General features: G+C 36.2%; 8 protein-coding genes and 2 long non-coding RNA genes across 10 annotated transcripts in view; 3 read left to right on the top strand and 7 right to left on the bottom strand.

The window, feature by feature from the left end:
• Positions 1-37,947, top strand: part of LOC140166342 (lipoxygenase homology domain-containing protein 1-like) — a 43,724-nt gene extending 5,777 nt beyond the window's left edge. Inside the window, exons 2-34 of the mRNA XM_072189782.1 lie at positions 147-311; positions 2,055-2,163; positions 3,613-3,673; positions 3,869-3,943; positions 8,143-8,289; positions 9,067-9,333; positions 10,969-11,493; positions 12,516-13,040; positions 13,685-14,203; positions 14,535-14,639; positions 16,079-16,187; positions 17,353-17,513; positions 17,856-17,960; positions 18,252-18,360; positions 19,105-19,271; positions 22,626-22,730; positions 23,192-23,300; positions 24,033-24,199; positions 24,418-24,522; positions 25,408-25,516; positions 26,377-26,540; positions 26,959-27,063; positions 27,642-27,750; positions 28,932-29,116; positions 29,676-29,780; positions 30,585-30,693; positions 31,282-31,520; positions 32,416-32,520; positions 33,130-33,238; positions 33,698-33,861; positions 34,371-34,466; positions 34,733-34,841; positions 35,365-37,947. Coding sequence (XP_072045883.1) covers positions 2,077-2,163; positions 3,613-3,673; positions 3,869-3,943; positions 8,143-8,289; positions 9,067-9,333; positions 10,969-11,493; positions 12,516-13,040; positions 13,685-14,203; positions 14,535-14,639; positions 16,079-16,187; positions 17,353-17,513; positions 17,856-17,960; positions 18,252-18,360; positions 19,105-19,271; positions 22,626-22,730; positions 23,192-23,300; positions 24,033-24,199; positions 24,418-24,522; positions 25,408-25,516; positions 26,377-26,540; positions 26,959-27,063; positions 27,642-27,750; positions 28,932-29,116; positions 29,676-29,780; positions 30,585-30,693; positions 31,282-31,520; positions 32,416-32,520; positions 33,130-33,238; positions 33,698-33,861; positions 34,371-34,466; positions 34,733-34,841; positions 35,365-35,524 — 5,316 coding nt within the window. The 5' untranslated portion in view covers positions 147-311; positions 2,055-2,076 and the 3' untranslated portion in view covers positions 35,525-37,947. The remainder of the gene's footprint in view (positions 1-146; positions 312-2,054; positions 2,164-3,612; positions 3,674-3,868; positions 3,944-8,142; positions 8,290-9,066; positions 9,334-10,968; positions 11,494-12,515; positions 13,041-13,684; positions 14,204-14,534; positions 14,640-16,078; positions 16,188-17,352; positions 17,514-17,855; positions 17,961-18,251; positions 18,361-19,104; positions 19,272-22,625; positions 22,731-23,191; positions 23,301-24,032; positions 24,200-24,417; positions 24,523-25,407; positions 25,517-26,376; positions 26,541-26,958; positions 27,064-27,641; positions 27,751-28,931; positions 29,117-29,675; positions 29,781-30,584; positions 30,694-31,281; positions 31,521-32,415; positions 32,521-33,129; positions 33,239-33,697; positions 33,862-34,370; positions 34,467-34,732; positions 34,842-35,364) is intronic.
• A 7,166-nt stretch (positions 37,948-45,113) lies between these two features.
• On the bottom strand, positions 45,114-54,001 carry LOC140166884 (A disintegrin and metalloproteinase with thrombospondin motifs gon-1-like). The gene is made up of 25 exons (XM_072190371.1): positions 53,896-54,001; positions 53,010-53,168; positions 52,759-52,917; positions 52,505-52,663; positions 51,992-52,150; positions 51,481-51,639; positions 51,230-51,388; positions 50,976-51,134; positions 50,467-50,625; positions 50,213-50,371; positions 49,957-50,115; positions 49,458-49,616; positions 48,948-49,106; positions 48,690-48,848; positions 48,432-48,590; positions 47,928-48,086; positions 47,421-47,579; positions 47,170-47,328; positions 46,912-47,070; positions 46,403-46,561; positions 46,145-46,303; positions 45,887-46,045; positions 45,636-45,794; positions 45,377-45,544; positions 45,114-45,280 (listed from the first exon to the last, which is right to left on the bottom strand). Exons 1-25 carry the CDS (start codon positions 53,999-54,001, stop codon positions 45,114-45,116), a joined length of 3,939 nt encoding a protein of 1,312 aa, XP_072046472.1.
• Positions 54,002-54,236: 235 nt separating this feature from the next.
• Positions 54,237-57,827, bottom strand: LOC140166341 (uncharacterized). Its single transcript, XR_011860850.1, has 3 exons — positions 56,410-57,827; positions 55,731-55,824; positions 54,237-54,443 (listed from the first exon to the last, which is right to left on the bottom strand). It is a non-coding gene; the product is annotated as an uncharacterized lncRNA (long non-coding RNA).
• A 363-nt stretch (positions 57,828-58,190) lies between these two features.
• On the bottom strand, positions 58,191-61,935 carry LOC140166883 (A disintegrin and metalloproteinase with thrombospondin motifs gon-1-like). The gene is made up of 7 exons (XM_072190370.1): positions 61,929-61,935; positions 61,563-61,721; positions 61,217-61,375; positions 60,871-61,029; positions 60,599-60,757; positions 60,170-60,328; positions 58,191-59,669 (listed from the first exon to the last, which is right to left on the bottom strand). Exons 1-7 carry the CDS (start codon positions 61,933-61,935, stop codon positions 59,647-59,649), a joined length of 825 nt encoding a protein of 274 aa, XP_072046471.1. The 3' UTR covers positions 58,191-59,646.
• A 154-nt stretch (positions 61,936-62,089) lies between these two features.
• LOC140165405 (uncharacterized) lies at positions 62,090-63,479 on the bottom strand. The gene is made up of 3 exons (XR_011860706.1): positions 63,327-63,479; positions 62,996-63,148; positions 62,090-62,208 (listed from the first exon to the last, which is right to left on the bottom strand). It is a non-coding gene; the product is annotated as an uncharacterized lncRNA (long non-coding RNA).
• Positions 63,480-71,410: 7,931 nt separating this feature from the next.
• LOC140166882 (uncharacterized) lies at positions 71,411-178,653 on the bottom strand. The gene is given in 91 exon segments (XM_072190368.1): positions 71,411-72,459; positions 74,040-74,153; positions 74,807-74,917; positions 75,647-75,763; positions 76,538-76,645; positions 77,387-77,535; positions 78,734-78,947; positions 80,346-80,465; positions 81,077-81,193; positions 81,774-82,010; positions 83,093-83,209; positions 84,570-84,698; positions 85,877-85,993; positions 87,106-87,219; positions 88,218-88,334; positions 89,184-89,297; positions 89,970-90,083; positions 91,541-91,648; positions 92,490-92,603; positions 93,297-93,410; positions 94,242-94,355; positions 95,417-95,530; positions 96,131-96,238; positions 99,918-100,081; positions 101,192-101,256; positions 101,673-101,788; positions 103,391-103,513; positions 104,301-104,423; positions 106,120-106,239; positions 108,088-108,201; positions 108,884-108,997; positions 109,799-109,912; positions 110,861-110,974; positions 113,551-113,664; positions 114,177-114,290; positions 114,811-114,921; positions 115,594-115,707; positions 116,670-116,780; positions 118,773-118,886; positions 120,437-120,547; positions 121,519-121,632; positions 122,320-122,433; positions 123,057-123,170; positions 123,735-123,851; positions 124,355-124,468; positions 125,272-125,391; positions 125,924-126,046; positions 126,849-127,012; positions 128,040-128,104; positions 129,486-129,598; positions 130,128-130,247; positions 131,330-131,452; positions 132,358-132,477; positions 134,320-134,442; positions 135,357-135,470; positions 136,887-137,000; positions 137,831-137,944; positions 139,284-139,406; positions 139,886-140,002; positions 141,039-141,164; positions 143,167-143,277; positions 144,565-144,675; positions 145,289-145,399; positions 146,223-146,333; positions 147,028-147,138; positions 148,259-148,369; positions 149,204-149,314; positions 150,024-150,134; positions 151,103-151,216; positions 153,185-153,301; positions 154,050-154,160; positions 155,206-155,319; positions 156,835-156,942; positions 158,624-158,737; positions 160,404-160,517; positions 161,241-161,360; positions 162,846-162,956; positions 163,764-163,883; positions 164,791-164,910; positions 165,504-165,860; positions 166,650-166,769; positions 168,104-168,214; positions 169,190-169,297; positions 170,116-170,226; positions 171,411-171,524; positions 172,175-172,285; positions 173,174-173,293; positions 173,571-173,684; positions 175,303-175,422; positions 176,076-176,180; positions 178,355-178,653. Coding segments are annotated over 91 exon segments (11,364 nt in total). The 5' UTR covers positions 178,452-178,653; the 3' UTR covers positions 71,411-71,923.
• A 10,568-nt stretch (positions 178,654-189,221) lies between these two features.
• Positions 189,222-207,445, bottom strand: LOC140166340 (glutamate carboxypeptidase 2-like). Its single transcript, XM_072189780.1, has 14 exons — positions 207,274-207,445; positions 206,419-206,512; positions 206,011-206,109; positions 203,070-203,155; positions 202,069-202,191; positions 200,209-200,291; positions 199,666-199,729; positions 194,625-194,692; positions 194,341-194,435; positions 194,137-194,227; positions 193,650-193,908; positions 193,036-193,117; positions 190,436-190,528; positions 189,222-189,531 (listed from the first exon to the last, which is right to left on the bottom strand). Exons 1-14 carry the CDS (start codon positions 207,413-207,415, stop codon positions 189,345-189,347), a joined length of 1,566 nt encoding a protein of 521 aa, XP_072045881.1. The 5' UTR covers positions 207,416-207,445; the 3' UTR covers positions 189,222-189,344.
• Positions 207,446-210,771: 3,326 nt separating this feature from the next.
• LOC140166881 (glutamate carboxypeptidase 2-like) lies at positions 210,772-222,379 on the bottom strand. The gene is made up of 3 exons (XM_072190367.1): positions 222,177-222,379; positions 211,369-211,531; positions 210,772-210,900 (listed from the first exon to the last, which is right to left on the bottom strand). Exons 1-3 carry the CDS (start codon positions 222,377-222,379, stop codon positions 210,772-210,774), a joined length of 495 nt encoding a protein of 164 aa, XP_072046468.1.
• A 2,893-nt stretch (positions 222,380-225,272) lies between these two features.
• Positions 225,273-242,648, top strand: LOC140166336 (uncharacterized). The gene is made up of 5 exons (XM_072189773.1): positions 225,273-225,616; positions 227,486-227,651; positions 229,710-230,071; positions 236,793-236,964; positions 239,766-242,648. Exons 1-5 carry the CDS (start codon positions 225,293-225,295, stop codon positions 242,075-242,077), a joined length of 3,336 nt encoding a protein of 1,111 aa, XP_072045874.1. The 5' UTR covers positions 225,273-225,292; the 3' UTR covers positions 242,078-242,648.
• A 4,134-nt stretch (positions 242,649-246,782) lies between these two features.
• On the top strand, positions 246,783-272,342 carry LOC140166335 (uncharacterized). Its single transcript, XM_072189772.1, has 7 exons — positions 246,783-246,993; positions 255,255-255,503; positions 256,094-256,449; positions 259,935-260,112; positions 261,870-262,156; positions 266,820-266,967; positions 271,566-272,342. Exons 1-7 carry the CDS (start codon positions 246,903-246,905, stop codon positions 272,192-272,194), a joined length of 1,938 nt encoding a protein of 645 aa, XP_072045873.1. The 5' UTR covers positions 246,783-246,902; the 3' UTR covers positions 272,195-272,342.
• The last annotated feature ends 14,127 nt before the right edge of the window (positions 272,343-286,469 follow it).

Genomic DNA, 286,469 nt, shown 5'->3' with positions numbered 1-286,469 from the left:
TTCTTGTGTGCACTAATAATACTTGAGCGTATAATGAAATACATGTAGTCGTACATTTACATCCTTTTACATAGTGACAGTTTTATAAAACCTCATCTTATTCGTCATAATATTAATCAGTCTATGACACTTTATTTCTGACACAGGTGTGAACTACTGACACTGACAGCAAGGAATCCAGAAGCACAGAGGTGGAATATAATCTCTCTCGGATCTATCTCTCATGGATCTATGATCATTGATGATTGCAACGTTTTTGTTTCTTTGTTAATTGGAAAAAGTCATGTAGTTCTGATTTTTGTCATATCTTGGTAAGTAATTCATATGTATTTTAGCGCTTTATTGAACTTTTGCAATGTTAAATACAAACGATCAAGCATCAATTTCATTAAACTTTTAGCCCTTCGTAATTGAAAGATAAAAAACTTTTAACCCTTCGTAACTCAAGTGCTCTGCTCAAGTATAACCGTTTGTAAAGTTACGAATACCAAATACTATTACAAATAAATACGAATGGTCCATGCAGTAAATCCCTGTTACTTTAATACGAAGGTTACCGTTCAAAAGTAAGTTTTTATAGTGAAATGGAACTTATGACTCGTCGTAGATTAGTAAATCTGTAAAATACGCTGATAGCAGAATTTATTTCTGCACATTTTGACAGCTCATTTGTAGCAATTGACTAAATATTGACGTCACATCGTATGTTTAAAATCAATGTAACCAAGATTTGAAAGTTGCAGTAAATTCTATTGATTTGTATTCAGTATATTATGGAAGGAAATCTGTGTAATGATATTTGTTTTTTGTAAGTGCAACTTTCAAATCTGGACCTCACTACATTAAATTGACCGGTGTTTTCGTTTTCTGGGCTGTCGTATCAAATGAGGTGCCAAAATGCGCAGATGTAAATTCTGCTTCCCACGCATTTTACAGATTTGTAATGGCCATTATTTAAGGGGGTTAGTTACTTTTATGTGATGTTTATAATGGCTATAACCATGCATAGGGTCTGGTTATTCTGTCTTCTAGAGTACTGCATCCCATTCTTTACTATTCTCGCGTGATCCTAAACTGTGATGCTGTACAAAATCACATCATTTAATTGTATTCTGGCTGTATAATAAACTAAATTGCTAGTCCTGATCAATGGACATGATGATACAAATGTATCAGGAAATTCGCGTGCTAGCCTGTTTCCTGATGCTGTCCACATGTTGTACATTTACGCTATGACAACACGATATGTAACGCATCGGTAGTAAAAAATGACAATTACCATACCATGCTTACTGAACTAAGAAAAGGTAAAAGTACCAGTGGAAATTTTCAATAGGAAATAAAATTGTGACATAGATGAGTGACATGTTGCATGGAAATATTTCATATATATTAAATAGCATGTATGATTGTGCACTTTGAATTATTTGCATGTATTATGCCTATATTAAACATAACATTTTTGCATAGTCGATATTACCCATACAATTCTCATGCAAATGAATCAAAAACCCATAATATTTAATATGCGTGAATGGGCTATATAGATGTACAAAGATGATAATAACGTTAACAAGCAAGTTGGTTTTGTTAAACTTGTATTCTGGGATTTGTATTGTCTAAATGAACAATAAATCACGATGGGACTTTTGGTAGAATTTACAGACAATTAGTTGGCATAGGCCTATATCCAGTTTTCAACTTCATTCAATCTAAATTATATATTTTATTAACCTTACTTGATTTGTGATATGCGAAAACAATAATATTGTGTTATTTGCAATACGTGTGAATTTCATCATGTTTAAGGTATTCACAATATCATTTGCTTAAAAAATGAATAATAATGGGCGCAATGTCAATCCTTGTGGTATCTACATAGGCCTATTTTATTTTTAATATAATTAATAAATGTAATTAATTAATTGAAATTCATTCATTCTTTCATTCATATATTATTTATTTATTTATTTATTTATTTATTTATTTATTTATTTATTTATTTATTTATTTATTTATTTATTTATTTATTTATTTATTTATTTATTTCTCAGATGTTAAGTGTGCATAATCATCATGGGCTTTCTACTTGATTCAACGAAGATTGTGTTCCTCTCCTGTCTGTTTGTCTTGTGTTTAGTGGAGTTGAATTCGGCATATCCCGTAAGTATATAGTATACCAAATTTTGCCAACTTTGAACATTAAAATGTACGCCTTGTACCTTTTACGAATAAGCTATATCTCAGACACTGAAAATTACATTCTTATGTGATTCTATACCGTGATATTACTCTCTAAATGTAAAATAATGATCCAAAAGAGTGAGTGAGTACACTCATAGAAATTGTTCGTTGGCATTACTTAGTAAGTTGATGTAAGCCGTTGCGTCAACTTTCCGAGTAATGCCAACGCGTACAATTTTGAGTAACACTGACTCGATATCATTATGTTGGTCGCACTCATTTGCACTTACTTTATTGAGTTGTTACAACTCAGAAAATGAAACTAGCCTAGGTTAGCATAATTTTCTAGAGGTGTGCTATAGTACACAAAATTTTGCACTGATTACAAAAATAAATATTTGAATACTGCTAATTGTGCAGAAAATGATCCAATTACGTGAATTAAGTAACAAAGTACCAAATTGGAATAACTCAAAACAAGAAGTACCAGTAACTTAATATGAACGAGTTACATCAACTTACATGTTGAGTTACAATAACTCAACTAATTGGTTCTTTGAACCTTGTTTATTTTTCTAAGTTCCCTGAACTTGAATTCAGTAGTTGGCATTACTTAAAAAGTTTCCTATTTTAGAGTTGTCCAAATTTACTCCTTTTGAATTGCGCCAACAAGGCGAACAAGTCATTTCTATGAGTGTATTATTATGCACTCTAAAATCAAAGATGAAATTTCTCTCCAAAAGAGTGAAATGTCCACTCTTTAAGGAGTCATGAGAGGGACAACTCTTTTTGGTGTGATCCTTTATATGGCCGAAGAGTGAACATTTCACTCTTATGGAGTTAAATTCATTCTTTCAGAGTGAAAAATCATTCTTCTTGGGGTGATATTCACTCCTTTGGATTGCATAAATACTCACTCTTTGGTTCTTTTACATTTTGTGAGAGTACATGTATACTAAGCATGAAACCGAAAGACCATTATTTGCTGTGAAACTCAATTGTAGGATTGCATATCATATATAGCTACATAATAGAGACCAAAAAGTGCAGCCTTTTCTGATATAGTGCTTTTATCCTTGACTAAGTCAAACGTTGTGTTTTAGCATGTGTATAGGCCTTACATTTACACGTGTTACAATCAATATAGGCCTAATTAATTGAGGATTTTAAATATCATTGAAAATGATAAATTTTAGTTGAAAAAGGCACTCAAATTACTTCATTTAATCATTGAATTACTATCAATATTTGTGTCCAGAACAAAATGGTGATAGGCAAAGGCGTGTTGCAGTTTTCAAACATTGTCAAAGGAGCAGACTCATTTTTAATGAAATTCAGTTTAATATTAATATTATAAATTGCAGCTGAAAAGGACAGTCAAATTACTTCATTTAATCATGAAATTGTATACATCTCTGTCCAAAACAGAATGGTGGTAGAGACAAGCGTGATGCTATTTTCAAAGAAGCAGACCTAGAAGAAGAAACAGGCAAGTTTATCATGGTTAATTAAAATTTAAAAAAATAATACCAGAAACCCTTTGCATAATAATATTCACGTCATATTAAAGACCCACAAATAAAAATAAAAAATAGGGGGGGGGCAAGCGATTTTCCCGGATGCCCAGGCCTTAAATAGTACATAATTTATGTAAAGATAATGTTAATTTGTTTTCTTTTTCTAGAAATCAACCTTCAAACTGCAAATGATGGAGGAGGAGGAGTGCCGGGATGGCTTATCGCTGTCATCATTGTCTTAGGTATGCTAATTATAACTCAAAAATGGTTCCATTAAAAACCGTTTCTGTCCTAAACCTTATTAACTGGTTCTATGTCTTTAAGCACAAAATAACCCGTTGTTTTTTTAAAAGAACCGTTTCAGGTTTTACATTATCTTTTAGGCTCTCAGATTCACGTAGAAACCTCTCATAGTCCAAGAACTACACTCATAGAAATTGTTCGTTGGCATTACTCAGTAAGTTGATGTAAGTCGTTGCGTCAACTTTCCGAGTAATGCCAACGCGTACAATTTTGAGTAACGCTGACTCGATATCATTATGTTGGTCGCACTCATTTGCACTTACTTTATTGAGTTGTTACAACTCAGAAAATGAAACTAGGTTAGCATAATTTTCTAGAGGTGTACTATAGTATACAAAATTTTGCACTGATTACAAAAATAAATATTTGAATACTGCTAATTGTGCAGAAAATGATCAAATTACGTGAATTAAGTAACAAAGTACCAAATTGGAATAACTCAAAACAATTTAAGTACCAGTAACTTAATATGAACGAGTTACATCAACTTACATGTTGAGTTACAATAACTCAACTAATTGGTTCTTTGAACCTTGTTTATTTTTCTAAGTTCCCTGAACTTGAATTCAGAAGTTGGCATTACTTAAAAAGTTGACGCAACGACTTACATCAACTTTTTAAGTAATGCCAACAAAGTTGATTAGTTGACGGAACTTTTTGAGCTTTTTCAGCATTTATTAAGTGCGGAGAACTAAAATGAATGGTGTTGTGGCAACTTTTACACTATTTTTGAGTTGTCCAAACTCACTCCTTTTGAATTGCGCCAACAAGGCGAACAAGTCATTTCTATGAGTGTATGAGGCTCAAGATCTGCAGCTAAACAATTCATAACTTAAATAGAAATATCAAAATCTCATTTATAAAACAAGTTCCACAACATCCGCTCGGGTATCAGTTGTTGTGATTTTAAATAACTAGCTAAACATCAGAGTGTTGTAAAACCAATTTATGGTGAAATTGAAAAGAAATGATAATAAGGAGCTTGATTTTTTGCTGGCAAATGTGCACACGTATACGCGTATTTATAATACAGTACGATGTAAAAACACTTTATGACATTTTTGAAGATCATCAGATAATTCAATTTATTCGAGTCGAGAGTCATTAATTAGTGCAAATGTGAGTCAGGATTACAAAGACGAAATAAAGCACTGTCGGGCCAAAATATTATATTAATCATGTCTAATACAAGTAAGGTTAAAACCATCCAATGGTAGAGTGTCCAAACAGTGAAAGTAGTCTTGGTGTTACATATCATGCATATGGCTTTATCGCAGTACTGTTCCGTATTAATGGTCTATTATCTAGACATGTAGACTGACCCTCGCTAAATAACTGTTGTAAAACATATTATACCAAAAAGTACCTACTCCTCTTTAAATATTAGCCATTATTCCTAAACGGTTAATTGTATATGCCACATTTGGAATGCAGTCGAGGCAGAATTTATTTCTGCGCATTATATGACCATGACACCTCATTTGTTGCAATGGGTCCAATATTGATGTCACAACGTACATTTTAATGGAAGTAACCCAAGATTTGAAAAAGTTGCAGCAAAATCCTATTGCCATGTATTCAGTATCCATTGAAGGAAATCTGTTCAGCTCTCATTGGATTATTCTTTTTGTTTCATGCATTTGGAGAGGATCAAAACATGTGATAATCAATAACAATAATGTCATTATTCACATCAGTGATCATTATTTACGTAATATCAAATTGAAACATAATGAAGATTTCAATATTATTTCCTGACTACCAAGGTCCTAAATGGCCAATTGCAAGTAGTTCTTTCAGTGGTTAAGTTTATAGATACAAAATTTACCGACTGGGAGGTGTTCACAATAGATGTAACCCTTGGTCTTCATTTTCTTGGTCACAGAAAACATTGAACTTGTGAATAATGACATTTTCTTATTGATTATTACATGTTTTGACCTCCAAAATATCCACGAAACAAGAAGAATAATCCAATGAGCGCCGAAAACATTATTTTCCATGTGTACTGAATACATGGCAATAGGACTTTGCTGCAACTTTCAAATCTTGAGTTACTTTCCTTTAAATATTCGTTGCAACATCAATATTGGGACCATTGCAACAAATGAGGTGTCAAAATGCGCAGAAATAAATTCTGCTTCGACTGCATATTCCAAATTTGACATAGCCTACAATCAACTGAAACAATGACCATTAAGTAAAGAGGGGTAATTACTTTTTGGTAGATGTTTAGAATGGTGGCATACGATGATTATATAGAAAGCCTTCATCAGGCCTATAAATTGTTATATTGTCCCCACAAAATGTTAGTTTTCACCGTATATCAGCATGTGCTCCTTTAATTTTTATATAGCCAAACATTGGGGTAAAACAAAAGAAATATTTCATTCCAGCACCTATTTGTAGTCGTCGATCGTTACTGATGCCGATCTGTTCAATGTGTTAGCCATACGTAAATTTAACCATATATTTCGATTGTATGAATTTAAACCTCGTGTTCACCAGCAAACGTATTGATCAAGTCTGTTAGGGGCCGTCCATAATTTTCGCCATTTTCACTTACGTACAAAGCGTACGTAAGAGGGAGGGAGGGGGTAAAAATCCTGGGCAAGTGTACGTAAGAAAAATGGCGATTTGTTTGAGCAATAAAAAAATATGAAAGTGAAAAATTATATCTTTTCCAATATTTTATTCATAAGTTATAACCAATTGACCTAAAATTGTTCAATTCGTTTTAGCAATTTCTATAACATGCCATGCAATGCAAACAATGATCTTCTCTTTAATTATGAGTCTAATATGCACAGTGGTCATACTTTACATGATGCTCATTTCATACCAAAATGCTTAAAAAAGTATTTTCTATCTGCGCTAGGATCAATGGCAGCTAGGCTCTAATGTTGATTGTCACTGTTGCGACAAAAGGCATAAAACCCATAGTTTAATTGCAAAAACATACACCAAACAAGGGATGTCCCCTGGTTCCCCTTATATGATGTGATCGCGGGGTTGTGGAAAAGAAAGTATAGGATGTTCAGCAGATTTTGGAGTGCATTAGCCATGCATTTAGTTTAGATTCAGGCGGTATTTAAAGCTAGTATATTTCAATTTATTGATGGCTTTCGTTTTCATGAAAATATGGTTTTAAAAGGAAGTTTTTTCAGCATTTCTAAACTTATCTGGAAAATAATAATCCAGAACCAACTATCCTCCTGGAACACTAATATAACCATAACCCTAATCGAACCTTTAACCTAAACTCTAACCTCAACTCCAACCCCAACCCAACATTTTGCTATTAGTAATAGTAGTTGGCCTACTCGTGGAAATTCTTCGCCATTTTATTTGTACGTAACTCGAGGGAGGGAGGGGGGTAAAAAGTTACGTACGCTTTGTACGTAAGTGAAAATGGCGAAAATTATGGACGGCCCTTACTATATCAACTATATCGTCAAGTATGTCACTGTTGCAAAGACGTCTAACGTGTTTCATATTCGTCTAAACACCTGTTTAAAGTTTTACGTCGAACTTTACCATCTGGTGTGATTGCTTATTCATATAGGTAATTACGTGAACTTTTTCAGTCTGTTCCACATTGCTTTACGTAATGTCATGATCATATTCATGCAAGAAATTGTTAGTCACTGTTTGCGTGATGTAATATTAATAGAAAAACCTTCAAGGCAACGTACCTTTCCCGCAAACAAAATGTTTTGGAAAATATTCGTCATGAAGGTTGGAGATTTTAAAAAAAGGTTGCTTTTCAAGAAGTATTTAAAAAAATGTCTGGTTATGAAAAGGGTACAAAACGGGTTTTAAAAGATACTTCAAAACGTTCTAATATAACCTTATTTTAGTGTTGATACAATATTTATAACTTGATGTTTAAAGAACCAATAACGTCTTGACAACATTTAAAAAATACTGTTGTAGTGCTTTGTTTTACAAAACGTTTTCATGATCCGTGTTAGGCAAAAGCCTAAAAAACATTTTTCATTTTTTTCTGTCTGTGTTTCCAAAATATGTCGTTATACGTAGGGGGGCTAGAGCTTCTTTTTGCTGTGTATGGCCAAATTTTGATGACATTATTCGTTCTAAATGATACATTTTGTTTTTTCTCTCTTGTTTTCTGCAGTGTTCGTTGTCTTGATACTGGTATTAGTGGCGATATGGGTGTGCATTCGGTGTGTGTGCTCACAGCGTGTTGAAGATTCACTGAAAAACAAACACAGCTACAAAACTTTACGAAATTTACAAAAAATACGAGCTCTAAAATACGAAAGTAAGTTATACAAAATGCGTGTAATGATTGGCAGTTGTTTAATTTTCTTTATTTCACTGTTTAATTTTCTGACATTATTCACAATACGTGGATGTCGATACGCGAGTTGTCTTAAAATGCACATAATTTGCTTTACTACTTCCTTTTTTAACTTCAAAGGGTCACAAACTACTTTGTTCAATTGTTAGAGTATTTATCATCCATAATATATCAAATTTAAATTACTTTTTAGTATAATTATTTAGGGTAGGTCGGGTTGCGCCAATCAAACAATTTTTTATGCCTAACAATGCAATGCTATATCATGTAGATCTATATATGAAAGAACAATTGGAACGGAATATCCTACTTTTTTTTTTAATGACATGTAGGGCCTGCATGTTTATGGCTCCCTATGGGCTCTCTGTACATGGGACTCACGTCTTTGCGTCCCCTTTGAAGAACGGTATACTCTCATGGTTCAAGGTTCGAGTCTAGAAAGTATAGAGACCCGTACAGACAGCCATTAACCAATTGAATGTATTACTGAACGGGTTTCGTTGCGTGGATGTGTTAATAAATAATTTTAATCACAATTACATTGCCACTGGGACGCGGTATATTAGCATGATTAGTCCGGCTGCAAACTATTGAACTATTGTTTGATTAGGTTAGATGGTTTTGTAAGTTAAATTTGATTATTATTCTATAAGTGGTACAAAATGAGATTATGGGGGGGGGGTAGAATTGTCACCCAAAAATCTAATAATTGTCTATTATATTTCATTAATTTTGCAGAGGAGACTATAGTCATACCTGAACTGAACATAGTTCATAGTTCAGTTAACGGTGTCAGCGTCACCCCAGAACTTGAAAATTTCCCCGACGTATTCAATGTAAAGGTTTATTACACCATAGAGAAACAGCAGAAACTAGGTCCTTTTGAAGGCGGAGACAATAAACACGAGCTACCTCTTGCAAACAAACAGGAGCCCAAGAGAGTAACGGCTGATGCAGCTGATCCGTATGGGTACAAAGCGCAGTGTTCGTTTGCTATCCTAGAAGGTAATAGTATATCATAATTATGTAAAACATCCAGTTTAATTTATAACAGATTCTTACTAAATAACGTCCAGTAAATAGATAGGTAATATCCATGCGTTAAATATATATTTTTATACATACTTTGAAAAGCAACTAAAAAGAAAGCTCTTGCAAAATGGCATAAGATATTTTTATATTAATCGTATTATTTTCATTACTTTCTTAAAAGAAGCTTTTGTTTGTTTGTTTTTGATACTTTTCATTACATTACTTTCTTAAAGAAAGTAATGAAAATAATACGATTCTCTAAAGTCAATGCATTTTGATATAGGCTATATTTGCCACCCAGATGATCATTATGAGCTTGGCAGAATTAGTATTTTTGCAAATTAGCTCATTGATTAGGCAAATAATTCAATTATGCAAATTAGGTGGTGGCAAGACAATATAATATATTAGAATATATTAGAAAAACATGCAAAATAAAAGTGCTCTGAACATAGATAATTTCATATTAATGAACCTTTTCAGTCATGCTAGCTCATTAACTACATTGAGTATAGCCTATTGATAAAAACTGTATGTTACAAAGACAATCTAAATTGATGTATTATGAAAATTCGCTTCAAACAAAAGGCATAATATGCCTTTGTCCTACTCAATTAATCTGTTTAAAATATACTCAGAGCATTAACTTTTTTTGAAATGTGTCATCATTTGACCGATATGAAAAAAGTCATTTCTAGGAGAAAACAAGCACGACAAATTTGTTTTTATATAATTATACTGTACATATAAAAGGTATCAAAAAATAAAAAAGAAACAAGTTCTTAAAGACACTGTACTAAATCTAAATAACAAAATAAAGGGATAGATAGATGGTAAACATTTTATGCGTACTTTGATACCTGATGCGGCACAATGTGACCTCATTTCAATTCCGCTAAGCTATACGTATTTAAATGATAAAGGTAGAGTTATTAAAAGTAAAAAGTGACAAATCTGGATATTTCTTCCTTCAAGGTGATTTGTTGCCTATTGTTACGGGCTCATTAGAGCGTGACAGATGAATGCTCACTCCACTGTGTTCAATTGCGTTCTTTGAGGGAAAAGTCGATGTAAATTGTCTCACTTTTAAAAAGCTCTCTTTTTTATTCAAATTTTGTGAGTTGGTGAAATGAAGTCTAATCGTGCCGAATGAGGTATAAGAATACGTAGAAAAATTTCTCCATCTATCAACCACGTTATTTCGTAATTTAATTTGAATGTCTTTTAAAAATTTGCTTCTGTTTAAAGTGTTCGGATACTTTTGCGCGCAAAAAGAGCTCTTAAAAACGTTAAATGGGTTCTATCATTGCGGTTTTATAGTCCATTAACATTGTGGACAACAAATTATAGAAAAGAAATGCTCCCGTTAACTTACTAAATGGATGTATCAACAATATTTGTCCCTGAAAGCAAGAACTATTCACCTTATTTATATTTCACCAATCACGAAATCAGCTGAAACAATCCTACAGATACAACTCTTCAGTGTTTCATTTCATTTTATTTGTGTTACACTATATTTGTTGCCATATGTTTATGTGTATGAAGTTTACATATTCGTTACATTTTCCATCATGTAAATTTCGATCTTAATTTTTGTATCCTAAGGTCCGATCATTGAACCAATAAACAACCATTCTCGCACCTCAGCAAGTACAGCAACAGTTCGAATGGTAGAATGCTCGAATTTCCGTTCCAACACCCCTGTACAGATTTCCTACTTCGACGGCGACGCAGCGCTCGGAGAATTCCCCGCTGATGGCGAACATAAGTTACAGAAATTAAAAAGAACGACGAAAGATGTCAAAGCTAAGGCAAGTGACGAGGTCGGCAATGTTGCCGAAACAACCTTCGAGATTGATCAGAAGATACCAACCGTGTCATACCAACGCATCTCGAGAACACCGACTTCGATTATCGTCAAGGGCGTAGCGCTTGAGCATTTCCCTAATATGGAGAATGCTATCATTACGTATACGTCTGAAGGACACGAAGAACATCAAGCATCGAGTGACAGCGCTGAACATGAGGTGGCTGATTACGGGCAAAGTTTCCAGGGGAAAATATTGGCCAAAGCCACGGATACTAATCAGGAATACATCGGAGAGTGTGAGATTAAGATAGACGGACCAGGTATGGCATATAAAAGTAGAACATAACTGCTATTCTATTACCTTCGCGCACTGTGATTTATTGAAACGCGTCACGTGAAAGACCATTAATTAGCAATAAAGTGGCCAGGGCAACGAACTTTATCACTTACGCTTTGGCTACGCGTAGGCGCTCCACATTGAGGTAAACAACTTGAAATATTTGGGCAAAAAATGTGCTATTTTCTCTTTAAATCGCACTATTTTGTGGTAATAGAATAGAAATAAAGGGTACAGCATTATCCTTTACAGACAAATAACGTGTCCTCGGCAGTAAAAACGTTTAAATAATGGGTTCGGCTGCGCCTCACCCATTATTTACGTTTTTACTGCCTCGGACACATTATTTGCGTGTAAAGGATAATGCATTACCCTTTATTTCTTAAGTAATTAATGACATGAAATAATAACCAAATTGCTTCGACCAATTGGTACAGTTAAGCGTTCCTACTGATGTCCAATCTATTTTGTGTGAAGTACCATGCGGGTAATGCTCAACAGAGGTTTACATTATACTGTAACATCCTAATACATGCAAACATTATAACACTACTTCCCTACTTTTATTAGTAATATGTCCGTGTACTGCAATTGCGCCTGTATGGGCACATCATTCTCCATTCATTATTAGCTTGAAGAAATGTGATAATGAGAATGACTGATTCTTAAAAACATCATTTTGTAGTACTTTAGCCTCCTCGAACGTCAATGACTTCCTAGCCTGACGGTTTAAAAGTAACAAAACATCAGTTCTCCTGATGCAACAAGATGATTCTGTTCCACCTTCTGTACAAAATGATCGTTTATAATGAATGTATTAAAACCACAAAGAATAAAACAGTTAAATGAATTGATCTGCAAGGTATATTGTGATATTGCCTTTATGCTACCTATACGTTTCACATTATGAATATATTGTCATAATATTGGTCATATAAAATGTCTCGAGGCAATTTTTTCCAACAAGTTTTTCAATTATTTTATTTGGATTTGATTTCTTTTTAGGTCCAATGATCAACCCAATCGCCGAACATTCCCGTACATCCATCAGCACAGCTACCATCCGTCAAGTAACATGCAGTTACTTCCCGGCTGCAGCCCCAGTACAAATCACTTATTACGACGGGGAGGAATCTCTAGGCGAATTCCCGGCAGAAGAAGACCACAGACTATCGGGCCTGAAGATGACATCACAGGATATCAAAGTTAAGGCCGCCGACGATTTAGGCAACATTGCAGAAACATCGTTCACAGTTGATCAAAACATACCTATGATAGCATACGAACGCGTATCGCGAACACCAAAATCGCTAGTAGTAAAGGGTGTGAAGCTGGAGAACTTCCCTAACAAAGACTTTGCTGTCATTACGTATTCATGCGAGGGACATGGAGATCAAAAAGCCAAAGGATCGATCGGTGAACATGAGTTGGCTGGGTATAGTCAGAGTTGGGAAGGTGGAGTGGTTAGAGGTACAGCGTCCTACGGGAATGAGTACACGGCAGAGTGCCAGATTAGCATTGAAGGCCCAGGTAGGATACATTCCACTTAACGCATCAGTGCTGGTAAAATGTTAAGGTTAATCGTGTAATATTTTTTAATTTTCAAGTTTAAAACAAAGACTGATCTTGTAAGTTAAGAAAAGGACATCGTTATTGTAATCATGTTGGTTTTCAAGGATTGGTTCTTATCATTTTGGGACACCCTGTCCCTGAACCACTGCTTACTCACACTCCCCGACTGAACCACTACTTACTCACACTCCCCGACAAGGTCTCGCACAAACTGTCCAACTTAATGATGCAAGTAGTGAATGAAATGTAAAATGTACTTGGCCTTTGAAAATGTTTCAAACAAAACTGCCAAGAGGTTACATGGGAGAATTCCCTTCAATTGAACATAGGAGGTTTTCCCTGCCCAACGATGGTTGAGCTGGAAAAACCTACTATGTACTTCTGGCCCTTGAACATGTTTAAAACAAAACGACCAAGAGGTTACATTTGCGGTTTTGCTTTAAATATGTTTAGGGCCCAATGACACCTAGGAGGTTTTCCTTAATGACCAACGACGATATGTAAATACCATAGATGATACTGTCTAAATGTGATTTATTATGACCAAAAATCAGGTCTCTAAATTTGACTAACGTGCGATCGTAATCTTCATGTTTCCAAAGGTCCAATGATAGAACCCGTTACCAACCAATCCCGTACATCAGTCAGCACAGCAACAGTACGACAGGTTCAATGTAAGAACTTTCCTGCTGATAGTCTGGTACAATTCACTTACTACGATGGGGATAAATCACTCGGTAATTTCCCTGCTGGACAAGACCACAAGCTAACCAATCTGAAGAAAACAACGGAGGAAATAAAGATCAAAGCAACAGACGATTTTGGAAATATTGCTGAGACTTCATTCACCGTCGACCAAAACATGCCATCGGTCTCATACGAGAATATCTTCAGAACCACTAAGGCAATTTTCATCAAGGGCGTCAAACTTGAGAACTTCCCCGATGGAGCTAATGCAACAGTTACTTATTCATCCGAAGGACATGACGATCATCAATGTCCTAGTTCGAGTGAAGAACATGAAGTACCAGGATACCGTCCTAGCTGGGAAGGTGTGCTTATTGCCACGGCAACGGATGAGACTAAAGAGTACACGGGAGAATGTAAAATCAATATAGAAGGTAAGTATCAGTTTGAATCCTCAATAATTCTGGGACATTTTCCAGGGTCTAGACCCTGGAAAATGTTCCAGCATCCATCATAAAATTGATGTACTAATACATACTAAAAAGTATCACCGTACTTAATGGTACACCATGCACTACCTATTTGTCTTGATCCTGTTAATCTCCATGCCAGTTTCGGGTAAAATCATCTCATGAAACATTCAATTTCAGGTAAGACCTTTATTTAGTAGACAGTAGTTGCTGACCTCAGACTACTGAGTACCAACTTTTATATGACAGAGGTACCAGTTTATAACCTAAATGTCATCTTTATCTTTCTTTATAGTTCTTATGGAAACTTATCACATCTACGTAACAACATCGGACAAGCGAGGAGCTGGTACTGATGCCAATGTACACATTGTTCTATATGGTGACAACGATGATACAGGTATGTACCCATAATGATGAACGAGTAACATCTACGTGACAACTTTAGACAAGCGAGGAGCGAGTACTGATGCCAATGTAAACATTGTTCTATACTGCTCCAGAAAAGTATCCTTACACTTGAAAAAATAATCACAATTTCAAAACTGGACCATATTGGGGTAAATTGTTTTTTTTTAAATAGATGCACTATCTAATTCGGCACATGACACCCCATTGATCCATTGTGACTTCAAGAAGCAAAGTTACAAGCATTTGATTATACGAAGGTCCAGTTTTAAAAGTGACAAACTGGCCTATTCAAAACTCCACGGACTAGACATCTGGTTTGAGAGTGTTAAATGGCTAATTTATGTGTGCCTTTAATTTAAACAAAAGGAACAAATGAAAACTGAAACAAAAGAGCTGACAAATAAAATGGAAGTTATGAAAAGTACAGAGAAGTAGTAAAAACTGAAATAAATACTGCTTTAAATAAAGCCTCATTGAAGAAACTGCGCTTGTTGGAATCTTTTTGCGCCTTGTATTGGCCAGTTTGTCACTTTTAAAACTGGACCTTCGTGTATTCAATTGCTTGTAACTTTACTTCTTGATGTCACATTGGATTCAATGTGGTGTCATAATGTGCAGGATTAGATAATGCATCTATTACAAAAACAAATTTACCCCAGTATGGTCCAGTTTTGAAATTGTGATTATTTTTCCAAGTGTAAGGATACTTTTTTGGCGCAGTATATATGGTGACAACGATGATACAGGTACAACTTTAGACAAGCGAGGAGCGAGTACTGATATGCCAATGTAGACATTACATAATATTGTGACACCGGTGATGCAATACTGTAACATCAATTTCTGTGTCAAGATCTGACAAAGGGCTAGAGACTTATACTAAAAATATGGTACTACTACCATTGGGACCAGTCAACTTATTTAGGTTATATATAAGGGGCTGTGCAATAATTATGAGCCCTAGGGGAGGGTAAAATTGGGGGGGAAGAAATTTTGACGAGCCGAGAGGGTAGAGGCAAGCACTTTTTGGAAAGCCGAGAAGGGGGGAAAGTAATTTTGGCACACATTTTTGAGGCATGGGGTGCCTTTTAAATAAAACGCTCTAAAAAGGCTTAGGAAAACTGTACGGAAACGCTTAAATATGCAAATGCTCGCAACATGTATATAGACCATTTAAGGTTTGCAAATTGGGATCCCAAAAATTTGGCATGTGCAAGGCGGAGGGCAAATATTTTGGTGGGCCGAGGGGGGGGAGCGATTTTGGCGGGCCGTTTGAAATGTTACCGCCCCCGGGGGCCTCATAATTATTGCACAGCCCCTAATAATTACAGAATTCTAACGTATACATAAAGTTAAATTCTCGTTTATTGATCAGATCACTAAAAGTTATGATCTTATTTTCTTAACCATTTCTCATCTATTTAACAGGTCAAATAGCTCTGGAGAAATCCTCAAGTAACATGAACAAATTCGAACGTGGCAACACCGATGAATTCCATGTGAAAGCTGTTCAAGTTGGAGAAATTCCCAAAATTAGGTAAATTGTTTTATACTACAAAATCCCAATTGACCATTTGTGTAATGCCCGTAATCCTTTGCAATAGAAACCCAAATTACGTCATTACATTTTCATTGACAATGTCCCCTTTGCCGATGATGTTTGTTTTTTGTTGTTTGTTTTTTTGTTTTTGTTTGTGTTTTTTTACAAAGCATTTGGCAATTATTAAAATAGCCAATTGGGCTTACCTTCCGGCATGCATTGCCACATGTTATATGGGATTCTGTCGTGAAAACTGCTTATTTTGACTGCCCAGTCCGAGAAGTGGGTAAGTGCAATAGCTTCCCAATGAACATTTGGCAATTTACAAACAATACATTGTACATCTACACATGCAAGGCAGCTATTGCACTTACCCATGCACTTCTGGCACTGAGCAGTCGATTTTTGCCATTTAGGCTTTTGCCATTTAGGCTGATGACTTGACCTCACAAGTTGACTGGTTCACTGCGTTCCCAGCTTAGGTTGGATACACTAATATTCTTGGGAATCAAAGTTGTTTTTAGCATTAGGTCATATACGTATTGAAAATGAGAGTGCATCAACCTCCGTGGGAAACGCAGTGGACCAGATCAGATCGGCCTGGATGGAGAAAGTTCAAGTCTTGAGTACTATTGTCTGGATTTGCCAAACAGAATTAAACAAGAATGATCTACAATCATACTGATGCATCTGTTTACAGGACTCTGTAATCGTATTCAAGATTAATATGCATATAATTGGGTGGTACAAGGAATTATTTTTTATTGAAATAAAGGCAGTATTATGGTCCCGATTATGGCATGTAACCCCGCATGTAAGAAATTGAAGCATGATAATTGATATAATATTTTGCGACGTTGGTTTTTGCTGTATCAATTTAAAGGACAAATCAATAACTACCGTAAATATTCGTATATAAGCATATAGGTGCCTATGAACGGGTTGCTCGGACAAGAACGAAATTTAACTAGAGTTTGTTAAACTTTTTTATTTCTTTTCCTTTTAAACACAAAATAATGTTAACACAGATATTTGTAAATTAAAAGAAACAAATGAACCATGAAACAAACTACCATAAAATTTGATCATGTCCGAGCAACCCGTTTATAGGCACCTATGCTTATATACGAATTTTTACCGTATCTGTAAAACTTTCATTCAGGATCGGACACGACAACAAGGGAGGTTTCGCAGGCTGGATGCTGGACAGAGTGGAGATAGAAGCACCTTCTCTCAGCACACGATTATACTTCCCGTGTGGACGATGGTTTGATAAGAAGGAGGACGATGGAGAGATTGAGAGGGAACTACCCGCAGTCGAACGTAAGTTTTATCCCTGTGGAAACGGAAAGGCAAATACGAATGTAGTTTGAAGGCGACTTTTAGATTGCGATACCCAAAATAACTTTGTATAATGGTAGCGAATTTGAATTAGGGCTTATAACCATGTTAACGTGTAAGTACTTTTAAGTAGTATTAAAATAAATATTGACGTTATGCTATAAAAGAATATTCACAGCGATGATCTTTTGTGATGTATCTATGGTATTTTGTGATGTATCTTCTGAGACACTTAATTTAAGATTTAAGTATAAGGATCGTCCTTACCAAATTACTGAAGTTCACTTAGTTACCGTTAATCGTTGCATTCAATCTTTTGCATAGGTAAGATGGACACCTACCACATTTACGTGACCACTTCTGACAAGAAGGGTGCAGGTACTGACGCTAACGTCTACATCGATATCCACGGTGAAGAGGGAGAAACAGGTATATTAGTAAAATTGGAACCTCAAAAAAAATTAAAATTGCTTTTAATAGTAAACCAAATCGTTGGTATGCATTTAGTATTTTAAAACAAAACAAAACAGAGCAAAAAAAATACCCAAAGTCTTGTGTATTGTAAAACGATATTCCTTTGTGATTTCAATATTTGAAATGTTCAACTTAATATTTTCGGCTTAATTGGAGTGTTGCAATGCTCATGTTATTAACGCTTTTTACAGTTATTCCAAGTTGGTCTTTTATATATACCTTAACACTTGCGATATTTGATTTCAGGTCAACAGTTCTTGAAATCTTCAAAAACAAACACAAATAAATTTGAGCGAGGCGAAATGGATGAATTTGAAATAGAAGCTATCAAAATTGGAGGTATCAAGAAGATCATGTAAGTAAACCGAGAATTGATTTATTTAATATGATATTGTACACTTTAGATTACAAGGATTTAAAAATTAGAATTAAATTTAAACCTTAGGATTGTAATTAGGGACCAATCAATTTTAGATTTAAAATTAATCGTATAGATTAAATTTTAAATCTTAAAGATTTGATTTTAAACCTGTAAGATTTAATTTAAATCTAATACTTGATTGGTCCCTAATCACAGTCACCATGGTCACAGAGGATTTGTTTTAAATCCTTGAAATTGAAAGTGTAGATAATAGTAATATTGCATACGTGCATAGTTAGCATTTTATTTTCCTTTAGTGTTAGCGTGATATATTACGAAATCGTCGCAAGACCAAGATACTGTTTCCCAATGACGTGGATGCTGTACATTATACATTGTAACACATGATGTAAATCACTACGATCCAGAATCCTTAAACAAGGGGGCCAAAATTCTTCCAGCATGACACTTAAACAACTCAAATTTTGACAACCAATTGCAACCAACTCAAGTCACTTTCTGGAAAGCTGGACTGAACCCTGTCACTCTGATGTAAATGGTTCCTCCATTTGGGTCATACACTGCCTGTGGCTGTATGACAAACTGATAAACTGATTATCTGGGATAGGGAAATAATTCCTTGCGAACTATAAGCTGTCGAGAAGTCAAGAAAAATTGCTTAAATCTTAAAGGGAACTGCAAAAGTAATGTTTATCATGAATCATAATTTCTCATTAGAATCGGTCACGACAACAAAGGAGCATTCGGTGCTGGATGGATGTTAGACAAGGTTGAAATAGAATCGCCTCAAGCGCCTGGAAAAAGACTATACTTCCCTTGCGGACGATGGCTTGATAAGAAAGAAGACGATGGGCTCATTGAGAGGGAACTTATCCCCATGGAACGTGAGTATGGTCATGAATAGAATAACTCACACACACCGCCACCACACACACAAACATTAAAAGGTTATTTTTTAATGTTATGTGAAATAGTTTTGTCTTTTGATTCGTTTTATGCAAGTTATTCTGGCTTTTAATGTGATTTTCATAAAACGTGTTTTTACCCAGCAAACACAAAACGTTTTCGACATCATTCGCAAAAGGTTATAAAAGGTTGTCAGTAAACGTTTAAATGTCGGGTTATATAAAGGGTATATTAAGAGTATAAAACGTTTTCATAACCTTAAAAAACATTTTTTGATTTTTGATAATCTACTGCTCAGCAAACAAAAACGTTTTACAGAAAACGTTCAAAATGTCGGGTTATATAAAGGGTATAAAAACGTTTTAATAACATTCCAAAAACATTCTTGAAAACTTGATACAAAACATTCTAAACAGAATGTTATTTTGAGGTTGAAAAAAATATTTTGCGAAAAATGTTTGCCCAAAATATTTTCAATAACGTTTTAAGAACGTTTTCATGACCTTTATATAACCCGACATTTAAATGTTATTAAAAGGTTTTGCAAAAACATTTTAAGAACATTTTGTGTTTGCTGGGTTCAAATATTTTAACATAATGTTATTTAAGTATTGACACAATATTTGCCAAAAATGTTTGCAAAAATAGTTTACAATAACATTTTTTGAAAACATTTAAAAATATTGTTGTAGTGTGTTTTCATACAAAACGTTTTAAAACGTTATCATGACCTTTATATAACCCGACATTTTAATGTTATTAAACGTTTTTACCTAAACCAAAAGCCAAAATGCAACTTACTTAAAATGTTTTTAAAACGTTTTTGTGTTTGCTGGGTAGCCATTAGTTAAGCCAAGTTATTGTATGGCTTTTTGGATATTTCTCCAGGTTTTAACAAAACATTACAAACTGTTTTATGTTTAAGAAATGTTTACAGATGTTACTGATTTTAGAATAGTTTGTCATTGTCATTTAGAGTATATTAGAGTTTCTTCAAAAAAAAAAAACAGAAAGAAAAAGAATTACATTAAAAACTCGATTTTATGTTTTAAGTTGGTGTGGTTTTTACTATTTTTGTATGTGTGTTTTTAAATATTTTCCTCGACATGTCCAATGGTTTGTATGTTTTCCCGGTTTTGGCTATGTTTTCCAATGTTATCAAGACAGTAACGTGAGACCGTCACAGTTTAAATGTAGCTCTCAACGGCTAGGTTTTACAATCAGGTATACGTCACCCACGAGCTGTGCTTTATACGAATGATGCATATGAGCATTATGATAAGCGACTTCAGAGGGAGGCAGACGTGGTGACATAACCAGATTCTAAAATTGCATCATAACAGAATGAATTTGCATTTTCAAATTAAATAAATTATATTGTTTAGTATAAATGAATTTAAATGATCCACAAGTGCTAAAACCAGGTGTTGGAATGGTTGATTTTCTGTAGCGAGAAGTCCTTGATCCAAGGGGATCAAGTTGTTGTGCACTCCTGATAACTTCTTCTACTCTTATGTAATGTAGAGAATGACTTACAACTTGTGTAAAAGTTTTCCCAGATTTACCCAAATAATAGGCAGTATACACTCGATTTCACTCGATGCGGACGTGCTTTATCGGTCTGGATAATCATGCATTTATCAGATAGGAGATAGAACCACGAGGCTAAAACCGCTGCAGCCGTAACCAGTACTACACCATATGAAATACAATACGCCACATATTGATGATGATACTGTTATTGGGGATCTTATTATTACTGATTTTGTGGACAATTAAATAAAAGCTGAAAAGATGTCCGAAATTAACAGACAAACGAAGGTAACAAATAGCTGAAGAAGGCATGGATCAGCTAACTGCAGATGAGAAATTTCTAAACTGCTTCAAATCTGTCATATCAGAGACAATGGACAAGGAATTGACCATTATGAGTAACACAATAGACGAATTAAAGACAGAATTAAGTCTCAAAATAGGAGCCATGAAATCAGGTTACGACGAGCACATTGAAAAAATAGAAGGAGAACTACGTGAACTTTGGGTACAAAATGAAGAGTTGGTTAAGAAAAATGACAAACTTAGAAAGGGTATGGACATGGCTATAAGGGCGTGGAAACAAGTCGTCTATGGTATGTCATTACTTCACCAAATTCGTACCGTAACTCTTGAGACTCCCCGTAGGAGTTGTCTGTAAATAAGGACAATGGGACTCTGGCATAGCGTATAGGTCATCATATTGAGGAGGGGGAGCACCGACCATGATGGGGGGGGGGATGCACAAGCTGTTTTTGGTCATTTTCCTATGGGATTTTTCTATATTTTGCTATCGATTGGGGGCACGTGCCCCCGTGCCCTTATGACGTTACGCCACTGCGGGACTGTAACATACAAAATAACCATTTATAGTATAAATTATACAAAGAATATCCCAAGGCCTGATAAGGGATATGCACGATTTCTCTCGGAGAGGGAAGATACAGTTTCGTTTTGATATACTGTAAGATCTATGAAAATAGTAATGTAGTTAGTGGCTTCCTTGACTCGTTTCCTATAAGATGAATGCATTAATATTAAGACATACACTACGGTTTTTTAAGTTTTAGTTAAATTGCTAAAACTGGAAAATATGGCCTGGCATCACACTAGCCTTAATATTAACTCGCAAAATGCAATTATATTACATTGAGCATATGTTGACAATAATTATTATTGATTTTAAGAATTTAGTGATAATTTTTAATCACAATGCAATTTTTGTTTTTGATTCCATGCATATGTTGTTCAAAACATGCTTATGATAGCCTACCAGTCACTGACTGGAAGAGTTTGAAATTACAAAAGTGCTTCAGTGCATGGAGAAAAAACGTTTTTATTATTTTGTACTCGCGTATATTATTTTTCGTGAATTATTTATGGATGAAAGAGACTTTTACGACTAAACAAATTGACACAATATTTAAAAGCCACATTTACAGTCAATTTTGATTCCAGCTTTGGGTATTTGACTCTATATATATGCATCTTGACAATTGCTTTTTAAGAAGAAAAATAAAATCTCGTTTACTTCTATGATTAGGAATTTTTAATTAAATTCGTCAAAATGCCACTTTCGTTACCATAAAGATTACTATTATTGTTGTGTATGCTTACACTAGCCTTTTTTACCATTTTTGATTTTAATTTTCTTGCTATATATAAATTGGAGCTAAAAATATTTATATTACATTATTACATAATTTATGTCAACATAACTTCCCGCATAACTTTGAGAAATAGATGTAAAGCAATACTTATATTAAAATCAACATAATTTTATATATTTTTCTGCCCAGGTGAAATGGAAACCTACAACATCTTTGTGACCACGTCTGACAAGAAAGGTGCCGGTACTGACGCTAACGTCTATATTAACCTATTTGGGGAAGACGGAGACACGGGTATGTTTTTGTTGTTGTTTTTTGAGTGACGCAAACTTGATTCGAAATCAATAACCAGCGGCATAGCCCATGGAGGGCAAGGGGAAGCTGCTTTTTGGAAGGGTTTGGAGGGAAGTAAAACCGGAGGGCAATATCGGAAATGTGCCTACAATTTAGCTTTTTTTTCTGTCCAAAGAGTGGGATTTTATGTGATATTTTGTTAGGAGGACATCGACACACGGCGGGCAAAGCCCAAGTTTTGGGGAGGACGAAAATAAAACCAAAAATTGTAAATTTGTTTCATGACATTACAAATCTGCAACTACTTCAAGCAGCCATAATAATAATAATAATAAAAGACATAAGCGACAGTTACGATCTACACAAAATAGTCCTAAGAAATGTACTGTCTTAGTAGTTTAGAGAATTATTAATGATCAAAATAATGTTAAACGTTGATCTTCACCCAATCATATTCACAGGTGAGACATTCCTAGAAAAATCCAAAAACAACAAAAACAAGTTTGAACGCGGAGATACAGATGAATTCGAAGTGAAAATACCTAAAGTGGGGGCGATCCAGAAAATAAAGTAAGTCAACATTTATTAATGTTTTGGTTATGAATTGATACTGTTTTAATATAAAAGAGTGAAAATCTTACTCTTCACAAGAGTGAAAAGAGTGGAAATCAATAATCCAAAAGAGTGAAAACCACTCCTAAGAGAATGGAAACTACTCTGTCATGGTATAAGGGACATTACTCGAAAAAGAGTAATCCTTATAGCATACCTTGAAAGAGTGGAAACTCTTTTAGGAGTGCATGTTTTCACTCTTTTAGGAGTGATTTTCATATTACTTGGAAAAGAGGAATGTTTTTCACTCTTTTACATTAAGAGAGTACTTTTAATAAAATATAACTATTTTGGATATTATACCATATCGTAAATTAAGTTTTGTCATTGTCATAAATATGTAAACATAGCCTGTTAGTGGTTCAGTCGGAAGCCGTGTATTTAAGACAAAAATAAGGAATTTACATGAATCTGTAATTTAGATAGGGCCTACTGACAGTATCTAAATTACATGTAATTGAATGGGGCTTCAACTTCGTTAATACTGCTGTTTTCTTTGCGTTTTGCCAAATTTTTCATTTCAAAAATACCAAATGACAATTTGAATGACTTATCCTTCACTTTTAAGCAATTTATAAACAATTTAATTTTTTTTACCCAATGCTGTATTTTTCTGGAATCGGGATTACATATTCATTCACCTGTACATACTCGAGTCTCTCGTCACAATATCAATCTTTCTTTCCTTAGAATTGGCCATGACAACAAGGGAGGTTTCGCAGGCTGGATGTTAGACAGAGTTGAGATAGAAGCACCTTCACTGGGTCTTGGCACGAGATTACTGTTCCCATGTGGCCGATGGTTGGACAAGAAGGAGGACGATGGTCTCATCGAAAGAGAACTTACACCGGTGGAACGTATGTTTTCAAGTACTTCGTTGATATATACCCAAATGCATTTTATGCACCATATTGTATAGACCACAATTTCCAATTATCCATTGATTCTTTCTTTAAAAGTATTAAGAAAGCAATTTTAAAAAAAAAAAATCCACAAACGAAACGTTATATTTACGAATTTTTGTCTATTAGTTGATTAAGTTCTTACGAAGTTTTTATTTTGTTTTTACTTTTAGGTCAAATGGAGACGTACAAGGTGTTCGTGACCACATCAGATGTGAAAGGAGCAGGCACTGACGCAAACGTCTACGTTATTATCCACGGAGATGAAGTAGATACAGGTATGCCATTCAAACATGAGAGAACGTTTTAACGTAAAATGTTGCACCCTGTTAAGTCCGTTCCCAATATATTATACTTCGCAGCTGTTGCACAGGGGCATGTGGGTTGCTACTGTAAAAATGTGACGTGTCATGTCAAAAGCAGACACTTTTGGGCAGGATCGTAAATGGAGAAATAGCCAAAAATCTGCCCGGGGTGATTTTTTCACAATTTGGGTTTGTTGCAAATTTGTGATGTTATTAATGTTAAAAATATGGCATCTTGTATTTTTAAGACATTTTTCAAGGTAATTCCTGCTCTCAACATTGTCAATACTATTTTTAAAGGCTGATATCTCAATTTCCATTTTTTAAATACCATAACTTACAAACTCAATATCTTCGCTTAGGAATGTCCGATTTCATTGGGGAAAACGGTGTTGTGGAGCAAAATATCTCTATATGTAAGATATGTAAAAACCTCAAAATTGATAACCTGCCCAAAAGTGTCTACTTTTGACATGACACGTCACAAATGATAGTCGGCGTTGAATAATTATACATAAATTAGCATATTCTGACGAGTGTATAGGTCGGCTTCGGCTGGCCTGCATGAAACAATATTGTAAATAATACTTTAATAAATCACTAAGTCTATTTTAAATGTAAATTAATAATTATACATAATAGTTGCCTTATTTACGACCCTCAGTGGCAATCGTTTATGGATGAAGATTTATTCTCTATTTTGTACTCCTGATTTTGATCGTTTTTGCTTTCTTTTCTTGACAAACAGACATACCTTAGCTTAGACAAATAACCTACAATTATTTGTAAACAAACAAAAAAATTATATAGGCCTACATGTGAATTTACTTGATGCCATACTATTTTATTCCAATACAGGTAAACAGTTCCTGAAGTCATCCAAAACCAACAAAAATAAGTTTGAAACAGGACAAACGGACGAGTTTGAAGTGGAGGCAATTGAAGTTGGTGACATTACGAAGATCAAGTAAGAATGTCGTACATTGTATAGTATAATAGTATAGTATAGTATAGTATATAAGTACAGTTGAGTAGAGTAGAATATAGAGTAGAGTAGCCTATATTGATTCAAATTCACATTGCAGCCAGCAAAGTGGCTGAATTACAGAATATTTACAATTTGATTTAAATATTATAAAAACACAAAATAACATAAACAGTGCACCAGAAACATTAAAATATTTTGAAATAAATATAATAAAACACCAAATTACATATAAATAATTGCACACTGGGAACTTAAATTAATATAAACATATATAAAATAATGGTGAATATTCTGTATATATACAGACCAGCTGTTAATAGAATCTAATTTGATTTGAAATGACATATTAAGACAATGCTAACATGAGGTGTAGAAATGATTTTGAACAGACCAGCTGTTAAATAATGATTTGGAATATTTAAAATGACAAATGGGTGGGGGGGGGGGGGGTAGAAATTATTCTGAACAGAGGGACGGATATAAATACTTTGAATGACAGATAAAAAGAAAATTGCTGATCAGTTTTATTAAAGGCCAAGCATATACAAATTGCAACTTCGTGAATCTTCTTATTGCTATTTGTAACATTTAAGTCTTTGTTAAATTTCAATGAATCCCATTGTATATACGTTCTACGGAGATAGATATTTAGAACATTTTGAAATTATATTGTAAATGCTATAATTTGAAGCGGTGAATAAATTTTAAGCCCAAATTAATCAATTTGGTGTGTGCAATATACAGAAGTTGTAGGCCTATTGTAAACTAAATACTGCAAAAACAGTGAACATCTATTTACTATATTACCATAATCAACAATGTTCTGATTTTTTTCCCAGGATCGGTCATGACAATGCGGGTGGTTTTGCGGGCTGGATGTTAGACAGGGTAGAGATAGAGTCCCCCTCAACCCATGGCAAGCGATTGTACTTCTCATGTGGGCGATGGTTTGATACAGATAAGGAGGATGGAGCGATTGAGAGGGAACTCATTCCACTAGAACGTAAGGAATAATTTCAAAACTTTTTTTTTTCAAATAATTTCAAAACTGGGTATATGTGACCTTATAACTATTTGGACTCAGTTTTGCACTGTAAATCTAATGTTTTATGTTCTAAATGTCCAGCTGTAACACTTTTTAAATATATATGTACACACTTTTTAAACAAATAAAAGTATTTAGGAATAACTAAAAATATTTGTTTTCCATATTTTATGTTCACGGTATTTTTGAAACCAAAATAAAAAATAAAAAACATGACAATATCATTTTACTTTGAAATAGTGACACGTTCTAAACACTCTCTAAACACCTGTTTCTTTAAACACATGGTGTTTAGCTTGTGTTAGATTATATAATTATACAGGTAGTTAATTCCACCAACTAATTTAACCATTTTACTTTTTTTTTTATAAAACAGATGGAATGGAGACCTACAACATTTTTGTAACCACAGCTGACGAGAAAGGAGCTGGTACTGATGCCAATGTCTACATCATTATCTATGGTGAACATGGCGACACAGGTTAGTCTGGCGTTATTAAAAGTATATATTTATATCAAATTCTATAAAGTACGGATGAAATTATATCTAAGTATATAGGCTTAAGAGCGAAATAGGTGGAATGAAATTCTGTATATGATCGCACAAGATGTCGACAGATGTTACAAATTGGTAGGCCTATTCGCCGTAGAAGTGAAGATGTAACAGGGTTAACTACCATAGCAATAGATGAATTCAATTTTTGAATAGGCTATATCGCCCTGCACTACAAGCAGGTGGCACTCATCACCTACATATCTCTGCAATCATAGATTCAATACAATACCGCTCATTTCAAAGATACTACATTTACAGGTGCGAGTGATTAGTATGATATGAATATTCTGCAGACATCTATGGTTCAATGCATAAGTACTTCAACGGCGAATACTCGATCGGTAAGGAATTGATGTAGTGTATTTTTCAATTGAAGATCACGCACTCGTTGTTCTTTAATTTCTGGAAATATGTTATGATGATAAATGTAGCTCATTGTGTGTAACTCTCCCAACCCAATCGCTGTGAACTAACCTCGATTTTGATGATCTTACTATTTGTAGGTCGACAATTCTTGAAGAAATCAAAAACACACAAGGATAAATTTGAAAAGGGCAACACGGATGAATTTGACTTGGAGACGGGCAATGTGGGAGAAATCAAGAACATCAGGTTGGTTCTGAGCAAAAACAAAACGTTTTACAGAAAACGTTTAAATGTCGGGTTATAAAGGGTATAAAACGTTTTATGAACATTCAGATAACATTTTTGAAAACTTGATGCAAAATAATAAGCGTTGGAAAAAATATTTTGCAAAAATGTTTGCCAAAACACATTTTGGAATAACATTTTGACAGCATTTTAAAAATGTTGTTGTATTTATTTATATAAAACGTTTCCGAAATGTTTTCATGATCTTTATATAACTCGACATTAAATGTCATTAAAACGTTTTGACCGAAACCAAAACGCGTTGACTACACGTTTATAACGTTTTAAAAACATGTTTGTATTTGCTGGGTTATTCTAAATTGTAAGCAAAACAGACAGGTTTTTGATTTGTAATTTGGAATAATATCATCAAAACATTGTTACTTATTTTTATTTTGTTTTGGTTTTGGTTAAAATGATTTTATAACATTAAATGTCCGGTTAAAGGTCATGAAAACATTTGAAACCGTGCTGAAGGATGAATCAGTACAACAACATGTTTAAAGTGTTGTCAAAATGGTAGTTTAAATATTTGTTGGTAAACATTTTTGAAAAATATTTTATCAACGCTTGAATAAATTATGTTAAAATGTTTTGCAGCAAATTTTCAAAAAGGTTTTTGAATACATGTTATTAATACGTGTTATAATACCCTTCATACCATTCATATAACGCGACATTTAAACATGTTCTGTCAATCTTTTGCGAACTTTTTGTGTTTGCTGGGATATACTAATGTACTAAGTAAGCTACTAAAAATTCTCTTAAATAATGCTCATCTTTAAAGGATCCGTTTTTCTCATGTTATGCTGCTTACTGTTTCGAGGGAAATTGGCACATTGGAACAGCTTGGCACTAGTATACCATTTGAGACTTAGTATGAAAATGCACTGAGTGACTGCTATATAGAATTTTCAGTTTTGCTATTAAATCAAAGCTCTCGTATGTAACCACATTGTTAATATGGCATGCAGATCTCACATACCTGAAGGTTCTTAACTTGGTTTGAATTTCGAGTAGTATCAGTGTCCCTGTTCCTATCGTTTACAGTATGTCCCAGAACATGTCACGACAGCAAATCTTATCAATTTATAAATCCTTCATAAAATTTCTCATATTTTGTTTCTTCTAATCTTGTTCAGAATCGGTCATGACAACAAAGATACATTCGGCGCTGCTTGGATGGTGGACAACGTGGAAATAGAAGCACCGTCGATAGGCAAACGACTGCATTTCCCATGTGGGCAATGGTTTGACAAGAAGAAGGGTGACGGCCAGATTGAACGACTCCTGGCACCGGGCGAGAAGGGAGCCAAACTAGCCAAACGTAACTATATAATATTTATTTATCAACAGATCAAAGAGGGAATATTTGCGTATAATTTAATTTTGGTTGTCATATAATATTTATACCATCAATAGAGGTAATCCACTTTGCTCATGTGTGACTTCTAATAAAAGGTGCTGGTTTCCGCAGTATTCCTCATTCAAACCAATTCAATGCACGACTTTGGCGGGCTATCTTGAAACAGTCACGGTTGCCCATGCAGGTACTTCTTTTGAAAGTCCTAAACAAGGTATAGAAGTCGCTGATAGGATAGGCAGCTTATAGAACACGGATAACCTCCCTCTATTCCTGACCAAATCGTAAAACAGGTGAAAGATAATCAATTATAAATCAATTAAGTTAACGACTGTATCAAAAGACACCAGCAGAAGTAATTGGGAAATGTCGTAGTAGTACTCAGTAGTAGTAAAATAACAACCGAGGTAAACTCGCCCGTTCTTGAATCATTTTCGTGCATCATCTTCATATTCATATAAAGTTAGTTTCCCTATTTACTGTATGGCACTTTCAAGACATACTTCTAACAATTTTTTTCTAGCTGAAACCGAAACCTACAACATCTTTGTGACCACGTCAGACGTGAAAAACGCAGGCACTGATGCAAATGTTCACATCATTATCTATGGAGATGATATCGATACGGGTATGTTCAAGACAATAATAAACCCAAATATATTTTGTTTTTATTCTTATCTGAAAGGCCTAAACTGGTCTATCTTAAAATATTATAAAACAAACAGTACATTATAGCAGCTAGAAAATTACATGCAGCATTTTCTTAGCAAACACAAAACGTTTGCATAAAATGTTTCAATTTTGGGTTATATAAAGGGTATAAAACGTTTTAATAACATACAAAAACATTTTTGAATATTAATATTCCAATATAATGTCATTTAAGTGTTGACAATACATTTGCAAAACTGTTTGCTCAAAATATTTTACAATCCTATTTTGACAACAACTGTTTTTAAAAATGTTGTTGTAGTGGTCTTACGCTGTAAAACCGGGTTTTTTTTACAGTTATATAATCCGACATTTAGGCCTAAATGTTATTTAGACGTTTTGAACAAAACCAAAAATATGTGTTTATTAACTTGTTGAAACATATTGTGTTTGCTTGTTTAGATTGTAAAGTAACTTGAAATGGATCGAAAATTTCGGAATATGCACAGGGCCATTTTGAGGGCCCCAAAATTTGGGGGCCCTGGGCCCGGGCATATCTGGTCCAATGGTAAATCCGGCCCTGATCGAAATTGAGTTGGATTCTGGATCGAATTAATCTGGAATGGGATTAGTTCAAAGGTGGTCTTAAACCAGATCATATTTGATCCGGACATTCTAAACCTAATACACATAACAATCCCAACGTTTTGTAATGGCAATTTTATTCTGAAGCTTTCTTTCATTAACTTGATCTTTCCTTGCGGACTTTGTCTCATTTTAGGTAAACTAACTCTGAAGAAATCTAAAACACATAAGGATAAGTTTGAACGAGGCAACATGGATGAGTTTGAAATGGAAGCTCCAAAAGTGGGAGATGTCAAGAAAATAAGGTAGGTATTGTGTCATTACGTGTATAGTCGACTGCAGACGACATGATTCCATTTTTTTTAATTAAAAAATTCAGAAATGTAAATTTTCATGACCATATTTGGAATCGGCATGAAAAATGCATTAAAAACAAACACGCCTAGTATTGGTTCAGTAGTTCTTAAGATAGCTCTTGATGTTTTGAGAAAATATTTCAAATATTTCAAAACTTTTTCCGTTGAAGGCATGGCTAGCACGCAGACCATTAAGCAATCTAAATATTGTTGGGCAAGCAACTATGTTCGGCCAGTGTTGTGTGAAAATTTAACCAATGTTTGTGAAAGCAATTCCCAACAAGTAGGTTCATAATGTGACTCAAATATTCATATAGGTTTTTATCCTGTTATTATATGGTTTGGAGTGCATTACAAACCATGGGCGTTTGGTAAACAAGGCAAACATCCAAGTTGACAAGCAAATGAAAATACCAATAATTAAAGAAAAGATGTGTTATTGGAAAAGATATGTGTAAAAATACCCCTTCCTGTATATCTTATTTCCTAAAGTTTTGTACTGCCTAAAATAAAGTAACCCACCTTTCATGTATTTAGGATTGGTCATGACAACAAAGGGGCATTCGGTGGCGGCTGGATGCTTGACAATGTCGAATTAGAATCGCCATCAACGCTGGGCAAGAGATTACACTTCGCATGTGGACGATGGCTTGATAAGAAAGAAGACGATGGATTGATTGAGAGAGAACTTGTGCCTAAAGATGCGAGTACTAATGGTGGAACTGTGGATACCGCAGGTCCGACTGGTGATGCACAGAATGGAGGGGCACAGACACGTAGGTCTTCATTTATTATCAGTTTTTTATTTGTTCGTTCGTTCATTTGTTAGTTTGTTCTGATTCTTAAAGCAAACTATATTTAACTATACTGTCCTATTGTGGAAAGAATGGTTCATCAGGTCTTCATAGTGGTACACCACACGTTGTAATCTTCCACACTATCCTAACAATCTGATATCAACGAACATCAAATGGCCCATTCTTTCGGGATAATTAATCCATGTAATGTTTATGTCAAGAATGTTTAAGGTGGTACTACACCCCCTGATAAATTTTGTGACTAATTTTGCATTTTTTCATATGTTATAGGGGCAAGGAATCCAATTACTTCACTGAAATTTCAGTGATTCAAGACAAGTGGTTCATTATATATGTTAAGAAATGAGGTACCGTACATTCTATAGCGGTACCTCTTTTCTTATCATAAATAACGTACCGCTTGTCTTGAGTCACTGAAATTCCAGTGTAGTAATTGGATTCTTTGCCCCTATGATATACGTGACTATTGTTACTGGTTAGTTTGTTATTATTTTTTGAGAAAAATGCAAAAATAGTCACATATTTATCAAGGGGTGTAGTACCACCTGAAGGGTATAATTAAATAAGTTATGACAAGTTAGCTCATACCAATGTAAATACATTAATATCTTATAGTTAAAAGCAGGATTCAACTTAACGTAAAGTTTGTGATAGAATGGCCTATATATCAAAAAAAAATATAACCCTTTCATTTTGCCCTATACCACCTCAGTATACCACTGTCGGTAAAAGATACTGTAACCTAGAGTTATTGCCAATCCCACTATGTAGCAATCTTTTATTAGTTGCATGAATGCAAAGTGGAAGTTGAAGGCTTAAAATAAATTGGTCTATGCAACTATATATTTGATAGGAGAACCAGAAACGTATGAAGTGTTTGTGACCACATCTGACAAGAAAGGAGCCGGTACCGATGCTAATGTGTATGTTATTATCTGTGGCGAACACGGTGATACAGGTAAGAGTATGGACATCAATATAATAATGAAAATGGAAGGCATTTTGTAATAAAAATGGATAATAATGGAAAGTTCCAGCATTTTTACTAATTTTTAGTGTATATTTCCCCGCAAAATGATAAAATAACATTTAGTTTTCACTTGTATAAACATTCCCTTTGTATTTTGAGGGAAAATGCAGATGTAAATGACCAAAATATGTATTGTATGTTCCAACGCCCATCCCACCCACCATGGTTCATAGTTGGAACAGTTGGTCGATCATTTTCACCTCTCTATCCTGGGTTTTTATTTTAAAATGGATTTCAAGTATATTTAACATTTGGGCTACCATTTTACAGAGTATTTTAGTTTATAAATGCACATAGCAATGGATGTGGGATGAAATATCAAGTAAGTCAAATATTTGCTGAGAGAACTGTTTAAAATCTCTGTTTATCATGATAATATGAAAAGCATCCCGCCAAAAACTGCTTTTGTTGAAAACCCTCTTATATCACTGATTTTTCGGATGATTTTTAGATGTGTTCTCAAAATTTCTCAAGTGGATGTAAGGGGTTTTGAAAGAAAGCTCTTCATATTATAATCTTTTCTTCTTTTGCTTCCAGGACAACAATGGTTAACAAAATCAAAAACACACAAAGACAAATTCGAGCAAGGCAACACAGATCACTTTGTAGTCGACTCATTTCAACTCGGAAAAATCAAGAGCGTTAAGTAAGTCAGCAGGGACACAAATGTTAATTTAAACGATTTGATTAATTTAAACACTTATGAGTGTATAAAAAAGTAACAATGGAACACCTGCCGTGTTTATTTTCCGATTTGTAGTGGGTTGTTGTATAAGGAACGAGCCCATTAGACTTGCTTTTTGTTTTGTTATTTGTAAAACTGTAAAAATGTATATCAGATTTCCAGAAAATTTACTCACGTTTTAGACTTTTTATCTTCGATGCGGAAGATTTCATCAGTAATGTGCCGATACAGCCGCTGCACCACTTCTGGTCCTCCTGCTCTCATCCCCAGGGTGTGTAGTTGCTTGCAGTATAGCTGATATACATGACTCAAAGAATAAGTTCCTTCAATGCGTAAAAATGTAGCCAAAATATTCTTAATCTAATGTAGAAGAAGACCAAAATATTGTTTAAATAAAATGTACGTACCTTCTTATACCAGGATCGGTCATGATAACAAAGGCGGTTTTGCTGGCTGGATGTTAGACAATGTTGAAGTCGAGTCACCGTCAATTGGCAAGAGACTATACTTCCCATGTGATCGATGGCTTGATAAGAAGGAAGACGACGGAGCCATTGAGCGGGAACTACTTCCTGTAGAAATTGGTAATTTAAACATTCCTTAACTTGATATTCATATACAAAAGGTTTATATTATATATCAAAATAATGCATTGCCTTATACTCACCATGCGCGTATTTAATTGGGTGGGGGGTGCTTGGGGGCGCGAGCCCCCAGGGTAAAAACAGAGGGCCGGGCAGAGGGCGGCCAAAATGAAGGGGCGATGGAAGATGAAGGGGCGGCAAGAATAATTAGTAAAGAAAAAATGGCGGGACAGAAGGGGCGCCAAGAAGAATTATTAATGAAAAATGGCGGAAAATTATTGAAAATAATCATACCTTTTTGGTCGCCAACAGGGCCACAGCTCGAAGCTATGTTGGTAATTTTGGGTATAACGCCTCTAATTCGTTAATAAAAGATAAAATTGTTTAAAAAATTGGTCCTACCTTTCTTGCAAGTTTTGTATATTTATGTAGGCCTAATTTGGAAAAATGCCACATACTATGTTGACCGAATTTGTTTTCAAAACCACTATTCATTTTCTCTTTTGCAGAAACATACAAAATATTTGTAACCACTTCAAACGATAAGAACTCAGGTACCGACGCCAATGTGCACATCTATATTTATGGAGAGAACGGAGAAACAGGTAGGCCTATGGTTAAGTTAAAAAGTACATTTTCTCATAAAATATGAGTGCCTGTATAAATTCATGCTCTCCTAGATCACACAGCAATGGAAATGAATCCTCTGAACCTTCAGGCAAACTAGATCGTATGCCACTTTGGTGGTGACGTATACGGTCAAATTATACAAATTATAATTTAATAGGTTTTAACTGTAGAGTTCTGTGTAAAGCATTGTAAAATGAAAACATTCAGGCTTATTCGTAGTATGTTATTTTACGTATTGCAGAGAAAATCCCCCTAAAGAAATCAAAAACGCACAGAGACAAATTTGAACGTGGCAACACAGACGAATTTGAGATTGACGCTAAAGACGTTGGTGACATCACAAAGATAAAGTAAGTAAAGTAAAAATTGAACAGAATAGCAAAGAACCTACTTACGTATCCTAATGTAAGATACAACAAGTGAAAAGTTAGGCTTTGTCCAGTTCACCAATATACGGTAGTGTCCTATCTCCTTAAACATGTTAAACTCGTTTGGTAACTTTTAGCTGCATGATACCCGACCATTGCTCTAACTATATTCCATCATTGTTTGTAATACCTTCCTCCTCCCGTAGCCCACCTTTAGCTCTCAATTCACTGGATCAGCTCTTGGATAGACGGGCTGTGAGAGCTATGATGCTCCAGAAGCTTCCATAGCTTATTTGGTCAATGGACATGCTTTGCGAAGATCGCTAAGAGGCAAACGTGCCATAGTGTGCAAGATTTTAATAGCATATATTTTATACGATAATGGAAAGAAGGCCTCAGGACCAGTTAAGTACCAGTAAATTAAGATCTATCGGACATCCCACAAAACTGACGTATTCTAACAATTTAGTTTACAATGTTTGATCTTCTCCTCTTTCTTGTTCAGAATCGGCCATGACAACAAAGGCGCATTCGGTGGTGGTTGGAAACTAGACAACGTGGAGGTAGAGACGTCCCTTGGCACGCGTAAACATTTCGCGTGTGGAAGATGGCTGGACAAGAAGGAAGATGACAAAAAGATAGAAAGGGAACTTACTCCTTCATAACGTATATCAAGTGTGTGTAGGGGTGGGGTGGGGTGTGCGAGTTGGGTATGTGAGAGGGGTGTGTGTTTGTAAGGGTGTGTGTCAGGGTTTGGGTAGTTATTTTATTAATTCTGTACTTAGCAAGAATGCTCCAGTATGGTGAGTTACGAAGGCAAACTAAAAATTTATAATATCCAAAACGATATCTCAAATCAAAAAAGTTTAGCCTAGGATTGGTTTTGTTAGGAATCACAAAGCGGTGGTAGTTATATGAGGAACAATAAATACACAGTGTGGTTATATGCCAAAGGGAAATAAGGGTGATAAAATATTTAATGTAAACATTTCTTAGTGGATCGCGCCTTAATCCTTATTCTACCTTCAGTCTGTGTCTCGTAGCTTCTTGGCGAAAAAACTGGTCCGATTTCTCTACCGGAATCTGAACACATGCAGAAGGACAATTCAAGGTGTTGATTAAAGTAACGTAATGTTATCAACACATGAACTCTTAAAATGACTGTAAGAATACAAATGTTTTCAATAATTATTAAACAAAGTGTATAACAAGAACAATATTGAGTTCAAAAGGTGTTACCTGACGTGTCCGAAGTTAGACATTAGTCGCCGTATCTTTAAATTGAAAAATATTGTCACATGCTTACTTTTTCTCTCAGTTTTAAGTAAACTATTTTAATCAATCGGTGCATGAACATGCAGAAATATGACCAAACTTAGTAATAACAATAATAACAAGTAATATATTGAACTGACCCATATGTGTAAATTATAGGGTGTAACATTCATATAAGGACAAATTGTTTACTCTGTATAAGAAATCTGATTTCAGCCATGAAACAGTATAATTATTTGTACTGTGGATGACAGAACATGACGACATAACACAATACTTTTTCTAAAAGAAAACTTTAAATTTTTTTTCATGTATAGCACTAGAACCGGTAATATTAAATGATATAGCGTTGTAGAGCCGTCCAAGGTAATGTAATATAATAAAGATATATTAACGTGACGAAGCAAATTGAAATATGATCATGGTTTATGGTGCAGAAAACAATGGATATAAAATGAAAAATTAATTTAGACACATCCCAACAAACATCTCACTCTGCTTGACCATGGCCCCTTTTATTAATTGCATAACAGAAAGATATTTAATGTAACAATTAATAATTCAATATTTAGGCCATTTAAAGTGAAAAGGCCATGTAAAAATGTATTAGTTTCTTGTCCTCAACGCGCATCCGTTTTGGCTGCCGCATAAAAAAAGTTTGTTTTTTTATTTTGAAATATTTTTGTTTAAAAAAACCAAAAAACCGAAAAATATTCCAGACCTCTGAGCGATAATTGTCTTTTTAAAGACTATTCTTGTGAATGTGTACCCTATTCAGTTAAAATATCTAGATTTAAAACAAGTGATGGCCACTTTGTAGCAAAACATCCCCCATGTTGAAAAAAAAAGTTCACCTGCCATTTTGGATCCTCCATTTTGAAGAAAAAAAGGTCATCCGCCATTTTGGATCGGCCATTTTGAAGAAAAAAAGTGCCCTCATCCTCCTTTTTTCAAAAAGTTACGACGAGAAACTAATTTTTTTATTTGGCCTAATATATTAAAGGCCCAAATACTGTTATTTCAAATTATATAAATGATTGTATTTTTTCATTAGAACATATTTATTTATTATTTAGTTTCTTACTCTATACTTTTAGAATTTATATTCATCGCTTTGCAATTATGTTTGCAATACATAAGTTCAAGTCAGTACGGAAATAATTGAAATAATTACATAATTTCGCTTCGTAAGGCCACGTTGAACCGGGCGTTGAACCACTTTGAGAGATATATCGCAGTGGTGTGAGTGACCGGTATTATTCAATGGGCTATTCCAGTTGAAATCCATACACCCCCTATATGCAAGGTATGACCTTTGTCTCCCACACAGGGGGTGTAGATTTCAAACGGAGTTGCCGATTCAGGTAACCACATTTGAAATTCACACACGTGTGGAAGATTGAAGTCATGTGTTCTGTATAGGCCGAGGTGTATGGATTTCAACTGCAATAACCCCATATCAGTCTTACCGTATCATGTGCTTTCGCGCCAATGATTTCAACACAAGTCTTGTTACCGCATCGATTTCCTTTGTAAGCCGTGTCTTATACTCAATACGGTACTCGCGTTTGTTTTCCTTGGCGTGGTAAATATTATCTCCTAAGTATATTTTGTGAGATTTCTTTCAAAATATTAAAGTTTATCTGTTTATTAGGCATCTAGCTACTTCACTCTTACAAGTCAGGTATAAGAGGCACGGTAATCAGGAAATGTTTGACTAGTAATAATTATGGATGGATACAAAAGTGATTTTACTATTTGTATAAAAGTAGTGTTCATTAATATGAAATAAAATACTGGGAAGTACAAAAACCTGTGCTCCAATTGCTGAGTGAGTAGTTCATGTTGTGAAAGACTAAAAACGGTATTGCATAAGTTAATCATTATGTTTTTAAATGATCCATACCCCAACCGTAAAATTGAAAACTTACTGTGCTGGTTATCATTTCATTTCTGTTGCATTAAAGGTATATTAATTCAAATACTGGTTCAACAACAGTCAACAGATAGAATCGCAAAGAACTAATCTTAATACTAACTAGCGGGACACCCGCGCTACGCGCGGGTCCCCGCTAGGTGAGTAAATGGGAGAGCGTTCACTAAAACAGGAGGAATTACTGAACAGGTAGAATCATTGAAACGGTAAATTTTATTTATCTGAACCTGACCCTCCTTAAGCCTACGTTTCCAATTGAACTTCTTTCTTTCTTTTTAGTTTCTTCTACATGGGCCAATTTTGTTCCATTTAAAAATAATTCTGCTGCTAAGCTTACGATTTTCCGTTGACCATGTGTTTTTATTTATTCAATCCCGTTCCCGTTATTTTCTAAATCTGTCCTTTCTTACATTTCCTTTTAGCTTCTTTTTTTTATTTGCTGCATAGCTTGTGATTTCCCGTTTTCATGTTATTTATTTAATTCTGTCCTCAGTTTAATAGCCTTTTTATTTAAATTTCCTGATCTTATTATAGCTTTTTTTCATACATTTCCTGAAGAGTTTCTTTCTTTCCTTCTTTAGCCTATTTTATTCCCGTTTTCATTTTGTGACTAACTATAACCCACATACTCGTACAGCCTGTTTGTCCTCATTTTGTTTTCTTTTTTATTTATAGTAGGCCTACCTCTTCATGTTGTTTGTACTTTTTAACACACATCTTTTTCCCGTATTTATTACGCTACGGTCGTTAATATCATTCATCTGTATCTGCGTCGTTTACGCGTGCCATGGCGTAGTGCTGCGTTACCCGCGCGGTATCGCTGCGCTACGCGCGCGGCTTGGCATTAGATACGCCCGTGCGACGCGCAGGGCTAGCTTAGTAACTGACTCCTTTTTTTGTTTACCTAGTATAGCAACGGACCACATTTTCACTGATTTTGAGGCCAATTCTTGACCGTTGCCAACCAAATTTTCGCATTACCGTCTCGGTATAGTCCTTGATCTCCCGTATGAATTTGGCGTCTTTTGGATCGAAACTGACGGAGTCTTTATACACATAGATAGATAGATAGATACAACATTCCCCTATTTATAGTAAGATTATAGAGAGTTTGTCCGTCTGTCCGCGCGCTATCGCGTGCGCGCGGAGCTATCGCGTGCTCGCAGAGCGAGTACGCGGAGTATCAACGGGCGTGTGCGCGGAGTACCGACGGGCGCAGTGCGGGTATCGGAAAGCATTACAGTGTGCATGTGACTAATTTAGAGGTGCATCTCATCGGACCAGAACCAGGTAAGGCCTATTATAGCCCATTATATTGCTCACTAAGAGACGGAGGCCTATATCATAGTAGTTTAAAAGGTCATTAGAGATAGGCCTATTATGAGAACCACCCAACCCGAGAACCGCGAAATCTAGTATCATATAAATCTGAACGATGCTGAAATAGAATGAACTCTAATATCCTCTTAATTAATTTTGCAGATTAAAATGAGCAAAATGCTTAACACAATGTCTAATACTTCTATTGTGCTTGTACTACATATGTACCCAGTCTCAGCTAGATAGTTCTTATAGTTACTTGGCTAATTAACTTTGCATAAGTGGGCGTTTGCAATTTACATCTTTAGCCTCGCTTTCAGTTTACTGCTTCGCTAACTCCGGCCTAATTGGAGTTAGCAGAGCCAAACGCTGCCAATTACGAAAAAAGGTGGATTGCTGATCGGCCGAAGTTGGCTCGCGCTATGCATGCTGGTATAGAAAAGGGAGAAAATCTGTCGAAATCGTCTGACACGTCACACGAATTCGTATAGAGAACTATACTATTCCAGCATGCATATAGCATGTATAGCCCGAGCCAATTTTTGCCGATCAGCAACCCAAAAAAACACTGTCGGGTTATATAAAGAGTATAAAACTCTGAAGGTGTATTAAGAGGCATTATCTGTTATTTTGGAGGATTTTTTAACATGTTTGCCACGGTCAAAAAATGGATTTCCTTTAAACTTTCATATTTGATGGACCTTGACCTGAAACAAACACACATGAAATAAATTTCGGAAAAATATCCCCGTTGCCATGGTAACAGCCAAATTTCCATTTTAGGGCTATTTTCACAATTTTTCCATTTTTCAGCAGTCATATTTTCAAGTTTTGAAGCCAGTGTTACTAATACACACAATATATATATAATTTTTTCTGTATAAGGTATGAATAGGTCAAACCTTAGATGCCGCATTGAAGGTATAAAAATAATCACCAGATGTCAGGGTGGGTTATACCATTTATTTGAAATAGGGGTGTTTTTCAATTTTTTCAAAGTATGAAAATATACCAACTTTGTATAGCTCATAAACCATATGGTAGTGCTCCGATTTCAACATCGACAACAGCATGTTGAGATGATACATAGAAAAAAAAAAAAAAATACATTTGAGCTTGGGAAAACACATCTGTATATACAGTGTTGCCAGACATTTTCCTGTTTTTCGAAATTTAACACAACTCTCACCTTAAGTTAAATGATGTGAAAATGAAACTTCACCCTTTCAAGGAACATTTATTAGAAAGAGAGTTTTGTTCATATCAAATTTGATCAGTTATAATGGTCAGTGTTGTTCTAAACCACATGGGTGTTGCCATAATTGGGGTTTAATTGTGAGATGTGGATATTTTCAACTTTTTACAAGTTTTAAAAATACCAAAATACCATGGCATGCATTCCTTAAAAAATATGTGAAAATAAAACATCATCTTCACCATGTTGAAATGATGCATATTTGGTCTTATGAAAAATTTACACTTAAGCTTGGGGAAATACAGTGTTGCCAGTAATTTTCCTATTTTTTTGAAATTTAACACAGGTCTCACCTTAAGTTAAATGATGCGAAAATGAAACTTCACCTTCACAAGGAAAGTTTATTAGAATGAAATTTACTTTCATATTAAATTTGATCAGTTGTATAAATGGTCGGTGTTGTTCCAAACCACATGGGTGTTGCCATAATTAGGGTTTAATAGTGAGATGTGGATATTTTCAAATTTTTATAAGTCTTAAGGGCTCAAATAGCGACGTTTTCACATATTTTTTGTGGACCTGAGAGCACATCAGACATATTTTGAAATTTGCGATATAGTAAAAATTTAATGGCAAATGATTAAAAATTGATATTTTTGAAATTTAGCAGATCTCAAAAGTAAATTCTATAAATCTAGTGATATGTACTTAAAGGGCAGATCTATTGCAAAAACAAGTTTATTTCCATTCGAAGAGAATAACTATTACATTACGTATTTCTCCTGAAAAAAGAGAAATTGTGTTAGTAAATTCTGCCTCGTACACCAATTTTACTGTCCTTTGCTCGCTAGAAGCAAAATTGATTTCCATGGCAGGAGACTGGTGACGTCACAGTAAATGAAGAGTCATGCTATATACAAATGAGCCCTGGATATGAGCTCTTTTGACATTCAGTCATGTGTATAATATGCGATCTTGTTCAACGAGAAATCAGGAAGGTTCGAAAATTTATGACTTTATCCGTATGTTTAAAAATCATTACATTTGTAACACTTTATTAGACTTTTTTCTGAGGACAACAACAGTATACGTTCTGTGCATTGAGTGCGTTTATAGTCCCTTTTCTCAAAGCAGGCACATCTCATTTCATGACGTCAACTTTTTTCTAGGTCAAATCTGTCTCGTCGAAGGAACTCACCGCTTAAGTTGGTTTTTGTGGAATATGCATTTTAAACGTCTTATTTTCTCAAAAAAAGGAGTCATTTTCATAGCCTTCATAATATTAGCTTGCCAATAATATGATGTTGTTCGAGCAATATATATGACCTATAAAGTGTACTAGTAGCTGGAATGAAAAGCCGTCCATTATATGAAAATTTGACCTTTCGTATTGAAGATATAGATTTTTTCACCAAAACACCTAAAAATCTATATCTTCACTATGAAAGGTCAACATTTTCAATTAACATTAATTAATTGATTAATCGTCGGCTTTTCATCCCAGCTACATACACTTTAAGTACACATCATTAGATTTATTAAGTTTACTTTGAGGACTGTAATACATCAAAAAATAAAAAAATAAAAATATATATATAATTTACCCTAAAATTTTTATTGTATCGCGAATTAAAAAAAAAAAAAACCAAAATTATTTTATATCAGAAGGACATTCCTCGTATTCAAAATGCAATTCGATATGTCTGATGTGCTCTTAGGTCCGACAAAAAATACTGTGCAAAGGTGTGTGACCATCCCCTAAAAATACAACACAGAAAACTACAAACATGTGTCATGCTGAAGAAGAAATGACCATTGAAATGTTGCATGATATTGTTGATAATTCTCTGCCATTCAAGCATCCCCTGCTCATTGATGACATGAATTTGTGTGAGCTTGTGAAAGGAAGCAGCTAACTAAAATTAAGCTTTCAAGACTGAAGGAGATTTATATGAACACTTTTGCAGATACTTCAGGGTTAAAGCAAAATAAAAAATCACCAAATGTTGATCAAAGTTATTTGAGGAAATATTAGTTTCAAGTAGAAAAAGAGGACTACTGGGCAAAGTATACCTCTGACATGACCCCAGAGGGGGTTCTCCCTGGTTAAAGGTATACATGGATGTGCCACGGTTTCGGGGGTACCTTAGCAATTTTGGTATTTCGATTGGTGGGTTTTCAGTGGAGACAATACGCCAAATTGGGCGCATTTGGGCAAAAGTTGCCATAAAAGCGCCCAATTAGGACAAATTTGGGTGCTTTTTGGGTGTTTTTGGTGAAAAATTGAAATACTATAGCTATAACTTTAATAAGGTGTCATTTTAAAATTGAAAATGTATCCACATTTCACTATTAACTCCATTTATAGTGGCATCATCCATGTGGTTTATTCATGGCATTGATTTAAACAATATAAAACCTAAAGTGAGACATGCGTTGAATTTTGAAAATATGTGATAATATCTGGCAATACTGCACAGAAGGAAATATTTTCCGAACTCAAATTTAGAACTTAAAGCTGGAAATATCTAAATTGTCATATTAAATACCAGCTATGGCAACACCCATATAGCTTCGAATAACACTGACCATCCCAGATGAGCAAATTGAATATGAAATTAACTTTCTTTCTAATAAAGTATGAAGGTGACTTTTCATTTTCATATCATTCAAAAACTTAGGGTGACACTTGTGTTGAATTTCGAAAAAATAGGAAAATATCTGGCAACACTGTATAAACTGATGTTTTTTCCGGCCCCCAAAGATCAAAATACCTTTTTCGTGAGGCCAGAGTATCATCTCAACATGACGAGGTCGATGTTTCATTTTTACATCTTTATTATAGGAATGCATGGTATGGTATTTTGGTATTTTTAAGACTTGTAAAAAGTTGAAAATATCCACATCTCACAATTAAACCCCAATTATGGCAACACCCATATGGTTTAGAATAACACTGACCATTATAACTGATCAAATTTGATATGAAAAAAACTCTCTTTCTAATAAATGTTCCTTGAAAGGGTGAAGTTTCATTTTCACATCATTTAACTTAAGGTGAGACGTGTGTTGAATTTCAAAAATAGGAAAAATGTCTGGCAACACTGTATATACAGATGTATTTTCCCCAAGCTGAAATGTAACTTTTTCATAAGACCAATATATCATCTCAACATGCTGTGGTCGATGTTGAAATGTAAGCACTACCATATGGTTTATGAGCTATACAAAGTTGGTATATGTGACCGTACAGCACGAATGAGCCGTAAATGTCCTCAATTGTATTCTGAGTTACAGTGTAAAATGGGCATGAAGGTCGTATTCATAGGTATTTCAATTTGGTGCTACGTGCCTCATTTTTACACTGTAACTCAGAATACAATTGAGGACATTTACGGCTCATTCGTGCTGTACGGTCACATATTTTCATACTTTGAAAAAATTGAAAAAAAACCCTATTTCAAATAAATGGTATAACCCACCCTGGCATCTGGTGATTATTTTTATACCTTCAATGCGGCATCTAAGGTTTGACCTATTCATACCTTATACAGAAAACATTATATATATATTGTGTATATTAGTAACACTGGCTTCAAAACTTGACAATTTGACTGCTGAAAAATGGAAAAATTGTGAAAATAGCCCTAAAATAGAAATTTGGCTGTTACCATGTCAAAGGGGATATTTTTTCCGAAATTTATCCCATGTGTGTTAGTTTGAGGTCAAGATCCATCAAATATGAAAGTATAAAGAAAATTTATTTTTTGACCGTGGCAACTCTATTCTCGAAAATAACAGATAGTTCCTCTTAACGTTCCAAAAACATTTTTGAAAACTTGATACAATGCATTCTAACATAATGTTATTTAGGAGTTAACAAAATATTTTGCAAACAAGTTTGTCAAATATTTTCACAATAATATTTTGACAACATAATTCCTTATTATTTTCATATCCTTTCACCAATTTGAGTGATGGGTGATGAAATACACTTGTGTCAACAAACAAGATGATGTTGGTTTTTAGATCAAACCTTTTACATAATCACACACTTTCACAGACGTTAATAATTGGTTAAGCTGATCCAATAGCTTGCTTTGGAAGTATGTCCCATTGCTGAGGAGAACTTCACAATGGAGGTAGATTAACCGGCGACGGCGTGCTGAGCTATAAATGAAATGTGAAATGAACGAAAGACCGTCACGAATTATTTATGGACAGTTTTAGATGGAACAATTACCGGGACAAATGCTTAGGACAATAGTGCCCTCTAAAACCGGGCCAATGGAATATGAATTATACAGCTTTTGCTTAATTTTGTCATGGTACTTCGACCTAGAGAACTTCCACCCCGGCCCTTGTACGCTTCTTAATCCACTAAAACAACATTGCGTGTTTGTCAGAACGATTTATATGCTCAATCTAATCATGTGGTGTTTTAGTTTTATTACCGGGTTGTTACCGGATCCAGGTACCCTCTGTGCCCTTGGCTTTTTTTTTCAAAAGAAGTTTAAGTTCGCTAAAGTTACTTACGACACTCCTGTTGATTACAAATTTGTTCCACCAAAGGGTCTCCCGAGCATAGCCCAACGGCGTCTGTACCATCTGAATCAACACATTCTTGTGTTCGGGTTTGTGTGCCAGTCCCACAGGTCACACTGCAATCACTCCAATCCCCATACGTCCACGTTGCTATTATGCAAAAAAATTAAATGTTACAAAATAGTTTAGTCGCTGCCATACAATATCCCAAATAATAGGAATTGCCTAAATGATAAAAGTACTTACGACACTCCTGTTGATTACAAATTTGTTCTACCAATGGACTCAATGGGTCTCCCGAGCATAGCCCAACGGTGTCTGTACCATCTGAATCAACACATTCTTGTGTTCGGGTTTGTGTGCCAGTCCCACATGTCACGCTGCAATCACTCCAATCCCCATACGTCCACGTTGCTATTATGCAAAAATATGTTACAAAATAGTTTAGTCGCTGCCATACAATATCCCAAATAATAGGAATTGCCTAAATGATAAAAGTACTTACGACACTCCTGTTGATTACAAATTTGTTCTACCAATGGGTCTTCCGAGCATAGCCCAACGGTGTCTGTACCATCTGAATCAACACATTCTTGTGTTCGGGTTTGTGTGCCAGTCCCACAGGTCACGCTGCAATCACTCCAATCCCCATACGTCCACGTTGCTATTATGCAAAAAATATGTTACAAAATAGTTTAGTCGCTGCCATACAATATCCCAAATAATAGGAATTGCCTAAATGATAAAAGTACTTACGACACTCCTGTTGATTACAAATTTGTTCTACCAATGGGTCTCCTGAGCACTGCCCAGTGACGTCTGTACCATCTGAATCAATACATTCGTGTGTTCGGGTTTGTGTGCCAGTCCCACAGGTCACGCTGCAATCACTCCAATCCCCATACGTCAACGTTGCTATATGCAAAAAATTTAATGTTACAAAATAGTTCAGTCGCTGCCATAAGTCACAATATCACAAATAATAGGAATTGCCTGAATGACAAAAGTACTTACGACACTCCTGTTGATTACATATTTGTTCTACCAATGGGTCTCCCGAGCACTGCCCAACGGCGTCTGTACCATCTGTATCAATACATTCGTGTGTTCGGGTTTGTGTGCCAGTCCCACAGGTCACGCTGCAATCACTCCAATCCCCATACGTCAACGTTGCTATATGCAAAAAATTTAATGTTACAAAATAGTTCAGTCGCTGCCATAAGTCACAATATCACAAATAATAGGAATTGCCTGAATGACAAAAGTACTTACGACACTCCTGTTGATTACATATTTGTTCTACCAATGGGTCTCCCGAGCACTGCCCAACGGCGTCTGTACCATCTGAATCAACACATTCTTGTGTTCGGGTTTGTGTGCCAGTCCCACAGGTCACGCTGCAATCACTCCAATCCCCATACGTCCACGTTGCTATTATGCAAAAAATATGTTACAAAATAGTTTAGTCGCTGCCATACAATATCCCAAATAATAGGAATTGCCTGAATGATAAAAGTACTTACGACACTCCTGTTGATTACAAATTTGTTCTACCAAGGGGTCTCCCGAGCACTGCCCAGTGACGTCTGTACCATCTGAATCAATACATTCTTGTGTTCGGGTTTGTGTGCCAGTCCCACAGGTCACGCTGCAATCACTCCAATCCCCATACGTCCACGTTACTATATGCAAAAAATTTAATGTTACAAAATAGTTCAGTCGCTGCCATAAGTCACAATATCACAAATAATAGGAATTGCCTGAATGACAAAAGTACTTACGACACTCCTGTTGATTACAAATTTGTTCTACCAATGGGTCTCCTGAGCACTGCCCAACGGCGTCTGTACCATCTGAATCAATACATTCTTGTGTTCGGGTTTGTGTGCCAGTCCCACAGGTCACGCTGCAATCACTCCAATCCCCATACGTCAACGTTGCTATATGCAAAAAATTTAATGTTACAAAATAGTTCAGTCGCTGCCATAAGTCACAATATCACAAATAATAGGAATTGCCTGAATGACAAAAGTACTTACGACACTCCTGTTGATTACAAATTTGTTCTACCAATGGGTCTCCCGAGCATAGCCCAACGGCGTCTATACCATCTAAATCAACACATTCTTCTGTTCGGGTTTGTGTGCCAGTCCCACAGGTCACGCTGCAATCACTCCAATCCCCATACGTCCACGTTGCTATTATGCAAAAAATATGTTACAAAATAGTATAGTCGCTGCCATACAATATCCCAAATAATAGGAATTGCCTAAATGATAAAAGTACTTACGACACTCCTGTTGATTACATATTTGTTCTACCAATGGGTCTCCCGAGCACTGCCCAACGGCGTCTGTACCATCTAAATCAACACATTCTTCTGTTCGGGTTTGTGTGCCAGTCCCACAGGTCACGCTGCAATCACTCCAATCCCCATACGTCCACGTTGCTATTATGCAAAAAATATGTTACAAAATAGTATAGTCGCTGCCATACAATATCCCAAATAATAGGAATTGCCTAAATGATAAAAGTACTTACGACACTCCTGTTGATTACAAATTTGTTCCACCAAAGGGTCTCCCGAGCATAGCCCAACGGCGTCTATACCATCTAAATCAACACATTCTTCTGTTCGGGTTTGTGTGCCAGTCCCACAGGTCACGCTGCAATCACTCCAATCCCCATACGTCCACGTTACTATTATGCAAAAAATATGTTACAAAATAGTTTAGTCGCTGCCATAAGTCACAATATCACAAATAATAGGAATCGCCTTAATGATAAAAGTACTTACGACACTCCTGTTGATTACAAATTTGTTCCACCAAAGGGTCTCCCGAGCACTGCCCAACGGCGTCTGTACCATCTGAATCAACACATTCTTGTGTTCGGGTTTGTGTGCCAGTCCCACAGGTCACGCTGCAATCACTCCAATCCCCATACGTCCACGTTGCTATTATGCAAAAAATTAAATGTTACAAAATAGTTTAGTCGCTGCCATACAATATCCCAAATAATAGGAATTGCCTGAATGATAAAAGTACTTACGACACTCCTGTTGATTACAAATTTGTTCCACCAAAGGGTCTCCGAGCATAGCCCAACGGCGTCTGTACCATCTGAATCAACACATTCTTGTGTTCGGGTTTGTGTGCCAGTCCCACAGGTCACGCTGCAATCACTCCAATCCCCATACGTCCACGTTGCTATTATGCAAAAAATATGTTACAAAATAGTTTAGTCGCTGCCATACAATATCCCAAATAATAGGAATTGCCTAAATGATAAAAGTACTTACGACACTCCTGTTGATTACAAATTTGTTCTACCAATGGGTCTCCTGAGCACTGCCCAGTGACGTCTGTACCATCTGAATCAATACATTCGTGTGTTCGGGTTTGTGTGCCAGTCCCACAGGTCACGCTGCAATCACTCCAATCCCCATACGTCAACGTTGCTATATGCAAAAAATTTAATGTTACAAAATAGTTCAGTCGCTGCCATAAGTCACAATATCACAAATAATAGGAATTGCCTGAATGACAAAAGTACTTACGACACTCCTGTTGATTACATATTTGTTCTACCAATGGGTCTCCCGAGCACTGCCCAACGGCGTCTGTACCATCTGTATCAATACATTCGTGTGTTCGGGTTTGTGTGCCAGTCCCACAGGTCACGCTGCAATCACTCCAATCCCCATACGTCAACGTTGCTATATGCAAAAAATTTAATGTTACAAAATAGTTCAGTCGCTGCCATAAGTCACAATATCACAAATAATAGGAATTGCCTGAATGACAAAAGTACTTACGACACTCCTGTTGATTACATATTTGTTCTACCAATGGGTCTCCTGAGCACTGCCCAACGGCGTCTGTACCATCTGAATCAACACATTCTTGTGTTCGGGTTTGTGTGCCAGTCCCACAGGTCACGCTGCAATCACTCCAATCCCCATACGTCCACGTTGCTATTATGCAAAAAAATATGTTACAAAATAGTTTAGTCGCTGCCATACAATACCCCAAATAATAGGAATTGCCTGAATGATAAAAGTACTTACGACACTCCTGTTGATGACAAATGTGTTCTACCAGTGGGTCTCCTGAGCACTACCCAGTGACGTCTGTACCATCTGAATCAATACATTCTTGTGTTCGGGTTTGTGTGCCAGTCCCACAGGTCACGCTGCAATCACTCCAATCCCCATACGTCCACGTTACTATATGCAAAAAATTTAATGTTACAAAATAGTTCAGTCGCTGCCATAAGTCACAATATCACAAATAATAGGAATTGCCTGAATGACAAAAGTACTTACGACACTCCTGTTGATTACAAATTTGTTCTACCAATGGGTCTCCCGAGCATAGCCCAACGGCGTCTGTACCATCTGAATCAATACATTCTTGTGTTCGGGTTTGTGTGCCAGTCCCACAGGTCACGCTGCAATCACTCCAATCCCCATACGTCAACGTTGCTATACAAAATAGTTCAAAATAGTTCAGTCGCTGCCATAAGTCACAATATCACAAATAATAGGAATTGCCTGAATGACAAAAGTACTTACGACACTCCTGTTGATTACAAATTTGTTCTACCAATGGGTCTCCGAGCATAGCCCAACGGCGTCTATACCATCTAAATCAACACATTCTTCTGTTCGGGTTTGTGTGCCAGTCCCACAGGTCACGCTGCAATCACTCCAATCCCCATACGTCCACGTTGCTATTATGCAAAAAATATGTTACAAAATAGTTTAGTCGCTGCCATACAATATCCCAAATAATAGGAATTGCCTAAATGATAAAAGTACTTACGACACTCCTGTTGATTACAAATTTGTTCCACCAAAGGGTCTCCCGAGCATAGCCCAACGGCGTCTATACCATCTAAATCAACACATTCTTCTGTTCGGGTTTGTGTGCCAGTCCCACAGGTCACGCTGCAATCACTCCAATCCCCATACGTCCACGTTACTATTATGCAAAAAATATGTTACAAAATAGTTTAGTCGCTGCCATAAGTCACAATATCACAAATAATAGGAATCGCCTTAATGATAAAAGTACTTACGACACTCCTGTTGATTACAAATTTGTTCCACCAAAGGGTCTCCCGAGCACTGCCCAACGGCGTCTGTACCATCTGAATCAACACATTCTTGTGTTCGGGTTTGTGTGCCAGTCCCACAGGTCACGCTGCAATCACTCCAATCCCCATACGTCCACGTTGCTATTATGCAAAAAATTAAATGTTACAAAATAGTTTAGTCGCTGCCATACAATATCCCAAATAATAGGAATTGCCTGAATGATAAAAGTACTTACGACACTCCTGTTGATTACAAATTTGTTCTACCAATGGGTCTCCCGAGCATAGCCCAACGGCGTCTATACCATCTAAATCAACACATTCTTCTGTTCGGGTTTGTGTGCCAGTCCCACAGGTCACGCTGCAATCACTCCAATCCCCATACGTCCACGTTGCTATTATGCAAAAATTAAATGTTACAAAATAGTTTAGTCGCTGCCATACAATATCCCAAATAATAGGAATTGCCTAAATGATAAAAGTACTTACGACACTCCTGTTGATTACAAATTTGTTCCACCAAAGGGTCTCCCGAGCATAGCCCAACGGCGTCTATACCATCTAAATCAACACATTCTTCTGTTCGGGTTTGTGTGCCAGTCCCACAGGTCACGCTGCAATCACTCCAATCCCCATACGTCCACGTTACTATTATGCAAAAAATATGTTACAAAATAGTTTAGTCGCTGCCATAAGTCACAATATCACAAATAATAGGAATCGCCTTAATGATAAAAGTACTTACGACACTCCTGTTGATTACAAATTTGTTCCACCAAAGGGTCTCCTGAGCACTGCCCAACGGCGTCTGTACCATCTGAATCAACACATTCTTGTGTTCGGGTTTGTGTGCCAGTCCCACAGGTCACGCTGCAATCACTCCAATCCCCATACGTCCACGTTGCTATTATGCAAAAAATTAAATGTTACAAAATAGTTTAGTCGCTGCCATACAATATCCCAAATAATAGGAATTGCCTGAATGATAAAAGTACTTACGACACTCCTGTTGATTACAAATTTGTTCCACCAAAGGGTCTCCCGAGCATAGCCCAACGGCGTCTGTACCATCTGAATCAACACATTCTTGTGTTCGGGTTTGTGTGCCAGTCCCACAGGTCACGCTGCAATCACTCCAATCCCCATACGTCCACGTTGCTATTATGCAAAAAATATGTTACAAAATAGTTTAGTCGCTGCCATACAATATCCCAAATAATAGGAATTGCCTAAATGATAAAAGTACTTACGACACTCCTGTTGATTACAAATTTGTTCTACCAATGGGTCTCCTGAGCACTGCCCAACGGCGTCTGTACCATCTGAATCAATACATTCTTGTGTTCGGGTTTGTGTGCCAGTCCCACAAGTCACGCTGCAATCACTCCAATCCCCATACGTCAACGTTGCTATATGCAAAAAATTTAATGTTACAAAATAGTTCAGTCGCTGCCATAAGTCACAATATCACAAATAATAGGAATTGCCTGAATGACAAAAGTACTTACGACACTCCTGTTGATTACAAATTTGTTCCACCAAAGGGTCTCCTGAGTAGCCCCCGCTGTACCATCTGAATCAACACATTCTTGTGTTCGGATTTGTGTGCCAGTCCCACAGGTCACGCTGCAATCACTCCAATCCCCATACGTCCACGTTGCTATTATGCAGAAAAATATCAAAGGTACAAAATAGTTTAGTCGCTGCCATAAGACACAATATCACGTAAATAGGAATTGCCTGAATGATAAAAGTACTTACGACACTCCTGTTGATTACAAATTTGTTCTACCAAGGGGTCTCCCGCGCACTGCCCAGTGACGTCTGTACCATCTGTATCAATACATTCGTGTGCTCGGATTTGTCTGCCAGTCCCACAAGTCACACTGCAATCACTCCAATCCCCATACGTCCACGTTGCTATTATGCAAAAAATTAAATGTTACAAAATAGTTTAGTCGCTGCCATACAATATCCCAAATAATAGGAATTGCCTGAATGATAAAAGTACTTACGACACTCCTGTTGATTACAAATTTGTTCCACCAAAGGGTCTCCCGAGCATAGCCCAACGGCGTCTGTACCATCTGAATCAACACATTCTTGTGTTCGGGTGTGTGTGCCAGTCCCACAGGTCACGCTGCAATCACTCCAATCCCCATACGTCCACGTTACTATTATGCAAAATATTAAATGTTACAAAATAGTTTAGTCGCTGCCATAAGTCACAATATCACAAATAATAGGAATTGCCTGAATGACAAAAGTACTTACGACACTCCTGTTGATTACAAATTTGTTCCACCAAAGGGTCTCCCGAGCATAGCCCAACGGCGTCTGTACCATCTGAATCAACACATTCTTGTGTTCGGGTTTGTGTGCCAGTCCCACAGGTCACGTTGCAATCACTCCAATCCCCATACGTCCACGTTACTATTATGCAAAAAATTAAATGTTACAAAATAGTTTAGTCGCTGCCATACAATATCCCAAATAATAGGAATTGCCTAAATGATAAAAGTACTTACGACACTCCTGTTGATTACATATGTGTTCAACCAATGGGTCTCCCGAGCACTGCCCAACGGCGTCTGTACCATCTGAATCAACACATTCTTCTGTTCGGGTTTGTGTGCCAGTCCCACAGGTCACGCTGCAATCACTCCAATCCCCATACGTCCACGTTGCTATTATGCAAAAAATATGTTACAAAATAGTTTAGTCGCTGCCATACAATATCCCAAATAATAGGAATTGCCTAAATGATAAAAGTACTTACGACACTCCTGTTGATTACAAATTTGTTCTACCAATGGGTCTCCCGAGCATAGCCCAACGGCGTCTGTACCATCTGAATCAATACATTCGTGTGTTCGGATTTGTTTGCCAGTCCCACAAGTCACACTGCAATCACTCCAATCCCCATACGTCCACGTTGCTATTATGTAGAAAAATCAAATGTTACCCATAGTTACGTCGCTGTCATAAAGTCACAATATCAAAAATAATAGGAATTGCCTGAATGATAAAAGTACTTACGACACTCCTGTTGCGTGCTGTTTTCCTCATTTTTGCCAAACTTTTCATTTCAGATATACCCAATGCCAATTTAATGACTTACCCCCGCTTTTAAGTACTTTTGTTTTTCACACTTTCACTGTGATCTGAATGGGCTTTTAAAGGAAAAAACTCAATTAACGCATTGATCTTATAAGAAATGAGTCAAGGAAGCCAGTAATCGACTTTCGATACAGGTCTTGCGGTTCTGGCCGTTTTCATCCTCCTGCGTGTGAGCTTTATTTGTTTCAGTATGTGAATGCAAACACCGCTAGATCATCGAGTGAATGACTGTGTCAGGTCGTGATTTTCTTGACCTTTGACCTGATAACAGACTCGTAGACTCCTAAAAGTTTGAACCGGCCCCCGTCTTTGTTGAAAGATGGTTGGTTTGCTTTTATGTGAACTGCTTCTTTGACTCCACGTTGGAACCACCTGCTGTCTCTGTCGAGTATGCAGACTTTATCCAAGTCCATAAAATGAGACCTCTGATGCTATATACTGCTGGGTCTCCTGTGTTCATTAAAACGTGTTTTCAGAGAGCGTTCAGCTTCTTTGCACTGTCCGGTACCGGTAACAGTTTTGTCCTGGCACGGGATGTAATATACCGGACCTGTAATGTCCTTCTTGTCTGTCTTGTCCTTGGGATGACATGAGGATTTGTCTTAGTGTGCGGGTTGGTTTGAAGAACACACTAACACCATAATTGATCATGCTTCTCTACGCCAACATTTGGCCATGTACAATAGAATCTGGGTCAAAGATTTTTTTTTTTTTGTGAAATGCATGAATTTAATCAATAGTTTTTGACCGTTTGGTGATTTATCAGCTATATTTTGTTATTAATTAAATGTCATTAATTTCGTTGCTTATGAGATTTTGTACACATCCGAAACATCCAAGTTTACTTGTGTCAACTCACCTTGACAATGTAGCTTGTAATGTTTCCAAATTTTGTTAATATCATCAGTCAAGAGAGGCTCATCAACGTACACCGGCACAAACGATCTCCTTGGTGGCCAGGAATTGACTCCACCCATGATGACGCTGGTGCATTCGCATGGGTTTGGGTTAGCTAACACCCATCTCCAGTTATCATTCACATCACGCTCTCTACCTACTTCGCATTTAAATGCTATTACCTGTATCTGTTGGGCTAAGAAATGAATGAATATTATAAATAGATACCGGTTAACATGGGTAATCAATCCATCATCAAACAAAATTTGTATTTTTTTTATTTGATTAAAAATTCCAAGTAATGATACATCAGAACTATATTACATGTATATATAATTACAGATCCTACTCGGTGATTTTTTTTTAATATCCTTGTCTTATCCCATATTGGGAGAGCTCTTTCTAATATCATATCCCAGGTTTGTATTGGACTCTTTGGTCACTTTCAACTTGTGATTTAAGGAGTCCAAAATTGGCCAAATCAGAAAATAAGGAGTCCCTGGACGCGCAGACTCCTTATTATGCGACCCCTGTTACATACCAGTGTACGAGATCAATTAATGATGCTTACCCGCCAGCCTAATATAATCAAATAATTTACCTCATTTTTTATTTTCCTTGCACGGTGTTTTGCTCTAGTTTTACGATATCTGATTTCGTGATTTTAGTATCCTTATTTTAAGGTAGGTCTATGTTTCAATATATCCGGAAAAAAAAAAGAAATCTTGTTTCCAAAATTTTAGATGATTGGGATATTGTGGTGCTGCGTTATATCTGTCGATAGACAGAAAATGCAAATTGGACGATGTCTTTGTCAAATGGTCGAATCTGCAAGGAAGTCGTACGCATTAAAATAATAATTTTGTTGTCCTAGGTTTTTGATGGTATAAAAATCTTTTTGGAGTTGTGACTGGAGATGATGCTGTGGATCACGAAGTGCGCCTTTGAGATATCTGTATTGGTTTGCTTGCATTGGGTGAGTTGCATTGAGGCATGGGGATCAAACTGGCGAACGAACTGGGGATGAGCAGAGCACTTCCTCAACTCCATCTGCTTGGCCAGCGTTAGCTGCCTTATAGACGAATCCAATTTCACACCTTCCTACACTACAATGTCATGTCAGACATTGACTGGAGCCAACCCATCTGAAATGTAAAATAATGCAGGCTAGGCGGGGATTTTAAACTGCATTCTATCACCCGTGTTACACGTGCACAAAAGAATGATGAAAGTTTACAACACGATAAAATATAAGATCAACTTTAACATGTTTATAAAGCGGCTTTTTTTTCACCCAATTGGGAAGTCACAACACCAGTTTGATATGGATGGACCAAGTAATGGCCGAATGAATTCTGATCATTACTTGGCTCGTTGGATACGTCTAGTTTTTGCTTTTGGATTATTTTCCTGTAGGTTGACTGTTAGAATACATTGGTATTGGGGCATTAGTTTAGTAACCAAAAAACATAAATAGGCCTACCTGATATGCTCCACAGCAAGAGTATTACCCATTGCAGACCCGTGACTCTATCCATCAACTGCCGCTGACGATGAAGCCACATCATCATAATTTACTGAAAATAAAACGAAGAATAAGTAGTCTTTTTGGTTTGTTTATCCGAGGTGGAGGGGTGTGTGCTGAGAGGATTTTGTTAGTTTGTGTGGTGGGGAGGGGGTGTGTGTGGGGGGGGGCGTGTGTGTGGTGAGTGGTTCCGTTAAAAAAAAAAGCGCAGTGATTCATAGTGCGCTACGCACAGGCACAACGCCTAGACGTTGATCCACAAGTCTCAGCACACTTTACAGGTTGACGCTGACCACTATGGCCCCATATCATTCCATAAACCATTAAACAACAATTCAGGGACTTTGCTGCTTCAAGAGCGCACACCCTAGACATTCCACAAATAACCTACACAACCAGAATCAGCTCCCCAAGTTTCGGACGGCTGCAACGAGACAAATTATCAGTGAGTTCCTTGTCCAGGGGGATTTCAAGCTAGCTCAATTTTTCCACGAGAGCATACTAGGCACCGCCAGGGTTCGAACCCGCAACCTCTCGCACCACAGTCGATCGCCTTATCGATTGAGCTAACTTGACTGCAATGGAAGCATATGGTATTACAGAATGCTATTTGGGGTTTTTCTGTGGGTTTACTCACCTTAACAGCCCAGGTACAACTTGATAAAAACATTACATACTGTTCTCTGCTCTAGTCTGTTAACATTAACACGATAAGCAAAATTTTAAGCAGGATCTGAACTCCGCGAACAGTGTCCATACATAAAATTCAGTTTTATTTTTTATTCGGCAAATTATGCTGTGCTTCTTTGTCTCGATACCATGGTAACATTCATGTGATATTCCCCACAATATATTAAATTCTCTTAATGGAATTTTTAATTACTCCACTGCCCGCAGCAGTTTATTAACTATTAAACATGCATGTCTCCCAGCCAAAGTATCATATATTAAAGCCATAATGTACGATCTTATAATAAGAAATTGCAAATTATTTTCAAACCTTATTTCTTTTTGGCCCATTTTTTTAATGTTTACACATGTCCCAACTTACACCTAAATGAAATCAGCCAAATTTGCTGTGTTTGTCAGGTCAACGGGGCAATTTTCACATAATTGCGTATTAAACATTTAAAATAACCAGCGGAGTGTCTTTCACTTTACCTTAAAAGAAAAAACTATTCCTGACAGAAAAACTATTCCTGACAGTTGTTAGCATACTCATACATGTAACCATTTCAGCATTATTTTGAATAAATAATAACAAAATTAAAATTTGATTTTTGGGGAAAATGTATATCTTCAATATGAAAGGTTAAAATTTTCAATTGATCGTCGGCTTTTCATCCCAGCTACATACACTTTAAGTACATATCATTAGATTTGTAAAGTTTACTTCGAGGACTGTTAAATATCAAAATAAAAAATATCAAATTTTAATAATTTGTCATAAATTTGTATTATATCGCGAATTTCAAAAAATCAAAATTATTTGAATCAGAAGGACATTACTCGTATTCAGAATGCAATTCGATATGCCTGGTGTACTCTCAGCTGCCACAAAAATACTGTAACACTTTTTAAACACTATTGTTTACCACAGTTAATGTATAGACGGTAAACACACAATTTACCAATTTAAACACTATAAACACACAAACACTCCTAAACACTTAATGATAAAAACATTAAAATATTTAAATACGTATAATCACGAGGGGTTCCTTTCTATACTCACCTCGATCAACTATCGATCCATGCAGAAATTTAGAATATCTTGGGGATAGGCTTAATAATTTGCATGCTACTATATACCTGCTCCTATCTTTTATTAACGAAACAACAGTTGAACACTAATCCGCATTCCACACAATGTCTTTCAGCAATTTACAGAAATTTACTTTTCTTACATTCGCAATTAAAGATGCCATCAATCGTTTTAATACCTGACTCTTCTCTGCTGGCACCAAACACTTGTTTATACGAGTAGCTGCATCCTAGCATGATTAGTTAGCTACTCCATTATCATTAGCACAATTAATTCCCTTGGTAACTTAAAGGAGTATTTCGTGATCCTAGCATCCTCTTTTTATGACATTTTTCAGTACATATCCACGAAAAAAGCCTATTTCCAAAATGTCAGTTGATTCTGATTTTGCGTTTGCGAGTTATGCATGATTATGTGTATTACACTGTTCCATAGACAATACGTTGTAATTTCGTTCTGGTGCACCAGAACGAAATTCAAATTTCACGATATCTTTGCAAAACGAATTAATCTGCAAGAAATATTTTGTACATAAACATTATGTAGCCAGAGGTTTCCAGTGATATAAAAATCTCAACTTTTTTTGAGAAAAGTGGGGGATGAGGCTGTGGATCACGAAATGCCCCTTTAAATTAGTTTAATTTAATATTTAATATTATTTTCCTGACAAAAAGTAATTATGATAATAGCTTTTTACTAAAGATGCCAACTGTAGTGGTGGTGGGATCACGTTTTTGTTCACACCGCCTAAATTTCATGTCACATATCTACACGATTTTTTAAACCAGTATCTGTAATCAATAGACGTATTATACATAAATCGTAATGGTGCTGTATACAGATGCCAAAAAATTATCTACAATTCGCCGTCGAAGTGACGTAGTTAATCTGATTAACTACCATAGCAATAGATGAATAACATCGCCCTGCACTACAACGTTCACGCAGTACCGATGTATTGAAACATAGCTGTCAAAGAAAGGCTGATCACTCGCACCTGTAAGATTAGTATCTTTGAAAAGAGCGGTATTGTATTCAATCTATGTTTGCTGACATAAACAGGTGATTAGTGCAATCTGCTTGTAGTGTAGGGCGATCTATTCAAAAATTGTTTTCATCTATTGCTATGGTAGTTAATCCGACGTCACTTTAACGGCGAATAATGATGACTAATCAGACTAAAAGTCATTGGGTGCCGAATTTCACTTCTCGTCATATCTATGTATATCACTGGTCTAGGAGAAAACTGCTGGTGCGTTTCACAATCACAACTCATATCACCGACTTGACCAGCTTCTGCCATAATTATGTATTACTGCTGATTGGCAAAAGATGGCTCGCGCTATGCATGCTGGGATAGAAAAGTCTGGCGCGTTACACGAATTCGACAGCTTTTTCTCACTTCTCTATTCCAGCATGCATAGCGCGAGGCAACTTTGACCGGAACAAACAGAAAACGTTTCCAAACTTTGTAATAACATTCCGAAAACTTGATGCAAAACCTTCTAACATATTATTTAAGAGTTAACAAAATATTTTGCAAAATGTTTGCCAAAATGTTTTACAATTACATTTTGACAACATTTTTAAAATGTTCTTGATGTGCTTTTATATAAAACGTTTTAATAACGTTTTTATGACCTTTATATAACCCGACATTTAAATGTTATTAAAACGTTTTGAATAAAACCAAAACGTGTTTATAAAACGTATAGAACGTTTTAAGAATATTTTTTGTGTTTGCTAGGAATATGCGTATTTGAGGCGCAACGTCAATGGCGCCGATGTAGAACAGTATTCCCATGCACGTGTGTAACATGTCGTTGTTGCACACGTGGTATTGGCACGCATGAATGAGATGTTTCAGGTGCTGAGAGATAATTTCTTATTGTTTTCAAATCCAATCACCACTAATTTAATGAAAGGAAATGCCTCTCGCGCCTTCTCCTCGTGGATGATAAAATACACTCGAGTACAAGATGGCGTTGGTCTTTGGATCAAAACTTTCGACGTATTCGCGGACGTTAGCTGACCCAATCGCTTGATTTGGACGTGGCTGTAGGTTTCATTGGCTGAGGAGAACTTCACTGAGCAGCCGATCGAGGCCACCTAGACGACTGAGGAATAATTAGCTATAAAATGAAATATAAAATGAACGAAAGACCGTCACGAATTCAATTATTAATAGACCGTTTTAGAGGATGAACGAAAAAGGAAAGAAAGAAAGAGAAAAGGTTAGAGAAAGAGAGAGAGAAAGAAGGCTACGTCCGCACCAAGGTACAAAGGCTACCACACCAGAGTGGGGGCAAACATTTGCGGGACAAATGTTTAGTTTTAACGCTAAAATGGGTCAAATTTGGGACAATGATGTCATATAAAGCCGGGTGCACATTACAACGTTTGCTCAATTTTGTCCCGGTAATTCGACCAAAGGACTTGCACCTCCTGCCCCCTGTACACCTCTGACTCCACTAACAATATTGAGTTTCTCAGACCGAAAAATAATCAATCTATCCATGTGGGATTTAATTTTTTATTATAATACCAGGTTGTTACTGGATGCAGGTACCTTCTGTGCCCGTCGTTATTTTTTCTCAAGAAATGAAAGTTAAAGTTCGCTAAAATTACTTACTACACTCCTGTTGGGTACAAATTTGTTCCACCAATGGGTCTCCCGAGCATAGCCCATTAGCGAAAGTACCATCCGTATGAACACATTGGTGCGTTCGGGATTGTCTGCCAGTCCCACAGGTCACACTGCAATCACTCCAATTCCCATATGTCCACGTTGCTATGAAGAAACAAAGCGAAGGTACAAAATAGTTTAGTCGCTGCCATAAGCCATAACAGGCTATCACAAATATCAATGGCAACTCTTTAACACAAGCTCTGTTAACATGATATTTCTGATAACTTGAAGTGTTTTTAAAGTCCCAGGCTTATTCTATGTTATAATGTAACCTAATAACACGAATTAATGTTAACACAAATTGTGAGGCCCAGAGATGTTCGTGTTAATGAGTTGCCACTGAGGAATTGCTTGTATGTTTAAGTTACTTACGACACTCCTGTTGAATACAATTTTGTTCCACCAATGGGTCTCCAGAGCACTGCCCAACGGGATCTGTACCATCTGTATGAACACATTGGTAGGTTCGGGTTTGTGTGCCAGTCCCACAGGTCACACTGCAACCACTCCAATTCCCATACGTCCACGTTGCTATTATGCCAAAATTAAAGGTACAACATAATATAGTCATTCAATTGCTGCCGTAAGCTGTTGTTAGTCACAATCAGAAATAGTAGTAATTGCTTTACGTTAAAGTTACTTACGACACTCCTGTTGAATACAATTTTGTTCCACTAATGGGTCTCCCGAGCATAGCCCATCAGCGAAAGTACCAACTGTATAAGCACATTGGTGTGTTCGGGATTGTGTGCCAGTTCCACAGGTCACACTGCAATCACTCCAATTTCCATACGTCCACGTTGCTATGCAGAAACAAATCAAAGGTACAAAAATAGTAACTTTAGTCGCTGCCATAAGTCACAATATCACAAAGGAATTGCTTTTATTAGTCCAAAAAATGTTTATTATAGTCCAATGTTACACTAGATATGTCAAAGTACACTTTTTCTGAACTGAAATATCTTGAATTATAATGTCAAAGTTACTTACGACACTCCTGTTGAATACAATTTTGTTCCACCGATGGGTCTCCCGAGCAGAGCCCATTGGCCTCTGTACCATCTGTATTAACACATTGGCGTGTTCGGGTTTGTGTGCCAGTCCCACAGGTCACACTGCAATCACTCCAATTTCCATACGTCCACGTTGCTATGCAGAAACAAATCAAAGGTACAACAATAGTAACTTTAGTCGCTGCCATAAGTCACAATATCACAAAGGAATTGCTTTTATTAATCCAGAAAATGTTTATTATAGTCCAATGTTACACTAGATAGGTCAAAGTACACTTTTTCTGAACTGAAATATCTTGAATTATAATGTCAAAGTTACTTACGACACTCCTGTTGAATACAATTTTGTTCCACCAATGGGTCTCCAGAGCACTGCCCAGTGACAGATGTACCATCTGTATAAACACATTGGTGCGTTCGGGTTTGTGTGCCAGTCCCACAGGTCACACTGCAATCACTCCAATTTCCATACGTCCACGTTGCTATGCATTCAGAAAATATCAAAAGTTACAAAAGATCAATAATAGTCGCTGCTAGTCAAGTCTCCCTCATCAAAATGCAACATAAGATCCACCAAATGTTGTTAGATTACTGTAATACAAGGTTATAAATTCTAGCCATTCAAAGAGGATTCTATGTTGCATTTGGAAGACGTGAGCTTTTCAATAAACACCAAAACCGATGGGTACGAACCATTTTGATACAACCTGTACATAATAAACTTAATTTCTCCGGTTTACGCGAAAAGAATGTGTATATTCCCGCCGATGATCATTCCACTGTTTTCCTAATTGCTTTTATGTTAAAGTTACTTACGACACTCCTGTTGATTACAAATTTGTTCCACCAATGGGTCTCCTGAGCATAGCCCATTGGCCTCTGTACCATGAACACATTGGTGCGTTCGGGATTGTGTACCGGTCCCACAACTCACACTGCAATCACTCCACGCCCCATACGTCCACGTTGCTATTATGCATTCAGAAAAGATCAAAGTTACGAAAGGGTAATTAGTCGCTACCATAAGTCACAATTTTACTAATACTAGTAGGAATTGGCTGTATATAATAAATTTAATTTCTCCGGTCTACGCGAAAAAAGGTGTATATTATATTTTATTTAATTTCCGCCGATCATTCCACATTTTTGCTTGTATGTTTAAGTTCCTTACGACATTCCTGTTGATTACAATTTTGTTCCACCGATGGTTCTCCAGAGCAACGCCCAACGGCATATGTACCATCTGTATAAGCACATTGGTGTGTTCGGGTTTGTATGCCGGACCCACATGTCACACTGCAATCACTCCATGCCCCATACGTCCACGTTGCTAAAATGCATTCAGAAAAGATCAAAAGTTACAAAAGATCAATAATAGTCGCTACCATAAGTCACAATTTCACTAATACTAGTAGGAATTGGTTGTACAGGCTGTATCAAAATGATTGGTACCATCAGTTTTCAATAATTATGGACAAATCTTCCTCATCAAAATGCAACATAAGATCCACCAAATGTTGTTAGATTGCTGTAATAAAAGGTTATAAACTATGAATTCTAGCCATTCAAAGAGGTTTCTATGTTGCATTTGGAAGACGTGAGCTTTTCAATATACACTAAACCCGATGGGTACGAACCATTTTGATACAACCTGTACATACTTAATTTCTCCAGTTTACGCGAAAAGAATGTGTTTATTCCCCGCCGATGATCATTCCACTGTTTTCCTAATTGCTTTTATATTAAAGTTACTTACGACACTCCTGTTGATTACAAATTTGTTCCACCAATGGGTCTCCCGAGCAAAGCCCATCAGCGTCTGTACCATGAACACATTGGTGTGTTCGGGATTGTGTACCGGTCCCACAACTCACACTGCAATCACTCCACGCCCCATACGTCCACGTTGCTATTATGCATTCAGAAAAGATCAAAGTTACGAAAGGGTAATTAGTCGCTACCATAAGTCACAATTTTACTAATACTAGTAGGAATTGGCTGTATATAATAGATTTAATTTCTCCGGTCTACGCGAAATATATTATATTTAATTTAATTTCCGCCGATCATTCCACATTTTTGCTTACGACATTCCTGTTGGGTACAAATTTGTTCCACCAATGGGTCTCCCGAGCATAGCCCATTGGCATCTGTACCATCCGTATGAACACATTGGTGCGTTCGGGTTTGTGTGCCAGTCCCACAGGTCACACTGCAATCACTCCAATCCCCATACGTCCACGTTGCTATTATGCAGAAAAATATCAAAATATGTTTTAAAATCAAGACGCTTTCATTATTAAAACATAACCATTACCGCCCGAGTCTCTGAAAATCGTCCATACCAGTCCTGTATCCAAACCATGCTAATCTCCCAGAGCCCCTATAGTCTCTGAATAGCAATCATGTTGATGGGCAATGTTAACTGGAGATGCGGTAAGCCATGTTGGTATCATTTGTATGACAACATCAATGTGAACCTATTTTTGAATAGAGAGTCGCCTATGCTCACCTTGACCAAGTTGACAATGCAGCTTGTTATGTTCCCAAATTTCGCTAATGTCACCAGTCAAGAGAGGCTCATTGACGTACACCGGCACAAACGATCTCCTTGGTGGCCAGGAATTGACACCACCCATGATGACGCTGGTGCATTCGCATGGGTTTGGGTTGGCTAACACCCATCTCCAGTTACCATTCACGTCACGCTCACTCCCTACATCACATTGCAACGCTCTTACTTGTACCTGGTTGGCTAAGAAATTAATTAATAATCAAGTCAATTTAAATAATTTTAAAGGAAGTCTCCGGCAATCACGGCATTATGCCTTACATAATTATGATAGAAAAATAATCATATGGTTTTATTTAAAACAAACTCATATTTCACCATAAAAAAAACCCGAATAAAACAGTCGTCTCTCAACACACGATATTCAAAATTCCCGCGCCGAAATTTTCTGGGGCAATGACGTCATGGTTATTTGTGCTCAATTGTCGACAACCTTCATTGTATTACTGGGACGTCATTGCACCAGACAATTTCGGCGCCCGGGAATTTTGAATATCGCGTGTTGAGACACGGCTGTTTTTATTCGTTTCACTTTAAGTTTGTTTAAAATAAAACCATGTGATTCGTGCTTGATAATAACTTTCCTAACATAAAAAGGCATAATGTTGTGATTGTCTGAGACTTCCTTTAATCAATCCATCAATAAACAAGTTTTGGTTAACTTAAAATGGCATTTCATGATCCACAGCCTCATCCCCCACTTTTCTCAAAATAAAGTTGAGATATTTATACCACTGAAAGCTCTAGCTACTATGTACAAAAAAATTCTTGCAGATTAATTTGTTTAGCAAAAATATCGTCAAATTTGCGTTCTGGTACACAACACTGGCCTATGGAGCAGTGTAATAAACACAAATATCATGCATAACTTGCAAACGCAAAATCGGAATCAACTGAAATAGATACAAAACTACATTACTCGATGAACAACGACCCCTCCCCCCATACATTTTTCCATAGGGACTGTTCCCACCTAGTAATCATAATAGAAGAAAAATGAGGCAATAATTTCCCTGTGCATCGTCTTTTTAGTCTTTTGATTGATTGAGGTGAGTAGATCCATTCGTATTTTATTGGTCGTATTAGGGCATTAAAGAAACATAAAAAGGCCTACCTGATATGCTCAACAGAAACAGTAGTACCCATCGCAGTCTACTGACTCTATCCATTAACTGTCGCTGACGATGAAGCAATATCATCATTCACTGAAAATAATACGAGAAATTGACATGAAATAAGAATTCCCTTTCTTATTTCTCGGCCCAGGGCTAAGATTAAAATTGTTCACTTGATTTGTTGCCGTGCGTGGCCTTTCTAATCTCTCTCTTTCTTCAATAATGTTTCCTTCTTTTCTCGCCATACAGAACATGCTTATGATTTAGTAAACATGGTAAAGGATTGCTCTAAACAGGATTGCATTACCATATTATCTCAAAGTATGTATAACCTGAAAAACTCTGAAAGTATCTACCTATCGGTGACACAATTAATACGTACTCACACAAATAATTCCATGGTAACCACTATTGCCACAGATGGTTGCCCGGGATGGTTGATTAAAATGAGAGTTACGCATCATGAACCAGAGCTAATCAATTAAAACCAGGGGTCGCGGACTGCGCTAAATTTTGAAGAATCAAACGAAATAAGAAATTAAAATAATAATTAAAAAAACACATTAAAGGCTTAATGTACGATTTCCTTCAAATTTTAAATTTGTCATTATATACTCAAAATGCTGATAATAATACTAGTAATAATGATCGGGAATGGTTTCTGCCAATTTTGAGCTGAAATAACGAGGTAACGTGAAAGAAACACTGCTTGTTAGTTTGGCCGTCTAACACGCAGTTCTATGGGCGGACATAAAGTCATAATTTCTTGAATTATGACTTTATGTCGAACTTTGCTCTGTTTACCTACAAACACAACAAATTTGGCTGATTCCATTTAGGTGCAAGTTGTGACATGTGTAAACATTACAAATATGCAAAAAAATCAGGTTTGAAAAAAATTAACCAAATTCATCTTATAAGATCGTACATTATGACTTTGAGGTGGGTCGGAGGTGAGTATGACCTATCGGTGCTTGCACTTACTATTATTAAGACAACTAAAGCTGACACACAAGAAGAATGGTATGAGTTTTATCCCAAGGCTTGAGGTATTTCAGCCCCGTGTGCGTGATTTTTCTCGGGAGGGTAAAAACGTCGAAAAACGTTGTTTTGATATCGGCCTATTGGCCTTAAATCAAGAACCAAAAGACCTATGAAATTTATCAATGCGATTATTAATTGGTTTCCACGTACTTATTTTCTATAAGAACAATGTACTATTATAAAGAAGTACATTGCAGTTTTTTGTTTGTTTGTTTGTTTGTTTTGGTTTTTGTAGTTAAACGGCTAAAACTGGAAAAAGTATCAACAGGCTCTTGGCATCCACTCGCCACAACCCAACAGGGGCTGTTTTGTTAAAAAGTCTTAAAAAAAACCACATGATACTATATTCAATTTAAGGGGGAGGGCAGGGGTCCACAATTGAATATATGAATACAAACCCCACCCAAGTCCATACTTTGGCCAAATTGAGTTAAGCATGGGAAATTGTTGCTATACATAGGCCTGTCATATGTATGAAAGAACAACTCAAATTCATCCTCTGTGTCTATTGAGCATGTGAAAAATAGCATGTATGAAAGAACCAACCAATTCCATGATTTGAGTCTTGTAACACATTGATTGAAATCAAGTATGTATAAAAGTCCACTTGTAACACATTCATTGCTAGAGAGTGAAAAAAAAAAAAAAAATGGGTTTAATAAAGGAAAATGTGTGGTTTATATTACATGGCAGAATGCTTATCAACATTATACATACCTGTGTGCTTTATTTTGTATTATCTTACTAGTGGTAATCTCATTCCAACATCGTTGTCTTTGTATATGATTCAAAAAACCACCCAAGTCCAGCATTTACAATGAACCCCACGAAGTCCCTGAAATGCTAATCGTCATACCTAATACAGGTTAATCCACTCATTGCACGTAAAACTTACCATATTGACCAGGTAAATCTAACTGAAGGAATTAAAATGATACAGGTTTTTCTCTCAAAATCACTTCCCATGGACTTGGGTGGGTTTTGTATTCATGTATTCAGACCCCCTTTCAAAATCATGTGTTTACAAACGTTTTAGCTGAAAAGAACATTGCACGCCTAATAGTTCTCTTATTCAAATCAAATCAATAGGAAATCCAATGAGCAATCTGCAACTTTTGAATTATTTTGCATCTGCCTTGAGATTTTGGTCACCGTGTCAATTCTTGACCAATTTCAACAAATGAGGTCTTGAATCCGAGCTACAAGATGCAGCTCAGCTATTGGCTGCTGCTAATTATGACATACTTGTCTTTGTTTAGGATTATACAGGGGTGAAAATAACTGATACCTTCAGTCTTTTGCTACCTGAATTGCACTTGGCTGTATAACAAACTAATTAACTTGACAATTTCTTTGTTCCCAAAGGAACATTATTCTTTCCCTGTTCCTGAAACGACATGAATAATTGAGTAGACCTACTCACTAAAATGGGTGATGGGGATATATGCGGCCACATTGACTCCCATTTTTCAACTCCCTCTCACCCAATGACCCCCTTTTTTGTTTTCCTGTCAACAAAAGACCCCCTTTTTCAAACATTTTGGGTAAATTTCTGCTAATCTCTCACTGAATGACCCCGTTTTTTCCATTATATTTCTTGTATTATATCAACTATTATAATTTTTTGACTGATAATTTTTAATTTGCATCTTCCTTGAGTTTTTGGATCATTGTGTCGTTATTTCTTGAATAATTTCAACAAATGAGGTCTTACATGCGAGCTAAAAGATGCAGCTATTGACTGCTGGTTCAAATTATGACATATCTATCTTTGTTTAGGATATACAGGGGTGGACATAACTGCTACTTTAACTCATTACGCACTGTATAGCTCATTATCCCTTATACACAACATTAGTCAATTGAAATAATAAAATAACTGCAATGTATCTTTAGTTTCATCATAAGATTTATTCAAAATCATATTAACAAGAATTATACAACTAAATTGCACCTAATATAACATGACAGGTGATAAAAACGTAAGTTGGAGGGGAACATTTTTATTTATTTCATTGTCAGACCAGCTGACACAAAATAATATAAAATAAATTAATAATATAAATACATTGTGCATGGCATTCAAATGAGCTATTTCAGTTTAAATCCATACACCCCCTATCGAAGACACATTCTAAATCATCCACACAAGGAGTGTGAATTTCAAATGGGTATCCATTTGATATTTACACCCTTGCATTAGAGATTAAGGTCATGTCTTCCATCAGGGATGTATGGATTTCAACTAGAATAACTCAATCTTTTCAATCAGTTCAAAATTAACATGTAAAAAAGACAAATTTAAAATTACTGTTGAAATTGCTCAATATTATTGCTTTGGTGTCCTTCAAACTTGGTGCAACTTACTTCAACATAACTTTGGTATATCTGTCACATCTTACTAGTATCAGGTCAGTGATAAGTTATTATTTATTTTAATTTTACTTATTTACATTTTAATGTTTCAAATAGTAAAAGCAACAAAAAAAATTAAAATCAAAATCATACACACTTTGTTATAAACTGTGTATATACTTGTGTATGACATAGACTTGGGAGGACAGTGTAAGATTCATTAATCGAATCGGCTCTTGCATCTAAAATACATAATACCTCTGTAAAAGATGTTAGAAATATCTTCCACATGGGGAGTATGAATTTCAAATTGAATTGAACACAGGCAGCTCCATTTGAATTTCATACACCCACTGAAAATGGTTCAACCTGAATCTCCCAAAGAGGGAAGGGAAGTTTTTAAAAATTCCATTTGAAATTTATACTCCCTTTTGGAAGATTTTTCCAAAACTTTACATGGATTGATGTTGATGTGTATTTAGCTGGTCGCATATACATGGACTGATTGTCAAAACTCTCTGGCGACACCACCAACCTTAGAGGTCAAATGAGGTCTAAATGAATTTGATTCATATAAAACTTCTGACAAAATCGATTAAGAAGAAGATACTGTCTTGCATGTTGACAATAAATTATTTTGTTTTCACTATATACATATTTATCTAAAACCACTTAGTATTTACACATTGGCATTTAAACAAAAATTTACATTCCTAAAAATACATGTATATGCACCATAAAAAATCTTATCTACAACTAAAAATGAAGGTAATTATTTTGAGGACGGAATTCAGTTTCAAAAGTCACAACATCAATTTTATCTGACGTTGATGTGTGCATTTTACACAAAATCTACGCAATTCAATGTGTCATAATTATGTATATTTCAAAAAATACAAATAAAAATCTCAATTTTGTGTCCTTGTCCATTGGATTCACCATTACCCACTTTTGTCAATTACATACTATATTGGGATGTTCTAGTTGAAATCCATACACCCCTATGGAAGACATGGCCTTAATCTCCCCAACAGGGGGTATAGATTTCAAATGAAGTTACCTACTCAGGTAACATAGCATTACTGTTACTAAGCCTATAGAAATTGGGGGTGCAGCAGTCTTAAAGTGGACCTTTTGAGAATTTTTCCTTCCTTTACTGGAAAAAGTGGACCTATTGTGATTTTTTCCTTCAAAAAATTGTTGATTTTTAACGCCTTGGACCTTTTTATATTCGGATGGGTATTCTGCGAGTTCGTTGCATCCTCCACAATCCCCTAACTACAGCTTTGACTGTTGCTATGTTAAAACATAAATCATACAAATTTTAAAAAAATTACATGTTGCTTGAAGATTTAGCCCATTTTGAAAGGTCACACAGCTCTTGGATATATGAAAAGATGTGGCAAAATATATCTTGAAAAAGTATTTTTTTCAACATGTCATTACTGGAATTGCGATGTATCATACAACTGCATACAGTATGCACATAACCACAAAGCACAAAGAATCACAAAGATAATTATGACTACAAGAACAACACTGTCTAAGGCTATGAACTCAGGCCTTGCCGTCTAGATTTTAAAAGCGAGTGGTCAATCACTTGCTAGCACGGTGCTAGGCGAGCGGTCGAATCACTCTCACAGCAGAATCACTAGTATGTAGTGGTCGTATCACTCCAGTCTAAAAGATAATTCATACCAATATCACTCACTTACTTACGTTTTCAGGGATTAAGTAGGGATAACCATCAAAATTTCATGTTGCCCCTATTGCTACAAAAGATCATTTTCTGGATAGAACTCATCAATAGAAGTATTTTGGTGGTTAAATGGTCAAAATCGGTCAAAAACTTTTCGAATTATGAATTTTCAAAGTTTCCCATTCTGACCGCTCATTGGAACGAAATGAAATGACAAGGTCCAAAATAGCAATTGGGAGCAAAATTGGCATAAGCATATATTTACCTTTATATATTTCTTTATTTTAACATATATGCAAACATGAAACAAGCATATTGTGAAAGTATCAAAGGGTTTCTTATGAAATGGCACTTTACTAGTCAATGGCATAAATTATTTTTTCAAACCGAGGCATTGAAATCATGCATTTAGAGAACATTTGCCAAAAATCATCCAAGATGGTCGATATGGCACAAAATCAAAATTGCAGGTGAACTTTTTTTCACAACCAAAAATGTCAATGTTATTGGGTTTAATATGACCAATTAGCAGGTGTATGCAAACAAAATCTTAAGTGTCATTGAAGGTCATTGACTCATTCACAACAATAGAGGTTATCTACTTCACTCATTATGCTCATGTGTGACTTCTAACAAAAGGTGCTGGTTCCGGTAGTATTCTTCATTCAAACCAATTCAATGCATGACCTCGGAGACACCTGCATAACTTTCGCCGGCTATTTTGAAACAGTTATGGTTGCACATTCAGGTACTTCTTTTGAAAGTTCTAAACAAGGTATAGCCAGCAGCAAGTTGTAGATGGTATAGGCCTAAATATAAGAAAACGTTTAGGGTTGAAATCAGGTGAAAAATACATCGAATGAGCACAAAACTTCACATTTATGTTCAGAAAGGTGTCTTCTTAGCATGATTCAAAAGGAGTATGAAAATTCCAAAGGGAAGTTGGTGATTTAATTTGTAACTCGAGATCTACTTGTTCATTTTTTTTTCCTTTTTACAGAGGGTATGATAGAGGTATTACTGACAACTCTGCCAAATTACAGCTCAGTAGGCCACGTTTTTCACCTGAAATTATTGACATGAATATTTTGTGCCATTCTTGAGCAGTGCTGAACTCAGCCACTGGCAATTAAACGCACTGTGGCGATGGACCAATTTTGACTCGCACTTACAGGAAAATGAAATCAGTTGTGTTGCTGTAATTTGCAAGATAGTTACAAAATATAATTGGCAGTCACTTCTCCAATTTTTACAGAAAAATATTGAAAAATAAAAGAATGAGATCAATTTAGAAATGTCTGTGCAAGCAGTGCACAGTTGAGCTCCCTGCATGTCTATGGGAGCGTTCTAATCAAGTTGATGGTTCATTGGTCATCCCTAGATTAAGTTATTACGATAAATCGAATACATTGAAAGTGCTCAAACATGAATGTAGTTCAATTTTGTGCGACTCGCTGTAAGCGATATTTAGTGTCTATGGCGAGTGTAAAATCGCTCACTAGAAATTGAGTTCAGGTGGCAAGCGACAGTGATTGCTCGCCTCAAACAGCAAGGCCTGGATCTCCAAAATTTCCTCATTGTTCAGAGTTATGTCCAGCATATACGAGGCGTGAACATAGAAGTGATAAATAATCACGCTGATCAACAACCATGACAACAAGATGGTTCACCCGTTGGTCATCAAGCGCTTTATGATCACCATCATGTAACCGGAAGTCTGAATGATTAGGAAATTGAGATCAAATTAAAGTGTGAACAATTGTTTTTAATAACCGGCGAATTTTCTGTAACATGACATAACTGTGTAATAAAAACCACATTAAGAAAACAATAATAAAATACATTTCAAAAATATGCTTCATGTGGGTTCAATTGTTCACTATATAATACAGCATTATGTCAACTTGCTTCAATAGTCATATCTGATTCTATGCTTAATCGGCTTAATCTCTCAACGTCCATTCTAGACCTCTGATCAAATCGAGATAACTCCAAGTCACCGTTATTATTAATGTTCCTTATTTGATTATGTAGAGCTGCACTGTTTAATCCTGAATTTGGAGTACTAAATCTGTTCATCGACTGTGCGCCGTTTCTAAGCGGAGATTCGTTCTGAGAGATAGAACGGTTGTTGTGTGAAGGCGAACTGCTTATATTCATAGCAGGTCGGCCAGTTATTGTAAACATCGGTTCCGGTGAATCCGGATACATGTATCCATTTCGCATATCCCAATTGTCACGACCGACTTCTTTCAACAGGTCGTCGCTGGAATTGCGACGCATGCACATAATCCCAAAGCAGAGGATGATAACGACTATGATAATTACACCGACTAAGATTATGATGATGAACAACCAATCTGCGACTCCAGGGATAACTGTTGATCGATTAGCTGTATTAGTTCCTGTATCGTTTTCATTAGGTGAGTCATTACCTGTAAGATTGGGAATAAAAAGAATTTGAAATTCAATGCAAATAACAAAAGGTAGGGTTTCAAGCACAAATCATATTAGTTGGTAATTATTAATATTAGTTTTATTGTAAAGTCTTTAAACACAAAATTGAGAGAAAACAAATCTCAATACTTATATTCATCGAAGCTTTTGGTCATGATTCCTCAAGAAAAACAAATTCAAAGTTAATGCAATATCATAACTGACTGTGCAGAATTTCTATTTTGGTTAATTAGACAGAACATATATCAATTCAATCCATTAAAGGAGGATTTCGTGATCCTAGCATCCTCTTTTTATGACACGTTTCAGTACATATCAACGAAAAAAGCCTATTCCCAAAATTTCAGTTGATTCCGATTTTGCGTTTGCGAGTTATGCATGATTATGTCTATTACACTGCTCCATAGACAATGCGTTGTAATTTCGTTCTGGTGCACCAGAACGAAATTCAAATTTCACGATATCTTAGCTAAACGAATTAATCTGCAAGAGATATTTTGTACATAAACATTATGTAGCCAGAGGTTTCCAGTGATATAAAAATCTCAACTTTTTTTTGAGAAAAGTGGGGGATGAGGCTGTGGATCACGAAATGCCCTTTAAGTAATCTCCTGGAAAGCTGAGAGCAAATGTGCCTATATACAGCCTTATAAACCATTGTCAAAACATGCAACATATTTTATCTTTGTGCATATGTTTTTCTACTGTTACTTTGCAGACTGAGGTAGTATTTTGGTGGTTAGAACACCCATCCTACCCTATTTTTAACTTGAAAACAAAGTTACTGTTTGTGTAAACAGATTCACCACTACCAACTAAAAGCCACAATGTACAATCTTATAATATGAAATTGGTTACTTTTTTTCAAACCTGATTTTTTGGCATATTTATGTTTACCCATGTCCCAACTTGCACCTAAATGGAATCAGCCAAATTTGTTGTATTTGTAGGTCAACTGAGCCAATTTCGACATGAAATTATGACCTCCCATAGAACTGCGTGTTAAATGGCCAAAATAACCAGCAGGGTTCTTTCACTTTACCTTGTTATTTCAGCTCAAAATGGACAGAAACCCTTCCCGATAATTATTAATTACCAGCATTATTTCAGCATTTTGAGTATATAATAACAAATTTAAAATTTGAAGGAAATCATACATTAAGGCTTTAAACGGATTACATTACAGATTAACCAAAAAGTCCTGACTCAGCAATGCCCATATATAACACTATGCCAAATCTACCATTCTGCGTCATAACACATGTGGACCATATTATGCACCTCTGTCATTTTGTTGGCAAGAGCTTGATATTTGACCCCACAATTATTGGCGTCTGCGGTTTACTCATTTATTACTAGTGCTTAGCGCTTGTTATTGGCAGGATGCATGGCACTCATGACACACAAAAACATACTCTTAAGTCAAATTTTGCCAGGTGCAAAGTAAACTAATCCAGAGGTACAGCATTTTGCCTTCCATGGGCGACACACAAACATGGCAGAGTTCAGTTTCTTTCCATTAAAACTCTTTTAATAGTTTGAGTTAATATCTACTTACTTGCTTCACAGTGGACACCATAGTATTCCTTAGTACACAGACATCTATATCCAGCTGGCTGGTCTACACATATGCCATCATGCTGACATGGGTTGCTTTGGCATTCATTCACATCTGAAAACATAAAATATGACATAACAATTAATATTTATTGTATAAGGGCAAGGTTGCCAACTTTTCAGATCATTTTTCATGCACCGCACTTGAAACGTCACAGCCCAAAATTTGCCTCTTCAGAAATCAATTCATGATGGGATTTCAATCTTCATCTTAAAAAAACTATGTTTGCTTGCCCTCAACCGACCCTAATTTTGGATATCAGAAAAAAGTGGTTTTTTTTTCTATTTACTGTACAAAAGAATACCTATATTTGAAAATTCCTGAAAAGTTTTTTTTTTTTTTCCTTCAAATTTTTGCATTCTGAAGATGTAAAAAAATAAATTTTAGAGCTTGTGTTCAACATTTTAGTTGTTTTGTAATGTTAGTTGATTCATTTTGACACCAATATTTTCATTAATTTGAGCCGTCTTAATTAATACAAACAGTAGAGTTTGCTAGTAATTAAAAAAAAGGAAAAAAAAAAAAAGAAATCCCGACCGACCGACCCAATTGTTAAAATTCATTTGAGGGCAAGCAAACAATTTTTTTTCTTAGCCTAAGAAACAGCACATCTTTAAAAGGGATCATGTATCTATTTTTTTGTGTCAAAATGTCTCAACTGTACATCAGAGTCAGCACATCTGTAAGAGGGGGCATGTGTAACTTACCTGTTTCACACCTGCTGCCGCTAAACCCTTCAGCACATAGACACTCCCTTGATCCATCAGATTGTAGATCACATGTGCCATCATTTTCACATCCTAAGCGAGAGCAATCCTCTGAAAAACATTGATAGAGAAATAAATAAAACAATTACTATAAAGATATGAATTTTTCTTAGCAAATAAAGATAAAAATATTTCACTTTGACTGTCCATTATCATGTTATGGATGATAGGGCGATCCAATATTTTGATCAGTGCACATGGGTAACCGCCTAATCCAACCCAATATATTTGTCATTCCTGTGTCGACGCATTCTCCAATTTTTTATCTGCATTTTGCGCCCACAATTTTTGTTTGTCTTAAGTCTTAATTGTAACACATTGGCTGTCCTTTTTTCTTGTTATGTCTATAACTTTTGTATCATTTAATTGATCCCCAATGTGTTTTTTGTTCGGTAAGGGTCTTGATGCATAACTTTACAATAAATCATAATTTCCTGCTTAAAATATTTGCCAAAAGTTATGAACAGAAATTTGAATAGAATAAGATTTTTTGAATAAGATAATTTAGGCACTTGGTTCATTTACTGGTTATCAGTAAAAGCGCTTATTAAATGCTGCTTGTTATGTGATGTTATACATAAAATTTGCATAATTTATCAAAATGGAGAAAAAGTAGCCAGCTGTATTGGCCTCAGCAGTCCACATTTTCACTGGCTTTCTGACATTCCCATCACACCAAATATTTGCAATGGTCAAACAGTCAGTGATCTTCTAAATCAATTGCTTGAAATGCAGAGTAGGTACAAATTTTCATGGGTTTAAGCTTTATTTTCTTCTTACCTTCACCACAGAGTGAGCCAGTCCAGCCTTGTGCACAAGCACAAACAAACCCAATTCCTGTAGTCACTTCAAAACATGCTCCATTATTCTTACAAGGAGAACTGTTACAAGGACCCTCTGAAAATAACAACAGACAAAATAATTAATTCTGAGAAATAAAAAGAATACTTATACGAACCACTGAAAATGCACATGTTTATGTTTAAAAGTTAGGTGTAGTTAAATTTCTCCATTTAATACATGAAATGCATAATCGGAAGAGTGTAACACCATAAATAGTCGTCGGGTGCATTATATAGCGACGGATGTCAAAGCCAGGGTGTTTTACATAGTGACGGATGTTGATCGCAAATTTATCAAAAAATGGGCATCTGGAAAACGTTGAGTAGGTAAATTGTATTGGGCATAGATTACAAACTTGCCATTAATATTCAGCAATTCATGTGTCTAATAAAAGTAGACCCTTGAAAGATATTTTCAAAATGTTAAAATGTAGTAATATCAAACATCCCTCACTATGTCTTGCGCGATTATTTTGAGATCTCAACATCTCACTATGGATTTTACCGTAAAGTGCAGATCCGTCACTATGTAATGCACCGGACGAAGTGTTTCTTAGTCAAAACTAGAAAGTGAACAAACAAGACTTGATACCATATTCTGTTAACCTCGAGTTTGTTAGTGATGTACATTGTATGTGCAGATTTTGCTGTTCGCAGTATGTGTATTCACTAATCCCTTTGAGTGTACATACAAGGGCAATTTGTTGGTACACTTGCAGTGCAACCACGTAACATTACTGACATCACTACCAAGCTAGAGGTGAAACAATGTGTACTTTATGGTCTTGCAAGTAACATTCTTTAAAAGTAACAGAGAAGCAAACCTTACCTATTTCACATCTGTTGCCATGGAAACCAAGAGGACATGAACATGTGTATCCTGTTGCTGCTAGGCGACATCTGCCACCGTTGAAACATGGTGATGGTGTGCAGGGATCTGTGATGGATGTGAAGGATATACAATAGATGTTTTAAAGTAGGTGTGTGAATTAAAAGCTAGAATGATGGGCAAAATTTGGGGTAAACCTGTCTTTACAGGCCAGAGTACCAAAGCGATTAGGCCAGACTCCACCATGTAATCACAGTAATGTTACCGCGGGGGAGGGGGTGGCTACATCTCCTCCACTGTGAGTCTGTTACCTTCCTAGCATTGAATAAGCCCAGTACCTGTTGGTACACTTGAGTGGGGAGAGGCAATAGGGGTGAAGAGCCTTCCCCATTTGCACAACACCATGACGCTGCAGGATTTGAACCCATTACCTAGAGCTACCTTGCGAATATCAGCGGAAGTCTTTGATGGCTTATAATTTTGGGACCTTAACGTAAGTTTGAAAGTGCATTTATCAACCTTTGTATCTTTTTATATGATTTCAGTATCTAGTTATTCCAAACAATTTTTAAACGTCTTCACGATTTGAAAATTGGTTGAACAGAATAACACTATGCATGTGGGCATTTACTATAGCATGCCTCCAACTCCCTCAATAAATTTTAGAAGAGAGAGGGTAGAGGGCTGAAATTAATTATCTCTGCTGCCACCTCAGCAAAATAGGGTTAGGGTTTAGGGTTAGGATTAGGATTAAGAGATTAGGGTTAGGGCAATTATAAGGATTGGTTTATGGTTTGGGTGGTAGAAGTTGTAATAAAGTTGCTCTGAATATTATATTATAGGTCTTACCTGGTCCACCACCAATCTCCATCATCGTCAAGGAGAAGCCACGCCCAACCAGGACTGCATCTGTTGAGAGCACCATGACTAGCTCAGATCCTGTGGTTTCAAATTCTGTATCACTTGTGTCTCCTGTTCCACTGATAACCCATGCAATACTGAGGTTTAGGGAAAAACAAGATTGATTAATATCAAATTTATGAATTTTTTTTCTCCAAAAATTTGGGAAAAGTGCTAACTTTTCATTGTTTGTAGTAAAAGTTTTGATTGTTTTCCTTTTTTTCCATATTAGCTTTGTTTTGAATAGGAGCAATTTCAAGTCCAAGCCATTACATTTTTTTTGGGGTGTTTTGTGTGTGTGTCAAATTCAGTGTATTCAGTCAGCTTTCACAACACAAATATATCTGTTTATTTAGTAATTGGTTGAGAGCCAGTCATAAACAACATTCATGCCCTGCTGCAGGTTGAAACATTTTTTAAGACTGTTACATCATGAAATATGATCATCAAATATCCAGGTATGGAGGAATGGGGTTCATAAATTGAACTGAGGGCATGAATCTTACTTTATGCTGTTAACAAATAGACAATAGATCATGTCCCAATTCTATTAATGAACCCCTAAATTACCCTATTGCTTGCTGATTCTTAATGATGTAATCAGAAAAATTAATCCTCTTAGTAACCATTTTAACCCCCTGGGCACTACTGTCTTTCTTAAAATGCCTCTGATTGGTTAATGACATGATATAATCATCTGAGCAACCAATCAAAATAGAGCTTTTAGATCTCTTGACAATTTTAACCTTAATCCCCTTCAGGCCTACTGACTATTCTTATCCATATCTCTGATTGGCTCAATACATAAACAGCCCTCTCTGTAAACCAATCAAAATAGTTCTTAGAGGCTGATAATTAGGCTGGTATGGTGCCCATGGGTTAAAGGCTTAATGTTCGATTTCCTTCAAATTTTAAATTTGTCATATTATTATACTCAAAATGCTGAAATAATACTAGTAATAATGATCGGGAATGGTTTCTGTCCATTTTGAGCTGAAATAACGAGGTAACGTGAAAGAAACACTGCTTGTTATTTTGGCCGTTTAACACGCAGTTCTATGGGCGGACATAAAGTCATAATTTCTTGAATTATGACTTTATGTCGACTTTGCTCTGTTTACCTACAAACAACACATTTGGCTGATTCCATTTAGGTGCAAGTTGTGACATGTGTAAACATTACAAATATGCCAAAAAATCTGGTTTGAAAAAAATTAACCAAATTCATATTAGGCCTATAAGATCGTACATTATGACTTTAACAAAAGACAAGATGACTTCTATAGCATTACCAACCTATTTGATAGATCCCTGCTGTCATACACCTCAATGACATCTGAATCAGTTTGTGTGTGTACATCATCAACAATGACACGGATTGTTGCATTAGTTGCTACGGTGACATGCCACAGACAATATAAATTGTTGGCATAATTATTGGGATGATCAGGTGACTTGATTTCAATGCTGCCACTAGCTGGGATCACTAGATTACCACCACAGTCAGTTTCTAGGAACAACAAAAATGATAAAAACAATAAGTCATCATTATGGAAGTATGACCTGGAAAAATTGACACCCAATTGTTATGGAATATACTGGTGAAGTAATGTAATAATAGATCAACTGCCATACCAATAGGTGAAAACAATTTTGAATATAGCGCGCTGCACTACATGCAGGTTGCACTCATCACCTGTGTATGTCTGCAATCATAGATTGAAAACAATACTGGTCTTTTCAAAGATACTAATCTTACAGGTGTGAGTGATCAGCATGATATGGTTCAATGCAGAGGAACTGTGTGAATGTACCAGTGCAGCGTGGTATACTCAAAAATTGTTTTCACCTATTGCTATGGTATATAATCTGATTATTACATCACTCCGCCAGCAATAAATAACATACTCATGCACTAGATTAATAAGATACTGCCAAAAATTATTTAATTTAATTGGTAAAGCTACATGTTTATACCTTAGCAACCAGGATAATCAGCTGCAAATACCTTATCAATGAGAATTTCAGGTTAGCATAAGTTTTTTCACAAAATCAACTTGTCAAAACTGCAGGTAATAGAGGTTGTGCGTGAAATTATTGATTGGCTCCAAACGATTTGAACCAATGTCCTTCACCGTAATCATGGCACAGTGCAGTCCATTCAATCAAATGTTGTCATCAACCTATTTGATCGTAGTGCAGGGTTATGTGTGTGAGACGAACTGTCGCAGTAGATTACAATCATGCTTTTGTTGAATGCATTTGAGTAGTCCACCATATTTACGGTACGATACGTCATATGCACAACCTCTATTGAACATGCATCACAACACATATTAGTGACAGTAACATCGATATCATGGGGGTATCATTTTCCTAATTATATTAACATGATGCACTAAGTCAATTGAAAATGCTATCATCTTGGTGTAAAGGCTGCATTGTAAGAGGAGTCACAAATTAGACTTTAAAATAAATTAAAAAGTTATTGATGAAATTAAAAAATTGTAAACAATATACAATCGAGGTTGGATCAAATACAGCTGATGAAAAATGTGTTCATTCAATTGAATTTTCTAGTATTCACTGTCGTAGTGCACATTAGAATATGACCATTGCTAGGTCAACTGGCTCAAGCTTTCTTTGTTACGAACCACTGATCGAAATGATCACAACACAAAGTCTATGGCATATCAAAATTTGGAACAGGTGTATGAGCCCAGGCTTGAACCAGTACCGTGCACTACGACAACGAATAGAGGGACCCTTCATAAAGTTACATCTAGTAAAAGGGTATTCATAACTTGCAAATGGATACTCAAGTTAAAAAGAGTTAAAAGTTTAGTGAAATGGACCCCTGGAATCCAGAAGATAGTGATTTTTGATAACACAATGAATGACTTCTTACCGATTTCACAATCAGATCCACTGTATTCAGCAAGGCACCTGCACTCATAGTAATCATTTGTGTTCTTACATGTACCAAGATGTTGACAAGGTTGGCTGGCACAGTGATCAACCAAGATAACTGCCAGGAGAAAAAAATTAACATGAAGTATTATGGTTAATATACAAATTACTTGGATCATGAAAAGGAACAAAATGCTCATGGCATGGCTTTCAAATGGGATGATCACATTGTATCAGTATTCTATTATTAACCTTTATATAACAATGGCATTGACTTAAGCCATTGAATATTTTGTACAATACAACAGTTGGAAAAGAATTTATTTTGTATCGTTAAATAAAACAAATATTGCCTGCCTATGTTTGTACAATGGTAAAAATATATCACTCTGTCAAATTTGGAATGTTTATTTTTCATAATTTGACATTGAGCTATATTTTCCCAATTGCCAGGCATTCAATATTTGTATACTATAATAAACTTGCAGTTTTCCTTAGAATGTGACTTGTTCCCACAAAACAAACCTGGTAAAAAGCAACACTTTTGTATACATTTTCCTGAGTCTAAATGCAGGATTTCTCATGTAACATTAATTTTTCCTTTCTACCAAAAATTCAAGTTTTCCTTTAAAATTCTTTTGCCGTCCAAAAGTTTTATCTTCATTTCCTTACAAGTTTCTAGAGGACATTTTGCAAGTTTCTCCTTGCCCTATCTTTTCGTTATCTTACCTTCCTCACAGTTCATTCCAGTATACATATCAGTACAAAAACACATGTAATCTTCATTTATATTCACGCATGTGGCTCCATTCTCACAGGGTGCACTAGTACATGGACCAGCTTCAACTATATGAAAAATTAAAAAGAGGAGAAATAATAATTTCACAAGCTCAACACACCAACACCAACACCAACAAAATGTTTTGAGACAACTATGGTAATTGCGTGAATGTGCAAATATGGTAATTGTGCAAATGTGAATTGTTACATCGCATAGGATGTTCACACGTGAAAGTCATTTATACTGTATAATCCCTCACTACGTCACACCCAGAGGGCATTGATGGATATCACTATAGTGCGTCTCATCTCAATTTAGTAATGTCATGTTGGATTTCGCAGTGGGAGATTGGTACGTTTATGTGGTTGTGTCACCAGCGTATGGAAAAATCACACTTCTACGTGTGTGTATATGCCCCACAGGATTAGGTTAGCGCACACGATTCGAATCTGCCACTGCAATATCCAATATGGCATTACTCTCAACTTGAGACAAGACAGACTATAACCTCTTGTGTTTGTGCGGATATCATCTACCAACGAATTTGATGGGGATGCACAAATATTGTGTTTATAAATATTTGTTTAATAACAACACTATCATATAATTTATTCTGTCTTCATGTCTGCACATACAGCTACTTACAATTTTCACAATTCACTCCACTCCACTGATCAGGACATCGGCATTCATACTCAGTGTCGGATGTATCCCTACACTCTCCACCATTAAGACATGGATTATTGGTACACGGTGGCACATCAGCTGTTTCACAAGTAGCACCTCTCCAACCTTCAGCACATTGACACTGATAACTAGACAGATCTGGTTCTTGCTCGCATTGACCGTTATTTAAACACGGATTTGGGTAGCAAGGATCAGCTGTGAATATAAGATACACAAAAATGTACAGTCAAACAAACCTTTCCACTAGTCCAACAAAAATTGCAGCACCATTGTTTCTAGAGAAAAACATCTGCTACAAACTGATTACTATACTTGAGGCTTGTTTAGGCTATTTCATTTAAAATCCACACTACCCCTGTGGAAGATTTTGGAAATATCTTCCACAGAGGGAGTATGAGTTTCAAATATAATAGACAGTTGAGTAACTTCCATTTGAAATACTCACTCCAGCTACAGAAAATATAGGTAAAACCATAATACAGAGGAGTATGGGTTTCAAAATGATAATCCTAACCAATTACATTTGAAAAACATACTTCCCTTGTGTTAGATATTTCCATAATCTTCCACAGGGGTCATGTGGGTTCCAACTGGAATAGCCCATTTTTGCAGCTCACAAAATTTGAAGAATTCTGTTTCAGTTGTAGTCACATTTTTGTCATGCTGTTAGGATTGCAATCTAAGGTGCATAATTTGGCAACCCCCTGATCAATCACACATCTTGTTAATTCAGCCTTGACGTAGGCGCATAATTATAAAAGTAAAAAATAAAGACACTAGTCCGCATGTGACGACCCTGTCAATCAACCTCCCCATGGCCTGTGATTGGTTGGTAGCATGTAAAATGGGAGTTATTCACCTGGTGCTTTCTTAAGAGAATGTCAGAAAATGGCACATGACGTTGGTACTTTAACCTTTACAAGGCAAAAACAACTTTTCTAGGCATTGTTGACATGGTGCCTTCAGGGAAAAAGTTTCCTATTACTAAGACCTAACTTTTGAGACGGTTTGTTTATTTGATGGTGAAAAACTAACCATATGGATGCTTTTATCTACTGCTTTCAGAAATGTCAGCCATCACGATAAATTGTAAACAAACCATATCTGAGTTTGATTGACAGGTGCTGCAAAATGCCAACTAGATTCTTTAACTCTTTTTATTATAATAATATTATCTTCAGCATCATTAGGCAGAGGATTATGCTTTGTCTTTGCCCTCTTTGACAATTAACCCCTGACTCGCCCCTGGTTATCATGAATCTATTTAATATTCTCACCTGTTTCACATGTCTCTCCCTGCCATCCTTCATCACATATACACACATAGTCAGATAGATCATCTCTTATTAGACATGTGCCATCGTTGAGACAAGGACTAGGGTAGCAAGGATCAGCTGTTATAACAAGAAAGACATGATATTAGTAATTGGGTGAACCCTATGAATGGGTAGTCTGTCTCATAGTCTCAATTCCATTTCTGAGTAATGGACACAGTGGGACATCATGAGCAGTAAACCGGCTCTGTGAAATATCCAGTGTATTTTTCCTATGCTCAGCGACCTTATCACTAAGTAAATAATTGTAATAACCTTGCTCACCAATCAGTAAAGCATATTATAATCATGTGATGGCTGGTAGCCAACTGCAAACATGCTTAGAAAAAAGGCTAAAAAAAGTCTTGGCAGCCAATGTCTCATTCAAAGATTAGATGGGCTAAATAGTCCTTGTCATGTGGGGCAGGATTAAGGCATACAAACGAAGGTATGAGATATTAGGAATTCTTAGTCAGTGGGAGTGGTCTAGTTCGTAAACACATTTTTGATTGGACAATCGCAAGATTTGGTGCCGTTTATCAGGCCGTAGCGACCCCACGTCATCATGCGTCTTGATAATGCCTTACACGCTTGTAGAGGTGCTTGGCGTATGTATTGCGCTGTAATCGTGAGACTAGTGCGGAATACGACGCGCTAGCAGTACAGCGCAGCAGAATACGTGAAGTTGTAAACAAGTTTCGTTCATTTTATCATGAGGAGAGTTTTTATGACGGTAACTTAGTTTTTGCTTTAAAAAAATTGTTTACAGTTATTGAAATAATATTTAACTGACTAAGAATGAGAATAAGCGATAGAATTTTTTATTTTGCCTATCCTCTCCCTATGATAGGCGACAGGCAGGTCCAATATTTTTATCGTAGTGGATACGGCTGCGCCGGCATCCACTACTCAAAATATTGGACCTGCCTGTCGCCTATCACACGGTAGAGGATAGGCAAAATAAAAATTCCTATCGCTTATTCTCTAATTATTTCCTAGCCTCTTAACCACAGGTTGGTGGGCTGCAATAGCTATTCAAGACACATGGTATGTAAGGGATAAACTGCATATGAGATGTGGGTGTAAGTGGCATTAATGTTCACTTGCATGAACAACAAGAATTCAACCAAAAGTTCAATATCAACACAGCAATTACACAAATGCAAACAAGTATAAAGCTGTCATTAAGAATAGCTCTATAATGCAAGTGGGTGTGTGGTGTGTGTGTGGGAAGGGGAAGCTAGCCTTCACTTAAAGTGCTGGCATACTCACACACGCACTTAAAGATGCCATATAGGTGCACACACAAAACCGCTGCCACAACACGTTTATGTCATTGCCACATCAGGGTGAAATATGGTATAGATAGGAAGAATGTGGTGATGGTTCTATAAAGAGTAATGTAAAGTAGGTGCAACTTTCCTTTAGAAATGCTACCTACCAATTGCCCTACCTATAGCACAATTTGTACCCAGCCACTCTTCAGTACACTGACACTGATATCCGGATAAATCTGCTTGTTGCTGGCACACACCATCATTAAAACATGGGTTAGGATAGCATGGATCAACTGTGAACAAACAGGTAATAAACAAGTTAATAAAGAAAAGGATATATTAATGTCCTAGGTATATTCAATTTTTGTTCATATCAGTATTGATGGTGGAAAGTACTCTATTTTCTACTTTTACTGCAACTTTGATGGGAAAGAGAAAAGGTGTGCTTATTTTGAGATACAAACTATTTGGATAAAATCATTGAAGTTACAAATTGATTCACTGCAGACTGCTGCCTTAATCTTCCCCTGAACATTATTGGCCTACCACACACTGTCATCGCCTCGATATCTTCATGGCAGAAATCGCCATGGTAGGCTGAATCCACAGCCACGCATGGCAATTTTGTTCCGACCTTTGAGACGCATAATGAGCCGAGGGACATCCGACTAAGGCTACTGACAATAGCCTGGTAATTGACCTCGCTGTGTGTGAGTGAGCATGTATACGCCATGCTAAGGGCAATGGTCATCTACTTTTAGACTGCCACCCCGAGAGTGAGTGCAGCTAGCCTACGCTGCGCTATAGTTCGGCACATATAAAATCAGAATATTTTGTCAGTTTTTGAGTTCAAGGCGAACGCTTCTTTCTCAAGGCGCTAACTAACGACTATCATATCCGTTGAACACATATATTCAAGTGCAAGGAACAAAATCTGGCTTCTTTAGACTAAATCAATTACGGGAGATATTCATCATTTTCTACCCCGGTATCCAAAGATTTATCGTCTGAATATCAAATCGTGCATAGCACATTCACGTGATCGATCCCGGGTATTCATTTCAGTGTCTCATCTGCTGTATGATGTAATTATTAACCGGGCGATGTCGGTGTGTATAAGTGACATAATTATAATGGAAAAAAAACCAGTCTATAGTATCAAGACTGTGTCCATGATCCTGTACCCATTTGATTTCTTTTAAAGGAAGAAAAGGAAAAGAAGTTTGAAACATTTGAAAGTTCAGAAATTTTTTGGTTGTGGGCATCCAACACAAGAAATGGGGCATACAACACAAGAAATGGGGCACACACAGCCTTCTCAAACCATAGAATGATATAATACAGACTGATCCAGTTCCCCATTTGATATTTTATTTCACTAAGGCTTGTATCAAAAACAAAACTACTGAAGTATGCATGAGTATTCATTCATATTTATGATGCACTTTAAGTTAGTCAAATCCATTCTTACCTGTATCACAAATAGTACCAGCCCAACCTTCTATACAATCACAGAAGAAACTTTCCATATCTGTCCTAGCAAAGCATACTCCACTATTTGCACAGGGGTTAGAATCACATGGAGACACTGAAATGGAACAATAATCATCAGTTCAGAGGTGAGTTGTGTTTATTTGTTTGTCATGATTCTTCTCAATGGGAAACTCAGTAGATTTAGTCAAAGCTATAATTTGCCAAGCTGGTAAACCAGTCAAACTTAACGTCTAAGATTATCAAAGATATAATAGGTTGCATAATAGGTATACAAAACAATTAATTGCTTTTGCTCTAAGCTTTTTTACTTTTTACCAGAGACAAGAAATTATTTCTTGGCTCCTATTAGACATTAAACTTGAGGCACAAAAGTGCACAATTACTCCTTTGTTTCTACTCATCTCCCTTCAGCTTTTTAAAGCTATTTTGTAACATTTGATGATACAAATGCATTCAATATTGTTGAAATTCTGATTTTTACATGATTGTAATATATTTTAGTAAGATAATATACTCTGCTTTAGGTGCTGTAGTTGTGATGATTTGGAATAATACGACAGAGTAATTATTAAGATATCAACTGTTATGCTAAGCAAGCAGGAATTTATTGCTGTTTAGGACTGCAATGTCAGAGTTATGATTAAGGTTAGGGTTAATTATGGATAGGTCTACGCTCTTCTGAAAATAAGCAGACTGACCATGGTTTAGGGTTAGGTTTCAGATTAAGAGATAAGGGTTAGGGTTATAATTATGGTTGGGATATGTGGTGACTAGTGTTGGGCGACTCTGTCGACTAAAGTCGGAGTCGCGACTGTTTACACCATTTGGCAACTCTACTTTTGCTATCAAAGTCGACTTTTTACAAGCTTATAAACTGCCTATTTTATGCCTTTAATTTCTCCATTGTCTTAAAAAATAACAAAGAAAAATGTCCAGAATCTTCAAAGTAAAGAACATTTTGTTGCATTCAATTTTTAACGTTATTTATTATACATGTTTGGTGACAGCTAAGTTCCGTATGCATTGCTTTCATCTGTTTTAACAACAATCCAACCTTCAAATTTTATGATCTGCCAAAGTCGCTGACTCAGTCGAAGTTGCGACTTTCAAGCTTCCGACTAGTCGACTTCAGAAAAGTGCATGTCGCCCAACACTAGTGGTGACCACTAATCTAAAGCTGCTTTGAAAATAAACTGACAGACTCACCTCTTTCCTGACAGCGCTGACCTTTCCAATCTAGCTTACAAATACAGGTGAATCCATCGATTCCATTGAGACACACCCCATCATTATTACATGGATCACTACCACATGGGTTGTCTGAAATAGCAATTTAAAAATGGGCTATTCCAGTTAAAATCCATCCACTCCCTATAGACCTTAATCTCTCACAGAGGGGGTGTAGATTTCAAATGGAGTCAGCAATTCAAGTAACCCCATTTGAAATTCACAGTCCTTGTGTGAGAGATTCAGGTCATGTCTTCCATAGAGGGTGTATGGATTTCAAATGGAATCGTCTAATTACACATTTTCAGCATCTTTTATGACCAGGGGTGGTAGGGTGATAGGTTGCACCTATCAAAGTACTTTCAGGTGAAATTGGAATGAAAAGAAAGACAATTCCTGTAACATTAGCCCTGCCTGAAAAATGCATTCTCCTCTAAACAGGATAAAATTATCAATAAGAATGGCCCACTGGTCTAACAGTTAGGGCATTCAAATAAGTGCCAACATGTTGCATTTTTGGGTAAGACACTTTATCTTACTTGTTTCACTCCAACCAGGTGTAAAATGGGGATCTGCTAGTAGGTAGTCATATAGGCACTGCAATAATAGAACTGCTACAACACGGGTAGTTTCGAGATATCCTGGCTGATGCGTTGGTGTTTTTTGTTTCACACGCACCTGTCCAAGCTAGTGGTATGTCTGTATGTCATTTGTGAATGGGGGCACAATGGTCATTCACAAAGGACATATTACTGGTGTGTATATGTGCGTGACAATCAAAGAATATCAACTCAGTAGACAGGATGTCTTGAAACTTGCTCATTTTGTGGTAGCGGGTCACAATTATTGGAGGCAGTGAAATAAATCTAAAAAGAGATTTGATGTTCATTCAGTTACAGATCTGAGGCAATAACTAATTGCCTTCATTTATTTATTTAATGATTGGGCTTGTTTTCCCATTAATTGGAACATCCAGGCTGATCGAGTATGTGCACGAATATTCATTGCTAGTCCAGAATACAAAACCTTGCAAACAATTTCCCGCTTGGTAAACTGCATTTTATCATACCCTCATTCACAAATCCACTTACCATACTGACATTGCGGTCCTTGGAATACAGGAGGACAAACACAATTATACTCAGTGTTACTTTCTATGATACAGATGCCATCATTCATGCATGGGTTAGTGAAGCATGGTCCAACAACTGGAAAAAAGAATGTTATATGAGAAACTAGTCACTTATCTGCAACCATTCAGCTATGATGCCTTTTTTTGCAATGCTGTGAATTGGATTTGATACTTGATTCTAGTCATATTAAACAAGTTGCACAGAGATTCCCTGATCGTGTAGAAGCAGGCCGTTGCAACTCATATGCTAGCGCAATACAAAAAGGTGGCGACAGCGTCGGCTTTCCCTGTGTATTACCCTGCACTAACATGGCGTCCAATGGCGTCTCCCGGGCGGGGCCATTTTGGAAAAGTGAAGAAAAATGCTGCTGCCACCACGATAGTACTAAAATCTACGTAAAAAAAATATGCGTAGTGCTGTGGAGACTTAGTTTTACATGACGTCACGAATATGCTAATTAAAGAAAAATGCTGCTGCCATCTACGGCCACATGTTGCAAGCGTGACGATCGCCTGGCCTCACGTCGACGAACGGAGTTTCAATTCCATCGCACTACGTGCTCTATATACTTATTCCATGGTAGAAGTAGAAAAATGACCAATTTAATAAATATTTTCCTAAAATACCACATGGGTTGTGCTAAGATAAATGCTGTTAATTAACTACTCAAACAATCTGCTCAAAGTCTGCAAAAATATTAAGCTCCACTCAGTTGGCAAATATTAATAACAAGTATGTACTACTTCTAAAAAAATTATTTGTTTGACACCTCAGTGTAAATAATCTTGAAGCCTGTACCATCTTGCTTTTGTTTTAATCCTCATTTATGATGAAATAGTTCAAGCTTAGCAACTTAATTAGTTCCTGAATAATTGCCAAATTGGGACACGATCTACTTGGTGTATGACAGTGTAACAAACTTACCAACTTGACAATAAGTTCCAGAAAATCCCACTGGGCAGTCACATGTGTACTCTGTGTCGGTTCCTCTGCATACTCCATTGTTTTGGCATGGGTTACTGTTACATGGATGCAAACCTGCAAAATATTGTAAACATAATCAGTAATTCAAATAATTATATTATCATTATCTATCCGAGGCTGAGCGGTGTCTACGTACACATTTCAGGTGTTAAAACAATGTGAAAAAATTGTACTGTAAGTAATATAGTAAAGTCTTAGTGGTGTTATGTTTTCTACATATTCATTTTTTTTTTGGCCTAACCATCATTTTTCAAATTTTTAATTCCATTTATATATGTCGCCTTTTCTTCTTTTAAATTTGAAAACAAAATGCAAATTTAACTGTATCTTTCATTTTCCCTGTGCAATAGCACACTATCCAATCTTGCCATGTCCAAATATGGCGGCCATTGTTCACATAATGCATAACATGTTACGTAACACGTTCATTGTAATGCCGACTTTTAGATACGTAACAAGACGCGGCTATTATACTTTTTCAATAACCTGCATTTTTGTTTGCGTATTTAAACGTTATTATCTGTGATTGTTTCAAACACATCCCATATATTTATTAAATTTATGGATCATATTTGACCACTTTACCTTTTGCACATACAACAGTATATCTCATAAGTCATGTATGACCATCTTGCACGTAATATACATTAGAGTCAGGGTTCATGATCAAAGCATGTACCAAAACACATACAATTTTGATACAAATTGTGTGTCCATAAATTTTACCTTGTTGGCAGTTCTCGCCAATAAATCCTTCAGCACATACACATGAGTAGCCATCAGCGGTAACTATACAGGTTGCACCAAATTGACATGGATCGCTGTGACAAGCTGTGATTTCTGTAAGAATTCAAAAACATAAAAAAATTATTTACAATTTTATATGTTGTTTTTTGTCACTGAAAATCTGAAACTGAAAAGTAAATGATCTAATATTCATACACCCTTAGAACCACACAGCCAATCAAAAAAAAACTTTTAAAGAAATACAGAGTGTATAAACCACTTGACATGTGACGCGGTTGCCCGGCAGTATGCACATTAATTATGGCAATTTCAATTGTTCTTTGCCCTGCAATGTGTGTGCAAATCGTAGTTTGCTCAGGGCACATGCATTTTAAATCACCCACCACATTTCATATATTGTAGTACAAGAAAGCCATTGAAGAGTGTAGCAGTTCGTTCAAGCATATTGATAGACCAGTCCCTCGCCTTTGTTGATAAACAATGATATTAAGTGGTCTATTATATTGTATAATTTCACTGAAACTCAAAGTATATTCATACCTTTAAACCACATAGGCAATAAAAAAAAGCTGTTAGAACAATACAGCAGTCAAGTTAGCTCAATCGATAAGGCGTTCGACTATGGTGCGAGATGTTACGGGTTCGAACCCTGGCGGTGCCTATTACGCTCTCGTGAAAAATTGAGTTAGCTTGAAATTCCCTTGGACAAGGAATTTACTGCTAATTGTCTCGTTGTAACCCGTACGAAACTCGGGGAGCTGATCCTGGTTGCGATGGCTATTTGTGGAATGTCTAGGGTGTGCGCTCTTGAAGCAGCAAAGTCCCTGAATAGTTAAAATGGTTTATGGAATGATGTTGGGCCGTAGTGGTCAGCGACAACCTGTAAAGTGTGCTGAGGCTTGTGGATCAACGTTTAGGCGTTGTGCCTGTGCGTAGCGCACTATAAATCACTACGCTTTTTTTTTTAATACAAGTGCATAATATTGTATAATTTCACTTGCAGGTAGTTTGGTGTACTACATTCTTTGCATTCTTGTCTTACAGGATTGATTTATTTTTCTTGAAGATGGGTGTATTGATATTGGTTTAATTTTCCAACATTTTTTGTATTTTGTTTGTTACAAACATAGCAGAAATTCCAGAAATTATTTGTTCTGTATAAAATAGGTTAATAAATGCAGATCCCGTGTTGCTTGAGAGATTGGACACAATGTACTTGTGCTGAATGTTGATACATCCAATGCACTCCCTCTCCCCCTGTGCATTGGATGCATTAACATCTCAGTGTGTGTGCATTATTGAGTCCAAAATTGGTGAGTGTGTACATTTGTATGTTTGCTTGTACTTTCAAATACTTTAGTGACAATATTGTTATAAAAATAGCAAAAAATCACAGAACTTGTACTGAGATGTTGATGCACCTAATGCACTCCAACCTTTGGGGTTCGATGCGTTAGGTGCATCAACATCTTAGTATGTGTGCATTATTTTGTACAATTTCACTCCCAGCAAGTGATATGCATTTATTAACCTATGAAACTGACACTAACCTTCTTGACAGTTGGTACCCATCCATTCGTCAGAACAAAAGCACTCATAGGTATTCCCCCTGACAGAACAAAACCCTCCATTGTGGCAAGGGTTGGTTGTACAAGGAGCTGGCAACAAAGAAAATAAATGTCTTGGTTAGTTTATTAAGGATTCAATCATGTTTCACCATTGTTCATCTCCATTTAAACAAGATGTGTCCGCATCGTCTTCGCGGTATACTTCATGAGGGCTGCTTCCTCCAAAATAATAAATTCAACATGTAAATTTATATATGCACAGAATTTCCAGGCATGAAAAATTTTGAACACTCACACGTAACGTGTATGCACACTTCCCTTAACTGGGTTCGCGTTCAAGTGTGGATTCATCACCGATTAACAATGGTTGGTTCTTGTACAAAGATATAGGAAGAGTAGTTGAACAGATATTATGCAACTCTACCTATATCTTTGTACAGGTGCCAAGCATTGTTAACCGGTGATGAATTCACACTTTTAAAAGGAACTTCTGTGCGTAGTACACGCTTACATGTTTAATTCATTATTTCGGAGGAAGCAGCTAAACATTTCCGTTTTAATTAGTTTTATTATAATATCGACAGAGAAATGAGCGATCTATTTCTACTAGTGTTGAACATTCCTCATGAAATAATCATGTGAATTAGATGACTTTTAGCTTTTTTTCGTTATTGAAAGGGATTTAATCATGTTTCACCATTGTTCATCACTGTTTAACAGCGCGAAGCTGCCCTTGCAAAGTAAACCACAAATGAACAACGGTGAAACATGATTGAATCCCTAAGTGAAACATATTCAATTATTCATACACAGTATTATTATTCATGAGACAATGAATCAAACACATGCATTTGAATCTGTATTAATTTTTGTAAAAAATATATAATATCTACTGTTAGGTGCTAACTTCTACCAATTTCAGACTACTTACAGTTTTCACAGTTTGCACCAATCCAACCCACAGTACATTCACATCTATATCTGGTGTATAAATTCACACAATTTCCTCCGTGTTGACATGGTGAGCTTTCACATGGATTCAATTCTACAGGCAATATATAGGAAACACAAATAAGTTTTGCAATTATATAGATTATTCATATTTAACAATATTATGATTAAGTCTGTACAGCCAATCATGAAAGTTAAAGCCATATTGCAACATTTGCTAAGAAGGAAGCCCTCAATGTTTTTCAAATTACCGATTTTTACATGATTGTAATGTACTTAATTTAGTAAATCAACATACCCAGCAAACATCAAGGCTTTAGGTACAGTAGTTGTGACAAAATATGAAATTTTGAATAAAACGAAGGAGTACTTTGTTAATTAAACAACGGAGTAGTTTGTTTAACGAGTACTTCGTCTATTTATTATGATTGTTTATAACACTGTACATACATTTTGTGCGGGAAGATCATAACACATCAAAAGGATCAACCTCAGTCACGCTCCACAGAGTGACACACATTGGTGACATATGCGCAGGTAATTTCCTTTGTTTTGCCTCATCTGTTCGGGTCAAAATTAAAGGGGATGTATCTGACAGTGAAAGCAAAAATTTTGCGAAAAAGAAAATAATACAATTCTATTTCTTATGAAAATGTTACAATTTGGCTTTTAAAAAATCCAAAAGGGTGAGAATAGCCCCCTGCATAATACAATGATTAACCTGCCATCTTGAATGATCACACATAGGACCAATATAGTGTACCTTTGGTATTTATCTATGACCTACCTATTTCACATCTAGGTCCTTCATATTGGTAAGGACATTGACATTCATATCCATTAGTCCCTACATTGACACACAAAGCATCATGAAGACAAGGTGAAGAGTCACAGGGTGGTCCTGAAATATTAAAAGAATTATATAGTTGTAACATCATTACTTGCAACACTTGGTATAAGCTTTACATAGCAAATCCCTCAAAAAAACTTAAATACTTTACTGCAATTTGCGGTATTTTAATCTTTAAAATTTACTGGAGATCAAAACAGATCAGTAAATGCAGTCATTTTCCACATCTTGACAGGTCCTACGATCATTTCCCAGTGATGCACAGGTTATTTTCAACTACAATAAAAATTTCATTTGAATGAACACAGCTGCCAACAGCTGTACGTGATCCGACCGCGATTGTATGTTACGTATTTCAACGCAAACGCACAACCGTAGATACGATAATGAAAATACTAACAAATTATGAGTGAATTGGCATGGTTTGATTCCCTTCCGTGTTATGCACACACAGGCATTCATCACACAGTGTATGCGGAGAATCATCACACTGTTGACAGCGTGTTCATTCAAATGAAATTTTGACTGTAATCTTGTTTCTTTAATATGTATAGAAAACTGTCAAGATATTGTTATGGAGCTTAAAACAATGTTTACTGTACTACTCTATCTCCTGTGCAGTTGGTGATGCCAGGGCAGATTTCATTGGGTGTCGCTTTAAAATGTGATGGTTCCCTGAAAGTGCTGGTATAAACATGTGCATGTTTAAAGACATCCATTACATGTGCCTCGACATATTGATATACTAACGTCACTGAAGAAAAACAATATCATCATATATATGTTCGTCTTTTATGATACCAATACCACAATTCCCTCACCATACCTCCACTTATTTCACTAGTGTAATCAAGAATTAATACCATGTGTGTCCTTGCTTACCCATTTCACATCTTGGTCCTGTGTATCCTGGGTTACATATACAGGTGTATGCATTACTCTCCCCATTCACACAGATTCCTCCATTCAGGCATGGGGATGATGTGCAGGGTAAAACTACATATAGGAACAGAGCAATGATGTCTTTAGTTCAGTACCAATATAACACTTACATTATTGATAACACACTACATCTAAGAAATCAGATGTGAATAATTGTTTGCAATGATATGCATTTTGGGGAATATGACTGGAAAATGTCTAGGGCTCACATCGTTACGACATTTGGCAGACAGCCGAATCCAGATTTCATCTTTTTGTTAAGTTCATGTTACAAATGAATTATTTTGAATTAGGGAACAAGGGATCAGTGCTCTAGCTTTACGAAGATAACATATCAATTTTTAACGGTGTTCAGCATGATAAGTAAGCGAAAGAGGGCAGCATACAGGGTTAGCTAATGGTGCAACATTAAATAATTGATATGCTGCCCTCTGGAGCTGAAGCGCTTGTCCCCTGTTCTCCAATTTAAAATAATGTATGTGTAACATGAATTTATCAAAAAGACGAATCTGGATTTGTCCATCTCCCAAACTCATGATATTGTTAGTCAAATGTTGACCATGGTATAACATGCACACTTGTTCTCTGTGCAAAATAAATGTTACTTACATACTATAGCATCAAAAACACAAGAAAAAGCAGAAGATACCCAACAGGCCAGTTGACCTGTACTGGGTATCACCTTTGTAAGGATAATGGGAACTTGCAAGTTCGAGCCCCACTGGTGTCATCATGTTGTGCACATGGGCAAAGGGCTTTACCTCACTTGCCTCTCTCTACTCAGGAGTAAAATGGGGAGCTACTTAGGAATATTGTCTGTTGAGTGCTGCCTAAAGGTATGAGCATGTCTTGGGCATTGTATGGCAGCTGACATATTCTAATGACAGCGGAATAAATGTAAAGTGCTTTGATACATGTGAAAGGCGTTGTATAAATGTTAACATTCATATTATTTATTTACATAAACTGGAACAAGGAAACACACCCATACCCCTGCACCCCAAAACACATAAGATAACATACAAAATCACAAAATACATGATTTCATTAACCAAGATTTCATTCCACATAACAACAGATTAAAAGAGTAGTGTAAAGATGACTGTCATACATACCAAATTGACATAAATCACCAGTAAAGCCATCATCACATTGACAGGCAAAGTGAGTGACATAATTACTACATATGGCACTATTCAAACATGGAGAACTCAGGCATGGATTGGAAGCTGAAAATGAAGCAATGAACAAAAAGTTAATTACTGTTAGTGTTTTCAACACTGGGCATGAAAATATGGTAGTGTATAGAATTGAAAATATAATGAATTGAGTATAATCCAGTTCAAGATGCTCTATTCTCATCAAATAATGTTTTTCTTTAATATCAACATAAAAGATCTTATCAGATATAATCATATCAAGAATGTGAATATGTAAGAATATGATCACTACTCTATACATGATTATCCTATCATTTGCTTGACTGTGTTACTTTCATCAAATAAAAGGAATTTCAAACATATACATACACAATGAAATAAGACTATAGTAGGTCTCATCGTAAGTTGAGAGAAAGGCCATGTTGGATTTCACAGTGGCAGATTTGATCATGCACTTACCAAATCCAGTGGGTCATAATACACATGCTAAAGATCGGGCTATTTGTCTATACACTGGCAACTCAACCACGTAAATACACTGATTCAAATCTGCCACTGTGAAATCCAACATGGCGTTACTCTCAATGTGAGACAAGACACACCATACATTACCCTGCTGGTTTCTGCTTGATTGAAACTGTGTATAACCCTTGATACCTGCACACTTACCTATTTCACACAATGTTCCTAGGTAGCCACCATCACATATACATATGAAGGAATCACCTCCTACTGTGCATGTGGCACCATTCTGACAAGGTGAACTGGAACATGGATCTATAGTGTAGAAAGGCCAGTAAGAAATATTCAATTTGTAATAAGGCAAAAAAAAAAAAAAAGGTTTGTCTCAAAGCTCGCGCGTGCATTTGTAAAATCGTGAGATTTGGAAAAAAAGAAATGCAGAATTTTTTTTTTATTTCAAATTTTTTTTTTTTTTTTTTAGTTTTTCTGAAAAAATTCGGCGAAAATCAGATTTTTTTCTCCAAATACCATGAAAAAGTCAGGAATAAAAAAATTAAAAAAATCGCATTTTTCATTTGTTTTCAAACCACTCGTGAGCTTTGAGACAAACCATTATTTTTTTTTCCTAAGTAGCAGAACAACAGTGATTCACAGATGTAAGGGAGAGTTGCGTTTAAGACCCGGTAGAGCTGCCCAGGACGACCCGGGACGAAACAAGCTTAGCTACCCGATGAAATTCAAAGACTTGGACGGAAAAACATGATCTCGAGATCGATCATGCATTCAAGCAGCAATTTGCGGTGACCAATTTCAAGTGCTTTGTTCAAGTGGTCAATTAATTTGGTCATCGATTACATTGATCGTAACTGGACTAGAAGTTATTACCAATTGTAACAATAGCATCGAGTACCGGCAATTTACAAGATCGATTCTCACGGTGGGCGGTCGTGACGCTCATCTTAATTATCTAGTTTATGAATGTGATCTTTTCATTCTTCAGTGATCCCTGGGGACTATGATGTAAAGAACACGGCCTGATGATGTATTCGTCTAGCTTGATCGTCCGACCCGCAAAAACCTGCGGGTCTAATTCGCAATAGTCCCTAAAAGGAATGAATATCTATTTGGCAGCTACTAGAATATGAGCCAAGTATTTATTATAAAAATGTAGTTTACATATATATGACCATCCACCATAAATGGAGTGTAAAGTCGGCCCTGGTCATTTATACTTTATTTCATATTTATAAAGTATATGTCATAAGCTTTTAAATGATGCATCATTTGACTTCCAACGATATCAGGAAGCGGAGTTATGGTTAGTCAAACTTTAGCATTTGAATATGACTTTCATGAACATGTAATTCACATTTGCTGACTTTACATATAAACCCAACAAAGTGGACTTTATAGTGGGGATCAGCACCCCTAGGTACTTAAAAAAAAAAATTTCCACAAATAATTCAGTGATTTCTGGCTTTAATACTTTCTTCTATATACCCTTTTAGAATGGTGCGAAGTACATAAAAGTATATATTTTCAGAAAGCAAATGATGCAAAGAATCCAACTAGCGTAACAGATTCCTACAAAAATAAACCGTTTCTGAGAAAATCACACAATTTGATTTTACTTTACTGAATCGAGGATGGCATACCGACTATAACTGATCTTTAAATAGTTGAGGTTTAACATATAGTGATATAAAAGAAAAGAATGTCAGTCAAAAAACTGATCAAAGCATGCTATATTGTGCCTACATTATGCAGAAGGAAAACTTACCACATTGAAAATACAGAAAAACATTTAAACTTGTGTCCAAAAGAATCAAACAACAATTATTACTATTTTTATGTTAATAAAGGTGAAGGAACTCAGTTATGGAGCTGAAAGTAAATGGTGTGGAAGCAAATGCAGGAAGAAACAGAAAACTATCAACACATTCACTTCATTAAGTGTGGCAATTAGACTAGAATCAAACAAGAATACTAGAAATATTAAAACCTTCTATCAAATCTTAAGCTTGAATAATTTGTGGGATTTGAAACAGACAAAATTCTACAGATGCATTCCAGAAAAGGAAACTCTGAATACTTTCAGACACACTTTACCATTTGTCACCCTAATGTGGCAGTGATGTCAACATGTTGAAGCAGCTGTTTCACATGCGAATCTATGCAGCATCTTTAAGCATGTGTGTGTGTATGCCAGCACTCTGAGTGAAGCTAGCGATTTGAAGCTGTTCCCAATGAAAGGAACACACAACTAAATAATCACCATATTGAAATATGTGTAAAAATGCAGATTTGCTTTGCTCGTTTTGAGGCATTTTGGGCGCTTTTTGAGATATTTTATAACCAATCGATTGCAAATCGCTGAAAGTTTAACATGTTTCAATGTATGGGTAGCCTTCCACCTCATTTTCCTGGTATGCGCTCTCACTGTTTTTGACAAGCTCTCAAGACTGCAAATCTGTTTCTGTCCCCCTTTTAATTTGCGGACCTATTTTCTTGACAATTATAAATATGCGACTTTTTTAGCATCTCAAATTCATGCATAGGCTTTACACTTTCATTTAAGATATAATTCGCTATTCTCTCTGATTTGAGACCAGCTCAAAATACCTCAAAAAGGTTTTGTTTTTACTGGAACACATTAGGTTTACACAAATGCCACATTGATTTAGCGGTGTGCTCCCTGAAATGTGCAACAATATGTCACTAACACATCATGGTGAAAAATGGTATAGTGCAACAGTTTAGAATCTATCAAAGGAAAAGAAAAACATCACACACTACATGCTAGTTGAACTTGTAGAGCTCTTTCCCTTTCCATCATTTATACAACCACATAGGAACAAAACAGATGGAGGAAGCCTACTGACAGCAGTTCAGCCTCCTCTCTGTAGTTCCCCAATGGTTTATGATAGGTATATGAGCAAATGATGGAAAGGTAGGAGCTCTTCTTTGCCAAACTAGACTATGTTACTTTGGTTACCTAAAGCGCATGTAAGCCCAGAGAATCCACCTTGGCATACACATACATAATTATGCTCATCACTCGGTAGGCATATGCCATTATTCTCACATGGCGAGCTGCTACATGGATCTACATGTTGGAATGGTAATAGTATGAGTTTTGTTTAATTTATGTTGATTCAAATTTATACTACTTTTCTCTAATTATAGCGCAATGCTATATTGTAGTGTTTATCATCTTTAACACCTCAGCTATATGATACTTCATAATATGACAGTTTGTCATTTTTTTGGACTAATTGACACTTGCCAATGTTAACATCAATCTCTTATGCACAAGATATACCCCACGCTTGTCTTTTCATGTAACACAATATGGAATTCCGCTCTGCATGTGATGCCGCACTTGAAGTACCAATTTATTCGCAAGCATTCAAGAAATTATTTGATGCTTTGGGTTTAATCAAAATTAATCAATTTAAAAAAGGTCTACTGTACCATTTGAGTCATTTTAGAAGCGGGTCAGATACTCAATATAAAAGTGTTGCCCATTATATAGGTAAACAATACTGAACATACCGGGCCAAAATGAGACACACCAGGATCTTCCCCCTGACAATTAATCCCTGATATGACTAAGTGTGTTGGAGATGTGACTATGCATCCTACACTCTACACTGTATGTTCTAGTAGAATGACTAGAAGACCGTGGCATAGCTATGGGGCAAGGGAGGGCACATGCTGTAGGCACCGTCTTGGGGAGGGGTGCCAAATCGCCCAATTCAGCATCAATTCCATGCCCTTCCAAGCAGTGAAAGTCAATGTTTTTGCATGCATTTCAACATAATTGGTACTTTGAAAAACCGTTTTAACACTGAAATTCAACTTGATTGGGAACCCTGGGAGGAAAGGAGAAGGGCACCATTCTGTATCCTTATCCTTATCCATGGATGCAACAACACCTAGCTATACCACTGCCGCAAGAAGCTTATAGACTATAATTCTGTACAATACATACCTGCAAACACTAGTGAGTTTGGTATAACTGCAAGAGAACCCAAGGTTCCATCAGTCATTGCAGCATTGAGTGCTAAAGCAATATTCCTTATCATATCATCTATTAGGCTCATGTCTGCTGGCTCATTCAAGTAGATGGTAAAATCAACTACAATACTTCCAGAACTGTAACAAAAGAAGATAAACACAATATGATTGATGCCAAATTTAATTGGAATCTGGCAACATTGAATGCAATAGTTTTTATCATTTCATCTATGCCGTTTGTCACCTAATTGTGGCGGTGATGTCAGTGCGCATTTCATTGGGTGCAGCTTCAAATCCCAAGAGTTCGCTTAAAGCGCTGGCATGTACATGCATTTAGTGATGCTGCATAGATGTGTGCGCAAAAAAGCTGCATCAACGCACCAAACGTCACTGCCACACAAAGGTGAAATATGATATAATAGACTCATGTCTGATTGCTCTATCAAGTAGATGGTAACAGTTCTGCTGCCAGAGCTGTGAAAGAATTGGATAACCTGTGGAAAATTAAAGGATAGGGGTCCGATTTCATCACATGAAGTTGTCACCTTGGTTGCACAGCCTTGACTCCTACTCAATGAAGTTTTATAATATTTCAATCCATTTTAATAAAAAATCCAAAAATGTGCATTTTAACGCCCGATAGATGGGTTCATCCTCCTGATCATACACATTTTGATAGAGAAATAGGTCCCATCCTCCTTAAACAAAAAAATGGTTGAGACCTCCTTTAAACTAGACAGCTGTGATCCTGAGGGATATGGCAATAGTTTGTATTGTATCAACTGCACACTCATGTCCAATGGCTCTTAAGTTTACCTACATGACTCTAGTCAGTACATAATAAAATAAATACATTTATATAGCGCATTGTTTCAGAGGATTCAAAGCGATGTGATTTCGCTGCCCAGAATCAGATTGCATCAACTAGGCTGGTTGCAGCTGAACCTGACGCAAACCTGTCAGTGCTTAGATCGCAACATCCATAAATTATCTGTGCAGCTCCCCAGATTCCATTGGGTGAAGGAAGTTTTCATGGCCAAGCAACTGATTTTGAAAGGAGGAAGCCGGAGATCACAGAGAAAACCTGTGAGAGCGAGCACGGATCGTGATAAACCAAGTGCACAAACAGTTATTTGATACAGCTGGGGCTTGAACCTGGGACTCACGTGGTGCAAGGCGAGAGAACAATGGCTGCGCCAACTCGCTCTCCCAGTACAGGTCTTAGTATTTTAAGTGCAGTAAGCTTACCTGAAACCATTAACTTCCACTCTGTTGTACGCATCCCCTAACTCTGCCTGTAACACCTTGTTAATCTATATATAACACAATAGAAAAATGTTGCAAATTTTTATTTCACAATATTTGTCATGTATGTCTTCAATACTATAAAATCAATAACTTCTTAGAGTAATTCATTCAAAACCCTGCTTGTTTATATTTTGTAGTTTCAAATGTTGGCCTTTTGCTGTTTCAGGGTGGTAATTTACACGTTTTTGCAGCCACTTTACAGGATATGATGGGTTACTAATTGTTTTGACACCATGTGCCTCCCTAAAATATCTATATATCTGTATAAGTCTCGCTACTAAACCCTTGCATTATAATATCTGCGAAAATAATATTGTTCTAACTTTATTCTAAATTTATATGTAATTTGCATTTTGTACTGATTTAAATTAGTACAATAAGGTTACAAATATGTAAAAAAAGAACCAACAAATACCCATACCTCAGCAATGACAATGGCTTCTAAGTTTTGATACTCATCGGTTCCTGGATCAGAATAAGCTGGTATGAACTCCATATCCAATGAGATGGAATTCTGTACTGGGATGGTAGGTGGTTCTGTGGGTAAAGGAAATAACAATACGCTTATTGAAGAGATGTCTGGTTTATCAAAATAATGAAGTCTTATAACAAAAAGTTGTAGAGTTGTAATCAAATCAGTGTTCATATAAACACATCAAAAGAAATAAGTCCCCCTCTGAAAATTTCGTCATAACATCGGAAAGTAAAACTTACTTAGATATAATTATATGATTGTTTACTAAGTGTTTTGTGAAAATGAAAGATGTCCATGACTTCACAGCTGAATGAACCCAATTTGAAGACAAAAACTACCCTTTCCAAAAGTCACAAAGTAGGCCTATGCTTGTTAACTGCAAGGCGTATTGGGACAAGGAATGGAACTGGCCATCACTCACTGTGCTGAACTCTGCACCAAGGGGATTTGCATGGCTGAATGATCAAGAACCGATACACATTACAGTAAATGTTCACTCGGTGAGGATTTTAAACTGCACTCAAACACATGGGGTTTTCCATTAGTAACAAGCCATGAATCAACTTTTGTGACAAGCATAGGCCTACTTTGTGACTTTTGAAAAGGGCAGTTTTTGCCTTCAATTTAGGCTCATTCAGCCCTGAAGTCATGGAAATCTCTCATTTTCACACAACACTTAGTAAACAGTCATATAATTATTTCAAAGTCAGTTTTATTTGTACAAAACGAAACCTTACAATGTTATGACAACATGTTCAGAGGGGGACTTATTTCTTTTGATGTGTTTACTTCATTTTTACTTTTTACAGTAACTTAAACATTAGTTTGACAAAGCCTGAAATTTTACACTGCTATATTCTAATCTTTGTTAATGAGATTCAGCATCTTTTTGTTTAGCTTGTATTATCATGTACCATTCCACTGGATAAAATACACCAATTGTAATGAAATGTGTAAGTTACATAACTAAGTTATCAATATCAGGTTCAACACATGTCTAGCATACTTGGTGGCAACAACTTTTCAAGTTTAAAATGATTTTCAATCCTATCTCTTTCTTTGATGCATATACAAGGTTTTACCTTTACTTGAAATATCACAGTGCATGGTAATCGTGCTACAAAGTGAGTTTTAAAAACAAAAGGTACCCACCAATCTGGCATGTAACAATTTTAAATAGATCGATACGAGTCATCAAATCTCAGGCATAGTATTGTTTGTAGTATTGTATATGGTTATTGCTGTGACTATCTAGACCTTCTCAACTCATTTATTTGAAGTGCCAACTGGAAAATTTAAGGGAGTACTTTGTGAGGGAGCACATGCGCCACCGAGTGCATACTGTATATTGGGTGTGATCCAGGGGCCGCCTCAAGGCTCCTGGTTGGATTTCATTTTTAGGTGTTTTTTTTTAAAGTTCAGATTCGGTATTTTTGACCACTTTTTTCCAATATTTATGTGAAAAAATTATCAAAATTACTGTGCGCCACGTCAATTGAATTCAAGTGCCACAAGAGGTGTGCATGCAGCCAATTGGGCACAGGCCTGATCTAGATTTAAACTTCTGGTGTACTTAAAATTTGAATTCCATCATTACCTGGTGGGTGAATCATGTTTTAATTCTGACGTATAGCACACCTATATTTATAAGTTTAATATCTTACCAATTTCACAAGTGTTTCCACTATACCCGGTTAGGCAGGTACAGGCAAAATCTGTGAGATCCTCTGATGACTGGAAACATGTACCTCCATTCAAACAAGGCTGGGTTGAACATGGATCTAATACTATAGGAATAAGACAAAGATGTATTTTAACAGTTGAGGTTCAGATGAGGATGAGGACACAAATGATTACAATGATGACATTCAATCAAGAAAATAATGACCGATAGAACAACGAAGATGAAGATAATGATGATAATGAGGATAACACTATAGTCCATTTGGCTTTCTCGAGACAGTAGCATCCATGTGTGATACACATGCAATCAAAGTGTATCTGTAGGATGAAAGCACCACATTGCACACTACATATGTACTGCTTATGATCGCGCATGTATCGCAGCAGAATGCTACTGTCTTTGAGGAAGCCAAATGGACTAAAACGATGAAGGTGATGATGAGGACCATGATGATGATATGATGATAACAATGACAATGAAGATAATGACGAAGACAATGCCGAAGATGAAGATTATGATGATGATGATGATGATGATGATGACGATGACGATGATGATGATGATTACAATGACAATGAAAATGATGACGACGATGAAGATTACGATCATGAAGATAACAATGAAAATGACAATGATTATGATGATGATGACAATGACAATGATGTTGATGATGATGACAACAATGACCATGACAATGAGGAGGAGGAGGAAGAAGATGAGGAGAAGAATGACAAACAGTGATGATAATGATGATGGTACTGATGACACCATGACTATGATGATACTACATGTATAAAATAATGACAATCAATATTACAATAATGGAAGGATGGAAACTGCCCACCACCATGACACTGAGTAGAATACTCCATAAGATTGCTGCCTCTTACCAAATTCACACAGTGTTCCTATATATCCAGGCATACAGTTACAAACAAACTCTACAGCCTCTATCGATGATTGGAAACATGTGCCGCCATTTAGACAAGTAATGGGTGCACAAGGATTTATAGCTATGGAGATAGGATTGTGAAAAAACTGAATTCATGGTCTAGAGATGAAAATAAGAATTATATTATTCCCCATGAACCAGGCGAGAGTTTCCTCCTTCAGTAGCAAGTCAATTCAATCATGCGCATATCTTTGGGGGGGCTTTGGGGACGCGAGACCCTGGGGCAGAGGACTGCAAAAAAGAAGGGGCGGAGGAAGAAAAAGGGTCGGAAAAAAGAATTATTAAAAAAAAAGGGCGGAAAATTATGAAAAATGTATGAAAATTTTGAAGAAAAAAATGGGACTATACATCCAAATTTTGTGCTTTTAGGACGCTAGCACCTTCTTTTTTATCTTCACTTTTTCAAATCATCAAAAAAAAAATATGGGTCAACTTTTTTCGACTGTTGATGAAGGGGTGGCAAAATTTACCTTTTCTGCAGCCCCCCGGGGGAGAAGTGGCCATGGTACGCCACTGTCAATGACACACCATCAGTAATCCCCATAAAAACATAAAATATATCTGAGATTGGTACATGTAGGAGTAGCTTAACAATTGAAGGATAAAATTATCATAGGGTACCTATTCAAATAAAAACAAGTTAACAAAATAAAAAATGTAAGTGCTGAAAAAATATGAATCTCAAATTAATTGAATGTTACAGTCATGTGTCCATGCTGCACTATTGACTAAATGCAAAATCTAGCCCTAATTAGCTTGCCTTTCAGCCTCACCACTAGCTAAGCATCTTGCAAAAATCAGATTTTGTTTTAAAATAATTTTATTACAAATTTTCTAATGTAGCAAGCACTGATAGTGCCTGACACCAGTGGATTTTAAACTGGTCTAACATACAAAGAATTACAGTTTTACACTCTGTACATGGAAAGAAGAGAAAAAGAAAAGTGGACATTTTCATGCATGACCTAATATGTTCTGGTTGTATATGTAATGAACCCTTAGAATGGCGATGTTATGACATTACCTGTTAAAATAATAATTATTGTGATGATAAGAAAGAAAGCAATGGTACTCAATATTAATTAACAATGGATCCATTTGGAAATTATCATCTCACAATAATTATGATAATGGAATCACACTGCAGTCTGATATTTGAGATATGTGTGATGTGATCAAGCAAAAGGAGTCAGTCAAGCAAAATCAAAATTCTGTTTTTAATTTCAATTAATGTGTCATTTTTAGAGCTTTATTTCAATGAAAATGCCATCACATTTGGAAATCAATATTACAGACAAACAAAACATTTAGCTTGATCACATCACATATATTAAAAAGTAAAATTATTAACAGTTGGAAAGATTGATTCCATTGGACTATTCCAATTAAAATCCACACTACCCCAGAAGATTTTGGAAATACCTTCCACAGTTGGAGTATGAATTTCAAATGGAATGAACACATTAACAGCTCCATTTGAAACTCACCCTCCCTTAGTGGAAGATTCAGGTTGAATCTTTCTCAGAGGGTGTATGAAATTCAAATGGAACTGCCTAATGTGGTCATTCCATTTTAAATTCATGTTCCCTATGTGGAAGATATCTCCAAAATCTTCCACAGGGGTAGTGTGAATTTTAAATGGATAGCCCATTACTTTCAATTTGAAATACATGTATTGATGAAACAAATACTAATGAATCTGAAAATCTTCAATGCTCAAAATCAGTTTGTGTAAGAAAACATAAAGACTGACTTACCAACTTCACAATTCCTTCCCAAAAAGCCGTCTGCACATGCGCAGAAGTAATCGTCTGCATTCTCTGATGAAAGGAAGCAGTCACCATTGTTTTGACATGGCTGGGCTGCACATGGGTCAACTATATGGGACAAAAACAAAATAATAAAGCAAGAAAAACAGAAAAATTAATGTGCTGTATGAGTATTAACCAAAGAGTGTAGCAAACTAGCTCTCTTTCTGTAGAGACACTACTTTTTTGGTTTGTGGTTTTGATATTCTGCTTGCTACCTAAATTCAATTATTTGCTGTATTTTAATTAATTTTTGGTGCTTGCTACCTATATGTAGCTACAATCATAGAATTTAGTCTTGGGACAGTTTAGGACATGTACTAAAATTGATCCCCCTTCCCCCGTAACAATGTTGATCGGGGTCTTATCATCAGGTTCCATGCTGGACTCTGCAACATTGATTGGTGGGGGAAGGGGAGGGATATAGCTTACAGGAGGGTTGAAGCTACATGTAGAACAGTATTTGAAAAACATCCATCAAAATTTATGTGACTGGGGATAGAAACAAGGAATAAAATTGACCATGTGTCCCAACACAATATTTCTAAGATTGTAGCTTCAATCACTTGTTGTAGTATATTTTCATTCTATGTCTCTGAGGAAGAATGTTTTTTTTCTGCTTGAAACATCTTTGTAAACTTTTGTTTACTTATCCCTGTTGTTTTGGATTTGTATTCAACTAAGTGCAGTGTTTAGTGTTTCACTTCCATGGTTTGCATACTGCATTAGTTTTTTTTTCTTTGTTTTGTTCTCCACATCAAGTTTGTAAGTTGGTGTACCTGGTTCAAATCTTTGTGACTTCTCTCTAGTCCGAAGGATCGCTAGTCCGAAAACCAAATTAAGTTTGCTAATCTGAAAGTTCTCTAGTCCGAATATAAAATAAGGGTTAGTGTTAGGGTTAGGCTTTTGGATTAGGGTTAGCGAGCCTTATTCTAAACACATAAGAAATAAGTCCTCCCTCAACATTACTTCATAACATCGTAAGGGTACATTTTGTACCAATAAAACTAACTTAGAAATAGTATATCATTGGTTAATAAGTGTTGTGTGAAAATGAAAGATGTCCATGACTTCATGGCTGAATGAACCCAAATGGAAGAAAAAAACTGCCCTTTTTAAAAGTCGCAAAGTAGGCCTATGCTTGTCACAAATGTTCATGGCTTGTTTCTAATGGAAAGACATAATTATGTGGTTGAGTGCAGTTTAAAAATGCCACAAAGTGTGATCAATTCATGATGATTCAGCCATGCAAATCCACTTCTTGGTTCAGAGCTCACAGTGAGTTGTAAGATGGCCAGTCCCATTCCTTGTCCCAATACAACTTGCAGTTAACAAGCATAAGCCTACTTTATTACTTTTGGAAAGTGCAGTTTTTGTCTTCCACTTGGGCTCATTCAGCCATGAAGTCCTGGACGTCTTCCATTTTCATACAACAATTAGTAAACAATCATATGATTATTTTTAAGGTAGTTTTATTGGTACAAAATTTTCCCTAACAATGTTAGGACGAACTGTTGAGAGGGGGAATTATTTCTTGTGATTTATTATTTATTCGGACTAGCGAACCCTCGGACTAGAGAACCCGATATTCAGACTAGCAAACCTTTATCAGAATTCGGACTAGCGAATGGTAAATTACGTGTTCGGACTAGCGAACCTTTGGACTAAGGAGCCTTCGGACTAGGAACCTTTGAACTAGAGAGTTGTCACCCAAATCTTTCTATTAACCATAGCATATCTAATTCAATTGCGATGCTGATTTTGCATTTTCCGCAAGCATGATATTGTATATATTTAAGATGAAATCTAAGATGTCTAAGCTATCACATTTAAAAATAGGTACAGTTTCTAAAAGAAATCAAATCTCAACAAGGAAATTCATCAGATGGATAAATAGAGAAAAAAAACCCATCTTACTTGTTTCACAGTTGTCACCCAAGAAACCATTAGCACAAATGCATTGGTATAGTACTCCTTGCCTAACACACTGGCCACCATTCATACATGGGAAACTATTACATGGATTCACATCTACAAAATACAAGGTATGCAAGGGTTGAAACTCAAAACTTTGAGAACATTAAAAGAAATATAATTTTTGTTACTTTATGCGTCATGACATGGTGCTACTATACTTTTCAAAGTATATATGCATTTCTCTTTACAGTTAATGAAAATATTTCATGAATTGCTTTATACAAGCTCCATGGATGCCAAATGTTGTGTTCAGTTTGGTCAGCTAACGTCTGTGATATTCAACAAATGAAGGTAGAAAGAACTCTTAATTTGTTTTTTTTTTTTTTACTTAATCATAACAGAAGAATGTGCTTTTATTCCATACTGTATTTAATTTCATAATCACATATCTCATTTTGGGTTTGTCTGTGTTTTAATTCACTTTTTAAAAATTCTTACATTTCTGACCACTGCCAACCAAATTCAAAATTGCTGGACCTACTTGCACCCCACCATTAGTATAGCCATGATTTTCAAGACAGGGGCAAAAAAGATGATTTTCAAGGAGAGAGGGGATTAATATTTGACATATAAGCAAAAATGGCTTTAAAATCTAAGAATATCATAGTAGCCAGCTTCTGGGTGGGGGAGGGACAAGATGTCACATAGGGGGCAGCTGGCCACATTGCTTTGTAAGTGACCCCCACGCCACATTAAATTGTAGCAATAGTTATTTCATTAAAAGAAGCAAACTTACATGTCTGGCAATTGGTCCCAGTAAATCCATTTATACACTGGCAGGTATAATCACTTCCCCGACTATTACAAAGCCCACCATTTTGACATGGAGAACTTATACAGGCATCCGTAACTAGAAAAAGAGAAAAGAGAAAAAAAAGTCATAATACAATCATTTTTAAATTCAATACCTATAATAGTACATAGTATTTCCAAACGTGGTGTAGCTCTGAATTGATGTGATGGGATTCCATTTTATTCAATATCTATGCTGACCAACATTCTATGGTTTCACGATCTAAATTATGATAATATAAATATGGTCCAAGAAGGCATTGAGACAAACAGCATTCATGTGAAATGTTCCAAAGGTGAACAACGATCAAGACGATTGAAGTGAAAAGAACAGATTAACTTTATCATGTTTGTCTCCCTTTGTGCATGTGTGTATATTTATAGCCTTTACAATATTTTCCTATGTTCTTGATTTGGTATGAGGTAATAATATAATAGTTATATTAAATGAAATCATAGTACAAATAATCGTCTTCATTTAATCATCTATACTATGTCAACACTTGTAGAAGTAGATTGTCAACTTTCAATATGGGAAAACGTTATGAAGTATCTATAATTCAAAAATACAAAGGCCTATGTCAATGAAAAAAAAACTTTAACATCCAGCAAGTAATTGTGTATAGTAGGCACTAAACAAAAAGCAAGTTTTTTTCCTTCTGAATTGGCCGTATTTTAACGTGTAAGAAAATCAATTGTATTATTGTGTTCACTCCAGCGTAAAGCTGAATTTATACTCCATCGCTGATCGATGAGCGATTGGTATTTGACTAATGAGATTGCTCAATTTTTAAATTAATCATGAATACAAAACCTTGTAAAATGTTCCCGCTATATATGCAGAACTACATGTACTTACAAATTTCACAGTTAGTTCCAACATATCCTGTACTGCATACGCATGTATAAGCGCCATCTTGGTTGACACAGAGACCATTATTAAGGCAAGGACTGCTCACACATGAGTCAGTTACTGGAGAAAACAAGCAAACACAAATAAATGAAACAATTATTAAAGACATATTTTGGTCAGTGGTACACAGAGGAATACTTTTCACACTATACTATACATTTCTTGATTCATTGGGCTCTTCTACTTGAAACCCACTCTCCCTGTGGAAGATTTAGCAGAGGGAGTATGAGTTTCAAATAGAATAGATAATTGGGTTACTTCCATTTGAAATGCTCCAGTTCTGGAAGATATAGGTAAAGTCACGGAGGGGGTGGGGGTAAGGGTTTCAAATAAAATAGACAATTGAACAACTTCTATTGGTATATTGGTAATATTCACTCCAGTTGAGGAAGATATAGGTTACGCCATATACTGGGGAGTATGAATTTCAAAATAATTAACCCTAGCAAATGCTGTTTGAAAATCATACTCCCTCTGTGGAAGACTTTTCTTAAATCTTCCACAGGGGTATGATAGATTTAAATTGGAATAGCCCATTATTAGGTTAGCCACACAAGTGCATTTATGACATAATTGAAATGATCAAAATAATGTCAAAATAATGCAGCAGATGGCTGTATTGAATACGTAATGGTGCCATATAATTCTTGCCATTGATCTGTTTGAAAAGACTTTCTTTCTTTTTACAAATGAATGACAATCTATCATCTGTGAGCCAGCAAAATCCATTGCATTTTATTACTCATAGCATGTAATACAATATTATCTGCATATTATGATTTATCATAATCTGGTAATTTATAACTCTCAAAAGTGTTAAAATATTTGTTTTTTTAATAAAATGTCATTTTTTAAACTTGGGGTAATGACTCAAACCTGGGGGTAATGACTAGACTCCAATGAATAACGAATATTATATATATTTTGTATTTCATCTTTGTTCATATCACACAGTTACAAACATACAGCTAATTACTAAAACATGATTAATGACTAATGAATACTCACAAATCTCACAGTTGCCTCCTCCAAAGCCAGTGCTACATGTACAAGTATATGTAGTGCCCTGACTATTACACAATCCATTATTCAAACATGGCCTATTAAGGCATGGATCTGTGACTGAAGGAAGAAATAAATAAAACAATTATTGTGAGTTAGTTAGTTAAAGGTGGATGGTCGAGATTTTTTTCATATTTGTTTTTCTTACATTGAGACCTACCATTAAAACAGTTATGGGTTGTATAGCAGATTCGATATGAAAGGCAAAAACATGTATAACAATGCCTCATATGATAGTACAAGGTGTGGTTACATTTTTTAGATTTTTCTCTACAGCATCTAAGTGAAGCATTTCTTGGGCAATAAAACTTACTGCAGTGATGAGAAAAATAAACTTTTTCAAAATCCTTTTCAACTTATCACTTGTATTAGGGATGACCAATGAACCATCAACTTGATTAGAACACTCCCATAGACATGCAGGGAGCTCAACTGTGCACTACTTGCACAGCCATTTCTAAATTGAGCTCATTCTTTTATTTTTCATTATTTTTCTGTAAAAATTGGGGACGTTAATGCCAATTATGTTTTGTAACTATCCTGCAAATTACAGCAACATAATTTATTTGGTTTTTCTGTAAGTGTGAGTCAAAATTGGTCCATCGCCACAGTGCGCTTAATTGCCAGTGGCCAAGCACAGCACTGCTCAGAATGGCACCAAATATTCAGATCGATAAGATCAGTTGAAAACCTTGACCTGAGCTGTAATTTGGCAGAGTTGCTGTTATTACCTTTATCATACCCTCTGTAAAAAGGTTATAAAAGTAGATCTCAAGTTAAAAATTAAATCACCAGCTTCCCTTTGGAATTTCCATACACCTTTCGAATCATGTTACATAGACACCTTTCTGAACATAAATGTAAAGTTTCGTGCTCATTTGATGTATTTTTCACCTGATCTCAACCCTAAACTTCTTCTTATATTTATACCATCTACACTGACTTGCTGCTATACACGCACAGGAGCTGTACTTTTAAAATAAGCGCTTAATCAATAATGAGTCTTTCACTCCATTGTTAAAGTACTGTACTCCCTGTAGCATTATGGAGTGACCAGGTCCTAGAGTGTGATGGTTTTGTAGCAGATGACAGTGTTCATTCAAGCCTATCAAGGTCGGTTATTAGCCACTTGCTAAATGGCTGTGCATTATCAGCTATCAAAGAGATACCTTATGCAGCTGCCAATCACAGTAGAGGTTAAATATTTTGTTAAAACCCCACAAGTGATATCAGGACAAAGCTGAGCATGTTGGTACTTGATTGTTTGGATTTCTATGTTGAAAATCCCTTGTAGTAGTATTTTTTTATGTGTAGTGTATATTGTTGTGGAAAAAAAGTTCACCTGGACTTTTGATTTTGTGCCATTTCGCCATTTTGGATGATTTTTGGCAAATGTTTTCTAAAAGCATGATTTCAGTGCCTCGGTTTGAAGAAATAATTTATTCTATTGACTAGTAAAGTGCCATTTCATAAGAAACCCCTTTGATACTTTCACAATATGCTTGTTTCATGTTTGATATATATTAAAATAAAGAAATATAAAAAGGTAAATAATGCTTATATCAATTTTGCTCCCATTGCTATTTTTGGACTTTGTCATTTTATTTCGTCCCAATGACCGGTCAGAATGGGAAACTTTGAAATTCATAATTCGAAAGGTTTTTGACCGATTTTGACCATTTAACCACCAAAATACTTCTGCTGATGAATTCTTTCCAGAAAACAACCTTTTGTAGCAAGAGGGGCAACATGAAATTTTGATGGTCATCCCTACTTGTATGATCAGTAGATCTCTAATTCTCTAATAAGCAGCTATGATTATATAGGTCAAAAGCATCATTAATCTGAAAACCTAAGAACTAAGTTATAACCCATTACCCTAACCCTAATCTATAACCTAATCCCTAATCCTAAACCTAACTCTCAAGCCTAAATATAATCCTGACTCTAATCCCAACTCTGACCCTAACCCTAACATTATCCCTGACCCTAATCCTAACCTAAAATGCCCTAAACCCTAACTTCAACCCTTTTCAGACTAATGACCCTTTGCATTAAGGGAGCGATCACTATTTACGCCAGGGAGGGGGGGGCGGAGGATATTTATTCTTTTTGCACAATTTTTTCCTCACCCCCCCCCCTCTTGAACACAGAAAAAATTAATGTCCTCCCCCTCCAGCACTACTGGTATTACATGTAAATACATGTTTTTAAATAAATAAATTTTGTGTCCCTCCTTCATGTTTAAAAAAATTTCATGTCCCCCCTGATTTTTTCCGCCCCTGCCATAAATAGTGATTGCTCCCTAATGGGCTGTTCCTAGCAATATCAACTGTCATTTCAGATACAAAGGAATCCTAGTAGGGTGTAAAATATCACTACATTGCAAAGTTTTCTCAATTTTGAAAATGATACTTTTATTACATCCATGTTGTTAAAGAAATTTGATGGGAATAACTCATCCTATGAAGCTTTCCAAAATTATGCAAATTTTACTAAAAACTAATTTTCTAAATGTACAGTACAACCAACACACAATTATCATATTTTAGTTAATACAGTGTAAAATAAGAGGCTTAAAACTTTTACAACATTTTGACATTTTGTAAATTCAATTTCTGGCATGAGTGACTTACATGTCTGACATAAATTTCCAGTAAATCCCGGTAGACATGTACAGCTGTATCCTATTCCCTGACTGGTACATGTGGCTTCATTTAAACATGGTGATTGCAAGCATGGATCAATAACTGAAAAGAAATCATCAATTAACATCAATTACAATGTTAGTATTTAGGCTGGAAGGGGGTATTTTTTGGGGAAAAAAATTAAGCCAATTTCTTCGAGACCAATGCGCACTGCAAAACAAATGCGCATGGTCACTATGAGACATACTATTTTTTTATGGGTGCAGTGTTTCCCAAATTCAGATTCGGATTGGCGCAATGGTTTTCAGTTTCGGACTAGCGCATAGTTTTTTAGATTCGGACTAGCGCAGTGACGAACTAAAGGAGTGTTTTCCAGATTCGGACTGGCGCAGTGGTTTTCAGTTTCGGACTAGAGCAGTGTTTTTCATTTTCAGACTTGCGGCGTGTCGGACTGGCAGAGTGTATTTTAGATTCGGACTAGCCGTGTGTCGGACTGGTGAAGTGCATTTCAGATTCGGACTAGCGGCGTGTTAGACAAGCGGAGTCTCGGACTTGTACCTAGTCATATATGCTTGAACCTGAACTTTTACACAGTCTCTTTAACAGTTACTTACTTATCTCACAATTATCTCCAATAAAACCTTGTGAGCAGGTGCACGTGTAAGAGGCTCCTTCCCCAATACATACACCTCCATTTAAACAGGGTGAACTAAGACAAGCATCGACAACTGTGATAGAAAAGAAAAAAGAAATTTCTTTACAAAAATACAAACATTTAAGTAGGTAATACAATTTGTCACTAAAATCAATTTTGAGTTGTACAGTTACAAGAATAGCTTCACTTCTTTTAAATTAAAATTGTCTTGTTTCACGCAACATGGAAACAATTTGTTTAAACCTTACAAACCTGGTGCTTATCTTTTCTTGTGAACAAATTTTCCATTTGACAAATAAATAACATCTTGCAATTAACTTTTATATTAATGATTTTTCTAGGAACTGTAAACTGAAAAATTCTACTTTGAATTTATTTCTTTATGTTTTTCACAAGAAATTTGGAGTAAAAAATTTTGTCTCAAGCATTTTGGGACAAATCTGACCTCCAACTGTGATTTCTTGGTCCATTTGATTTCTAGATACATATTTTTAATATTCTTTGGAACATTAATTTGAGCAAAAATGGAATTAGAAAAGACATCAATTCTCTCCCCTTACTTCCCCCTTAAGAAAGAATTATTTAGCACTTACTTTCACAGTTATTTCCAGAGAAACCTTGCGGACATACACATGTGTACAATGTATCCTGATTAACACACAGACCACCATTCAAACATGGTGTGCTGAAACATGGGCTTGTATCTGCAATCAAACATAAGAATCATTATTTTTTTCATAAATCATTTGCAATTAGGCCAAATTAAAAATTAGTTTATTCACCCGCATTAGTAAAAAAAATACATTTCCTTTTATATTTTTTTCAGAAAAAGTGTAAAAAACTATGATTGAAATGCCGTTTGGACACAGTTTTTTTAAACCTTACAAATTCTTTTTTTTAACTACGCAACTGAATATGTCCTCCAATGTACTTGTCTGGTGGGTGAGAATGAACCACCAGACCCCTGCTCTTAGATTACTTCACTTCAGTACAATAGCAGCATCACTTTATTGTTCAATACAACACTTCATACACTAGAATAGGACTTCAAGGATTTTTCACATTAAAAAAATCTTTGGAAAAACCCCCGCATTTCGCATTAGTTTTTCATGGTTTGAGAGTTTTGAGACAAATCGTTTTTTTAATTAGGCCTAGCTTTTATCTCCCCCTTGTCTGCTTACCTATCATTCCATCCAGTTTTTTCATGGTTCATGTACCCCATCCATGTCAAAAGATTCAGATTTTACCTTAAATATTATCACTTAAATTCACAATTTGATTTTTTAGTTTATACTTTGCCCATACTATCACAAGGAATATAATAGAGAACTGAGAACTAGGCATATTCTTTTCACAATACAAGTTTTCCTACTTACATGTTTCACAATTCACTCCAGAAAATCCTTGTTGGCAACTGCATAGGTAGGAGGTTCCTTGCATGCTGCATACACCACCACTGAGACAAGGTGAGCTTGTGCAAGAATCTATGACTGTAACAATAGAAGCAAAAAACATTGAACCATAAACTATTCATTCCAAATTCCAAATTATACAGACCATTCAACAACTAGCAAAATCCCAGCGACATGTGAAACTACTATACACATACCACATATTTTTACAGGTTTTGTACCATGTAAAGGCATAAACATGTAAAGCTCTATCGTGTAACGTGAATGCATGCAGCGCTGGCGTCATTTGTTAGACCCGCATGGTCAAATGATCAGCCCTCATGAATATGCAAGACCTCTCAGCATACAAAGCACAAGGGTTTTTTACCTGTTGGTGGATGATCTGTATCCTGTTTTGTGTGTCCTGTCTCAAGTTGAGAGTAACGTCACGTTGGATTTTGCAGTGGCAGATTCCAATCAGTGCGTTTACGTGCTTGCATCACCAGCGTATGGACAAATCGCCCTTCTTCGCATGTGTATACGCCACGCGGGATTAGGTTAGCGCACACAATTTGAATCTTCCACTACGAAATCCAATATGGTGTTACTCTCAACTTGAGACAAGATACACTATAGTCTATGAAACGAACATTGATGACAGTGAATGTGTACATAATGCATAAATCTACCAAAATGTATTGATAGTTCTCAAAGAATAAGTATCCAGGTTTAAATATTTACAAAACAATAATTGAATGTGAGACAAGCATTGCAAGGAACAGAAAGGACCAGATATACTTTATTCATCTCATAATTGCTGAAAATAATTCATTGTTGGTTACTGTACACTGCATGCCAAGAAAGTCCCAACTTAGGCTTGTGTAAAATCACAAAAATGTGCATTAGTGACATCAGTTGCAAAGGATCTTCCTTGTTGATGCTGAACCCAACTGTGTGTATGCCATTCTATTTGTATTTCATACACTTTTTATCTCACTGGCCGACTAGCAATAAATATGGACTGCATCACACTGGTCATGACTGTACATATTCATACTTACTTTCACAGTCAGTTCCTAAGAAACCCTCTCCACATACACATGTATAAGAGTTATCCTGGCTGATGCACAGAGCTCCATTCTGACAGGGTGCATTATCACATGGAGTTACAGCTAGAAAACAAAATGAAAAATATTACTATATAGATCCAACTCAGACACTATGGTATGCTTTCTTAGAGGAAAGTTCATTAAAGAATGTTTTATTTCACAAATACACTCATTTCTATAGGATAACATTAGGAAAGGAAATTAACGTATAATCCCATGTTTGCCAGTAACATTTCTTAAAATGCCAGTAGCTTTGATAAATTACACACAAAAAAAAAGAAGAAAAAAAAAGAAAAAAGATTTATGTTACACTTTTCTTCCTTGATAGGCTACACATTTGTATAATCTTGATATGACACATAATTTTGTTTCATAATATTTATAGGCTTCAGTCCATATGTCAAATTATATCTAGATTGGTTCTCCAGCTTGGGTTGTATTTGCAGTCCCCATTGAAGATGGGGTTAAATAGGGAGAACTGAAGTAAAGACAAGATCATTGTTTGCTTGTTTAGGCATGTCGTTTAGTGTTATAAATAAGAGAAAGCTTTACAGAGGTGACAGTAATTTACCTTAATCTTGCTTCAACTACTGACTTGGAACCTCAGCATGCTACAAATGGTGCAACTTTTGAATCTGGCACACCATTTCTGTCATACATCATCTGATTAATTTGATAAAATTAAATTCCCCCTCATGTGTGGTGCACCTATAGCCCCCTAAACCCTTTAAATTGGAACGTAGCCTCTGGTAATATAAAGCACATGTCCCAACTTACACCCCTGAATGGAAACAGCCAAATTTGTTGTGTTTGTCAGGTAAACAGAGCGATTTTGACATAATGTTATTTTCAGACACTAAAGCAGTATTCAGACTTTTTATTGTACGTACAATATTGTATGCAACATATCTACGTTATTTAATCTATTGCCATTATATTTCCAGTAATGTTTAAGTTCTAACGAATGTTTGATGACGTAAAATCGATAATACATTTCTACTAGATATTACATGTAACATATTATCGATTTTTCGTCATCAAACATTCGTTAGAACTTAAACATTACTGGAAATAGAATGGCAATAGATTAAATAACGAGATATGTTGCATACAATATTGTACGTATAATACTGGAGTCTGTGGAGCGCTTAAGTCCCCAGTATTAGAACTCCATGTTAAATGACCAAAATAGCCAGTGGGGTTTCTTTCACTTAACCGCATTATATCGGCTTAAAACGGACAGAAGACTTCCCTAACAGATATTACTAATATTATTTCAGCATTTTGAGTAAAGAATAACAAAATTAAAATTAAATGGAAATCATAATTTATGGTAATATACATATACGAGGGGGTATCCAAAAGTTTTTGACATCAACCAGAAGTGAAAGAGCTATACCGATGAAATTTTGTCAGTGTAATCACTGGTCCTTATGTACATTATGGTCCAAAAATGGTCACATAAGTATATTTACTTTCTTTACAGGTGGCGCTAGATGGGCAGTAGGCACATAACCTGAAAGATGGTGAAAATTGAGGCACGCAGCATGATTAAATTCCTGCATTTGAAGGGTTAGGCCTACAATGCTCAGAAAATCTATGATGAAATGAAAGTAATCTACGGTGATGATTGCCCATCATATGGCACTATTGCTTTTTGAAAAAGGAATTTCCAAACTGGCCACATGTCCCTCACAGATGAGCCAAGAAGCGGACGTCCATCACTTAACGGATGATGCGGCCACAGTGAAAAAACTCAAGAAAGTGGAGGATCTTATCATGAAAAGGTTATGCGCCTACTTCCCATCTAGCGAAAGTAAACATACTTATGAGACCATTTTTGGACCATAATGTACATAAGGACCAGTGATTACACTGACAAAATTTCATCGGTATAGCTCTTTCACTTCTGGGTGATGTCAAAAACTTTTGGATACCCCCTCGTATTATAAGTAATAGTGACAAGTTAGTGTTAAGTGAAGCTTAGGGTTTTACGGACAGCAAAACCTCACTACTGATACACATAGAAGACAGATCAAGTTGTGAGTTACTTACCCTTCTGACACCTATTTCCTGCAAACCCCACATTACATATGCAGAAGTAAGATGATACTAAACTAGTGCATTGACCTCCATTCAAACATGGAGAACTAAGACAAGGATTTCTGACTGTGAATGACATACAAAATTAGGAAAATTAGTTGATAGAGGGTTATTGTTATGGAAGTGACAGAATGGTTAGAAAGAATTGCTATACATGTGGAAAGATAAAAAAAAATTGCTATACAATACATGGCAAATAGAAGACCCCTATGAAGTCACCCAGTAGGGCAGCATAACTATCTGACAGTAATATCTCTGAAAGTACAACCTGCTGATTGGCTACAATATAGGATTTATTGAGCCAATCAGCAACATGGTAAGAATCAACTGAAAAAGTTCAGCTTCAATATTTATCAGCTGTACTTTAATTGGTCACTTGGTTGAATATATCACAGAATCAGAAATGCTGTAAGACAGACAGTAGTTCTCAGGGGGTAAAGACAATAAGCGAGATCGGCATTGCAAAGCATTGTGGGACGACCTTGGCAGTTTTGGGACACTTTGAACTCTGACCTATTGGGGCAATTGCTTTAATTATTATTCATTCATGCTATCATTAAAATGTTTTACATAATTAATTTATGAAATAACCATGTTTTTTTCTCAGTTCTTTTATTCTAGTAAAATATTTTAAATATTATGAACGCACAAAAAACAATTTTGCCGATAGGTCAGAGTGCAACATGTTCCAAAAGTGCAAAAACTGTCCAACAATGCAATGCAAATTTTACTGCCGATTTAGCTTATTGGGTGATCTAGCAAAGAGTGTGAGTGAACATGTAACTGAGAAACAGAAAACAAACTTATTAGTTTGCTAAATTATAAAAGGTGAGATAAGTAAAACATTACATTGGGTTTTTGTTGTAGGCCTACCTTTAACTTCAAAATGATATTGATAGAATTGTTAATGAATGACTTAATAGACCATATTTACTCGATTAGTTGCCCCTAATAAACTCTAATAAATGCCCCACCATTTCTTAACCAACATGTTTAAAAAATACTGAAATTTCCCTGCTATCTTGTGTAAGTAAGCTTACTATGGTCCACACACGATTGGTAATTGCTGAAATTGACATCGCAACCCGAAAGTGAAATGGAAGTCATTGATCCTAAGTTCATATGACGTCGCAAACCCAGAAGTGAACCAGAAGGCATTAATCCTTAGCATGATTTAGCATGATTTTTAAACTTATCTAACAAAATTTTAAGGAATTATCCATGTACAAAAGACCTCTAATAAATGCTCTCTCTTTTTAAAAATTTCATGCCCTGGGGGCATTTAATAGAGTAAATACAGTAGCTGAGGAATATGTTCAGAGTTGATGAAGTACATTGTCCTTTAGATATTAGTTTATGTATTAGACTCGACAAAACAGTTTACATTCTATAGTGTCAGTGTGCTTGAATAGAGATTTTTTTTTTCAAATTCATCTTGTTGCAAAATTTGAGCACCATATGACTTTAGAGGGAACAATGGACACTGATTACCAAAATATCCAATCAAATTTCTGTACAGTATGATGAAGACCCAGTGAATCAGTTGCAATGTAACTGAAATATCTTTGGTGAATCTAGAAATTAGAAGTTTGTTACTTTGCAGTGGTTATACTTACATATCTCACACTTATCTCCTGTGAAGCCTCCAGGACAATTACATGTGAACCCATCTGTGGTGTCATCACATGTAGCGCCATTCACACATGGAAAACTTGAGCATCCACTGACTGGTAAGGACAAACAAATGAAATTTTGAAGGCATTAATGGAAACAAATGGCACGATCACACCTGCAGAACAGATCTACATTTGGGGTACATCCATACAGCTGTATGGGTAAATCCTAACTCTAATTTACTGTAACTCTTACATTTACTCCAGCCCTTTCTCTGAACATAACCCTAAACATAGCCCTAAACATTAACTCTCACTGCAATCCTAAGTGCAATATCAACTTTAGGGTGTGTCCTGTATTCACTAATTAAACTCACTTCATATTGGACAAAACAAAGTGATAATTATTTGTTGTACAAACTGACATTTTCATTGATGTACCATCAATTTTCACAAAGTTAATAATGTACATGTAGTTGTGACAATCTAAGTCCTGAGCGGTGGAAAGTATTGGATAACTAAACTAGCTTCCAGAGAAGTAAGGCACTCTATTGCTCCAACTGATGTGCATGACCTGTTAATGAGCGACATACACCAGTCTTTGATGAGTGCCGCTCTACATTGATCACTTCATTGATGTGTAATCGGGCATTCAGATTACCAGTATGTTGTTAAGATTGTCAGACAATTTAATTAAACAATCAAAACTCCCACTTCAGTATTTGCACTGTGTATGCTCTCAAAATGTAAACAAATACCGTTCAAGTGCAATGAACTCAACTCTCAGCAAAGCAAATCAAAAGGTTATAATGCAAGAAGGCCCCATCTGCAATAACTACACTATACACATTTCACACTTTCTTCATTTTATAGTGTGCACATCTAAAAATATGACACCTGGCAGCTATTGCAGATGGGCCTTTTGGCACTTACCCCTAAAAAATTAAAGTTTTGCTTAATTTTGTTTAATAAAATGGAATCAAATCTACAATTACCAATCCTGATAAACCTCTTTTCCAAGATTTACAGTTAGAATTTAAGTTACTAGCTGTTTAGTTGATTTATACATTGGTAAAAGAACTTACCAATTTCACAATTTGGTCCAAGATAATCATCAGGGCAATCACATATATATTGAGTAGCAGTCGTCCTGCATACACCACCGTTCATACATGGAGAACTCTGGCATGCACTGTTGACTGTTTGTTAAATGATGTTAAAAGAAACATTCTAGTGTGATTACTAAAATACTAAGATGGGATAAAATGCAGCGGGACAAAAAGGAGAAACAAAGAACCAAACAAACAAACAGATACCAACAGACAGAGGGAAGAGAATCAGACTAACTTTGCTATATGATATCACATGTTCATAAACCCTGATCAGCTCTTAATTGGCGGGACTCATAACATTGTGGATTGATATACAATTGCGTTAAAACAGCTTGGCGCACCATCTACATTGTACGCGGACCAATGTTTGCGTATCGCTTGACTGACTCCCACTTTTGTGAATTTATGCATGCGTAAGTTGGGACTTAATTGATGCGTGCAGTAACAAAAAAGCGAATAATACTTGCCTATTACGAGCTAATCATAGTATATATATCAAAGCAGCCAATCAGAAAAGAGGATAGAAAAGTATGTGGAGTGCATTGATTTTGTATATGGCACTATGCGCAGTGCTTTTGCATGCATTTGTATCGCAAATTTGAGATTTTCCTCTAGACTATTTGGGGAATGTATTATTACACTTACAATACAGTCTTGCCCATCATTTTAAAAAACAGTGAATAAATTCTGAAGGTTCTATAATTTGTCTCATAATCAAAATATATCAAAGCACAAAGGTTTTGTATTGTTTGAGGAATGTATTATTGTACTTACATGTTTCACAGATGTCTCCTGAGTAGCCTTGTACACATGAACAGGTAAATCCATTGTCTATATTGTTGCAGGTTCCACCATAAAGACATGGGGAACTTGAACACGCATCACCAACTAGAAAGGAATATAAAAACAATTAGTTGTATAAAGTTTTATATAACTGATTAGATGACTTAAATTGCTGGTAAGACTATAAGTAAGTTTTTGGTATATACATTGTTTGTTCTCTTTTCATTGTTGCTGCTTTCTGGAGAACTTGTGCGTAATTTCATTATTATTATCATTACAATTTTGTCCTTTTCATGTCTGATACCGCTATGGTGGTTACCCATGAAGGCCCAAAACTAAGCGCACAAGCCTGACAAGGCAACATTGTCACAGTGACCAGTCCACCTATGCATACTGCAATGATCAAGGCCAGCATAAGATTCTTATAAAGGGTTCATAAGGTCAAAGTTCCACACTAAGGCTTAATTAAAAGTAACTGTAAAACTTTTTTTTTAAACAAAATTAGAAAATTTAAAAAAAAGTTAACCCTTTATTGAGACATGAGCATTACACAGTCACAACAAAACAATAAGAGTATTTGAAAAACATGTGTAAAATAGCCCAAAATTGGGCTGAAATTAAAAGAAAGTGCGTAAATTTGCACCAAAAACCCCACCTGATGAACTTGAATTTTAACCAGAAATTTTTTCTGCCTGTATATTGACAACTCCCATTATTATGTTACTTACATATTTCACAGTTATCTCCTCTGTGTGTTGCTGGACAGCTACAGATGTACTGAGTTTCTGTTGTACTACAAACGCCTCCATTCATGCATGGTGAGCTCTGACAGGCACTGTTAACTATGGGAAAACAAAAACAAAACAATGTTTTGAATATTTCACATGATGATTGTGGGAGGACAGGTTATAGTGTAGTGGTCTTCTCACCACTGCGGCTTGGATTCAATTTACAGTGTTGCCACACGTGAGTTTGGTTGCCGATCCATGCTTGTCCTCACATGTTTTTCTCTGGGTGCTCCGGTTTTTCTCCTGCATCAAATTGGTCCTCTCCCCATATCACAATCCCATCATATTCAGTTTGACATCCCTTTAATTTAGTAGCCTCTTAGCATTATTTGGCTTTGCCTGGCTTTGGCCGAATGTTATAAATTAAATAAATGAAAACATATATTATCTTGAGTCTTGTGCCAAATACTGACATTCTTAACATTGCTACTTCTTCTCCTTCTCCTCCCCTTCTTTGTTCTTCCTCTTTCAAGCTCAGTGAAACTTCATTTGATAAGCAAATATGATGTATGGAAATTATGACATACACACACAGTCAATCAGACTTCCTTTTCAGTATGCTACACCTAAAAAAGAATGCAAAAATTGTGATATGACTATAACTATTTAGTGACTTACATGTTTGGCAGTTATTTCCTGAGTAACCTGTTGGACATTGACATGTGTATCCAGAGTCTTCTGTATGAGAACATTGTCCTCCACTCACACATGGTGAACTCTGACATGGGCCAGTCACTGTGGATAAACAAGACACAAAATCATTTCAAACAAGCAACCTACATAAACAAGTAAATGGTTTGGCAAATTATATACAAACACTCACTGTTCAATTTTAAATCCTTGAAAATATTGAAAAAATCATGGTACTGCTTAATTCTATGGTGGAATTTATCTTACATCTTGCAACTTGATGACCAGGATTGACAAAAATAAGTTTTTCCAAATTGCGATAAATGGACTAAGAAAAAGTCGCATAATAAACTCTAGTGAAATGTCATGACTGGGAGTGCTGCTTACTGACTTGATGTACATTGATGTTTTTAGGAAGTGTACAGTTATTGAAGCTAGTTGTTAAAGCTAGTCAAGCCCAGGTACACATCAATTCTGGGCTGCAACTTCCTAACTAGGGACAAGCGGTGGTGGGGAACACGAACGCTCCCTCTCCAGATGCAGCTACTGTCATGACATTGTAACACTATTGTCAACGTTTTCACAGTACTTTATAGTGAACAACTAACCTATTTCACAGTGATCTCCTGAATACCCTGTTGTACATGCACATGTGTATTGGTCCACCATGTTAATACATACAGCTCCATTTAAGCATGGGTCACTGGCACAGAGGCTAGTTACTGAAGAAATGCAAAAACAAATAATAACTTTACAAGTAATGACAAGCTATCCATTGTGTGTTAAGTGTTACTACACTGATACAGCTTTATCATGGCTGTTCGATTCGACATAGCCTTATGTCTATCAATGTCAGAGATGTAACCAGCTGGTGGCATGCAAAAGGCAGATTGCCTCGTTATAAAATATTTTCAGTTAAAATTGGAATACATGAATGGTTTGGATGGTCTTTCTCGTCTAAATGAGACAAACATTTCAGAGACCTGGCTTTTGCCCTCTCAGAATGATATTTCAATACCATCAATTTAATTTCAATGAGCCTGTGCCACATGCTCACAATCATTGTACCAAACCCATGATTTGCCAGCCACAGTTGGTGACTTTTGATGATATTCATTGTGAGTTTTAATCGCTATCTGTTCCATATAGAAACCAATGGTTACAAGAAAGATTGGCCGACTCTTTAGCATTGAGTGCCACAATTATTAGTATCATAGAAACCGAAGTTGAGAGAAAAAGGTTGATTTTTGTTTTGTGTTCAATAACCCTGAAGCAGTGGTGTGCGCAAAGGAGGGCCACAGCCCCCGCTTTTGTTAGTCAGTTGGGGGAAATGCACCCATTTGGGGGAAACTCTGGGGATTACCCATTAGTGTGTGCCAAGCGAGCCAACAATTTTTGGACAGTTGGGGGATTCAAGACATGTGCCCCCCCCCCCACACTATTGAAAACCTGTGAACGCCACAGCCCTGCAGGACATTCTCAGAAAGTCTTGAACAAAAACAATCAATCTTAATAATGGACTCACCTGTTTCACAGTTGTCCCCAGTATAACCATCCACACATTGACACACATAGGAGAACCCATCAGTGATACATGTAGCACCATTGTCACATGGAATACTTGCACATGGGGAGTTGGCGTTTACTGAAAAGAACAGAATATGAAACATAAGATACATGTTCCACTTGTATTAGTTGCTCTATTTTAGTTTTAGTAGATATTTTAGTTATGTCACTGTTTAGTCCATTTCATATCTTGAAATTATTGACGACTGGACTCTTTGATAAATGCACTGGGTGAGTTGCATTTTTACAAAAGAGGGCATTTATTAAAAAAAGAATTTCAGTGAAAAAAGCTTTGGAAGAATCACTTACTTCGGCTTCAAATTCAAGATGGCGGCACCCACAAAACCATGTGGAACATGATATTTTTGTGGTTAATACAATAATTTTACATCCGTAAGTGCATCATCAAACAAAAATTTTATGAAATTAGTGAAATTCTACCATAATTTGGCAATGAACTGGATGGAAGTTTGAGTCATTAATAGATTTTTATGGCATGGAAATTTATGCCATTTTGTCAATTTTTCATTGACAATTGGAAGGGGCATTTATTATAGGGGGCATTTAATACAAACAATATGGTACATGTATACCAATTGATATGTACTTACATGTTTCACAATGAACTCCCAAGTAGCCAGTACCACAAGTACATGTATAGGAGTTACCATCAGTGCTGGTACAGGTAGCGTCATTGAAACATGGGGAACTGGAACAAGGTGTGGTTGATATGTCTGAAAGGAAACAAGACGGCAACAATCATAGTTACTCCCCATTCCAAAAAAGACAGCACTAATTTATTGGGATTAAAAAGTATAAGTTCTGCCAAATGAAACATACCTCAATCCTAATCATTCATTTAGTACTAACTGGAGATAACAGATTTTTTGCATGTTTTCTGACAATCGAGTCACAAAAATCAAAGACTTGATACAAGTCTAAGCATTCAAAATCTTGAGTATATACCGAAATTTTTCTCAAATTTTCACCTCTCCTTGTAACTTTAATTAACTGATTGGTTAGAATGAAATATGTAATATCCAAAAATTAGAATGCATCAATTGAAATTGGACTTTGCACAAGTCTTAGACTTGATTGCCACAGCACATGAAAAACACCCTTAAACTGCAAGTTGGCCAAAAAATTGCCAGTTAGAACTAAGTGAATAATTAGGATTGAGCTTTGTTTCATAGGCAGATGTTGATTGTTATTATTGGCTGGTTTGTTATCTTCAAATTCACCTTGTTTATAGTGGGAGCAGCTGTTTATAGCATGCGGCACAATATTTACATATTCCACATGGTTTGCAAGTGTGATTTCAGGGTCATTGTAGATGTACGGTTATGTTAGTTGGTACATGATTTGTGTGGTGACTGTACCTCACTATAAACAGCAAGAGTTTTGGTGTACATATATAAGTATTAAATTAAAAATTTTAATTGCCCAAAGATTTCAAAACCCAGGGATCCAAATGGCCCTTGAAACTTTTGGTATATTTCAAACACTTTCTTTTCAAAATGAACAAAATATACAAACCTTCAAATGCAAATGAGTTTGGAATGGCTGCTAAAGAACCCAGACTTGCATCACTTATATCATCATTAACAGTTGATGACATAAGCTGAAGTAAATCCTCCAGAGTATTGGTACCAAATGGCTCATTCAGGTAAATGGTTAAATCCACTATGGTGCTTCCAAACCTACAATGGAAATGGAATAAAAACACCAATAACAACAGATGATAGGTTAACATAATCATAGACATCATTGAGCCAATGCCTAAAAAAATTGTTTGATTGGCGCAACATAAAAAATAAATTAGGGTAGGTAGGTAGGGATTTTTTTACTTTTAAAGCTGTAAATTGCCTTTGATAAAGGCCTTGGAAATTTTTTTTCTTCTTTCTTTTTTTAATCCAATGAATTTTTTAAAATTATTATTTATTTATTTTTTATTTTTATTGTAAAATAAAAGTCAGGGTCGGGCCTACTTTTAGGGTTGGTTGGGTTATGCCAATCGAACAATTTTTTAAAGGCCTAATCAAGTCAGTATCAGAATCTCGTTTCACAGTGGGAAATTCAATTCTTTGCAGAAACCATTTCTTCCCAATCAACTTCATGTCTTCCATACAGGGTGTATGGCTTTCAAATGGAACAGCCTGCCCCCCCCCCCCCCCCATTCCTCAAAAGATATACTACAGAAGTATGATGGTATGGTGATGTATCTTTGTATAGCAAGGTATTTTAAACTGTTGCGATTTGGTAGTTCACAGCATCTTGTGAATGGTAATGAGCTTTGGCAAAAATTGCATTGATCATTTCATAGCGAGCATGTAGAAGAATTCAAATATCACAGATATACTTTTGTAGGCCCCGTGGTTCTTGAGTTATGTTGTAAAGAGGGCTGAAACAACAACACTTTTGAAAAACGTACATAACTCATTAACAACAATTAATCAAGCATGTTTTCAAAGCATATGATTTGTAGAATTAACTTTTGCAAAACATCAAAGTGTTAATATATTGATTCAAATAATGAAAATCTATTTTTTCTACTTCTACCAACAATACGTTGTGTACCATTAACAGTACCTTCAATCTTGATGTTATTTATTGGACACAATGAAACACAAGGTAACAAAAACTACAGCAGTAGAGTGTACATGAATTGTGCATTTTAGAAAACGCTCATTTGTAAAATTGATCCAATGCAATATATAAACTTCTTACCTAAAACCATCTACCTCAACATTATTGTAAACTTCTCCAAGAGCTGGAAACAATAGTCTAATCATCTAAATAATTAAAAAAATGTGACATGATTAAAAGTAGCACATATTGGAAAAATCAAGACAGTTAGCAAAACAAACAACTGATGATGTGTTTTTCAAATTTCCTCTTGTCAAAGTAGTTAATATCCGCATCACAGAGAAAATGAAAATGAAAGAATGAAGTATTGAATAATCAGTGGTATAGAGGTAATCTTGAGGCCTATAATGGGCTATTGCATTTCAAATCCACACTACCCCTGTGGAAGGTTTAGCTAAAGTCTGCCACAGAGGGAGTACCAATTTTGAATAGAATACACAATTGGGTAATTTCCATTTGAAATACTTATTCCAGTTGTGGAAGATATAGGAAAAGCCATAATACAGGGGGAGTATGGGTTTCAAAATGATTAACTCTGACCAATTACATTTGGGAAACATACTCCCCCTGTGGAAAATATTTCCAAAATCTTCCACAGGGGTAATGTGGATTTCATCTGGAATAGCCCAATAGACTGATGACTTCATTCATCAACATTCTGGTTTTTTGACTGATAAACTTTCAGGTAATATATATTGTGTTGGGATTTTCACCAGAATTTAGGGGTTGGGGTTGGTTCTGGGCAGTTGTATCCACTTATATCTTTTGACTGTTTTTGTGCGGCATATTATTAGATGATTCAAGTGTGCAATCCAAGAGAAGAGATTGGGACTATCCCTGCATACAGCACATCATTCTGCCATAATGGCGCTGAATGACACAGGTTCATAGGAAGTTGCACATTGGATCGAGACCAAGATCATGCCAATATTTTCATGAGTCCTGCACTTTTTGGAATGCTTGTTTTTCAGTTGTCAGTAACAAGTATCACACAACAAGAAAATACACATCACAAAACCTCAGAACTTTAGAACAAAGTATGCTAGACCTTTGATGTTTTCAGTATATAATAGATTAATGTTTGTATAAGGTAATAATTATAGTAATTCATTTGTCAAAAATGCCTCCTTTGGTCCACATGGAGCAGACCATGTCACGTATATTTACATGATCAAACTATAAAGCGCCACAACCATCTTCCAAAAACATAGCATCAACATTTCGATTCTACATAATCTCACAATTCATTATTAACATATCTAGAATTTAACCCCATGAGAACTACCTGTCGATTGGCTAAAATGAATATTGTATCCAAGTTTGAACCAATCAAGGAGGGTATTAATAAAATCATCTGCAAATGCAAGTTTGACCATAAATAGTTTAAAGCCTAGTCCTAATTGGCAATTGAAATGAGCATTTCAAGTTATCAACCAATCAGAAATGCTGTTAGATGACCAGTAGCATCCAGGGGGTTAATCAAATTGAAACCCAGATATATTTATGAAATGAATGCAAGATAAATACCGCAGTCTTAATAATGGCTGCTAAGTTTCGATATCCAGTAGTTTGTGGATCAGCATATGCAGATAAATATGGAATATCCAGTGTCATGTGTGCTCCTATTGCCATAATGGATGCTGTGACAGATAAAACAAGGGTAGAGAAGTAAACATTAGAAATACTAAGTTATGTTACATAATTATGCAGTCTACTTGTCACAACCACCATGATGTTTTTTTTTTCAAATTGTTTGCATTATTACATCTTAATCAATTATGTTTGTGGATCCGGACCTCAACCAGAACTGGGGACTCTGCTACCTTCCCCCAGTCTACCAAATCACATGACCCATCCCGGAATATAAGAGACCTTATTGATGCACACAGTAATAATAACCAATTCACCTTTTCGGTAAATCCCATAAGCCTTTGCGAGTACACCTGAGAATTTGTCATTTGATGTCATGCCGACTTGCAATGCGCAGTCTGAGGTGTACTCGCAAAGGGTTATGGGATTTACCGAAAAGGTGAATTAACTGATTAATTTTTGCCATTATAATCCGAACAAACTATATACACATTCCATGAATCTATAACTTTATCCACTCCTAGACAGTGGGGAAAGCCTGGAGATACAGCACACTAAATAAAGTGAACTTGAACTTACCTGTCTGGCAGTTATCCCCTGTATATCCAGCGACACATTCACACAAATAAGAGAACCCATCAGTGGTACATGTAGCACCATTTTGACATGGGGTACTTAAACATGGAGAGTTGGTATTGACTACAAGTAAAATGAAGAAACAAAAGGAATTATTTACTTTTATTCTGTCTTACTTGGTCTGGGATTAAAATTGTTTTTAGCATTGTTTAATAAGCAAGTATAAAGTGGCTACTTTTGGATAGATGTCAAACAGGTTTGACTAGCTATATAGAGAGCCCAGTCACTATGTTTGTATGTTGCTTAATCAAGGTAAAATAATGTACCTCACGCCAGGAAAGTTGAGATAGACTTTCCTGCTCACACAAGGTAAAATAATGTACCTCAATGATCACAAACATGAATCAATTTTACAAATGCATTTTGTATTGACAAATGGCAACAATCCGTAGGTGCAAAATTAAGGTCATGAAATAACCTCCTCCCTAGCAGTTACAGATTCCAATTTGTGCTGATCAATCATAATCAGCCATATGTCATTAAGACTGAAATTAGCAATTTCTATTTTTACAAGAATTCCTTTTAAAAATAATGTGCTTGTTCCAATTCAAATTTTGAAAATTATTTCAATTTTCAATTGGGAAATCATTAATAAAAGTGCATAAAATTTATATGGGAAATGGGAACAAAAAATCAGAATTCCAACTGAAATAGAAAAATTGGCATAACTGCAGCAAATATAACTTTGAAGTGCATGCTTGTTTGTATCCTGCGTGGAATATTTGTAACCATTGTGGCCATAATGTGCAAAAAGTTTTAAATGCGCACAACTTTGTAACCTTCAAACTTTAAGATGCCAACTATCAATTGATTTTTGGTCTTTGTTAATATATATAATATTTTGTTTCCAATGCGAACAAATTCAATAGGCCAAATTACCTTATAAAACAAGATCAAACTATAGTAAAAATTTCACTTTGAATGAACACAGCTGCCAACAGCATGATGAATGTCTTTGTACACTGTGTGATGAATGCCTGCATGTGCGTAATCGGAAATGAACCAACTCACTTGTGATTGGTTAGTATTTGCATTAAGTATGCAAAGTGTATTTGCGTTGTATTTTAAAATACGATCGTTGTTGCATCGCGTACAGCTGTTGGCAGCTGTGTTCATTTAAATGAAATTGTTTACTATAAACTCACATGTTTCACAATTAACTCCATAGAAGTCAGGGGCACAAGTACATATAAAGGTGTTACCATCTGTGCTGCTACAGGTTGCACCATTGACACATGGAGCACTAGAGCATGGAGTGTCTGACACAGCTGAAACAAAACATACACATAATGCTCACATTAGACACAGTTTTAACCACCATTTATCAGTGGGAGCTTTATAAATGGATAGATCATCCGTCTGGTAATCGGAAGGTTGTGGGTTCCATGCCAGCACATTCCCTTGCTTTTTATCAAGTTGGGTTGTGTGCCGGTTGGGATTTGTGTTTATTTGTTGCTTGTTTACACATACCGGTGATCATTCATTTGAATCATGTGCACCCCGGATATGGAACACTCTACCTCGTGACATCAGGGAAGCTGGTACACTCCAGCTTTTCAAAGCAAACCTGAAAACATACCTATTCAAGTAGTTTTTTATCATGCTCTTATGCAATTGTCATGACATATATTATGCTTTGTATTGTTTGTATTAGTTTCATGTAGCTGTATATATTCTTTTGTAAAGCGCTCCGTTCTTTGTGGGGCGCTCAATAAATGCCTATTATGTTATGTTATGTTATGTAATACTGGGTTGGTAAACTGTAATTTCTTTCTTATTTATTATATTCTGTTTCCTCTAGTAGTGAGCAATCATTCCCCATTGTGTTTATTTGTTCTATGTGCAAGATGCGTAGCCCCATTACCTACTTTACATACATACACACAATGTGTTCACTAGAATGTGCAATAAGTTGGACAACATTCAGACATTTCAGACATGTAAATTCAATGTACCTTTCATAATAAAACAATGCAGGATTTATTTGATCATGCACAAAAAACATGTCGTTCATGTGAGAAAAAAAAAACACTTTCTTTCTATCAAATTATGACAAATTTCAATACAATTCTATTCTAAAATTAGTAAAAAAACAGACTCCTGGTGCTATAATTTCAAATCCATAGAGTTGCCACTGGAAGATGAACATGATTTGTGAACAAATTCTACTTACCAAACTGGCATGTGCTTCCTGTATAACCTGGTGCACATTCACAAGTAAATGAGCTACCATCACGTTGACACACACCGGAATTAAGACACGGTGTACTCAAGCAGGGAGATGGTGTATGATCTGAAAAATATAGCAATTTTGAAAAATAATTTGGTATGCTTTCTAGTTTTTTACATTTATGATGTGTTCATGCAAAATATTCACAACAAGAATTCTGGAGTACTAATATACTTCAGGCTCTCACCAATTCCCGGGTACCCAAGTTCCGGCCCGTTCTTGGCCTACCCGGATCAAAATGCACAGGTAAAAGTACCCGAAAAAAAATTTGAAAAAAAAAAGTTATAGGCCTTAAATTACTTGTTATTCAAGGTTGGAAACCAGCGAAATGCTGCTACTTTAAAAAAATGCTATTATTTTTTTTCAAAGTAAAAATCAAAATAAACTTGTACATTTTAATTACTTTTGCTTCTATTGAACAGCTAGCAGCTAGCAATGTATACTAATTCAATGTGTCCTGCCTGTTCAGTAGAAGCAAAAAATAATTAAAATGTACAACTTTAGCCAACTTTGAATAAAAAAAATAGCAATTTTTTTTGTAACAGTATTTCTCCGGTTCCCAATCTTGAATAACAAGTAATTTTTTGGTTTTTTTTTTGGTTTTTTTTTGATTTTCATGTACCCGGACTCCGGACCAATAATTCAATCGAGTACTCGAGTGCATAATAACCTGTTAGTTGAGAGCCCTAAATATACTATAGGATAAGCTACTTGCTTATGCAAGTGAAGTCAGTTGCCTATCTCACAAATGTAAGACGGACAGACAATGCTCGACTTGGATAAAGACTGAGTATCGCATAGCATAATTGTGTTACAATTGTAATATGTAATCAAAGATCTGGAACTAAGTACTAGTATATGGTTGAGCCAAGCAACAGTCAATCAAACAAAGTTACAAGTCTGTTTTACTAGTGGAAGCATTGCCATTTGACATCTGCACATGTACATACATTTTAGGCAAAATACTCCCCATACCAGTGAAGTAACTTCACTTTTTTATACAGGGATTGAATGCAAGTGTCACTGCTCTGCTTATACAGATTTAATCATATTGGTCTTGTCCTACTTATTCCGTTATCAGTATGGCAATAACTGAAGTGGCTTCATATTTCTCATGAACGCAGAAGTAATTGCAGGTCCCCTCTATCGGTACTGAAATGCTAACAGTCTCAAGAGGGCCATGAAGTTATCCTTCACAGCCAATTGTAATTCTTAAGATCTTGTAATGATTGCCCAGCTCAACAGGCAAACTAAACCCAAATTATAATGGAAGACAGAGATAAAAAGACTAGTTTGCGTCTGACGTCATCTGTCAATAAACTCGAGCACAGCTTGTTTATAAGTGTTGTGATGATATGATTTGCTGAACGCGGCGATAAAACCGGCGCCTTATTGTTAATTTTGCACCTTCAAACATACAAACCATCTCAAAAGTTAGGTCTTTATAGTAGGAAACTTTCTTTTCTTAAAGGCACCATGTCAACAATGCCTAGAAAAGTTGCTTTTTGCTGTGTACAAGTATGAAATTTTTTGCCATTTTCTGGTATTCCTTTTCTCCGATCGGCACCAGATAAATCGACCTTCCTTTTACGCGCTATAAATATCTAATCAAGGATTGTAGGGAATTTGATTGGCAGTGACATCAGACGCAAACTAGTCTTTTTATCTCTGTCTTCAATTATAGAATGCTCAGGCTCAGAAATTCTGCTAGAATCTGAAAATCTATTCTCCTAGAGATTCTCCTAAACTGATTGGCATGAATCTAAACAGATTCTCACAGAATTTCTGAACCTACATGTATACACTTAAGTTAATGGGGGAAAATTTAAAGAATCTTGTAAAATGCTGTTGTCAAAGTCAAAGAGGATTCTTGCAAGGGGAACTGAATTTCTACCCCTGACTTACCAACTTCACATCTCTCCCCAGTGTAGCCAGTCTGACATGAGCAGATGAAGGAATCCAGGTCTAGTGAGGACTGGAAACACAGCCCATTATTGAGACATGGCTCATCTATACAGGGATCAATAACTGTACAAGAGATATTGAGGTGTTAAAATGAAATGTTAAGATGTAAAAATCACTGCAATAACTATGCCCTTAGTAAATACACCAGTATATTGTACATTCTGGTCTATGTTGATCATTTCAACAAGTTAAACAATTTTATTTCATATTAGTCTGAACAGATTTGTAGTTACACAGAGGGAAATTCTGAGGCCAAACACTTCATAATCCACAGGTATTCACTATTCAAGATTTATTAGACAGGGATTTGTGATCAAGGATTGGACTATTTTAGTTGAAATTCATACAACCCCTATGGAAGACAAGACCTTAATATCCCACACAGGGAGTGCAAATTTCAAATGGGGTTACCTGAATGGGTGTTTGAATTCTACACCCATGTGTAGAAGGATTATGGTCACATCTTCCATAGGGGTTGTAACCAGAATAGTCCATTTAATGAACCAATTATCCCTCAATTTCAGGCCTTTGACAATGAACATCAGCACTACTTTGGTCTCCATGCATGACAATCTAATTATGGTAGATTTACCATAGCATTACACACACAGATTTTTTGTAATCCAAGCACTCTAGCCAATCCCTTTGGTTTGGCCATAGTTTTAAAGGGGTCTCCCCGTCAGTCCAAAACACTGTCAGTCTGAACCACCGCTAGTCCGAATTTGTAGGGTTAGGGTTAGGGCTATGTTTAGAGTTAGGGTAAGGGTTAGGGTTAAGTTTAGGGTTAGGGTTATGTTTAGGGTTAGCATTAGGTTTATGGTTAGTATTAGGGTAAGGGTTGGGTTAGCATTAGGTAAGCTGAAAATTCGGACTAGCGATGGTTCAGACTGATGGGATTTCAGACTGACGGGGTGTACCCAGTTTTAAAATGTGTACAGTTTGATCAAGACTTATCAGAAGATTTAATTTATACTTACGTGTTCCACAGTCATAGCCTGTATATCGCCCAACACAGTAACACGCATAGCCAGATGAGGTTTGGTAACAAGCGCCCCCATTCTGACATGGGTTGCTTATACATGCATTGGTGACTGAAGAAATAATTAAGTGTTACAAAATATGAAACATATATAGTGTGATTGGTATCAACTAGTGTAATTGTTTCATGGGACCCAAGCACATTTGGGAGTGTTTTTAAAAGAGCACACATGTGATACAATCTGGCCTGAAACACTTTGATTGCTAGTGGAGGATGCCATTTTGTGATGACGTCAAACAGCCTGAACTAAAAATATCAGATTAGTACCATGAAAATACCTTTTCAATTTAAGTTAATAAAGCATGTGTCTAATGTAGGCCTACTTGATAACATTGTATTTTTATGTGGATTTTAAACATGATTCTCACAAGATTAAGGGATCTGGAATGAGCGTTTTGAGCGTTTCGACAGTTTTTTTTAGGGAACATGAGAGCACCTCAGACGTATCGAATTGCATTCTGAATACGAAGCATGTATATCTGATATCAAATAATTTTCATTTTTTGAAAATCACGATATAATACAAATTTTATGCCAAATCATAACAAATTGATAATTTTCAAATTTTTGATATATAACAGTCCTCGAAGTAAATTTTATAAATCTAATGATATATTCTTAAAGTGTATTTAGCTGGGAGGAAAAGCCGACGATCAATTGAAAATTTTGACCTTTCATATTGAAGATATGGATTTTTTTCCCCAAAAGCCCTAATTTTTTTTTTGTGTTTTGGGAAAAAAATCCATATCTTCAATATGAAAGGTCAAAATTTTTCAATTGATCGTCGGCTTTTCATCCCACTTACATACACTTTAAGTATAAATCATCAGATTTATAAAGTTTACTTCGAGTAGTTAAATATCAAAAATATCAATTTTGAATGATTTGCCATAAAAGGTGTATTACAGTGCGAATTTTAAAAAATCCAAAGTATTGGATATCAGAAGGACATTCTGCGTATTCAGAATGCAATCGATATGTCTGATGTGCTCTAATGTCCCACAATAAATACTGTCCAAACGTTCATACCCCTTCCCTTAATTCATCCACTCTTTAGATAGTGAGAACCAATCAGAGCAAATGTCAGAATAATGCTAGGAGTATATTAATTGTGTATAATTGCGTAGGTGTTTACTCCGCATACTATGCGTAGTGCTTTTAAATGCGTTTGAGTCTCGTAGGATTGATTAATTTGCGGATATATTATATTTGCTTGCATATTTTTCAAACATTTTTAGTGACAAATTTGTTATAAACATACAAAAATCACACAATTGTTTTTTGTGTAAAATTACTTGTTGCACAAGAAATTGCACAAACTATAATGCACTTATCCTAAGATGTTGATGCATCTAATGCACTCCCCCCAGCATCAAGTACACAGGCATCATTTTGAATAATTTCACTCCCAACAAGTAATACGCAGTTACTAACCTATAAATGATGCATTAATATGACAATTTCTTACCAATTTCACAGTTATCCCCTGCATAGTTGAGATCACACACGCATGCATACCCAAACACTGTTGCTATGCAAGTACCAAAATTCTGACAAGGGTTGCTGCCACAGGAACTATCCACTGAAGAAGGAAAACATGAAGAATGACATTACATATTTTAAATTTGATTTGCCAAGAGAATGGGTGATTATGTGGATGTTTGTGTGCTACTGCAACAGATATAGTAATAAGTCAGCCTAAACAAAAGATTTTACTGGAAGATAAACCCAATTTCCCACAAAAGTAACAATATTTAACACAATTTCTTATGTATTTCAGTAATTCAGATGCGACGGAACGATTCTGAAAGTGGGGGGGGCAGTCAGGGTGATGTAAAAAATCGATATAATGGCCGCTAGAGGATCTGCCCTCTCAGAAGTGAGAAACTTTTGTAAACTGAAGGCCCAATTGAAGCCATTTGGTGGACTATTCTGGCACTATTATTGTGAACAATTTTAGTTTGAAAAAAACAAAAATGGGTCAAATGAAGGCCCAAATTGAAGCCATTCGTGGATAAGTTTTCACTATTATTGTATAAATTATTGCTTTTAGTGTTGGGTGTCCAAAGCAGAAGCGAAAAGGGGATTTTTTTATCCATAGGCCTACACACTGTGTATTAACACAGGGGAATTGGAAAATTTTTGCAAACTGAAGGTCCAATTGAAGCCATTTCGTGCATCATTTTTACACTTTCTTAAGCATGTTAAGGGTCTAGAATAGAGATTTGATTATTTATGTTCACCCAGACATGTTACACACAGCGCATTATGGGTTAAAAGTGGGGGGGGCAGGCCCCCGGTCAAAAAAGTGGAGGGATTTCCCATTCCCCATATCCCCATTTTACAAATGCACACCTACATAAGATCTATAAGATCTATACATGTTACATATGTCCTGGCATATATACTTACTGTATGTTTCACAGTTGGTGCCTATATAGTTTGGCATACACACACATACATATGATGTATCAAGGTTTACACACGTCCCTTGGTTCAAGCATGGGTCATATTCGCAAGCATCACCTGTACAAATACAATAATCAACATTATTTAATGAGAAAACTGGTCATAAAGACTTGATTTATATGATTGGCATCAATGTAGTAGTCATCTTTTCAGAAGTAAACTTATAGACATATTACAATTGAATACCTGAGTGGAAGAAGCACTGCAAACCCAGAACGTCTATAATTCAGCAAAAGTCTAGTATTGGAGATTAGATATGAATAGGGTATTTGTTAAACTGATACTGGACAAAATTATGGACACAATTATAGACACATTCATGGACTACTAGCTCCCAATTTACCAGCCCAAATGTTTTGTTGTAGACTCTTTCTGAAGATCACTAACTATTATTCAATGTTGATTGTTGTACAACTATATGTAAAATCAAATAATAGTATTTAAACATACACCATTGGAATCCATGCTTATTGTTTGTTAGCAAGTCACTGAACTGGAAAATTGCTCCTTTTCACTGATTTATAAGAGCCCATAATGATACCCATGTTTACTTCTTATTTCAGAACCACCCATGTGTAAAATGCACCCAATGCTGTTTTGGGCTTAGTGTCTAATATTCAGTCTATTTATCAGACTACATTTGAGGTATACTGCCCAAATAGTGGTCTAAATTTGTGTCTATATTTAGTAGTTAATCCCTCATTGTTACTGCCAAACCAATTCTAGACGTTTTGCTGAAATATAGACACTTTGGGTTTGCAGTGAAGGGCCCAACTTCATCATAACTGTGTTTGAGATATTAAGAAAAAACTTGATATTTGGAAAAAATTTATAAACAGTATGTTTTCATCTGTAGGGGACCTGCAATACATGAACATACAGTATTACATACATTCAAAATCATATATGATGTTTCCATGTCAACGGTACAGGTCTTAATACAAGCTGGAGTTGGGCCCTTCTTCCACTAATATACTGCAAGTGCCAGTTCCATAAGCAGATGTGTTATAAATAGCTACAGAAATTTGGAAATTATCCATTGCACAAGTAGAAGCATGTAGAAAAATGTGGGGTCTAACTCATTTTTGTAAAAAAATGGAGTTGGGCGCTTCTTACACTTTTAGGTATTCAATTGTGTAGTGCTTCCATCAATATGGTAATCATGGTAATACTTTTGCAACATTCTGATTGCTTTTGATCACCTGTTATTGGCAGATTTGCTTCAAAAATGTGAGTTTGTGTTGTGTAATACATGTTATAACATATTTAGCATATTCGACATCACATAACTCATGGACTTTTTTAGCGACACACAAAATCTTACTCCTGTACATTGTATATCGACCCATAGTTCCAAGTAGTTTTAATCATATACAAAAATAGTTTGTGTTCTTACCATTTTGGCATACATCTCCGCTAGTACCAGGCCTACAAGCACACAAGAATTCAGCCACGCCGTTACTAATATACATCTTACATGTACCACCATTGTTGCATGGGTCACTATAACAGGGATTCACTGCAGATGTAAATGAAGAGAAAATTATTTTAAAAAGTAAATGTATTATAATAGTTGATACGTTGTACATTTTGGAAGATGGTTTATGCATGACAATGGGAGTCACATGCGCATTTATGCTCAAGTATTGAGTACATTGTTTCAAAGTTTATGTAATTTATGGTTTAAAATTCTTTTGAAAATTTTACAGATTACGTGAAAAAGTAACTGGGTTTGCAGCGACGGCTTTTGCACTCTTGAGGTGAAGCATGGTATAGATTATGTTAACTTTTGATGCTATACATCATGATGCAATAAAAATGACATGTGTTTAGGACTTTCATAGCTACTCAATATGCAATTAAATGCTAGGGGTGTATTATTCAGAGGAGAGGTCACAGTAATGTAATGTGTACATTATTATGCATAATGGTTATCCAAAATAAAACAACAGGTATCATTAATTATTTCATAATATAAATGACAGATTTCCTACTCACCATTCTCACAGTAAGTTCCATAGAAGTCTAATGAGCAGCTGCATGTATAGTATGATGGGTATCCATTGCATGTTGCTCCATTCTTACATGGGTTACTATTACATGGGTTGAAGATCACTGGAATAACAGAAATTGAAGAACAACAACACATTTGCAAAAACTGTAACTTGTCTTGCATGCATGACACAAACCTGCTAGGATCAAAAACATTAGACCCAAGGATATTAGACACTCCATGGATGACACGTATGGTGGACAAAATAGCGTACCTCAGTTGAGATGACCATATCATTATCATATTACTACAGTTTGATCAGCTCGTAATCAGCAGGAATTGTTTGGCTCTTACTATTATGCCAAAATGAAGACCCATGTTAAAAGTGATATAGTTGACCTGGCTGGTCTACATATTGTGTGTTAAAGAAAGTAGACAAAGTATAAGACTTGAATTAATAATTTGTGATGCCAAGACATTTCTTGAAATAAGATATATTGATATTAATCCGCGATATTTTAAGGCCTGCCGATTATGAGCTGATCAAACTTTACAGGCTTTAGTCAACTAAAATTAGTGTCCATTTTGACAACTTAGCCAGGGTTGCCAAACCCGCGATTTGGTAGCCCAATTTGGGCGACTTTTCAACATTGGCTCCCGCGACTTCCGATAGTTTCATGCCCCATAGAAACCAATGGTAAAGAGAAAAATTGGGCGACTTTTCAATTATTTGACCCGCGATTCGTGCTGAAATCTTTTGGCAACCCTGAACTTAGCATGTATGTAGCTTCATGGGGAGTACCACACATGAGAATATCGTAACTGGCACATTTTCAGAACTGACCAACCACATTCCTGGGTAACATTATCGAGTGAACTGCATGTTACACTGTGTACACTTCATGTGCATGATGGGTATGTTTCATGTTGGTCACAAATTATTTAAAAGACCTGTAGGTGTGATCACAATTGTGAACAAACAAAACAATAACAAAAGTCTTTAAAATTTTTGCAGGTAACAAAAAAAAAAACATGATAAATTAAAATTTTAAAAGCTTTGCCTGCAGGCTTCCAAAACAGATCCATTTTCTTGACCTTAAATGTACTTTACCAAAACTTGACTTATGATATATTTACACTGACTCTGATTAAACTTACAAGGCTCATCACATAGTGTGCCATCCCATCCTGGTCCACACTCACAAGTGTAAGCTGTGTTGGTGTCTCTCAGATGACATGTAGCTTGATTCTGACAAGGGTAGCTAAGACATGGGTTGTCAAAACCTGGAAAGAAAAGGAAACATAATAACCAAAAAATAAATAAATAACACAATAACCAAACATGGCCGGATGTAATTGTAGTATGTATTTTCCACAGAGGAGAGAGAAACAGAGAAAGTACCACCAGTCAAAGTCTCCGCATCATCCGATAATGAGGGCCGATTGTTCCATGAAATGCGACAGGCGAGACTGTTATGCAATTACTGCATATTTTCATGGTCTATTGCGTAGGCACGCAGCACTGGCGTGATTGTTTGACACGGCACGATCGAACGATCGTATACAATACACGGGGACTTTGACTGGTGGTACATACTCTGTAGTACTCTGTGTTTTTTTCACACTTGAATCCAAGATGGCTGCCATAGGCTTATGTCATCTCAGCAAGCAGAATCTTGGTCAGTGATCCAGTTACCTCCACATGGAATAAAGCAATATTTATTCCTATCGTGGTAATTGGATCGCTGACCAAGATTCAGCTTTCTGCTATCCCATCAGCGCATTTATGCGCCTCAAGCAAGGAGTGGGATTTTTCTTGTGGCGCATTGAGTAAAGTACCTTGAGTAAAGATAGTGTTTGGGTGCAATGCAATGAAGCAATGCAAGGAAGCAATGGGCGGCGGTGGGTTGAGTGCGGTATTCCCGGGAACTCATATTTGGTCTTCCATACTTAAGTCCCTGGACACAGTTCCAGAATGAAATAATCTTTCCTGTTTCCTTTTTTTTTAATCTTATTATTTCAAGGATTTATTGAGTGCATTTCCACAAAGATCAATGAGCTTAAGGGCTGGGGTATGAACGTTTGGACAGTATTTATTTTGGGACATTAGAGCACATCAGACATATCGAATTGCATTCTGAATACTGAAGAATGTCATTCTGATATCAAATAATTTTGATTTTTGAAATTCGCAATTTAATACACATTTTATGGCAAATCATTAAAATTGATATTTTTGATATTTAACAGTACTTGAAGTAAACTTTATAAATCTGATGATTTATACTTAAAGTGTATGTAGGTGGAATGAAAAGCCGACGATCAATTGAAAATTTTGACCTTTCGTATTGAAGATATTGATTTTTTTCCCAAAACACCAAAAAAAATTAGGTCTTTTTGGGAAAAAATCCATATCTTCAATATGAAAGGTCAAAATTTTCAATTGACCGTCGGCTTTTCCTCCCTGCTACATACACTTTAAGAATATATCATTAGATTTATATAATTTACTTCGAGGACTGTTATATATCAAAATTTGAAAAATATCAAATTTTTATAATTTGTCATAAAATTTGTATTATATTGTGATTTTTAAAAATGAAAATTATTTGATATCAGAAAGACATGCTTCAGATTCAGAATGCAATTCGATAGGTCTGAGGTGGTCTCATGTCCCACAAAAAATACTGTCGAAACGCAATAAATGCTCATTTTGGATCCCTTAACATAATAAGAATATATAAAAAGTAGAGGAGACATCAAAAGCCTTATTTATAAAAAGGAAATTTGGCAATTTCAACACTAAAAATTAAAACAAATCAGAAAACACTTTAAAAAATCTTACAGTGGCCAAACTGTTGAAACCATACAGAAGATAGCTGCATGTTTAATTATCATTCAAATGTAGCCTAAACTGGCTCTCAATTTTTAATCTTTCAAAGATCTTTGTATATCGTCATTGTGTTCAACATGAGATTGAGATGTACATCATACTTTTTAAGAGTCATAATATGTGGTGTGGTCAAACAAAATCAGTCTCAAGTTGGGAATATTCAATATTCAAAAATATTTTTTTTACATGATTGTATAAAGCATTTGTAAAGCTACATTTTGCAGAAAACCCCATTGAAATTGAACATTTAGTTCCAAAGATATGAACAGTTGAAGTGTTTCCAATACAATATGAAAAAAGAAATTATTGTTTTTGTTCGGCTATATATGAAAATCAACATATCTGACTTCCAACTGCTTTTGCTTGATCACATCACATATGCCCAAAACTTACCTGAGCTACAGTTGAGTCCAGTCCAACCAGGCCTACAGTCACATATATAATCTGCCCCATTCTCACTACATGTGCCTCCATTCATACATGGGTTGGATGCACAAGGAACAGCTGGAATACAAAGGACAGATCAAACCCAGATTATGTATATGTTCTAGAGTTTTTGAACACCCCGTGTTACTCTCCTACCCTGATTGCTTATTTAATCATAATGCATTCTGATCACAAACTGTACTTTGTTCTCATGATAACCATAATAATATAACTAGAAATCATACTTCTAATACATTGATTGTACCAAAATTTAAATCAAATTCAGGTCAACGTACTTTTCATGTCAGGGCAGCCTATGCATGGAATTCTTTGCCACCGACAGTAAGAGCTCAGATGGAAAATATGACTTTAGGCCAATTTCAATCAAAAATTAAAGAAATTTAGGCCTGTCTTTATCTATATTTTATTCATTTACTTGCTTGATTTTTGTATATAAATATAATTATTGTATTTCTGTATTTTGAATCATGGTATTTATAATTATCTAAGTAGTTGATGATACCATTATACTTATTTGTAATATATTGTAAATACATTGTAAATACTGTATGATACTTTGTAAATATTGTGTATCGTAATATATTTTGTTGCTATATAACATGTATCAATGAGGGCCTGCTTGAAAAGCAGTGCTTGTCACTGAAGCAGTATAACCCTCAATAAAGAAAGAATAAATAATAAATAATAATAATAAAGTATGTTCTCAGTATCGTGGTACTGTAAAATTCTTTTTAAAGGAACCATGATCCTTAAATTTAAAAGTTTAGGATTTTGAGTAGTTTAAAATTAACATTGCAAAATAAAGTCCACATTAAAATGCTGGCTAATCACAAAATATAGTCCCAAAATATTTATTATGTCATTTTACAGTATCATCAACACAGCAATGAAATATGTTTTACACAGAGAACAGTCAAATTGCTCAAAATGCAAACACTGAGAAAAAGTTACGGTATAGTATAAACAAGAAAGTGTAAAATGAAGGCATTTGAGATAAAGCTTTGCAAAGTGTGCGTACTTGGACATAAACTTCTGCAATTAAAGTGAATCTTATTTTTAAACAAAAATCACAGAAATTAGCTTATGAACAATCTTTTTCCCAGGAATTCAGAAATTTACTTTTACTTTTAAAATTTTTAAAGTATTAGACTTTACTATTTTAAAATTTACAATATTCCATAATAGAACTTTCATGCTGAAATAATTTTGGGATTACCGTACTTGTCTTAGGTTGTGAAAAATTGAAAATGCACAAATTTGTATTTTTTAGCAGTAATCAATCAATCAATCAATCAATCAAAATCAGCCTTTAATTATTCATTCACATTTACAATGTATACTTACGTATCTCACAGTTACTGCCAATCCAAGGCACTACACATGTACAGTTATAGGCATTATCCAGTAGTGTACATAGCCCACCATTAAGACAAGGCTCATGGTAGCAGAAGTCAACTGAAATGGTAACAAAAACATGTTATTACTTTTTTCTGAAATAATTACAATAAGTTTAAAGGAAAATAGCTCCAGCTAAAACATAGGAGATCGTCCCCAATCCAAGAGAACACAAACGGAACACACATTCTACACTCGCAGCTCTCACTGCTTGTCTGTTTCAAGATCACATAAATTTCATCTCAATACTAAAGTTTGTTTGGCTTGGGAAACAAATAAGACTCATAATATTGCTACTGATATAGAATGTCATGCACACAGTTAGGTGCACCACTTACACTAGAATTGCCTTGTGTATTGCATGACTGGCATACACTTATGAGAATTTACAGTCAATTTGTGAGTTGGGACTTGATTGACACACACAGTAACAAAAAACTTTCGCCAAATATAAGACAAGCAAACTTTACCATACTCCTTCATTCAAAAGGCAGTGAGCTGAACATGTGAAGTGGCTATATTATTTGCACTGCAATTGTTGCACTGATGGGTACTGATCTACCAAAAGGACATTGATACAAGGGCAAGGTCTGTGCTGTCATGCCCTTTAGCTATGTTACTGGTTGCACTCAACATAACCCTAGTGATACCACCACATTTTCTATGTACTTACCGATTTCACAGTTTGATCCTAGATAGCCTGCAGCACACTGACATGAATAGCCACTTGATGATAGCAAGCATTTACCTCCATACTGACATGGGTCACTGTGACAATGGTTTTCTATGGAAAAATAACAGGCATTTTAAAATTAGAATATGGAACAGCTTTTAACATGTGTATACTACACACACGATTTACCAGATAATTTGTTCAGTAGATGCAAAATAAATATATTTTGGATCTATTCTATAGCACTCCTGTTCACTTGATACAACTTATAAATAATGACACTTAAGTATATTCCTAGAATCGAGTAGCTAATCAGAAAAGGGCATAAAATGCAGAGTATACTTAACTCTACAAACTATGCGCAGTATTTTTGAATGTGTGTGCTGCGAAGAATAGGCCCACTCTCCTTGGAAATGGGTGGATTTATATTCCTTGTTGTAATTTTTTTATGTTAAGCATTATCTAGGTATTAACAGCTGAAACCTATGAGATAACATTGACGAAACTTCGGCCAGGCACATGACCTGGTGGAGGGATGGCCATAGATAGCTGCTCGGGCATTTTTACAGGGCAGGCAAGTGTAGCCAACAATCAGGTTTCTTACCTTGTAACCAGAGAGGATATTTGGTTTTTGTCCTACAGGGAATTGAACCTGGGACCTCTCGCACCAAATGCCAAGGCAATTTTTCCCAAAAGATATCCCAAATCTTTGTTGTGTATTAATTAGAATGCATTAAATGCATCGACATTGCTGTGTGTGTGCATTAATTTTAATTTCTCTCTAAACCAGTAATACAGTTTTATCCTATAAATTGTTAATTATGTGATCAAGTGATAAGAGTCAAGAGAATCAGTGACCAGTAAGATATAGATCTTAAAATAGCACTGTTTGGAAAGTGACAAAAGATTTTGGAAAAAACAGGAACATACTTACCTATTTCACAGAGGCTGCCAATGTACTCATCAGTGCATTGACATGTATACCCCGATGGATAGAGAACACATGTGGCATTGTTCATACACGGCTCACTAATGCAGAAATTCTCTGAAATAAGACAAAAGCAACAACCAAAGTTGGTCATTTCTAAAATAACCTAAATGACCTCTGATTAAACATGATGACACTCAATCTTTAAAAATAAATTAACTAGTTTTCTGTTTTATAGAAAGGTTCATTTTAAAATTGCTGGCTTCTTTATAATCTCATTGCTGGTACAAGAATGTTTCTACTTTGACTTTGTATATGCAAATAGACCTCTGGTGGAATCCTGTAACTTTATGTCATCACCACCACATTATCATCATGTAAAATAGATTGAACGATATGGTAATGTTCAACAATGTTTTATTGACATCATGTGACCATCAAAACCAGTTTTAGCTGAGTACAACTGTTCACATAAACCAAGTAACTTAAATATATTCCTCCCATAATATTATTGACAAAATATATAACAGGTTAATAAGTTCAAAAAATAAGCAGATAAATTGACACACTATTATACAGTACCAGAGCTCATCATGCTCTATTACCCTGCAAACTATTAACCTCTAGCTGCTGGATATAGTTGAGTTGCTTCTCCTACCTATACAATAATCAACTATCTATTCAACATGAAAACATATGCTCTACAGAAAATATTATTAAAGGGGAATATATTCATCCAATATTGATGGAGAATATATTTATTTATCCAATCAAGTTTGTTAAACTAAAAATAATGGTCATTATACTTTACCTGCTCCACAGTCATCTCCCACAAATCCAGATCCACAATCACATGTGTAGCCATCAGTCAGTAGAGTACATGGTGCACTATTCTCACATGGGTCACTAATGCAATAATCAACTAAAATAAAAGACAACAAATGAGTGGCTTGTTAACAGCTTTCACAGGTGCTACACACTGATTGGTAAGTAATAGGTTTGTCACTATACTAGTCAGTGCTGGCTGTAGTAACTGACCACTCAGGCTGACCAACCAGCACCCAGTCTATAATGACAACCCTGATAGACAACATTACAAAAAAACTAGTACATACATGCATTGTGTATTGTGCAACTTCAGAATGTCTAAGAGATTCAAATAATTTAGTTACAGCTCAATAGGTTTTACAATTCTTGAGATATGTGTCAAAATATGAGAAAACTCTATTAGGCAATTTTTTGCTTTAATGCAGGAGCTGTAAGATCTATAGACCTGTGAATGTGGTAATTCTTTGACAGATAACTTCTTTGAAGTATGAGGCCATTTTTATTAAAATTCTTTTCTTTTCTTATGGTCATGTATTGCTGTCACAATTAGCATAGTTTGGTGACCTATTTCACTTCTACATCAATCTGATCGCAAAAATCAAAATCCCCAGCATCCCCAGTGTAAAATTGCTACCAGGTGAACTGAAGTTGACTTAGTAGTGACATAAAATCGCAGTTGCTAGCAACCACTAAATTAAACACTGGTAATTTGCCTCTTGATCGATGTGACTGCTAGTATGAAACAGGCATTAAAATAAGTAAAGAAGCTGATAAAGTTTAAGCATCATCTTAAGGTAGACTATAATCTGAGGCAGAATTAAAAAGACTAGTTTGCATCTGACATTACTGTCAACCAAACTCCCCATGACCCTTGATTGGTTAGCAGTGCGTAAAAGGAAGGCTGATTCATCTGGTGTCTTCATCAGAGAAAAGGAATCACAGAAAATGGCAACAAATTACGATCCTGTTACAAGGCAAAAAACAACTATTCTAGGCATTGTTGACATGGTGCATTCAGGAAAAAGAGTTTCCATATACTAAGACCTAAAACTTTTAAGAGGGTTGTATGTTTGAAGATGCAAAATTAACCATAAGGCACGCTATTATACCACTGTGTTCAGAAAGTCAACAAATTATTTCTGAGTTTGCTTCACAAGTGACGTTAGATGCAAACTAGTCTTTTTAATTCTGTCTGCCATTATAAATATCCTTACCTATCTCACAATGTGTACCCAAGAATCCTGAAGCACAGGTGCAGATATATTCATCATTAAGAAGTTGACATAGACCTCCATTTTGGCAAGGATCACTAGCACACACATCATCTGAAATCAATCAATCAATCAATCAATCAATCAACCAAACAATCAACCAAACAATCAACCAAACAATCAATCAATTTTATAAAAAGTCTGTAAAGAAAATTCATAACCTCATGAATAGACTTGATGCATGTGACCCAATCATATTTTATGATTTGTAAAATGCAAATGCAAATCGAGGTCATTAATATCTCACAATTGACCGCAAAATGCGTAATTGTTCCAGCGTAAATATTAGTAACCTCCACACACTCCATGTTGTGCGTCGAACTGTGTGCCTACTGGCCGCCGTATTTGGATTGCACACTACCATATTTGCACAGATTGTGGTGTCGCACTTTTGTTATTGGTCGTCCTGTTTTAGCCTGTTCGATTTATGGAATAATGTAAAAATTGGTTTTTTTTGAGGAAAATTTTGTACTATTTTGTAAAGTGAAGAGAGCAAAGTGATGGTTATGATTGAGGTTAATAACTTTGCATCAGTAATATGTCAGGCGTTGTGAAAAATCTTAACATTTTACTTTGGACCTCGGAATATCCCATGGGATATTCCTCGGTTGCAAAGGCAAAATGTTTAGATTTTTCACAACGCCTCCAAATAACCGATGTGCAGTTATTAACCTCTAATTAGTGTTGCCACTCAATTTTTGATAAAGAACAATAACTAAACAACTAAAATTTAGTAAAAATAATCTTTCTGAAGTTCAAATTTGACCAAAGTCCCTAATACCAGTTCTAATACATGCCTGTTGACTGACTATGAAATTGTAAAATTTTGGAATACAATTGCAAGTTTGAGATGTGTGACAAATCAGTATGAGCTGACTCACAACTTACCTGTATCACAGTTAGTTCCAATAAATGATCCTGGGCACATGCATGCATAGCCTAAGTCTGTTAACATACATGTCCCTCCATTCTGACATGGCTGATCAAAACAAAGGTCATCTGCAACAAGAGATATTACATATTAAAGCCATGTTGTAACATTTCCATAAGAAGTGGATTTCTTTTCCACAAATGCCAGTTTTCTGAGCCAAACAAGGTAAGGCAAAACAAAAAAATGCTATTTAATTCCAGTGTCGCCAATGGGATATTCCATTTAAAATCCACACTACCCCTGTGGAAGATTTAGCTAAAGTCTGCCACAGAGGGAGTATCAATTTTAAATAGAATAGAAAATGGGTAATTTCCATTTGTAATACTCACTCCAGTTGTGGAAGATAGAGGTAAAGCCATAAGTATGGGTTTCAAATTGATTTAACTCTGACCAATTACATTTGAAAAACATACTCCCCTGTGGAAGATATTTCCAAAATCTTCCACAGGGGTAGTGTGGATTTCAACTAGAATAGCCGAATGAGTGTCACATTAGTTAGTGTATGGTAAACATAAATGTCACAACCAATCACACACTGGTGACAGCGCATTTGATGAGCGTGTGGTGTGGTATGATTGTTCACACCAATCATGTGCTGTATTGCTTTTACTTGATGCCGTGTATATAATGTGGTGACCACTGCGTGGTTGAAATCATGTTCAAATTGCCAGAATTTGATTGGTTTTGATAGTTGCACATATTAGATGTTTATGTCCTCCTATATAACTAAGCAAAGTAAAATAATATAAGTCATGTTTGAGAAGAACATAAGCTTACCTATTTCACAGAATGTGCCTATAAATCCTGGTACGCAGCTACATGTATAGCCATCAGATAGCAGATTGCATGTGCCACCATTTTGACATGGGTCACTCCAACAAAAATTGGCTGCAATAAATAAAGTGAAACAAAAGTTGTCAAACAGTGAACTCTATTACTGTAAAAACTCGATAATAAGCATATGTGCTTACTATCGAGCGCTTTTAAAACATGCAAACATGCAGTGCTCCATCCACAAAGGTGTAAAGGGTTTTGAGCATATCATCGATACACATAGTTATATACGAACAAGTAATCCTACAAATTTGTGTCTCAACCCCATTAGCTCAGTTGGTAAAGCGCCAGACTTTGGTACAATTTCATGTTTTTAAAAGCGCTCGATAGTAAGCACATATGCCAACTATTGGGTTTTTACGGTATACAATTACAAAATTCAAAAAACTAACATCATTGTTTTAACAAATTTTTAATGCATTCTTATAAATAAAAATACTTGTTATCATACATGAAAGACATGCAAAACATTGAACTAAGTACCCAAACCCATGAGTCATATTGTAATTTGCAATATATCCACAGGAAAATGTCCAGATCATTCACCAACAGGTAAAGACCATGTCATCTGTTAATGAGAGCCAATCTTTCCAAGAAGTAGCTACACCCATTCTTTGCCAATTACCATATATTTTTTCAAAGCACAATCTTTTGTATAAATGTACATAGGCACCATAGAGCTGATAATAAACCATAATATAATCACAATGGCATATGAGTGTGTGTGGTTTATAAGACATGTACGATCAAATGATCGGCCTTCATAAATATGCGAGAATTCTCATCAAATAATAAAGCATGGGGAATTTGCCTGTTGGTGAATGTTCTGTAACTATATTTTCTCGAATTTAGTGGCATCCTCATCCATGTACTTTGATAAGACATTTTATATTTCATACCTCTTCTATGTAACAGCTAGATTATATATAGTTTCGCTGATTCAGTGGATGACCATTAACCTTGAACCATTTGGTCCAGTGAAAATACTATAAAATAACCATTTAATTGCAATTAGTACTTACAAGTTTCACAGTGAATACCCAGGAATTGTTCGGGACATAAGCACACATAACCATCAGCAGTAGTCAGCTCACAGGGGGCGCCATTTTGACATGGATCACTGATGCAGCGGTCAACTAAATATAGAAAAATGGTTGTAAATGGAGAAATAACAAAAAATCTGCCCAGGGTGATTTGTTCACAATTTGGGTTTGTTGCAAATTTGTGATGTTAATAATGTTTAAAATATTGTCTGATAGTTTCAGATCGGAATATAACTGGCATTTTGTATTTTTGAGACATTTTTCAATAATAATAATATTTTTAAAGGCCGATATCTAAATTTCCAATTTTATAATACCATAACTTACAAACTCAATATCTTCACTTAGGAATGTCCGATTTCATTGGAGAAAACACTGTTGTGGAGCAAAATATCTCTTTATTTAAGATATGTAAAACATTCAAAATTGATAACCTGCCCAAAAGTGTCACTTTTTAATATGACACGTCACATATAGTCTGCAACTAGTCTTCAAACCTTGTCCACCATGATGGTGATCATCAGAAGAGATGCAATACTTTGGCCACCTTTGAGAACACTTTGTTAAAAATCATGAAAATCAGCCGGTTTTTGGCGATTTTAGCCATCAAGCCCCCCGCATAACTCTGAAAGCCCCTCAGAGCCCCCCACAGGAAAAGATCCTTGACACGCCCTAGAATGTTCTTCTCTATTGGAAATCAGAACATTGAACAACAACTACCGTAATAGCAATCCTATTTCCTACAATATCTTGTTTCTTGTGATCAACTTATATACAGAAGCTGTTGGGTGATACCAACGATGAATTTACTACCAGATGCTGCCATTGCCTCTCTAGTCTTTCTAGTTGCTTACTCTGCAGTCAAATGGCTGACAACTCTCTAGTCCTAAGGTTCGCTAGTCCAAAGGCTCTTTAGTCCGAAGGTTTGATAACACGTAATCTACCATTTGCTAGTCCCGAATTCTGAAAAAGGTCCGAATATCAGGTTCTCTAGTCCGAAGGTTCCTTAGTCCGAATAATAAATAAGGTTCTCTATTCAATGTAACAGGGTAGGATTTTAGATGCTGTCGACGATTAATCGTGGGGGCAAATAATATAAACTGAAGACATAAACACAAAGACACATAAACTTGAAGTTGCATACGATGGAATTTATTTTATTCAGAAGATCGACTTGGATGGATGTACAGTAGTAGTGGTATATAAGAACAATGCAATGTGGTGATGGAGGAATCAAAGTTGGTTGATGTTGGCAGATGGATGCCTGGTAGAGAAGTGAGCTAGGGGACAAGGAGAGCACATGGGCTAAACAAAATGACCTCTGCCACAAATTTAAACATTACCAAAACATGTTTTAGCATAGGCCCTGGGTGATGTGGACCTTGTTTAAGAGATGGGCCAAATGATGGGAGGAGAAACATATGCAAATTAGTGCAAACAGGAAATTGGTAAGGTCAACTCATATTACATCATAAGTCACTGGGCAGAAATTATGGGATGCCCCATGTTTATAAAGCATGATTGTGGCAAAAACAAGTTCAAGATTACATCTGATTACATAATCAGTTATTATGCAGATTCCCTGTTACTGGGGTAAAATCACATGGCCTGTCACATGCTACTATCATGATGATGTAAACAAAGCAATTTTGACTGAATGAAATCAAAACATTTGAATCAAAACATTGGAGGGAAAATAAAAACAAAACAAATGCATATAAAACCATAATTTTACATAGCTAAGATGGAAATAATAAATTGCCACAAATGATGGATAAAACATAATTTGAAATGAAACCAAAAGTAAAGGGGGGTTCTTGACGCCGGTTACACGAATATAGAATAAGGCTCGCTAACCCTAACCCTTATTCTATATTCAGACTAGAGAACCTTCGGATTAGCAAACTTAATTTGGTTTTCGGACAAGCAACCCTTCGGACCAGAGAACCTTCAGACTAGCGACCCTTCGGACTAGAGAGAAGTCACAGTCAAATGAAATGTCTGAGATGATCCACAACCCTGGCAACCATCATTACTCAAAAATATTTGTCCAAGACTTACCAACTTCACAGTTATTGCCTAGATAGCCTACTTGGCAGTCACAACTGTATGCATCATTGGCAATAAGAAGATTGCATGTGCCATTATATTGGCATGGATTGCTGAAACAACGATCAACTGAAAAAAAATTTAAAAACAACAAAATATCAGATTTGGAATCAAAACATGTTAATCATCACATCGTCTGCTCCAATGAAATGAGACAACAAGACTAGCTAATTAGTAAAGCTGGTAACACTTTGCTCTTTATTTTCTTACTTTAAGGACTTCACATTTTCAAGGACTTAACCATTCTTGATTTGAACCAGTGACATTAGGTACAACATCTAATTTGGTCCAATAGCACTATCGGTGCGTAGGTACTGATGGCTCTTTCTATCATGCCTTTAAGATGAGCATAGTACTTTGTTTTTTTATTTAAATGAAAAACGATAACACTATGCAAATGTTCATGTTGTATATGCTTGATGCAATTTATTAAATTACCAGGGTATGATAGAAAGAGTCACTAGTACTTTACCGAAAGTGCTATAGGACCAAATTAGATGTGTTTCCTTATGTCCAAAGGATAAACAAATGATTATGTTTTGTTGCTGTTTTTTCCACACATGCAGCACTCAAAATAAGCATAAAGAGCCAATTTGGTCTCAAGGTTGAAAAACAAACGGTTGAAACATGAAACACTTGGGGAAAAAATTTCTCTTTTTCAAAAGGAATAATGAAAATGATACATTTGAAGAATTCAGTTTAGAGCTTGCCTTGCTGACTTAATCTTTGGGTCTTAAAATTTCAACAGATCTTGCAGGCAAGGTCCTAGATAGGATTTGACAAGTGCCCATTACTTTTTAAAAGTTTTGGAACTTACCAATTTCACAATCAGTGCCCAGGAATCCATCTAAACAGCTGCATACATAGGCAGAATTAGTGAGGGCACATGGCGCATTGTTTTGACATGGACTGTTGAAGCATTCATCCACTGAAATGGCAATGATAAAATGAAACTATTAATCACAATATCATTATGAAGAACAGACAGAGAAACCAGGAAGGAGAGACAAAGAGACAGAAACAAAGAGAGTGCGAAAGAGAGAGAAAGTAAACAAAATGAAAGGACAGTAAGAGAAGGACAGAAGAAAGAGTGTGAGAAAGAAAAAGGAACATAAGGTGATGAATAAACAAACCTGCTGTATGGGTGTATGGACCTCTCAAGTTAGTATTGTTGGTTGGTCGGGCATTTTTTAGTCAAACTGGTCTGAGTGAGTGGGTCAAATTATTGTATCTTAGAAACTATTTAATATAACTGACATCTCTATAATTATATAGCATTGTTTCATTATTTCTCTTAAGCTTTATACTTGATTGTTTGTACAGAAAAGCAAACTGCAAAAACGCTCTGTGACCTTGTTTTTGCACATTGAACATTTTCTGCAAAAGGATTGAGTATAAATTCATCTTTACTTCAGCAGGTTACCATAGCAACAGTACTTTTTTACGACATGATATAACTGGGCATTAACAGCAGAGACAAAAAAATCATTTAGAAGCTGTTGACGAGGAAGCGCCCAGAAAGTGATTAACCTCCCTGCTGAAGCTGGCCCTTGATCTAATGGCTGGAATTTAGGCAGGAAGAGAATTCCATAATTGGGCTGTAGATGGCAGGAATGATCTTTCATGGCTGACAAGGTGTGATCTTGGGACTTCCACTGCTAGGTCATGGGATCTCACAGACCGTCGCAACCTGGGGTCATGGACAAGGATGTCTGGCATCAGCTGGCATAATAACTCAGGGACCTCCTTGTAAAACATACGATGGAAGAGGGTGGCTGCTCCAACTGCCCTGCGGTGGCTCAATGGCTGAATACGATGATCTTCATACTCATTCATTGGCAGACCAATGACACGCTTAGCTCTATTTTAGATGAAGTCAAGCTGAGCTAGTGAGGTGGGAGTTGCACCAGTCCAAACACTGCTAGCTTATTCCATTTTTGATTGTATCATGGCCTTGTAGATAATGGACTTACCTCTTTCACAGTTATGTCCCACAAAGCCACTGGGGCATGTACATGTGTGTGTATTCAAATCTGTTATGGAACACACACCGGTGTTCTGACATGGTGAACTAAAGCATGGATCCACTGAAATAGAAAAAGAAAAAAGTATAGTTCAAAATTACTGAAGTATAGTTATGTTTTGGTTTTGACCATTAATCATGAACATTTTTGTGATATTTTGAATAAATTTTTTTGGTAAACATTATATTTTGAAATACATTTTCCTTAACGATTTTTCTCTGACCGAGCTTGAATTATATCATATTTCAGCTTGGAACATATCGTCATCATGATTTTTGAGTAATACAAATCCCAGTTTGTGCTAAATTTGCCCTTTGGTTTATGCCAACTGATCAGGTAGATATTATTGCATTTTACATTACGTTTCACTACCTGGAGAGAATTGATCAACAATTTAATTCCCTCCTGAGGTTCATATCTATCAATGAGTTGACCAGATCACAAGGATGTCATTATAGCTAGAGGCTGTATATAACACAAATGGGTCAATGAGTTACATAAAAATGACCTTGTGTGGTATTTGGTTCCCAGGAAGTGAGTTTTGCCTGAGGCAATTTGTGGTTAAATGTTGATCCCTCATTACAAGAGTTATTACCGTCGATTAGGTTGAAAAATGAGGTGAGATATTATCAAATCTCTCCAGGTAACAAAACGTAATGATAATATTGCATTAGGGGCTTCACAGACTATGACAGTTTATACTAATCTGGTATATATCTATGTACGACAATAAAACAAAATAACCTGACAATATTACAGATTTAAACTGCATCAGTGTGGAAAGAAAATATAAACAAACAATAAACACTTTAATTGAGAAAGGTTCTCTTTCAGATCCAATAAAATGATACTCACGCAGAAATATTTCAATTCCTATCAGGAATCTTGTTCATTCTGGTACTGGTGTTTCTAGATGTATTTAGAACCGGTAACCACAGACGAGAAAGAAACAGACCGTGTGCAATCAGTCAAAATCTCAGTATCTCCCAATAGTGAGGGCTGATTGATCCATGAAATGCGACAGGCGAGACTGCTATGCAATTACCGCATATTTTCACGGCCTATTGCTTAATCGTGAAAGCACGCAATGCTGACGTGATTGTTAGACACAGCACGATCGAACAATCGGCCCTCATGAATATGCGAGAACTCGCATCATACAATACACAGGGACTTTGGCTGATTGCACATGGTCTGTTTCTTTCTCGTCTGTGCCGGTTAACACTTCTCTCTGGTTTTGATGACGTCCCCAAACTTTCTTGGTGCCAGCTAAATTTGGATCAGAAGTAGGGGAAAATACACCATAAACAAGGAAAAAGGGACTTACAGACTGGACAAAATTTATGACCAGGTCATAAATACTCGCACCAAGAAAGTTTGGTGACGTCATCAAAACCAGACAGAAGTGTTGCCAGTTCTAAAACATCTAGAAACGCCAGTACCAGAGTGAACAAAATTCCTGATAGGAATTGAAAGAGGCCTATTTCTATGTGAGTATCATTTTATTGGATCTGAAAAGATGAACGATCCTGATGAATCTGTTTCAAGAAGAAAAACCATACAAACAAACAAACATACCGATATGACAATTTTGTCTGATCCATCCATCAAAGCAGGCACAGGTATAGCCAGGATTTGTGTTTGTGCAGATCCCATTCGCACAAGGGTTGCTGAGGCAAGCATTCTCTGTTAGGAAATTATAACAACCAAATTAGAAAATTAGTAGTGGATTTATCACTAACAGTTTCTTTAAGTAAGGTGTCATTTTCAAGCTAAAAAGCAGCAGTTTATCCTAGTGTTTAAATCTCCATTTTCATTTCTGCCGCGAGGTGGTCTGTTTCGATGTGATGGGTCACAATTGATGTTAACGCTATTAGAATGTGTACAGAAACTGATGCGCACATTGCAAGCAGGGGGGGACAGGCACAGGGTCAGAGCCCTGATAAATAAGGATAAAAAAGAGAGAGTATGTAGAAAAATTGTTCAAATACAATGAAAATGGGGCGAATTTGACCACTCCATTTGGAAAATTTTCCAATGGGAAAAGCTTCCCGGCTCCGAAGGATGGCCACCATGAAAAAACTTGTGTCTACCTTACGTGGTCTCCCCTCTCAAAAACCTGGATCCTTGAATCTTGTAATGGAAATAAAAGGATTGATAAGGTATTAAATTGTGCTAACATATGGGAACATAATATAGATATATGAACCAGAGGGGATGGGGAATTTTCCCACAACCTCTTATTATTGGTCAAATTAATGAAAAATGAAATCCAAATTTTTGCACACTTTGCACTTATTTGTCTTGATAAAATATGTGGAATCTCAACAGAATAGCATTAAAATTAAACTCAATGACAATGTAGGCAATATCCCCCGCTCAGAAAGGTTAAGTACTACTTCACTGAATATCAGGGTGTATCTAAAAGTAGGATAGGAGAAAGACAGAGAAGATTTATTGGTGATCCCATGATGCAAGTGAAACATCCGGGTATTTGAGAACAAGTCTACTAGAAATTTCAATTGAATGAACATAGCTGTCAACAGCGTGATGATTCTCTGTGTACACTGTGTGATGAACGCCCATGTGTGCATAACGTGGAAGTGAATCAAACCATGCCAACTCACTCATGATTGGTTAGTATTTTCATTATTGTATCCATATGGTCATGTGTTCACATTGTACTTTGCAATACGCGCCATACAAAATCGGTCGCATCGCGCACAGCTGTTGCCATTAAATTGGAATTTTTATTCCTCAAAATGCATGAATCTTACACTAATAGATCATGTTGCCAACTTTTAATAAAACATACTGAAGCTGTTAGAGTCGAGTCCAAAGTTTTCCGTTTTACGGAAAACGGACACAAATCACGGAATCGGAGGTACAACACGGAAAATGACATTTTTGTATGATGTGACAAAATTGTTAAAAGATGAGAAATAAATGTTAAAAACAATCATGAGTTGTGTGTGTCAATTTTTATGATAAAAATACTGTTTAATAATACCAAAATAAATATATATTACCAAGGCAGGAACCCCTATATCCATCCAAACATCGTAACAGTCGGCTTATTATCTTGAGAATATTCCAATCAGAGCATATTGATCGTGATATTGAACACTTTATTGTGACATTAATATCATTCATAATCATTGTTTATGCATTTGAAGCTTTATTCTTGAAACATGGATTACAAATTTTACAACACAGATTACAACATGGAAAATGGATTTTAGAAAATGGTAAACTTCGGATGTTAGAGATCATTAAGAGAAAGATAGAAAATGATTTTGGAAAGGGTGTATGAGACAACAAATGTTTATGCGACACAGCGCGGAGAAATGTCTACCACTCTTCTTACCTATTTCACAATTGGTCCCTAGCCATCCTTGAACACAACCACAAAAATATGCTGTTAATCCTATGTTGGAACATGTTCCATTATTCTGGCATGGTGATGGTAAGCATTGGTCATCTGGAAGAAACAAATCACATTGCATCATTAGATATACATGTATAACCTTCCCATATGGTGATCGAATGAAGATAATACAAAAATTTGTCAAACATTTTCACTTTGCATGGGATATTCTCACCCGTAAAGGGAAGGGGTATGAACGTTTGGACAGTATTTATTGTGGGACATTAGAGCACATCAGACATATTGAATTGCATTCTGAATACGAAGAATGTCCTTCTGACAAATCATTAAAAATTGATATTTTTGATATTTAACAATACTTGAAGTAAACTTTATAAATCTGATGATTTATACTTAAAGTGTATGTAGGTGGGATGAAAAGCCGACGATCAATTGAAAAATTTGACCTTTCGTATTGAAGATATGGATTTTTTTTTCCCAAAACACAAAAAAAAATTAGGTCTTTTGGAGGAAAAAATCAATATCGTCAATATGAAAGGTCAAAATTTTCAATTGATCGCCAGCTTTTCCTCCCAGCTACATACACTTTAAGAATATATCATTAGATTAATAAAATTTACTTTGAGGACTGTTATATATCAAAAATTTGAAAAATATCAAATTTTCATAATTTGTCATAAAATTTGTATTATATCGTGATTTTCAAAAAATGAAAATTATTTGATATCAGAAAGACATGCTTTGTATTCAGAATACAATTCGACACGCCTGAGGTGCTCTTATGTCCCATAAAAATACTGTCTAAACGCTCAAAACGCTCATTCCAGATCCCTTAAATGACTACAATATGTATAAAATTCCAATTAATCTAGCCCATACATGTAGTTCCTGGAGTATGGACATCTTTATTTTGAAGAACAAAATAATGATAGAAATTGGTCATAAATGAAATTTCTATACTCATTAGTCTTCTTTCAGCGGTGACTGTATTTCCTTGAAAATAAGCTAGTTTTAAGGTTTTAATATTTTTGAAATGAGGTGGGTTTTTGAGAAGTGCCAGATGCTGAAACAATGAAAAGTAATCCATTCAGTGATTTAGGAAGTTTTTCTCATCATATCAGATAAATAAGATTATTGCACTTTAGAACATTGCCGACAACATTAGTCCAGGACACACCTTCAAACCATTTAGCTTCATTCAGGGTTGCAGCTTATGAACCATTTAACTCAATTCAGGGATGCAGCTTTATAAAGGTTAAGTACCCTATTCAACCGACATCTAGATTATCCATCACAACCAGGATTAGCTCCCTGGATTTCATACTGGGGTAAAGCGGGACAATTAGCAGTTTTAGTTCTTTGTCCTTTATGTTCTTTGTTCTGTAGGATTTCAGGCTAGCTCAACTGTTTTCCCCACAAGAACAAAATACTGACACTTTGGTGGCTTTAACACATGACATACGACCACACACCAGAGCCTAACTATACCTTGTCGACTGTACAACATTAATTAACCTCATGGGCACTACTCCTTTCTTACAGTGCCCCTAATTGATAATTACATGATTATATCATCTCAGTAACCAATCAAAATAGAGCTTTAGATTTCATTGCAATTATAAGCTTAATCCCTTTCAGCCCTACTGACTCTTCTTACCACATCCCTGATTGGCTCATTACATGATATAGCTCTCATTGTAACCAATCAAACAAGTTCATATAGTGTTAAAATTGTATTTTTGGCAGAGCGATACATTACCTATAGCACATGTGTCTCCAAGCCAGCCAACAGGACATGTACAATTGAATCCATCATCACCAAAATACGAGCATTCTCCACCATTAGCACATGGGTTTGTAAAGCAAAGGTCAACTGCAAAAATGGAAAGGTCAAAGATAAATTATGTAAGACCATCTGAATTCAAGATGAAATGATTTCAATTTTCTACACCTGTGGAAAATAAGTGTGCTTACATTTGAAATTACTTGGTACTCTAAAGGACCGTTCATACTACCACCCCATTTGTGATGTGTTGCTTTGCGATGCCGATATATCAATTACTTTTTGCCGCAACTCAACGCAACCCGTCACATTTCCAAGTTAAAATGTATTTAACTTCATTGCGATATCGCATGCAGTAGTTTGCAGTACGATGCAGTGCGGCAACGTAACGCATCGCAAAGCAACGCATATGAAATGGGGTGGTAGTATGAACGGACCTTAAGTCAGTTATCATTAGGATTTAGTCTTTCCCTGGAGAAGTCCTTTTTCAGCAATTGCCATCTTCCAAGGAATGGCACTCCAAGATGGCACTCCAAGTCTGTGCGCTTTTTTAATATAATTTATCTGTACCAAGGTCTGTGTAAAGAATGGTATACATTGTATATCATAAAAGTATTTGTGTAGAGAATGATTTTATTTATATCAACAAAAGTTATTAAAATATCAAGGATTTACTGCAAGAAAGCCTATCTGTTAGCTGCCCTATAAACATTTCACAATTTCTGCACTCAATACTATACACATGTCACTCGGCAGCCATTGTAGATGGCACTTTCTTGCATTATACATTATTGGGTTCTAAACTGTACCTACCTATTTCACAATTAGTTCCTCTAAACCCTCCTGGGCATGTACAGTTGTAATTACTTGTCCCAGGGAAGTTGAAACAAACTGCTCCATTCTGGCATGGGTCATTGACAACACATACGTTAACTGTAAAGAAAAATAATAGAAGATTATTTATAGGTCAATAAATATGTATCACTTGTAGGTAGTGAAATTGTACAAAATAATGCACATGTACTGAGATGTTGATGCATCTATTACACAAGCCCACAGGGATAGTGCATTAGATGCATCAACATCCTAGTACAAGTGTATTATTTTGTGCAATTTCTTGAGCAACAAGTGATATGCATTTATTAATCTAATACATGATTTTTGCTATTTTTTTATCAAAATACAAGCAAATATAAATGCATTAAAACACAAGACAAAATGAACACATCCAAAAGCACTGCGCATAGTATGCACCTGTGTATTAAACACAATAAAAGCATGGTTCGCAGTTGTCTAGCGTTTACTCTGATTGGTTCTCGCAGTCAAGTTAGCTCAATCGATAATATGCTCGACTATAGTGCAAGAGGTATGGTTCAAACTCTGGCGGTGCCTAGTCCGCTTTCGTGAAAAAAATTGAGTTATTTGTGGCATGTCTAGGGTGTGCGCTCTTGAAGCAGCAAAGTCCATGATTTGTTGTTAAATGGTTTATGGAATGATATGGGCTGTAAAGTGTGCTGAGGCTTGTGGATCAACATCTAGGTGTTGTGCCTGTGCATAACGCACTATAAATCACTGCGCTTTTTTTTTTTTATCTAAGAGTGCATGAAGACTCATATTGCATGACGACATTGCAACACTGTGTTGTCATGTGAGTGCACACCTGTAACTAGCAACCTCCTGATAAATAAAAATCAGTGTTTATAAAATGGAAAGTTACTCAATAAAAATAAATTAGTACAGGTTTGAAACACAATTAGGTCCTGATTCATACTTAGTCCTAGTTTAACACTGGCAATTTGATTGACTATCAATAATGAGTAGAATCTAGCTTACAAATATTTTACTAAGCTTTCGAAATGTATTATGTTTCAGAAAAACAGCTATTTTTGGAGCTGGTATGAGATAGATAGGCTATATAGGGTGATCTAGTCAGCACATTTCATTAGATTCACACTTTTTCCCCACAACACCTAAAAATTTTAGGTCTTTTGGTAACAAAATCTATATCTTCAATATGAAAGGTCAAAAGTTTCAAATGATGGTCGGCTTTTCCTCCCAGCTACATACATTTTAAGTACATATCACTGGATTTATAAAGTTTTCTTCGAGGTCTGTTAAATATCAAAAATAAGATATTGCAAATTTCAAAAAATCTAAATTATTTGATATCAGAAAGACATTCCTCGTATTCAGAATGCAATTTGGCGTGTCTGATGTGGACTCGGGTCCACAAAAAAATACTGTGCAAATGTTGCTATTCAATTCCTTAGGTCAATAAAATGATGTTTGATGTTTAAATTCATTGAAATCAATTCAGTTTTTGTATCATCAAAACCTTAGCATGTTTCAGGTATAACAACCATTTAAACTGGCAAACATCTAAACATTGGTGTGTAGAGGTATATATATAATACTTACTTATCTCACAATTAGTGCCAGAGTATCCAGTATTGCAGACACACACATAACCATTGGCTGTCACAACACATGTGCTGTTATGTTGGCATGGCTGGCTACCACATGAATTCTCTGAAATCACAAATATTTTTAAAAATTAGACAATTTTTTTTATATATTTCCATAATTGTTGCACCAAAAAATGAAATAAAAACAACACAGAGTAACTGAAATCAAATCAAATTGAATTAAGTCAAATTAAATCAAATACAACAAAATACAATGAAATAAAAAGAAAAAAACTAAAAAATTTGGGGAATGGTAAACCAAGTTTCATTAATTTATGATTTGTAGCTACTGCATGCCTCTTGTGGTGCATGACAGGTCCCAAAGTGGCACATGGAACTGAAAAAAAATTCATGTCGCTTCATATTTGAGAAATTGCACGAAAAGCTACCAGGGATTCCAAAACTTATCCTGAAAACATATCAATTTTGACATGAAAAAAAACACCAAAACAAACTAATTTTCTGGAATTTGAAAATATATCAAGGTAAATTTATCCAATTCTAGAAAATATTTGTAAACTTTGTAAAACACCAATGAAAAAAAACCACACTTTTTGGTGAAAATTTAGAAAAAGTACCTCAAGTCTCAAAACCATATTACTGAAACTTGTGACTCAAATTTAAACCTAAAAGGCTGAAAATGCTACCTAAATCGGCTGTGCATCCTCAAACTCATCTTGTCACTCATAATTCCCCTGAGAGTTTACTATAGATTTCAAAAGCCATGACTCTGGTACCCCATTTTAGCACCATAATCGAAAAACCTGGAAATCAAGTATGAAGACATACTTACCATGCAACAAGTAAAAAGCAACATAATTATTTGATGTACATGTAATAAATCGCAACTACAATAAAAGTGCATATTTACCCGTTTCACACAGTGTACCAGTCCAATCTGCAGTGCATGTGCATTCAAACTCTCCTATAGCTGTGTTACTACATGTGCCATCATTCAAGCATGGATCAGCTATAATACAGGGATCTCCCACTGGAGTAAACAATCACAGCAAACAAACACAGCAATAAAAACAGCAAATGTGAAAGTGCTACATAGCAAGCTACATACCTGTTTGGCCCAAAAGGGAGTTAATACTCATACAATATATAAAACACATTACATCTGGGTTTTTAGAATTGATGATTTACAGAACTTAAAACAGACCAATAAAACATTATGATATTTGCTAAACTGAACCTTGGACAAAATCAATAAACTAATTTCCAAGTGGAATATATCTCCACTTTACCTATTATTCTTTATTCTCTTTCTTAATATCCACTTCTTCCCTCAACATTTGCTTCCGGTGAATACCACATTGGATGTTTGGTGCCCCAAGGACATGGTTTTAAGCTATCAGCATTAAGATGACCTCTTGGGTCTGCTGTATTCAGCTATAATCCTGGCTATCCCCACAAACAAACTTCAATACTGAGATTCACATAATTGAAAAGGAAACATGACTATGTTAAATCATTTATTTCACTCAAACCTTTTGATCAGGGTTTCAGAATTAACATTAATATACAAAATGATCTCATTGAGGTTTTTCATAGTGACAAATTACAAATTACAATACACAACCCCTTTGTATTATTCCAAACAATGAGGGCAGTGTCATCTTTTTGTGTGCATACCCATTTTTGGCACTGTGAATGCATGCACTTTGGCAACTTGTGTAAGATACACACAATGTACATGTATTAATAATATAATGATGACAATTTACAGTGCACAGTTCCTTCATAAATATGCTTAAGGTGCAAAAAACAAATGATAAATATCTTACACTATTATACCGAAATAACAAGAATAATATTGTACATGCTGGGCCAGTTTAAATTCATCTGCTATTTGTCACTATGGAAAACATATAACATTATTAGTGACAATTTACCAATATTACACAGAGTGCCAATCCATCCCGCTGCACATACACAATCAAATTCCCCAATAGATGGGTTAACACAGGTAGCTCCATTTAGACATTGTGGGTCTAGTATACATGGATCTCCAACTACAGATACGAATACGGTGGTGCAAAGGTTGGTTAGTTTGCTGTGCTGGAAATAACTGTGTTAAATATTATAAGACTAGTGCATACATTTATGTAAGTGTCTACCATTTATATTCGCAGGTAATTAAATAACATACCTAGAAGAAAGTCAACAAGATGATTTTGTGTTTACAGGTAGAACACAAAAGCTCACACAAGTGAGCACTATCCATTTAGAGAATGTACTGGTCACAAACTACCTCCAATATCAAGAATTTTAAAGTCACAAATTATAATATGGTTGAATTTGACTACCTTCTGACCATTTTGAAGTATAGGACAGTTTTCAATAAATTAGTTGACTTGAAAATGCTATCTCGATATTTCTATATTTAGTAACTTTAAGTTATTTAGATGTTTTCATTGGAAACAAACTTATTCATTTTCTGAATTCACTGAGCTTTTTTCATTGAAAATATCAAAGGTTAAATCATATATTAATAGAAACACTTTGAATACTGTAGAAGGCTAAATCAATATAATGAATACTTGTAATTATTAAACATTTGAAAAAAATGTAGCAAAATGTTCTAATAAACAAATTATATGATTACCAATTTGACAGAGAGTTCCAGCCCATCCTGCTTCGCAAACACACTCAAACTCCCCTATAGCTGGGTTATGACATGTTGCATTATTCTTGCACTGTGGTTGTAATATACATGGGTCTCCTACAACGTTACATAGCGCACCTGCCCACCCAGGTGTGCACATACACTCAAATTCCCCAACAGCTGTGTTAACGCATACAGCGTCATTCTGGCACTGCGGTTGCAATATACAAGGATCTCCAACTAAGTCACATGACACACCGCCCTACCGGATGCGCTTACACTCAAATGCCCCTACTGATGGGTTCTGACATGTTGCCCCATTCATACACGGTTCTTGAAGTACACATGGATCACCCACTAATGACAATCAAAATATGATGTGCAGGAAACAATACAATTTAGTACAGTGTAAGTTAGTAAATACAACGATTATTCATGATCATCCGTGATGTGGTTACATATCTGATAACTGGATCTTGTACCTTTTGGAATGATAGAACATGTGGTAGACATTGTATGGTGATCATTTTGATTGGGGTTCAAATTCATATGTACACATTCCCTAAAACTGTTGTTACAAGTTCATTCATAATATACTTTTGCATCTGATATTGGTGTGTGTTTATAACAGAGTACTATAGTACATCTGTAATTTTCCATATGTGAACTTAATCAGCACCATTTTGTTCATAAATTGTTCCTAAAAACTTATAAAAGCATAATAAATGTTAATAATTCCAGTGTGTAGTTTGGTGTTCGACAGTACAATGCACTTGAATTTTAAAGCTGTGTTAATTAATCACCTAGCTTGTTGGCTAATTGATCATTTCAAACAAATTGGTAAATAAAACAACTCAACATTACATGTAGAGCTATTCAACCCTCTCAGTCAAAGCAAATATGAATGCTAAAAATTGTTTGTATTCATGTAAAAATTCACTATATCAGTAATATCCAGATCTTTTGGCAATGTACTTCTTAGTAGACGTGCACATTGCTACTGCACACATTGAACTGCGCAGCAACAATGTGGGCATCAATATTTTAAAATGTGCACACCGATGATGATGTATACCAGGATAAATTAGCAAAGGTTTTGGGGGTATTACTAAATGACCTATTATTAATAACAAAATGTATGATTACCCTTATCGCATATGGTACCAGCCCATTCTCTAGGGCAATCACATTCAAATTCACCAACTGCTGTGTTGTTGCAGACACCACCATTCTGACATGGAGCTTGAATTAAACATGGATCCCCAACTGGAGAAAACATTTCACAACAAACAAATAAAACATGGTGCAGTGCAGCAACACATTAATGTGCAAAAATTCAAAACAAAGTCACAAAAATCATTAGCAATACTGATATTGTCAATACTTTGCAATGATGGAACTGGTTGTTTGAAAATGTTTACTCTTATGCAAATTAATACATTTTAGTACAAATTTAATTTTTGTCTGGATACAAAATATCTCATAAAACAAAGAAACTACTCAAATCATACAATCTGTGATTGAGGTAATTTGGAAATTTACGCTTTTGTTCTTGTAAATAACTTAAATGACACATACGTAGCACAATTTTCAAGTTCAAACTTTATTTACAAAAGTTAAAATATGATTTTTGATAAAATTGCAATAAGGATTGTCAAATAGTTCACACTCTTGTATTCCAAAGTATTGTTGCAAGTTAGTTAAAACTTCTATCAATTCAAAAACAGTTTTTCACAAAATACGGTAACTTTATATGAATAACATATTAAAGGTGGGTGACCAAACTGCCTTCACTCCATCAAATTTGAGATTTCAGCACCCAAAGAATACTCATATTTTTCTCATAACCCCAATTATTGTTGGGCCTAAGATGCTTCCTTAAGATGGTACGAGCAACAAGCCCTATCCTCTATGGTGGTATACCACCCCAACATGTACTGTAAATGTGGTTATTTTTGCAAGGATTTTATTTTTGCATTTTTACGTGAATTTAACAACACACGAATATGTATGAAAGTCAGTTCAAAAATTAGCAAAATGCGGCGAATTAAACTCCACACAAAAAATAACCACTTCTACAGTATGTCCTGTTCTATGGGCCATTGTGGTCAAACATTTTAATTTAATTTCCAAACAACTGGAGCATTTTACCATGTTTACAACGTACCTCAAAATTGGGGGAAAAGATTGTTTTGATGACACACCATCAGGTATGATAGAAAACATCATCATCATCAATCTGAATATGGGCTAGTTCAGATGAGATCCATACACCCCCTATGGAAAACATGACTTTAATCTTCTACACAAGGAGTGTGAATTTCAAATGGGATTACCATACCTGAATGGGTGACTCCATTTGAAATCTACACTCCTGTGTGGGAGATGAAGGTCATATCTTCCATAGGGGTGTATGGATTGTAACTGGAACAGCCCAATTGAACCACCCACCTTTAAGCATACAAATTTGTTTGAATACTCCTGCAGACAATCAATGTGCAAAATCAATGTGCAAAAACAATGTGCAGTATTACTCAATTCACATGCAGTGTCACTCTTCTTTTTGGCTCACTATTTTTTGCTTCATCATAATCACTTACCTATTTCACAGTTAGTCCCTGTCCATCCATCTTGACATGAACATGTATATTCCGTCTCAGTACCGCTACACTGCCCATTATTTAAACAGGGTGCACTGTCACATGGATCCACTGTGGGAAGAAATATTAAATTCAAAAAAATGTTATTCCTCAAATATCATAATTAAAAGGTTACAAAAAAATGTTATTCCTCAAATATCATAATTAAAAGTTACAATTTTAAAATTTACACCCTCATCCCCCCACTTTTCACAAAAAATTTAAGACTTTTATATCACTGGAAACCTCTGGCTATATATTGTTTATGTACAAAATAATTCTTACAGATTAATTTATTTAGCAAAAATATTGTCAAATTTGTATTTCGTTCTGGTACACTAGAACAAAATTACGACACAGTGGCCTATGGAGCAGTGATTTATATTGCGCTATGCACAGGCGCAATGCCTAGACGTTGATCCACAAGCCTTAGCACACTTGTCGCTGACCACTATCATATAACTCCATAAACCATTAAACAACAACTCAGGGACATTTCACAATTGGCCTTCGCAACCAGGATCAGCTCCTCGAGTTTTGTACGGTTATAACAAAACAATTAGCAGTAAGTTCCTTGTCCCGTGCGTACTAAACCATCGGCTTTTGATATCAAAAAAATTAGGTCTTTTTGGGACAAAAATCTACATCTTCAAAATAAAAGGTCAACATTTTCAAATGATGGACAGCTCTTCCTCCCAGTTTACATACTCTTTAAGTACATATCATTAGATTTAAATAAATCCAAGTAAGGTAAATCATTAGATTTATAAAGTTTGAGGACTGTTAAATATCAAAGTTTTTAATGATTTGCCATAAATTTTTTATTATATCACAAATTTCAAAAAAATCAAAATTATTTGATATCAAAAGGACATTCCTCGTATTCAGAATGCAAATTGGTGTGTCTGATGTGCTCAGGTCCCACAAAAAATACTATACAAATGTTGCTATCCGATCACTTAAGTGCTGGTATATTATGTGTGGGGGTGTACATGTGAAACCATTCTTATTAAATCAAACTGTGTAATGTTAGTGTTAATACATTACCTATGTGACAGTTGACACCAATCCAACCATTAAGACACTCACAATAATATTCAGTCCCATTATTACGACATACGCCATTAACACACGGACTACTCTCACATGGATCAGCTAAAGGTAAGGTGACAAATGTGCAAAGTGCAGTGAAAACATCACACAAAGTTATACATGTATGTGTTAGAAAAAAAACTACTTTAGTGACAAAGTTTCAAAATGTTTACAGTTCTGATCATTTTTGTTGCTGTTTTACATACAGCATATGATTATTTCTATGGGCTTATACAACACATGGATCCTGGGTTTCTTAAGCGGGAGTCAGTGTGACTAAAATTAACCTGCTATTGCATGCCCTACATGTAGAACAACCTGTAGCATACATCGCATGGGAATTGCATTTGTGGGGTGCTAATGGATGCATTGTTAGCACCATGTGTGCTGTATTGTGGGAAGGAATTTCAGTCAAATTGACTTCCAGTAGCATTTTGACAGATGTACAAATTAAGGTGAAAAAGGTAATTGCTTAAAACTGACTCCAAAATATATAGGCTATATAATATCTTGACACACAATTTATGTGTAACATTTTATCAAAAATAAACTTGGCAGGGGTAGAATTGTGTTTCATCTTACGTGAGTGCATTTGGATTCTGGCAACAGCATTTTACGTGAATGTTTAGATTCTCTCCCATTTATGCTCAAAAAATGTACAAGAATCTCCTTACATTCACCCAAATCAGTTTAGGAGAATATCTGAAAGAATGGATTCTCAAAAAAATTTTAGGCCTGCTTGTTCATTTAATGGAAATTGTAATATTATCATTATACTGTGGTTAATAAATATCAATATATATAAAGATGCGAGTTAAAATGAATGGTAATGTTTTTCTGAGTATTAATTATAAACAGTAATAAAACAAGATGTTAGTTACCAATGTCACAGTTTTGGCCATCAAAGCCAACAAAACAAGAACATGTATATCCAGACACGGATGCAATACAATCGCCATTGGAATTACATGGATTGCTCAAACATGGATCAGCTGTGAAAAGTGCAAATATAATCTGTTAAAAACAAACTCAAACAACACATATAAACATAGTGCAATTAATGACATCAAGTTAGTTTTACTAAATTTGACAGTAAAAAGTTTGCAATGGGCTATTCCAGTTGAAATCTATACACCCCCTATGGAATTCATGACCTTAATCTCCTACACAGGGGTGTATAGTTCAAATGGAGTCACACATTCAAGTAACCCCATTTGAAATTCACACTCCCTGTGTGGAAGATTAAAGTCACATCTTCCATACATGTAGTAAGTCTTCCAGAGGGTGTATGGATTTCAACTGGAATAACCCAATTCAAGTTTAACCAGATTAAATTCAGTAAATACAAAGTAACTTGAATTTATTTAGGATAAATCCTCTGTTGCAGTTGAATTTGATTGTTAATTTTTCACAGAATAAACATGGACATGTGTAGTGCAGTGAAGCTACTAAATACAGTTCAACACAATCTAATTAATATTATCTACAAAACGGTCTTAAAATAGAACTATTAACCTGAAACATTGGACTTCTATAAAATGTCACAGAAACAACTATAGAAGTATGCCTCTCTCTCTCCATGGCACCCCCTTTCACTTCTCACTCTCTCACTCCCTTAATGTGCAATTTTATTGACAAGAGTTCAACAAGTAATGCCATGCCATTATTTTGGTATATCTTTTAGTAACCAGCATGATTGATTCAGTGTTTTCTTTTGTCACCTAGCATTACCAACCAACCCAAAATCCTATTCCCAAACAAACAGCATGTTTCTAGTGACTGACTATCAAAGTAATGGTTGTCATGTGTAAGTACTGAAACTACTTTGCCACCAGTACTACTGAAAACCTTTGGGTAGCCGTAACGTCCAGTTCCTCAATAGTTAACTACATTTCCAGCACATCCCCCTGCCATCACTCTTCTATGTCTCTGCTGCTGAAAATATGAGGTGGTCACTCCTCTACTCAAGTGATTAATGGTTGCCACTTGCCCGGATGACAAATCTATTTTTACTGGGCATGTCAACTGGTGACATACAGTTATTCAGTAAAAATCTGAGGGACTAGAAATTGATTGGTATATTGAACAACAATTATTGGGAAATTTTAACAACTATTCTCCTCTCTTGTAAAGCTTATAATCATATGCACAGGTGTCATGGTCATACAATACTTACAGATTTGACAGTTATCTCCCAGCCAACCATCAGCGCAGACACAGGTGTATGAGGAAGCATCATTAGCATCTGTACAAGTCCCTTTATTTAGGCAAGGATCACTAGCACATGGTCCTAGATGGAAATATTGAAATGAAATAAGTCTTGTCATAATATGAAGGTGTAGTCTCATTTGAATGAAAAAATTAAGGTAGATAGAGAATTTTAGCTGGGCAATTATCTTGATTCTAATTCAATTCGTCGGTCGCAACACATAGTGGCGTACGTGAAGGACAAACTACCTCTCCGAGCAAAACGTTTTTGAAGGATATGCTACTACTAACGGAGTCGATACTCCTCCACTGTTATCTCTCAGTGGCCCGATTCCACTTAAAATTAAAGTTTAAGGTTCAAACTATTAAACTGTATCTTTAATAGTTAACAAGAAATAACTATTATAGGATATTAGCTAACTCTAAACCTATATGCCACTATGTAAAACGGAAAATTTGGAAAATGGCTATACGCCACTATGTGTTGCGACCGACGAATTGCTTTAAATTTGTTGTTAGTAGTTGGACACATCTTACATAATTTAATATAATTTCTTGTCAATAACTTTGAAAAGATTAACAAATTAGCAAATTAATCTGGCCACCAACATTAATTGTTTTAAGTGTAAAAGAATATGCCATTCTGATATTCTTTTCAAAGAATCATTTTCTTTTTTGTCAAATTACTTTAGTGGAACCTCAAGACCAATTTGGGGTCCATTCCATACATACCTTCATCGCATACTCTTCCTTCCCAGAAATTTATACAGCTACATGTGAAGAATGTCACAAAATTGTTGCAAATTGCACTATTTTGGCAAGGATTACTTAAACATGGGTTCCCTGAAAAAGAAGAACAAAAAAAATAACATGAATTATGTGAGTCCAGTTTCTGTTTTCAAGATAGTGGTCTTGCATTCTCCAAATTACAATGTACCTGTGAAGCGGATCTGAAATGTCTTCTAAATAAGGGAGCTAGACTGGTATTTGCATGTGGATGGTATGAGCAGCAAGTGGCATACAAATGTATAGGCTGAGAGTCTTATAGCTAGGGTAGACAATCGGCATGTGCCTCAAGTGCCGTGTTGGAGGGAGCGCCAAATTGACAGTTTCAGCACCCCCTTGAAAGAGTGAAATTCAAACAGTTGTGGACTTCAAAAAGCCTGTAACCCAAAGTATTGTAAGTTACATAGTTTGAAAACATTATTCTAATAAAATTATATCACCTAGTATTGTATACTTATGCCCAGTTCACCAATATAAGTTATGCATGGATTATGGTATAATCCCAATCAGCATTGTAACTTCCGGTTTTTGAGAGCAGTTTTGGGACACTTTGACCTCTGGCATATCGGAAAAATTGCTGTAATTATTATTAATTTATTTATTATTGTAAAAATGTTATCATTAAAAATATTTATACAATTAATTTATAAAATAACCATGTTTTGGGGGGTTTGTTTTTATTCTTGTAAAACATTTTAGATTATAATTTTGTACACACAAAAACCAATTTTCCAGAATTTTCCCAATAGGTCAGAGGGCAAAGTGTCCCAAAACTGCAAAAACTGTCCCACAATGCATTGTGAACTTCTCATGCCAATATGGCTTATTATCAATAGCACCATAGATACTATTATTGAATGGATTATTTATGGATGATTCAAGAATAACTTCCTAAAAATATTCTTGTATAACCCGCAAAGCCACTCAATATCATAAACATCATACCTTCTTCACATGTAGTTCCTGACCAGTTATTAGGGCATGTGCAGGAGAAATCACTACCAAATGCATTGCAGGTGCCACCATTACTACATGGGTCACTTGCGCATGGATCAGCAACAAATTCTGTGAGGGAAGAAAAAGAAATAAATTAAAATCATATTATCAATTATATTTTAATATTAAGTTTAATATGAGCAACAATGAGTTGTACCATCAACAAGCCATTATTTACCATAACAAAGGCCTCACACAGTATTGTTACTGTGCATCCATCCACTGTTTGCTTTGTAATGGTGCATCCAACTGAAATTATAATACCTATAGCATCACAACCCATTGCAATTTTGCACCGCACAGGTAAATAAGAAATAAGCTCTTCATATAATGTAGGTATACTTACGTATGTCACAAGTGCTGCCAACCCAGCCATCTGGGCATGTGCATGTGTAGAAGAATTGCTGATTAACACATGTTCCTCCATTCTGACATGGTAGACTTTGACAAGGCCCTTCCTCTGTAATTACAAAATCAGTTCACATTGAAAAATGTTAGAATAAATATGCAAATAAGCTCATTAATATTCATAAATATGAAAATGACATATCTCAAAACTATTCAGCACATCAGGCCCTGTGCAATTTATCAAATTGGTGCTGTGTTTCTGTGGTTTTGTTTTGCTATATTGTTTGTAGAAATTCAGCCCAATAATGCAGCTAAAAAACACACATTACACTTTTTGACTTTAAAGAAATCACACACAAGGGCATAACCAGTAGTGCAGGGGACAGAGTAACCTCTTTGAAAAGTAATTTTAGGGTGAAATTTCTCTCAATTACTGGGACTTTGCCAAATGATCAACCTTCAGAAATGCCGAAATGTACACGAAGTTAAAAATCCAAGATGGCCGTCCCGCACAATTTACTACAACATCCAAAATCGAAAACAGGAATGAACGAAAATCCGACTAAAACGTTGATTAAAAGTGCCATACGCACGGTCAAGCTAAGCTTGAAGAGTTAAAAAACACCTAAAGTCATAATTAACGAAGGATGGCAAGAAAATAAGTTGATAAACGAAGATTAAAACTGCGAAATCGCAGAGCTAAAAATATTGCGTCCGACTCCTTGTAGCGCCCGGTTTAATTAAAGCTAGTTATGTCCCTTATGACATATTGCTTAGGTTTTTTTTTTCAATTTTTTTTTTTGAGACAAACATTTTTAGCCATATGATCATATATATCTGTAGAATACATACCCCTCTGACACATGTTCACATACCTATATCACAATTGTCTCCAAGCCATCCATTTTGACAGATGCAGACGTATCCTGACACACCAGTCTGCAGAATACACACCCCTCCATTCTGACACATGTCAACTTACCTATGTCACAATTGTCTCCAAGCCATCCATCTTGACAGATGCAGACATATCCTGATACACCAGTCTGCAGAATACACACCCCTCCATTCTGACACATGTTAACTTACCTATATCACAATTGTCTCCAAGCCATCCATCTTGACAGATGCAGACGTATCCTGATACACCAGTCTGTAGAATACACACCCCTCCATTCTGACACATGTCAACTTACCTATGTCACAATTGTCTCCAAGCCATCCATCTTGACAGATGCAGACGTATCCTGATACACCAGTCTGCAGAATACACACCCCTCCATTCTGACACATGTCAACTTACCTATGTCACAATTGTCTCCAAGCCATCCATCTTGACAGATGCAGACGTATCCTGACACACCAGTCTGCAGAATACACACCCCTCCATTCTGACACATGTCAACTTACCTATGTCACAATTGTCTCCAAGCCATCCATCTTGACAGATGCAGACATATCCTGATACACCAGTCTGCAGAATACACACCCCCCATTCTGACACCTGTCAACTTACCTATATCACAATTGTCTCCAAGCCATCCATCTTGACAGATGCAGACGTATCCTGACACATCAGTCTGCAGAATACACACCCCTCCATTCTGACACGTGTCAACTTACCTATGTCACAATTGTCTCCAAGCCATCCATCTTGACAGATGCAGACGTATCCTGACACACCAGTCTGTAGAATACACACCCCTCCATTCTGACACGTGTCAACTTACCTATGTCACAATTGTCTCCAAGCCATCCATCTTGACAGATGCAGACGTATCCTGACACACCAGTCTGCAGAATACACACCCCTCCATTCTGACACGGGCTGCTGGTACATGCGGTGATGGCTACAACAAAAACATTGTTAAGATATATAATCATTAAAATGTTGATAATTAGTGGTTGAAATAATTAAATATTTAAGTCATTTAGACTCAAATACCTCTGTGCAATGTATCAACACCTGAATTACATGTAGGAATGAGAACATATATTTCCCATTTTGATGAAACACATATGAGCACCTGTTGCAAAAAGGTTTACCATTTGCCTTCATATTGATTTAAATCAATTGTGTAATAAGTTAGACTGCTGAAGGAGGCATACCATTTTAAACATGTGTAACAGATTATACCACTTGCATGTGAAGTACTGTACATTATATGTGCTGCACAGGTTTCTTGTATGATTAATTTAATAATTTTATTTGTTTGCTTGTTTTGCAGTTCAAGACATAATAATTATGCTCCTTAGCCTTTTTTTTATCAATCATCACTTATTTGCTAACATACAGCATTTATGTATACCACTTAAATACAGAAGTAGGGTCCTGGTAGGCTAATCAAAACACATCATAATTACAGGTTCTTCATTCATCGCACATGCTGCATAGCATGATGCATCAAGTGACCCTGGGGTCACCTGTCCTTTTCACGCAATAATGACTGGGTGTTCGCCGGCAAGTGCTCAGGACGTTAACCTAGCCGTAGTGTTTACTTACCTTCCTCACAGTTGGAGCCTTGGAAGTTGGATCGACAGCTGCACACATAAAAACTTGCAAAAGACAGACATGTACCGCCATTTTCACATGGAGAACTATCACATGCTGTATGGGAATAAAAAAACAAATTGCATTCATTTGTAATTCAAAAACAAATTTATGTTTTCTATTTCATGTACATATGTGACACGATATACAGCCCTCGAATTAACCCACGGCACCCATGGCATTTTGCTGTGGGTGCCCACCCCCACTGCCGTAATGCCCTCAAAATATGGCCTTTACCCAAGGCAGTCACTTGCCATGCCCTCTAATGAAGTTGCCGTTGGTGCCCCAGCCCTGCCCCTTCATTATAAAATCATCTATCTATGTTTGTGTGTGTTTTCTTCACTTTTGAGAAATTGCCTTGGTGCCCTTCTCAAATTTTCAACAGTTGCCATGATGCCCTCTTGAAATATTACAAACTGCCCTGCTGCCTTGCCTTTTAAGTGAAAATCCAAGGCAATTTTCAACTTGCTCTAAAAAAGTTGCCGTGCCCCTTCAGATCCTTAATTCGAGGGCTGACGATATATTTGTTATGTCTCTTATTTGTTCCCTTCATTTAAAAACACAATGCAAACTTTCTTCAAGCTAGGGGTAGGACTTTGGGGAGTTAACAAAAATACTAGGGGCCCAGGCTTCTCAAAATTTTACACAGAAATGAATAGTAAAGTTGTAACAAATTAACAAATAAAGGGCCTCCCTCACCAAATTTTGAGAAAGTCCGGACGATATGTACCGGTACCATACAGGTTGTTTATTGTCTTAGCCAAAGAGATATAAAACAAATAGGCATATTATTGTTTGAAATCCATGGTCATAATTGTTATACTTGGTGGAAGTTATACATTAATTTTATTGTATCCATTTTTCACCTTGTGTTTATATTTTGATAGACAGTTATAAATATTTGTATATTTACTAACCCCAAAATTTGGCATATGGGCATGAAGTGTCGCTTCAAATACACCGCCATTTTAATGTTGCAATCGGGGTAAAGCTGACGTCACCAACCCCATACAATATAATTTGGTCAGAATAAATCCTATACTTAAACCTGTTGAAACCTGCGAAAGACCGAGTGTGCATGTGACCAGTTTAAGCTCAGGCTTCATGTACAAATTAATTGTACATCACGGTAGCTCTGGCAGTGGGCCTGCTCTTAAAAAGGTTCTTTTAAAGAAAGTTCTACAACTTGAGAACAAGTCCTCAACGAGTAAATGTATTTTTATCATTGACATTGTAGTTGTAGTTGTAGTTATAGTTGTAATCACATTTTTATAATCATTTATAATTGTAGTTGGATTATAATTGCATTTATAGTTGCAGTTAGAATTGTAGCTGGATTGAGAGTAATAATTAGAGAGTTATAGTTGAGTCTAGAGTTATAGTTGAGTTTATAGTTACTTTATAGTAGTTGTAGGTTTAGAGTTAGGGTTGAATATTTCACTCAAGTTATGCTACATATGATCACAGAAGTAAGAAATCTTTCATGATGATCAGGTATTAAACCTAGTAAATTCAAAACCTAGGTCTATAAATTCAAATCTTCTTAGACTATACGCCAACATCAGATACTCTTTTTTTATGGAAGACCTGGGTATATTACTTGAGGGCACAACAAAGGGGAATTAGTTTTATGGCCATATTAAATGTTTTCACTGTGGGAGACTATTAGCATGATTAGTAGTTGTCAAAAAATTTTGGTGGGTATGCTCCCCCGCAATTTTGAGGCGGTGGGTCTTTGGGAGCTGACTACGTACCGATAGGGGGTCTTTTGGAGCTGCGAACAAGTAAAACAGGGACTTTTGGAGCTGCGAACAGTCCAAATCAAGGGTCTACCTTGGCTTTCTGGTTGAAAATCGCCTGAAAAAATCTTTCAGAGCTGAAATTATCAAAATCAAGGGTCTTTCGGAGTTCTATTTTGGTCAAATATAGGGGTCTTTCGAGCTGCGAAATCCAAAAGGGGGTCTCTCCGGGAGCATACCCGTATGGTCATTTGTGTTGAGTGCCCCTCCCCAAAAAAAAAAAAAATCACTTTGCTTTGGACCTGCAAATTAGAAGAAAGAAATAAAAAAAGGGAATGAAAAAAGACCAAAAGCGAACATGCATGATAGGCGAAATAGTTTTTTTCCTTCTTTCTTTCTTTTTCATGTTTATACTATAGCCATTATTTTTTAACAAGAAAGACTGTAATTCGAAAGTTTATGACGAAGTTTGAAAACAGACAATTATCCTACCTTGTCCCTTTGCATGACCAATCCAAATTGTACATAAAATAAGAAAACAAAATTGACTCAGCACCAACGTTCTGTTATTCGATCGAAACGAAGACATCTTAAATATCGTTAACTGTATAATACTGTAGGCAAGATTGTAGGCAATGAAGTCCTCGTTATGGTAAAGATCTGTTTTATCTTCTGGAATATGGCGATGCTGTTGACTTCAGTTCTGATAATGATGTCGACTTTGACAGCTTAAAGAACATGTCATTATAAATGATCTTCCAAACATCTTGTAGATTCACAATATTTTATATAAACGTAATGTACTGTTGGTAAAGATCCTGTTTCTCGTGTGATGTTGGCCCTGGTTCCAGAATCCTCTCGATATGAATATTCCTCCTTGGCAAATTGTAACTTTACATCTTCTTCATTGTTGATTTGATCAAATCCATTGGTAAATTCCTTATAAGTAAAATATTACTTAAGGCTAGCATGTGTCCTTACGATGTTATACATGTATTACTATTTAACATGAACATCATCATTCAAACATCGATCCTCCCAAATTGAAATTTAATTCCAGTTCTCAACTCACAATGGTTCATTCTTTAATTGCTCACTATTTCATACTGTAGTCCAATTTACAACGGGAACCACCGACAAAGTGGGTGGTAGTCAAAGACGCTATCGATATGGATCACCGATTCGTAAATACCACCAAACTGTAAATTATGCACCCAAAATAACGCCTCAATATATAGATAACAATAGTAAATCCACCCAATGTGTGTAAAAGCGCCCAATTTGTCGGATATAATGTAATCAATAGCGCTTGATTGGGTGGTAAATGTATTACCACACATCAATAACGGCCCATGTAAAGAAATCCTCTTGACACAATGACCATGTATTGAAATTAATCAATATCAACAAATAAAACCTGAAAGAGGTTTTCGTTGAAGAGGTAAACAGTGGGATTCTGTTTTGATGATGTCATTGGCGGGGCATGCATAGGTCATGGGCATGAATGATTTTGAATTCAAACAATTAATTATAGGCCTAAAAATATGGGTGTTGTTGTTGTTGTTTTTTCAAATCATTATTGGCGGTCTTATTGTAATATGTGACATGTCATGTCAAAAGGAGACACTTTTGGGCAGGATCGTAAATGGAGAAATAGCAAAAATCTGCCCGGGGTGATTTTTTCGCAAGGGTTTGTTGCGAATTTGTGATGTTATTAATGTTTAAAATATTGTCTGATAGTTTAAGACCGGAATATAACTGGCATCTTGCATTTTTGAGACATTTTCCTACTCTCAACATTGCCAATAATATATTTGAAGACCGATATCTCAATTTCCAATTTATAATACCATAACTTACTTACGAACTCAATATCTTCGCTTAGGAATGTCTGATTTCATTGGGGAAAAGCGGCGTTGTGGAGCAAAATATCTCTATATTTAAGATATGTAAAAACCTCAAAATTGATAACCTGCCCAAAAATGTCTCATTTGACACGGTTCGTTCGTTATGCATTAACATGGAAAAATCGGTGATAGGCCTTATGACAAATGGAACCAGAGTACTCTCTTGAATTGCCCGATTGAATATTCAATCAAAAAGATTGAATTTTCAATCGTATGCCGTCCCGAATTAGGGACAATCGTTTTTGATTGTATATTCAGTCGAGTGATTTGAATTTTTAAAACTTTTTTTTTCAATCAAAAGGAGTGATTCTCAATCTTTTAGCGATTTAAGCTAGGGACAAATCTTTTTCGATTGAATTTTCAGTAGAAAGGATTGATTTTCATTTTTAATCTCATTCCAAACATATGCAACACGTACATTGGCAGTACATTAGGAGTACAATATCATGATATGGTTGGATAGTGAAATCAGTCAAGAGTTAGCAGTTTTTCGTAACTCTACTTAAAAAGTATTCAAAATACATGTAAAATGTTATTTTTCGCAACCCGAACTTTACGTGCATGTGATGTTAGGTATGATAGGCCTAGTGAGTAACCAGGCAAGGGTGTGGTACATGATTATCATCGATTATTATAAGGTGTGGTCACAATAGACAAAACGTTTCATGACATCATTGTATTTTGAATTTAAATATAATTATGCTCTATGGTTCTGTCAATATGTAATTATCATTTATTATTATTGTTAATAATTATTATTAGTAGTAGTAGTATTATATAATACACATTTTATGGCAAACCATTGAAAATTGATATTTTAAATATCAGTCCTCGAAGTAAGCTTCAGCTGGTACATTATCATTAGATTTATAAAGTTTACTTCGAGAACTGTTAAATATCAAAAAAATTAAAAAATAACAAATTTTAATAATTTGTCATCAAATGTGTATCATATCGCTAATTTTCATTTGATAACAGAGGGACATTCCTCGACCCGGGGGGGGGGGGGAGACACTCGAATTTGGAAGTGACGGGGATGTGCGGACAGCAGTTCGAAGCTAGGGGTCTTTCGGTGAGAGCTACACTGAAAAGGGGGGGGGGGTCTTTCAGTGAGACTAAGGCCCCCTAAAAAGGTGGTCTTTCCGTGAGACCGGGGAAATCTGACCAAAAAAGGGGGCATTCAGTGAGACTGGGAAAATGCTGGGTCAAAATATTAAAGTTGATAAAAAAATTTCAAAAATTCATCATAATGAAAATTGTTAGGAAAAATACTGAAAAAACGGGGTCATTTAGTGAGAGATTATCATAAATTTCCCCAAAATTTTTGAAAAAAGGGGGTCTTTTGGTGACAGGAAAACAAAAAAGGGGCCATTGGGTAAGAGGGAGTTCAGTATAATAAAAAAGGGGTCATTGGGTGAGAGGTAGTTGAAAAATGGGGGCCAATGTGGCCGTACATCCCCGTCACCCATTTTTAGTGAGTGCCCCTCCCCCGGATTCCTCGTATTCAGAATGCAATTCGATGACTGGTGTACTCTCAATAAAAATACTGTGCAAACGGTAATAGCCGATTCCTTAAGGGTTCCAAAATGAGCGTTTATTGCGTTTCGACAGTATTTTTTGTGGGACATGAGAGCACCTCAGACCTATCGAATTGCATTCTGAATACGAGCTATTATCTTTCTGATATCAAATAATTTTCATTTTTGAAAATCACAATATAATACAAATTTTATGACAAATTATAAAAATTGATATTTTTCAAATTTTGATATATAACAGTCCTCGAAGTAAATTATATAAATCTAATGATATATTCTTAAAGTGTATGTAGTAGGGAGGAAAAGCCGACGAGTCAATTGACCTTTCATATTGAAGATATGGATTTTTTCCCCAAAAGACCTAATTTTTTTTGGTGTTTTGGGAAAAAATCCATATCTTTAATACGAAAGGTCAAAATTTTCAATTGATCGTCGGCTTTTCATCCCACCTACATACACTTTAAGTATAAATCATCAGATTTATAAAGTTTACTTCAAGTACTGTTAAATATCAAAAATATCAATTTTAATGATTTGCCATAAAATGTGTATTAAATTGCGAATTTCAAAAATCAAAATTATTTGATATCAGAGTGACATTCTTCGTATTCAGAATGCAATTCGATATGTCTGATGTGCTCTCATGTCCCAAAATAAATACTGTCCAAACGTTCATACCCCAGCCCTTAATTAAGTGATTTGAATTGTGAAATCGTCTCTGAGTCTCTATTATAGTGAGAGTATTGTGAAAGGGACGGGTGTGGGCCCTGGGGGTATGGGCGCTGGCTAACCTTATTTAATGGCCGAGCGGATTTGCCACATTTTTGGAGCAGCGCCACCCCTCCTTTTAGGGGAATAAAAATAGCGAAGGCTGGTTAAAAAAACGCAGAAAGAAATGCATCCACCATCAGGGTAAGTTGATGTGGCAGAACACACCGCGGTATCCGTCAAAGGAATCCCAGTCAGCCTATAAACACAACAAACAATGAACACCTATGAACGACTATGCAAGGATCCTACTGAGAAATACAAAAAGGAGCTTTCAGTGATTCTTAATGATCTCAAGTCTTGTGGGGCCATTGACTTTGCTTTAAAAGAAAGAGTGTTTCCAACAGAGTGTGATGTGCCTAAGATATATGGCTTGCCCAAAGTGCATAAAACTGGTGTTCCTCTAAGACCCATCGTTTCCAGCATTGGGTCAGTTAGTTACAACTCCTCGAGATTCTTGGCTGACATTCTTAGTTCAGTTGTTGGAAAAACACCTCACCACATTAAAGACACTAAGCAATTTGTGGATTTTGTGAGCGACCTCAATATTGCCCCGGATGAATTGATTGTTTCTTACGATAGCTTACGATGTCACTGCATTGTTTACCAGTGTACCTGTAGACAACGCTATTGAAGCAATTCGCGTACGCCTAGAGGAGGATACTTCGTGGACAACCAGGACATATCTTAACGCCGAGCAAGTGCTTTGACTGTTAAAGTTTTGTCTAAATACAACTTTTTTTTTCCGCGGACAATTCTTCAAACAAAAACATGGCGCCGCTATGGGTGGTCCTGTTTCCCCAACGACATGCAATCTTTTATGGAACAGTTTGAAAGCTTAGCCCTTGAATCTGCACCACATTTACACAGAGTGTGGCTTCGCTACGTGGACGACACGTTCGTAGTTATTAAACGGGAGCATTTCAGCGAATTCACAGAGCATATCAACTCGCAAAGTGATCACATAAAGTTCACATGTGAAGCGGAGGCGGGTGGACAGCTTCCTTTCCCGGGTTCCTTTCTTAGATACTTTGGTCAAGCGTTCCGAGGACGGTTCTTTACGGGTCAGTGTGTATCGTAAACCTACACACACTGACCAGTACCTCAATTTTGACAGCCACCGTCCGGTCCGCTAGAGCATAAGTTGAGCGTAATCAGGACTTTGTTCCACCGGGCGGATTTCGCAGTTACGGACCCATTAGACAGAGAGAAAGAAATCTCGCATGTGCAGTCCGCGCTCCAGAATTGTGGATACGAGCGTTGGACATTTCACAAAGCTCGCAAACCGAAAAAACAAACAGATAACTCTTCTGCGGCGAATGCTAACACCAAATGCAAAGCGACTATCAACTTGCCATATGTCAAGGGAACCAGTGAGAAACTTCGCCGTGTGTTTCAGCAGTATGGGGTTTTTGCCACCTTTAGACCCCTCACCACGCTGCGTAAGAATCTGGTAGCACCTAAGGACCGTACTGAAAAAGAAGATCAAACAGGAGTTATATACCACATTCCATCCACGGATTGTAACTCAGTTTAGATTGGTGAAACCGGAAGGAAACTCAAGTTCAGACTTAAGGAGCATAAATCAGTTGCTCCAAGTGCCAATTCTCCTGTATCTGCTCATACCAAGTCCGGTCATAATATTGACTGGGACGGAGTTACCATTTTGGAAAAGGACAGCAGGAACGATACAAGGAAAATTCGTGAAGCGATCCACATTAGGAGAGACCCGCAGCCCAAAATCAACACCTCGCAGGGGTACGAACTATCTCCAGTTTACAACAGCTTGCTGAAATCAGTGAAACCAACTGGCAACTCTAGTAGAAGATCTTCTAGAAACACTGATCTCAGCAGCATCTCACACACCATCACCCACTGAGGAAGGAACCAGTTGGTTCTGAAATATTTGGGAAAATAACCTGGTGAGTGCAGTTGAAAGTTTTAATCTTTTTACTTCTTAATGAACATATTATTTGTTAACAAGTTTTATTAAAAGTACTTACTCTACAAAATGCATCTTAATCTACTACATGAATAACAGTTTATGTCACAAATGGCTTACCATACCTGGCTGAAAGAGAGTGCGCGTTAGCTTGATTTTTGATCCCACTGATGTTCTTGTCATTCCATAATGGCTTTAATTTTGCCATGGCACTGTAGACTGCGGAACTCAGTCCTCAATGATAGTCAGTCATTTATCTTTTGGTCGTTATATGACTATCATTTGAGGACTGAGTTGTTATGATATATCTTCCGAGGAGCAATTTCAGACAATAGCTGGGGATTAGTGGGGAAGAGGTTATCTATTGAATCCTTTCATGACCACTGAAGCATAGTCAAGTCTGACAAGGACACTCGGCACAAATTGAAAGACCATGTCAACTCTCGACAAAAGAATGCATGCATGTCAAAGGTCATACGACACCAATTTGGTGTTTGTTATGCTCCTCGAAATTAGTACCATAAAGTCTATGTCTGATGGCACTGGTTGTTTGTGCAATCCTGGAAAGCACTTCAGGTTTTGACCCTTCATCTGATATAATCGCACCAAGATATTTGAAGCTGGTTACTGTGCCTAACCTTTGATCACTTAATATTTCCACTGTTTCACTGATTCCTGTTGGATTGTTGGTCATCAGCTTGGTCTTTCCTGCGGCACTTATTTCCATTCCATACCTCTGTGATGTTTGATGGAGGTTATTAATCAGGGACTTGAGTTCTTTCTCACTGCCAGTTAAGCCATCTATATCATCAGCGAAGCGAAGCGAAGATTAGATACTGCTCTGCCTCCGATGCTAACAGATCCCTCATGGTTCTCTAATGCATCAGCCATAATTCTTTCCAGGAATTTGTTGAAAAGTGTTGGTGATAGCAGGCAACCTTGTCTCACACCGACTGATGTTTGAAACTAATCGCCTATATGTTTCCATTTGCCAGCACAATACTCATATGGCATTACTGTACAGCTGTTCGATAGTACACACTAGTGTTGGGTTGATATTATACGTTCTCATGGTGGCCCAAAGTGCAGCATGCCACACCCTATCGAATGCCTTCTTAAAGTCAATGAAGACATGGTATAGGTCCTGCTGGTGTTGGTGATGTTTTTCACACAGTATTCTAAGGTTAAATATCTGTTCTGTGGTACTCCTTCCTGCTCTGAAGCCCGTCTGTTCTTCAGCAATGATGTTCTCCGCCAGAGGTTTCAATCTGTTCAAGATGAGTCTGAGCATTATTTTGCTGGGGTGGCTGATGAGGCTGATAGTGCGGTAATTCTGACGAAGCTGGAGATTTCTTTTCTTGGGGAGTATAATCACAAGTGACTGTGTCCAAGGTGTAGGCCATATGCCTGTCCTCCAAATGTTGTTACATATATCTTTGTAAGCACATCAATAGCTGCATCACATGCTGCTTGAACAAGCTCACCTGGAACGTTATCTATGCCTGGTGACTTGCCATTTTTCAGTGCTTTCACAACGGCTTCCACCTCTTCTCGCAGGACAGGCTGACTTTCCTCATTATCTGGGTAGAACCGTGGGCAGTCTAGGATTGATGGATCACCTTGCAGTTCGTATTTGTACAAGTCAGAGCAGTACTCCGTCCACCTACTAAGAATCTCTTTTTCTTCCACTAAAGACTTCCCGTTCTTGCCCTGTATAGTTGCAGATCTGCTGTTTTTTACAGTGGTCAGATTCTTTACCAGTTGGTATGCCTTTCTACTGTTGGTCTTGTTCAGGCTTGACGCCACCTCTTCACATTGCTGTCCAATCCAGTTTTCCTTCGCTTCCTTAATTCCGTTCGTAACCAACTTGTTGGCCTCCCTATATTCTCTTGCTCCATCTGGATTGTTCCGTTTACACTTCAACTCTCTTCTCCTATCGCAGAGCTCAAGCACTTCCTTTGTGATCCATGGCTTCTTCACATGGCGGTGTTTCAGTGCCTAAGAGCTCAGAGGCAGTCTCGGTGAAAGCTGTATTAAAGGTGTCAGTGAAGGAGTCCAAATCCTTGTCAGTGAAGGAGTCCAAATAGAAGCGACCTAACTGCCCAAATCTGCTTTTCGCTACCCAGAACTTTCATGGGCAGCTGATGGGTCAGTAATCACCTGGCTCGATTCATGTAGTTCGTTGTGGACAACAATAGTTTTTTGTTTTTAATTAGTACCTCCCTAAAGGAATTCAAGCTCTATTGATGACACGGAATTACGCGTATAAGGCGTACATTAGTTTGTACTGTCGTTGTTAGTTTCCAAATGTGATTAACAGGCACTAATGATGATCCTGAATTTGATGTACAGCCCTAATTATGAATTACGGAAGAAAACACAAAATACATTGTTTTTGATATAGAGTTGACTAACAAACATTATTTGAACCAGGGGACTGTATCACTTTTAAATTGACAGCTTCGCATGTAAATCATTGATTACAAAACACTTGCCCGTTTTAACTATAAAGTGGCACTTCTATACGAGAGTTCAATGATACCAATATCGCTTGATGCTCATAATATAGCACGTCAAGAAGTGATCTTTGGACCAGACAAAACTACCACAGACACAGATGATATGAAAAAGGTTTACAAATCATACAGTCATAACATTGCGAAATATGATAATACAGAAAAACAGATACTGATATCAATAAAACAATTAATCTTCTATTAGCGACTAGTTCATTTACCTCGAGAGTTAAAGCCTTCATGTACGATCTTTTTAAATTTTTAGATTTTTCTTTTTTCTTCCAAAATGATAAAATAGTTAATATGCAATCATTATGAATACATTTGGACGCGAAAAACATTGAAACTTTGCAAAGAAACAACATCATAAATTTCACCCATATCACTCGAAATATTTCGCACTTTTTGGATTAGGACGCCGAACATTTGCCGAGTGCGGCCTCAGAATTAGTCTCCTGCGCAACCAGTTTGGTTACGCTCCCTCCACATGTGTGGAGGGAGCGTAACCAAACTGGCTTCGTAGGAGACTAAGATTTGCGATCGTTAATAAGGGAACAACCCAAAAGTTTGATGAAGTCCTATAAACGAAAGTCCTTTCGTTAGAAGGCCAACCCCTCCCTCACCCCTCTAACGAAAGTGTCAAATATCACAAATTCCAACCCGTATTTACAGGATGCAGGGGCTGTCGCTATGGTGCATGAGATCTGAGACGATATATTCGTCTCAGCATGATATTGAGGAGGGGTTGCCGTGTACTTCGGAGGGGTTGGCGTGTACTTAAGTGTGCCAAATATCTTTTCCTTGATTGTATATAGCTACTTAGACGAAGGAGTTTTGTGACACCTTGTCAGGAATGCTCTATTTACACAAGTTTTTAGATGATATTATGGTCTTAGCTTTGACGCTACGTTTTAAAAGCTAATAATCTACAAATATAATCGTGTATAAATTAAATGTATGGTGTTTCATTTCAATTGTATGTACAGATTCCAATGTACGTCTCACTTCCTATATTATTGTTAACCGCTCCACCTGATATCTTTTTACCTGGCTGAGGTGTTCACCTCTCAGTGTATTTAGCAATATTCAACTGCTCTCAAATTGTTTACATGATTTAGAGAATAAAGGTATCGCTTTTTAGCCGCTGTCGTGCATCTATCGTCTAATATAACAAGGGCTACATCATTTTGTTAAGCAAACACTTCAATTCAAATACAAATATCTAAAGTATACCAAGTTTATCAAATTAAATCCTACATTTTACAAAGAATTACCTAGGGCTTAAAATCGATCAGTCCCATTGTTGCTATGCGACCCCGATTGGTTCACGTAACGTATACACGTATTGCGTCGACTCGCACCGAGTTCGTGTCATGTCACACGGCTAAGAACCAATAAGATTTCAGGAACATTCTCAAGTGTTTAAAAATGTTAAAATATAAGTGAAAAAGAGCGAGGTACCCTATTTCGAATGACTTTTTATCTTTATTATTTGATTATATACAAATATTACATGCATATGAGTGTGATAGTACAAAATATATCATGAGGTCCAATTTTGACTTTTCTATTTCACGAGGCGTAGCTGAGTGAAATAGAAAAAATCATTGCGTTGTTGCAACTGAAAAATCCCTTAGTCAAAGGTCCCAGCAAACACAAAACGTTTTCGACATCATTCGCAAAAGGTTATAAAAGGTTGTCAGAAACGTTTAAATGGCGGGTTATATAAAAGGTATATTAAGAGTATAAAACGTTTTCATAAGCTTAAAAACATTTATTGATAATCTACTGATCAGCAAACAAAAATGTTTTACAGAAAACGTTTAAATGTCGGGTTATATAAAGTGTATAAAAACGTTTTAATAACATGCACAAAACGTTCTTGAAAACTTGATACAAACATTCTAAACAAGCATTTTAAAGCAGTCAAGTTAGCTCAAGCGATAAGGCGTTCGACTATGGTGCGAGAGGTTGCGAGTTCGAACCCTGGTGGTGCCTAGTATGCTCTCGTGGAAAAATTGAGTTAGCTTGAAATTCCCTTGGACAAGGAACTCACTGCTAATTTGTCTCGTTGTAACCCGTACGAAACTCGGGGAGCTGATCCTGGTTGCGATGGTTATTTGTGGAATGTCTAGGGTGTGCGCTCTTGAAGCAGCAAAGTCCCTGAATTGTTGTTTAATGGTTTATGGAATGATGTGGGGCCATAGTGGTCAGCGACAACCTGTAAAGTGTGCTGAGGCTTGTGGATCAACGTCTAGGCGTTGTGCCTGTGCGTAGCGCACTATAAATCACTGCGCTTCTAAACAGAATGTTATTTTGGGGTTGAAAAAATATTTTGCGAAAAAATGTTTGCCCAAAATATTTTCAATAACGTTTTAAAAACGTTTTCATGACATTTATATAACCCGACATTTAAATGTTATTAAAAGGTTTTGAAAAAAAAATTTAAAAACATTTCTGTGTTTGCTTGGTTCAAACATTTTAACATAATGTTATTTAAGTATTGACTCAATATTTTGCAAAAATAGTTTACAATAACATTTTTGAAAACATTTCAAAATATTGTTGTAGTGTGTTTTCATACAAAACGTTTTAAAACGTTATCATGACCTTTATATAACCCGACATTTTAATGTTATTAAAACGTTTTTACCTAAACCAAAAGCCAAAATATAACTTATTTAAAACGTTTTAAAAACGTTTTTGTGTTTGCTGGGGTATTAACTCTAGCTCTGTTCAATATCAAGTTAAAGAATAAAAATGGGCTTCAAGTTCCATCTTAATTTTAAGTTTCCATAAAAAAATCGCCACTCATGCCACTTGCATGAGAGTGCTTGCGGCTGATTGGACGGTAAAAGTAGCCACGGCCAATTGTTGCTTTACAAGCTCCCATTTATTAGGGTCTGGGTTATTATCAATATCAAACATGGTGTCTACAATTCCTGGAAATTTGCTGCTGGCGTATGAGTTCTTGCTGCTTGGGGCAAATACTATGTGTCTGCATAGATAAAGAAAAGCGATATAGAAAACACGTTACGAAAGAATACTGTTAAAGGCTAGGTATTGTTGGTCAAAGTAGCCAAAAAATCTATTTTCATTATCTAAATCAATATATTTTTCCAAAATAACACTTAAATGTTTTGCAAAAGTTCGTTCTACAAATCATATACTTTGAAACCTTGTAGTATATTATTGAAAAATAACACTTTGATGTTTTGCAAAAGTTCATTCTACAAATCACATACTTTGAAAACTTGCTTGATGTATTGTTGTTAATGAGTTATGTACGTTTTACAAAAGTTGTTTCAGCCCTCTTTACAACATAACTTAAGAACCACAGGACCTGTAATAGTATATCTGTGAATGTGATATTTGAATTCTTCTACACGCTCGCTAGGAAATGATCAATGCAATTTTTCCCAAAGCTCACTACCATTCGCAAGATCGCAACAGTTTAAAATAGTTGTTAACCTTAAACTTGAGTTAACATGGCTAATGGCATTGTAGAAAAAAATATTCACAAAGTGACCCTTTACCATGATTACCATTATCAAAAATGAATCCAAATATTCTACATTATATTGTGACCGTCATCTCCAGTCATTTTGTTACACTGAACAGAGTTTTCTTCAGCATTGCCTTTGGCATTGGTGTAATACCCGTCTTCAATTTGAGTTTATATGAAGATATTAAATCTGACTTCCAATGGTTATTAATTTCTTTTGTTACTCGTACTCTATCTTAACACGAATATGAGTGTTCATTAAAATTCCAAATTTTCAGTTGAAAATACATACATTTAGCCTACCTACCATAAACCTGCGGCTCGATTTTGCCATATTTTTTCTACTTGCAAGAGCAATCTTTTTGTTAAATATCTAAAATACAGATTGCCACCTTACCTTACACGTGGTCTATCAGGTAGTCCCAATGGGTCGGTAAAAGCACGTTCTAATTTTTGAAGTTGATCATTGTATGTTCGCACTTGAAGTACACTGTGTGACAAATATAATGATAAAACGTTATTCCTCATTGCACATAGTATAGAACACTATCAACAAAGACTCAATGAAAGTGCACATTCCATGGCACTCCACACAGTGTCATCGCCCCGATATCTTCATGGTAGAAATCGCCATGGTAAGTTGAATCCACAGCCACGCATGGCCATTTTATTCCGACCTTATGAGACGCATAATTAGCCAAGTGACCTGACTAAGGCTACTGACAATAGCCGGGGTAATTGATTTCTCGCTGTGTGAGTAAGCTTGTATACGACATTGCGGTCAATGGTCATACTGCCTCCACTGGAGTAGTGAGTGCCAGCGGCGGATCCAGAGCAGTCAGAGGGGGGGGCCCAATTGTTGAAAAAAATGTAAGTAATGGCCATGAAGCGGCTATCCCGGAGGCTTGCGCGACGTAGGGTGTCTGAGGGGGATGTGCCCCCTCAGAAGTTAGAGACTTTTGGAAAATGTAGACCCATTTGAAGCCATTTGGTGGACCATTTTGTCACTATTATTGTGTAAAATTTAAGTTTGAAAAAGCCTAAAATTGGAGAAAAACAGCCCAATTGAAGCCATTTGTGGACAAGTTTTGACTTTTATTGTGTGAATTATTGCTTTATAATTATGTACCAATAAAGTTGCGCATGCAGGGGGTGTCTGAGGGGGATGTTCCCCCTCAGAAGTGAGAAAATTTTGTAAAATGAAGGCCTAATTGAAGCCATTTAGTGGACTAGTTTTGCACTATTTATTGTGTAAAATTTTATGTTTCAAAAGGCCGAAAATTTGCGAAATGAAGGCCCAATTGAAGCCATTCGTGGACAAGTTTTAACCTTTATAAATTACCCGATATTGCTTTAGATGTAAACATAAAGTTGCGTACACAGGGGAGTGAGAAACTTTTGCAAAATGAAGACCTAATTGAAGCCATTTGGTGGACCATTTTTACACTATCATTGCTTTTTAAAACAATAAAGGGCCCGAACTCGATTTGTAAAATTTTAAATGTAACACTAACACTTTATAGGCCTAAGACTTGAGATTCGCAATTAAAGCATGCATGGTGTTGAATTGAAGTCGGCTCGGAGTCCGTCTTAATAGGCCTACTGACTTTGGTGACCACGGGCCCTACATATCGGTGGGCCCGCCGTAATTTTCACATGCTTTTAGGCAGAGGACCCGCCTTCAAGCAAAATAATCACTAGACTGACCCGACTGCGATTTAGGCATGGGCCTACTATACGTACAATTTAACCTTTTCCTTCTCCTTTCTCCCTTTTTTCTTCTTTTTTCTCCTTTTCTCCTCTTCTCTTCTCTCTCTCCTTTCTTTTTTTTGGGAGGGGGGGGGCCAGGCCCGCCGGGCCCCCTGAATCCGCGCCTGGTGAGTGCAGCTATAGCCTGCGCGCTGTAGTCCATACAGGACCAACGCAATATAAAATTAGAATTTTGGTCAGATTTTGAGTCAAGACGCACGGCCTTTTCTCAAGACGCAAGCTAACGACTATCATATCTGTTCAACACGTATTTTCAAGTGTATGAGACCAGATCTGGTTTCTTGAGACAAAATCATTTACGGGAGATATTCATCATTTTCTCTCCCGGCATCCGAAGATTTTCGTCTGATATAAAAATCGTGCATAGCAATTCACGTGTATCGATCCCGGGTATTTATTTTAGTATCTCTGCTGCACCAAATAATTATTAGCCAGGCGATGTCGGTGTGCTCCAGTGCATGCAAATCCACATTACTTTCCAATTTTACTCTTTAAAGAAATTTCAATAACCACTTCTTTACAGTTCAATTAGCATACACACAAACACATACACACAAACGCACCCCCGCAGGGTAATGCACCCCATGTGTGTGATCCTCTCTCCCACATACGCCTACCCATACACCCCTACATATAATCATACACCGAACTCACACCACACATAATCTAAAACAGGGACAACACAACAACATCATCAATGTTGTCTGTAAACCACTTTCTGCAATACCGATGCCAACTTAAAGGGGCATTTCGTGATCCACAGCCTCATCCCCCACTTTTCAAAAAAAAAAAAAAAAGTTGAGATTTTTACACCACTGGATACCTCTGGCTACATAATGTTTATGTACCAAATATTTCTTGCAGATTAATTCGTTTAGCAAAAATATCGCCAAATTTGAATTTCGTTCTGGTGCACCAGAACGAAATTACAACACAATTGTCTATGGAGCAGTGTAATACACATAATCATGCATAACTCGCAAACGCAAAATCGGAATCAACTGAAATTTTGGAAATAAGCTTTTTTCGCGGATATCTACTGAAAATGTCATAAAAAGAGGATGCTAGGATCACGAAATCCTCATTTAATTCATTTCATTTTACCAATTACAATGATAACAAGAAAAAACCTAACAGACATACACCCACACCCCATCTCTACACCACTCAACTAGCACATTAACACTCCAAAAATAATGCTAGCATTATAAGCTTAATAGAACATACTCAGTTTTATCAATCATATCAAGTCTTTCATGGAATTCAGTTGCTGCCATAGTGAAGTTGTCAACAGCAGATTGCATACCATCTGAAACAACAAGGTACAAAAAGTCAACAAATCAAATGAATTTATACAAATATGTTGCGAAAAGAATCTTTTGAAACGAAATGTGTATCACAAAAATTTTTTTCAAGATTTTGTTTGCCCGTCTGGTGTGATTTGAATATATTTGGTCGGTAAAAGGCTTTGGTAATTATAGCTTCACTGAAAATTATATTATTCTGTTTTAAATCCCAGAGTCCACAAAGGCACCTGTCAATTATATTCCTAATTTTACTGAAGAAACAAATATAGAGCCATTGAATTTTTATATTTTATTGTTTTTAGATGTTCAACAATTTGGGATCAATTATTTGAATCAATAAATTTAAACAGGATCATTAAAATGGTATAAAAGAGATACGTCCTTATAATAAATAAATAAATAAATAAATAAATAAATAAATAAATAAATAAATAAATAAATAAATAAATAAATAAATAAATAAATAAATAAATAAATAAATAAATAAATAAATAAATAAATAAATATATAAATAATATTAATAATAAATTATACCAAAACTGAGTCCTTCTTCAATCATCCGTTGTCCAATGTCCCCATCTCGTAAGTACTCAAAGTATCCCTTTACTGCAGCAGCATAGTCAGTAGCCGACATTGGTAAGATGAGAGAATCGGCTACATCCCTGGCTAACTCTGCTACAAGTTGTGCCGCAGCTAGATGATAGGTGAAGTCAGGATCGTAGTATTGTTCTACCAGATAAAATGTCTCGTAGACCGAATGATAGCATGGGTAGCCGGCAATACGGTATGTGTTCTGTCGGTGAGAATGCATTATGGGTAAATCTGAATTAACAGGTCAGTCACTGATTATTCACCAATCGTTTTACATACACTCTAGAGTGTAACGGGATATCAATATATTAGTCAACAATTTTGAATTCTAACCAAATGTGTTTTGGTTCGGGACGTACACCGAACAACCGATATACTAAGTAACAGAATTGGTGGGGGGTGTCAAATGTGTTTAAAATTTTTAACTTACACTGTCGTGTACATATGACAAATCTACGGCTGAAATGCCCCCGAGTTGTAGAAAAGGAGCATAGTCACTACCGGAACCTAAACTACCAATACTGAAATGAAAAGAACAATGTCAAAGGTAAAAATGGCAAGTTCGTTCAGAATTCTATTTTTGTTTCGAATGTCTTTGAATTGTGTACAATATTGATACCTTTCCCAAACTTACAAGGGTGTTCCGTCTGGGTTGAGGCCTGCCAAGCTTCTTTCTTTCCATGTGTCATATACTGTCACTCTTGTCCCCGAAGGTTTTGGATCTTTGACCTGAAAAAATGTAAAATAATTATGATGTTCTATCGGGAAGGGTCAAAAATCTAGTTATTTATTTCTATTGGAATGAAGTTAAATAAACAATTTACCACAAAGTGTATCCCAAAGTCATAGCTCTTACATAACAGCTAACATCTAAAACTTAGGGTGAACTCGCGACATATCTTGTCTGTAATGATTTACCTTCTTAGCTGCGGCGTATATAGCTTTGCTAAGATTAGGTGTGTCGGAGAATGAAATAACATAGGTACCTGAAAAGAAAAAAGAATGAGATATCAGTTCTCAATTTTATCCACACATGCATCCGTAATTGATCAGTTATACGTATAATACCGAGTCTTTGTGACTCTCATGAGGATGTTCAAAATGTTCAGATCAGGTTTAATAAGAGAAGTTTTCGCGATTTCGTAAAGCCAACGCTTACGTCCACGCGTATGTCAGTTAAACAACTTAAAAAATCACTACAGGGTGAATTGAAATAGTCTGCAACCAAATTTATAAAAAAAATTAAAATGAAAAAAATAGTAAATTTGCAGAATGACTTGAGTCTTCTATTGCCTGTGAATGTTTTATGATTATACCTCTTTTAAAAGGGCTCTGGTATGAGCGTTTGGGCAGTATTTTTTATGGTACATGAGAGCACATCAGATATCGAATTGCATTCTGAATACGGAGAATGTCTTTCTGATATCAAATAATTTTTTTTTTTTTTTTTAATTCGCAATTTAATACAAATTTTATGACAAATTATTAAAATTTGATATTTTTTTGATATTTTGATATATAACAGTCCTCGAAGTAAACTTTATAAATCTAATGATACGTACTTAGGATGAAAAAGGATGAAAAGCCGATAATCAATTGAAAATGTTCACCTTTCATATTGAAGATAATTATACATTTTATTCCCAAAGAGATCAATTTTATTTGGTGTTTTTGGGAACAAAAACCATATCTTCAATACAAAAGGTCAACATTTTCAATCGATCGTCGGCTTTTCATCCCAGCTACATACACTTTAAGTACATATCATTAGATTTATAAAGTTTACTTCGAGGATTGTTGAATATCAAAAATATAAATAATTTGCCATAAAATGTGTATTATTTCGCGAATTTCAAAAAATAAATCCAACGGATATTCTTCGTATTCAGAATGCAATTCGATATGTCTGATGTGCTCTCATGTTCCACAAAAATACTGCCTAAACGCACATACCAGAGCCTTTAATTTGCCAAACAAGATCATTTGAAAATGACACAAAAGAACCATTTGACACACTAATGACACAATTGAAGTGTAGGCCATGACCAAGGTGCCGACACTAATGATCATGTTAGTCTGAGTTCCTCTGAAAATAATATTACTATGTATATTGATGATGATAATCTTTATGTCAATTCATGTTTTGTAGCAACTTTAGAAATATCACTAATTCACTAATAATCACTAATTCGTCTGCATATGTTCAACGCAATCATGGCAAAATACCTCACTATCATTCTAAAGGTATCAAATTTGGGCATAACAACATCAATAGCCTGATTGGTAAGATTGACGAACTCCGTCACTTTGATATAATTTGTCTAAATGAAACATTGTGTGATAACAATATAAGTGACAATGAATTACACCTACCTGGTTATAATTGCCTAGGCGGGACAAGTACAGAGGTGGTGGAGGTGTTGCTTTGTATATTAATGATGTTTTTAATTTTACAAGGAGAGATGATTTATGTGTTGATCAAGATATCGAATGTATTCACCTCCTAATAGACGTAGTATTCATTTGTGCTGTATATAATCCAAATGGGAAAGATATTGAGTTTATTAATAAGTTATCTGTTATGTTATCTAATGTTTCCTCATGAGACAATGAAATTGTTCTCCTTGGTGATTTTAACTGTGATTTTACTATTAATGTTAATTCTAGAGAATTAAATGAGTTGAAATTTGTTTCTGATATGCATCAATTGCAGCAGATGATTTATCTTCCAACCAGGGTTACTGATCATAGTAGTACAATAATTGATCTGTAATTCACTTCCAAACCTGAGTTGTTTACTAATTGTGGCGCAATCCAAACAGCTATAAGTGATCATTATATGGAATTAGAAAAGCCAAACCGATAAAAGGTGTTCATAGAACAATGGAGTATCGTTCCAACAAATGTTTTGAGGAGAATATTTTCATTAATGATCTATTAAATGTTCCATGGTATGATATTGAGAATTGTGATAATGTTAATGATGCTTTAGATTTGTGGCAATATATGTTTAATGAGGTTGTTGACAAACACATGCCAAAGAAAACTAAGCGGGTCCGAGCTACTCCCTCGCCGTGGCTTAAAGGGGCATTTCGTGATCCACAGCCTCATCCCCCACTTTTCCCAAAAAAGTTGAGATTTTTACACCACTGGATACCTCTGGCTACATAATGTTTATGTACCAAATATTTCTTGCAGATTAATTCGTTTAGCAAAAATATCGCCAAATTTGAATTTCGTTCTGATCTGGTGCACCAGAACGAAATTACAACACATTGTCTATGGAGCAGTGTAATACACATAATCATGCATAACTCGCAAACGCAAAATCGGAATAAACTGAAATTTTGGAAATAAGCTTTTTTCGTGGATATCTACTGAAAAATGTCATAAAAAGAGGATGCTAGGATCACGAAATCCTCCTTTAAGATAACTAACTACCCAATTTTTATGTCAACACACGGGACTGTATAGTTGATAGTTGCACCTTTCTGTGACACCTATTCCACATACATATGCCTATAGAACGTTAAAAAAAGCACCAGAATACCCAGCAAACACAAAACATTTTCGACATCATTTGCAAAAGGTGAGAAAAGGTTGCCAGATAGCGTTTAAATGTCGGGTTATATAAAGGGCATAAAATGATTATGTGTATTACACTGCTCCATAGACAATGTGTTGTCATTTCGTTCTGGTGCACCAGAACGAAATTCAAATTTGGCGATATTTTTGCTAAACGAATTAATCTGCAAGAAATATTTGGTACATAAACATGTAGCCAGAGGTATCCAGTGGTGTAAAAATCTCAACTTTTTTTGGGAAAAGTGGGGGGATGAGGCGGTGGATCACGAAATGCCCCTTTAATATGCCATATCTTTTGAAATAACCAATTTATAAAACAACATTCTATCTTAAGAACATGTTTATTCAGGGTGTCCAAGATGTAAAACACAAGAAGTAAGTAAAGTTGGCAACATATTATTTCAACTCACCCTGTATACTGTGAATGGTTTAAGGTGGTACTACACCCCCTAATAAATTTTGTGAATAATTTTGCATTTTTCTCAAAAAATAACCACACACTGGTTACAAAAGTTATGTATATTATAAGGACAAGGAATCCAATTATTTCACTGAAATTTCAGTGATTCAAGACAAGTAGTTTATTATACAGAGTGTCCCCAAAGTCTCGATACCTTTTTAAACCATTGTATCTTTAAGAAGAAATAGTATACAGAAAATATGAAAACATATTTAGAAAGAGGACATTTGGGCAATTTTTTTGGTACCAAACTTGCTAATATTTGCATGTTGTAGTATGAAGATACGAGAAAATGTTTATCATATTGGAAAATCGTTCTTTCAACCGGAGAAACAAAAACACTTAATTAAATGCAAACGAATTGTCAAATTAACACCCTCTTCTGCATTTGCTCACAATCCTAACAAAGTGACTTGGTAAAGTAATTTTCCTTATCTCAAGGATTTTATAATGTTTTGATTGAGTTGATACCCCTATCATTACTGAATTGTCACATTGAAACTCCTCTTTTCATGCTAAGTCAGAAGACATTATGCATGAATATAGCGCATATGCAAAAATGGTTAATGGGAACAAATCACCAGGAACATTGTCAAATTGAAACACTATTCCCACCAACTTCACATTATTTTTATTTTGTTCTTCCGTAGTTTGGATTTTGTTTTGTTTTGCAAGTAGTCTATTCGGAATATGTTCAAGATGTCCATCATATAAATTCGCACACTCTGACGGTGAAGTACTGAATGACGCTTCTGCAAGTGTCTCTTTCAAGTTTTCTTGTCTCACTCTTTATGTTTTCCTTCAAGTCGGGTATGCTGCGAGGTTTTTTGCTATACACTCGGTCTTTGAGATAACCCCCCAGAAAAAAAATCAGGTTGACTTAAATCCGGAGAATGAGGTGGCCAAGTTTGATCAGTTTTGAGGAACAAGATCTTCTCATGGAAACGATTTTCAAGCCATTGGAGAGTCACTTTGGCTGTGTGTGGAGTCGCACCGTCCTGTTGAAACCATTGTGTTGCTCTGCTACCCCCCCCCATTCCATTCAAGCGCATTCAAGCGGTTTGTTTTTGCACAGTGCTGACATTTTGTATGCACGAATAAGTTATAAATTGCGTTGTATCAACATGACTTACAATATTCAACAACAAATTCACATTCTTTGGTTTTATGCCGAAACGAAATCGGTCAAACTTACTCAAAAGAAGTTCAACGAACATTATCAACTCACTGGACAAGCTCGAGCACCATCAAAATGCTGCATGAAAAACATTGTCAACAAATTCTTTAAGACAGGATCAGTACGTGATTCAGTGCGCTATGGACGTAGGAAGACAAGGCGATACACGAAACAATGATAAAGTAAGACGTGCTGTATCAGCAAGCCCAAGAAGATCTGTGATGTTCAGAAAAGGAATGACTGCTGTATGGTACTACGCGTTATGTGCCTATACATGCATCTAACATTATTTTTAAGTAGAAGGCACACAAGGGGGCAAGTTTGGTACCAAAAAAATTGCCCAAGTGTCTTCTTTCCAAATATGTTTTCAAATTTTTTGTATACCATTTCTTCTTAAAGATACAAAGGTTTAAAAAGGTATCGAGACTTTTGGGACACCCTGTATATGTTAAGAAATGAGGTACATTCTAGCGGTACCGCTTTTCTTATCAAAAATAACGTACCGCTTGTCTTGAGTCACTGAAATTCCAGTGTAGTAACTGGATTACTTGCCCCTATAATAAACATAACTTTAGTTATCAGTGTGTTTTTTTGTTTTGGAGAAAATTCAAAAATAGTCACATATTTATCAAGGGGTGTAGTACCACCTTAAAGCTGTTTAATACCAGGCATACGCATTACATTTAACATTAAGTAAGCATGGTTGTAAAACTCTCAAAATGTTTTGTGATACGTACCGTGTACAGCTATATCTATGTTCATATAAGCTACTGCTCTCTCAGAAAGTGTCTTGGTATATTCCTGTGAATGATTGCAATAATGTAAAACTCTGTTGTCTATAGGCCTATAAGCTTTGACATTTTATCAACAAACGCCCATCCCTCTGCACACACTCTTTTAATTATACTCATATAACATTATTGTATTATATGATACATATATTTAAAAATTCACATACACAATAAGAAAATAAATAAAAGCAACGTGAAAACAAAAGCAAAATTAACGACTAAGACCAAATTGGTAGCAAATCAAGCGTCGCAAATGGAACTACTGCTTACAGAGGTTCAGGAGACAATGATGATTGCCGTATCTGAATTTGCTGACACACGTATTACTTACAGAAATAACATTATTAAAAAATTTAGAATTTTGAATTTTTACTGTTGATACCGTGATAGCGAATAAAAACACCTACCCAAACACATCTCCACCCACCCCCGTACCCCTCAGCTCCAAAAATATATTGTATAACTTGAAGGTAAAATTTCCATATTCACCTCATTCCATTCGGTCGAGCCAATGAGACCAAATTCTTCAGCTCCCCAACTTCCAAACATAACGGTCCTTCGTGGTCGCCACCCTGGGGAAAAGGAAATGGAGTAAAGAGTTTTACTATGATAGGGTGATTTTACGTTATTTCTGTGGAAATTATTATAACATTCAGTAATGGGGATATCGGTAATTTCCCACCTATCACACCTATCACACTAGTAATAGTGCACATGCACTCATAGAAATTGTTCGTTGGTATTACTCAGTAAGTTGATGTAATTCGTTGCGTCTACTTTCCGAGTAATGCCAACGCGTACAATTTTGAGTAACGCTGGCCCGATATCATTATGTTGGTCGCACTCATTTGTACTTACTTTATTGAGTTGTTACAACTCAGAAAATGAAACTAGGTTAGCATAATTTTCTAGAGGTGTGCTATAGTATACAAAATTTTGCGCTGATTACAAAAATAAATATTTGAATACTGCTAATTGTGCAGAAAATGATCCAATTACGTGAATTAAGTAACAAAGTACCAAATTGGAATAACTCAAAACAATAAGTACCAGTAACTTAATATGAACGAGTTATATCAACTTACACGTTGAGTTACAATAACTCAACTAATTGGTTCTTTGAACCTTGTTTATTTTTCCAAGTTCCCTGAACTTGAATTCAGAAGTTGGCATTACTTAAAAAGTTGACGCCAACAAAGTTGATTAGTTGACGGAACTTTTTGAGCTTTTTCAGCATGTTTTAAGTTCGGATAACTAAAATGAATTTTGTTTTTGGCAACTTTTACACTATTTTTGAGTTGTCCAAACTTACTCCTTTTGAATTTCGCCAACAAGGCGAACGAGTCATTTCTATGAGTGTAGGTAACAGAGGCAGGGCCATCCCAGGAAAAAGCTAACACCCTTTCCTACCAAGACCATACTTGACATGTATATACTTTGGATGAAAAGAGTAAAATAAGCCCACGGGCCACCTCAACTTTTTCTTAAATCCAAGATGGCGACCAAAATCCCAAAATTCCACTAAAATCCTTAATAACTCATGTTTACAGTCTTAGAATTATGGAACTATTTTATTTCACCTTCAAATCAGGGGTGTAGCCAGCTTTTTTTGGTGGGGGGCAAAATAAATTTTGGGGCGCAGACGAAATAAATTACAGTTGAATCATATAATACATAGAGACTGTATGTCTTCGAGCTTCCAAAGAGCCTTTGTTGGGACGATGTGCTTATTTTACACTACTTTTGTCCATTATCAGGATGGAAAGGGATTTAAAATTTTTGTATTTTGGCCCATGATCGGGCTGAATTTGCCCCTATTCTTTTCCTTTGCCCTCCTGATTTTCTCTTTCAGTTTTTGTCAGAGAGGGACTTTTTTCTTTCATTTTTTGTCGGGTGGCACTCTGCCCCCCCCCTGCCCCCCCAGCTGGCTACGCTACTGCTTCATATCATATACGCTGGCGAAGTTACGTAATTAACTACCATAGCAATAGGTGAGAACATATCGCGCTGCACTACAAGCAGGCTGAACTAATCACCTGTGTATGTCTGCAATCATAGATTGAATACAATACTGGTCTTTTTTAAATATACTAATCTTACAGGTGCAAGTGATCAGCATGATATGGTTCAATGCAGAGGTACCGCGTGAACGTATCAGTGCAGCGCGGTATACTCAAAAATTGTTTTCACCTATTGCTATGGTAGTTAATCTGATTATTACGTAACTTCGCCAGCGTATACAGATAACGGATAACAAATGCGCACAACGAAAAAATTGGTAATACATTAAACCGATTAACCAAAATATCCAAACTTGATATTTAGATTACATGAAAATGAGCTTAATACCATGGTTTGTCTTCATTTCTCCAAACGCTTTGGATATTTCCAACATAGACGCTGTACCACTCGACGGATCAATAGCTCCGAAGCCCCAGGCATCCCTGTGATTACCGATGATTACATAACGATCTGAAAAGAAAATATATCAAACATTACGTCGATCATTTAAGTGAATCAGTGCAAAGAGGTAATAAGTCCAGAATAAGGTACAATTTTGTTTTGGCTACATACTTAATTCATGTCTTTGTATTGGCCATTTAATTTCTCCCGTTAAGGCATACAAGAAGACGACCCCTCTCCGTTCCTTCACTGTTCGTATATGTTATGTGTGTGTGGGGGAGTATTTTAGCTGAATTATGAACACATTTTCGAGCAGTGGAAGACCCAATCACTTTAAATATAACACTGCAAATAAATGGGAAAAAAGAGATGGCATCAGAAGAGGCCATCCAATGACAACATGAAATAATGACCATATCTTATTTCTACACGTGCCAACCAATGTACAGATATGAGCAAATAAGAAAAATATAATTATTATAGAAAATGAAAGGGAAGATTTAACATAGCAAAGAGAATAATGTTAATTACTCGCATTCTTTGTACATCAGGCAATATGAAGCAAAAACACGACGCGCAATGTACAATAGACACTATACATGAAGGTTAGTTTTCTACTTACAATTGGAATGAAGATAAATAAATAATAAATAAATAAATTTTGGATTTATAAAGCGCCTTTCTCCTGATCTTAGAGGACTCAAAGCGCTGTAATTTCGTGGCAATGGTGAATCACCAGAATCAGATCGCATCAACTAGATTGCTGCCGAACGGCGCACACCTATCCGCATTTAGATTGTAACATCCACCAATTACTCTTACTCTTACTCTCATACTCTCATACTCTTACTCTCATAAGTAGACATTCAATTTTAAATATAAGCGAGTATGTTCTTCATTAATTGATACCTCACAGTGTCTTTCTTTATATATTTTCTGTACTATACCTGGTTCTACATTGCCTGTTATTGTTCCAATGACATTCCATCCATACGCCAACTTATTGCTGGTGTAAATCTTCATCGCTACTTGTCTAAACAATTACAGAATAGCAACAAAAGTTAACGTGATAAAATACTACTCAATCCAAACAGGGAAATAAGTAGTCAAGCATAGGAAAAATAATTGGTATTAACTTACGTAACTTACCGAAAACTTTTTGCAGGCTTACAGGGTATCGACTTATTAAAATAAACGATGCATTTTATTTAATATTTTGATTCGTTTCATTCTTGTTTCATTTCAATCTGTCTCAATTACTTTCAAATAAGTTATAGCAGGCCCCTGACAGTAAATTTCTCTGATGCCTGCCAACTTTTCCCAGCTCGAAATAACCAGCGATTCCCGCTGCTGTTTTGGTTCCACGCCAGCACCCCGGTACTCACATAGAGGCCGCCATTTTGGGTTATAGCTATGAACAATCTATAACTGAATTAAAATATATTACTCTCTTAAAGGGAAGGGGCATTTCGTGATCCACAGCCTCAACCCCTCACCTTTCTCAAATCGAGATTTCTATACTACAGGAATGCTCTGGCTACATAATGTTTATGTACAAAAAATTTGTTGCAGATTAAGTTTAGGAAATATGTTGTCAAATTCAAATTTCTGGTACACCAGAATGAAATTACAGGGTGAGTCAAAAAAACTGCAATAGAGCAAACAATCGATATTTATGAAAGAACCAAATCAAGCTTTCACAATATTGAAAGATTCTATAAATGCTACACTCAATGGCCACCTCCTGTGAAAATATGAAGTAAATCGTAACTTCCGTTTAATTTTGATGAGCCCTTTTTTTGCGATACCCAATTTCGTTATTTGTCCACGAGGTACCATGTATTTTAAATGAGAGCACACAGTGCGCGGTAAAGGCACCATATCTGAAACTGACTTTAACTTAAATAAGGTTGATTTTTGCATTAATTTAATTTCTTTTTTTCTGTTCAAACAAACTTTCTACCATTACTTTAAGTCCTTCATACCTCACTCGACTCCAACTCCAGTTTTTTAATCCCAATATGTCCAACTTACTGGATATTTTGTAATTCACTCCATTTCAATTTGCGCGCATTGCATTTTGACATTTGAAAAACCCGCCTACAAATTTGTATGTTTTTGATAGAGAATATAAACATCTTTAAAGTAAAGGTAAAATGAAAATAACAACAAATAATGTTTCTTCTCCTTAAACAAGACCAAGGGCAATATCACTCTGGATGCTCCATTTTATTTTAATGCCAATGAGGTTAAGAAAATGGCAGTTGTTCCAAATCTACCTTACACAGAGTGGGCTGACATTCAAATTTTAGATGTCTCTTGGACAAACATTAAAATTGGGTAGCGCTATAAAATGTGTCATAAAACCAAACGGTAAATGCTAATTCCTGAATTTTTTCACACAAGGTCAGTAATGGATATACCATATATAAAATGTTTTCAAACCTAAAAAGTTCAACTCGGTTCTTAAGTAAAAATGAAATATTTTCTCTATTGCACTTTTTTTGACTCACCCTGTACAACACTGTGGCCTATGGAGCAGTGTAATACACAAAATCATGCATAACTTGCAACCGCAAAATCGGAATCAACTGAAATTTTGGGAATAAGTTTTTTTCGTCAATTTCTACTGAAATGTCATAAAAAGGATGCTATGATCACGAAATACTCCTTTAATAAGAGTGACAAACTCACTCTCCAAAAGAATCAGAAGAGTGAAAACCACTTTTTCAATCACGGTATGATATAGTGGGTTTTCACTCTTATTTTCACTTTTTTAAGAGTACGTAAACAAACGCACGTATCAATCAATAAGCAAATCCAAAAGATACGAGGTGTCCCAGAATGATTTATACCGTGTTTGTACAAAATATCAAAAATATATAGTCAACAGTGTATCTAATCTTAATAAGTGCAATACAATGCCACACATGTCTCCTTCTTATTCTGTGACTTTCATGGAAATAGCTTGATTCGTTTTCGCGTGACATTGCTATTACTGAAAATGGACGAAAACGGCATGTGTGTAATTTACAGTGCAAATGCATCATATTACACATGGATCCTTTATCACCATCGTCCAGCCACACTGTGCAATATTATTGGAGAAATCCTATATTCTTTTATAGGAAATACACCAAATTTGGCACAGATGTAGCGCTTACAATGCACAATAATTCTTGATATGGGATAAAGTGAAACATTTCAATATGACACCCGATATTTAGGTTTTTACCCCAATTTTTACCCAAAAATGTCATTATTACAGAGGATATAACTTCCTCAAGCATCATCCGCAGTAAATTTTAATCTTCTTCGTCACATAGCTGTGAGTTGGCCAATATACTGTGGACATAAATGCATGCTGTGACTCTAAGGACGAACCTTCTCTATACTTTTATGAAAAATCCATCTCTGCCGGCATTTCAAATGAAGAAACTCACACACCGCAATAATTGGCTTCAAAACTGCCGCCAAAGAAAGAATAGTTTAAGGTCACTCAAGCATACAAGCATTGCTTCGTAACATCATAAATAAACGATAGATATCGACTATTTAGTACAAGTAAGAACAGGACACAACAAATATACTGCATAACATTTTCCAAATAACTTTGTGCTGAACGGTTAGTAATTTTACAGCTTTTCAAAATAGGTTGCTTTGTCAAAACTTGGAATTCACCATTTTTACGCAATCCTCTCTAACTTCTACTAGAAACATCCAATTTTTAAAATCTAAAAAATCTGAGAAAGCTTAATATATGTAGAACTTAAAATGCAAAACAATATGACCAATAGAAATGCCGTTCATACCTAAACAATTCCATCTTTCCCGGTATAAATCATTCTGGGACACCCTGTATATGAAATAAATATCTTTGCCACCTACTTGTCATCGGCTGGCGAAGCGAATCCTGGACCATAGCGATACGTGATTCCTTCTAATTTTCCTTTCCAACCGTCATCTACTTCTTCTCCTCCCATGAGTCTAGATAAAATAATCAACCAATTAGAAAAACATCCATATCCACCTAAAGAACATGCAAAATAATTTAGTAGGTTAATTCGGTCATTTTTTAATGAGTTCATAAGTTCCGAGGTCTTTCTTTTTTTCGTCTGTTGAACAAAACGAGTGTTCGTCACAATTGTTTTTATTTGGTAACACGTAAACGACTTGATATAATGCATGTGCAACAATATGTACACGTACAATTTCATTTCAGGTAACAAAATTGTATTAAATATTGGAGACTTCATTGGTAGACTTAGAAATGAACGAATATTGTACACGACTCACTTGAGAAATTCTGCGGCATCATCGTATCCAATAGGATGTACAGGAATGGTGGGGAGGGTTGTCAAGTTGGCTTCTGGCACTCTATAGGCAGTCTCTGTGATTTGAGATCACGCAGAATAATAGGTAGAAAATTAAAGGGTAAAATTCATACTTTAATAAAATAAAACTGTAAGGTACAAAATGTACATAAATACAAAATGAATAAAAATTCTAGAGATACCACCAAAGACAATGAAAAATCAATAAAAATATATAACTAAATGTTACATACAATAAAGCACATAAATTACATTTAGTCGTATACATTCTCATTTCACACACTTATGTCACAGCCAAAATACACCTTGCAATATATAGTAATATAAAAAAGCGCAGTGATTTATAGTGCGCTACGCACAGGCACAACGCCTAGACGTTGATCCACAAGCCTCAGCACACTTTACAGGTTGTGGCTGACCAATACGGCCCAACATCATTCCATAAACCATTTTGCGCTCTTGTAGCAGCAAAGTCCCTGATTTGTTGTTAAAACAACAAATCAGGGACTTTTCTGCTACAAGAGCGCACACCCTAGACATTCCACAAATAACCATCGCAATCAGGATCAGCTCCCCGAGTTTCGTACAGGTTACAACGAGACAATTAGCAGTAGGTTCCTTGTCCAGGGGAATTTCAAGCTAACTCAATTATTCCATGAGACCATACTAGGCACCGCCAGGGTTCGAACCCACAACCTCTCGCACCATGGTCGAACGCCTTAACGATTGAGCTAACTTGACTGCTTAATATTATGTAATAAAATATTTTGCCACAAATAAAAAAATCGTACTAGATATCAATTGCTATTAGGCGTACCAGTTGATGGATATCCTGGAGTCAATGGGTCACCCGTTTCTAGGAAGGTAGACCCTCTTTGTGTTCCTGTGCCTGGTAAGAAGAGGCCATCTGGATAAACTTCTTCACCCTCAACATAATAATCTGCTGGGTCCGAATACATAATAAGACCAAGCGCGCCAAAGTCGGCGGCATTCCGTGCCTATAGTGAACAAAAACATGGAAAATGAGCAACGGAAATTATTGCGGTATAACAAGCTTTGCGCGTATCCTGTAATTTATGATTCACAGCACTCCGGACCGCTAACTGCATGTATCTGATATTCCACCCTTTTGAGGGGAATGCTTGCCATTTTGCGCATACCAAATCCTTCCTTTTCTGAGATATGACTAGGCTTGCATCGAACGAGTGAGTTAAGTTTTTGTGCAAACAGTTAATAAACTCAACTTCCGAACAACAATCATGCCTGCAATATTAGACTTAAAAAAAAACCCTAAACGATACGTATCTTTTTTATCTGAAATTTCCCCAAGATTTCCATGGGTTATCTTTAAATATTTATGATTCACAGCATTCCGGACCGGTAACTGCATGTATCTGATACTCCGCCCTTTTGAAGGGAATGCTTGATATTTTAGCTGCAAGGCTAGGTAAACCCCCAGCTTTTTGTCTTTTATATTACCTTGTCTCCTCGAAAAAGTCTTCCATATCTGACAATAACAATTTTGCCTTTGACGTCAATATTTTTTTCTCTAGTAAGGAAAAAGAAATCTTCAACACGACCGTAGTTAGCATAGACAAGATCGCCCTGCAATGGATGACAAAACAGTAAATTTGTAAGACAGGGAGCCGGGACAGGGAGTGATACGCATGGGCCCCTAACTAAAATTGCTTATGGTTTCTTATTAATTTTAGACGCATTAGATAACACAAATGAAGAAAGATAACACAAGTTATCATGGTTATGAGCAAACATATAACATACTCATTGCAATATTCCTATTCGTAATACATTTATTGATACTTCCGAGTAAGAAAGGGACATTATGATATAGCAGTCCACACGATTTTAAGGGCAAAAAAGAAACTTATGTTTTCTTTCAGGATATCTATACGCTTTCCTCCAATTGCTGACAATTCTGTGGTCGTGATGAGAATCCGATATTCTTGCAGGAAAAAGTCTAGCACTTGATTCTGCCAAGTTATACGCACGGCAGAGGTGCTCACACACAATTTATCAATTGAGTTGTAATGACCGTTCTGGATGAGACAAAGTCCACAGATGGCTTCTTGGCTTAAAAATCGTATTTTGGAAGTTTTTCTCGCATATAAATATATCACAGTATTGTGGCATGCAGTCAATAACATCACTAATTTAATGATGAGGATCAAGAGGCTTACGTTTGCCGGTCACTATGTCAGGAGAAAGCATCAATAATATTATGGTTCCCATGTTGCTGCCCAAATGCGGGAAACGATCAAGAGGTCCCCACTAAGAAGAATTACGTAACAAAATATCAAGTTCGTTCTCAACACCACTTAAATTGTTTGGAAGAGCAAAAATAAAAATCACTGATCAATCGAAGTTTGCATCGATCAACCATACCTCCGAGTAAGGTAGCTCAATTTTATTTCGTAAAATGAGTGTAAGGACTGACTTATGATGATCATAAGAGCGTTATTCAAAAGTCTGTATAGGGGTTGGTAAAATCCCCAAAGTAAAACAAAGGGTAAACAATAATTTTCGTCCATAATTTTCGCCATTTTCACTTACGTACAAAGCGTACGTAAGAGGGAGGGAGGGGGTAGAAATCCTGGGCATGTGTACGTAAGAAAAATGGCGATTTGTTTGAGCAATACAAAAATGAAAGTGAAAAATTATGGTGTTTTCTAATATTTTATTCATAACTTAACCTAAAATTGTTCAATTCGTTTAAATAACAATTTCTATAACATGACATGCAAACAATGAGTTTCCCTTTAATTTTTAGTCTAATATGTATAGTGGTCCTATTTTACATTGTGCTTAATTTATTTCGTACCAAAATACATTACAAAAGTATTTTCTATCTGCGCTAGGATCAATGGCAGCAAAGGCCCAAGTGTGGATTGTCAGTGTTGCGACAAAAGACATGAAACCCATTGCAAAACATACGCCAGACATGCCGAAGGGATGTCCCCCTGGTTCCTATATGATGTGATCCCGGGGGTTCTTGTAAAGAGAGTATTGGGATGTTCAGCAGATTTTGGGGTGCATTAGTCATTTAGTTTTGATTCGGGCTGCATTTTAAACTATATTTTAATTTATTGTTTGATCTCATATTCAGGAAAATATGGTTTAAAAAGGATGTTTTCCAGCATGTCTCAACGCATCTGTAAAAAACACTAACCCTAACCTTAATCGAACTTTTAACCAAAACTCTAACCCCTACCTCAACCCAACATCTCAATTTTGCTATAAGTAGTAGGTCTACTCATGGAAATCCTTCGCCATTTTATTTGTACGTAACTCGGGGGAGGGAGGGGGTGTAAAGTTACGTACGCTTTGTACGTAAGTGAAAATGGCGAAAATTATGGACGGCCCCTAATTCGATCTTCACAAAACTCAACATACATGTAATACCTTGACAATAATAACTATGAATCCTAGCTAATAAGAGCACCTCATGATGCAGTCATGTCTACAGTAGAATTCATCTCGACCTTTGCAGGACTTAACCCCATTAAAAGCTATTAAACCAAGATAACACTCATTGAAACAGCTCAACTGATTAAATCGGATCTTCTCTGGTTGTGCACAAGTGACTGTTTTCATGTGCGATATCGCAATAAAGCTGGTATTCATAGCTTCAGTTGGGTAACCGATTATAAAGGAAACGAAAGGAAACAATGTTATGTGTGGCTTTGTTCACGAAATCAGACAATGTCGTGCTTTTTGTAAACCAGCATTCTTGAAAATGAGCAACATAATGATTTTTGACTTAACACGGTTTAGAAATAATTTCTTCATATTTTTGGTGTTATCTGTCGTTTACATGTCCTTCCTAAAACACAAAAGTACGACCCTCTCCAAACACCTAAATTAGCTAAAAATTTAGGACATGTTACAAAACTTTATTTTCTAGAACCTATTTAGAATAATTTAAATGTAGCTTTTACCGGTTTTTTTGTTGCATCCTTCAGAAGTGAGCGGTCCGATACCAATATTTTCGGTCAAATCTCCATTCAAATAACACGGGGAGTTGGCTAGCTATGCCTTGCCCTCACTCATATTTTACAAAAGTGCGACCATTTCTGAACATCTAACCTAGCTGTAATTTTAGGTCATGTTAGAGAAATATATTTGCTAGAAGTTTTGGAGAATAAATAAAATATTGGCTGGTTATTTTTCACACAGTGATGTTAACTAGGCAAGTGTCCATTCTCCCAACATACATCATTTGTAGGGGTCACGCGTCAATGGTGAGAGCACTGTGTATTGTGTATAGGAAAACGGACAGTAACTGCAGTATGTACCGTTATTTCTCCTTTGGCAGAATACGCGTTGAATGGCGGCAATAACCTGCTGTCATTCCCTTTGGATCCAAAGGTTTTTCCTTAAGCTGAGATTCGAATTCCACGGAGCCATCATTATTCAGAAGTTGCACCTGTATAATGAATTCAAATGTACAAAGACAATGTTTATGTAAAAAATGTCTTGCAGATTAATTCGCTTAGCAAAAATATCGTTGAATTACGTATACGGGAATGAAATTATGACACATTAACCATGGAGCAGTGTAATACACGTAATCATGCATATTAACAAGCAAACGTAAAGCCGGAATCAACTGAAATTTTGGTAATAAGCTTATTAAGCTTAATATCTACTGAAAATGTCATAAAAAGAGGATGCTAGGATCACGAAATACTCCTTTAGTAAGATACCATAATTATTTGATCTAGAGAACAGAATTTCAATATTTTGATGTCTAGAATACGTTAAATGTCCTAAGATCGCCCGTTCCACATGTCGGTTTAATTCGAGAGAATAAAGCCATCGAAGATTAGAAGTTTCTTCACTTATTTTAATCATTAATGGCGAGGAGTTCATTTTTTTGTACTTTACTCCATACCCTGTTTTCTTCCCCCGGTACATCTGATGGATACGAAAGCAACACTTTGTATGCTATAATTTCTGCTGAATCCAGCCCTTGGTCTAACCATTGTTGTTTCACCCATTGCGCTTGTTGGTAACTCTCTATTGTTCCAGCAACGTGAGGATCATTAGTCAGGTATCTGTAGGAATCAATCAATTCATGAACATACTGACTGGTTATTCCTGTTTCAAAAAACTTTAAATAATTATACTAAAAATAAAAGCATCAACATTAACAACAACAACAACAACAACAACGACAACAACAACAACAACAATAACAATTGTTGAACTGAAGGCCTATAGATAATAACATCACTGCTCTTCTCCATCTGACTCATTAGCTCAGTTGGTAGAGCATCGGTCCGGTGATCCGAAGGTCCCAGGTTCAAATCCTGGATAGTCAGTGAAATTTTTTCACTGGCTGTCATTTATGTATGTGGAGACTTGTGTTAAAAACCTTTCTCATAAACAACAACAATAATAATAATAATAATAATAATAATAATAATAATAATTATTATTATTATTAGACAAGACCTTTAACCTGTATTGTCTCTCTTCACCCAGGTATGTAAATAGGTACCGGCATAATACTTTGCGGGAAGAATGGCCAACTCCCCCAAACAAGTTAATTCAGAGGAGTGCCAAACGTCATGTGATGGGATATGAACTCATGTCCATGTCTTTGCAAAAAGTCTGCTTATGGTTGGTTGCACTTCTTTTTGTTATGAACACTCATTACCACAAAGTTTTGAATTAAATCTGTAACTGGAACTTTTACAGTTGGGTCAGTTGGCTGATGAAGTCTGATTTTGATCAGACTTCATCAGCCAACTGACCCACTGGACTGGTCATGTGCCAGCGGGTCAGTTGCCTTACGAAGTCGGATCAGACGCAACGTTGCAAGCTGTAAAAGTAACTTCCAGTAAAATATTTAATTCAAAACTTTGGGATTTTAACGTCTGGATGACTGAGAATATTCACTATTTTAATACTCGATTACCATTATCTTTATGTTCATTGGTTATCATAAAGATAGGTTGTAATGAAGCGAAGGGGGGGGGGGGATGCATTAGACGTATCAACATCGCACACCAAGTGCATTATTTTGTACAATTTCTCGAGCAACAAGTGATACGCATTATATTAACATATTTCTTACACGAGAAAAAAATCAGTGATTTTTGCTACTTTTATAACAAAATTATCACTAAAATGTTGGGTAATGCAAGCAAATATAAACTCATCAACCCGCAAGTAAAATGAACGCGTCCGAAAGCACTGTGCGTACTACTCGGAGTGCGCGCCCGTGTAAATAGAGACCTTGCGAAATGAAGTTACTTTAACTTTAACTTTAACGTCTAGAGGATTATAGAGGATTATGTATTCAAAACCACCTTGGTTTTGAATACATAATCCTCTATAATCCTCTAGACGTTAAACTTAAAGTTAAAGTAACTTCATTCGCAAGGTCTCTATTCTACAAAATTTACGCACGGCTAATAATTTACTAACGTGTGCTCTGATTGGTTCTCACTATCTATAGCATATGAACAGAATTAACCAACCAAACACTTACATAATATCAATTATGTTAATTGCCACTATAATCTCTACCGGAACTTTATACAAATATTCAAAAAGCCAACATTTGTAAACAATTCTATGTGTCATTTGGAGCTTCTGGGACAGGTAGGTCCAAAGATCTATGCTTTTGTATTTTGATATCAGAATAGATAAACACACGATAAACAAGTTCGGCCAACTTTTGAATAACTGTCCATTTCTTATTACCCAAGGAGTAATGAAATTCCAACCAAAAACGACAAATGGGACAGTCGGGGTTACTCTTACTCAGTTTGATGTTAACTGCGATATACATGTCCAGCACAGTGCAGATAATTACTTTGACATGCACTCGACTGACTGCAAGTTGGTTAACGTCCCTCTCCGAAGGACGGGGTACTCTCCCGGTTCATTTTCTCATTCTGAATGCATCATGGGTACAGCGTATTAATTGTTGTCACGTTACCTAAATATTCACATACAATTATGACACAATATAACGATATATAGACACGGAACAAAATTAAGATAAATCTTCACCCATATCGGGGACAGTTTCTTATCTCACATTTATTATTATTGTTACAACGGGTTAACCTATTACACCTCACACCTTTCATTCATATTGAAACAGTCTGTTCCATATTTATTTACTGCTGATTAAATATCGGAACAAGCTCCGTGTGTGTTTATATACTATACAGTAGTTTGGTGGTATTTATATTTTGATCAGATTTAAAGAAGTTACTAAACAAAACCGTTATTTAATAATAAGAGGGCCTCAATATGGATTTTATGAAACTATTATTTTACATGACCAGTTATTGCTTGCAGATGCTGTTGCTTGCAAGGCATGTGCATTCTTTTCAATATCTATCACCATGTGTAGTATATTATGTAATAAACATCTAAAAAAAGTAACTAACCCCCTTAATTTTGGGCAATTATTCAAAAACGTGCTATTGTATTACAGATCTGTAAAATGCGTTGGAAGCAGAATTTATTTCTGCGCATTTTGACAGCTCATTTGAAAAACAATAAAACACCGGTCATTTTAATGTAGTAAGGTTCAGATTTGAAAGTTGCACTTACAACAATACAAAAACACTCAGATTATCATTACACAGATTTCCTTCCATTATACTGATTACAAATCAAGAGAATTTACTGCAACTTTCAAATCTTGGGTTGCATTGATTTAAATGTACGCTGTGACGTTAATAGTTAGTCAATTGCTACAAATGAGGTGTCAAAATGTGCAGAAATAAATTCTGCTTCCAACGCATTTTACAGATTTGTGGATACAATCGCCCGTTTGTGAATAATGGCCAATATTTAAGGGGGTTAGTTACTTTTTTGAGATGTTTAGCTTTAAGGTAAGGTAAAGTTAAAGGAGTCGAACCTGAACTTTTTACAGGATGGAGTGCCCATCTCTCTTTCGTTAGCGATTAGGCGACTCCATCCTGAAATGTGGCTGTGGAGGATCGCCACACCTCCTCCACAGCAAGTATGTTACCTTCCCAGCATTTAAGAATGCTGGTCATACTGCAGTTACTGTCCGTTTGCCTATACACAATACACAGAGCTCTCACAATTGACGCGTGACCTCTACAAGTAGTGTATGTTAGAAGTATAGTTAACGTCACTGTGTGAAAAATAACCGGCCAAAATTCTAGAAAATATAGTTTTGTAACATGTCCTAAATTTTTAGCTAATTTAGGTGTTTGGAAATATTCGCACTTTGGTGTTTAGTAATAGGACATTGCCTTGTTAACGTCACTGTGTAAAAAATAACCGGCCAATATTTAAAGTATTCTCTGAAATTCTATATAGAACATATAGTTTTGTAACATGTCCTAAATTGTTAGCTAATTTAGGTGTTTGGAAATATTCGCACTTTTGTGTTTTAGGAAGGATATGTAAACGACAGATAACACCAAGCAATATGAAGAAATTATTTCCAAACCGTGTTAAGTCTGCAAACCATTATGCTTCTCATTTTCAAGAACGCTGGTTAACAATAAGCAGACTATTGTCTCATTTCGTAAACAAAAGCACAACTGAAACTATAATACTAGCTCATTGCTCATTGCACAGGTAAAACAGAAACATGTGTAGTGTGGATTTAACCAGAGAAGATCTGGTGTAATCCGTTGAGCTGTTTTCCATGAGTGTTATCTTGGTTTAATAGCTTTTAATGGGGTTTAAGTCCTGCAAAGGTCGTGGTGAATTCTACTGTAGACATGACTGCATCATGTACCCATTTATACACCTGAGTAGAGAGGAGTAATCGAGATGTCTTACTCAAGGGTACAACACGATGGTGTCGCCGGGGCTCGAACCCGCAACCTTTCGATTATGAGTCGGAGCCTGTTCCGCTCGACCACCATGCTCCTGTAATTTGATAGCTTTAAATGAATGAAAAATATTATAGACATGACAGAGTATTGTGTAAATTACTTTTAGTTTAGTTTTTTAAGTAGGCCTTAAATGCAACTTTAAAACACAGTTTTTTTTTTCTTCAGTAATGTCAGTTTAAAACATAGTATAGTGCTTGGATATAACCTTTTAAAAATATCCACTAAATCAGGCCCAATCCTATCTGACTGAAGAAATAACAACCAGTGTTTCCATTCGCCGACCATACCTGCTGCATTAAAATGGAGAAAAAAGCTTGGAATGAAGGCTGATGTGCCCATTTTTGTGATAGTTGTGCTCTGTGCATGTTTTTCTCAGTATCTAAGCATAAAAATATTAAAAACATTACAATTCTGAAATATTAGGAAGGTGTTTTTTGTTCCATTCACCATGTTCACCAAATGATGTCACAGCATTGAGACGCTGTACTGTAGAGTTTGTTATGGTTTACATCATGTTCGATGCACCACTGCAAAAAATCGACCCACTCAACTACCACAAAAATTGTAGTTTTAGGGTAAAATATATCATAAACTTTTAGAAAAATTGTATTTGGAATAAACGATGACGTTTAAACCATGAGAAAATTGTGAATTCTTAGGTACCTTTTAACACACAAAAGAATTGGAACTTGATTTAGTGGTGTGATCCTTTTAGTGTGAGATTTTTTTATTTTTATAGGCCTTAACTTCCCCTGTGAGCTTTTTTCGGAATTATTATTTTTTATGCGTTTCAAACTAATATAGTTCGCTAAAGGAAGATATTTCCCACTTCTGTAAGGCACTTCGTGTGGGTCTATAATTATGTTACGTTTTGATTTCAAATTTTTTCACTTGCGACTGGCAAAATGTCCAACCAGTACTTCATTCTAATAAGTATGTGAGCGTCCACCACAAGCCAGCCGTAAAAGTCGGCCCGATCAATTTTGTTTTATTTCGTGTTTAGAAAATATATATCATAAGCTATAAAATGGTATATCATTTGACTTCAAACGATATCCAGAAGCGGGGTATTGGTTTATTGAACTTTGCTCCTTCAACAAAATGGTACCTTATTTCGGTTCTACATGTGTCTCTTTTTCCACATTGCTGGTAATAAATATCAAACAGTCATAATTGGCGGTAATTTCAAACCATCCCCAAGTCAACGAGGTTCAGGAATGTCCTCTCATTGTTAATTATTGGTTATGCATACCTAGATAAAATACAATGCTTTGTAACCCACCACTTGAACAGGATTTAACTAAAGCAAACAAAGACTAGAGTTATTTAAGAATTCTACAGACATAAGTAGAAGCTTATTATCCTCTCCAACAATAGGATTATAGATTGGTTTAAAAGGTGTTTGACTGGCACTAGTAGCAAAATGAGATACGTGTAGCACCAACTTGAGGTACCTATGAATACGACCTACATGCACATTTTACACTGCAACTCAGAGACAAATTGCCGACTTTACGGCTGGTCAAAACCGAAACTTTAGAAAGTTGGGGAATATCTTTCATTAGCAAATTATATGTTACTTTGAAAAGCAAAAACGTTGACCCCTAAAAAGCTTAAGGGGCAAGTTGAAGCCTGTGAAAATCGAAAATTTTACACCAGAAGCCTAAATTTCACACCTAAGTTTAACAATAGGATTTGAACAAATTCTTCCTTATATGAAGTGATAAGGTATAACTAAAAATGTTGCTAATTTCAACATCGAATTCGATCGTTCCAGTGCCTAATTAAGGGTACGCTAGGCACTGTTGGTTGAAGCAGTCAAAAAATCATTTTCATTATCTAAATCAATATATTGTTGAAAAATAACACTTTGATGTTTTGCAACAGTTCATTCTACAAATCATATACTTTGAAAACTTGCTCGATTTATTGTTGTTAACGTTTTACAAAATTGCTGTTGTTGTTGTTTCAGCCCTCTTTATAACTTAACTCAAGGACCACAGGACCTACAAAAGTATATCTGTGATATTTGAATTCTCTAATACACTCGCTATGAATTGATCAATGCAATTTTTTCCAAAACTCATTACCATTCGCAAGATGCTGTGAACTACCAAATCGCAACAGTTTAAAATAGTTGCTATAGTGGGTCTTGTTTAACAATATAGCCATCGACTATAACTAAAAGACCCCTTATTTTTCAGTTCCATCTCTCACCCAAACCGGGTTACTTTTAAGTTCCATCTGTCCACCAAAGACCCCTTATTTTTCAGTTCCATCTGTCACCCAAAGATCCTTATTTTTCAATTAGAAAATCAAATCAATAGATTTTGAAATAATAAAGCTATTTGAAACCATTTACAATTATAAATTCAATGTTTGAGGCTTCTTTTGGCTCTCACCAAAGTCTTATAGGACCGTATCCCATTTATAAAAAAGGTCATATTATCACCCTATGCCCCCTACTCTAGGTAGGACCATCTCTCACCCAATGACCATGTAAATTTTGCTCTCACCGAATGCCAAAAACCATGTTCTCACCCAATGACCCCATTTTTTAAAAAATATTTTGCTCTCACGTGACCGAATGCCCCTTTTATACTGTGAAAGTGTTAGCCGTTCACCTATATCCATTTTATATTGAAGTGAGCCCCGGCCCGTGTTGACATTCAAGCTTTGCATATAGAGCTTTCATGGTGTGTGAGAAAAAATAAAGAACTGCACATGAACTCCTACAAGCAAACACAGGAGTAGAGAGATATGTGCAATATTTTATACAGTGGGTCGAATATAATTTGAAATGTTAATAAAAATGCTGTTTGCATTGCAACAAAACAAACAAAGCGAATATAATATAAGGTACGCATAATCGAAGGTAACGATTCTGAACAACTACAAATCGGTAGTAAAATGTTAAGCCTTTGCTCATTCTTCTTATGCAAGCAGAACTCAAAGTAATACCACAAGTCCGTGTTTAAATGTCTCGGATATCAAGAACCTGAGTTCAAATTATCATTTTGTGAGTGACCAAAAGATCTATCAGCGATTTGCTCATTCGGAGGATCCTAAATATTATAACAATTCAGATTTTGGCACCTTATTTAGTGATGTGCTAACATAGCCTGCCAGTGGTTAAGTCAAAAGCCCTGTATTAAGGGTAGACTAGATATTGTTGGTCGATCAACCTCCAAAAATGTTTTGCAAAAGTTCATTCTACAAATCATATACTTTGAAAACTTGCTTAGCACATCACTACTTTGAAAACTTATGAAAGATAGATTATGGTATGCCACAGGGGTCGGTGTGTGGTCCCATTTGTTTTATTCTCTATACTGCCCCCCTGGAGAGCATAATTACTGCTCATGGACTCTCCTGTATGAAGTTTGCTGATGATTCTCAACTGTATATCAGTTTCAATGTCAAAAATCAGGACAGCGCTATAGAGAAAATTGAGAATTGTGTCAAGGACATAAAAACATGGATGTCCTCTAATTTTCTTGTTTTAAATGATAGCAAAACAGAAATTATTCATTTCACTTCTCGTTTTGCAATACCTCGTCAATTGCCTTCTATTAGTGTGGGTGATGCTGCTGTCAATCCTACACCCCAAGTGAGAAATCTTGGTGCAGTTCTTGATCAACATCTTAGGATGGAAAAGCATGTCAATAACTTGTGCCGCGGCGCTACATTTGCATTGAGCAAGATTGGGAAGCTGCGCAAATACCTTGACCCGGACTCCACTCACAAACTCATCCAGGCTTTTGTCATCAGCAGGCTTGATCATTGCAATTCACTCCTCCATGGTCTCCCACAGAAAGATATTAACAAACTTCAAAGAATCCAAAACATGGCCGCTCGTCTAATTTCTCTTACAAAAAAGCGGGACCACATAACTCCAATTCTTCGCGACCAACTTCACTGGCTCCCAATTGAGGAAAGAATCCAATTCAAAATCCTCCTCCTAACACACAAAGCGTTCCACGGTATTGCTCCTCCATACTTGTCTGAATTGATCACCCTTTATATTCCACCTCGTAGCCTTAGGTCAGGTAATGTGCGCCCCAATGACCATCTGCAAATTGTCCGTTCCCGAACAAAGACATATGGTGAACGGGCTTTTGCTGTTGCCGCCCCAATACTGTGGAACGCCCTCCCGGAACAGATCCGCAAATCACCCAATCTTGCTCAATTTAAATCACAGCTAAAAACCCACCTGTACAGAATTGTTTTCCTTGATTAACTTATGTCATGTTTTTCCCACATTATTTATTTTGCAATGTAATGAGTACTCTTTCTTTGTTGCTTTTGTCATTTTGCTTGTTAGCGCATTGAGATGTTTTTTACGTTTATGCGCTTTATAAATATGTTATAATAATAATAATAATAATAATAATAAGGTTTAAAAATGATACTCTTAGCACTGTCCAAAATAATCCATCTACCTTGGCCAATTATACGGTGTCCCGTTAAATGTTGGCCAAATAAATGATTAGCCCAATATTTCTAAGTCCTTGTGTTAGTTAGTTGGTCTAAAAATATTTTGACCCAGGAAAGTTTGCCTAATTTATTTTGAAGCTAACTCTTAAAACAGCAAAACATCATAGCCGATCAAATGACAAGAATTTTTTTGTGAGTATAAATGCAATTATGCGTAATTCGCAAATTTCACGTTTGAATCAATTGTAATTCTTCGCAGATTTCTATTGAACCATACCCTAAAACGAGTATGCTAAAATCAGGAAATGCCCCTTTAAAACGGTTAAGGTACTGAAACAGTTCAAAGAAAAGCAATCAAACTGTACTATAACTCAGACACAATGATATGTCAAATGAAGACAGGTTAAAATGGGCTATTCAAGTTGAAATCCACACTACCTCTGTGGAAGATTTTGGAAATATCTTCCACAGGGGAAGTATGTTTTTCAAATGTAATTGGTCAGGGTTAATCATTTTGAAACTCATATATGTACTCCCCCCGTATTATGACTTTACCAATATCTTCCACAACTGGAGTGAGTATTTCAAATGGAAGTTACTCAAATCTCTATTCTGTATGAAACTCATACTCCCTCTGTGGGGGACTTAAGCTAAATCATCCACAGGGGTGGTGTGGATTTTAAATGGAATAGCCCATTACACGGTATTCACCACTAACATCAGAGACGCATAGGATGAGATTTGATAGAAGCGTGCTAACTGCTCAAAGGATTTGAGGGTGTATATTTTAAAGCCATACATGATGCAGTCATGTCTACAGTAGAATTCAACTCGACCTTTGCAGGACTTAAACCCCATTAAAAGCTATTAAACCAAGATAACACTCATTGAAAACAGCTCAACTGATTAAATCATATCTTCTCTGGTTAAATACACACAACATATGTGTCTGCTTTACACGTACAATGGAGCAATGAGCTGGGATTACACTTTCAGTTGGGTGAACGATTATAAAGCGAGCGCTAGAGAACAATTCTGTGTGGTCTTTGTTTACGAAATGAGACAATACGTGCTTATTGTTAACCAGCGTTCTTGAAAATGAGAAACATAGTGGTTTGCAGACTTAACACGGTTTGGAAATAATTTCTTCATATTTTTTGGTGTTATCTGTCGTTTACATATCCTTCCTAAAACACCAAAGTACGCATATTTCCAAACATCTAAATTAGCTAAAAATTTAGGACATGTTACAAAACTATATTGTCTAGAATTTTAGAAGAGTACTTTTAATATTGGCCGGTTATTTTTCACACAGCGACGTTAACTAGGCAATGTACTATTACCTATAACATTAACTAAAACACCAAAGTACGCATATTTCCAAATATCTAAATTAGCTAAAAATTTAGGACATGTTACAAAACTATATTGTCTAGAATTTTAGAAGAGTACTTTTAATATTGGCCGGTTATTTTTCACACAGCGACGTTAACTAGGCATATCCCCATACTTTTAACGTAGGCTATTTGTAGAGGTCACGCGTCAATGGGAAAGAGCACTGTGTATTGTGTATAGGAAAACGGACAGTAACTGCAGTATGATAAATGTATGATTTTCTTCACAGCGACGCCCTCAATTCTACTCGGGTTTCTACTTTTTGCATAATTATAATGCCCAGTGGTGTACTAAAATACCACGTAAAAGACTAAGCCTGAAGTGCTTTAATAACAGTAAAATTTAACTTTTATATTAAAACCGAGGAGATCCGATTTTATTCAGAGTTCATCGATCAAGTGCTTGCTAACATGTCCCGTGGATGCCAGCTTATGTGTACACACGTCGAGCGTGATGCTCTGTGCAGTATTACATGTAATACGATCGGCGAGTGTAGTACATGCATTGAAGGTGCTGGAATGAAATCGCAATTTTCTTGGTTAAACCTCATTTGTTTGGCTCAAAATTAAAAGGGGATAATGTGATCAGTGAAAAGAAACATTTAAATAGGAATCTATTCTTTATGCAAATCACACATTGTTGCTTTAACAAATGTTTCAATTTAGCTGACTTATTAAATACCAATGGACACGCTTTGAAGATATACAACCAAACTCGACACAACAATCTGTACTGAGTAAATATTCTTCTCCCAAAGAGTAATATATGATGAGTGGAATTACTTATCAGTTCATAAGCGCCAAGTCAGTATCGTAATTCACTTCGAGAGCTTTCGAGTCGAGAATATGCTCTATGATACTGCAGTATGGACATGAACTGGTATATGGGCGCTTAAACATGTTAAAGGTCTAAGATTTTCTGCGGGGTTTTCACACATTTTTTTCACCTAGACAAGATAAAAACGAAACATTTGTTCACTTTCACAAGATTGAAAATCAAACAAAAATTCAAATTGCTCACTTACTCGAGACTGTTCCTGATATTAGTAGGGTCCATTGCCGCCAAAAGTCTCTCACTAATTTGTGGGTCTTCATCAGAAATGGCATTCTTGTATGACTCTGGTAACTCGAGAGTTGGTTTACTAAACCATCCTATTAAGAATCCTACGAGTAGTCCGAGAAATAGGAATATAAGCCCGGCGCCTATAGCAATTCTATTCGACTCCATGACTGACACTGTATTTTCTTAGCATACCAATTGAAAAGTTCTGATCTCTGGACCGTTGGTTCTATGTGTACCCTGCGACTGTGAATAACTCATTACAGATCTACCAAATTGTTTGATTAAGGGCATGGGTACCACTTCCGGTGTAAATCGGACTTTATGTTTAGTTTAAGTGACGTATCATTTACACCCTCATGAAGGGATTTATGTCAGAGTGTGTCTGTTTTCGGTGAAGTCAATTGTACGTACAAAGTGCAGTTTAATGAAAATATATATCGGTGATTAACCTGATATTACATACGGTTAATATTAGGCAACTCGTTAGCCAATTCATATAAATACACAATCTGAATAATATTCGAAACTGATTTCATTCATAGTATTTTTCATGAATCTTATAAAACTTAAGGTTATCCTTACTGTACCCGATATAATGAATTATACTCATTGAGTATGCGTACGCATCGTAAGGTATTTTTACAGTATTTGTTTTGTATTATTAAAACGACTTTGCTTGACATGCAGACTTAAACTTGTATTCAATCTGTTTTCAAGCTTTTGGCTTTTTTTTACTGCGTAATAAAAGAACATTCACACATTGAACACCTTATGGGAGGACCTTATTATGTTGAAGATCTTCCTATTATCACTGAGCCCCCAACTCGTGAAGAAGTAGTCGAAGCAATAGCAGTCATGAAGACCAACAAGGCAGCAGCATTGGACTGTGCTATAACTGCTGAAGCCCTTCAGGGAGGAGGGGATAGCATGATTGATATGATTCTCAAATTCTGTATGGAAGTATTCTCAACGCTGACACCGCCACGTCAATGGGTCACAAATGTCATCATTCCTCTACCAAAGAAAGGCGACCTCTCTCTCATGACAAACTACTGTGGTATCTCGCTTATGTCCATTGCCGCAAAAGTGTACAACAAGATCCTTCTGAACAGGATTCGACCTCACATTGATCCCTTACTGAGAAGCAACCAGGCTGGCTTTAGATCAGGTCGAAGCTGTGCTCAGCAAATACACATTTTGAGGAGGATCATGGAAGGCTTCAAGGAGTACCAACTTCCCTTGACAGTCACTTTTGTGGACTTCAAAAAAGCCTTCGACTCCATCAACAGGTCCGTCATGTTCTCGGTGTTGCGGCATTATGGAATACCAAAGGTTGTGGTCAATGCCATCCAGGTGCTCTACAAGGACTCCAATAGTGCCGTTATGGTAGATGGAAGTATCTCAGAGCCTTTCCAAGTAACAACTGTAGTGCTTCAGGGTGATGTGTTGGCACCATTCCTGTTCATTATCCTGGTAGACTACCTCCTGAAGAAATCAACTTCTGGAATTGATGCTGGAATTGTTACCTACCCACGTCGGTCAAGCAGGTATCCTGCTAGGATGCTGAATGACCTGGATTTTGCTGATGATATTGCCCTGTTGGAATCTTCTATAGCCCGGGCCCAGTCACAACTTACTAGGACTGCAACAGCAGCAGCAGATCTAGGCCTTGTCATCAGCGCACCTAAGACCGAATATATGACTGCAAACTGTAACACTCAGCCAGCACTCGAAGTCTATGGTAGTACCATCAACCATGTCACAGACTTCAAGTACTTGGGTTCCAAGATGGGCTCCAGTGCTGGAGACCTAAAAAGAAGAAAAGCACTAGCCTGGGCCGCTTTCTGGAAACTGGAACGCCTCTGGAGAAGCCCATCCCTGCCAATCGAAACAAAAAATCAAGCTGTTTGAGACAACTTGTGTCACTATCCTTCTGTACGGGTGCGAGTCATGGGTAATCACCAAGGACATGGAAAACAAGATCAATGCCTTTGCAACATCTTGCTACAGAATCATGTTAAACGTCAAGCGTGTGGATCGGATCCCAAATGAAACCATCTATAATCTGACCAACACCACTCCACTGGTTGCCAGAGTCAAGATTCATCAACTCAAATTTCTCGGCCATATACTGCGTCTTGAAGATGATGAGCCTGTGAAAGAATATGCCCTTTATATCCCACCACATGGGAAGAGGAAACCGGGACGGCCGCGGACACTGTACTTACAGTATGTACAACACCTCCTGGGAGATACTGAAGGGATGCTGCAGCCAAACAAAATTGTTTCGCTTGCCCAAGATCGCAACAGTTGGAGAAAGCTTGTAGTCGCCTGCTCCGCAGCCGACTGATGATGAATGGGAGTACTGCGCGTGACTGTACTCACGCGCAGCTACCAAGGCAACGCTGACACACCCGAGAGTATAGCGGACACGGTGATCACCTCGACTCGCCAATTATCATGATTATACGCTCGTTGGTGTAGGTGTCGCTTCTAAAATAAATATAATGTGTACTATTTTTTCAAAATCTATTTAGTTTTCCTAGTGATTTATAAAATTAAAGGAGGATTTCGTGATCTTTGTGACATTTTTCAGTAGATATTCACGAAAAAAGTTTAGTCCCAAAATTTCAGTTGATTTCGATTTTGCGTTTGCGAATTATGCATTATTATGTCTATTACACTGCTCCATAGCCACTGTGTGTAATTTCGTTCTGGTATACTAAAACGAAATTCAAATTTGACGATATTTTTGCTAAACGAATTAATCTGCAAGAAATTTTTGGTACATAAACATTCTGTAGCCAAAGGTTTCCAGTGGTATAAAAATTTCAACTTTTTTGGAAAAAAAGTGGGGGATGAGGCTCTGGATTACGAAATGCCCTTTTAAGTGGAGGAAAAAGAATTTTATATGAGTTATATGAAATATGAACTGTTCCGTTCAACTCGGCAAACCCTTGTTCAAATGGTACATTCCATATTTCACGTCATGAAAACATTCTTATCATTGTACTCATAAAATTCAATTTTGTATACTACCTTTTATCTGCAGTCACGTGTACCGGTGTACCACTCGGCATGGAGGTTGGTACGACCCCCAACGTGATTGGCATTGGGGACATTTATTCCTCCACTAGTGCAGCAAATGCTGGTCCAGAGAGAGCTCGTCTAGATCAAGCTGCTGGTGGTGGGGACCTTGGTGCCTGGATTGATGCAGATGGAATTGCCCCTAATTGGATTGCGGTGGATCTCCGAGGTCGTCCGGTCATCACCGGTATTATTACTCAGGGAAGACAGGATGCACCGATGTGGACGACAGAATATCAAGTATACTACAGTCAAGACGCTGTCGGTACACCGACTAATTGGAATCCTGTGTTAGATGCTAATGATAACCCAGCCGTAAGTATGAGCCAATGTACTCGTACCAAAATAGCAGAATGAAAGTGTCAAAACATGGATCGAAAGTAGATCTTACATTGGCATTATATGTTCGACTTCGAAAACTTCTTTCGGTCCCCTTCAGGAGCTGTCGGGATTGAATCCGAACTTCATACGTCACAGACAGCGCATCATTTGCACTTTATTATACAAACAGAAACATACAAACAAAACAAAGGTAAAAAAGCAAATTAGTCGAACCTACATTTTTGACAAAACGAAGTACCCATCTCTCTTTCGTTAGCGATTAGGCCAGACTCACGAGGCCAAACCCCACCATCGTGAAATGTTGCTGTGGGGGGATCGCTACCTCGCAATATCCTCCACAGCGAGTCTGTTTAATACCTTCCCAGCATTTAAGAATGCCAGTACCCATTTATACACCTGTGTGGGAGAAGTAATCGAGATAAAGTGCCTTACTTAGGGGCTGTGCAATAATTATGAGCCCTGGGGGAGGGTAAAATGGGCGAGCCGAGAGGGGGGGGGCAATCAATTTTTGGCACACCTTCATGGGGCGCCCTTTTAATAAAAACGCTCTAAAAAGGCTTAGGAAAACAGTACGGAAACGCTTATGCAAATTTTCATGCTCGCTGCGCTCACAACATACATCTAGACCGTTAGGTTTGCAAATTGGGATCCCAAAAATTTGACATGTTCAAGGGAGAGCAAGCGATTTTTGGGCGGGCCGAGAGGGGGGCAAGCGATTTTGGCAAGCCGTTTAGAAATTTTACCCCCCGGGGGGCTCATAATTATTGCACAGACAGCCCCTTAAGGGTACAACATGATAGCATCGCCGGGACTCAAACCCGCAACCTTCTGATTATGAGTCAGAGCCCGTTCCGCTCGGCCACAGTACTCCATCCTAAACAATTTAATTCTGGGCCCCTCCTAAACAAAACAAACATGTAATTAATTATGCAAACAATACATCTCAACACAAAATTAAAACGTACCTCAAATTGTTGGTCACAGCTTTGACCTGCATTAGGGGACTGGCAAACCAACGAAATTATATAGTTTTATACACCAGGAATGGTGATATCCATTAGGCCAAGAAAAAATTGTTTGCTTGCAATCCAGTGGGATATTTGGTCGGTCGGAAAAATATATATTTTTTTTCCAAGTTCTTTTTTTTGTTTATAATGACTCAGTATTGTATAGGCCTGTAGACAATGAACATTGGCCATGTGGAAAGATAAACACAGCCAAATTAAAAAGTCTTCACTAGTTCCATCCCCATTTAAAATTGCACGAATTTCCAAACAACGGTTCCTATGCTCACGACGATGATTAAACTTTTGATATCAAATTTGGTATCAACCTACGAAGGAAAGTGTATAGAAAATTATTATATAAATTATTTTGCCATAAACTCATCAGACTCTGATTAAATGTGGATAGAACTAGTGGAGACTTTTTAATTTGGCTGTGTTTAAACCAATACTTCACTTCATACCCTCAACACGCAATATACACCATAGAAATAATTCAATTTCAATTAGAACGACTGCATACTTACAAGTTTATTGGAAACATTGATGCATGAATGGATAGTTATAAATGTTATTATGAGTTTACAGTAACGATTTTCTTCTTAAGAAAAATGTTGTTGTCCAAATTTAGCTTTGAAATAAAATTTAGACACAAAAAGAGTAATGAAAATCATACATTAAAATTATAAACTAAAACCTCTTTTTTTTTTTTTTTTTTCTATTCCGATTTTAGCCAATTTTGGGTTGGTCGGTGGAGGGCAAGCAAACATCGTTTTTGCCTTATACTGATGCTGCATCAATGATTTGACTTGATTTGATTTGTGCATTACTTTTGTAGGTATTCACTGGAAACAGTAATCAAAACACGAAGGTCACACAGACGTTCTTTGAACCTGTTGTCGCATTGCATATAGCCATTGTACCCACGGAATGGGATCGGGACGCGACTGATGCTAGCACGATGGATCTACCAGCATTGAGATTTGAACTGCTTGGCTGTCCAGGTAAAAGTGATATTTATAATTTGTGATCTGGTTCCAAGTTTTGAAGTATTTCATTAGGAAATGAATTTGGAGAAAACCTTCTGTTAATAAAATACTATGCTGAGCCACCAGCCTGGGTGGCTCACGCTCCAGTAATTTCAGATGATTGAGCTCAGTAATACATCAAAGAATGTCTTCCAATTCATGAAAACAAATAGATAATCAGCTTCTCGGATTAGAAGCTTAGAGGGAAGGTCTTGCTGCTCAGCGAGTGTTTGTAATTATCAGAAGGTTTTCTCCAAATGGAAGACACCTGTATAATAGTCACTCTGGAATAGTCAGTGGTATGTCCTTTGTGACGGGTAAATGATAGGCTGTACTCTGTATTCAATTCTGGCCCATTCACAAAGGACATACTACTGTCAATATGTGTCTTCAAGCAAAGAATCATGCAACTCAACTGTCGAAACGTCGTGAAACTCCCAACTTGCGAATAACATTCAGAAACACGATGTAAAACATTCTAACATAATGTTATTTAACTATTGTCAAAACAATTGAGCAAAAATATTTGTCCAAAATATTTTACAATAACGTTTTAAAAAAGTACTCTTACTTTTTATATAACCCGACATTTACTAGCATAAAATAAAATGGTATTAAAACGTTTGCAATGTTTGTGTTTGCTGGGTTGTTACTTTTAGTTGTTCGGTGGTAGACATGCGCATATTTTTTTGGGGGGTGGGGCTTTGGTGGCGCGAGCCCCCGGGGTCAAAGTAGGGGGCGGCCAAAACGAAGGGGCGGCGAAAGAAGAAGGGGCGGCAAAAAAAAGGGCGCCCAAAGAAGGGGCGGCGAAAAAAAAAGGCAAAGAAAAAAAGGCGGAAAAATTTGAAAAAGTATAAAAACTGTTAAAAACTGTTACTATACATTGCTTTTAGGGGCGCTAGCGCCTAAAATTATTATTATTTTTTTTTGCTCTTCACTTTTTCAAACCACCGAAAAAAAATTGGGTCAAACTTTTCGGGCTGTTGAGGAAGGGGCGGCAAAATTTAATTTTCTTCAGCCCCCCGGGGTAGGAGCGGCCACGGTACGCCACTGGCAGAGCAAGGCATGTTAGATTTGCCAGCTAAAGTGTTTTTGTTTTTTGATTATTGTTCTTTGGGTGATACAAATTCAGGTTCCGATGGGTGTAAAATTATCACCCCTGGGTAATTCGAGATATCCCAGGTCAAAGTTTATACAGGGGGTAAATTATAATCTTGTCCAATTTTGTCTCAACCTATGTCAAGTTATTCCTCTCGTCTCGCCAAAATATTATATAGTTTCACATATCTACGACTTATCGTTGCAGAGTTATTAGCCAAAAGGTTGAAGGTTATAATAGGGATCACAGCAAACATAAAACGTTTTTAAAACGTTTCAAATGGGTTATATAGTGGGTTTTAGTTTTAATAACATTAACAACTTACCCCAATATTGTTCAGTTTGGAAATTGTTTGGATACTTTATTGGCGAAGTATAGTAACTGGTCACACACAAAAGGTTTTAGTGAAACTAGGATATCGTTGGCGTTTCAACGTGAACCCGGACAGCATTTTTTTAAGAACAAATTTTAACAATTTGGTGCAATTCTCAGGCTGTAGGCATCCTTTATTCGTGTGAAAAAGCTGTTTATTCATACTAGTCCTTACAATGATGTTCAGTGATATAGACAGTGTCATTTTTACATCATTATTGTGAAAGTGACACAAATAGTCGTAACCGACAATTAGTCTGCTATTTTAAACTGTTCCGTTTTTCTGCGACATACTTTGTTGTTTGTGGTATAAAAATGGTATTCACTGATTGAAAAGACGCTATATCTTACCAAAAAATAGCAAATTTATCGCTGATGATACTCATAAAAAGATTTAGTAATACGACAACAACTTCTTATTTATCAATTTACAAATGTTCCTATTTGGTTAAATCTACAGAATGCAAAACATTTTCAGATTTTCTACATTTGTGCGATTTGTCTGTTTTAGAAGTTCAAATTAAAACTACGTGTGTGTGTGTGTTTATGTATTTTTTTTATAGTTCCACAATGCGATGAGCCTATTTCGGTGTCGTATCCTTCGAATCCTCCTCCAAGGCTTGGCGTCGCAGACGACATTCGGAGCATACTGAATTCACAAATTTCCCAATCGTTTGGAACAGCTTCTAATGGACGACTCGATGGATCTTCACGCTGGGTGGGTGATACATTAGGAGCATCCGTAGAGGTCTTTTTGGGTGGACGATCGACTGTAACAGGAGTTGAAATACAAGGAAATGGAATTGCTGGATTGGTCGCTGCTCATGTATGGGTGACAGCTTTTGAAGTAGATTACAGCCAGGATAACGGAGCTACGTGGATATCAGTTAAAAATAATCCAACTACAGGTGGCGCTACAACAGAGGTAAATGGGCTTTATGAGAGATGAGAGGGATAGTGTATGATAATGGAAAGATATAGGCCAACTGACCGCAGGGTTTATTGTTCTATTGTGTCTGGTTAGAGAGCTGACATATTGGAAAACAAAGAGCTTTCAATAGTCATAGAGTAGCAATAGATTATGTAATGCTTTGTTCGTTTGATGCCGATTAGAGTTTGCGACAGGCTTTTCATATAAGTGGTACCATTGTTTCGAACAAAGGGGTTCCGCCATGAAATTGGTCACTGATCCGGCATCATATTAACGCTCTACACAACAGGCGAGTATCAATAAGTGACCACAAGAGCCATTCCATGTCAACTCCTGGGATGTGCACCGCAGCACCTCTTCAATTTTTTTCTTTTTCTGTGTGGTGGTAGATATTGATGAGAAAGTAAAATCCTGAAAATTTGAGCTTCATACGCTATTTCGTTTTCCCGTGGCATCAATTTGAAATTTAGGGGGATCAGCATAAAAAATGGGTCGCAACGCGAAAGACGATGTTTGGAGGTCCATAAATGCATAAAGGGAACCCCTAAATCTTTGAACTTAATTGTGTAGAGTTCAAATCGGGCATCAGAAAACTTGTAACTACTTTACTTTAAAAGATATAGGGCCCTCAAAATGCAACTTTGTCCGTCCAGGACCAACTTCGGGGGGTCAGAAATCCAAAAGTAAAAATAATTTTTTGTCCATTTTTTTGCCAGTCGGAACCCTTTGGTAGGACATTACTCTTATCCAATATTGAGTCAATTTGAATAATTTTAGCTGAGATATTACCCATGCAAAACTCCAATATTACATTTTTGTACATTTTGACCCCCCTGAAAACCAATGTCAGACATTTTGCCCCACCATCAACTTTAGGTATGTTGAAAATATGTTCTTGGACAACATTTCTGAGAAATAGTGGCTTGGGGTCTTGATGACTTTGCATTAAAAACATCAGTTAGGCTTGCCTACTTACATAGGATTCATTCCAGCCACATCAACAAAAAGGGTTGGTTGGTCAGTGGTCATCCCCTCAAATTTTGCTGAAAATAATTTCTAGCATACCTCTATCAGTGGACTTCGGTTGTATATATAAATGCGCATATATAAATGCGCACGTGACATCTACAAGTCGCCATACCGTATTAAACGATATAAGGTACCCGGATGTACATAAACTCCCCGTGCAAAAGTATAGGGGAAAATGACAGGTCGCAAGGAAAATTGCTTTTGCAAAATAGTGGCATTGATTGCAAAGGATAAAATAACTTGACCCGAAAGATAAACTCTTTATTAACGTTTTCCATCAGGGAAAAAAAAAATAACTACGGAAAAGCTAGATATAGCTGATTTACAAACTTATATTTCATAATTTCCGTGCTAAATGGGCGTGCCAATTGGCCATATCTATGACGTACTGCTGGTTTCATACTATCATGCTGCTTGCCGCCGAGCGGCGTGACACACGCGCATTGTAGACAAACAGACACAATCAAGACTTGTGAATGGCTGATAAGTCATGCCTCTTGTCGCAACGGCATGAAAGTATGAAAGGGACATGATTGGCTTTAAGGTCAGAACTGTGCAGGCGGCGGATGACATGATCGAGCCGGCAACTTGTGAAACCGCCCGGCCGTATGGCATTTTCCAATATAGTCGGTTAATTTTGTGGGGTTCATTATCGAACCCCAACGGTTTTAGCTTGTATTTATATTATTTATCAACATAGGCCTATTTGTTTGTGATATTTCAAGCGTTTTAAAATTTCAAAATAATCCCATTCAATTACACGGTTGACGATGAAAATTTACTGAATTAAGAGAATGCAATGCGGCCACCACCTGGAACTGTGGTCGCAATTTCAGTGATTGACAGTGAGGTAACACGAACATGGCACTGGTCATCTGGTCACGTGCGCATTTATATATGCGCATTTATATATACAACCGAAGTCCACTGTCTATGAGCATAATGAACACATGGAAAAAAATGAATGCTCAACTTCAAGCGGTTTGGGAGATATGGCTTGTCAAAATTTGGCCCAGACCCACACTTTTTGGTCTCCCGAGTCGTGTCGTTGAATTAGTAGCGTTTTGGGACACTCATATTTTGACCTTGAAAAATGTGACCGTACAGCACGAATGAGCCGTAAATGTCCTCAATTGTATTCCGAGTTACAGTGTAAAATGGGCATAGGTCATATTCATGTATTTCAATTTGGTGCTACGTGTATCTCATTAAATGAGGACATTTACGGCTCATTCGTGCTGTACTCATGGTCACAAATGATGTTATGCTGAAAAGTACTAACCCAGAAAAACAGAATCTGGCCTCAGAAATAGTGTATCTTATCTACTTAAAATGTTATGGGTCTCTCAAAACCTTGTTTCGTTTTGTGAAAATGTATTTGTCAAAAACGAAACGAAAAGAGGTTTTGAAAGACCCATAACTTCTTCAACGACGCGACTCGAGAGAGCAAAAAGTGGGGATCTGGGCCAAATTTTCAAATTTTGACAAGCCTTATCTCCAAAAGCGCTTGGATTTGAGCATTCATTTTTTTCTATGTGTTCATTATGCTCATAGAAGTATGCTAGAAATGATTTTCAGCAACATTTGAGGGGATGACCACTAACCAACCAACCCTTTTTGTTGATGTGACTGGAATGACTCATATGTCATTGTTGTATGTGAGTAGGCAAACCTAACTGATGTTTTTTAAGCAAAGTCATCAAGACTCCAAGCCACTATTTTCTCAGAAATGTTGTCCAAGAACATATTTTCAACTATGGGGGGGGGTTGTGTTTAGTTTTTATAATAATTATGATTAGGCCTACATTTATTTATCATTCCTTTCTTTTCCTTTCTCTGTACTTATTATTTCCTTGCTAAAGTATCACTCCCTCTCCTTTTCTCCCTTCCCTTCTCCATCCCCTCTTACTTTTTGTCCCTCCTTGTTCCTATCATTTTCCTTATCTTTTTATTTATTTACTTCTATTTATTTATTTCTTTTCATTTCTTCCTTTTTCTCTCTTCCCCAAGCCCCCCTCTCATTCTCCATATCCCCTCCTCCACCTCTTCCTCCCTCATCCCCTCCCAAGACCTCTCACAGAAGAGCTGCCCCCCTTGGGTAACGCACTGTTTATGCCAATCTCCTTCTTAAGATAAAATTAAATGTCAATTTGTGGAACAACTTTTATATAGGCCTATGCCAGTACTTATTATATGTTAGATGTATACGTAGCTAGTATTACAATTATACAGTAAGACATGTGGACATGGCAGCCTGAATTCTGATGTGCAATTGATCAGCAAACGCATTCAATTGATTTAAATGAAGCACCTAAAGTCAGTGGGTGATAACGAACTAAACACCCACGGCTAATGTGTGCCTTTTGTGCTTATACGGCTACTCAATTACACCCTTGGGATGTATAGGGACAAAGGGTACCTCTCGCTCGTGTAGGCGCTTTCACATGACTTTCGTTTGATCACTTATTGACAGTAGCCTGCCTATAATTATAGCGTCAATACGCTGTCAGGTCAGTTACCGATTTAATGGCGGAAGCCCTTTGTCCCGAACAAAAGGTACCTCTCGATGAATAGCGTTTCGGAAACTCCAATTGGCACAAAGGAACAATATGCGTTACGTAATCTATTTCCTCTCCTTTCTATATCTAACCTCCTTGGTATGCACAGTGTCATCCATTTATGTCATTTATTTATTTTTGTTTATCCTTTGTTAGGCCTCCGCACTTGTCTTGTTGTTATGTGTGTGTGTTAATTTTTTTGTAAGGTGGTGCAACACTTTTGCAGGCATTTGCCTTTTGTTGCATCTCCTCCATCTTGTGTTTTTTAATCATTTTGGTGTTAATTAAGTATTGTATTTTTGATGGAAATAAATTGAATTGAATTGAATGTCAAAGCAATGGATCATAAAATGTTCAAGGACATTGGTTTACGTGAACTCCGGAATACGCAGACTGTGACCAATCAGGTAGTTTTGGTGTTGCGTATGCATAACTGTAATGGCACTATGATGTGAAATTCTTTACATACTTTTAAAAACACTAATTCACCCCGGTAGCCAAGTACCAACATGTCTTATATATATCTATGAATATTCTCAGATTGATAATTATATACGCGAGGAAACGAATAAAAACACACAGACAAATATGGCGCCAAACTGGAAGGTCAGATGTGGTGTCAAATATGTGACTAGCTTTGCTTCAACAAAACCCGGAACAAGTCGCCGGCATGTTTTTAAATATGACATTCCCATAAAAAAAAGAAAGTATTTATCAAAAAGAGGTTTATTTAATCAATAATTGACAGTTGCACTATGAATCCTGTGTAAAGCAGGAAACCAATTAGCCTATAACTCCGAACAGCAATTTAGCAAAAATATCAAGGTGTCATTTACAAAATTATCCATATCTTGAAAAGTATTGATGCTATGTATATAATTTTGGTATCATTTTAAAGCTTATTGTCCCGTGCACGAAGGACGTGTCACGCACGTCCTTCGTATTATTGACAGCAAGTCCTAATTTCGACATTACTATTGTAATAAAAATTCCTTTAAAAAAGGAATGGGGCGCCCAATGTGAGCTTGGATGTGATATGTGATGCGACCAAGCACTAAATAGCATTTACAAAGCTGCTTTTGCAGAAAAACACATTAAAATTGGACAACCAGTTCCAAAGATATTAGCAATTAAAGTGTTTCCAAAACAAGAGGAAACGAAAGGAAATATTCGCTTTGTTTGGCTATGTCTTAAAATCAATATTGCCGAGTTCCGACTGATTTTGCTTGATCGCGTCACATATGGTGAATTCTATGGTGTGTAGATTTGGTATTATAATGATTTTTCCAGGGAAGAGTAGAAGATGATCAAATGCAAGAGAAATGTGTTTGATTGGGGAAGGTGTTCTGACAATCCAAATATATACCTAGTCCACCTCAGATGACCTGTAACAATTTTGGCGCAGAATTGTGATCGACATTACTTAATTCACCTCGGATGACTTTGATCTGACATTCAACATTTTCGCGCTTACACCAATCATGTCCATAACAATTTAACTCTTACAACTTCCTGTCAACTCTCTAATTTAAAACTCTAAATTTCTGTCTCCTTGCCTTTTCTGTCTTGTACCATTAAGATAAGCAAACATCTTCATAATCCAATCAGGTGGTTAATGACGTGCATTCTCTAAATTCAGTAAATTTCCATCGTCAACCGTGTAATTGAATGGGATTATTTTGAATTTTTAAAACGCTTGAAATATCACAAACAAATAGCCCTATGTTAATAAATAATATAAATAGAAGCTAAAACCGTTCGGGTTTGATAGTGAACCCCACAAAACTAACCGAGTATATAGAAAATGCCATACTATTAATTAATTTTAAATGAACACGGATCTTGGGACACCGATATCTGAAGACAACAACCTCAGCGTTTTTTAACTGCCATAAATCAATTGTAATTGTTTTAACAGGCCTGCATTAAATACCCATTAAATCAATTAATTTAATAAATAAATTATTTATTAATTATCTAATTAAATAATTAATCAATATTAATTAATATTAAATAAATAAATAAATAAATTTAAATAAACAAATCAATACATAAATAAATAAATGTAAATAAATAAATGTAAATAAATAAATAATAGCTAGAGACCAAAATTTAATATTTGTTCAGCCTCATTCATAATATTGGAATTTTAAAATTGGACATTTAAAATAATATGCACACATTTATATTATAAATGATTATATTATAATTGCTCATTGCATGTGAGCTATTAAAGAGAGTGTCAAGAGAGTAATAAAAATTCAGGTGAATTTGGTAGGGCTCGGTTGCTGACGCAACCTCTCTGGATAGTATATTAAGCAACAGAGCCCGAAAGTATTGCTAGGAAGAATCTGAAGTGAGTTAAATTTGTAGTATTAAAAGTCAACACAAGAGATTGGTTCTTTTAATTTTTTTAAACTGAACAAAATTTACGTCTTTTATGTCGGCATGTTTCGGTGTACCGTAACATCACACCACAGAAAGTACCCTATTTAGGTGTAACCTTATCAAAGTAAACATGTTTAGGATGGTTGTTGCTTGCACTTTACAAATGTATTAATGTTTTTAAGAATACACTAAGATTTTAGTATGAAAGAGGCCCTTTAGCAATTCAAGTATTATTTTTGTATTTTCCTCAAATTTTGATGGAAAATTTTGTAACGTGTCATTCCGTGTATCAAAAAAGTACATCATGTAGGGGTAACCCTATCAAAGTATACATTTTTGGGTGGGCTATTGCCTCTACTTTGCACCAATAAGGTTGTTTTTTAGATAGGTGCCATTTTTGGAAAAGATTGGACTTTTTCCATTCAGAAAATGTTTACTTTTGCTATGATAGGATCTATAATTTGGAAGTTATGAATGTTTCAATGCAAAATGATGCGCGATCCTAGAAATTTACTAACGAAACGCAAAGGAACACCACTTCAAGACACGTGGCCATATATAAATATGTAAATATCATTGCTGGCTGAGTGTAATATGTTCTGTGAGTTTATACATGTTTGTATATTGTTGCTTTTTTGTGTCACTTTTAATCAAGACCCTCACGGGTTAGAAAAATAAAAAATTACATTTACCATGTTTACATAAACAATAATTCACCTTTAATTGTTTTTTTATTATAGCCATTTAACACAGGAGCAATAGCTTCAACCCCTGAGAATGTTATATACAACGCTGCATTTGATCAGCCAGTGTCAGCTACTCATATCAGAATCCGCGCAACAGGCACTGTTGATGGAACTAGCACCACAGGAGTACCTCCTGAAATGCGGTTTGAAATTAATGGTTGTAGAGGTATGTAATATCAGTATATTCCTGATTATCATTCGCAATTACTTTGCATTTGTTTTTTCGCCATAGCGTTAACCCTCAATTTACTCTTAATTTAGGTGTAATTTGTCTTTGGTCCAATCTCTACCATGGAATGTTTGCTATATCTTGATAAATAAAATAACTGTTTAAATTTTGGTATTTCTGTCTCATAAAGAACCAATGTCTAATTACAATATTTTGAAATCACAAACCAAAACTGGGTGCTTTGTTAGTTGTGATTTCATACGACTAGTCCAATAAAATATCCACTTACTTGCAAACGTTTCGAAAACTGTCAGTTTTCTTTTTCGATGCTATTGTTGTAATGACGATCTGTATACAGCTGAGCTGCTGCCTAGCACCTGAGCAACTGCCAGTTGATTTTTTGTCAGTTATCACATCGTCAAAAACGTGACTTAAGTTGTATCGTCCCTCGTCTCTGTTCATGGTGTTGCCCCGCTTTCTGATGGTGATTGCTTCTTTGATCCATCTTTTATATCTATAGCTCTCTTTGCTCACGATCTTAGCCTCATCCCAGTCGATTACATGCTTCTTCGTATGAAATCACAACTATAAATTCTACTATGAACAGTCCTAATGAATTTGTTCACAAAACTGGGTGCTATGATGTATGCGATTGGGCCACGAGTATACACTTTTACCAAGTTGGCAATAGGAATTTGCTTAATTTTGCCACTTTTGCATATACGCGACTTTTTTGTGATGACCTTCAAGATGTGGCTATTTTCAGAAAACAAGATGGGGTTGTTAATATTCTATTTGAAGAACTTGGGCAGATAAGAAATGTGCTGGATATGTTTTTTGTTCATGATTGAAATTTTTGTAATCAACGAAATCTGGCGAATGACTCGTTTTCAGTCCAGATTAACACCGACACATTCAAGTTGGTTACATTTTGGCGAAAATAAGGTATTTTCTTTTGAATAAAAACACTTTTCCAATTGTTTTTCCGGTATCAACAAAATCGCAATGAAATTCGAAGTGGCCAAAGTTCCCTAAATATATTGTGAGTTATACCACATCCATCCATCCTGGCAATTTGAGTTTCTACCCACTGACAGTGGTTTAATCCTAAGCTTTGCTGGTACCTAAAGCTTCGTCCTGAGACATATTCAACTGCATGCATGGACTTGAGGCTATGAGATTCACTGACATGTGATTCCACCGATAAATGCAATAAATTGAACAAATAATAGCCTGTACCATTAATTTGATCTTTTCGATGAAAACAAGAACTGTCTTTAAAAGACAATGCCACATGTAAAGATCATGCTGGTAATTTGTTGTATCGTGTATGAAATAATTAGGTCTTTACTTTTTTCCCAAGGCCTAAAATACAACTGCCAATAGTTTTGTAGGTTGTATTTGACAAGTTTGTACATAGACAAGTGAAAGGTCCATGATATATATTACTTTCTTTTGTTTTAAAAAATGCTCCTGCATTGCTCTTTTTCTATCTGTATTGCTCTCTTTCTGTATCTTTTTTATGCGGTCTTCTTTTGACTTTATTTGAAATGATACACCTATAAATTCTTAAAAGGAAAATGCCATTGAGTTTGAGAATGAGATTGTCCTTCTTATTCAAACTTGTCTTGTCTGGTATAATGGTGTCTTATATATGCCTATAAACTAAATAATACCTAAAAACAAGTCCAGTTGAACATGTTGAAATTTAAATTGGCTAAAGTGACACTTTGTCCAGAGTCTACAAGAGTTTGTTTGTTGGGGGTATGGATGTTAGGTAGTTATACATATACACCAGGCACAAAAAGAAACTCGTCAGTTATATTCATCCTTGCTGTTCAATAACTTGATAATTTTGGATTATTCTGAAATATACATTTTGTTAATTGGAATTGTCTTTCTCATTTGACACCCTGTTCGTGAACATTGAGCAAGAATTGACCAAGATATGCGCCTCCAAACTCTCAAACCCCAAAATGAAAAGTTGCAAATTTAACAATTCAATTGTGCCTGTTACACTGTGTGTTTTATTGATTGGCCCGTGGTGCTTGTGTGCAATACAACGATGCGTTCCCATTGAAAACCGTTGAAAATGCAACTTTTCTTTTTGGGGTTTGAGGCTTTGGAGGCTCATATCTTGGTTAATTCGTGTTCGTTTTTCACGAACAGGGTGTCAAATGAGAAAGCAAAGTCCAATTAACAAAATGTATATTTCAGAATAATCCAAAATAATCAAGTTATTGAACAGCAAGGATGAATATAACTGACGAGTTTCTTTTTGTGCCTGGTGTAGATAGGTTATATGCCAATATGTATAATTTATGGAAATCTTAAAAGTTTATTTTGCATTTCATCACTTATGCTATGTAGGCTACACCTCAGAAATATGAAATACGTAAAGCTTTATCTCCAAATTCATTACCCCGATTATGCTGGGGGATTGGCATCATGACAAAAATGTTGAAAGAAACGATGAAAATATATGGATACTTAGCTTGCATCACGATTCACGAAACAGCGACGTTGTTGTTGGCTAAGAACATGGTGAAATGACTCTACTACTATTTTAAAACACGTTAAAATGATATAAAGGTTATTTATAGTACATGGCGCTATTGGGTGATTTGTGAGTTCGAATCTAGTTTAGCTACATTAGTGGAACTAATGTAGCAAAAGAAAATCTTAAACCCATAGCGCCATGTACTATTTTGAAATAATTTATTGATAGAAATACCGAATAGAATGCCTAATACAGTATAATATTAGTGCATTCATACTTTTGTTTTTTTATACTTTAGATCCTGAGATAACGCGAATTGCTGTAGACGGGACATGCGCTGCAAGGAAGGTGTACTGGATAGAATTTGGACGTCAGTCAATATTCTACTCTGATCTAGAAGCTACAAACCCAACAACAGGGTCACTTCTCTCTGTTAGTAGTGGTACAATTGTTGACATTGAATTAGACATTGACAATGACCTTATCTACTTTGCACAGCAAGATGGTACATCTAGTTTGATCAAGAGAGCTAGACTATCCACTGGATCTGTTCTAAACACGGTTACTGTGAGTACTGCCAATAGGAATATCCAATCTATATCAATCGACTGGGACACGGAAAGGGTGTATTATTCAATCAATGCTGATGCAAGCGGTTCAGGTGTAATAGGTTATGTCAATCTTGATTTAAGTGGTAATACACTAATATCTACAATAACTGGTAACACGGCATGGACATTTTACCCGTTTGATATAGGCGTATATGGCGACTATGTCTATGCGTTGGAAAATAAAGCTTCCATAATACGCGTGATGAAGTCACTATCCGGGAGTACCACAGCTACAACAAACGTGAGAGAAACCGTTGTTACTAATGCAGAGACGTTTAATCGTTTAGCAGTAGATCTCCAATTTGTGAAATGCATCGATTTTCCAACAGTAACCTTTGACCCTGATACGTATTCACGCTTCGAGTATGACAGCATTGTAGATGTTAAATTGACACGCGCAGGTGACCTGCGATGTTGTTCTGTGGTCAATCTGGCAATCGGTGAAGATACTGCCTCACTCCTCGCGAAAGATCCGGAAGATTTCTCTCTTCTAGCCAATACACACGTGAACACAAATTCCTCAACCATAACGTTCCAAGCAGGGGAAGAGTCCATCACACTTCAGTTCAAAATCGAGCAAGATAACACGGTTACTGAAACCATCGGCGAAGGAGATGAGAAGTTTAGTTTGACTTTGACTACCAATGATTGTGCCGCTTTAGGAACCACCCCCTCGTCGGAGGTAACCATTAAAGACTATTACAGTTGCTACTTTATAGACGAACAGGATGACAGTTATGAGATATTGGAAGGAGATACTAATCGGGAACAATTATTTCCTGTGATGCGCAGGGGATATTTAGGTCAAGCAGGTACAACTAACTTTGTGTTAATTGGTGGTTCTGCTAAGATATATGAAGACTATTACTATAGTTCGGCTACTAGAAGAAGAAGAAGCTCGGCTAATGCAGAAATCACATTTTCAGCTAACAGCGAAACAGCATTTGTTCCAGTCACTATTGTTGGTGACAATGACGTAGAAGATCTTGAAAATTTCTGCGTTCAGTTATCCGTTACGACTGGTGCCGTTAATACTTATCTCTGTCCTGGAGAAAACCACAAAGCTTCCATCAACATTACTGACAACGATTTCCGTGTATTTTTACGTGAGACACATATCACCATAAGTGAAGATGCGGGAACTGTTCTTGTACCTGTGTGTCGTGAGGGATATCTGGGAGACGGATCCGTGACTGTACCCGTCACATTGATTGATACAAGCGCTATTGCAGGAATGGATTACGTCAACAGAATTGGATACCAAGTGACCTTCCAAGCAAACCAGGAGTGCACTAATGCTGAAATAACCTTAATAAATGACGGAATCGGTGAACCTAACGAAGCTTTCCGTGTAGTAATATCAAAACCTAGTAAAGGAGAACTCAGTGAAGGAAACACGCAGACATACATTGGAATTACCGATGACGATATAGCCATTAGAATACAGTTAAGTGCATACAATGTGAATGAGGGCGCAGGAAGTCTCTATATTACTCTTCTTAGACAAGGAGCCTTGGAAGATGATAAAAAGGTTTATCTTGTCGCTATCAACGGTACTGCTTTGTCTGGAGTGGATTTTGAGGACATTGGTGAGGTTCTTTTCGATATCGGCGATCGGTCAAAACGCTTTCCAATTACTATCATAGACGACCAACTGTTTGAGTCTTCGGAAACATTCACGGTGGCACTTATCAATGAAGCAGGTCAAGTGCTGTCATCGGCCACTGTTACCATAGAAGACAACGACGTGCAACCTCCTGCAACACAGCAAAGATATTTCTTTGATCGTTCTTCTCTAGTGGTAGACGAATATGCTGGAAATCTTCCAGTTGCGGTCATCCGTACGCGAACGGAAGAGCCAGGAAGTGTAAAGTCACTACTACATCAGGAACGGCAACTGCGGGTACGGACTTCACTTCCCTTACTCTTTCTGACCCCGGATCTCTCGTTCAGTTTGGAGAGGAGTCGGTCGGGCAACAGTGATCATTCCGATAAATGACGACAATAATGCTGAGGGGGGTGAATCTTTCACAGCCACGCTGTCTGACCCAAGTGACGGATTGATAACCGGTAATAACAATGTGTTGATAACAATCGTGGACGACGACGTTGACGATGACGACGATGATGACGACGACGATGATATTGGAGGAGGAGATGGCGTTGCTTTGAGTACAGCAGCTTTGGTAGGGATCATACTTGGGGCAGCTATTCTTTTGTTGACATTATTGGCTTTGGCTGTATGCGGTTGTTGTATGCTTCTTAGACAACCTGCTATTGCTCGACCGCCTTTGTATCCTCCACCACCACCAACAGGATACGGTTACGGTGCAAAATCCCCACCTCCGGCATATGACGATTATTATACGCGAGATAACAGAGCTTTTCGACCGGTTTAGAAAATATCCAGTATTCAGAACGGGTACGTACTTGGATTGTTTACAGGTTGATAGTCCGAAGCGTCATTAGTACAAAAAACCCAAATCCTTATGCTTCACCCTAACCCTGACATATAACATAAGTCCTAATCCTAACCCTATCCCTGACTCTAATACCAGATCTGACCCTAACCACACTGCAAAAACAAGTGTTTATATTTAAACACCATATTGTGTTTATTAGAGCAACACTTAATAAACACATAATTCATGTTAATGGTCTAACACTAATGTTAATGGTTCTAACACTAATGTTCATAAATTAACACTTGGTGTTATATTACAAACACTAATGTTTGTAATATAACACCAAGTGTTAATTTATGAACATTAGTGTTAGACCATTAACATGAATTATGTGTTTATTAAGTGTTGCTCTAATAAACACAATATGGTGTTTAAATATAAACACTTGTTTTTGCAGTGCATACCCTAATAAACCGTAATCCTAACATTAAACCTAAATCGCCTTGGACTTGAACTTGAAATCTTTTTGGACTAATGACCCTTCGGACTAATAGGCTGCTCCCTTAGGTTCGACTTTCCTTTCGCCGTTCTCAAATTGATTTGATGAGCGTTGCCATGATTGCTGGGTATATCTTACCGATTTAATTACAACATGCATCTTATTTTACATACCACGGCCATGCAAAAGAGTTGCAACTTTTGTAAAATAGTTTAAAACATTGTATAGTTGTGCACTTTTTGAAATGGTGAAGCGGTCTTTTAGAATAATTTTGAGTTTAACAATTGTCATTAAATAAGTGGTTAAGGTATGAAAAATGTTGATAGTATATTTATAAACCAAGTGATTTATTTTTAATACTGCCTAAAGTGTGTGTTGAACGTGCCATGTTCCCCCATGTAATACTACCATTTGGAGCTTATTTAACTATAAGCTGCAAATGTATGAATAGTAAAATATATCTGAATGCCACTTGTTGGAGATCAGATTATAAAGCTAGTATATAGTTTCGTGATCAGATTACATGCGACTGCAAGAACATCTATTGCTCTCTGTTTATTGTGATGAAAAATGTGATGCAGCACACCAAGGGAGTGGGGGTTACCGCTAAGTGCTTTTCAAGATTTAGATTAAAATAAACGAAAAATATGGAAAATAATTAAAATTTGGGCGGTATAATAAGAATTTGGGCTACTTATGAAATACGAATGACTAAAATATGAATGCCTTGCAAATGAAGTGTCATTTTAGCTCACTTTCAAGCTTGAAAAATGATTTCAGAGCAGAAATACAGAACTCAAAATTGACTTTTGATGAGCTGCATCACAAATGATTTACTATGAAGGGAGGTCATGAAAGCCTGTTTTGGCAACAGATTATACGGCATGAATTCAGGTCAGAATCAAAAGGAGCGTGTTCAAAAGGCATTGGTAAATAATACGAATTAATTTGGCAAAATAAGACGTAACTTGATGAAACCCGTTATTTTGTTTACTGGAAGAGGCCTAATGACCTTAAAAAGCAGAGAAAGCTTCACAAATCTGAAGAAAAAAACCAAACAACTTTTGCAAATCATGTGCTAAGGCAAACTCAATCAATTTCTGCCAAAAAAACGACAAAAAAATTCCTCAGAAGGCAAAATCTGTGTCGGTTGGGCCCGTAGAACAGATGGTTTTTGGTCGTCTAATGTATACTATATGTAGTGTAAGGGTCTTGTGTTGTAATAGTATGTTGCGAAATGTGTAATACATTATGTTGAAAAAAGAATGTGTACAAAAATGTAGTTCAGGGGTTTTGTTTATTATATCGAGGGCTTAAAATAAGAACCACCTATGTCCATGTGTTCTCAATTACATGTTACTTATTTCGGCAACAAATGGACGGTTAATTCTGCCCTCCATAATAAATGCATATACCCCAAACTCACTTACAATTATTATGGAGGGCAGAATTAACTGTACATTTGTTGCCGAAATCAGAACAAATGGACATGCATAATATTTTGGAATATAATATATATGTATATATTTTTGTTAATTTAGTTAGCACTATACAAAGCAAGTAAGAATTAATATAACAATAATTGTTAAATATTAATCTTAAGAAAGGTGTAAAGGTTTCTTTATTAATATTATATACGAGGGTCATTCAAAAAGTTCTACCTTCATCATCACATCTCTATTATCTTATGTGCCAGGAAATTGAAATTACCTATGATTATATTCTTAAATCTAGGCTAAAAAATAAAAGTTATTAGAAGCATATGTGATTTTGGGTTGTTTCGATATGTTGATTAAAGCGAATACAGATTTGGTACGTCGGAAAAGGTTAAAAACTGAAGCCAAAAGTCTAGTAAGAATCATATTGTAGATTTGTATAATAATTTAGATGTGATGGTGGAGGTAGAACTTTTTGAAGGACCCACGTACATTAGAATGTCTAATTTGGTGTTGTGGTTCTTGAGTTATGAGGTACAGAGTGTTGAAACGAAATATCTTCATAAAACGATACGAATCTCAAGAACCACAATACGTTAACGCCATGTTGTAACATTTGCCGAGGAGGACGCCCTCAATATTTTTCAATTTTTTACGCGATTGTAATGTACTTTATTAAACTAACATACCGTGCAAAATCAAGACTTTAGGTGATGTAGTTTTGTCAAAATCCGTTATTTTGAACAAAGCGCAGGAACCGTCGTTTAATTAGCGTATGGAGGACAGTCATACACACATCAAAGGACCGTACCGTAGCACGACCGACGGCGCTGGTAGTGAATTTCACTTTTCTTTGCTTAAAAGGGGACATATCTGACAATAAAAGCTAACATTTAAAGGAACAGAAATACAAATCTATTTTTATGGAAATGTTACAATATGGCTTAAAGCAATTTTTTGTAGGTACATGTTTTGCATTCCCTAGTGTGAAAAGTGGACCTTTTAATAAAAGAAATAAAGAAAGAAACTGAACTTAAATTGTGTGTAACAAATATATTTTGTATAAAGCATCCCGCGGTAATTTTCCTGTCTTTTTTGTACTAGTAATAAACATCTCATAAAAGTAACTATTAACCCCCTTAAATAAAGGGTGAAAGTAATGTTGATTTTCCAGAATAAGCCAACACACGAAATACGAACTTCACTTAACACAGTCTGGCTGCTGAGACATGAGAAACGACCAGCCAAAACTATCCATATAATATAGGTGGTTTTGTTGACGATGAACTTGGTGTAACAATAACACAATATGATGGGACAAATTATGTTATTCGCGATATCTAATTTTCACGATATCAAAAAAATATAGTTATTTTATAGTTACTCTCCTACTTTTCAGTTATATTTTTTCAACAATAATCAGCAAATAAAGAATTTGCTAAAACGAATTACCATGTTTACAATATCATGTTCTAGCATTATACTGAAATAGATTGCAAAGTAAAATATTTACGCTATTCCAATGGAAGTTTCAATGCTTAATTCTTTTCGGGTCATATATTTTTAGTTTTAAAGTATATATTCAACCAACCATGGAAAAGTAAAGAAATATCTACCAGAGGTAACAAGACTTGTATTGGGCGCTATTCATTTCGACTGCTTAGTGTCAGAAGTGGGAAAGTGTAATAGCTGCTATGTAAGCATTTGGCAATTTACACACAATATAATTCTGCGTGTAAGTGACTTTGGGCATGTACATGGTCACTTGCGTCTGTTACTAACCATGTTAACTGTTTAAAGGAGTATTTCGTTATCCTATCATCCTCTATTTATGCAATTTGTCATTAGATATCCACAAAAACAAAAACAAAACCTATTCCCAAAATTTCAGTTGATTCCAATTTTGCGTTCGCGAGTTATGCATGATTATGTGTATTACACTGCTCCACAGACAATGCGTTGTAATTTCGTTCTGGTGCACCAGAACGAAATTCAAATTTCACGATATCTTTGCTAAACGAATTAATCTGCAAGAAATATTTTGTACATAAACATTATGTAGCCAGAGGTTTCCAGTGATATACAAATCTCAACTTTTTTTGAGAAAAGTGGGGGATGAGGCTGTGGATCACGAAATGCCCTTTTACGTGACCATGCATATACCCCAAAGTCACTTGCATTTATTATGGAGGGCAGAATTAACCATCCAATTGTTGCCGAAATGAGTAACATGTAATTGTGGACATAGATAGTTCTGGCTCTAAGCCCTCGATATATTGTACACATTTGAACATGGCAGCTATTGCGCTTACCCATTCTGGCACTGAACAGTCGATTTGTGCTCATTCTTGCGTGCTATTCATGCATGGTTCCCATACGTTGAAGTTTAATGTCAACTGGTGTTCAATACTATTCTTTTACCTAATCATTATATCATACTCATATCGGGCGTTTCCTAACTGGATATTATTCCGTCAAATCAAGATGGCGGGTCTGCGACGGACCTACCTGTTGATTTTATTTGCCGGAATACTTGTACGGAATACTTTGGCTCAAGATACTTGTGCAGCTGGCGGTAAGTAACTTTCAAAGTATTTAATAATAAAATAATTGTTTTTATATTGTTAGTAATATCAAATTGCTCTTATTTTGGATATATCATGTTCCTTTTGTTATACTGTGTCAATGAGTATTTAATGATAGGCCTAATTGATAAAAACACATTTGCAGAATTTTGCTAATGCATGTTTTAACCTATATTCTTTAAAATCAATATTAGCCTATATAGAATAATTACAAGTTATAATAATTGTATCCATGCCATTTGGATATTATGTGTTTAGTTAGTACCAAAACAATGGTGTATACATTTTTTAGAATGAAAGGGGGTCTTAATAGCCCTACATACGCGTCACCTCCTATTAAGTGGGAGTACCCCCCCACACCCCCGATTTTAGCACATCACATCAAAGCTCCCATTGGTCGCCCCATTTTTTTTAAGGAATGTTTATTAGAATGGGGGTTGGGGTGGGGCGGTGGTGGTTGGTACAAACTTGTTAGGGGCTGTTCAATAATTATGAGCCTGGGGATAAAATTGTCAAATGTCGTGCCAAAAATTGTTTGCCCTCCTCTCGCCACAAATTGCTTTCCCCGGCTGCAAAAAAAATCTTTACCCCCCCCCCCCTTGCACGTTGTCAAATTTTTGGGTTAGGCCTACTTTCCAATTTGCAAACTTTAAAGTTTTCCTAAGCCTTTTAGAGCGTGTTATTTAAAAGGTGTCCTGTAAATGTGTGCCAATAATTGCTTGCCCCCTCTGCCGGTCAAAAACTCTCCCCCCCCCCATTTACCCTTCCCTCAGGGCTCATAATTATTGCGCAGCCCCGTAAGAAATCAGATATTAACGTTTGCACAGTATTTTTTGTGGGAGCTGAGAGTACATCAGACCACCGAGTTCAGACCTATCGAATTGCGAATTGCACATGATGCAGTCATGTCTACAGTAGATTTCAATTCGACCTTTGCAGGACTTAAACCCCATTAAAAGCTATTAAACCAAGATAACACTCATTGAAAGCAGCTCAACTGATTAAATCATATCTTCTCTGGTTAAATACACACATCATATGTTTCTGCTTTTACACGTACAATGGAGCAATGGCTGGGATTATAGTTTCAGTTGGGTGAACGATTATAAAGCGAGCGCTAAAGAACAATTCTGTGTGGGCTTTTGTTTACGAAATGAGACAAAACTCTGCTTATTGTTAACCAGCGTTCTTGAAAATGAGAAACATGGTGGTTTGCAGACTTAACACGGTTTGGAAATAATTTCTTCATATTTTTTGGTGTTATCTGTCGTTTACATATCATTCCTAAAACACCAAAGTACGAATATTTCCAAACATCTAAATTAGCTAAAAATTTAGGACATGTTACAAAACTATATTGTCTAGAATTTTAGAAGAGTACTTTTAATATTGGCCGGTTATTTTTCACACAGCGACGTTAACTAGGCAATGTACTATTACCTATAACATTAACTAAAACACCAAAGTACGAATATTTCCAAACATCTAAATTAGCTAAAAATTTAGGACATGTTACAAAACTATATTTTCTAGAACTTTAGAAGAGTACTTTTAATATTGGCCGGTTATTTTTCACACAGCGACGTTAACTAGGCATATCCCCATTCTTTTAACGTAGGCTATTTGTAGAGGTCACGCGTCAATGGGAAAGAGCACTGTGTATTATGTATAGGAAAACGGACAGTAACTGCAGTATGATTAAGTCCACAATGACATGGATTAATTAATTAATTCATGAACAAACGTGATCTTTGTTGAATAATCAACTACAAAATATTGCAAGTCCAAACGCGAATTTTGATGAAAAATCAATCTCAGAATTATTCTAAGCTAAATCCAAACGTGAATTTTGATGAAAAAATCAATCTCAGAAATATTCTAAGTCCAAATATGAATTTGTGTCAAAATTGTAAATATTAAGATCTAATGCTATACATGGTGTCGCAGAAAAAAATACCGGGCAAATGAATTTGGACGTAAGTCGATTCAAGTTTCAAGTTTCTTTATTGTTCAAAAACCTTACAAATCAAGGTATACGAACACATTTACAAAACATATGTACAGTAACAACAGTGTGATTTTAAAAGTAAATAAACATTTTTCCAGTTTAGTATACAAAATTACAACTCAATGAAAAGAAAATATATTTATAAGGAAGATGTTACATTTGACCATCCCTTAGAGATTGTGCATAATATAAAGAATAAACTGGCACAGTCTAACCAAGTCATTTCCTTTTGAATTCATAAGTTGGTTAAATTTAAACCAATATTGAATCATTCTAGAATTAATTACAACAGATAATGGTTTGCGGCCTAGTTCACCATAAATCATATTTGAAGGAGTGCATTTTTTAACTTTTAAAAGAATTTTACAAAATTTCAAGTGCAACCTTTCAACTAAATCGATATTTGAGAATCCCCAAACCTCACAGCCATACAGCATGATTGGTACAACAACTGAGTCAAAAAGCTTAAGCTGAATATCAATATCCAGATTCATTGATCTGCCCTTTTTAAGGATAACAAACATTGCTCTACTTGCAATATCATGAAGGTACTTGATTGCTATGTTAAAGGAACCATTGTAATTAAATTTTATACCCAAGTAAACATAATGATCAACTACTTCCAAAACATGATTATTGAAGGTGATAACCGGTTTGTTTCTGATTTTACCTCTGGAGAAAACTAAAACTTTGGATTTAGAAGCATTTATCTGCAAGCCTGAAACCTTACAATACTCATTCATACCATTAATTGCAAGCTGCAGTTGCTTTTCATTTTCTGAAAGAATAATTGTATCATCTGCATATAATAAAACAAATAAATTTAAAAAAAAGATGCATTTTCATCATTCGGTGAATGAATGAACACTTTCTTTGAAATTTGGTAACCCTTCATAATTAGTTGACATGAATGATTCCAAATCACTTTAAAAATAGAAAAAAGAAGGGGAGATAAGTTTTCTCCTTGTCTAACGCCAGACATACAATTAAAATAAGATGATTTGGTACCATTTATCTTGATACATGATTTTGCGTGCTTATACAAATTGTAAACAATATTAAACAGTTTTCCATGTACATTATTATTCACAAGTTTTTTCCACAATTTCAGTCTATCAACATTGTCAAAAGCCTTACTATAATCAATAAATGCACAATACAGTTTCTTTTGACCTAAATAAAAATCCAGTAATAATTTGAAAGTAAAAATATGATCAACAGTAGAGAACCCTTCCCTAAAACCTGCTTGCTCAGGACCAATGATATCATATTTATCAGCAAATTTAGTTAATCTCTGATTAATAATTGATGTAAACAGCTTTCCAAAACAACTTAAAATGGTGATGCCTCTGTAATTATCGGCATCTTTCCTATCACCCTTATTTTTATATAAAGGGATAATAAAACCATTGAGCCAACTTTGAGGCACAATTCCTTTGTCTAAAATCAAATTGAATAACTTCACATAAACATCAATAAGGATATGACTAGTTGACTTAAGGAATTCATTCAAAATCTGATCATCACCACATGCTTTGTTATTTTTAAGTTTACTAATACAATCCAATATTTATTCCTTTGAAAAAGGAGTATCTAACATATCATTCACATTTGAACTTGCATTTGACCCATTCTTAAGTTTCACCTCTTCTTCTTGAGGAATTTCAACACCACTATTCAAAGACTGGAAATGATTCTTAAAGCATTCCAAATCAGGATGTTCTTTATCGAGAAATAGACATCAAAATCCAAAAATCTAAACATCAGTATGTAGCGCATGTACATTCTATAATCAATTTTACTGCAATCGCTTAAGGGCTGGGGTATGAACGTTTGGACAGTATTTATTTTGGGACATTAGAGCACATCAGACATATCGAATTGCATTCTGAATACGAAGAATGTCATTCTGATATCAAATAATTTTGAATTTTTGAAATTCGCAATTTAATACACATTTTATGGCAAATCATTAAAAATTGATATTTTTGATATTTAACAGTACTTGAAGTAAACTTTATAAATCTGATGATTTATACATAAAGTGTATGTAGGTGGGTTGAAAAGCCGATGATCAATTGAAAATTTTGACCTTTCGTATTGAAGATATGGATTTTTTTTCCCAAAACACCAAAAACAATTAGGTCTTTTTGGGAAAAAATCCATATCTTCAATATGAAAGGTCAAAATTTTCAATTGACGTCGGCTTTTCCTCCCTGCTACATACACTTTAAGAATATATCATTAGATTTATATAATTTACTTCGAGGACTGTTATATATCAAAATTCGAAAAATATCAAATTTGTATAATTTGTCATAAAATTTGTATTATATTGTGATTTTCAAAAAATGAAAATTATTTGATATCAGAAAGACATGCTTCGTATTCGGAATACAATTCGATAGGTCTGAGGTGCTCTCATGTGCCACAAAAATACTATCGAAACGCAATAAACGCTCATTTTAGATCCCTTAACTGATTGCGAAGAAATGAGCGATTGCATAACGCATGCGTCAATTCAATTCATTCCAAGTTTGAAAGAAAGATCATTCAACACAATGCGCACTGTAGTGGTTAACTGTCAATGGGCTTCATTTTTTTTTTGTGAAACCCTTTTCGTTCTTTTTAAACAATCTGTTTCTTGCAAAACATTTAATTAGGTTTTGTTCAAATTTGAATACAGGCTGCACGATATTGAAAATGAAAGCTTGCATGTTAGAGGATGCTCGGTGCTTGTAAATATCTTTTTTCGTTAATGTTGATATAAATGTTGCATAAAGAATTATTGCATAAAAGAATTCTCGGACAAACTGTTATTCATCTTCAGTGAAAGCATGAATAACATAACACCCTCGGATTATTAATGGACTAAACTTAAACTTTAGGAAACTTTTTGAATGAACTGCATTAATGCGTGCATTATGTAATCGTTAATTTCTTCGCAACCATTCAATATTTATAAGTACCGAGCATCATCTTACATGAATTTCTTCGCAACCATTCAACCGAATCCAATAAAATAGGATATGCGATGTACTTCAAATTTTTTTATTCTGATGTCGACTTCTCCAATTAGGATCAATTTTATTCACTCGGTAAGTTTTTATGGGACACCCTGTATACTTAAAGTTTATGTAGCTGGGATGAAAAGCCGACTAGAAATTTTGACCTTTCATATTGAAGATATACATTTTTATCCCCAAAAGAACTAGATTTGTTTGTTGTTTTAGGGAAAAATCCATATCTTCAATACGAAGGTCAAAATTTTCAATTGATTTTCAAGTGATCGTGGGCTTTTCATCCCAGCTGAACTACTGTCTATTATATCTTTCTTCAGGCTTGCAGCAAAATAGCCACAATAGCAAATCAGAATTGTGCATTAATTTAAAATTTTAAACAAACCAAAGTTAAGTCTTCACTCAATCTTGTTTTAGAGTTTCATAGAAATTCTAACATTTCTTATGTATTCCTTATTTTTGAAAATTGCTTAAATTTTTACACATTTTAATTTTCCTAGCCTACAGGAAGTGTGCTATCGTTTCCAAAGTTTCAGGGATGGTGTATAAGCTTAATACCCAAATTCTCTCAGCAGCTTTTTAGGATAAAGTGTTTAATTTTCTAGAAAAATAGTTTTTGAATTTTTTATTTTAGGGAAATGTAGAAACACCTATAACTTGAAATAGAAATACTTAATTAAAAAAAGCTGGCAAGAGAATTTTCTAAATTTGATTACCTTTCATATGACACCTTGTTTGTTGAAATTGGACCTATAGTTAGCTCCAAAACAAAGTCTAGAATTTAGGTAGTTTAGTGTTTCCAGAAAAAGTCAAGAAAATTGAAAAAAAGTACTACTACTAACATTACCATTAAATATCTCTTTTGTCCTTATTAAAAAGCATTTTGGCGATAACATAAATAATAATAATAAAAACAACAGATTTATGCAGTAGGTATAAAAGAGAAAATAAAAACACAATTTAACCAATTATCTGGTTTCATAAATTAAGGTGATTTGAACTTGGCAACATGCCGAAAACACTCTTTTGGAAAAATTAAAAATTGGCGCTGGGCAGGCGGAGTTTTTCTCACCCATCTACACATTCTGTATTATTTTCTAGCAAATCTGTGCATGGCACTGTAGCTGTTCATACTACCTTAAGTACATATCATTAGATTTATAAAGTTTACTTCGAGGACTGTTAAATATCAAAAATATCAATCTTTAATCATTTGCCATAAAATGTGTATTATATCGCGAATTTCAAATAAATCAAAATTATTTGTTATCAGAAGGACATTCTTCGTATTCAGAAAGCAATTCGATATGTCTGATGTGCTCTCATGTCCCACAAAAATACTGTCAAAATGTTGCTACCAGAGCCCTTATGTACCCTGAAGATTTATGCATGGATTTTTAGCAAAATATTGGCAAAAATTACATAATAATAATGAGCCTTTACAGTCATTTTATCTCATTAACTATATTGATTATTGATACAAAAAACTATAAGATACAAAGAAAATATAAATCGATGTATTATGAAAACCGTATGTCCGATTTGCTTCAAATAAAATGATCAGTGTACTTTGCATTATTCAATTAATCTATTGAAAACGTGCTCAGAGCATTTCCTGATTTCCTGAAATATACTCATATACTACCTTAAACGCAACCCTATATTTGAACTCGAAACACAATAATACATTAATTAGTTTTTGATTTTTTTTCTGTCTATAGCATTAAATGTTGAGAAAACCCCCAATAAACATATCTCCATCATGGTAGCAAAATTAAACCCTCTATATGGAACCCTCCAGAAAACAAAGAACTCCTAATTTTTTGTTTCCCTCACTGAAAGACCCCTTTTTTCTTTACTCTGTCACCGAAAGACCCCTAATTTTGGAGTCGTGTCCGCACATGCCCAGTCACTTCCGTATTTGAGTGCCCTCCCCGGGGTCCGTCCGGGGTCCGTCTCTCTTTCGAACTTTGAAGCAATTGGGTCAGATTCCGTAAAATAATAGCATTTACATTCAAATTGTAATATTTTAATTTCTACTACAAGTACGTCGTCGGTTATCTCAATACCGGTGCAGCCAGTCCCTGTGTGAGTGATCAAGCTTTCGTCAGATGTGTCTCTGTCTTACGTCGTACATATCGTTATGAATTCGGCAGACGGCCGAATCCGGATTCGGCTTTTGGTGAATTCATTTTTGGCATGCATTATTTTTGAATTAGAGAACAAGGGATCAATGCTTTACCTATAGAGGGCAGCATATCGATTTTTTAACGGTTATCGTCTTTGACCGTACTGTGAGTCACCGTTAGCTAACCCTGTATGCCGCCCTCTTTTGAATACTTACTATGCTGTTATCATCTGATCTCCGTTAACAAATTGATATGCTGCCCTCTATTATGTATAGCATTGATCCCTTATTCTCAAGTTCAAAAGTAATGAATGCGTAAAATGAATTTACCAAAAGCCGAATCCGGATTCGGCCGTCTGCCGAATTCATAACGAAAGTCGGAGACGCTTCTGACAAAAGCTCAACCACCCACACAGGATTCGGCTGCACCGGTATTGTGATAACCGACGGCGTACTCCGTACTCGTAGAAAGTATTTGGAGGAGTTACCGATTTTTATTCAGATTTGCATACTGATGATCATAACATGTCTTTGTTTAATCATAAAGAGCTTCAAAGAACTCTGAAAATTAAAAAAAAAATATTCGTGAAACAATTTACACAGACTGTACGACTATAAAATAATACAAAATCAAAATTAGTCACGAGATATCATTTCTTAATGAGACCAAAAATTTCATAAAACAGGTTTGGCAATGGGATAAATTGGTCAAAATTTTGCCAATTTCAAGAATTAGGCAAATTTAAAGTCAGTTTAGATAGAACTACATAATCAAACAATAGTATATTGTGGGGCTTTTTTGGGTCAAATTTGGTATACATTGTTTGGTATGTTTTCTCGAAAAATCTGGAAGATGTAAAGATTCTTCATTATTTTTTAGCAAAATTTGTGAAAATTGATGCAGAATCGACCAAAATTAGCGTAATTGTAAACAGAATAGTCAAAAATAAGTTTTTTATGTGTCTTTTTAGGGTATGTTTTCGCAGCCCGAGCGGCGCATCACTATCCAACACAACATTAAATAATAATTCGGGTCTTTTAGGACAAACGTTTCAACGTGTTAACCTAAATATTATTTTCTGATACTATTTGCAGAAAATTTTGCATTATTCGTCCACAACGATGGCGTCGCTGACACTCAAGATGGTATCTACAGAGCAACAACGACATTTGATGCCGGGTCTGACTTCACCAAACAACCATTCTCAACAACTGAAAATCCTACTGCAGTTTTCTATGACGTTGTTAATGACTTGGTATACTGGGCAGGAAATGACGCTGATATTGGAAGATATATCAAGAGAGATGCTGAAACAGGAGGAACTGCACAGGCAACTTCATTGAGTTAGTATATATATATATAATGACAAAAAGCTCTCAAATTTGGTCGCGAACGGTTTATTTGTTGTTTAAATTGTCGCCATATGCGGACCGTGAATGCTTGGTCCTGTTGGGTGACCCCAAGCTCAAACCAGGCTAAAAGCCTAATAGTATTTTAGCATGCTGGCCTATATTAAAAAAAAAATAGTGAAACAGATTTGAAGATAAATATCTCGAGGAAAAGAAGGCCACTCCCAACAAACTAAATTAACTATTTTACTGTCAACTATTGGGTAAAGAGACAGGAAATTCCTTACCAAATCTCAACTACCGCTAAACATGCTGAAAAGGTTTCCTTCTACATGTATAGCATCGTTCATTTTGGAGAGTTAATAACAGTTACTGTGATTTTTTTGAATTAAATTATTTATTTATTTATTTATTTATTTATTTATTTATTTATTTATTTATTTATTTATTTATTTATTTATTTATTTATTTATTTATTTATTTATTTATTTATTTATTTATTTATTTATTTATTTATCCCATTTATTTATTTATTTATCCCATGTGAACAATTCATTAATATTTGTTGATATCGATTTTTCCAGTCACATGTACAGGTACGCCTTTGGGTATAGAAAATGGTGACATACAGGATGGTGACATCACAGCATCTGATTTCTTTACCGCTCCTACCGCTCCAAACCCTACTGCTGGCCCAACACGTGCACGTTTAGACCAACCTGCAAACCTACCTAATGAACTGGGCGCATGGATACCGGGGGATGATGATGCCCCTCCTATGAATTGGATAGAGGTTAACCTATTTGGAAGGGCGACAATCACCGGAGTCACTCTTCAAGGAAGACATGATGCACCGATGTGGACTCAAACCTATGAAGTACAATACAGTCAAGATTATGTTACTTGGAGTACGGTACCTGATGCTGCGGGGAATAATGCGGTATGTGTATTATAATTTTACTGAAAATACTTACGTAAAGTATGAGTATAATTTTAATTTGATTCATTGTTAATCGACCGTGTATGCTACTTTCCCGCCGGGAACGGAAACACTACAAGCTACTACACATTACTGCAGATTTGAGCCCATACAAGGTTATTTTTGTATACGAGCAGAATTTTTATTCTGAATTTTGACGATTAAAATCGTCACATGCACTCCTTGCAGGGAGTCATTCTTTTAGGGAACAGGAAAAAGTAAGCCAATTCCAGGGTGTTCAATGGTGTTAGTAAAACGAGCCTCGAAAATTGAAGCTCGAAAAACGAGGCTCGAAAATTAGTAAAACGAGGCTCGAAAATTAGTAAAACGAGGCTCGAAAAACGAGATTCGACCATTATTTCCTTTTTAATCCATACTATCTACTGAATGTCGTTGTGTATTTGTGAGTGTGGGGGTGTGTCTGGGGGTTGTGTGTGGGTGTTCCACGGGTTTGGAAGGGGTGTAGGGAGGGTCTGAGGCTTGTGGGTGTGTGTGCTTGTGTTTTGACTGCGTTAAAGGCTTCCTTGGTTCAGGCCTCGTTTTTCGAGCCTCGTTTTACTAAATACCCACGTTTTTCGAGCCTCGTTTTACTAAATACCCACGGGTAATTAGTAAAACGAGGCCCGAAAAACGAGGCTCGACCAATATCCATACTATCTATTGGATGTTGTTGTGTATTTGTATGGTTGTGTGTGGGGTGTCCTGCTAGTTTGGAAGGGATGTGGGAAGTGTCTGAGGCTTGGGTGTGTGTGTGCTTGTGTTTTGCGTTTTGCGTTTAAGGCTTCCTTGGTTCATGCCCCGTATTTCGAGCCTCGTTTTACTAATTTATACATTTTCGCCAAATATTGTTTCAACCTCAAAATAACATTCTGTTTAGAATGTTTTGTATCAAGTTTTCAAGAATGTTTTTGGAATGTTATTAAAACGTTTTTATACCCTTTATATAACCCGACATTTAAACGTTTTCTGTAAAACATTTTTGTTTGCTGGGCAGTAGATTATCAAAAAATGTTTTTTAAGGTTATGAAAACGTTTTATACTCTTAATATACCCTTTATATAACCCGACATTTCAACGTTTTCTGACAACCTTTTATAACCTTTTGCTAATGATGTCGAAAACGTTTTGTGTTTGCTGGGAAGTTGAATATTCATTCCACATGACCACATCCTGTCGATTTCCGTGCTTACAATGGCGGAAAGATGGAATGGGGAGGTGGTGAAACTGTAATAAGTCCACAAAATGTCCCAGTGTCCTAGGGGCTGTGCAATAATTATGAGCCCTAGAGGACGGTAAAACTGGGGCGAGATTTTTGGCAAGCCAAAAGGAGGGGCAAGCAAGTTTTGGTAAGCTGAGGGGGGGCAAGCGATTTTGGCACACATTCATGGGGTGCCTTTTAAATGAAACGCTCTAAAAATGCTTAGGATAACATATAGTACGGAAACGCTTAAGTATGCAAATTTTCCTGCTCGCTACGCTCGCAACATGTATCTAAACCTAGACCATTTAAAGTTTGTAAATTGTGACCCAAAAAATTTGCCATCTGCAAAAAAGGGGAAGGGATTTTTTTGCATGCCGAGGGGAGGGGGGGGGCGATTTTTGGCGAGCTGTTTGGAAATTTACCCACCGGCTCATAATTATTGCACAGCCCCTTAAGAATGGTAGCCAAATGGAATTACAATTGGTTTCTGCAAGGTATCAGGAAAATGATGAAATGATGGGGGGAGGATGATGTCACGTGACTATGCCATAAGGCACCGGATGACCTTGGATTACACCAAAACCATTGCCATTGTTCATTACGTATTTAAATGTCATTATGTCCTCATAACCACGTGACCTTATTATTGTAATTAAAATTCCCGACCCCTTGCAAGACGAATGATCTTTGACTATTATTTTCGCCCAAGCAACACCTCCGTGCAACCTAAAATTTTGCTGATACCTTTTGCGACCATGTTAGAGGTATCTGGGCATTTTGAAGACTATAATTTCTTCGATTCTATGTCTCTGCGTTCAAACGAATTTCCAATATTTCACCACACATTATTTAACTTGATCTCATAGTACTTATTTCATGCAAAAAACATTGCCATCTAGCGCGTAATATGACATTTGTCCTCTTTCTTAGCGATGTTGCTATACTTTTGGCCAGTGTGTGTATAAAATGATTAAAGGATGAAATGCTCATGCATACAAATTTGCAGTTAGCTTTGACTCACCTATTAGGAAAACAATATTAGCCACTTGAAAATTTAAGGGATCTAAAATGAGCGTTTATTGCGTTTCGACAGTATTTTTGTGGGACATGAGAGCACCTCAGACCTATCAATTGCATTCTGAATACGAAGCATGTCTTTCTGATATCAAATAATTTTCATTTTTGAAAATCACAATATAATACAAATTTTATGACAAATTATAAAAATTTGATATTTTTCAAATTTTTGATATATAACAGTCCTCGAAGTAAATTATATAAATCTAATGACATATTCTTAAAGTGTAGTAGGGAGGAAAAGCCGACGGTCAATTGAAAATTTTGACCTTTCATATTGAAGATATGGATTTTTTCCCAAAAATACCTTTTTTTTTTTTTTTTTTTTATAAAATAATTTCATTTTTTCACTTCAAAATGTTAAATTTTTCAATTTATCTTTGTCTTTTCATCCCCACTTCATAAATTTTAAGTCTAAATCATCAGATTTATAAAGTTTATTTCAAGTACTGTTAAATATCAAAAATATCAATTTTAATGATTTGCCATAAAATGTGTATAAAATTGCCAATTTCAAAAAATCAAAATTATTTGATATCAGAATGACATTCTTCGTATTCAGAATGCAATTCGATATGTCTGATGTGCTCTAATGTCCCACAATAAATACTGTCCAAACGTTCATACCCAGCCCTTAAGATGGTCGTAATTTTTCAGCATGACCACCAATGAATGACGGCCATCTTGAAACATAATTATGGAAAGGTTTGGCTACAAAACGATTCTCTTATAAACGCACCCCTGCACAGTTTCCCCTCGATACACCTGAGCACACAATTTCGTCCAAGAGCTGCCAAGCATGCAGTGAAATGTCTACACAGTCTTTGTTTACACTACACGGTTGAGTGCATAGCATCATAAGAGCTGTTAGCTTCTAGCTGGTCACTAGTGAAAAAAAAACAAACCTGAAAATACGGCATCTGTGATTGGGTTTTGTCAAAACCACGAATGTTCCCTTCATCCAATCAGAATTGTTTGTTTTTATTGAACGAAAGCCAACGCATATAAAAATAAAATGTTCATTTGCCTAAGCTAATTATCTCTGAAAAACCATAAAGAAAACGGGTACTAGTATTTATTTCCGTGCCATTTTAGATCGTCATCACCCAGTCACATATTTCTGAATAATTTTCAGTTTGTTTTTTGATAATTTTAATATGATATTCAGGTTTTCATTGGGAATACTGATCAAGTCGGCAAGGTAACCCAGACCTTTGCTACGCCTGTTGTTGCTCTCTATCTTCGGATTGTTCCACTTACATGGTACTATGATAATACACTTGCATTGACTGACGACACTGTAGTCAATCGACCTGCATTGAGATTTGAACTTGAAGGATGTAAAGGTAAATACATGGTATTTCAATCAAACCACTAGCTGGGCCACAACCTAACTTGGATGCATTTTTTCTCAGCTTATTTTTGGGTCAGAAATTTTATACATCTTTAAGACATAAAGTTTGTTGTCTTTAAGAAATGTTTGCTAAAAGAAATATGTTGAGATATGAAGATTAAAGCACAATTATTCAAAATCAAGTTTGCCCCGAAATTGATACCCTGCACATTTAGCGAGTATTTCGTTAATTCTGTTCACGATTTAATCAACTTTGTTCTGCGATATTATCATAGATAAACTTCATCATAAACATTGATTTGAGCTGCTTTTGTTGCAATCAAAATGTATTTCATTTGGTTTGGGATTAAAACACAACCATGTTCATATTGCCCATATATATTGCAACAAAACATAACTGTACTTCGATTGGCAAATTTTAACCAGGGAGGTAAATAACAAGGAAAGTTCTTTTCATCTAGGTGGGCAGCTCCATTGTTTTTGTCCACGCAGTTAAAAAGATCTCAAGTGATATTTACCTGCCTGATTTGAACATTTTAAAATTTTACTGAGCATGAACTATACGAAGTGAAAAAAGTTACAGTAACTTTGGCGTCAGTGTTCAAAATTTAGAATAGCCAGTGGGCATTATCATTTGTTTTTCAATTAACGTTTGACAAAATAGCAACACCAATGTTTGTGTTTCCAAATGACTCTGAACGAAAAACACCTGAGATATGGCAAACTATTCTTTGGTTTATATGTTTTTCCAAGCGGAACAATTTGAGACCACTTTGGCCGAAATCGGAGCATTTTTTATTCTTTCACTCCTGTGGACAATGGTGGAGAGACCTTTATACCACATGATGCAGTCATGTCTACAGTAGAATTCATCTCGACCTTTGCAGGACTTAACCCCATTAAAAGCTATTAAACCAAGATAACACTCATTGAAACAGCTCAACTGATTAAATCGGATCTTCTCTGGCTGTGCACATGTGACTGTTTTCATGTGCGATATCGCAATAAAGTTTGTATTATAGCTTCAGTTGGGTAACCGATTATAAAGGAAACGAAAGGAAACAATGGTATGTGTACCATTGTTCACGAAATGAGACAATGGCGTGCTTTTTGTAAACCAGCATTCTTGAAAATGAGCAACATAATGATTGTTGACTTAACACGGTTTGGAAATAATTTCTTCATATTTTTGGTGTTATCTGTCGTTTACATATCCTTCCTAAAACACAAAAGTACGACCCTCTCTAAATACCTAAAAATTTAGGACATGTTACAAAACTATATTGTCTAGAATTTTAGAAGAGTACTTTTAATATTGGCCGGTTATTTTTCACACAGCGACGTTAACTAGGCAATGTACTATTACCTATAACATTAACTAAAACACCAAAGTACGAATATTTCCAAACATATAAATTAGCTAAAAATTTAGGACATGTTAAAAACTATATTTTCTAGAACTTTAGAAGAGTACTTTTAATATTGGCCGGTTATTTTTCACACAGCGACGTTAACTAGTCATATCCCCATACTTTTAACGTAGGGCTATTTGTAGAGGTCACGCGTCAATGGGAAAGAGCACTGTGTATTGTGTATAGGAAAACGGACAGTAACTGCAGTATGATAGCTCAAGAACGGAGATATGTCAAACTATAGGCTACTTTTCACGAATCTTAATAATGAGAGGAATAAAATTACTACTACTACTACTAATAAATTAATGATGATGATGACTTTGCTAATTCACAGTTCCGCAGTGTAGGACCACTCCAAGCATTGTGACGGATGGCTCAATCCTAAACAGCCAGTACACAGCTTCATCGGGCACGGCGTCTAACGCGCGCTACATGACAGGAACTGCATGGACAGCAACGACAAATGGGATAGCACCTAATGAAGAATGGGTAACACTATTTCTTGGAGGACGTGCGACAATCTCAAGCGTTATTATTGAAGCCGGTTCAACTACGGAATGGGTGACAGAGGTTACCGTGCGGGCTAGCCAGGACGGTGTAATATGGACAGATGTGGTTACGGTAAGACACGTAGAAAATATAATAAATAATAATAAAGAATCAATAGCTATTCCCTAAGTGCATTGATTTCATAAGGCTGCGATCACATAGAAGTATACTGTATGCGATAAACGGTATTCGCTAAACGATATACGCTCATTCAATCAAGCTGAGTTCACATTATAGTATACTCCTTGGTGAACTCGGCCTGATCGATTGAGCGTATCATCGCACAGTGTCATCGCCCCGATATCTTCATGGCAGAAATCGCCATGTAGGTTGAATCCACAGCCACGCATGGCCATTTTGTTCCGACCTGTTTAATAGTTTTGAGGCGCATAATGCACCGAGGGACATCCGACTAAGGCTATTGACAATAGCCTTATACTATGATCTCTGTGTGTGAGTGAGCATGGTAATGGTATACGCCATGAGATCATCTGCGAGGTATTCAGTATCGAAGTTACGTAATGTTACTATGTCAACGGGATCACGCGCTAGAGTAATGAACCACGATCGAAATGATCACCACATAAAGTATATGGCACTCGAAGGCATACCAAAGTAGCGTGATCCGGTAACCAAGAGAATTACGTAACCACTTCGATGCTGAATACAGCGGAATAAAGGTAAAGCGCTTTGAGTTTGATACATGTGAAAAGCGCTGTATGTATAAATGTTAACATTTATAAGAAGCAGGCATTTTACTGCAGAAAACTAGTCCCGGAAAAAAGGAAAATAGTTCTCATCACAGTAGGCCCCTACCCATAGCACTGCCAACGGAGTCGCCAATAACAATACAAGAACACTGCAAGTACAAACAACATGCAACACACACACACCCCGGCTCACTCCACCCACACCCTCCGTAAAATGGAGTAACATCGGTCAGCGGGGTAACTTTGGTCGGTAAAATCTTGTATATTTTCAAACAGCAATATTTTTTTATTCATATTTGTACGTGTCACTTAAGGTTGGTCTGAACCATGGAATTATGGAAAACATTTTTAACTTCTAAATTGTTGATCTAAAGTGTATAAAGGTATACATATTACGAATCCAGTGCTGACGTCCAATTAATTTTAAAATGCTCAATTTTTGCTCAAATCAAAAACCTATGATTTTTACCCAAAAATTTACGTAAACCGTAACTAATTATTTTTTCAGTAAAAATAATTTCTTATTGATTTTCAAAAACTAGGTAGGAAAATCTAGGAATTCTTTTGAATTTTGACCATCTTTTAGAAATATTCGATAAAAATGGTTGACATTTGACAGTTTCAGCGTAATTTAGGCAATACTGGTGTATATTTTTATATTTTGACGGAAATTAAAAAAAACAACTAGTGGTCACCCGTCTTCCGTGGTTCGTAAATAAATAAAATTTTACAAATGCATCACCACCCTCCAAGTTTTAATTTTAATTAATTTAATTTTAATTTTTAACTTAAAATTCTAAAATAGGTTTCACTAACTGAAGGCGATGCCTGAACCACAATATGGTTAGTTTAATTAACTGACAAACTAAGAATAGCGTACAGGACACAATCCGAGAACAGCCACATTCCTACCATCAACCTTCTTCACACGATGGCTTGCCTCAATTTTGCTATAAAAATTGTATGATATATGCCTATAATTGTACTTTAATTTGCCAAATGATCTGTCATCAAGACTATCCCTGGATCTCAGAAACAGCGATGAAGACCTTGCACTACGGTGACCGAGTGATGATCTTCTTATGGGTGTGAGATCTGTGCCTAAAACGCGAAATACACTGTCAGGGTGAAGCGCGCGGGGAAACTCGCCCGGCTTGTTGCGTTTTTGCGTCGGGCCCGAGGCAAAAATAAGACAGAGATAAAAAGAATTTATCGTGTCTGATGTCACTGTCAATTACGATCCTTGATTGGTTTACACAGGTTAATCAGCGCCTAAAAGCATCTGGTGCTGATCGGAGAAAAGGAATAGCAGGAAATGGCGAAAAATTACGTACTTTTACATGGCAAAAGCAGCTTTTCTAGGCATTGTTGATATGGTGCTCCGGCAAAGAAAGTTTCCTACTATAAAGATCTAACTTTTGAGATGGTTTGCATGTTTGAAGGTGCAAAATTAACAATAAGGCGCCCGGTTGTACCGCCACGTTCAGCAAGTCATCATCACGACACTTGTAAACAAACCGTGCTCGAATTTGATTGACAGATGACGTCAGACGCGATAAATTGTTTTTATCTCTGTCTTTAATTAGCAACGAGATTAGCAAGATTTCCCGCCATTGACCATGTGGACGATTTCAGATGGAAAAGGGTGAAACATCATAATTAAAAAATGATAGAAATTTGGTAAAAAATTAAAAAGCCAAAATTGTTCAGTTCAAACTTTAAGTACACAGACTAATGAATATAGAATTCAAGAAAACTGGAATTCGGCATTTTTAAAATATGCCATGGTTCAGACCAACCTTAAGGTTCCCAGCAAACATAAAACGTTTTCGACATCATTCGCAAAAGGTTATAAAAGGTTGTTAGAAAACGTTTAAATGTCGGGTTATATAAAAGGTATATTAAGGGTATAAAACGTTTTCATAACATTCAAAATCATTTTTTTGATAATCTACTGCTCAGCAAACAAAAAATGTTTTACAGAAAACGTTTAAATGTCGGGTTATATAAAGGGTATAAAAACATTTAATAACATTCCAAAAACATTGTTGAAAACTTGATACAAAACATTCTAAACTGAATGTTATTTTGGGGTTGAAAAAATATTTTGCGAAAAATGTTTGCCCAAAATATTTGCAATAACGTTTCAAAAACGTTTTTATGACCTTTTATATAACCCGACATTTAAATGTTATTAAAACGTTTGAAAAAAAAAAAACATTTTAAGAATATTTCTGTGTTTGCTGGGTGCAAATATTTTAACATAATGTTATTTAAGTGTTCACAAAATATTTGGCAAAAAATGTTTGCAAAAATAGTTTACAATAACATTTTTGAAAACATTTTAAAAATATTGTTGCAGTGTGTTTTCATACAAAACGTTTTAAAACGTTTTCATGACCTTTTATATAACCCGACATTTTAATGTTATTAAAACGTTTTTATGTAAACCAAAAGCCAAAATATAACTTATTAAAAACGTTTCTAAAACGTTTTTGTGTTTGCTGGGTTGGTCCCTTGGTCCCCGGGGTTGGTCTTAACCCTGGAATTATGGAAACTTTCGGGCCTCATAACTGCTAAATTGTTGGTCTAAAGTGTATAAATGTAGGCCTACACATATTTAGAATGGCAAAGACTTGATAAATTCATCTGTGAGGTCAAATTTGGAAAAAAAATATCTAGGAACAGTTTTTTATTTATTTGAATTTTGACCAACTTTGAGAAATTTGCACCAAAAATGATAAAAAAAAGCCCGCTTTTCGCCCAAATTTCAAATATTTTTGTGAAAAAAAACCGGGGGGGGGTCACTCCCATTGTGGCCTGTACACCATCCGCGATAATGAAAACGCGTAAAAAGGGTAGTTTTTCGTGGGTAGGCACGATACGCGAGTAACGCGTTTAGGGTGTCAAAAACATGAAATATTGGGAAAAAGGGTAGCAAAACTGCAATTGCTAATACGCGGAAATGAAATTTAGGGTATGAAATTTGATGCAAGGAATAAAATCCCTGTTTTAGCCAATATCGTTTTAGCCAAGGGTTCAATCCTTGTTTAGGGTGCTTTTCAAAAGTTGATTATCGCGGATGGTGTACAGGCCACAATGGGAGTGACCCCGGGGAAAAACCAGGTTTTTGCCGGCAAAACCGAACCCTGTTTTTGCAGAAAAAAATCTAAATCGATTTTTGTGAACAAGGATGTGTGCTTGGTTAATTTTACATTTTAAAAATGACGGCCCCTTAGCTGCAATTTTTCTCAATAATTTTGTATTCAATTTTGTATTCAATTTTGAATTCAAAATTATACAAAAGCTATGATAGGAGGAAGAAACATATATAAATATAAAATTTTAGATAGAGAAATAGAAAGTTGATGCTATAGTAGGCTACTACATGTATATGAAAAAGGATAATCTGTAATGCCAAGACATAAACATCCCTGTAGTAGCTACCTTTCACCTTGAGTGCAATGAATGGGCCAAACATTGTACCAGATCTTCTTAAGTATCATGAGTAATAGCGGTACAAAAATAAAATTGATGTATTTTAAAGCCTAATTTCTAAATTTGACAGTAATCAGCAACATTATCCACAACTATGTCCCTTTGCCACGAGACTGGGAACATGTCAATATTTTATCATGGACTGATTCTTTGACCTCTTCATTATAAACATTACTGTAAAATTTAGAAAATATGCTTCGGTCACTTATCTTTAATATCTCCTCCCCGCAAATAACACATAGTAGTGACCGCATTTAAGTGACGGCTTATAGGTTCGAAACTCCCGTGGTCAAGTGGTTTTAGGCACAGGTCTTGTAAACCTGAGGTTCTAGGTTCGATTCCTAGGCGGGATCACTTTTCTACTTGTCTCCTTTATTATTTGCGACGGCGAACCTGGTGAATTATTATGTTTCTGTGGTACAATTTTGGCCCATTCATTGTGTGAAAGCCAAGAAATGTTACTCATCCAATACAGCTGACCATATTGACCTGAATTGTATTTATTATGCGTTTTCTACTCGTTTTAGGGCCAATCAATTACAGATATTGACGGTACTACACTAGTACAAACGATTAACTTCCCCTCAGTATCAGCTACCCACATACAGATTAGGGTGACAGACACCCAGAATGATAATCCTGTGCAGATGAGTTTTGATGTAAGAGGTTGCAGAGGTAAGTTTGTCTTGTATCTTGTCACATATGGTGAAACTTGAAACAAACTATACCTCCCCCACCCCCCCAAGCACACACACTACCTCACACCTTTTGTGTTGATTTGTATTTTGATTGACTTATCAGCCATAAGTATTGCAACATCTACGAAATAAAGGTTTTTGGTAAAAAAAAAATCAAACACTAGACCGGGTTCAAATTTGGCTAGAATATGCCATATGGTCGATACTATTTAGTGAGTATGAATGAACCTGTGTCTGTTTTTTTTTTTTTTTGCATGTAATATGAAGAAAACATATTCAAATCAATATTAATTGTGATATTTTGGCTTAAATACATTTGTTTAGCAAGATACGGCTTTCGAAAGGAGTGGATACGTGCAATTGATTATTACGTAGTCAATTCACCACACACGGGCGCGGGTGAATGGGAGATGTTCTCTAACTTTTTCTAATGTTTTTGCATGATACTAATGCCCATTGGTGTACTAAAACACCACGTGAAAGATGAAGCATGAAGTGCTTTAATTATACAGTAAATTTTAAGTTTTTATAATAAATCCGGAGATCTCCGGTTTTATTCAGCGTTCACCGATCGAGTGATGGCTAACACATCGCGTGCGTTTGCATCATTGAATCATTGAATCAGTGACGTATAAACGGTGTGTATATCGCTATTCGTCTTACGTCTTGACGTAAAAACTGTGTGTATGTCGCTATCAGTCTTACGTCTTATTTATACACCCCAGCTGCGTGAAACTCCGCCAATAAGCATGACAAAAATACGATTGGCCAGCTAATACACGCACTATAGGATCTGGAATGAAATTTCCATTTTTTTCGCTTTCTCTGACGTTCTACAGCTTTTTAGGTCAATATAGTGGGAAACGACCAAATTTGTAAAGAATCGAGTGTTTATCATCATGATCAAATCTGTTAAGTGAAAGTTGAAAACACGTTGGGTCTGACCACATTTTAACAGTGTTTTAAATTTCGTATTTTTTTCAAATCGGCCCTGTCTCTAAAAAAACCATCTAGTCTAACTATTTTATGCTTTTATGTATTATTTTCTTCAAGAAGCACTATAAAAAACAGCATTTTAAAGCTTCTGAAAATTAACGTTTGGGACGCATACACCCACAGTGTTTAGATAGTGGCTGTTTATCATGATACCATCAATATTAATATGCGTTTAAAATGTAGACCAAATACTCATTATTTTGATCACGTCATATTTAAAAATGCTACAGTCCATGAACTCCAAAATTATGTTTGAATAGTTAACTTTAATAATCTTTCTCTTGATGATGTCAATTATTTTTATGGACCTTTCAATATTACAATGATAAATTGGCCAATCAGAAAACAGCATTTGATGACGTCATACATATTTCTAAATGTTATCTTCAAGTTTCTTATGTCTAAAAACCACATGTTTACATTGTTATTTTGGGGGACCAAAATACAATGAAGATTTTAATTGACCAATCAGAAAACAGCATTTTGATGATGTCATACATATTTCAAAATGTTACCGTCAAGTTTCTCATGTTCAAATACCCTTTATTGTTATTGTTTTATGAACCTCTCAGTACATTACAATGAGTTGTTTAAATGGCCAATCAGAAAACAGCATTTTGACAACGTCATATAAATGTTATCTTAAAAACTCTTATGTCTAAAAACCCCATATATGTATTGTTATTCTTTATGGACCTGACAATACATTGCAATGAGTTTTTTTAATTGACCAATCAGAAAACGGTATTTTGATGACGAAATACGTATTTCTAAATGTTACCTTCAAATTCCTGATGTCCCAAAACCCCACCCCTTCCCTTACAGCTCCTTACATGAGTTACATCCACTTTTTGACTTTTTAAGAAAAACACCTTTTTTAATTGTGTAATTATTACTTGTTCGATTTGATTCATTTTGGTTTTGAATAAAGTGTTGATGAATAGAAACTAAAAGAATAGGTTTGGTACAATTGTCAAGCCTTTCTATTTATTTTATTATTTCTTTTGTATCGCGCCTTTTATGGATGTAAGGGTTTTGCAACTAAAATAAATTTACCCCTTTTCTAGAAACCACCTTTGTAATCAAATTCGAGCCCATTTTTGTGTACTACTTTATGCAACTTGACTAATGCTTTCAAATCAAAAAGAAAAATTGAAATATCTCATTTACTTTTTTAATTATAAATTTTTAATTAAATTCGGCAAAATGCCATTTTTTTACATTTCCGATAAGCTACAACTTTTGTTAATTAAAATGATTTTTTTCAAACATAGTGACCCCAAAACAGTTTATTTTGGTTTTAATATAGGTAAAGAACATTCAAGGCTACTATTACACATCAAAAAATTAAAACAAAACTATTCTATTATTCATTTTAAGTTCAGATGTACCGAAATTCCCAAAGATTTCCCAAACGGGCAATATACGATATCTCCGGAAGATAATGTCATGCCAGTAACTCAATTTCACCTAGAGGTGGATATGTAAGGGCTTTTGTTTTATGGACCTTTCAATATAATACAATGATTTTTGTAATTGACCAATCAGAAAACAGCATTTTGATGATGACGTCATACTGATTTTAAAATACTTCCATTGGACTCAGCGGGGCAACAAACCTCTATTGACCAAATTAACCTCCTAATTTCAATTAATATTTTTGGCCAGCTTTGTGCGTCGGTATACATAAAACAGGTCATCAGTACACGCCGGTCTCCGGGGCGTTTGTACCGACCAGGTATAGGCGGCTTAAGCTGGGGGACGCGTGGGCCAGGACCCCCATAAATTTTAGGTGGGAGTCCGACCACGCCTAAAATCATAATAGAAGAAAAATAAAGCAGTAATTGCCTCATCCCTTTTAGCACGGAAAACATCAAGTTTTGGCCCAATATGGTAAAATTGCAAATGTTTGCGCTTTTACTTGAACTAGGCCATAAAATAAATAGCAAAACACACCTTCATTTGGGGCTTAAATAGTCTGAAACTGAAGTTTTTTGTTCGCTTCGCGCGCGCAAGAGGTCCCAGTAAAACCGGAACAAAATATGCTTGTCACCCGACCCCCCTAAATTTTAATGCTTCCGTCGCCACTGAGACCAGGAGAATAACCTTTCTACATATCAAACCAAATTGGCCAAAAGCGATGTGCTTCTTTCCTTTCACTTTTTTAGTCCAAAATTAATCAAATTTGGGCTCATTTTGGAAGCCCCATGTCACCTGATCGATAACGCAAAGTAACGGTAACCTTAAAAATAAGTTATTTTATAATATTTCATAAAATTCAGTGTTGTTCTACTGATATTTTGCAGGTATTTTTTAGAAAATAATGTGAATTTTTGTGTTATTTTACAATGATTCTTATGTTTTTTAGGATTTTTAAGGATGTTTCGTTATTTTGCGTTATCGAAGACATGGGGTCTCGTAAAGGAACAAAAATTGAAAATTGCCAAAATGAGGGGGCATGGTGGGTGGGTGGGTGGTGCAAGAATTGAAACGTTTGAAATTGGCCATATTTTCAACGACTGGAATCTCAAGGTATAGTCAATGTGAAGGGTATTGGCTATTGCCCAATTTGGGCTCCTCAATGGAGAATTAAAACTTCACATGCATTTTTCCGGAATTCCAAGTGGTTTTTTTTCTCTGACGAAAAAATAAATAAAATTGATTACCGTCTATTTTATTTTGCAACGAGAACGCCTATATAACTTTCGCACTTCGATCGAGATAAAAAAAATTAAATCGAAATAATTGCAGTTGTATATACCTCAGGGCAGTGTTTATGGCCAACTGTATACACAGCTAATAGCTCCCAGCATTAAAACCATGTGTGTGAGTTGACATGTAAATCCACCCGGCTTATTGCAAGTAAGAAGCCCGATGTCACCTGATCGATAACGCTAAGTAACCTTAAAAAAAAACAAGTTATTTTATAATATTTCCTAAATTCAGTGTTATTTTAGAATATCTACTGATGATATATATAATGTTGTGAATTTGTGTGTTATTTTACAATATTCTTGTGTTTTTTTTGGATGTTTCGTTATTTTGCGTTATCAATCAAGTGACATGAGGTCATTTAAGCATTAATATTGCACATTGGCGGTGGTGGGGTTTTTGTACTTGCAAGTGGGGGTTGACGCAATAACATTCGTCAGTGATAAAATGTATTTTTTGGTGCTTTCACAAGTTTGTGCACCCCCGTTCCGAAAACCTGCCTACGCCACTGGATGGTAGATTGGGCCTTCCCATAAAATAGGTCTGGGGACACCTTCCCTTGCTCATAATACGCTACTATATTAATTATAGCGGACCGACGGGTACCCACTACCCGTTATCATGGTTATCATTATTCTTTTTGTTATTAAAAAAGCTTCAAACGGTTAAACCAATTGCTTACTCATCAACCCTGTTAACGAAGGTACGTAGGTAGACATGAGCTGACATGGTATATGTTAAAGACGCCATTTTCACCAGTTCACCATAATAAATGGTACCCTATAGACATAATGTGAGAAAATGTAGGGTAATGAACGGCGTTTACCTTGTCTCATAAATTGAATACTTTCTTTTGTTTCATCATAGATCCTGAGATAACTCGACTTGCTGTAGACGGGACATGCGCTGCAAGAAAGGTGTACTGGATAGAACGTGGACAGCAGTCGATATTTTACTCTAATCTAGAAGCTACAAACCCAACAACAGGGTCATTTCTCTCTGTCAGTAGTGGTACAATTGTTGACATTGAATTAGACGTTGAGAATGACCTCATCTACTTTGCGCAGCAAGATGGTACATCTAGCTTGATCAAGAGAGCTAGACTATCCACTGAATCTGTTCTAAACACGGTCACTGTGAGTACTGCCAATAGGAATATCCAATCTATATCAATCGACTGGGACACGGAAAGGGTGTATTATTCAATCAATGCTGATGCAAGCGGTTCAGGTGTAATAGGTTATGTCAATCTTGATTTAAGTGGTAATACACTAATATCTACAATAACTGGTAACACGGCAGGGACGTTTTACCCGTTTGATATAGGCGTGTATGGCGACTATGTATATGCGTTGGAAAACAAAGATTCCATAATACGCGTGATGAAGTCACTATCTGGGACTACCACAGCTACAACAAACGTGAGAGAAACCGTCGTTAGTAATCGTTTAGCATGTGACCTCCAATTTGTGGAATGCATCAATTTCCAACAGTAAGCTTTGAAACCAATACGTATTCAACCTCCGAGTATGCCAACAATGTAAATGTTAAAGTGACACGAGAAGGTGACTTGCGATGCTGTTCTGTTGTCAATCTGGCAATCGGTGAAGATACAGCATCACTCCTCGCGAAAGACCCTGAAGATTTCTCTCTTCAAAGCACAAATCCCTCAACTGTAACGTTCCCAGCAGGGGAAAAGTCCATCACACTTCAGTTCAATATCGTGCAAGATAACACGGATACTGCAACCATCGGCGAAGGAGATGAGAAGTTTAGTTTGACCTTGACTGCCAATGATTGTGCCGTGGTAGGATCCACGTACCCCTCATCGGAGGTAACCATTGAAGACTATTACAGTTGCTACTTTATAGACGAACAGGATGACAGTTATGAGATATTGGAAGGAGATACTAATCAGGAACAATCATTTCCAGTGATGCGCAGGGGATATTTAGGACAAGCAGGTACAATTAACTTTGTGTTAATTGGTGGTTCTGCTAAGATATCTGACGACTATGACTATAGTTCGGCTAATGCAGAAATCACATTTTTAGCTAACAGCGAAACAGAATCTGTTCCAGTCACTATTGTTGATGACGATGACGTAGAAGATCTTGAAAATTTCTGCGTTCAGTTATCCGTTACGACTGGTGCCGTTAATACTTATCTCTGTCCTGGAGAAAACCACAAAGCTTCCATCAACATTACTGACAACGATTTCCGTGTATTTTTACGTGAGACACATATCACCACAAGTGAAGATGCGGAAACTGTTCTTGTACCTGTGTGTCGTGAGGGATATTGGGGAGACGGATCCGTGACTGTACCCGTCACATTGATTGATACAAGCGCTATTGCAGGAATAGATTACGTCAACAGAATTGGATACCAAGTAACCTTCCAAGAAAACCAGGAGTGCACTAATGCTGAAATAACCTTAATAAATGACGAAATGGGTGAACCAAACAAAGCATTCCGTGTAGTAATATCACAACCTAGTAAAGGAGAACTCAGTGAAGGAAACACGCAGACATACATTGGAATTACCGATGACGATATAGCCATTAGAATACAGTTAAGTGCATACAATGTGAATGAGGGCGCAGGAAGTCTCTATATTACTCTTCTTAGACAAGGAACCTTGGAAGCTGATGAAAGAGTTTATCTTATCGCTACTTCAGGTACTGCTTTGTCTGGAGAAGATTTCGAGGACATTGGTGAGGTTCTTTTCGATATCGGCGATCGGTCAAAACGCTTTCCAATTACTATCATAGACGACCAACAGTTTGAGTCTTCGGAAACATTCACGGTGGCACTTATCAATGAAGCAGATCAAGTGCTGTCCTCGGCTACTGTTACCATAGAAGACAACGACGTGCAACCTCCTGCAACACAGCAAAGATATTTCTTTGATCGTTCTTCTCTAGTGGTAGACGAATATGCTGGTAATCTTCAAGTTGCGGTCATCCGTACGCGAACGGAAGAGCCAGGAAGTGTAAGAGTCACTACTACATCAGGAACGGCAACTGCGGGTACGGATTTCACTCCGCTTACTCTTTCTGACCCCGGATCTCTCGTCGAGTTTGGAGAGGGAGTTGGTCGGGCAACAGTGATCATTCCGATAAATGACGACAATAATGCTGAGGGGGATGAATCTTTCACAGCTAAGCTGTCTGACCCAAGTGACGGAATGATAACCGGTAATGACAATGTGTTGATAACGATTGTGGATGACGACGTTGACGATGACGACGATGATGACGACGACGATGATATTGGAGGAGGAGATGGCGTTGCTTTGAGTACAGCAGCTTTGGTAGGAATCATACTTGGTGCAGCTATTCTTTTGTTGACCTTATTGGCTTTGGCTGTATGCGGTTGTTGTATGCTTCTTAGACAACCTGCTCGACCGCCTTTGTATCCTCCACCGCCACCAACTGGATACGGTTACGGTGCAAGATCCCCACCTCCGGCATATGACGATTACTATACGCGAGATAACAGAGCTTTTCGACCGGTTTAGAAAAATACCCAGTATTCAAAAGGATACTTGCTTTGGTTGCAGGTCGAAAGTTCGAAGGGACCAAAAACCACAATCCTTAACACTTCACCCTACTTACCCTAACATATAATATAAGTCCTAATCCTAACACCGACTCTAATCCTAATCCTAACTCTGACCCAACCCTATCCTAATATATCCCTGATCCTAACCCTAACCCTAATCCCAACCTAAATCGCCCTAGACCCTAACTTGAACTCTTTTTGGACTAATGACCCTTCGGAATAATGGGCTGCTCCCTTAGGTTCGACTTTAATTTCCGTTCGCCGTTCTCAAATTGATTTTATGAGCATTGTTGGGTATATCTTACTGATTTACTTAAAATATCATGCATCTTATTTACATACCACGGCCACGCAAAAGAGCTGCAGCTTTTGTAAAATAATTTAAAACATTGTATAGTTGTGCACATTTTGCAATGGTGAAGTGATCTTTAGAATAATTTAGAGTTTAGCAATTATCATTAAATTAACCATGTTAACTGGTTAAGGTATGACAAAAGACGTATCAATGTTATATTGCCTGCAAAGTTGATAGTACTTTATATCATTATTACATGTATATATAAACAAAGTGATTTGTTTTTAATACTGCCTAAAGTGTGTGTTGAACTTGCCATGTTCCCAACTTGTGTTACGATTGCTGCGATTGAATGAATAGTAACTCGTACGCATTATACCTGAATGCCAGGCTCACTCAGATCGGATCAGGATGCTAGTACATATCAGATAACATGCGACTGATGCAAGAACATCTGTTTTATCATGTTAATTGTGATGCAAAATGTGATGCAGCACATCAAAAGGGGGAGTTTGCGGCAAAGTGCTTTTCAAGATATAGATTGAAATAAACAAATAAATAAGGAAAATAATTAACTGAATAATACGAATTTGGGCTGCTTATAAATATGAATGCCTAAAATATGAATGCCTTGATTAATTTTAGCAATTTAGGTGTCATTTTCAAGCTTGAAAAATGCTATCAAAGCAGAAATAATGACTTTTGATGTGCTGGATCACAAATGTTTCAATTGAGTGGCTCAGTATAAAAACGGCGTATGGCTCATTTGAGATTTTGAGAAAAAGTGACTATATAGGGAAATATAAGAAAGGGTGTTTTCTTTTACTTCTAGCGGTAATAAGGGGACTGTTTACTACATCTTAGTAACTTCTTTGGCTGATAACTAGAGGTCAGTAGGAAACTTTCACCTGAAAATCTAAATTTGATCAAAAATGTGCCATACGCCGTTTTTATACTGAGCCACTCAATTGTTACTCTGAAGGGAGGTCATGAAAGCCTGTTTTGGTAACAGATAATATTGGAAATGATGATGAATTATACCACCGCCAATAGGAGCGTGTTCAAAAGACACTGGTAACTAATACGAGTTAATTTGGCAAAATAAGGCGTTGTTTTACTAAAAATCACAGAAAGCTTTAAAAATCTGAAGAAAAAAAACAACACAAACACTTTTGCAAACATATTTTGAAACTGTTTTTTTTTTCAAAATTGTTTTAACAATAAAACACAATCAACATCAGCCAAATAAAACGACCAAAAATAAACTCCTCAAAGCGGAAAATCTGTGTTCGGTCGGGCCCGTAGAATAGATGTTTTTTTCTTCGTTTGTCCCTAATGTATACTATGTTGTGTAAGGGTCTTGTGTTGTAATAATATGTGTTGCAAAATGTGTAATACATATTTGTTGAAAAAGATGTGTACAAAAATTGTAGTTAAATGGTTTTGTATATCACTGAAAGCCAAACTGGAGTCAAGAGCCAAGCAATTACAAAGTCTGACTCCCTTGAAGAGTCATGAATTTCTTGACACCATCGACGACTCTGAATGTAGAGTCAATTGACCCCACAGGTAGAGTCAACTGACTCTCCTGTCATAATCAGGTGACTCCATTGGAGAGTCAGTGCTAGTTTACTCCACTTATAGAGTCACTTGACTCCATTCCGGCTATCAGTGATATGGTATGCTACTGGTATGTGGTAAGAAATGTAAAATATTTTGGAATATATAATATGTGTCATATATTTTTGATAATTTAGTTAGCACTAGAAAGCAAGTAAAAATAAAATATCTTTAAGCAAGTAAGAAATAAAATATCTTTAAATCTTTAATCTTTAAGTATGAAATAGTTCACAAAAGAAAGGTGTAAAGGTTTCCTTATGAATTTTATATACATTTTTATAGAATGTCAACTTTGGTGTTGTGGTTCTTGAGTTATGATGTAAAGAGTGTCAAAACGAAAAATCTTCATAAAACGACACCTATCTCAAGAACCACAAAACAGTAAGCAAATTTTGAAAGTACATGTTTTGTATTCTGTAACCATTCAAATCTTCAAGGTGCAACTTTTCATTAATCACCTAATCTAGACAATAAAAATTGCCCGGGGGGCACTTCCATGACAGATATGCATCATGTGCCTCGGGTTAGACCCCTTTTTCAAACCGGCTTGTACCCAATGACCCCCTTTTTTGTGTTATGGTCCTACCTATTACCCAATGACCCCCTTTAAAAAATTAATGTACTCAATGACCCCCCTTTTTTATTTCCTGCTATACCCAATGACCCCCATTTTAATTCCCAAATTCAGGTGGTATTTGTGTTCTCCTCCAGAAATAATGAGATTTTTCACATTTCTAAGGTTGCCAAGTTGTTTTTACGCAGTTTGGCACTTATTTATGATAGGCCTACTCTTTTGGCAATCCTGTACTCAATGACTCCCATTTTACTTTTTGTTACCCCAATGACCATCCTTTTTTCAAAGTTTCATACCGAATGACCCCATTTTTTTTCAGGTTGTGTACTGAATGACCCCATATTTTTGTAATTGTACATTTGACCTGAATGCCCCCTACTTTTAACATGGCCGAGGCACTTCCCTGCCATTTCAGATAGGGAGTGCCTCCCCCGGGAAAAATTGATGTGTCGGAGTTGACTACTCCAACATGAATAATAATATAACTTTTGTACTGATAAAAAAGGATATAAATGGTACGAACAAAACACGAGTATTCAGGTCATTTAATTAACATTACTTGATCCAAAAATATCCAAATTTAACTGAATGTTCAAGAATGGTCTGAATATTTTTTAACTGAATGTTCAAGAATGGTCTGAATATTTTTTAACTGAATGTTCAAGAATGGTCTGAATATTTTTTAACTGAATGTTCAAGAATGGTCTGAATATTTTTTAAGTGAATGTTCAAGAATGGTCTGAATATTTTTTAACTGAATGTTCAAGAATGGTCTGAATATTTTTTAACTGAATGTTCAAGAATGGTCTGAATATTTTTTAACTGAATGTTCAAGAATGGTCTGAATATTTTTTAACTGAATGTTCAAGAATGGTCTGAATATTTTTTAACTGAATGTTCAAGAATGGTCTGAATATTTTTTAACTGAATGTTCAAGAATGGTCTGAATATTTTTTTTTTTTTTTCTTATCCTTTAATAATTGGTATCTTTTTGTACATTTTAAAATGAGACCTGTATAATATATCTTACTCATCTTATTCAGAAATAATTTTGCATTTGATTGGTATATTTTTACATTTATTAGGATCTTTATTATGTCAATTCAGTTCCTGGCATTACTATCTTGTCATTAAGTGTGCAATTACATGCCATTTTTTTTTATTTCAAATTATTTCACATACTATACATGCTATATATCTCACACAAATGTTGATTCTTTCTGATAAGCAAGTGTATTTACGACCATCCACCACAAATGAGCCCAGAAGTCGCAAAATGTGATTTTTCAAAAATGTAGCTACAGTGCAAAATATCCTATTTTGAAAAAAATTAGATTCTCACAGATTTGAAATATTTCATACTTCTCAAATACAACTGCAAAGTGACAGAGCAATATAAAAACTATAAAAAAAATTGACATTTTATGGAGCTGGTTTCAACAGAAATGGTAGAATTGTGAGTTTTCTCAGTGTTGTGCTCTGTTGTAAAGCACATTTTGAAGAATTGTAACTTCATTTCGGGATATCATACAAAGTTGGTTGAAGTGTCATTTTGAAGCTTCAGGTATGATCCTTCCAAATCTGTAAAAATCTCAACTTTATGAAGGGCAGATTTGCGTCACTTGCGGGCTCATTTGTGGTGGACGGTCACATATGCGCTGCCAGTTTTGGTTGCTATTGTTTGTTTGTAGCTTTTGTGATTGTCCAGAATCTTTTTCTCATGTCATGTATGTCGCTTGTAGTCATTGACAATAAAGAATATCAACTAACCAATTAAGTAAAATGATAAAACTACGAACTATAACCTATTTTTGTTTCAATACTTGGTCAGTTTCTTTTCGAATTTTTCTGGAATATCATATTTAGAATTTATGTGTACATACTTTGTTCTTGGTGTTTTCTTTTTAGAATAAAATAATTTTATTATTTGTAAAAAAACATTATTGGATTGAGTTCATTGTGTCTATACTTGTATTTCGAAACTTTGTAAATCCTTCTACCATGTCTACAATACATAAAAAGGAGGAAGAAAGAAAGAAACAAAGAAAGAGGGAGAAAAAAAAAGAAAGAAAGGTATTTTTTTCATTTGAAGACAGATTATTAAAAAAAATAATAATAAAAAAACCGAATTTCGCATTTGAGTTTTTTGACCTGCTACAGGAAACAAACATGTTTTTTTTGGCCTAATAGGTTTTTAACCACAAGGGCTGTGCAATAATTATGAGCCATGTGGAGGGTAAAATGGGGGTGGATGGGGTGTTAGGCCAGCCAAAGGGGGGGGGGGGAATTTTTGGCAAGTCGTGGGGGCGGGGGCAAGTAATTTTAGGCGGGTCAAGGGGAGTGATTTTTGGCTCCTAATTATTTCACAACCCCTAACTACAAAATCTATGAAAAAGTCACAATAAAAAAGTAACTCTATGCTATGGCAAATCGTTTTTTTTATCATTCCTCAAGCCAAAACTTAATCAGGAACAGAACAAGGTGGTTCTCGAACCACGAGTCTCGCCTGCTTTTGTGACCGCCTGCTTTTGCGATTACTTTTGGTAGAGAGGTAAATTATGAATTTGGCGGTTATCGGCTGGGCACGATTATCTGGCTGATGGTAACTGTGCCCACCAAGTTTCATGCCCATGCAACAGTTTTTACTAATATGACCTCAGATGACCCCTGGTGACCCTGAAATGACCTTCCAAAATTTGGCTCTAAATGTTGACTGTATCCACTAAGTTTCATGCCCATACCACAGTTTTTACTAATTTGACCTCAGATGACCCCCGGTGGCCTCGAAATGACCTTCCAAAAATTTGGTTTTCAATGTTGACTGTACCCACCAAGTTTCATGCCCTTACGACAGTTTTTACTAATTTGACCTCAGATGACCCCTGGTGACCCTGAAATGACATTCCAAAAATTTGGCTTTAAATGTTGACTGTACCCACCAAGTTTCATGCCCATCCGACAGTTTTTACTAATTTGACCTCAGATGACCCCTGGTAACCTCAAAATGACCTTCCAAAAATTTGGCTTGAAATGTTGACTGTACCCACCAAGTTTCATGCCCATACGACAGTTTTTACTAATTTGACCTCAGCTGACCCCTGGTGACCCCGAAATGACCGCCAACAAATTTGGCTTTAAATGTTGACTGTACCCACCAAGTTTCATGCTCATCCGACAGTTTTATTAATTTGACCTCAGATGACCCCTGGTAACCTCAAAATGACCTTCCAAAAAATTGGCTTTAAATGTTGACTGTGCCCACCAAGTTTCATGCCCATCCGACAGTTTTTACTAATTTGACCTCAGATGATCCCTGGTGACCCCGAAATGACCTTCCAAAAATTTGGTTTGAAATGTTGACTGTACCCACCAAGTTTCATGCCCATACGCAAGTTTTAAATAACTTGACCTCAGATGACCCCTGGGTGACCTCGGATGACCCCGAAATGACCTTCCAAAAATTTGACTCTAAATGTTGACTGAACCCACCAAGTTTCATGCCCATATGTTAGTTTTTAGTAGTTTAACCCCAGATGACCCCTAGGTGACCCCGGATTTAATACCCCAAAATGACTGTCCAAAGTTTGGCTCTAAATGTTGACTGTACCCTGGTCTTCAGCGGTTTCCCAATGTGTTCCAACATTGATTGATTAGTTAGCCTCTCAGCCACGCGCAATTGGGAAATGGTGTTCACTTTATGTTTGAAGTCGATTCTAGACCAAAATTTTCCGAGGAACACGATCCCGGTGGGCCTTTTTTGAAAAAATGTGCCCAAAATGCCTTTTTCCGGGGGTGCTCCCATTTTTGGGGTCAAAATTTGTTTTTAAGCATTCTCTTGTCAAATATGGTATATTTGGTGTCTATTTATATGTTTTTAAGCATTACAAACCGATTCTGATCATTTTCAATTTCAAAAATAGCTGCCGTATGTCCAAAAATCCAAAATGGCGTCCAAAATGATCATCTGAACCAAATTGTTATAAATATAAATGTTTACACAGTATATTCTTATGATTTTCATTATATTTGCACTATTTGGACACAACGAGTATCCTAAACCTCATTTAAGAAAATCAAAATAGCTGCCATGTGCTTGCAAATCCAAAATTGCAGCTAAAATGCTGTCATTATTATGTCGTTGATCACTTTAACATTTGAGTAACTTTGGTGTCGTTTTGATTTTAATTGTTCAGCAAGGCAAGAATATTGTCAATTTGAAAATCCAAAATGGCTGCCGTAAGCTTAAAATCAAAATGACGCCACTTATTAAGATAATTTAATGGATTATCTTTACATAGTGAAATGAGGTGCTCCCATTTTGGGTGTCAAAATTCGTTTCTAAGCATTCTCTGGCCATATATGGTATATTTGGTGTCTATTTATATGTTTTCGAACATGACAAATCTATTCCGATAGTTTTTAAAATAAAAAATAACTGCCTTATGCTCAAAAATCCAAAATGGCGCCTAAAATGCAATATTTGTCCAAATTGAAATATGTCCCCATGTAGGTACATGTTTAAAATGATTTTAGTACCTATTTTCACGGTGTGGGGTACAAAGATCACAATCAATCTATTTTCAAAATTCAAAATGGCTGCTGTATGCACAAAACTCAAAATGGCGGCCAAAACGATGTAGTTATGTGGCCAAAAGAAAACAATGTTCCACAACTTTAGTGTCGACAATTAAGTGTTAGTTTAAATATAATTATGTAGAAATATGTTGGCAACAGTTTATGAAAGCTCCAAATGGTTGCTATTGGCTTGAAATCATACTGGTAATGTCCGCCACACCAGACTGCTTCTGGTGGTTCATCCCCTTCCTCCTCTTCCACCATCTGTTTCACCTCATCTTCATTTGGAAGTGCCGAACCACGGTACCAAACGGGCTTTTAAAGAACATCATCATCATCATCAAGTTCCCAGCCATAGTATAGAGGATTCAGGGGCTGTGCAATAATTATGAGCCAAAAAATCGCTTGCCCCCTCCTCTGGGCCCGCCAAAAAATCTTGGCACCTCTCGGCCCGCCAAAAATTCTTTGCCCCCCCCTTGCGCATGCCAAATTTTTGGGATCCCAATTTATAAACCTTAAATGGTCTATATACCTGTTGCGAGCGAAGCGAGCAGGAAAATTTGCATATTTAAGCGTTTCCGTACTGTTTTCCCAAGCCTTTTAGAGCGTTTTATTAAAAGGCGCCCCATGAATGTGTGCCAAAAATCGCTTGCCCCCCTCTCAGCTTGCCAAAAATTGCTTCGCCCCCCTTTTGGCTCGCCAAAAATTTCTTGCCCCCCACCCCAATTTTACCCTCCCCCAGGGCTCATAATTATTGCACAGCCCCTCAATTGTTTGAACATACCAACCAGGCAATTAACCATACAGTTTACTACAAAGTTTGCATGTTGGATGTGGCATTTCATTGATTTACTGTCAGGGGAAAGCCTCTGAGACGGGGTTACCTTCCGCTTCTTCCCCTTTCCACACATTATCATTGCATAGAGACTATCCCCTGCCGTCTTTTACTTCCTTGGCCTGTTGTAAACGATGTGAAGTATGAAGTCTGTAACTTCATTAACATTGGCTGCAGTTCCTTCAAGGCTAGATAAAAGTTCTGTTGCATCTTGGTAAAGGCTCTCATATTAGACCGGCCATAGAAAGGTTGCGTGAAGTCGCTGCCTGTTACTACATGAAATGCAGGTAGGCTCTTGCAAATATCACTTCCAAGGTGATTTGCAAGAGACTTGATATCATGGTACGTTATGCCTGCTCTTAAATGCCTGGTCCCTTGTCTGTATCATCACGTACAACACAATTATTATGTGTTGCAGTTGCAACCTTTCTATGGCCGGTAACCCCGTCTCAGAGGCTTCCTCCTGACAGCAAATCAATGAAATGCCACATCCAACGTCACAGTGCAAACTTTGTAGTAAACTGTATGGTTAATTGCCTGGTTGGTATGTTCAAACAATTGAATCCTCTATGCTACGGCTGGGAACTTGACCCGGGAACTTGATGATGATGATGATGTTCTTAAGCCCGTTTGGTACCGTGGTTCGGCACTTCCAAATGAAGATGAGGTGAAACAGATGGTGGAAGAGGAGGAAGGGGATGAACCACCAGAAGCAGTCATGCCGACTCCAGAAATCCCACCAGATATGATCTGATCAGCGACTCTGAAGATTCAGAGGACGAAGAGAGTTCAGACGAGGACTCGTAAAAATGACAATTAATAACTATATGAAATAGGAAAATACGAAATAAACTTTATCGGTCATCTTAAATGTAACGGTAATTAAGGTAATTGGTGCATGGCGATCAGTGCGAACAGCAAATCACTACGGTATTAGGTGTTGTTTTAGTTCTTGCAGCTTTGAAGTTTAAATCAAGAAAATGCAAATTGAACCTAAAATCATTATAATATACTAGCATGACTAGTACAAACAGTCATTATGAGCTATGTGGCGGATATTACCAGTATGATTTCAAGCCAATAGCAACCATTTGGAGCTTTCATAAACTGTTGCCAACACATTTCTACATAATTATATTTAAACTAACACTTAATTGTCGACACTAAAGTTGTGGAACATTGTTTTCTTTTGGCCACATAACAACATCGTTTTGGCCGCCATTTTGAGTTTTGGGTATGCAGCAGCCATTTTGAATTTTGAAAATAGATTGATTGTGATCTTTGTACCCCACACCGTGCAAATAGGTACTAAAATCATTTTAAACATGTACCTACATGGGGACATATTTCAACTTAAATTTGGACAAATATTACATTTTAGGCGCCATTTTGGATTTTTGAGCATAAGGCAGCTATTTTTAATATTAAAAACTATCGGAATAGATTTGTCATGCTCGAAAACATATATATAGACACCAAATATACCATATTTGGCCAGAGAATGCTTAGAAACGAATTTTGACACCCAAAATGGGAACACCCCCGAAAAAAGGCATTTTAGGCACGTTTTTTCAAAAAAGGCCCACCAGGATCGTATATAGCATTTCACTATGTAAAGATATCCATTAATTATAGGTTAATAACTGCGCATTAGTTATTTGAAGGGCATTGTGAAAAATCTAAACATTTTGCCTTTGGAACCGAGGAATATCCCGGGCGCAGCCCCGAGGATATTCGGAGGTCCAAAGCAAAATGTTTAGATTTTTCACAATGCCCGATATATAACTGATGCAAAGTTATTAACCTAATTCATAACCGTCACTTTTAACTCATCACTCAACCAAATCTCAAGATTTTATTCTCGAAATTTGTTGAAATAAACAATTTTTATCAAAACTTATATTTCGCCTTCAAAAAGTCGAACAGGCTAAAACGGACTTACCAATTACAGCACTGCGCAATCACGCCATGTGCAAATATGGTAGTTGCGATGCTTGGCAGTATAGCGTTCGGCGCAACAGATGCGCGCATTTCTACGCGGAAGTCATTGTATCGCGTAAGCATACGCGGAGGTCATTGATTGATATCAATAACCTCCGCGCCGGTACACCGCGGTGTGCGTAAATCATCTAACGACCAATTTGATTGGGACGCAAATATGGCGTAATACGCGGAGGTTATGAAATTATCTTAATAAGTGGCGTCATTTTGATTTTAAGCTTACGCCAGCCATTTTGGATTTTCAAATTGACAATATTCTTGCCTTGCTGAACAATTAAAATCAAAACGACACCAAAATTACTCAAATGTTAAAGTGATCAATGACATAATAATGACAGCATTTTAGCTGCAATTTTGGATTTGCAAGCACATGGCAGCTATTTTGATTTTCTTAAATGAGGTTTAGGATACTCGTTGTGTCCAAATAGTGTAAATATAATGAAAATCATAAGAATATACTGTGTAAACATTTATATTTATAACAATTTGGTTCAGAGGGTAATTTTGGACGCCATTTTGAATTTTTGGACATACGGCAGCTATTTTCAAAATTTTGAAATTGAAAATGATCGGAATCGGTTTGTAATGCTTGAAAACATATAAATAGACACCAAATATACCATATTTGACCAGAGAATGCTTAAAAACAAATTTTGACCCCCAAAATGGGAGCACCCCCGGAAAAATGCATTTTGGGCACACCGGGATTGTGTTCCTCGGAAAATTTTGGTCTAGAATCGACTTCAAACATAAAGTGAACACCATGATTTCCCAATTGCGCGTGGTTGAGAGGCTAACTAGACGGGGAGAGCTGGGTAAATCATTGTTGTAGATGTCATGCTTGTTCCCAGACAAAATATACGCCATTTCCATGATCATATGAATTCTGCACGGAATTTCGACAGAGTGTACCAAGCGTTCCAAGGACTTTTTTCGTAGATTGTTGTAGCTTGAGTGCCAATAATTACGTCGCCTGAATAGCCCGGCTGGTTAGTTCATTATAAAGCGCGACTGTTTGTGACTCCTGGAATTTTCAATGGGGTATAAAGGTTTTCCCACAGTGGCGACGCTGCCGGGGGGGGCAATTGCCCCCTGGCCAAAATTGCCTACTTGTGCCCCCGCCCCTAGTGCAAGGAAAAAAAGAGGGAAAAGGAGGGGGGAAGAGGAAAAGAGAGAGGAGGGGCAGAGAGATGGGGAATCAATACGATATGCAATACCATACGATTATTATCGTATTATTATGGAGCGGAAACTTGGGACACTAAGGAAAGAAGATGAAAACAGACTTTCAACATTTGAAATGATGTGCCTTCGCAAAATAATGGGAATGTCACATCTCGACAACATCCGAAACACCACCATTCGCAAAACCCTCAACATGGAATTTACCATCCTGGACAGAATCTCAACAAAACGACTCTGGTACTTCGGCCATTATACAGAGAATGCCACCATCACGTTTTCCTAAACTAGCATTTGAGGCACATATCCATGGCAAACGCCAATCCCACCTACGCTGTTTACCCATGCATGTCAAAATGCAAATCAAATACCCGGGCAAATACCTCACTCTTTTAATTGTGCGCAGGCAAGTGTACAATGATTCCTGTCTGGGTTGCTTCGGGCCACATAAGCTGATACCATGCATTGGCTTTTGCGTGGTCAATTCGTAATTAAAATTGCACGTTATCTAAGTTACCTTTTAGTGCAGAAATAATATGCACCTTACCTGTTATGATAAGTTTGTTTTCATCTAAACAATATTCTTGTTTAGAGTTAATTTCCTTTTTTGTGGAATGATTGAGCTAACTTGAATCTCAACTAGACAAGTAACTAACTGCTTGTTGTCTCGATTATGTATCGGAAAAATATGGGTTTCCATGCCTGTACAGAGCCGAGGTTTGTGGGTAGCATGCAATGTAAGTCACTGGACTGGGCTTTTTGTAAAGAGGTCGGGATTTTTTTGTTAAACATAGAGAGAAATGTTGCTTTATCAAATAAAGAAAACATTTCAGATTATACCAGTTGAAAAATGCTGCTACCTTTGTCAGCCGCCAACATTAACATCCAGAAAATAGGGAGGATTCAAACAAAAAATAGGGAGGTTTTCAAAATTACATTCAACTTTAGCATGTAGCACTTAAGCACATAGCTTGCCAGAAATAGGGAGGTTGCCAATGTGGGTGTCAAAATGGACAAAAATGTTTACAAAAATAGGGAGCCTCCCTATAGAATAAGGAGGGTTGGCAAATTTGGCTCATCTCCCCAAATGACCTACTCCACTGGTATTGAGACTTCCTATGG

The sequence above is a fragment of the Amphiura filiformis genome, chromosome 12 (assembly GCF_039555335.1).
Source record: "Amphiura filiformis chromosome 12, Afil_fr2py, whole genome shotgun sequence".
Lineage (NCBI taxonomy): Eukaryota > Metazoa > Echinodermata > Ophiuroidea > Amphilepidida > Amphiuridae > Amphiura > Amphiura filiformis.
This window is presented reverse-complemented; position numbering and strand designations above follow the sequence as displayed.

What these genes read in the sequence shown, in the direction of transcription:
- LOC140166884 (XM_072190371.1), bottom strand. Translation starts at nt 54,001, where the DNA reads ATGATCAATTATGGTGTTAGTGTGTTCTTCAAACCAACCCGCACACTA. An exon ending in TTGTAATCAACAGGAGTGTC is followed by an intron (nt 51,135 to 51,229) that starts GTAAGTACTTTT and finishes TTTGCATAATAG; the next exon opens with CAACGTGGACGTATGGGGAT. An exon ending in ATGTAATCAACAGGAGTGTC is followed by an intron (nt 48,591 to 48,689) that starts GTAAGTACTTTT and finishes TTTTGCATATAG; the next exon opens with CAACGTTGACGTATGGGGAT.
- LOC140166883 (XM_072190370.1), bottom strand. An exon ending in TTGTATTCAACAGGAGTGTC is followed by an intron (nt 61,376 to 61,562) that starts GTAAGTAACTTT and finishes GTTTCTGCATAG; the next exon opens with CAACGTGGACGTATGGAAAT. An exon ending in TTGTATTCAACAGGAGTGTC is followed by an intron (nt 61,030 to 61,216) that starts GTAAGTAACTTT and finishes GTTTCTGCATAG; the next exon opens with CAACGTGGACGTATGGAAAT.
- LOC140166340 (XM_072189780.1), bottom strand. Translation starts at nt 207,415, where the DNA reads ATGTATTCGGACCCAGCAGATTATTATGTTGAGGGTGAAGAAGTTTAT. An exon ending in AACAGGCAATGTAGAACCAG is followed by an intron (nt 202,192 to 203,069) that starts GTATAGTACAGA and finishes TTTTCTTTTCAG; the next exon opens with ATCGTTATGTAATCATCGGT. An exon ending in GCTCGACCGAATGGAATGAG is followed by an intron (nt 199,730 to 200,208) that starts GTGAATATGGAA and finishes AATCATTCACAG; the next exon opens with GAATATACCAAGACACTTTC.
- LOC140166881 (XM_072190367.1), bottom strand. Translation starts at nt 222,379, where the DNA reads ATGGAGTCGAATAGAATTGCTATAGGCGCCGGGCTTATATTCCTATTT. An exon ending in AATATCAGGAACAGTCTCGA is followed by an intron (nt 211,532 to 222,176) that starts GTAAGTGAGCAA and finishes TGATTCCTACAG; the next exon opens with ATACCTGACTAATGATCCTC. An exon ending in TACCGGGGGAAGAAAACAGG is followed by an intron (nt 210,901 to 211,368) that starts GTATGGAGTAAA and finishes TTCATTATACAG; the next exon opens with GTGCAACTTCTGAATAATGA.
- LOC140166336 (XM_072189773.1), top strand. Translation starts at nt 225,293, where the DNA reads ATGGAGGTTGGTACGACCCCCAACGTGATTGGCATTGGGGACATTTAT. An exon ending in ATGCTAATGATAACCCAGCC is followed by an intron (nt 225,617 to 227,485) that starts GTAAGTATGAGC and finishes TTACTTTTGTAG; the next exon opens with GTATTCACTGGAAACAGTAA. An exon ending in CAGGTGGCGCTACAACAGAG is followed by an intron (nt 230,072 to 236,792) that starts GTAAATGGGCTT and finishes TTTTTATTATAG; the next exon opens with CCATTTAACACAGGAGCAAT.
- LOC140166335 (XM_072189772.1), top strand. Translation starts at nt 246,903, where the DNA reads ATGGCGGGTCTGCGACGGACCTACCTGTTGATTTTATTTGCCGGAATA. An exon ending in TGAACTTGAAGGATGTAAAG is followed by an intron (nt 260,113 to 261,869) that starts GTAAATACATGG and finishes GCTAATTCACAG; the next exon opens with TTCCGCAGTGTAGGACCACT. An exon ending in TATGGACAGATGTGGTTACG is followed by an intron (nt 262,157 to 266,819) that starts GTAAGACACGTA and finishes TACTCGTTTTAG; the next exon opens with GGCCAATCAATTACAGATAT.